The 241,270-nt window shown below is 33.8% G+C and overlaps 10 protein-coding genes across 15 annotated transcripts; 2 read left to right on the top strand and 8 right to left on the bottom strand.

The window, feature by feature from the left end:
• Window positions 1-23,786: 23,786 nt before the first annotated feature.
• Window positions 23,787-24,881, bottom strand: LOC101895285 (protein obstructor-E). Its single transcript, XM_005191940.4, has 2 exons — window positions 24,725-24,881; window positions 23,787-24,660 (listed from the first exon to the last, which is right to left on the bottom strand). Exons 1-2 carry the CDS (start codon window positions 24,738-24,740, stop codon window positions 23,822-23,824), a joined length of 855 nt encoding a protein of 284 aa, XP_005191997.2. The 5' UTR covers window positions 24,741-24,881; the 3' UTR covers window positions 23,787-23,821.
• Window positions 24,882-29,432: 4,551 nt separating this feature from the next.
• On the bottom strand, window positions 29,433-30,767 carry LOC101894463 (uncharacterized). Its single transcript, XM_005191134.4, has 2 exons — window positions 29,823-30,767; window positions 29,433-29,756 (listed from the first exon to the last, which is right to left on the bottom strand). The coding sequence occupies exons 1-2, from the start codon at window positions 30,570-30,572 to the stop codon at window positions 29,523-29,525; spliced, it is 984 nt and encodes a 327-aa protein (XP_005191191.2). The 5' UTR covers window positions 30,573-30,767; the 3' UTR covers window positions 29,433-29,522.
• An 11,429-nt stretch (window positions 30,768-42,196) lies between these two features.
• Window positions 42,197-46,148, top strand: LOC131806344 (mucin-2-like). The gene is made up of 2 exons (XM_059130354.1): window positions 42,197-42,353; window positions 42,432-46,148. The coding sequence occupies exons 1-2, from the start codon at window positions 42,287-42,289 to the stop codon at window positions 46,088-46,090; spliced, it is 3,726 nt and encodes a 1,241-aa protein (XP_058986337.1). The 5' UTR covers window positions 42,197-42,286; the 3' UTR covers window positions 46,091-46,148.
• Window positions 46,149-46,161: 13 nt separating this feature from the next.
• LOC131800329 (tryptophan--tRNA ligase, mitochondrial-like) lies at window positions 46,162-50,285 on the bottom strand. 2 transcript variants are annotated; one of them, XM_059130355.1, is made up of 5 exons: window positions 50,260-50,285; window positions 49,022-49,182; window positions 48,802-48,963; window positions 48,484-48,746; window positions 46,162-47,036 (listed from the first exon to the last, which is right to left on the bottom strand). In XM_059130355.1, exons 2-5 carry the CDS (start codon window positions 49,154-49,156, stop codon window positions 46,232-46,234), a joined length of 1,365 nt encoding a protein of 454 aa, XP_058986338.1. In that variant the 5' UTR covers window positions 49,157-49,182; window positions 50,260-50,285; the 3' UTR covers window positions 46,162-46,231. The 2 variants fall into 2 exon arrangements, with proteins under 2 accessions (XP_058986338.1, XP_058986339.1); XM_059130356.1 differs by lacking the exon at window positions 50,260-50,285 and adding an exon at window positions 50,175-50,193.
• Window positions 50,286-53,274: 2,989 nt separating this feature from the next.
• LOC131806342 (CTP synthase-like) lies at window positions 53,275-111,477 on the bottom strand. 3 transcript variants are annotated; one of them, XM_059130337.1, is made up of 4 exons: window positions 111,295-111,477; window positions 55,528-55,698; window positions 54,947-55,448; window positions 53,275-54,880 (listed from the first exon to the last, which is right to left on the bottom strand). In XM_059130337.1, the coding sequence occupies exons 1-4, from the start codon at window positions 111,458-111,460 to the stop codon at window positions 53,824-53,826; spliced, it is 1,896 nt and encodes a 631-aa protein (XP_058986320.1). In that variant the 5' UTR covers window positions 111,461-111,477; the 3' UTR covers window positions 53,275-53,823. The 3 variants fall into 3 exon arrangements, with proteins under 3 accessions (XP_058986320.1, XP_058986322.1, XP_058986321.1); XM_059130339.1 differs by lacking the exon at window positions 111,295-111,477 and adding an exon at window positions 60,485-60,929; XM_059130338.1 differs by lacking the exons at window positions 53,275-54,880; window positions 54,947-55,448; window positions 55,528-55,698; window positions 111,295-111,477 and adding exons at window positions 58,484-60,198; window positions 60,262-60,411; window positions 60,485-60,667; window positions 90,518-90,639.
• A 1,517-nt stretch (window positions 111,478-112,994) lies between these two features.
• LOC101896967 (glycine--tRNA ligase) lies at window positions 112,995-115,635 on the bottom strand. Its single transcript, XM_059130353.1, has one exon. The coding sequence runs from the start codon at window positions 115,560-115,562 to the stop codon at window positions 113,217-113,219; it is 2,346 nt and encodes a 781-aa protein (XP_058986336.1). The 5' UTR covers window positions 115,563-115,635; the 3' UTR covers window positions 112,995-113,216.
• A 425-nt stretch (window positions 115,636-116,060) lies between these two features.
• On the top strand, window positions 116,061-118,201 carry LOC101896795 (serine/threonine-protein kinase RIO1). The gene is made up of 2 exons (XM_005191876.4): window positions 116,061-116,218; window positions 116,279-118,201. Exons 1-2 carry the CDS (start codon window positions 116,162-116,164, stop codon window positions 118,037-118,039), a joined length of 1,818 nt encoding a protein of 605 aa, XP_005191933.2. The 5' UTR covers window positions 116,061-116,161; the 3' UTR covers window positions 118,040-118,201.
• Window positions 118,202-118,767: 566 nt separating this feature from the next.
• On the bottom strand, window positions 118,768-154,464 carry LOC101896613 (ATP-binding cassette sub-family G member 1-like). Of its 2 annotated transcripts, XM_059130350.1 has the most exons (8): window positions 153,823-154,464; window positions 133,679-134,222; window positions 122,377-122,506; window positions 121,771-122,315; window positions 121,250-121,708; window positions 121,067-121,183; window positions 119,178-119,434; window positions 118,768-119,116 (listed from the first exon to the last, which is right to left on the bottom strand). In XM_059130350.1, the coding sequence occupies exons 2-8, from the start codon at window positions 133,758-133,760 to the stop codon at window positions 118,775-118,777; spliced, it is 1,932 nt and encodes a 643-aa protein (XP_058986333.1). In that variant the 5' UTR covers window positions 133,761-134,222; window positions 153,823-154,464; the 3' UTR covers window positions 118,768-118,774. The 2 variants fall into 2 exon arrangements, with proteins under 2 accessions (XP_058986333.1, XP_058986334.1); XM_059130351.1 differs by lacking the exons at window positions 133,679-134,222; window positions 153,823-154,464 and adding an exon at window positions 123,162-123,252.
• Window positions 154,465-157,292: 2,828 nt separating this feature from the next.
• Window positions 157,293-166,111, bottom strand: LOC131806350 (acyl-protein thioesterase 1-like). Of its 2 annotated transcripts, none has more exons than XM_059130367.1 (7): window positions 165,955-166,111; window positions 165,443-165,705; window positions 165,298-165,329; window positions 162,226-162,613; window positions 162,006-162,161; window positions 161,915-161,932; window positions 157,293-157,537 (listed from the first exon to the last, which is right to left on the bottom strand). In XM_059130367.1, the coding sequence occupies exons 2-7, from the start codon at window positions 165,491-165,493 to the stop codon at window positions 157,463-157,465; spliced, it is 720 nt and encodes a 239-aa protein (XP_058986350.1). In that variant the 5' UTR covers window positions 165,494-165,705; window positions 165,955-166,111; the 3' UTR covers window positions 157,293-157,462. The 2 variants fall into 2 exon arrangements, with proteins under 2 accessions (XP_058986350.1, XP_058986351.1); XM_059130368.1 differs by lacking the exon at window positions 157,293-157,537 and adding an exon at window positions 157,882-157,992.
• Window positions 166,112-180,639: 14,528 nt separating this feature from the next.
• LOC101890566 (F-box/LRR-repeat protein 16) lies at window positions 180,640-191,001 on the bottom strand. Its single transcript, XM_005192152.4, has 3 exons — window positions 190,944-191,001; window positions 181,098-181,293; window positions 180,640-181,033 (listed from the first exon to the last, which is right to left on the bottom strand). The coding sequence occupies exons 1-3, from the start codon at window positions 190,999-191,001 to the stop codon at window positions 180,736-180,738; spliced, it is 552 nt and encodes a 183-aa protein (XP_005192209.2). The 3' UTR covers window positions 180,640-180,735.
• Window positions 191,002-241,270: the final 50,269 nt, after the last annotated feature.

Below are 241,270 nucleotides of genomic sequence, written 5' to 3'. Positions count from 1 at the left end.
TCCGCTTTGGGCATTTGCAGTCGATCTAGGGATGTCCTTCCATGTCTGGCTGGCTGATGCGCCCGATACCTCTCGTAGGGAAGTATCCAATTTGGTCCAAACTTCGTAGATGGTAATAAGTTTATCCAACTTATATCGAGGTAGGAGATGGACAATATTGGTCTACACCTTCTGGTACCTCCACCACATAAAAAATTACAAATTTCCAAAGAAAATATCTTACTTCATGAAAAGAGAAATAATCATCCGATTTTATTTAAACATCACAAACCCTAATATTTGCTTCAGTCCTAGGTCAGAAGTGAAAATGGGCAATATCAGCCCACCACATCAAGTACTTCCCCCACAAAGGGGTAACATTTTGAATAATCATAGGTATTATACAAATGTGAACTAAGAGGGCGATTGCCTGCAAATTTCACACATCTCAATATTTCTACTAACTCAAGATCTGGTATGAAGATGAAATACTTCGGACCATTCCTTCCGGTACCTACCCCACATCGTATCAAATTTTTTTAAAAATTAAACTTTTCATAAAATGGGTAAATTGCATCCGATTCTCATTATATTTTTCACATCGCAATATTTTAACTAACCTAAGTGAAAGTGTGAAAGTGGGATATATAGGTCTACTCCTTCCGGTACCTCCCCCACAACGGAAAAAAATTTTGGAATAAATAAATCTCTCATAAAACGCGAAATAAGCATCCGATTGTTGTCAACTTTCACACATTCAAATATTTACACTAACTTAAGATATGCTGTGAAGATGGTAGATATCGGGTCCCTCCTTCTGGGACCTCTCCCACAAGGAGTCTAAAATTTTGAATAAATAAATCTCTCATAAAACGCGAAATAAGCATCCGATTGTTGTCAACTTTCACACATCTCAATATTTCCACTAACCCAAAATCTGCCGTGATGATGGTAGATATCGGGTCCCTCCTTCTGGGACCTCCCCAACAACGGATAAAATGTTTTGAATAAATAAATCTGCCATAAAACGCGAAATAAGCATCCGATTCATTCTAAACTACACACATCTCAATATTTTTACTAACCCAAGATCTGTTGTGAAGATTGAAAATATCAGGTCACTCCTTCTGGGACCTCCCCTAAAAAGGTTCTAAAATTTTTAATAACCAAATCGCTCATAAAACCCCAATCAAGCATCTGATTGTCTTCAACGTTCGAACATCTCAATATTTTTACTGACGCCAATTCTGGTGTGAACATAGAAGATATCGGGTCAGTACTTCTGGGACCTCCCCCACAACGGTAAAAAATTTTGGAATAAATAAATCTCTCATAAAACGCGAAATACGCATCCAATTGTTTCCAACTTTCACACATGTCAATATTTCCACTAACCCAAGATCTGTTGTAAAGCTGAAAAATATAGGATCACTCCTTTTGGGTCCTCCTCCACAAGGGGGCTAAAATTTTGAATAGTTCTGAGGATACAATTTTTTTTCGTTAAAAATAAAACTATTTTTTTAGTGCTTTTAAAACGAAAACAACCTCTTAAGTTGTTGTTTTTTTAATTAGGCAAGCTTAGCAAGACGCGGGAGTTCCGGCAGTGAGGGCCTACTTAAATATTCCCTGTGCCTGTTCAAGAGGCCTCAAGTGTTTAAATGTGTGTTTGCCCTAACAATGATCACCGGCTGCGACATATGGTCTTGCCACTTTTTTCCTAATAAATTTTTTTCCTCCTCTTCTGTCTTGCCCTGAAAAAAAAAACTAAAGAAGAAGAAAAAATAAGCGGAAGAAATTTGCCCCGAAGATGAAATATGAAACCGAAATGCAGCTGCAGAAAAATTGCATAATTTCGTTTCTCTTTCGATGTCTGCTTTCCCCCCTCCCCTCAACCCCATTTCTATGAAATGTGAAGAGTTTGCAATTGAAATTCGAGGTAATTTGGTAATGAATTAAATGCTGAAATGCCAGAATCATGAATGTTGTGAGCTAACAGATGGCCAAAATGGGAAGGAGAATGGAGGGAACTTCTAGTTATTCGGAAGAAAAATAGAAATAAATGCAGTATTAATTAAGACATATTAGATCCTTTAACATTACAACAAAGATAATCAGGTAAGGATGGCCTGCATGCTAAGAGAACAGGAAATTATTTTACAGAGAGTGGGAGGAGAGTAATTCGAATGAAATTCTCCTTAGTTAAGATATTTTATATCCCTCAACGTAGAAGAAGGATAATCAGCTATTGTTTGTAAAATTCGTTAAGATTATCCCTAATCTTTCAACACGGCGCAGGATGTAATCACCAGACAAGGGAAATGCGGAATTTTATCTCATATCAGGATTATTTTCAATTTTGGAGGAAGTATCTCATTCATGTTTTTTCTTGAAGGATGAAGGAGCCACTTCCTGCCTGCACTAAATCTTCATTCACAAATTAATAATAAATTCCTCCTTTGGCACATAATTTATGCCCAGATTAAAATTTCAAAAGAAGGCTTACACAAACACACGCACCACACATGTCGTCGCCAGATCCTTAGGCGTCCTTGTAACCTCAAGTACCCACAGCACTCGCGTGCTGTCATTTCCTCCTTGGTACTCTGGAAAACATTTAGTGGTGTTAATTACATGCCGGCAACACATGTCTCCTCGCAACGTCCTCAATTCTCTATTCTAATTTTCGAAATTTATTTTGTTGTAGTTGTAGTTTTTTTTTTCTTTTTTTTTGTAATCTCCTTGACAATGATCGCCGTAGAGTGGGGAAATGATTATTTTTCAATTGGAAACCATCCCCAAAGGGCCCCTTTTCTTTGTTTATTTTTAAAGAGATGTTGACAAATTTTCAATTATTTTTTTAAGGGGCGTATTTCATTATCTCCAATTGAGGATTGGAAATTTCATGCATAATGACAGATTAGTAGAGGGGGAAGACATCAGGGCTCAGAGATTTGAGCATATTGAGGGGCGTTTTGTGTGAAATTTTCCAAGCGCAGATAAATAAAATATGGGAGGTTTTTGATAGAAAGAGAGAGAAGAGGCTGTGTAGGTCTCCCGAAAAAAGAGAACCTTAAAGGGGCCTCCGAAAATTGTTCTTAACCTGTTATAGGTTCTTGGAGGACAAACTACTTTCTTCACTTCAAATGAAATATTTGATAATTTTTCGAAAAGTTCGCATTTTATGAGAGTTGTCATTATTTAAAATTTTGACCCTTTGTAGGGGAGGTACTAGGAGGAGTGGATCGATATATCTTCCATCTTCATACCAGCTCTTGTGTTGGTAGAAATATTGTGATGTTCAAAATTTGAAAGGGATCGGATGCTTATTTCGCGTTTTATAAGCCTCATGGTTATTCCAAATTTTGACCCTATGTGGGGGAGGTACCAGAAGGAGTGGACCGATATATCCCATCTTCATACCAGCTCTAGTGTTGGTAGAAATATTGAGATGTTCGAAATTTGAAAGTAATCGGATGTTAATTTCACGTGTTATGAGCTCTATGGATATTCCAAATTTTGACCCGTTGTGGGGAAGGTACCAGAAGGAGTACTCCGATATTGTCCATCTTCACAACAGATCTTATGTAGATAGAAATATTTGGATGTGCCGAGTTTGAAAGTAATCGGATGCTTATTTCGCGTTTTATAAGCTTCATGGTTATTCCAAATTTTGACCCTTTGTGGGGGAGGTACCAGCAGGAATGGTCCGATCTCTACCATCTTTATAACAGATATTTTGTTGGTAGAAATATTGAGATATTCGAAATTTAAAAGTAATCAGATGCTTATTTCGGATTTTGCAATCGTTTTGATTATTCAAAACTTGGACCCCTTTGTGGGGGAGGTACCAGAAGGAATTGTCCGATCTCTACCATCTTCACACCAGATCTTTTGTTGGTGGAAATATTGAGATGTACCAAATCTGAATGGAAGCGAATGTTAATTTCGCGTTTTGTGACTTTCATGTTTATTCCGAATTTTGACCCTTTGTGGGGGAGGTACCAGAAGGAATGATCCGATATTGTCCATCTTCACAGCAGATCGTGCTTAAATATAAGTATTGAGATGTATGAAATTTGAAAGGGATCGGATGCTTATTTCGCGTTTTATGAACTTCATGGTTATTCCAAACTTTGACAATTTGTAGGGGAGGTACCAGCAGGTATGGTCCGATCGCTACCATCTTTATAACAGATCCTGTATTTGTTGAAATATTGAGATATTCGAAATTTTAAAGTAATCGGATTCTTATTTTGATTTTTATGAACTTCGTGGTTATTCCAAATTTTGACCCTTTGTGGGGGAGGTACCAAAAGAAATGGTCCGATCTCTACCACCTTTATAACAGATATTGTGTTAGTAGAAATATTGAGATATTCGAAATTTGAAAGTAATCGGTTGCTTATTTTCAGTTTTGTGAACTTTGTGGTTATTCTAAATTTTGGCCCGTTGTGGGGGAGGTACTAGAAGGAGTGGACCGATATATCCCATCTTCACACCAAATCTTGTGTTAGTGGAAATATTGAGATATTCGAAATTTGAAAGTAATCGGATGCTTATTTTGAGTTTTATGAACTTCGTGGTTATTCCAAATTTTGACCCTTTGTGGGGGAGGTACCAGCAGGAATGGTCCGATCTCTACCATATTTATAACAGATATTGTGTTGGTAGAAATATTGAGATGTTCGCAATTTGAAAGTAATCGGATGCTTATTTCACGTTTTATGACCTTAACGGTTATTCCAAACTTTGACCCGTTGTGGGGGAGGTACTAAAAGGAGTGGACCGATATATTCCATCTTCACGGCAGAATTTGTGTTAGTAGAAATATTGAGATATTCGAAATTTGAAAATAATTGGATGCTTATTTTGAGTTTTATGAACTTCGTGGTTATTCCAAATTGTGGCCCGTTGTGGGGGAGGTACTAGAAGGAGTAGACCGATATATTTCATCTTCACGGCAGATTTTGTGTTAGTAGAAATATTAAGATATTCGAAATTTGAAAGTAATCGGATGCTTATTTCGGATTTTATTATCGTTTCGGTTATTCAAAACGTTGACCCTTTGTGGGGGAGGTACCAGCAGGAATGGTCCGATCTCTACCACCTTTATGACAGATATTGTGTAGGTACAAATATTGAGATATTCGAAATTTGAAAGTAATCGGATGCTTATTTTGAGTTTTGTGAACTTCGTGGTTATTTCAAATTTTGACCGGTTGTGGGGGAGGTACTAGAAGGAGTGGACCGATATATTCCATCTTCACAGCCGATTTCCTGTTAGTAGAAATATTGAGATATTCGAAATTTGAAAGTAATCGGATGCTTATTTTGAGTTTTATGAACTTCGTGGCTATTCCAAATTTTGACCCTTTGTGGGGGAGGTACCAGAAGGAGTGGACCGATATATTCCATCTTCACAGCCGATTTCGTGTTAGTAGAAATATTGAGATATTCGAAATTTGAAAGTAATCGGATGCTTATTTCACATTTTATGACCTTAACGGTTATTCCAAATTTTGACCCGTTGTGGGGGAGGTACCAGAAGGAGTACTCCGATATTGTCCATCTTCACAACAGATCTTGTGTGGATAGAAATATTTGGATGATCTGAGTTTGAGAGTAATCGGATGCTTATTTTCTCGTTTTATGACCTTAACGGTTATTCCAAATTTTGACCCTTTGTGGGAGAGGTACCAGCAGGAATGATCCGATCTCTACCACCTTTATAACAGATATTGTGTTGGTAGAAATATTGAGATATTCGAAATTTAAAAGTAATCGGATGCTTATTTCGCGTTTTATAAGTTTCATGGTTATTCGAAATTTTGACCCTTTGTGGGGGAGGTACCAAAAGGAATTGACCGATACATCCCATCTTCACAGCATATCTTGTGTTGGTAGAAATATTGAGATATTCGAAAATTTGAAAGTAATCGGATGCTTATTTTAGATTTTATATTCGTTTTGGTTATTCATAACTTTGACCCTTTGTGGGGGAGGTACCAGAAGATATGGTCCGATCTCTACAATCTTTATAACATATCTTGAGCTGATAGAAATATTGAGTTGTGTTAAGTCTGAATGGAATTGGATGTTAATTTCGCGTTTTATGGGGTTTATGGATATTCAAAATTTTCAACCTTTTGTGGGGGAGGTACCAGAAGAAGTGGACCGATATATGCCATCTTCATACCAGAACTTGAGTTGATAGAAATATTAGGGTGTGTGAAATTTGAAGACAATCGGACTCTTACATTACATTTTATAAGAGTTATAATCATTCAAGATTTTTACCTTTGGAGGTGGAGGTACTTCATGGAGTAAACTGTCCATTTGTCCATTTTAGCACCTGACCTAGCACTGATGGAAATATTAGGATTTGCAAAGTTTGCACCAAATCGAAAGATCCTTTCTCTATCTTGCAGTAAAATATATTTTTTTTAAATTTCAACCTTTTGTGGGGGAGGTACCACAAGGAGTGGACCTTTATTGACCATCTCCGAGTTCAATATAAGTTTGATACTAATATTACGATTTTCCAAGTTTGGACCAAATCGGATACTCCCTTCGAGAGTTATCGTTGGCACCAGCCAGCCAAATAGACAGACGGACGGATATCTCTATATTGACTCCAAATGTCCTGAAACGGACTTGGTCCAAAGAGACCTAGGATCTAAAATCGATATGTCGATGAGGCACTCTAGACATATGGCTGAGGGTATAAAAATGTTGAGACCTGCGAAAATTTTTCAAAAATAAAAATTTTCTAATAATTTCCCAATTTCCCATTTCCATGCCAAACCTGACCTGACCTGGTCTCATAAAGAAAACATTAAACCAAAATCTTTTGAAATATTTCTAAAATATTGTCTTGTCACGGTTGTCAAACACCCCCCACCCCATCATCTTTTGAAGTAGATCAACATGTAATGGGCGGGAAAACATACGGACACGTTTAAAGCCTTTCATCCATTAAACATAAACCGAACCAAAATATATTTTTAAATACAACCTGAGGATGCCAAACAACAACAGCAAGAAATCTGAAAACCAAAAACACAACAAAAAGAGTTCACACATGTTTTGAAAGACCAAATACGAAACGAAAAGAAATGGGCCATAACCAGATTTGACACATTTCCATTTTGTTGCAGCATCCCGCCGACGTTCGCCTTCCTGAAGTGTTGCCTTTTTCTTGACTTTATTTTCTTTTCATAATATTTTAAAAGCTAAATGGAAACAAAACGGGAAATAGAAAAATACAAACAAGTAGGTAAAAAGATATAAAGAAAACACTTAGGGGAGAGGAGGAGGGGATATTGAAAATTAAATGCGGATTTTGTATGCAGCTATTCGGGCAAGTTTTGGGGGATTAACATTTAAAATAATATAAAAAATTCATTGGGAGATTTTTGGATGGAGCTTTCGAATATAAAACAGTAAATTAAAAAATTATTAATTTAAAACAAAAATATTTAAAATTAAAAAAAAAAATCCAAAGACATTTTTGTTTGAAAATTTTGAGAGATTTTTAGGGTTAAACATTTTCTAAGGGCCATAACTTCTGAAATACTCGGTGTATCTTCATATAACGACAAGATTTCAAAAGTTTGAACTCTTACTACACCAGTAATGAACATATTTAGTAATATTCCGCCCTTCAAAACACGTAAAAATGTCTAAATTCCAAGTTCGTTAAGACGTTGTACTTAACTATCGACATTTTTATTTCCATGGGTATACGCTTAATCCTGATCCACTTTTTCCCCAGAGAATTTGTATATTCTGAAATATAGACCTCTTAGCTTTACATAAATGTAACATTTGTTAATATAGCTCACATAATACCCGAGATGTAGTTAAATTAGGGCATACGCAAAATTGAAAAATTTTGTCAATTTTTCAGGGGCTACAACTTCTTAAATACTCGGTGTATCTTCATGATTTCGAAAGTTTGAACACTTACTCCACCAGTAATGAAGAGATTTCGTGATATTTCGCCCTTCGATACACGAAAATATTGCTAAGTTCAAAATTCTTTAAGAAGTTGTACGTAACTATCGAAATTTTTGTTCCCTTAGGTATATTCTTGGTCCTTATCTAAATTTTCTCTAGAAAATTTATTTATTCTGAAATATAGACTTCTTAATTTTATATAAATGTGACATTTGTAACATATAGCTCACATAATACCCGAGATATGGTTAAATTAGGGCATACGCAAAATTGAAAAATTTTGACAATTTTCCAGGGGCCATAACTTCTGTAGTACTGGAAGTATCTTCATAAAACAACTAGTTTTCGAGAGTTTGAACACTTACTCCACCAGTAATGAACAGATTTCGTGATGTTTCGCCCTTCGATACACGAAAATATTGTTGAATACAAAGTTCGTTAAGATGTTGTACGCAACTATAGAAATTTTTATTCTCATGGATAAATCCTTAGTTCTGGTCCAATTTTTCCCCACAGAATTAATTTATTCTGAAAGGCAGACCTCTTAGCTTTACACAAATGTAACATTTGTTAATATAACTCACATAATACCAGAGATATGGCAAAATGTTGGCATGCGCAAAATTGTGCCAAATTGTCGACCTTTTTTGAGTAAATATCTTCTATGAACTATAACTTCTATATTAATAGATATCTCTTCAAATAATCAGCTAAAGAAGATCCTAGAATAAGATCCTATGAATAAAGAACAATAAATTTAAACAAATATTTGAAATCTTAAAAAAGAAAATTCAAAGATATTTCGTTTGTTTTAAAATTTTGAGGGATTATTTGGGTTAACCCTTTTCCAGGGGCCATAACTTCGGTAGTGCTCGATGTATCTTCATAAAACAACTAGATTTCGAAAGTTTCAACTCTTACTACACCAGTAATGAGCAGATTTTGTGATATTCCCCTCTTCAACACACCTAAATATTGATAAATTCAAAGTTCTTTAAGAGGATGTATGGAATTATGGAAATTTTTATTCCCTTAGGTATATACTTGGTTCTGATCCAATTTTTCCCGAGAAAATTTATTTATTCTGAAAGAAAGACCTCTTAGATTTACATAAATGTAACATTTGTTTATATAGCTCACTTAACTCCCGAGATATGGCTTAATTAGGACATGCGCAAAATTGTGCCAACTTTTAGACATTTTTAAGCAGATAACTTTCAGGAGCCATAACTTCTAGATTAATAGATTAAACTTCACGAAAAAAGGTAAACGTGATCCTAGAAACATATACTTTGAGATAATTACAGATATTTTCACAAATCATTGCAAAATTTTACAAAAAAAAGGGAAAATGTTCGAATGACAGTTTTTAACAAAATTATAAGTATATCTCAATAGTCGTATTTATAGAGCCCTATTTTATGATCCTGTTTTAGCATTACCATTATATTATAAGATATTAAAAACTAACTACATCCCCCTCTCATTTCTGTAAGTTGCATCCATATTGCTCATCAAATTCCAGAGATATGTCCGAATGAAGACATGTGCGCAAATCAGACCAATTTTTTGGTCTATTTGGGTAACACCCTTTCAGAGCCTATATATTTTTGAAGAAGTCGTTTTATATTCATAAACTAACTTGATTCTAAAAACGGAGGTGCTTCTTATTTCCGGCAACATCTACTTTTCCGCTTGCATATTCCCCAAAAGAAACGAAAAAAAAAGTTTGCTTTCATTCGTGGTATTTCTCAAGACCACATGTTTAAAATTACACTCCGACTTGTGAGGTCATAACCTTTAACTCAGACTATATATTTTGATGAAAAATACAGTTTTCGAAAGATTAAGCATTGCATTTACTTGACTATAAATTGCGTTGAAATAGCTCATCAAATTATAGAGATATGAACAAATAAAGACATGCGCGCAAAAGCGCTAAATTTTTGGTGTTTTTGGGTAACCGCCTTCCAGAGCCCATAACTTAGGAAACAGTTGCTATATCTTTATAAAATGAATTGAGTTTGAAAGCGCGGTTGTTTTTCGTGTCCAGCAGTGACAATATTTCAACTTGAATTCTTCTCAAACATGACAAACAATGTTGCCTGGTGTTGAGGATTCTTACACCATCGCGGAGTAATCTGCTATTGCCTTGTGAAGTCCAATCTCTTAACTCTGACTACATATTGTAATAAGAAACACCGTTTTCGAAAGCTTGAATAGTGCATTTACTTTGCTAGAAATATCGTAAACATAGCTCTTCATATTTCTGAGATCTGTCATACTAAAGAGAAGTGCGCAAATGGGTAAAATTTTTTGCGTTTTTGGGTAACACTCTTCCAGAGCCCATAACTTTTGAAGTAGTCACTGTATCTTCATGAAATAACTAAATTTTGAATGGGAGGGTTGTTCTGCTTTCAAAAATTAATATAATTTCTTCCTGGAATTCTACAAACTTGGTAAAAATATTGTTCGAAGTCGAGTTATCTTGCTAGGACAAGGCATAAAATTACGTTCCCACTCATTGCGTCATAACTTCTGACTTAGACTAAGTATCGCTAAGAAAATTCCGGCATTTGAAAGGGGAAAGAGTCTTCTTTTAGCTTGTAAAATAGAGCAATAAATAAGATGCAAAAAATACCTCATTTAGATCAAGCTTCTGGGAGTCTATCATTGAATCGTCGAGCTTGAAATTGAAGAAGGAATCATTAAAGGCTTTTCTTTTGTAGATTATATGTAATTTATTATATTCTGTATAGTAATGGATTGTAAGGTTCGTATCTACCATAAATTTTGTTAATCTTGTCAAGTTTCACATATGTTTCATAGCAGAACTTTATTCTTTCCAAAAACCTATAAAGTTCTTCATTGCCATGAGCCTAATGAAGTCCTCCGGCCTCTTATTTGATTATCATACATTTTTTGTATTCTTCTGATGTTCTCTATCGCACCAACGAATTATTTATTCCGATTCTGAAGAATGTGACCTATTTATTGAAAAGTTATATGGCATTCCCGTAAAGACTTCGTGGGGAGCAAAAAAACGGAAGAAATGCGAAAGTCAAAGTGAAGAAAACACATTTACCGGCCAACGATTGTCATTTGGCAAACAAAATCGTCAGCTAATATACAACGACTTGATGATGTCTGGCTTAAAGCCAGCCAAGAGTTGACAACCCGCTCAACCGGTACATAATTTGCAAGTCAATCGATTATTAACAACAGCGATAATAGACGTTGAGACAACATTAACACCAGGTAACCAACTTATCATTCTCTTTACCTCAAGGCACATTCACTTGAAATAATTCACTTGCGTTTTACACTCAGAAAAAAATTGGTCTGTTAACTGTTTTGGATTAGGAAAATTCTTTCGGAAAAATTTTTGGAAAATTCTTGGGGGTCACTTCCACCATTTCATGCCATGGTACCATTTTTATGTTTGTAAGGTATTTTTTCTTTATTATGGAAGAGGCGTTTTAAAACTCCCAAGGGCAATAAATTTCCCAGGCATTTAAAATCTTTTTACTTTGCGCTCCACACTTTTCCATGAGTGACATGAAGCCACATAATGTGGGGTGAATGGCTAGACTTTTAAAAAAAACTCCCCACACAAGCAAAAAAACTATTTTTATGGCTAGGAAATAAAGGCAAAGATGTTGTGACTTTTCAAGAGACCTAAAAATAGCGAGACTTCTGCAGTGCTGTCCCAACGCCCCTACACATAGCTGCATCGCATTTCCTCCCCATCCTTCATGATTCCCGACAAAGCAAATGGAAAATCAGTCAAAAGCAAAACTTGTCAGCGATAATTTCTTGCTGCAATTTACAATTTTGTCATAGTTTTCGATTTTCCATGGGCTTCTCAAGCAGCTGGTATAGCCATTGAGATACTGATGAGAGATTAAAAAAATGTTGATCGTAGTTTTTTCTTTGTTTTGTTTTTTTTTTTTTTTTTTTTTTTTTTGGAATTTCCCTTTAATGAAAATGTAAAAGAGAATTTTGTGGGACTTCGAGGAAGTACTAATTAAACCAAGAAGATGTCTGCAAATTGATGACAAAGACAAGTGACAGTCCGGCTAATTTTATGGATTTTGTCAAGGTCTTGCTTTCTGGGAATAAAATTGATTTTTTGGAGGATTAAAAAAAAAGTATCTTAACATATAACATTTTTTAACAAAATTTTACGTGCCATTGGATTAGAAAAAAATTATGGGTATCTAGGGAAAATGAAAAAATTGCCAAAAAACAGAGGGTTTTTGGAAACTTCTCCGAATTTATTTAGGCTCCAGTGGCTCTCCTAGAAAGTTGGCCTTACGATGCCTATGAAAAGACAGGCCCATCCGCATTTACGGTTTTTTTTGGAAACTTTCTTTATTTTTTTAGGCCCCAGTGGTCCTAGAAAGTTGGCCCTAGGATGCCTATGAAAATACAGGCCCATCTGAATATACGAAAAATTGTCTATATAATTTTGGTAGGATCTTGAGGAAGCCTAGGGCCAATAAAAAAGTTGCTATAAAAATAGGCGCACATTGGCGTTTTTTAAAAATTAAAAAAAAATGTTAAGGCCCCAATGGATCTCTGAAAAAATCCCTAGAAAGTTGGTCCTAGGGTGCTTATTAAAATACAGGCCGTTCCGCATGTTTTGTTTTGGTAGGATCTCTAGGGTCAACGGACAATTTTCTATAAAAATTTATAAGACACGTTTTGGATCTCTGAGAAAATTCCCTAAATGTTGTCCCTAGGATGCCCATGAAAATACAGGCCCATCTGCATTTACGAAAAATATTCTATATAAATTTGCTGGGATCTTGAGGGTCCACGAACAATTTTCTATAAAAAAAGAATCTTGAGGAAGCCTATGGCCAATGAAAAAATTGCTATAAAAATAGGCGCCATTGGCGTTTTTAAGAATTTAAAAAATAATGTTTAGGCCCCAGTGGATCTCTGAAAATATCCCTAGAAAGTTGGCCCAAGGATGCTTATTAAAATACAGGCCCATCCGCATGTTTTGTTTTGGTAGGATCTCGAGGATCAACGAAAAATGTTCTATAAAACCTCATAAGACCCGTTTTGGATCTGTGAAAAAATTCCCTAGGATGCCTATGAAAATACAGACCCATCCGCATCTATGAAAAATATTCTATATAATTTTGCAGGGATCTAGAGGGTCCACAAACAACTTTCTATAAAACTTTGTAGGACCTCTAGAACCTAGAAAAAATTTCTGTACAGCTTGAGATAAAAAAAAACTTCAACAAAGGCAAAAGCCATAATTTTTACATTTTTTTCATTTTATTAAATGAAAGGAAAAAATGTCGGAAATACCTTCAAATTTTTGAATAAGTTTAGATTTGTTCGAATTGGTCACCTTTGGCACGAATTATGGCCTTCAAACGGCCAGTGAAACCATCACACGCTGCCCGAATGTTGCTCTGCGGCATTTTGGACCACTCCCGGCGAAGCGCTTGCTTGAGGTGATCGACTTTCAAAAATACTCCAGACACAATACTTTAACGGATTGGTATCCGGAGATTTTGGTGGCCATTGTTCGCTGGAAATGAAACGAGGAACCTCATTTTATAACCATTCTTGGGTGGCGCGTGCTGAGTGCGATGCAATGCTGGGTCCTGTTGGGATGTCCAAGGTCTGCGGCCAAAATGTTTGCGTGCCCAAAGCTTTAATACACCCTCCAGAATATTTTCGCCATAATATTCGGCATTTATTCTGATACCAAGGTCGAATAATACGAGCGGATACCGACCATCAGCTGTTATGGCGGCCCTCACCATCATCATGGCCGGCGCTTGAGTTTTGGTGGCCAACTGAAGGTGCACATTTTCAGCTGACCTCATTTTGTTTGTTTACCAGCTGCTGGACAACGAATGTTTTCTCATCGGAGACCACTAAACCAAATTCGGTACTTCAGCAACTCTTTAGCTCTTTTGAGTCGAATTTTTTTCTGTTGCGGTATAAGTTCTTGCACTTTTTGGAATTTCAATGGCTTTAACCCGAGCTCATTTTTCAATGCCAAATGGAATATTGCGATATGTTCTGCTCATGAGCCATTTTTCGGCCACTGCGACGCGGGTTTCGATCAAGTCCCTTCTTTACTTTTCGAACCATTTCTGCTGATGTTGCTGTTTTCTTCCGTCCACTTCCTTGACGTCGTCGGGCTACGCTACTAGTATCACGATAACGAGCGATGGTACGAGACACAAAAGATTTATTCACATTTAAATGCTGGAGTGCTCTAACGATAGCCACTTGTGGCTCTCCAGCCAAATATAAAAAAATCACACTATCACGCTGGAATTCCGAATAACGAATAACATTTTATCTGGGAAATTCTCAGCAAAATGCTTTTGTACGCTTGTAAACAATATAATGGACTATCACTGGAATAATTTTAACAGCTGTTGGACGAGTGGCTTAGAAATGACAGCAGTCTGAAGTTGGTCGCCGTTTTTTCATCTCACCCTGTATGTGCAATAAATAATTAATTTAAAAAAAAAATTTATTGAAAATTAGCAGCTCTCAAATATTTTTCGTGATCTGTCAACCTTGAATCTCCCCCAAAATAATAAAAAAACAAGTTAAAAAGCAGTAAGTTCGGCCGGGCCGAACTTTTAATACCCTCCACCATTTGCAACGAATTTGGAAATTTTCAAAAAATAAAATCCTTAAAAAATTCTGTTAAAATTTTAAAAATACCGAATATAGCCGTTATTTTGGGGTCTATACGACGTGGACATGCATAGGCATTGTTGGTCATAAGCCATTACCATATTCAAATTCGAAACTTGAAATAAACGGTGAACAATGTAGCTAAAATCATCAAAATACCGAATATAGGGAGGTACCGTTATATGGGGGCTATACGAAGACCTGGACCCGCACAGACAATTTTCTGTCACAGACTTTAGTTCCCATAACGAACTTCAAATACCAATTTTAAAACAATTCCGGTGAATAATGTCGCTAAAATCATCAAAATACCGAATATAGGGAGGTACCGTTATATGGGGGCTATACGAAGACGTGGACCTGCACGGATAATTTTCCGCCTTAGGATGTAGTATCCATTTTGAACTTCAAATACCAAATTTGAAACAATTCCCGTGAATAATGTCGCTAAAATCATCAAAATACCGAATATCGGGAGGTACCGTTATATGGGGGCTATACGAAGACGTGGACCTGCACGGATAATTTTCCGTCTTAGGGTGTAGTATCCATTTTGAACTTCAAATACCAAATTTAAAACAATTCCCGTGAATAATGTCGCTAAAATCATCAAAATACCGAATATAGGGAGGTACCGTTATATGGGGGCTATATGAAAACGTGGACCTACATGGCCCATTTACGAACTTAACCTGCCTACTGGAAAAATAAACATGTGTGCAAAATTTTAGCCACCTATCTCAATTCATTCGAAAGATAGCGTGATTACAACAGACAGACAGACAGACGGACAGACAGACAGACAGACAGACAGACAGACGGACAGACAGACAGACAGACAGACAGACGGACATCGCTAAATCGACTTAGAATTTTACGCTGATCAAGAATATATATACTTTGTTGGGTCTGATATGAGTATTTCGAGGAGTTACAAACGGAATGACAAAGTTAATATACCCTCCATAATATGGTGGAGGGTATAATAATGACTTGTTATTTGTTCCCCATTGAATCATCTTCTCTGTAATTTACTTCAATTCAACACTTCAAATGCGAACTTCTGATTATGTCATTATCAGCAGCGGCAGTTTTTGTTTTTTTTTGGCAAGAATGAGTAGTTGTTGTTGATGTTTTGGCTAAAACTTTGTTTAGTTGTTGTTGTTGTTTTTGTTGTTGCCGACTTCAATGCGATTTGAAATACATGTCGAAAATTGGGTCTCTTACCTTGACTTAGATACGAAAACGAACAATTAAAGTTTGTTTTTGTCGACTTAGTTATTTGTGTGTGAGTGTGTGTGTGTGTGAATTGTTCTTGCTGGTATGCAAAGATGATATTTAAGTTTTGTGTTGTTGCTGCCGATTTTTTTCCTCCCTTTAATTGCCAAGCAAACACAAGTTTTGTGGGACCCAAGAAAATTTCAAAAAAAAAATGTCAAAATAAAAAGAAAAAAACTAGCTGGCGGGCCTATGGCATATCCTTGAAAGGACACATTTTCAAGTGGGTCACCAAGTGATGTCGCAAAGGATGTCTGCAAAAAAAATCCCAAGACAGAGGAAGAAACAGAAACACATGGTAAAGCGGTTCACATGAAAAGTAAACATCATCATAACGGCCACTTTCTTGGCGGGACAAAAAGACACACACACACATGTCCTGTTTGAGTGGGCATTTTCGTCTGAAGGATTAGCCAACAAAATTGTCTCCTAAGTGTTGCTAAGGCTCATACACATATGTATGTTTGCATATCCTTGCTGTCTGTCAGGCATCCTTTCACAAACAGGAAGTGTGTCCTTTGCGTATCAAATTACCCGTTTCCTTGCAGGTTTGTTGGCCTTCCATCTACCTACCTGTTTGTGTTTGCCGTTTAGAAATTTCGTATTATTTTCTATTGTCTTGACCGACTGAGGTTCATTAGGATTTGTTTTTTATTCTGCCGTATTTATTTTGAAATTTAACACGTTTCTTATTATTCGAATGGAATTATTGGCATTTATTGTCATTTAAATTAGCGAAACGAAATACGTGCTGTATTGGCAGATTGGACTGGAAACCTCGAATGACATATGTATTTTTAAGCTGACTAGTACCACTTAATATGATTAATGACTGGGAATTCTGGAGCTAAAAATATATATGGTTATGGTTTCTAGAGAATAATATTTGCAAATTAAAAAAAATCCTAGAATTTTTTTTTCTTTGACAAAAAATATTTTTAAAAAATTAACTTAAAAATATTATTTTAAAAAAATCAACAAAAAAGGATTTTTTTAAATATCCCCTTCTTTAAGGATGCTTGAAAATAATATTTTAAAATATTCAAAAAATTATTATTTTTTTTTTTAAATAACTCCTATTTTTGGGCTTGAAAATAATATTTTAAAAATTCAATTTTATACCCTACACCACAAGGTGGTGGTCAGGGTATTATGTCTTTGTGCATTTGTTTGTAACAGGCAAAAGGAAACGAGATAGACCCATAGGTCCTTTTGATGATCTGCATAGAATCACATTCTGAGTCGATTTATACATGTCCGCCTGTCCGTCCGTCCGTCTGTCCATGTATTTTTGTGAACAAAATGCAGGTCGCATTTATTGCCCGATTGAGATGAAATTTTGCAAACAACATTTGTTTGGCCCAAGGACGGACCCTATTGAAATTGGAGATAATCGGTAAAAATTTAGATATAGCTCCCATATACATCTTCGTCCGATTAGCCTTATAATGTGCACCAAACGTCTAATATCAGCCCGAATAGTATGGAATTTTGCACATACAACCAAATTGGGTCTGGAAATAAGTATGCTAAATTTGATCGAAATCGGTTCAGATATAGCTATAGCTCCCATTTATATTGATCATCCGATTTGTTATTTTTGTGCCCCGCAGCCGTAATATGCACTCCGTAACAACGATATTCAGGGAAATATAGCAAATACAGCTCAGAAATATCTTTGCGAAATTTTATCGAGATCGGTTCAAATTTGGACATAGCTCCCATATATAACTTCGTCCGATTTACCTTTACGTTGTGCACCAAACGTCTAATATTTGTCCAAATGGGATGGAATTTGGCACATACAACCGAATTGAGTCTAGAAACTAGTATGTCAAATTTGGTGAAGATCGGTTCAGATAGAGCTATAGCTCCCATATATATTGTTCATCCGATTTGTTATTTTAGTCCTTCGCAGCCGTAATATGCACTCTGTAACAATAATATTTGGGGAAATATATCAAATACAGCTCAGAAATACCTTTTGTTAAATTTTATCGAGATCGGTTTAGATTTGGATATAGCTCCCCTACATATAACTTCGTCCGATTTGCCTTTTATTGTGCCCCAAACGTGTAATATCAGCCCGAATAGTATGAAATTTTGCACATACAACCAAATTAGGCCTGAAAATAAGTATGCCAAATTTGATCGAAATCGGTTCAGATATAGCTATAGCTCCCATATATATTGTTCATCCGATTTGTTATTTTAGTCCTCCGCAGCCGTAATATGCACACTGTAACAACAATATTTGGGGAAATATATCAAATACAGCTCAGAAATACCTTTGCTAAATTTTTATCGAGATCGGTTCAGATTTGAATATAGCTCCCATATATAACTTCGTCCGATTTGGCTTTTATTGGGCGCCAAACGTGTAATATTAACCCAAATGGGATGGAATTTGGCACTTATGACCGAAATGAGAGTAGAAACAAGTACGTCAAATTTGATCGAAATCGCTTCAGATATAGCTATAGCTCCCATATATATTGTTCATCCGATTTGTTATTTTTGTCCTCCGCAGCCGTAATATGCACTCTGTAACAACAATATTTGGGGAAATATATTAAATGTAGCTCAGAAACACCTTTGCAAAATTATATCGAGATCGGTTCAGATTTGGATATAGCTCCCATTTATAACTTCGTCCGATTTACCTTTTATTGCGCACCACTTACGACCGAATTGAGTTTAGAAGCTCGTATGTCAAATTTGGTGAAAATCGGTTCTAATATAGCTATAGCTCTATTATATACTGTTCATCCGATTTGTTATTTTAGTCCTCCACAGCCGTAATATGCACTCCGTAACAACGGTATTCAGGGAAATATATCAAATACAGCTCAGAAATATCTTTGCCAAATTTTATCGCGATCGGTTCAGATTTAGATATAGCTCCCATATATATCATTATCCGATTTTAAATTAATTGTGCAATGGGCAATACAAGTCCGAATTTAAAAGATACAAATGCTTCGGCATATTTAGTCCTTTGAACTTTAAATTAAAATTATAATCGTTGCTTGAATGACTGAATTCTCCCATAAAAACTTTTAATTGTTATGTGGAGGTCTATTAAATTAGCAAAGTGGTGTAGCGTATCATAAAGTCGGCCCCGCCCGACTTTAAGACTTTCTTTACTGGTTTTTAGTTTATTTTTACTTTATTTATTTTTGTTTAAAGTCCCAACAGCCTTGAGTGCTTGAAAAATATATTTAAAAAATCCAAGCTGCTTTGGACGATCGAAGAAATATTTTTTTAGGGAATTTACTGAACGTTGGGCTCTTGACAAAACAATTAAAAAATCCTCGTCGATTTTCGGAAAAAATATTTCGATGTGGGATTGGTGAAAAAATATTTTTAAAAATATTATTTTTGTAATTGATCTTTAAATATTTTTTGTTTAATTATTATTATTGCAGGATGAGATAAAAAAAAAAACTGCAACAAAGTCAAACGCTATAATTTTTACATTTTTTCTTAAATTTTATTGAATGAAAGCAAAAAAGGTCGGAAATATTATCAAATTTTAGAATAAGTTTAGATTTGTTCGAATTGGTCAACTTTGGCACGAATTATGGCCTTCGAACGGCCAATAAAACCGTCACACGCTGCCCGAATGTGGCTCTGCGGTATTTTGGCCCATTCCCGGCGAAGCGCTTGCTTGAGGTGATCGACACTTTGGTATTTTTTAGTGCCAACCTTACTTTCCAAAGTACTCCAGACACAATAGCCCAATGGATTACTATCCGGAGATTTTGGTGGCCATTGTGCGCTGGAAATTAAGCGAGGGGGAACCTCATTTTGTAACCATTCTTTGGTGGCGCGTTCTGAGTGCGATGCAATGCTTGGTCCTGTTGGAATGTCCAAGGTCTGCGGCCAAAATGTTTGCGTGTCCAAGGCTTTAATACACCCTCCAAAATATTTTCGCCATAATATTCGGCATTTATTCTGATGCCACGGTCGATTAATACGAGCAGAGAACGACCATCGACATTGAGATGAGCAAAGTTTGAATGGAAGCGGATGTTAATTTCTCGTTTTATGAGCTTTAGGGATATTCAAAATGTTGATCCCTTTGTGGGGGGAGGTACCAGAAGGAGTGGACCGATATATTTCATCTTCACACTCGACCTTGGGTTAATAAAAATATTGTGAAGATAATCGAACTTTTACGTAACATTTTATAAGAGCTATGATTATTCAATGTTGCGAATGTTACTCTGCGGTATTTTGGCCCATTCCCGGCGAAGCGCTTGCTTGAGGTGATTGACACTTTGGTATTTTTTAGTGCCAACCTTGATTTCCAAAATACTCCAGACACAATACCATCGGCTGTTATGACCGATCCATCAGCATCACCATGGTCGGCGTTTTAGTTCTGGTGGCCAACTGAAGGTTCACATTTTCAGCTGACCTGACCTCATTGGCAAGTAAACACCATCATTTTGTTCTGTTTACAAACTGCTGGACAACGAATGTTATCTCATCGAAGATCACCAAACCAAATTCGGCAGTTCACCACTTTTTGGCGAAGCAAAGCAACTCTTTAGCTCTTTTGAGTCTATTTTCTTTCAGTTGCGGTGTAAGTTTTTGCACTTTTTGCAATTTCAATGGCTTTACCCCGAGCTGATTTTTCAATATTTGCCGAATTTGCCGAATATTGCGATATGTTCAGCTCACGAGTTCTCCTAAATTAATTCAACAGAAAAATCACATAATATCCCGACATGGCGGCAGGAAAACTGCATGGCAAATACTGAATTGAGACGGAAAGCTTTCGATCAAATACTTTCTGAATATATATGCCTTGTGCTACCAAACGATTCCACATAATCGAATTTTTCCGATTTTCTAATCAAAGCAGAAGTGGCGGTAGGGAAGCTGAAAGCATGGAAATGCTGAAGCTATGACTATGAGCATTTGTAAAATACTTTTATAGATCTCCTGTTGACCTACAATATGTATAGGGGTTCGGAAAATTAGATTTACAATTTTTGCATAGGAATCTGAGGTCCTGAAATATTTTTTCTCGGTACCTTGGGGTTTATAAAATTTGATAGTGATTTCCAAAAATAAAACAGGAGTTTTTTGTTTAAATTATCGAAAATAGTTCCTAGGCCACAGGATAGAAAAAAACGCATAGACCCCTAGGTTGCCTAAAAAATTTGAAAGAAAACTTTTCATGCGCCCCAAATTTCATGCAATTTTTGGGGACATTTTTCGTAAGTTTCATGGAGCCTATAATATTTTAGGGAAAATAATTCATGGACCCCTAGTTACAGAAACATTTCCATAGGTCCTAGAGGGTCCTAGGCGCCATATAATTTGATAGACAAGTTTTCAATAGCTCAGTAGGGTCTATAATATTTTACAGGCAAATTTTTCACATACCCAAGAGCTTACTGACGCTTTATAGGCAAATTTTCATAGACCCCTAGGTACCTATCAATTTTTAAAGAAAAAAATTGTATAAACTCAATGTGGCCTACAATGCTTCATAGAAACTTTATGGTAGACCCCCTAAGAAACTTTATAAATAAAAAAATAATGATTATAAAAATTTTCCAATACTCCCAAGGGCCTAACAATTTTTACAGATTTTTTATTGGCTCTAGATTGCAAGGAAAATTTTTTAAAAACCAAACATTATTTATACGAAATTTTTCATGGAACCTCTGGAGCCTACCAAAATTTTATAAAAAAAAAATTGTTCGTGGCCATCATGGGCACTATATTATATAAAAAATCTTCATAAGTTCCTTGGGGTCTGCAATATTTTGTGGCAAATATTTCCTAGGCTCTATGGATCTTATAAAGTCTAAAAATTATATAAAAAAAATAAACCCACGTTTTTTGGCCCCCGAAGGACCATTTATTGTACCACATATTTTTATTCTTTGATTATATGTCAACATATCCTCGGAAAAAAAATCCAAAAAACCTATACCACCAAAATCACCCGTATGAGTTTGCAACTCTAACCTGACAACATAAAACCTACAATCAAATCACCGCAACCAATTTTTCTTTATTGCCTTTGCCTTTGGTTGACAACATATTTTCTTCTTGTGTTTCTTTTTCGCGCATTTTCTGCTAACATTCGCAATTTGCTCATTTGAAATGTACGAACGATATCGCCGAGTGGTACCCAATTGCTTGACTGCTTGGCTGACTGACTGTATGGCTGCATGGTTGGTAAATCATGGCGACGGCTTATCACCAGATTTCCAGCAAAAAGCACAGACACCAGCACATTACAGCAGTTGGTAGAAAAATGTCGCGGGGGACGGTTTGGAGAGCTGCAAGCCATGGCTGAGCTACATAAACAAAATTGTAACAAAATCTTTGCCAGGCAAAGCCAGGCTTTCAATAGGGGTACTTGGGTACTTTATACCCTCAGCCATTCATTCCATTCCGATTCCATTTAGACTTCAAACATCTCAATATTTCTATTTAGGGATTCAAGATTCCTTCAGAACCTACTCCACAGAGGGTCGTCATAGATATATTCAAGGTGAGATGAAAAAATTACTAACAACTTCAGACTGCTGTCATTTCTAAGCCACTCATCCGCCAGCTGTTAAAATTATTCTAGTGGCTCGTGAGCTGAATATATCGCAGACTTCGGCATTCGGCAAATATTGAAAAATGAGCTCGGGGGGAAAAGCCATTGAAATTCCAAAAAGTGCAAGAACTTACACCGCAACAGAAAGAAAATAGACTCAAAAGAGCTAAAGAGTTGCTTCGCTTGACCGAAGAAAGTGATGAACTGCCGAATTTGGTTTGGTGGTCTCCGAGATGAGAAAACATTCGTTGTCCAGCAGTTTGTAAACAAACAAAATGAGGTCAGCTGAAAATGTGCACCTTCGCTTGGCCACCAGAACTCAAGCGCCGACCATGGTGATGATGTGGGCCGCCATAACAGCCGATGATCGCTCTGCGCTTGTATTAATCGACCGTGGTATCAGAATAAATGCCGAATATTATCGCGAAAATATTCTGGAGGGTGTATTTAAGCCTTGGGCACGCAAACATTTCAGCCGCAGACCTTGGACAATCCAACAAGACTCAGCACCGTCGCACTCAGAATGGTTCGAAAGCCAAGAATGGTTACAAAATGAGGTTCCTCGCTTCATTTTCAGCACACAATGGACACCAAAATCTCCGGATACCAATTCGTTGGACTTTTGTGTCCGGAGTATTTTGGAAAGCAAGGTTGACACTAAAAAATACCAAAGTGTCGATCACCTCAAGTAAGCGCTTCACCGGGAATGGACCAAAATACCGCAAAGCAACATTCGAGCAACGCGTGATGGTTTCATTGGCCATTTTGAAGGCCATAATTCGTGCCAAAGGTGACCAATTCGAACAAATCTAAAGTTATTCTGAAATTTAGAAAGAAGAACTCTCCATTTGACATAACTCCAATAATGGAATAATCCAATGGGAAGGCCCCATGTCGGTCCACCTTTTTTAATACAGCCCCCATATAAAGGTACCTCCCTATATTCGGTATTTTGTTTATGTAAGCGACATTATAGATCGGAATTATTTCAAACTTGGTACTTAAAGCTCGAAATGACAGAAAATTGACTATGCTGGACCAGGCCTTCTTATAGCCCCCCATACAACGGTACCTCCCGATATTCGATATTTTAATGATTTTAGCGACATTTTTCACCGGAATTATTTCAAATTTCGTATTCGAAATTCGGAGTCTATGACAAAAAAAAATTACTTATACAGGTTCTTCGGTCTTCGGTTTTTATTTAGCCGGTTTTTTTCGACGATTTTTTTTTTTTTTATTTTTCAAGTTCCTTCCAAATGGTATGGAGGGTATTAAAAGTCGAATTCGGGTGCTTTTTAACTTATTTTTTTATTTCTTCATTAAAATTTTATTCTCTTCGCTTCAAAATGAATTCATGCGGAATTTCAAATTTAAATCCTTGATACACAAGGCCATCGGCCGGACCTTGCAGCGACCACTCTCCACATCGAAATAATGAAAGAAGGGACAACGCTGCACAATGGCATGACCCTTGACACAATAGATAAAGAAATCGCAACGCTCCATGTGTGGGAAGATATGATGCCCGTACACCGGACACATGGTTTCCTGTTCCTGCGGTTGTTCCCCTCCCCCTGGCACGGGAGATATTTGCATTGCATTTGCATTGCTTAACTCGGGCGGTATGCATTGGACATTTGTGGGCATGTCACATTTACCGATTTTGGCATTCCAATAGAGATTGGCACTGCACTCCTGGACCAAGGCCTGACCGTGATAGCACATGAAATATTGATAGCAATTTTGGGGATTTGCAATGAATACCAGGGCATTGGATTGGGCCTGTTGGCCGTACAAATCGAAGCAGTAACGATTCGCATTGGCCAGAATGTCTTCAGCGCTTACCGGGGCCGATGGGGCAGCTGGGGCAGCAGAGTTTGGACCATTGGCCGGGGATGGGGGGCGATTACCTGTCTGGCAGTGTGGTACCTTTTCGACCACATCACACAGCTTCGTTTGGGGATTAAAGAACATATTGTAGGGACATGAGGCCTCCACCGTTTCACCATCATCGCCACAGAAAAAGAAGAGGCTACAGTCGGTTGGATTTTCCACCAAATCTCCCACCGCATGATTGGCACAAGGATTGGAATTTTGTCGTGAAACTTTGTGCCTCAAACTTTGGACCGGATTGATGGAAATTTCCAGCAAAACAACCACTAGATTCATGAGCCTTAAATCTGCAACAAAATATAACCTTTAAACACTTTTTTCCTTTGAAACTTCCAAATCCATTCCCCTTACCTTGGCTTAACCTCATTTTTTTGCTCTGACGTTTCGTCCGCTAACTTCTTAACTTTACCACGTCTAAACTTGATCTAAATTCTTTGCATATTTAAAGTCATTCAAATGTATCAACTCAGATAAGTTTCGAATCGAATCAATTTCCGTTGCCTCAAAAAAAAAACAAAAAGCAAAAGATTATTTCCATGGAAGTGCGGTTCCCATTATCTGGGTTATCTCTTCTTCCGCCAGTAATTTGAATTCTGTGTTTTGCTCTGGGATTTTTTGTTTTGTTTTTTTTTTTTTCTACAAATATTTGAAACGAATAAACAAATATCAATTACCAGAGATTTTTAGCATGTCAAAATGAGTCAGGGTTATGTTGGGATTTTTTTCTGGAATTAATTGATTTTTTGGATTGAGAATCACTAACAAGTCGAAGGACCAAATGACATGTTATTGAAAAGAGAAATACTCCGAAATTACCATAACAACAATTCAAGAGACATTTTGATTTAAGGACCAAAAAAAAAAAAACAGTTAAGTTCGGCCGGCCACCATTCGGAAAGAATTTAAAAATTAAAAAAAAAATCCGTCGAAAAATGCCACACAAATGAAAACCTTTGTATGAGAGCTATAGGAAGCCTTGGTGCGGTATAACTAATTTTTTTGGTCAAAGGCTGTAGTAACGATTCCCAGCTTTAAATACGAAATTTGATACAATTCCGGTGAATTATAGCGCTAATATAATCAAAATGCCGAATATCGGGAGGTGTCGTTATATGGGGGCTATACGAAGGCGTGAGCCTGCAGGGACAATTTTCCGTTATGGGTTGTAGTACCCATTACCAACTTCAAATACCAAATTTGAAACAATTCCGGTGAATTATGGCGCTAATATCATCAAAATACCGAATATCGGAAGGTACTGTTGTATGGGGGCTGTACGAAGGCGTGAGCCTGCAGGGACAATTTTCCGTCATGGGTTGTAGTACCATTACCAACTTCAAATACCAAATTTGAAGCAATCCCGGTGAATTATGTCGCCAATATCATCAAAATACCGAATATCGGAAGGTACTGTTGTATGGGGGCTATACGAAGGCGTGGACATGTACGGACAATTTTCTGTCATAGGCTGTAGTTTCTATTACAAACTTCAAATACCAAATTCGAAACAATTCCGTTGAATTATGTCGCTAATATCATCAAAATACCGAATATCGGAAGGTACTGTTGTATGGGGGCTATACGAAGGCGTGGACCTGCACGGACAATTTTCTGTCATAGCCTGTAATATCCATTACGAATTTCAAATACGAAATTTGAAACAATTCCGGTGAATTATGTCGCTAATATCATCAAAATACCGAATAGAAGGAGATACCGTGGTATGGAGGCTATACGAAGACGTGGACCTGTAGGGAAAATTTTCTGTCATAGGATGTAGTAACGATTCCGAACTTCAAATACAAAATTTGAAGCAATCCCGGTGAATTATGTCGCCAATATCATCAAAATACCGAATATAGGGAGGTATCGTTATATGAGGGCTATACAAAGACGTGGACCTGCATAGACAATTTTCGGTCATAGGTTGTAGTAGCCATTGCGATCTTCAAATACGAAATTTGAAACAATTCCGGTGAATTATGGCGCTAATAGCATCAAAATACCGAATATCTGAAGGTACCGTTGTATGGGGGCTATACAAAGACGTGGACCTACACAGACAATTTTCTGTCATATGTAGTAGTATCCATAGCGAATCTCAAATACGAAATTTAAAACAATTCCGGTGAATTGTGTCGCTAATATAAGCAAAATACCGAATATCGGAAGTTGCCGTTGTATGGGAGCTATACGAAGGCGTGGACCGGCATAGACAATTTTCGGTCATAGGTTGAAGTGCCCATTACGAACTTTAGATACGAAATTTGAAACAATTCCATTGAAAAATGTGGCTAAAATTATTAAAATACCGAATATGGGGAGATGCTGTTATATGGGGCTTTAAGAAGTGGTGAACCTGCAGGGACAATTTTCTGTCATAGGATGTAGTAACGATTCCGAACTTCAAATACAAAATTTGAAGCAATCCCGGTGAATTATGTCGCCAATATCATCAAAATACCGAATATAGGGAGGTATCGTTATATGAGGGCTATACAAAGACGTGGACCTGCATAGACAATTTTCGGTCATAGGTTGTAGTAGCCATTGCGATCTTCAAATACGAAATTTGAAACAATTCCGGTGAATTATGGCGCTAATAGCATCAAAATACCGAATATCTGAAGGTACCGTTGTATGGGGGCTATACAAAGACGTGGACCTACACAGACAATTTTCTGTCATATGTAGTAGTATCCATAGCGAATCTCAAATACGAAATTTAAAACAATTCCGGTGAATTGTGTCGCTAATATCAGCAAAATACCGAATATCGGAAGTTGCCGTTGTATGGGAGCTATACGAAGGCGTGGACCGGCATAGACAATTTTCGGTCATAGGTTGAAGTGCCCATTACGAACTTTAGATACGAAATTTGAAACAATTCCATTGAAAAATGTGGCTAAAATTATTAAAATACCGAATATGGGGAGATGCTGTTATATGGGGGCTTTAAGAAGTGGTGAACCTGCAGGGACAATTTTCTGTCATAGGATGTAGTAACGATTCCGAACTTCAAATACAAAATTTGAAGCAATCCCGGTGAATTATGTCGCCAATATCATCAAAATACCGAATATAGGGAGGTATCGTTATATGAGGGCTATACAAAGACGTGGACCTGCATAGACAATTTTCGGTCATAGGTTGTAGTAGCCATTGCGATCTTCAAATACGAAATTTGAAACAATTCCGGTGAATTATGGCGCTAATATCATCAAAATACCGAATATCGGGAGTTGCCGTTATATGGAGGATATACGAAGTGGTAAACCTGCAGGGACAATTTTTGGTCATAGGTTGTAGTTTCCATTACGAACTTCAAATACGAAATTTGAAACAATTCCAGTGAATTATGTCGCTAATATCCTCAAAATACCGAATATCGGGAGGTACCATTATATGAGGGCTACACGAAGACGTGGACCTACATGAACAATTCTCTTTCAGGGGGTAAAGTACTCACATAGAACTTTTTGTGAAGAATTCCAGACAATTCCATTGAAAAAATTTGGCTAAAATCATCGAACTACCGAATATAGGGGTACGGTTATATGGGGGCTATATATGGGGTACCAGAAGGAATTGACCGATATATTCCATCTTCACAGCATATCTTATGTTAGCAGAAGTAATGGGATGTGTGGAATATGAAGAGAGCCGGATGCTTACTTTGGATTTTAGAATTGTTTTGGTTATTCAAAACTTTGACCCTATATGGGGGAGTTATCAGAAGAAATGGTCCGACCTCTACAATCTTTGTAATAGATCTTGTGTTGATGGAAATATTGAGATGTATCAAGTCTGAATGGAATCGGATGTTAATTTCGCTATTTATGGGCCTCATGGATATTCAAAATTTTGACCCTTTGTGGGGGAGGTACCAGAAGGAGTGGATCGATATATCCTCTTTTTACACCAAATCTTTGGTTGATAAAAATATTGTGATGTGTGAAATATGAAGAGAACCGGATGCTTATTTCGGATTTGTCACCGTTTTGGTTATTCAAAACTTTGACCCTTTGGGGGTGGGGTATCAGAAGAAATGGTCCGATCTCCACCATCTTTATAACAGATCTTATGTTGAGAAAAATATTTAGATGTATCAAGTCTGAATGGAATCGGATGTTAATTTCGCGATTTATGGGCCTCATGGATATTCAAAATTTTGACCCTTTGTGGGGGTGGTACCAGAAGGAGTGGATCGATATATCCCCTTTTTGCACTAAACCTTTGGTTGATAAAAATATTGCTATGTGTGAAATATGAAGAGAACCGGATGCTGATGTCGGATTTTATCACCGTTTTGGTTATTCAAAACTTAAACCCTTTGTGGGGGAGGTATCAGAAAGGATGGTCTGGTCCCTACCATATTTATAACAGATCTTGTGTTGATGGTAATATTGAGCTGTACCAAGTTTGAATAGAATCGGATGTCAATTTCAAGTTTTGTGAGTTTCATGGATTTTCAAAAATTTGACCCTTTGTGGGGGAGGTACCAGAAGGAGTGGATCGATATATCCCCTTTTTACACCAAACCTTTGGTTGATAAAAATATAGTGATGTGTGAAATATGAAGAGAACCAGATGCTGATGTCGGATTCTATCACCGTTTTGGTTATTCAAAACTTAAACCCTTTGTGGGGGAGGTATCAGAAGAAATGGTCCGATCTCTACTATTTTTATAACAGATTTTGTGTTGATGGTAATATTGAAGTTAGAATGGAATCGGATGTCAATTTCAAGTTTTGTGAGTTTCACGGATTTTCAAAATTTTGACCCTTTGTGGAAGAGCTACCAGAAGGAATGGTCCGATCCATACTATTTTTATAACAGATTTTATGTTGATAGAAATTTTGAGATGTGCCAAGTCTGAATGGAATCGAATGCTAATTTCGCGTTTTATGAGCTTCACGGATATTCAAAATGTTGACCCTTTGAAGGTGAGGTACCAGACCCTGGGTTAATAAAAATATAGTGAGCATTTTATTCCAAGCATTCGTGCTTCTTATTTCCATTATTTAATATTTCAAATTTATTTAAATTTAATTTCACAACGTTTTGTTTTTGGTCCTTCGTTAATGGTCCTTGGATTCGAAAAATTTCTATTTTTTTTTTATTTTTCAATATTTTAAAAATTTCCCCTTTAATTCAAAAACAAATTCCAATTATTGCTCTGTCGATTGACATTCGAATAGCAATTGGCCCGGCCACGCAGCACACAAACATTGCGATTATAATCCCAATCCATGTTGGGGGGACACTGCATCACCAGGAGATAGCCCAGACGGCACATGTAATAATAATTACAATTGGTGGGATGGGGGAAAACATCGACGGTATGGGCCTGGCATTTTTCCCGGGGAGAGAAGAAATGTAGCTACAACGAAAAAAAATAATAAAAATTAATTTATCTTCTCTGTCAGGAAAATTTCACTCAGCCCACCTGACACTGGACATTTTCCGGATAATCACATTTATGCGTCTTGATATCGAAATGCAGCGAATGGGAACAGTGCATGGCAATGGGTTCACCATGATAGCACATAAAATAATCGGAACAGGATTTGGGATTTTGTAGGAAAACCAGGTTGGAGGGATCATCTACGGCAGGGCATTTGGCATCGGGCAGGGCAATGGGTGTTGAAATGCTGGAGCCAGTTGGAGCTGGTTTTGCGGTAGAAGGAGCAAATGTACCAGTTATGCCTGTAGAGGGCTTGAAGGTTGTGGGTACAAAGGTTGGCCCAGGAGGGGAAGACGTCGGTGAGAATGTTGGAGCTGGTGAAGGGCCTGCTGAGGTTGCGGTTGGGGCTTGGGTTGCCACATTTGAGGGCTGTTCTACGGGAGCAATCGGTTCCACTTGAGGTCCCTCTGGATTCGACTCCTCCTCACTTCCTTCCGCGCCAGCATCACCCCCCTCCTCACCGGACTGTGTAAGCTCCAAATTTGCACAAACCTCTGGATTAACATCACATGTCTGTTCGTCTTCGGAAAAATATGGAGCATCCTCATCACAATTACCCTCAAAGGAGTCATGGCCATAGCAGAAAATGTAATTGGAACAGCCCTTTGGGCTGGCAATATAACGATTGTCTTTACCCTCACATTCGGCATAGTCATCGGCTAAGGCTATGCCACAAAACCATGGCGACAGGGCCATCACAAAGGCTATCCACAAGGTTGATGATTTTGGCATTTTGGTTTCTCTCCGTAGATTTCTTGTTCTAAGTCTTGGGAGTCGGATTTGGTTGTTCTTTGGTGAAAAGATTTCGTCTAACTGAAGGGCTTTGCGGCAGTAGCTGCCAATTTTATTGAAAGTGAATTTCCCTCTTTCCGGCCTTATCGATATATCTCGATAATTGCATGGTAAATTGCCTGTTAATTGATTTGCGTACATATTTTGCTCTGGTGTTCTTTGAATAATGAAATCTGTTCTTTTTTTTCTTCGAAGTACCAATCCGAAAGATAAACTTTTTCTTATCTTAGACAGGCAGGCAATGACCTTTCCCACGAAATTGTGTGGGGGGAAATGAGTCACGTAATCTTTTTTTGGGGAAAACTTTTTATTTGTCCTTTCGGAGAACTTGAAGAAATTTGGAGGTCTTCTAAGGGTAATTTTAATAATAAAGACCTTATATCTATAAAAATCCTCAAAGGAGAGAATATTGTAAACGAAGAGCCACAAAATTAACCAGATCGAAGGACCAAAAAATGGTGATATTATATCTATAAAAATCCTCAAAGGAGAGAATATTGTAAACGAAGGACCAAACAAATATCCAGACCGAAGGACCAAAAAATGATATTTTTAAAAAAAAATTTTTTCTTCATCGAAGGACCAAAATATGCCTAAATCGAAAGCCCAAAAAAAACTTTTTTAAATTTATATAAAAAATATTCAATAATCTGACATTTTCCCAATAGCGAAGGACCAAAAATATTTAAAAAAACCAAAAAAAAATTTTGAAAACAATTTTCTTGATCGAAGGACCAAAAATAGTTCAAGAAATCAACCACAAAAAATTATGAACGAAAATTGGAAATTCGAAATATTTAATAAAAAAAATTGGAAAGAAACTCCTATTTTTCTCCTAATTTCTAAAACCACTAGCCATCAGAGACCTCAATATCAAATTTTAGGATTCGAGCTCTATTCCTGCAACCAATATACCAAATGTGGTACCATTAAGTAGTTTTCGTACAATTACTACATATTTCCGAAACCACCTTCACCTTCTCAATTTCGGATATTTAGAAAAAGACCTCAGTATCAAATTTCAGGACTTCCGCTATATTCTTTTATGCAATAACCAAATTCGTGCCATTTAGAACAATTATGGTAAACATTTCCAAAAGCACCTCCATATCTCAATGCCAGATACCAATGGAGGCCTCAATATCAAATTTGAGGATTCCAACACTATTTCTTCACTTAATACCAAATATAGTAACATTCCGTACTTTTGTGTTCAATTTTAGTATGTCATTCCGAAAAATACCTCCATATCACAATTCCAGATACCAACAGATACCTCAATATCAAATTTCAGGATTTCATCCCTATTCCTTCACCCAATACCAAATTTAGTACCATTTAGTAATTTTCGTACAACTATTGAACACACTTCTGAATCCACCTCCACACATCTCCTTTCCAGATATTAACAGAGACCTCAGTATCAAATCTCTCAATTCCAGATACCAACAGATACCTCAATATCCAATCTCCAATTTCGGGTTTTCAGCTCTATACCTTCACCCAATACCAAATTTAGTACCTTTTGTACAATTATGGTACAAATTTCCAAAACCACCGTCAAATCTCCATTCCTGATATTAACAGGGGCCACAGCAGTCCTTCAAACGTGAATTTTTTAAAGAATATATTTCAAGGACCAGCACTCCTTCAAACGTGGATTTTTTTAAAGAATATATTTCAAGGACCAGCTGTCCTTGAAACTTGGATTTTTAAAGAATATTTTTCAAGGACCAGCAGTCCTTCAAACGTGGATTTTTTAAAGAATATTTTTCAAGAACCAGCTGTCCTTGAAACTTGGATTTTTTAAAGAATATTTTTCAAGGACCAGCAGTCCTTGAAACGTGGATTTTTTAAAGAATATTTTTTCAAGGACCAGCAGTCCTTCAAGCGTGGATTTTTTAAAGAATATATTTCAAGGACCAGCAGTCCTTCAAACGTTGAATTTTTAAAGAATATTTTTCAAGGACCAACAGTTCTTCAAACGTGGAATTTTTAAAGAATATTTTTCAAGGACCAGCAGTCCTTCAAACGTCGAATTTTTAAAGAATATTTTTCAAGGACCAGTAGTCCTTCAAACGTGGAATTTTTAAAGAATATATTTCAAGGACCAGCTGTCCTTGAAACTTGGATTTTTAAAGAATATTTTTCAAGGACCAGCAGTCCTTCAAACGTGGATTTTTTAAAGAATATTTTTCAAGAACCAGCTGTCCTTGAAACTTGGATTTTTTAAAGAATATTTTTCAAGGACCAGCAGTCCTTGAAACGTGGATTTTTTAAAGAATATTTTTTCAAGGACCAGCAGTCCTTCAAGCGTGGATTTTTTAAAGAATATATTTCAAGGACCAGCAGTCCTTCAAACGTTGAATTTTTAAAGAATATTTTTCAAGGACCAGCAGTCCTTCAAACGTTGAATTTTTAAAGAATATTTTTCAAGGACCAGCAGTCCTTCAAACGTGGAATTTTAAAGAATATTTTTCAAGGACCAGCAGTCCTTCAAACGTGGAATTTTTAAAGAATATTTTTCAAGGACCAGCAGTCCTTCAAACGTGGAATTTTTAAAGAATATTTTTCAAGGACCAGCTGTCCTTGAAACTTGGATTTTTTACCAACACCAACAGTCCTTCAAACGTGGATTTTTTTAAGAATATATTTCAAGGACCAGCAGTCCTTGAAACGTGGATTTTTTAAAGAATATTTTTCAAGGACCAGCAGTCCTTCAAACGTGGAATTTTTAAAGAATATTTTCAAGGACCAACAGTCCTTCAAACGTGGAATTTTTAAAGAATATATTTCAAGGACCAGCAGTCCTTGAAACTTGGATTTTTTAAAGAATATTTTTCAAGGACCAACAGTCCTTGAAACTTGGATTTTTTAAAGAATATTTTACAAGGACCAGCAGTCCTAAAAACGTGGATTTTTTAAAGAATATTTTTCATAGTCTTTCAAACGTGGAATTTTTAAAGAATATTTTTCAAGGACCATCAGTCCTTCAAACGTGGATTTTTTAAAGAATATTTTTCAAGGACCAACAGTCCTTCAAACGTGGATTTTTTAAAGAATATATTTCAAGGACCAGCTGTCCTTGAAACTTGGATTTTTTAAAGAATATTTTTCAAGGACCAGCAGTCCTTCAAACGTGGAATTTTTAAAGAATATTTTTCAAGGACCAGCAGTCCTTCAAACGTGGTTTTTTTAAAGAATATTTTTCAAGGACCAGCAGTCCTTCAAACGTGGAATTTTTAAAGAATATTTTTCAAGGACCAGCAGTCCTTCAAACGTGGAATTTTTAAAGAATATTTTTCAAGGACCAGCAGTCCTTCAAACTTGGAATTTTTAAAGAATATTTTCAAGGACCAGCAGTCCTTCAAACGTGGAATTTTTAAAGAATATTTTTCAAGGACCAGCAGTCCTTCAAACGTGGAATTTTAAAGAAAAATTTTCAAGGACCAGCAGTCCTTCAAACGTGGATTTTTTAAAGAATATATTTCAAGGACCAGCAGTCCTTCAAACGTGGAATTTTTAAAGAATATTTTTCAAGGTACAGCAGTCCTTCAAACGTGGAATTTTTAAAGAATATTTTTCAAGGACCAGCAGTCCTTCAAACGTGGAATTTTTAAAGAATATTTTTCAAGGACCAGCAGTCCTTCAAACGTGGAATTTTTAAAGAATATTTTTCAAGGACCAAATTTAGTACCATTTAGTACAGTTCGCATACTTAGTACAAATTTCTAAAATCACCTCATGTATCAAACCTACTTTCCAACCTTGATTCTCATACCTCCATTTCCACCTTTTAATTCTATCGGTTCACAATATACCAAAATGGTACCATTCTAGAAGTTTAGTACCATTTTAGTACTTTTCGTAATTTTAAAATTAGAATTTCCGAAAACATACATTTATCCTGCACTCCATCAGTCAGTCTCATAAATCAAATTTCAGAATTGTAGCTCATTCCATTTGTCCAATACAAATTATTCAATTTTTAGTACATTTTAGCACTTTCCGCACTTTCTTTTAGTATCAATTAAAATTTCGAATTTTCAAAAACCCTTTAGTACATCTATCCTGCAATCTATGTGACTCCAGTGACTCTCATTCCAATTTTCAGAATTCTAGCTCATACCATTTGTCTAATACAAAGTATTCAATTTTTAGTGCATTTTAGTACTTTTCGTACCCGTTTTAGTATCAATTTCCAAAAAACCCAACACCAAGACTGCCCTTCTGCAAAATTCCAAGATTCAAGCTTCAGCCGTGTAGTCTGGGCCTTGATTCTCAGTCGGTCAGTTACTTATTTCTATACATTATTTTTGTTTGATTATTTGCATAGTTGTTTATAATTATTATTATTATTTTTTACATTTTTCTTTTCACTTTGGAACTGTTGTTTTTACATTTCACGGCCCATTTTTATTTATTTTTCATTTAAAATTTTCATAATTTTATTGTTTTCCACATTTTATTTCCTATTTTCATCATTTTATTTAAAAAATTATATGATAAACTCACCTTTTTAAATGTCGATTGCCTTGTAGATTTCACCAAACAATTGGCAACCCTGTGCTGTGGGTGATGATGGATGCACTTTTGACAGGTTTCTGTGTGTGTGTTTTTTTTTTTCGTGTTACTTCTTTCCTTTATGACAAAAAACACCGCAATCACTTCCTATCTCTTCTCTCATTCACACTGCAACCAGGTGAGTGAGCAACACAATGGAAAAGGAATGGGATTTTACACTTCTAACAAAAACAACTACACGAAATAACTGGAGATAATAAATTGTTGAGCGGGAGAGAAAGATGCACACACACACGAAAAGGCACAGAGTAGGATGTTGTGAGTAACACCGTTTTGTTTTATCTTTTTATTCTCAGTGATGGGGGAATTTCTTTTGATTACTTCTGCTGCTGCTGCTTCTTCTTCTTCTTGTTATTCTAGTTTGTTATTTATTTGTTAGAATTTGAAATGCTGTGTTTTCGTTGTTGTTGGTGTTTTTGTTCTTGTGGCGGGTTATTGTCTTATTAAAACAGGTGCAATTGCATTTTGTTTTGTTATTTACACACAGATGTTGCGTTAATGGCTTTGTTTAGAATTGTTTTTGGAGCTCTAGAAAATTTTAAGACACAAATCAAACAAAATCTAAGGAACAACAACAACAAACTTTATTTGATCAAAAGACAGAGACACATTTCTGAGTGAAGGTAGGGAAGAAAATTTAATAGAAAACGAACAAAATTAATTATGATTTTGTTTGCTGCCAATGGGGGCTACACACATTCACACACACAAGCACCTCTACAATTATGCTGTGTTCTTCTTCTTTGTTTTTGTTGATGAATAAAAAGAGAACATGAAATATTATTTATAATTAAGAAATGTTTTTCTTTTTCTGATTTGTTTAACTTGCAGCACACACACAAAGACGACACAACGAATTAAATATCAAAAGAAAACTAGCAACAACAACTAAAATTGAACACCTCTACTTTAGACGAAAAGGTACACAACTAATATTGTTGTTGTTGTTGTTGTTTTTGGCCGGTTTTGCTTGATGAATTTCTGTTGAATGTTTTATTTTTTCCTTTTTGCTTCGTTTGCTTTTTTTTTTTTTTTGTACAACTAAATGCCTTTGTTTCGTTTTCTGTTAATTTAGTGTAAATTGCCGCCTTGTTTGAATTGGGTTGTTGTTGTTGCTTTTGTTTGGTTGCTGGAGCGAACAGGTAGCCCTTGTCGATTTTCGGCAAAATTTATAGAATAAAACTATTTTATGTTATTTATATTTTTCTATTATTGCAAAATTTAACAGATTTTCGTAAATTTGTTTTTTATTTTCAGAAAAAAAAAAATATTTTTAAATATTTTTAATTTTTAAATTTTTAACTATTTTTGGTTTCCAAATTTTTTGTTTACTTTTGCCACACTTCTTTATGACATTTTTCCTGCCATCATTATTTCTTCCCAATTTCTCAAAATAAAACAACAAACTTTCACTGGAAATTTACAATTGTTGTTGTTAATTTATTTTATAATTATGCACAATTTACCTTGCTTGTTTTATTTCACTCGAAAAAATTTGTTGTTATTATTTTGGCTGAATATTTTTATTCGGCTTTTTCAGTAACTTGGTAACGTTGTTGTTGTTGTTGCTGTTGTTTTTTTTTTTTTTTTTTTTGTTATATTATTTTTTTCATTTGCTTTTATTCATTTATTTGCTGAACACTGGTTTTGGCTATTTTTTGTGTGTGCGTGTGTTGTTATTCATGTTTCAAGCCTTCGTTTTGAAGCTTACTTTTTTTTTAACTTCGCTCTTAACCATCGACAAATAATAAAATAATAAAAGAAAAACATAAAACAAAGCAATAAGCCACTACCAATTTAGATTATTTTGAACAAAACAAGAAAAAACGTTCCATGTATCACTTCCGTTGACAACAATACGTTTTGAAATCACGCCGACAACTAACTAACTCTAGCCAACAAAGGCCAGCCAAAATGCCGACACTCTTTATTCTCTGTGCAATAACTTCATAATTGCATTCAGTGGTTGTTTACTCTCTCTCTCTTTCGCACACTCGAACACTCTGGGTGACTCTCTTACCCACAACCACCATACGTAAGGAAAGCATTGCCAATGCAAGACCGTAATATTTTTTCCCGAAGAGTTTCGTTTGTGCAAAAGAGAGAGATAGATAGAGAACATATCACAAAGAGACAATTCAAAAGTGTTTGGCTATGCATTGCACATCTCAGCACAACGGGGTTTTTACTCACAATGCAAGACTATTCTATGAGAAAATCAATGGCAAAATGACAGGTAGTTGTTGTGTGACCTTATGAGAGGCAAAGTGGACTAAATCACTAATGAAAAAAGAATTTAAGAAAAACTTATTTTTTAGGAAGCGGAAGTTGAAGAAAATGACAGGCAGGCTATAGCTGTCACATTCTATTATTTTTATGCAATGAAAGCTCCCATGCCAGGGATGGAACATGATAATTGCAACAAATTTCAAAGGGATTTTTTAATTTTGTTAAGACAGTTTTTTTATTATTTAAGACAATTTGGATATTGTCTTCTCAATGAAAAAAATGAGAGGTGATTGTTGTTTTTTGGCGACTGAGAGGCAAAGTGAACTAAATCAAAAATGAAAAATTATTAAAGAAAAACAACTTCTTGGGGAGGCGGAGGATAAACAAAATTGGTAACGGACTTTTGCCGTTGGTGTTTTAATTAGAACAAATTTTCGCTAAGGCTACATTTTGATGTAATGACGACAATATAAGACATATTGAGGAGAAAATCGATAGCAAAATGTAGTTGTAAGCGGAAAATCACACACCAGAGATGGAAAGTTTTAATTGGAACAACTTCCAAAGGATACTTTTTAATACTGTGACGACACAATATAAGAAAAGTTGAGGGAGAAAATCAATGACAAAACGTTGTTGTTGTTGTAACTGGGAAACTACACATCAGGGTTGGGATGTAATAATTAAAACAAATTTCTAAGGTTACTTCTAAATATTATGACAACAATATGAGACAAATGGAGGAGAAAATCGATGACAAAATGTTATTGTTGTTGTTGCCGATTTACCGTGTGAAGATCAAAGTAGACTAAATCAAAAATAAAAAACTATTTGAGAAAATCAATTTTTTTGTAGAGAAAATCAATGGCATTTTTTTTTTTTTTTTTTGTTGCGAATTTCCCGTGTGATTATCAAAATGGACTAAATCAACAATGAAAAAATTGTTGAAAAGAACTTTTTTTTTTTTGGTAACACTGTACCTTCTCACTGTTTGCAGCATTCCTACCAGGGATGGAAAGTAGTAATTGTGATTTTCTAATATCACAAAGAACTGGAGAAATATTTTTAGGTTGACGGGGTTTTCTCGATGCTAGGCAATTTGATGAGAAGCCCAATGGCAAAATGACAAGGTAGTGTTTTTTCTGGGTTAACGTCAAAGTGGACTAAGTCAAAAAATTAAAAGAAGAAAATTAAAAAAAAAAAAATTAAACAAAACTATAGTCGCTTTTTTTGCACTTTATTAGCCAGAGATGGGAAATAGTAATTGCTAAGTGATAATTGATAATTAATATTAGAAATGTAAGTGTCTATAATTTCCCACTCGGGGAAGTTAAATGTTGATTTTGCCCGATGGTAGAAAAAGTGTACTAAGTCCCAAAATTAAAATAAGAAAAAAATGTAGAGCCTCGATTTTCGCACTTTATTAGCTCTCACGCCAGAGATGGGAAATAGTAATTGCGAATAATATTTTTTAATATTAGGAAGTTAAGTGAAATGTTATGTAAAAACAATAGCAGATATTTGTTGTTTTGCCCGATGAAAGACAAAGTGAACTAAATCAAAAATAAAAATTTGAAAAAAAAAGTACTTAAAAGAACAGTATTTTATGACGAATATACGAATATAGTAGCTAGGCTCTATATTCTGCAATTTGTTATCTCTCATGCCAGAGATGGGAAATATTGATTACAATTTGCTAAGTTATTATTTTTTTAATATTAGGAATGCGTGTAGCAATTTTTTCCGCATTAGGAAATTAAGTGACATATAGTTGTTGTTTTGCCCAATGAAAGACAAAGTGGACTAAGTCAAAAATTTCAAATAAAAAAAAAATTGAACAAAAAAATTTTTTTTTTTGTTTTTTTTTTCGCAATTTTTGGATTTCCCACCAGAGATGGAATGGGAACTAAGTCAAAAAAAAAAAACTAAAATAAGAAAAAAAAAATAAATATATTTTTAAACAAAAAAAAACACGTTAGACAAGAAAAAACCCTTTTTTTATTATTTTTTTGTTTATTTTTGCAGTTTTTGGATTATCCACCAGAGATGGAAAATGGACTAAGTCAAAAACTAAAATAAAAAAAATAAGAAAAAAATATTTATTTACAAAACAAAAAAATATTAGACAAAGAAACCTATTTTTGCAATTTTTAATTTTCCACCGAAGGTGGAAAGTAGACTAAGTGAAAAAAATAAAATAAGAAAAAAATTAAAGAAAAAAATATTTTTTTTAACAAAAAGAAGAAAACATGTTAGACCAAAAAAAAAAAACATATTTTCGCAGTTTTTAGATTTTTTAATGGAAAATGGACTAAGTCAAAAACTAATATAAAAAATTAAAAAATATTAGACAAAGAAATCTTTTTTTTGCAATTTTTGAATTTCCCACCAGAGATGGGGACTAAGTGAAACAATTAAAATAAGAAAAAAATTAAAGAAAAAAAATATTTCTTTTTTAACAAAAACAATAAAACATATTAGGCAACAAAAAAACATGTTTTATGTTTTTTTGCAGTTTTTGGATTTTCACCAGAGATGGAAAATGGACTAAGTCAGAAACTAAAATAAAAAAATAAGAAAAAAGTATTTTTTTCACAAAAAAAAAAAAAAATATTAGACAAAGAAACCTATTTTTGCAATTTTAAATTTCCCACCGAAGGTAGAAAGTGGACTAAGTGAAAAAAATTAAAGAAAAAAATATTTTTTTTAACAAAAAGAAGAAAACATGTTAGACCAAAAAAAACATATTTTCGAAGTTTTTGGATTTTTGACCAGAGATGGAAAATGGACTACGTCAAAAACTAATATAAAAAATTAAAAAAAAATATTAGACAAAGAAATCTATTTTTTGCAATTTTTGGATTTCCCACCGGAGATGGGGACTAAGTGAAAAAATTAAAATAAGAATAAAATATATATATATTTTTTAACAAAAACAAGAAAACATGTTAGGCAACAAAAAAAATATATTTTGTGTTTTTTTTTTTTTTTTTTTGCAGTTTTTGGATGTACCACCAGAGTTGGAAAATGGACTAAGTCAAAAACTAAAATAAGAAAATTTTAAAAAATATTTTTTTTAAACAAAAAAATATTTTTTTTAAAGACAAAGAAGCGGAGGTTAAACAAAATCGATGACGGAATATCGCCGTCGGTGTTTTAATTAGAACAAATTATTGCTAAGGCTACATTTTGATGTTATGACTACAATATAAGACATGTTGAGGAGAAAATCGATAGCAAAATGTGGAAAATCACAAGCCAGGGATGGGATGTTTTAATCATAACAAATTACTAAGGCTACTTTTTAATATTATAACGACACAATATAAGACAAATTGAGAGAGAAAATCAGTGAGAAAACGTTGTTGTTGTAACTGGAAAATCACACATCAGGGATGGGATATAATAATTAAAACAAATTTCTAAAAAAAAATGTTTTTTTAACAAAAACAAACAAAAAAACATGTTTTGTGTTTTTTTTTTTTTTTTGCAGTTTTTGGATTTTCCACCAGAGATGGAAAATGGGCTAAGTCAAAAACTAAAATAAAAAAAAATTAAAAAAATAAATATATTTTTTTAACAAAAAAAATATTAGACAAAGAAACCTATTTTTTGCAATTTTTTGGATTTCCCACCAGAGATGGAAAGTGGACTAAGTGAAAAAATTAAAATAAAAAAAATAAAGAAAAAAAATATTTAAAAAAAAAAAAACAAAAAAAAACATATTTTGTGTTTTTTCGTAGTTTTTTTTATTTTCCACCAGATATGGAAAATGGACTAAGTCAAAAACTGAAATAAAAAAATATTCTTTTAAACAAAAAAATATGGGACAAAGAAACCTATTTTTTGCAATTTTTGGATTTCCCTCCAGAGATGGTAAGTGGACTAAGTCAAAAAAAAAAAAAATAAAAATAACAAAAAAATTAAGGAAAAAAATATATTTTAAACGGAAAAATATATTGGACAAAAAAAACATTTTTTGTGTTTTTTTACAATTTTAAAATTCCCACCAGAGTTAGAAAGTGGACTAAGTCAAAAAACTTAGATAAAATATTTTTTAACAAAATAAAACATATCTTTTTTTCGAAATTTTTCCAGCAGAGATGGAAAGTGAAATAATTAAAAAAAAATCTAAAGTAAGAAAAAAATTATGTAAAAATATTTTTTTAACCAAGAAAAACATATTTTGTATTTTTCCGCAATTTTAAATTTCCCTCTGGCGATGGAAAGTGAACTAAGTCAAAAAAGACTAAAATAGAAATAAAAATTATAGAAACATTTTTTTTTTGCAATTTTATATTTCCCACCAGCGATGGGGAGCAATCATTGCAGCATATTCCTAATGTGTTTTAGTCCAGCTTCAATTCCATATTTTTCATGCAATTCAGAAAGCTGACTATATAAACACATTTTCCTGATTATTCCGGCAGCTGAGACTATGATTTCGCCAGAGTTATAAAAATATAAAAACTTTTGAGAAAATATATATAATTTCAGCAAGTGGTGTTGTTCACCTAAAATCTATTGCCATCCACCCTAGACAGCATTTCATTACATTTCGATATTCCTGCATAAAAAAAAAAATATTTCCACTATCTGCGAACGAATTTTCCGGTACACGATACTCCCGATATGGGGTCACGGGAAGTTGACACAATTGATAGCAGAGTTATTTTACAATGTTACCATTTGTTACAACCACAGACGACAACAACACCACAAAGTGTTTGTAAATTCGAAATCAATAATAATTACAGAACTATAACATCGGTAAGATAACGTTTAATTTATTTCCCCTGTCATGTCAAGGTGCCACCGGAGTAGCAGTATAAATAGGCGCGATGGCATGGCAAACAGTAGCAATAATTTGTTTTGATCAAAAGTTGATGTCTACAAATATGGGAGGCAGTAAGTTTTCAAAATCAAAAAACAAAAAAAAAATTGAATATTTGAAACTCAAATTTTGTCCTCATTTTTTCGTTGCAGTAAATCTTTTGTTGCCCTTATTGGTCATCGGGCCGATGATCGCAATAGCTACAGCAAATCCCTTTAGCCATGTCAACGATTGTCGCAACCAAGCCGATGGCGCTTATCTCATTGATCCCCGTAGCTGTTCGCACTATTACATCTGTTACCAGGGTCAACGTTACCGTCAACGCTGTCCCAGTGGCCTATTCTATGATGATCACACCCGAATGTGTAACATTGCCGGTCTGGTCAAGTGTGCCCAATTGAAACGTATTGCGCTTCGATTGAATGAATATTCCAGCATGGAAAGGGATGTGTCGTCGGAAGGCGGAGCTGCCAGAGAAAATTGCAAAACAACAACTCCGGCTCCTTGTCATCCTGAAGTTGTGACAACAACGACTCCGTGTCACGCTCAACCACCACGTAGCACTACAACAACTCCATGCCATTCGGAGCCACCATCCTCGACAACAACAACTCCCCAAAATCCACCGTCCTCCACCACAACAACTCCATGCCAAACTGAACCACCATCCTCCACGACCACAACTCCCCAAAATCCACCGTCCTCCACCACAACAACTCCATGCCAAACTGAACCACCATCCTCCACGACCACAACTCCCCAAAATCCACCGTCCTCCACCACAACAACTCCATGCCAAACTGAACCACCATCCTCCACGACCACAACTCTCCAAAATCCACCGTCCTCCACCACAACAACTCCATCGACCACAACTCCCCAAAATCCACCGTCCTCCACCACAACAACTCCATCGACCACAACTCCCCAAAATCCACCATCCTCCACGACCACAACTCCCCAAAATCCACCATCCTCCACGACCACAACTCCCCAAAATCCACCGTCCTCCACCACAACAACTCCATGCCAAACTAAACCACCATCCTCCACGACCACAACTCCCCAAAATCCACCGTCCTCCACCACAACAACTCCATGCCAAACTGAACCACCATCCTCCACGACCACAACTCCCAAAAATCCACCGTCCTCCACCACAACAACTCCATGCCAAACTAAACCACCATCCTCCACGACCACAACTCCCCCAAATTCCGAGCCACCATCCTCCACTACAACAACTCCCCAAAATCCACCGTCCTCCACGACCACAACTCCATGCCATCCTGAGCCACCATCCACCACGACCACAACTCCCCAAAATCCACCGTCCTCCACCACAACAACTCCATGCCAAACTGAACCACCGTCCTCCACGACCACAACTCCCAAAAATCCACCGTCCTCCACCACAACAACTCCATGCCAAACTAAACCACCATCCTCCACGACCACAACTCCCCAAAATCCACCGTCCTCCACCACAACAACTCCATGCCAAACTAAACCACCATCCTCCACGACCACAACTCCCCAAAATCCACCGTCCTCCACGACCACAACTCCCCAAAATCCACCGTCCTCCACCACAACAACTCCATGCCAAACTGAACCACCATCCTCCACGACCACAACTCCCCAAAATCCACCGTCCTCCACCACAACAACTCCATGCCAAACTAAACCACCATCCTCCACGACCACAACTCCCCAAAATCCACCGTCCTCCACGACCACAACTCCCCAAAATCCACCGTCCTCCACCACAACAACTCCATGCCAAACTGAACCACCATCCTCCACCACCACAACTCCCCAAAATCCACCATCCTCCACGACCACAACTCCCCAAAATCCACCGTCCTCCACCACAACAACTCCATGCCAAACTAAACCACCATCCTCCACGACCACAACTCCCCAAAATCCACCGTCCTCCACCACAACAACTCCATGCCAAACTGAACCACCATCCTCCACGACCACAACTCCCCAAAATCCACCGTCCTCCACCACAACAACTCCATGCCAAACTAAACCACCATCCTCCACGACCACAACTCCCCCAAATTCCGAGCCACCATCCTCCACTACAACAACTCCACAAAATCCACCGTCCTCCACGACCACAACTCCATGCCATCCTGAGCCACCATCCACCACGACCACAACTCCCCAAAATCCACCGTCCTCCACCACAACAACTCCATGCCAAACTGAACCACCATCCTCCACGACCACAACTCCCCAAAATCCACCGTCCTCCACCACAACTACTCCATGCCAAACTGAACCACCATCCTCCACGACCACAACTCCCCAAAATCCACCGTCCTCCACGACCACAACTCCCCAAAATCCACCGTCCTCCACGACCACAACTCCCAAAAATCCACCGTCCTCCACCACAACAACTCCATGCCAAACTAAACCACCATCCTCCACGACCACAACTCCCCAAAATCCACCGTCCTCCACCACAACAACTCCATGCCAAACTGAACCACCATCCTCCACGACCACAACTCCCCAAAATCCACCGTCCTCCACGACCACAACTCCCCAAAATCCACCGTCCTCCACCACAACAACTCCATGCCAAACTGAACCACCATCCTCCACGACCACAACTCCCCAAAATCCACCGTCCTCCACGACCACAACTCCCCAAAATCCACCGTCCTCCACCACAACAACTCCATGCCAAACTAAACCACCATCCTCCACGACCACAACTCCCCAAAATCCACCATCCTCCACGACCACAACTCCCCAAAATCCACCGTCCTCCACCACAACAACTCCATGCCAAACTAAACCACCATCCTCCACGACCACAACTCCCCAAAATCCACCGTCCTCCACCACAACAACTCCATGCCAAACTGAACCACCATCCTCCACGACCACAACTCCCCAAAATCCACCGTCCTCCACGACCACAACTCCCCAAAATCCACCGTCCTCCACCACAACAACTCCATGCCAAACTAAACCACCATCCTCCACGACCACAACTCCCCAAAATCCACCGTCCTCCACGACCACAACTCCCCAAAATCCACCGTCCTCCACCACAACAACTCCATGCCAAACTAAACCACCATCCTCTACGACCACAACTCCCCAAAATCCACCGTCCTCCACCACAACAACTCCATGCCAAACTGAACCACCATCCTCCACGACCACAACTCCCCAAAATCCACCATCCTCCACGACCACAACTCCCCAAAATCCACCGTCCTCCACCACAACAACTCCATGCCAAACTGAACCACCATCCTCCACGACCACAACTCCCCAAAATCCACCGTCCTCCACCACAACAACTCCCCGAAATTCCGAGCCACCATCCTCCACGACCACAACTCCATGCCATCCTGAGCCACCATCCTCGACTACAACAACTCCCCAAAATTCTGAACCACCATCTTCCACCACCACAACTCCATGCCATCCTGAGCCCCCAGTGACTACAACAACAACTCCATGTCATCCTAGAACTACAACTCCCTGTCACCAGACCACAACACCCTGTCCTCAGAGTAAACAAAATCGAAAAAAGGTTTCTTCCACTTTAAGGGCCAGATCTGGTAAAATAACCTCCCGACGAAACCAGCATCCAATCTGCGTGGGACAGGCCCATGGATCTTTGGTACGTGATCCCAATGACTGTGGCAAATTCCACGCCTGCCTCGACGGAAGAAGTGTAGAATTTAACTGTCCCGCTAATCTCTACTTCGATGAGACCAAGATGGTTTGCAACTTCCGAAATATGGTCAAATGTGACATCGGCAACAAATAGATTGGTCTGCAGCAAAAAATTTCAAAATAAAATATCTAAAGCATCGTAAATTGTGAATTGTTTTATTTAATTTATTTAAAGACTAGGCATATTTGCGGGGTGGGAGTCCAGACTTCCATTGACTAATTAATTTACTTAAATCTATTGTGCCTTCTTTGCCACGGAAGGAGAGGGGGGTGATGCCAGCGATTCGTCCAACTTGAAAGTGGGGGCCAAATTTTGTGGAGCTGATTTTTTCTCCACTCGCAGCTTTTGTTTGGGCACGATTGGTGTTTCCGTTTCCTTGTCGCTGGCCTTTGGCTTTTTCTTGTCCTTCGGCAAGGCATTTAATAACTCTGCAGACATATCAATGTACTGTGGCACATTGCGATAAATGCCCAAACCCATTTTCTCTTTAACCTCCACAATATTCTGTTGGGCAACTTGCCGTGCCCTTTCCGCTCCCGATTCAAGCAAATGAATCAAATCATTTTTCTGCGCTAAATGCTCATCAATGGCCAAGCGAATGGGTTTCAGATGCTCCACAACAGCCTCAGCAACACGTAACTTATAGCGGCCTGTATCAATGGCTCTGGCTTCTTCCACGACCTTCTCTATGGGCGTTCCACTGACCATCGAATGAATTACAACTAAATTTGAAACACCAGGCCGTGCCTCAGGTTCATAGGTAACATCAGAGGTGAAATCGGTAACAGCTTTTTTGATTTTTTCCACAATGACTTCGGGTGCATCGCGTATATTTATTGTGGCCTTGGTATCCAGATCAGATTTGGACATTTTCTTGGCCGGATTGCGTAGAGAACGTATGCGCGCCGCATCATGATTGTCAATCATGGCATGGCATATGGGGAAGGTTTGGCCGAATTTGGTGTTGAAAATGCGCGACAAATGTTGTGTCAACTGGATGTGTTGCAATTGGTCCTCACCGACAGGGACATGAGTGGCTCTGGAACGAAAAAAGAAAAAAAAATAGATGAAGGAAAAAAACTATTTAATTTCTTCAAAATAAACGAGGGCTTCGTATTTCTCATTTTTTTCTAGGACTTGCGGAGGTAACCGATTTTTTTCTGTTGAGAAAATGAACAAGTGCGGAGATCTTGAAGGTTTTTATTGAAAAAAAAAAAAACAAAACTGAGATGTACTAGATCTCGATTTTTTTCTTCAGGAATAACTAAGACCCTCAGAGGTCTTGTATTTTTCCTATAGTAAAAAACTTAGTCCTACAGGGGCCTTAAATTGTTTCTTTTGGGAAAAAAAAACTGAAATATTCAGAGGATTACATTTTTTCTAAGACTTACAAAGATCTCGAATATTTTCTGTTGAGAAAACAGTGACCTGCGGAGATCTAGAATTTTTTTCTTCGGAAAAAACGAAGACCTACAGAGGACTCGACTCATTTCTACCGGAAAAAAATACAACCTACATTTTTCGAACTTTTTTTCTATTAGAAAAAATTGAGACCTACAAAGGTTATCAAAATACAGAATATTGGGAGGTACCGTTATATGTGGGCTATACGAAGGCATTGACCTGCATGGACAATTTTCTGTCATAGGCTGTAATATCCCTTACGAACCTCAAATACCAAATTTGAAACAATTCCGGTGAATAGTGTCGCTAAAATCATCAAAATACCGAATATTGGGAGGTATCGTTATATGGGGGCTATACGAAGACGTGGACCTGCACAGATAATTTTCTGTCCTAGGCTGTAGTATCCATTACGAACTTCAAATACCAAATTTAAAACAATTCCGGTAAATAATGTGGCTAAAATCTTCAAAAGACTGAATATCGGGAGGTGCCGTTAAATGGGGGCTATACGAAGGCGTGGACCTGTACAAACAAATTTCTGTCATAGGCTGTAGTTTCCATTACGAACTTCAAATGGCAAATTTGAAACATTTCCGGTGAATAATGTCGCTAAAATAACCAAATACCGAATGTCGGGAGCTGCCGTTATATGGGAGCTATACGAAGGCGTGGACCTGCAAGGACAATTTTCTGTCATAGGCTGTAGTTTCCATTACGAACTTCAAATGCCAAATTTGAAACATTTCCGGTGAATAGTGTCGCTAAAATCATCAAAATAACGAATATCGGTAGGTACCTTTAAATGAGGGCTATACGAAGACTTGGACCTACATGGCCCATTTTCAATACCAAATGTCCTGCAGACATAATATACATTTGAGTAAAATGTTATCATCATACTTTCTTTCGATTGGAAGCTAGAGTGATTTCCATAGACGGACAGACGGACAGACATCGCTAAATCGACATAGATTTTTATGCTGATCATGGTGGAGGGTATAAAAAATAATATTTGCGGAGCTCTAGAATTTTTTGAAAGTTCCCCATTGAAAGCAAAACGAGATTTGTTCGATTCTTACTTGTATAACATAATATCGGCAGCCTGCAATACTGGATATACGTAAAGACCCAATGGTACATCTTTGACCGTGCGTGATTTCTCTTTGTATTGTGGCAAATGACCCAGACGTGGCATGGTACATAGGCAGCTTAAAATCCAACCCAGCTCCGTGTGCTCCTGTACCGATGACTGTACAAATATTGTAGATTTCTGGGGATCCAAGCCACAGGCCAGCATTGTGGCAGCCATTTCGAAAATGTTTTCACGCAAAACGGCAGGATTCTGAAAACAAATGGATTTTTTTAAACGGTCATCGGATATTTTATTATTTACAAACCTGTGGTATTGTTATGGAATGCATATCAACTATGCAATAGGTAACATCATCACCACTGTTCTGCAGCTGTGTCCATTTCTGCACGGCACCCAAATAATTACCTAAATGCAGCTGACCGGTGGGTTGTATGCCGGAAAAGATCTTTCTGGGGTATTTTAGATTCTGAAAATAGGGAAATATTTGAATTATATTATTTCTACATATAAAATCACATTCATACCTCCTTTTCCTCTTCCATGGTGGGTGTTGAATCCATAGATTTCATCGTCGTCTGGGTCGAAAGACTTCTCAAATTTAGTCTCAAGCTCTTTGCCCTTAGCCATGTTAAACTTCGCATAATTTTGTTGCAATTCATTTGTCTTTATTTGAATTTATGTCTTCCTTCAAAGAAATAATTTAAAAAGTTATTTTTATAAATAACTCTGTCAAAGGGAGAAATTTTCTGGATCCAATTTCAGGGTGTATCTGAACAAAAAGAATGTATATAATTAATTTGTATTTTAAAATATATAATCAATATATAATATTTAAGTACGTTTTTTTAATACATATTCTTATATGTTCTGCTCCAGAACTGCAAGAATATAAAAATTTTAACTACGCTAACCGACTTTTCCTTTATTTTATCGATGAAAATTGCAAAACTAGTAGATTCTTGCAGGTACTGTAACAGAACATATGTCCAAAAGGCATTCGGGTTTGGGGAAGTTCCCCGATTTGTTGTATTTTTTGTTCTATTCAACTGTAGTTTAGTAAAAACTATCAGTTTTTTTTGATATAAAACTTTTCCATATGTAGTATTTGGTATTTGGGGGATGGACCCGGGCATTTGACCCAAAATATTATTTGAAAGCTTGCTTCACCAATCCACAACATATGGTCATATGAGGGGGTTATTTAAAATGGTTCGGGAGTTATATAAAAAAATTATTGATCAAGAACTTTTAGAAAACTAGAGCTAAGCCGAAAAATGTGTTTCCACCCACATATAATCAGCTTAGGCCCCGGGAGGTCCATTTATCTCATGGAAAGCTTTTGTAGGATATTTTATTTTGTGTAATGTTCTTATTTTTATGTAGAGTCTTTAGGGCCTATCGACTACAGAAGACCCTAAACACTCCTCATACTTTTAGAAGGCTTTTATCTAGTACTTAAGTTCGAATAGCCCGAAGCATAGAATAGCAGTTGCGCTTTTTCATTAAATTTTTATTGAGGTTTTTAATCAAATATTTTTAATTCTTTTAATTGTTTTATTGTTACACAGACATAACACACCAAAGGCGCCACAAATTAGAGGTTAAGTTCATGTTCAAGTTCTTTTTTCATGTTTTATCGTGTTATTGATATTTTTGAGCATGCACAATCACACATACACGTTTCTTCTACACATTTTCATAATTTTTATTATAAATTTTATATGATTTATGCCTAAAATATTAATTTTAATTAACAATTTACCAAACGAACGTTTCCAAGAATTTCTTAGTGTTCTATAGATCGAAAATGAACTCTAGGACGAAAGGCGACACAAACAGAAAACGGAATAAAGATGTGGAACCAAAACAGAAAGGCCAACAAAATCTGAACGACAATGTGATATGGCAACTCTGGAGCGAAAGGCGACAAAGAAAAATTAAATAAAGATGTGGAATCACAACAAAAAAGCCTAACAATGTTAGTGTTCCTTAGATCGAAATGTGTTCCTTGCTGTTGGTGTTGCCATTATGTTACCAAGTGAGAGTATGACTGTAGTGACATAATTGCCCGCATAGATGCCGCCAAATAAAGTAATAAATTGTGAATAAATGATAAATAAATACTTGAGGAGTATTAAGTAATGGCGATACATAAATAAACTATTAAAAAAATATTTTATTAAAAGAATAATATTAGTTTTTAATGGGGTAAGGTTAAGGTTTACCTAAAAGTGGTTATAAAATATAAAAATAATTATATAAAATATATTCATATGCCATATTTTAAAAGCAAATAATAAAAGCATGATTTTAGTGATACAAAAACCCCGAAATGTCAATATTTAAGGAGTTATGAGCGTTTTAAAATACCCTATTTTTCCTCCTTCAATATCCGAATGAAAATACATGCTAAAAATCCCGATATGTAAATATTTAAGGAGTTATGAGCGTTTTAAAATGCCCTATTTTTCCTCCGAAATGTCAAAATTTAAGGAGTTATGAGCATTTTAAAATACCTATTTTTCCTCTTTAAATATTTCAATGAAATAATATGCCAAAAACCTCGAAATATTAATATTTAAGGAGTTATGAGCGTTTTAAAATACCCTATTTTTCCTCTTAAAATATCTCAATGAAATAATATGCTAAAAACCCCGAAATGTCAATATTTAAGGAGTTATGAGCGTTTTAAAATACCCTATTTTTCCTCTTTAAATATCTCAATGAGATAATATGCTAAAAACCCCGAAATGTCAATATTTAAGGAGTTATGAGCGTTTTAAAATACCCTATTTTTCCTCTTAAATATCTCATTAAAATAATATGCTATAAAACCCCGAAATGTCAATATTTAAGGAGTTATGAGCGTTTTAAAATACCCTATTTTTCCTCTTTAAATATCTCATTAAATTAATATGCTAAAAACCCCGAAATGTCAATATTTAAGGAGTTATGAGCGTTTTAAAATACCCTATTTTTCCTCCTTCAATATCTCAATGAAATAATATGCTAAAAACCCCGAAATGTCAATATTTAAGGAGTTATGAGCTTTTTAAAATACCCTATTTTTCCTCTTTAAATATCTCAATGAAATAATATGCTAAAAACCCCGAAATGTCAATATTTAAGGAGTTATGAGCTTTTTAAAATACCCTATTTTTCCTCTTTAAATATCTCAATGAAATAATATGCTAAAAACCCCGAAATGTCAATATTTAAGGAGTTATGAGCGTTTTAAAATACCCTATTTTTCCTCCTTCAATATCTCAATGAAATAATATGCTAAAAACCCCGAAATGTCAATATTTAAGGAGTTATGAGCGTTTTAAAATACCTTATTTTTCCTCTTTAAATATCTCAATGAAATAATATGCTAAAAACCCCGAAATGTCAATATTTAAGGAGTTATGAGCGTTTTAAAATACCCCATTTTTCCTCTTTAAATATCTCATTAAATTAATATGCTAAAAACCCCGAAATGTCAATATTTAAGGAGTTATGAGCGTTTTAAAATACTCTATTTTTCCTCTTTAATAATTGCAATGAAATAATATGCTAAAAACCCCGAAATGTCAATATTTAAGGAGTTATGAGCGTTTTAAAATACCCTATTTTTCCTCTTTAAATATCTCATTAAAATAATATGCTAAAAACCCCGAAATGTCAATATTTAAGGAGTTATGAGCGTTTTAAAATACCCTATTTTTCCTCTTTCGATATCTCAATGAAATAATATGCTAAAAACCCCGAAATGTCAATATTTAAGGAGTTATGAGCGTTTTAAAGTACCCTATTTTTCCTCTCTAAATATCTCAATGAAATAATATGCTAAAAACCCCGAAATGTCAATATTTAAGGAGTTATGAGCGTTTTAAAATAACCTATTTTTCCTCTTTTGATATCTCAATGAAATAATATGCTAAAAACCCCGAAATGTCAATATTTAAGGAGTTATGAGCGTTTTAAAATACCCTATTTTTCCTCTTTAAATATCTCATTAAAATAATATGCTAAAAACCCCGAAATGTCAATATTTAAGGAGTTATGAGCGTTTTAAAATACCCTATTTTTCCTCTTTCGATATCTCAATGAAATAATATGCTAAAAACCCCGAAATGTCAATATTTAAGGAGTTATGAGCGTTTTAAAGTACCCTATTTTTCCTCTCTAAATATCTCAATGAAATAATATGCTAAAAACCCCGAAATGTCAATATTTAAGGAGTTATGAGCGTTTTAAAATATCCTATTTTTCCTCTTTAAATATCTCAATGAAATAATATGATAAAAACCCCGAAATGTCAATATTTAAGGAGTTATGAGCGTTTTAAAATACCCTATTTTTCCTCTTTCGATATCTCAATGAAATAATATGCTAAAAACCCCGAAATGTCAATATTTAAGGAGTTATGAGCGTTTTAAATACCCTATTTTTCCTCCTTCGATATCTCAATGAAATAATATGCTAAAAACCCCGAAATGTCAATATTTAAGGAGTTATGAGCGTTTTAAAATACCCTATTTTTCCTCTTTAAATATCTCAATGAAATAATATGCTAAAAACCCCGAAATGTCAATATTTAAGGAGATATGAGCGTTTAGTTTAAAATGGTCTGGTTCAAAATAAAACAGAAAAAATATTTTTGTTTAATTTTTACATTTTATTTTCATATTGTTTTTCTTTTTAATATTTTTTAATTTAAAGAAGTAAAATTTCCGAATATTTATTAATTGGTTTCATAATAAAAATTATGAATTGTTTTTGTTAAGGTTATGTATATATTTTCAAAATTCTTTGTATAAGCATAAATTACTTTAAACTTGTCTTGTTTTTTTTTTTTTTGTATTTGAGAGAGAGGGGGGAGAGGAAGTTTGAAAAATATTGGAAATATTTGTAGTATAGTTTTAACTAGTGCTTGTTTTGCCAAAATCACAATTATTCACGCCGCCACCACCATCGCCCACACAGCGCGCATGGGTGGGTGGATGGATGCGGTAAATATTTTCATACAAAATAAACAACGCGGAAAATTCCTTCAGTTTTAAACCATACATTGTGTGTGTGGGTTATCTATTTAACTTACAAACTAAGCAAGAGCCTTTGACTTTTTAGTTGTTTTTTTAAATATTTTTTTTTTGTATTCAAAACGAGTATCCTTAATACCCTATCCAGTCTTATGTGGAAGGTATTAAAGTTCAGTACCACTGGACTGTCATCTTTTTTTTATTATTTGATATCTTCTTAACCCTAAAAACTAACATTTATCCAGCAGCAATTTGTGTGTCTATGTGTTGGTGTTACAACAGTTCTTCCTCCCCACACCAGTTTAAACACCACCACCATTGAGTGGTTTGCTACCCGATTCTGTGTCCGAAGCCTCCACAGATGATGTGCCATTTAAAAATAATTCTCCTCCCGCCCGACATAGGCCGTTGGGTGTCAAAAATGTACTGCCACCATTTAATTTAAGATTGTTGATTTTTGCCGTTATCTGCAAATCATCCTCATCCGAAGAGGCATCTGATTGTTGGCGTGGCGATAGCCGACAGCCACGGGCAATATAGTTTGGCAGACGTCCCACTGAGGCCAATATCAAACCCAAAAATGGTGGTGAGGGTTTCAGGGGGCGTGACAAATATTCCGGATGATATTGGGTGCCCACATAATAGGGATGATTCCTTAGCTCAATAACTTCCATACGTTGCTTGGTATCATCACATCCCACAAAGCGCAAGCCCTGCTCTTCCAGTTGGGGTACATATTTGGGATTCACCTCATAACGATGCCGGTGACGTTCATCAACAGTTTTGGGATTACCGTACAACTGTTTAATAATGCTGGGCTCTTCGGAGAAGATGGTGGTGCGTTTACCCAAACGCATGGTGCCGCCCATTTGACCGGTATGATGCTCAGGCATGTCAATGACCAAGGGATTTGCCGTTTTGGGATTAATTTCTGTGGTGTTGGCATCTTCCAGGCCCAAAACATTGCGGGCGAATTCTATAACAGCCGCCTGCAGACCCAGGCAAATACCCAAAAAGGGTTTGCGATTTTCACGACACCATTTGCAGGCCTTGATTTTGCCCTCTATGCCGCGGGAACCGAAGCCACCAGGTACCAAGACACCATCACTTTCACACAACAGCTGCCATTCTTTGTGGTATTTGGAGGGGGCATCCTGCAGGGTTTCGTTTTCTAAGAGACTGGAATCGATAAAGTTCAGATTGAGATTATAGCCCACAGCCAGGGCGGCATGTTGCAGGGCCTTGATCACCGAGGCATAGGAATCCTTGAATTTGGTGTATTTACCCACCAAGGCAATGTTGACGGTTTTGCGTAGGGTTTCCGAGCGACGGGCCAAGTCCTTCCATTTCTGCAGACACCTAAAAAGACCAAAATTCCAATTAAAAACACAACCTCCAAAAAAAATAAGCAAAGATGCCACTCACTTCTCCCTTTTGCTGGGTTGGATATTCAACTGCAAACGTTCGTTGAGGAATTCAATGACGCCATTTTGTTCCATCAACAACGGGACATGATATATTGAGCTCAAATCATGTATACAGATGACCTGATCCGGTGCCACATGACAGAAATTCGAAATTTTCTCCTTCACCTCCGAACCAATGGGTTTCTCGGAACGACAGACAATCAGATCAGGACTCAGGCCAAAACCTCTTAGCTCACGCACCGAACTCTGGGTGGGTTTGGTTTTGGGTTCACCCGTCGACGAGGGTGAGGGTACCAACGAGACATGGGCACAGCAGAAATTTTCACGTTTCACACGAAATTGAAATTGACGAAAGGCCTCAACGAAAGGCATACCCTCAATGTCACCGATGGTGCCACCCAGTTCAATGATACAAACCTGGGGTTTGGACTCACCGCGTACGGGTGTCTCGGCCACACGTTCCACCCATTCCTGTATGGCATCCGTGATGTGGGGGACAACTGTTGGATGCAAACAAAAAAAAAAAAAAAAAATTTGAGTAAATTTGTCAAAAAGAAATGTTAGATATTTCCCCCTTACCCTGCACGGTCTTGCCCAGATATTCTCCCTTGCGTTCCTTTTCAATAACCAGTTGATAAATTTTACCCGTGGTAATGTTATTGTCACGATGCAATGTGACATCCAAAAAACGTTCATAGTTGCCCAAATCCAAATCGACTTCACCGCCATCGTCCAAGACATAAACTTCACCTGGAAAATAAAAGTGGGTGGGAGAAAGAGAGAGAATTGTGGGGAGAAAAAGAGAAATATTAGTATACGATTTAATTGAGAGAATTGAAATGAATTGACAAATGTCTGTGGTGACATACTTTCAGTTCCTTGTCAAATGAACCTCATTTTTTTCATTTGCTTAAAATGTTCAATTTTCGTTGATTCTTCGTGGTAGCAGAAACTGTGAGAATATATTTTTTTTAATAAAAAAAATTATAATTCCATTTCTAGCCATTTCTTCTTTGCAGACATAACCTCAAAAATGAACAATTTTTGGATAGCAACAAATTGTTTAATTTTGGTAGGTTTTGAAGGTATTTGCAAGCTATAGAAATATAAAGCATTAAAATAATTCCATCTTTTGCCATATATCCCCCTTGTAAACATAACCTCAAAAATGAAAAACACTTCTCCAAAGCAACAAAATGTTTACTTTTTGGAATTGATTGACTGATTAAAAGCTTAAACTATGTGCGAAGCATTTACATAATCTAAGCCATCTAAATACATAATTTCATATTTTGATGATGACTCCCATATAAACATAACGCCAAAATAAACGATTTTTTTGCAAAAAAAAAATACGAAATTATTCTTTTTTGGGTCCTCCACCAAAAATGGTGGTAGGGGTTTGATGATGGGTGGATTATATTGGGTACCCACATAATAAGGATGATTCCATAGCTCAATAACTACCATACGTTGCTTGGTATCATCACAGCCGACAAAGCGCAAGCTCTGCTCTTTGATTATTCTAAAATTATTCTTTTTTGGGCCCTCCATGAAAACTTGAAATAATAGGTTAAACATTTACAAGATATAAATCATCTTAATTCATACTCCCATATTTTGACATGAGTCCCTTGTAGACAAATACAGTTCAAGTAAAGGATTGTAATTATAACCTCAAATTGTAAACATAACTTCAAATTAGATTTGTTTACTCAAAAAGCAATCTAAACCCTTACATTTTCGAATTCTATGAGGTAAGAAAAAAACATTTTTTATAATACACTACAAAATGCAACTCATATTACCCAAGAAAGAACATTTTTTGAAAGATTTCAAAAAAAAGTCCTTCGAAAAATACCGCCCAAATGAAAACCTTTACATGGGGCCTATACGATGGTGCTGGATAAGTATTTTTTGTTATAGGCTGTAGTATCAATTACGAACTTCAAATACGAAATAATTCGGGTAAATAATGTCGCTTATATCATCAAAATACGGAATAAAGGGGGGTACCATTGTATGGGGGCTATACCAAATGATGGACCTGCACAGACAATTTTCCTTCGTAGGTTGTAGTATCCATTACGAACTTCAAATACCAAATTTGAAATAGTTCCGGTAAATAATGTCGCTAAAATCAACAAAATACCGAATATCGGTAGGTACCGCTATATGGGGGATATACGAAGGCGTGGACCTGCATAGACAATTTCTGTCATAGGTTGTAGTATCCATTACGAACTTCAAATACCAATTTTGAAACCATTCCGGTAAATAATGTCGCTAAATCATCAAAATACCGAATATAGGGAGGTACCGTTATATGGGGGCTATACGAAGAAGTGGACCTGCACAGACAATTTTCTGTCATAGGATGTAGTAATCATTACGAACTTCAAACACCAAATTTGAAATAGTTCCGGTAAATAATGTCGGTAACATCATCAAAATAACAAAAACAAAAATAATGTCGCTAAAATCAGCAAATTACCGAATATCGGGAGATTCCGTTATATGGGGGCTATACCAAAACGTGGCCTATACATACAATATTTCCCCACCTGAGCTAGAATCCATTATGACCTACACATAACAATTTTCAGACAAATCCATGAAAAAATCATCAAAATACCGAATATCGGGAGGTACTGTTATATGAAGACTATACCAAAACCTGGACCGATATATCTCATTTTCAATACCAACCGTCCTAGACACAATACAAACCGTTCTGCTAAATGTTGACACTCTACGTCAAATAACGCGGGTTGTATTGAGATTTCAACAGACAGACGGATATCGTTAAATCGACTTAGAATCTTATGCTGAATATTAAGTATATGTATACTTTATGGTGTCTACTACGAATATGTAGGGATGTTACACAGTTTCCATGGTGGAGGGTATAAAAAAATGTAAAAATTATGGCGTTTGACTTTGTTGCAGCTTTTTTTATCTCATCCTGTACTTTGTTGAGTCAACAAATTATTATTTCAATGACTTACAAACGGAATGACGAACTTAATATACCCTCCATTCTATGTATGGTGGAGGGCATAAAAAAGAATGAAAAGGGAGAGAAGACTCCCTGTTGTTGGCATTTCAAATGAATATCCATAATTTATGGTTTTGGGGTTTTTTCCAACATAAATTCATATAAATATAATTGTGGTTTGTTTCAAGATTTATTTTTAGTTAAATTCTTCTTTGTAATTTATTTTTTTAAATAGAATTCTTATATATACGGAAATACATTTATAAACTAAATTTGAGATACATATATGTAAAGATTTCTGTGTGTTTTTTGTTAAATATTATAAATGCTTTGTTTGGTAGGTTTCGCAAGGGTTTATTAATTTTTCTCAAAGAGAAATATTAAAACCCGAAAAGGTCTACTCAACATAATTGCGTATATTAATATCTAAACTATGGCCATTTAACAAAAAAAAATATATATATTTACAAAATAAGAAAATAAATGCTGATATTCTGAGAAGTACAATGTAATTAATAATAATTATAAACTAAAAACAAAAAAAATAAAGTAGAAAATTCAGTAAATGATTTAAAGCATAATTTGTTTTGTTTTCCAGGAATTGTTGGAAAGTTTTCACAATATTTTTTTTTCTTCCAAATTTCCTGCCAAAAGGAGGAACTGTTTTTTTTTAAATATGTATACAATGAAAGGTATCTTAATTATTAAAGGATTCAAGTGTGTGTGAGAGGAAATACAATTTAAGGCTAGATATGTTTTGGCACATACACAGAGATTTGAGAGATAAGGTCCTTCACATTCATTGCATTAGAAAATCTAAAAAGTAATGACTTTGGTTTAATTGTTTTTTTTTTCATCTTCCACAAAACCTCTCTCTCTCTACCCCCCTTATTTCGATTCCTCCAAATCCTCTTTGTAGAGTTCTTTGAAAATCAATTTTTGTATTTTTGTTCGAATCCTTAGCTTCTGGGCTGCCGTCAGCTGTTTCATATATGGATGCAGCGACAACAAATAGTGATAATCATCATCCTCGGGCACCAAGGGTGTGGGCGTGGCCGCATTTGATGTATCCATTGATGAGGAACCATTGAAATTACTATCCTCTGAGAGGCGTGGTCGTTTGAGTTTCAAAGCCGATATCAAACCATTGGTATAGGAATATTTGGTAAAATTCAAATTTTCATGGCTGCCATGTAGACAACTGGCCACATTGAGGGGGAAATCGTCGGAACGATCTTTACTCATGGCCGATGAGATGTTGTTGCCGTTGTTATTGCTACTGGGCGGCGGATGATGGGCCTTGTTGTACAGCGGTGGCGGTGAAACTGAACGAATTTTCTGTTGTCCACCACTGGGGGGAACACCACCACTGCCATTTGGCAAACAGGTATTGGGTAACACCAATGCACTGGGCAGATTTGTGGTAAGGGATAATGGCAATACCGAGGGCAGGGAATTGTTGCCAGATATCCCACCACCACCACCACCATTCATAGAGGCCAAGGTGGCAGCCACAGCAAAGGCTGTGTTATGGGCCATTGGTGGGGTGGCTTGAAATAAATTTAAAGCTGTCAAGGGGGCTGCTGCTGTGGCCGATGCTGTAGATGAGGGTGGTGAATTGGAGGTTGTACTTGAAACAGAGGATACCGAACAGGAGGAGAGTGAGGATGATGAGGCTGCTGCCGGGGCAACTGGAGCCGGGGCCAGTGAGCTGGAGGAGGTAACTGGTACCGTTTGTAAGTATAAGGGTGATGAGGATGCTACTGGCACGGGTGTTGCTGTTGCACTTGCAGCTGCTGTCAAGCCCAAGGCCAAGGGGCTAACGGCCGTTGTTGAAGATATTGTTGTGGCCTGTTGCTGCTGCTGAGGCTGTAGTGTTGCTACCGGTGATGCTGTTGACGCCTGCGTCAAATTTGCTGCAGCACTGTCCAATGATTTCTTGGACAAATCTTGCACCTCTTTATCAAAATTTTTCCTATTATCCTCAAGTTTAATTATGGCTCCCGGTACACCATTCACCACTGAGGTCAGAGGTTGGGAATGGGCCGCTGGGGGTGTGGTTTCGGTAACCTCATCATCGTCCTCGTCAACATCATCTTCATCGAACTCTTCATCGCTGTCCTGCAGGCGTCGTATTAGACCATTTGTGAGATCTGGCTCAACCACGGTCTTCTCACAATCCTGACTCTGCTGGGCAAAAAAGAAGGCTTGATCCTGTTCATTTTTGGGGACCCGGTGGCGCATGTGTTCGGCTGCAGATAAACGGTATTAGGGTAATTAGAATAACTAAGTGCGGCATGTGAGGGGTTACTTACTCAAAAACAACAAGGCATAGTAATGGATCCATTTGGACTCAAAGGTGGCTGGTTCTACCAAAAAATCACCATTATCGGCCCGGGGTATGCGTTTGTATTCCACACGGAAATTGTCACGCAGACCCTTCCATTTGGCCTTTAGCACCACCTCTGGAAAGGAAATCACCCCAAAAAATTTCAAAAATTGCCCTCTTTTGGTTTTTGCAATTTCTATGCTACTTACTTGGCAATTTATGTTCCGAGGATAGCTCATCCCACATTTGCTCAAGAAAAGCCTTGTTACAATGGAAATTCCGATTCCATATTGCCGGACGCTGTTCCACGTCCCTTATGAACTGTTCAACGTTTAAGACTATTGTGGATTTTTTGGGAGCCATTTAAGGCAAGTCAATCAAGCAATGGAAATCTTTAAAAATGTTGAAAATTTTTTAGCAAATCAATTAGCTGCTTTGTTTTCTTCGCTTTACGTTCAAATAATTTACAAATCATTTGACAGTAGAACCAAAGTGTACCACTCGTTGTTAACTTCACTTGAAACTCCTACAACTTGTTCAACCGTTATGTTAAGCGCAGCGAGCTGAAGTCCAGAAAAATAAAATCAAAGCAATGCACATTTAACTCCCCGCGTTCTTTACTTTTTTGTTTTTGTTTTGTTGGGGGAGCAGCAGCATTGATTTGAATGCTCATCTCTCCTTTACCTCTGCTCTCTGTCACTCTCTCACTCTGAAAGAACTTGGCTCCCCCTTGCCATTTGACAACACATGTGATGGCGTTTGCCGTTGTGTTTATGAACGAGCAAAACGACGATTGCTGGCATTTGGCAAAGTATTGGTAGTTTGCTTGCCCCACACCCCATTCTCCCCTCAAAATCACACCATTAAGGGAGCTACGAAAAAGCAGAGATAGAAGACGCTTTGCCAACAGTGTATGTATGAAAAAAAAAAATAAAAACAAAAAACCAACAGCAACAATGTTTGTTGCTGCTGGAACATTTGAATTACTCGGTATGTGTGTCCGAGTGTGTTCCTTGGCGACGAAGGAAGAACTGCAATTTAGAATAGAACAACTTGACCAGCCAGACAAATGACACGGCAGCAGCGACGGCGACAATGACAGACAGCTTCATCGAAAGTGTATGAAAACGAATGAGGTGTTATAGGCAACAACATAGCATTGCATACAACAGAACTAACAATGGAGTTGGTTATTGTTTTCCTTTTAGAGAGCTAAGCTGTTGCTTGGAAATGTGCAAGAAGAAGAAAAGCAAGAGGATAATGGTTTAACAAAAAATCTTTGCATTTACTCGAAGCAAAATGAAAGAATAACATGATGATTGGTCTAATAAGAACTATTGGTTGTCCGCAATCGAAATCGAATAGTCAGTTTGACGTACTACCATCAAGGGGAGCCACCAAGAGAAGGCAAATACCAAGGGAGATTTTAAATCATAAGAAATTTAGCTGGGGAATGGCTTAAAATAATTTTAAAGAGTGCAAGAATGCTAATAAAAGTAGAATTATTATTATTACTTTTAGCCATCATTTGTTTATTATGCCACACATTTCTCTCTGAGGAATTGCTGTCAACCTCAGAGAGAAATGTGTGGCATAAAAAATGAAATATAAAAGAAAATTCTATTACACATGGCATTGATATTTTTAGAGATTTTTTTTACTCTTAACATTGCAATTGTGCATAATATAAAGAAAATACTTATTATTTAAGAAATTGGCCAATATTTATCAATTTTGGCGGGATAGCCTCTACAATTCATTGCAAGAGAGCATCACTCTCTCTCTCATGGGTATGACAAATGCATGTAAGGAGGGCATTTGTACTTGAAATGCAAAAAGATGGTAATAGAACATTTCTATGACACATTAATAGTTGTTGTGTGGGAACGCGTGTAGTTTATGAAAGCGTAAAGCATATTTTGTTTCATCGTTATTTAAAAAAATTGTCTACATGTTTGGTCACTATTTGTTTTGAAAGTCTCTCTCTATGTCTCTCTCAGCAAAGGAAAATCACCTGTTTGTTTTGGCAGAGATGGAATGTTTCAAATAGTTTCTTTGGAATATGATTTTTAAAGAACAAAATTTAAAACCCACATGTAACCAAATTTGTCAAATCAGAGATGCCAAACGATTGATAATTAAAAGTATATTATTAAATAGACTTTATTATGTTCCTATGACATAGAAATGACATCCCAATTGGCCTAATATGTGTGTGAGAGGGAGAGAGCGGCGTAGATGGGAAGTTTTAAATAATATATTTTAATATGATCTCCTATAAACAAAAATCACATATTGTTACATTTTTGGATTTAAAATTCTTACAGATTTCTATAACAAAAAACTATAAAAATTCTTCATTTAAATGAAACAATTGAAAAATTGCACATCGCGCCATGGACAATTAATTCAAGGTAAATTATAATATAATAAAAAATAATAATTTAAATTCATCGGATACAGGCTCCCAATGGATTTATTATTATTTTTGATAATAACATGTCATATCAATGTTATTTAAATGTGTACATTTCTGACACCATTTTTAACATTTTCTTGCTAAGCTCAAAGTACAAATTTAAAGAATATAAATCTAAAAAATGTTTATTAGAACATTTTTTATTTAAAATCATTATTTTATTATTTTTTTTTTTTTTTTTTTGTAGTTAAACGTATCTTTTTGTGTTGGAAATCTATGAGACTTACATATTTTTTTTTGCGATTTAAAACTTATTTTTGTAGCACGCAGTACTCATACACAACTTGAATTATTTCGATATGATTCAATTTTCATTTACAAATTTTTCCAATAATTTTTTTTTTTTTTTTTGGGTGGCTTGGTATTGTTGCAACACTATATAAACCACATTTAGAATTCTAACCCATGTGGTTCGATATACAACAAAGTTTTAACATTTGCTAATTTTTCGTAATTTTCTTCTATTTTGTAAACAACAATTATTTATCTATGGCACAGTATTTATTTACTACGACTAATATTAGTGCCGACAATCTTTAAGTTGCAAGAATGTCATATAAAAATCTATTAAAACTAATTATCTACAATTTTTGAATAAAATTGCTGAGGTATTACCTAATTTTTTACTTTTCAAGAATTAAAAAATCGCAAAGTTTACACCACTGAAACCTATCAATTCGTAGTGATTGATATGCACGGCTGGAAAGTGTTATTTACTTCTCATCTACTGTTGATTGTGTGAGAGAGTGTCAGTTATACTAATCTCTTCTCTCTCAGGAAAAAATGTTTAGAATGATGGATTGCAATTATGGGAAGAATTAATTTGCAAATAAATCAATAATTTTATACACAATAATTACGTAAATTAAGAATAAACGAAGATCAATAAAATATCAACTGCCTGTGGTGCTAATAAATGGGATCAGGCTTATGATTAAAAGTAAATTAAATATGGTGAGATTGACCGATGAATAAAAAATTAGCTGCCATGGGATTAAGGTATTTTTTAATTTTCCCAATTTACATATTGGGAGTTTTGACTTAAAGTATGTAACATATTGCAATTCTTTTTGTTTCCATTAAAAAAAATACTGTTTTTCAGAAAAGAAAACAAACATCTCTGGGCCTTGCATTTTTGCAAAAATTTCTAAACACTTCGCATTTTAAGACCATAAAATTCCATACAGCTAAGTACGAACGACAACGAAATAGCAACAGAAAAAGGAAGAGTAGATAATGGTTTGTTCTTCAAGCAGCTTACTTTATTGACATTGTTTCTAGTTTGCATGCTTGAATGAATGAGGCATGAACTGGATGGAGCGAGAGAGATGCTTGAATGGATGGATGAGAAATGTCTCGCCGTTTAGCTGCGAAAGTAAACTAACTCACGGCTTAACGTAGAAACAAAAAAAACGCTGCCAAAAGAAAACAAAAAAAGCCAGTGACGGCCCACAGAAGGCAACGTAACGTAATCATCATCCATTTTTAAGCCTCATCATCAATTTCCAATCATTATTATCCAAATGATCATTATGCCTATTCTTACAAGGACATTCAGCGACCTGCTGGGGTATTTTTTTTTTTTTTGTGTTGCCTCTTCCATGCATCACAGGATTTTGTGAAATCTTTGCTAATAAAAAAATGTTAGCTACCATTATGAGAACGAAACACAGCAGTCGTATCAAGAGTCATCTTATTACATTTGCCATCAACCAACCAGCCGAGCAGCCAGCCGGCACGTTTTGTCATAACCACCAAACCATAACGGCCGACATAAAAAGTAAGGCCCAGGGCATGGCAAGAGCACACATGCAGACACTCACACACACATAAACATACATGGGTCGCATATTCTTAAATGCTAAAATAGTGACTCACTCAGGTCCAAGGATTGAAAAGAAACGACGCGGACTAAATTTTTTTTAAAGATACGTACAAAACGTGTATTTTTTTAAAAATATTTTTTTTTTTTGAATATTCAGACAACGTGGATTTTTAAAAATATATTTTTTTTCCAAAATTTAGACAAAGTGGATTTTTAAAAAATATTTTTTTTTCAATATTCAGACAACGTGGATTTTTAAACAATATTTTTTTCGAGTATTCAGACAACTTGGATTTAAAACAATTTTTTTTTTAAATATTCAGACAGCATCGATTTAAAAAAATATATTTTTTCGAAAATTCAGACAAAGCGGATTTAAAAAAAAATATTTGGATTTAAAAACAAAATATTTGTTTGAATATCTGGACAACGTGGATGTAAAAACAAAATATTTTTTAAATATTCAGGCAGCGTGGATTTAAAAAAAAAATATATATATATTTTTAAATATTCGAACAACGTGGATGTAAAAACAAAATATTTTTTAAATATTCAGGCAGCGTGGATTTAAAAAAAAAAATATATATATATATATTTTTAATTATTCAGACAACGTTGATTATTAAAAGAATATTTTTTTTTAGAATATTCAGACAACATGGATTTAAAAAAATATATATTTTTTCGAATATTCAGACAAAGTGGATTTTTAAAAAATATTTTTTGATGTAGTCGACTTTGATTTTTTTAAAAAAATATTTTTTTAAAATTTCCAGAAATTTATTAAAAAAATATTTTTCCCAATATTCGTTGTCTGAATATTGATTTTTGGAAAATTGGATTTTTAAAAAAATATTTTTTTTTTCGAATATTCAAACAAGTGGATTTTTAAAAAAAAATATTTTTTTCGAATATTCAAAGTGGATTTAAAAAAAAAATTCCAATATTCAGACAACGTGGATTTAAAATTTTTTTTTCGGATTTTCAGACATCGTGGATTTGTTTAAAAAATTCAGACATCGTGGATTTGTTTAAAATAATTCAGACAGCGAGGATTTTTAAAAAAATATTTCTGTCGAATATTCAGACAAAGTGGTTTTTTTAAAAAAAGTATTTTTTCGAATTTCCAGACACCGTGGATTTTTAAAAAAATATTATTTTCAAATTTGCAGCCATCGTGGATTTTTTAAAAAATATTTTTGTCGAATATTCAGACAACATGGATTTAAAAGATATATATATTTTTATTGCGAATATTCAGATAACGTGGATTTTTTACAAAATATTTTTTTCGAATATTCAGACAAAAATTCAAAAAATCCCCACAACGACGATTTTTTGAAAATCATTTTTTTTTCCAAATTCTAAAATGGATCTAAAAATATTTTTTTCCTCAGAGAAGCAATCATGCGCGGAATTGAATATCAGAGCAGGATCTGGAACTTGGAACCTCAAAGCGAAGCACACACACACACGTGAGTATCTGTGCTATCCTCCAAAAAATTCAATCCGCTATAAATTTAAATTGCTTATAGCTTTGGCTCCAATGTATATTAGCTACTCGAAATGTACGTATTTTGGAAATTTGTACCAAGTTCTTTCCTCCACTATGGACAAACATACATACACTCATATGTTTAAATGTAGGTAAGTACATTTCATGCAGATTTTTGCGTTATTTTGGATTTCAAGTTTCATTTTGTATTCCCACTAGCTGTGCGACAGGAAATGCTTGGCTAAGTGTTTCTTAATCTTTGCCATATATGTATATAAGCACAGAGAAGTGAGAAGTATGAGCAGAAGAACCCAGGCAGGCAGACAGGCAAAGCAAAATTCTGGACTGGACAGACAAACGACACTCAACACTGCCGGTGGTTGGCTGTCTGTATTGCTTTTGCTTTTCTGAAACGCAAAAACAGAACCAAATCGCCGTACTGCCAGCCAGCCAGCCAGCCAAGAAAGTAACCAGCCTGAAGATAGCTCGTTTTGCACACAGCTATCTCTGGCAAGAAGGAACGCCGAGAAACAACAGCCAACAAGAACAACTACTTTAGACGAGTGCTGAAAATATGAAACGCCCAAAAGAAAATGAGAACAACCATCGTCTGCAAGTCAACCCAAAAAATGAAGCGACCAAAAGGAAGCAAAGGCGAAGAATTGGGAAATACTATCTCACCCCAAAAAAACGCTAATTGAAGTTTTGCTAATTAAGCAAAAAAAATTTCAGGGGATAGAAGTAACCCAAAACTCTGGAAGCATCGAAAATTCGAATGGCAGTGAAATTAAATGACAGTTGAAATTTAAGAACATGGAAGTTATGATGACTTTTGGAACCCCCCATAAGGTATAAATTTTCAAGACAACAGTAGTGTACTTATTTTGTACAGTACATGGCCATAGAGACCACTTACCGTACAGCAGCTGGGCTAGAGAGGAGTTGGTCGGCCACTATGTGCCTTTGGTCGAAGATTTGTTCCTTCAAGTCGATCCAGTACATACAATCCCGTTACAAACACAGTCATCCCAATCAGCATTAAGTGGATAGGCACCTCCGCCCAGGTACGTAAGAAAAGGCCTTTATGATCTGGAGAGATAGAAGTACAGAGGTATAAGAGAGAGCCTCTAGATCAACTGAATGGTATTCGCCAAGACGCGATATCAGAAGTCATAGAAGAATATAAAGTGAATACCGTACTCGAAGACCATCCCTTTATCGCAGCTGAAGAGCGAGAGCTGTTCCGACAAGCCCGAGTATTTGGTATATGTGTGCAAAATAGACAATTTATCAAGGAACATGTGGCGCCCAACGTGTTTCTCATGAAGAAAAAATTGAAATCTCATAATTACTGCTCTTAAAATTGCTTCTTTTCCAACTTATATTTGTTTTATAGGAATTGTTTCTAAAAAATCTGTGGCGTCCATCGTGGGGCTCAGGTGACAAAATTAAAACAAAAAACAAATTCTGCCCAGTACTGTTGTTTTTCTTAAAATTACTTTCCTTTTTACACATTTTGAGGGCCTTTTTCATGTGGCGCCCAATATGGGGCTAAGCAAAAAAACTTCAAAAGATATAAAACATTCAGTGTTTTACTGGTATTCGACGTGACTTCCCTTCTATCTCTTATCAGTTATGTGAAAATAACAGAAAAAACATTTTCAGGGAATTTTTGGCGCCCAACATGGGACCTGCCCGGCAATCAAGTGGAAAAGAGGATATAAATTCTGACCAGTACTGAGTTTTTAATTAAAATGGTTTCAGTTTTTATTATCCTAATTTCGTTTTAAGTACTTTTGATGAATATTTTGTCTTATGATACTTGTGGCGCCCAATGTGCGACCCAACAATAAAAAAAAAACGAAAAAAAATTATAAATTTTACCAGCACTGTTATGTTTCTTGAAATGGCTTCCATTTTGAACTCTTTATGTGTGATTAAACTGAAAATTTCCCAAGTGGCGCCCAACTTGGGTATCAGAAGAAACCCAAAAAATTTGTAGACACAGGCTTTCACTGTTTTTTTATATTGTTTTTTCTAGTTTATCTCATATTCGGTAGACGTAAATGGCAGGGACATATTTTAAACTTAATTTGAACTTTAAGGCGCCTAACGTGGGTTCGGCAATCTATTACAAAAAAATTGTTAAATTCTGAGGAGTATTGATATTTTACCTAAAATTGTACCATTTCCCCATTTTCGTTTCAAGTACTTTAAAGGGGATATTTTATTTTTAAGGCATTTGTGGCGCCCAACGTGTGGTCGACCGGAAAAAAAATAAAATTTTGCCAGTACTGTTATGTTTCTTGAAATAGCTTCCATTTTTTACTATTTTTGTGTGAAAATAAATATTTTTTTCCAAGTGGCGCCCAATATGGAAGTCAGAAGAAAACCCAAAATTTTATAGGTTCAGGCTTTCACTGGTTTGTTTTATTGGTTCCTCTGGTTTATCTCATATTCGTTCGACGTAAATGACAGACATATTTTTAATTGAATTTTAAATTTAAGACGCCCAACTTGGGTTCACCAATCTATAGCAAAAAAAAGTTGTTAAATTCTGCTGAGTATTGATATTTTACTTAAAATGGTTCCACTTCCAGATTTTCGTTTCAAGTACTTAAGAGGGGTATTTTATATTTTAAGGCATTTGTGGCGCCCAACGTGGGAGTCAAAACAAAAAATAATTAAAAATATATATTTCCGCCTGTTACTGTAGTTTTTCCTTAAATGGTGTTCCCTTTGAATAGTTTTTAGTAGATAAAAATGAATTTTCTTCAAGTGGAGCCCAACATGGGACTAAAAATGTAAAATTTTATAAATTCAGATTTTCACTGTTTTTTTTTTTTATTGAATTTCCTTTTAAGTCTTATTCGTTATATGAATATACTAGCGGTCATTTTTTCAAAGAATTTATGGCGCCCAACGTGGGTCCGGCTTTGCAACACAAAAGTAATAAAAATTGGTCGATTCCAGTACTACTTTTTAAATGGTTTAACTTCCAATAATTACATCTTCGTTTTACGTAACTAAAAGGGATATTTTATATATTAAAAAGGGATATTTTATATATGTGGCGCCCAACGTGAGTCTCAACAAAAATAAAAAAATTAACTGCTGTCCGTTATTTTTGTTATTTTTCTAAAAATTTCTATATTTTCTAAGAATTTTGTGTAGATAAAGTGCAATTTTCTTGAAGTGGCGCCCAGCATGGGGCTCAGCAAAAACACAATTTCATCAAATTCAAATGTTCACATTTTTTAGTTTTTTATTGTTTTTATATTGACCTCTCCTTTTAATATGTTGTTTGTTATATGAAAATAGTGCATTTCAAGGAATTTATGGCGCCCAACTTGGGACCGGCAATTAAAAAGTTAAATTGACTATCAAAAAAGGTTGATAAGTTCTGGCGTTTTTCCTCATGTAGTAACTCATCTTCTTATTCCATATTCTTTTTAAGTACTTGGATGGATATTTTTCTCTAAGCAGCCTGTGGCGCCCAATGTGGGGCTGGGGCAAATAACTCGAAATAGTCAACATAAAAAATAAAAAACCTGAAAATTCTTCACAGTGCTGTTATTTTTTCTTTTAAATCACTTTGACTTTTAATAGTTTTGCGTAGAAAAAAATGGTCCTTTTTTTGAAGTGGCGCCCAACAGGAGACTAAAAAAAATTTAAATTCAGATTTAACTTTTTTTTATTGATTATTCCTTCAACTTTTACTGACTATATGCATATAATAACCATTTTTTCTAAAAATTGCTTTAGTTTTTAAAGCTTTGTGTAGATAAAATGCCACTTTCTTGAAATGGCGCCCAACATGAGGGTCAGCAAAAAGTTCAACATGTTATCATTTTTAGTCTTTTATTATTTTTATATTGGCCACTCCTTTTAATATCTTATTTGTTATATGAAAATAACTTAGAAAATGCATTTCAGGGAATTTATGGCTCCCAACTAGGGACCGGTTTGGTAATCAAAGTTAGTTAATAAGTTCTTATATTCTGGTATTTTTCCTCAAATAGTATCTCATTTTCTTATACCATATTCGTTTTATGTACTTAAAATGGGTATTTTTCCTTAAGTAGTTTGTGGCGCCCAACATGGGACTGGGGCAAATAATTCAAAATAGTGAACATAAAAAATAAAAAAAAAAACTGAAAATTCTTAACAGTGCTGTTATTTTTTCTTTTAAATCTCTTTGATTTTTAAAATTTTGCGTAGAAAAAAATTGGCCTTTTTTGAAATGGCGCCCAACAGGACACTAAAAATAAACTTTAAACTCGGATTTAACTTTTTTTATTGATTATTCCTTTAACTTTTACTGGCTACTTGTATATAATAACCATTTTTTCTAAAAATTGCTATATTTTTTTAAAGTTTTGTGTAGATAAAATGCAACTTTCTTGAAGTGGCGTCCAACATGAGGGTCAGCAAAAACTTCAAAATGTCATCGTTTTTAGTCTTTTATTGTTTTTATATTGGCCTCTCTTTTTATTATCTTTTTTGTTATATGAAAATAGCTTAGAAAATCCATTTCAGGGAATTTCAAGCGCCCAACTTGGGACCGGTTTGGTAATCAAAGTTAGTTAATAGGTTCTAATAAATTCTGGTATTTTTCCTCAAATAGTATCTCAATTTCTTATTCCATATTCGTTTTATGTACTTAAAATGGAAAATTTTCCTTAAGTAGACTGTGGCGCCCAACATGGGGCTGCGACAAATAACTCAAAATAGTGAACATAAAAAATAAAAAAAAACTGATAATTCTTCACAGTGCTGTTATTTTTTCTTTTAAATCACTTTGACTTTTAATGATTTTGTGTCGAAAAAATGGGCCTTTTTTTGAAGTGGCGCCCAACAGGAGACTAAAAAAACTTTAAATTCGGATTTAACTGTTTTTTTATTGATTATTCCTTCATCTTCTATTAGCTATGTGTATATAATAACCATTTTTTCTAAAAATTGCTATAGTTTTTATTTTGTGTAGATAAAATGGACCTTTCTTGAAGTGGCGTCCAACATGAGGGTCAGCAAAAACTTCAAAATGTCATCGTTTTTAGTCTTTTATTGTTTTTATATTGGCCTCTCCTTTTATTATCTTTTTTGTTATATGAAAATAGCTTAGAAAATCCATTTCAGGGAATTTCAAGCGCCCAACTTGGGACCGGTTTGGTAATCAAAGTTAGTTAATAGGTTCTAATAAATTCTGGTATTTTTCCTCAAATAGTATCTCAATTTCTTATTCCATATTCGTTTTATGTACTTAAAATGGAAAATTTTCCTTAAGTAGACTGTGGCGCCCAACATGGGGCTGCGACAAATAACTCAAAATAGTGAACATAAAAAATAAAAAAAAACTGATAATTCTTCACAGTGCTGTTATTTTTTCTTTTAAATCACTTTGACTTTTAATGATTTTGTGTCGAAAAAATGGGCCTTTTTTTGAAGTGGCGCCCAACAGGAGACTAAAAAACTTTAAATTCGGATTTAACTGTTTTTTTATTGATTATTCCTTCATCTTCTATTAGCTATGTGTATATAATAACCATTTTTTCTAAAAATTGCTATAGTTTTTATTTTGTGTAGATAAAATGGACCTTTCTTGAAGTGGCGCCCAACATGGGGCTCAGCAAAAACTTCAAAATTTCATCGTTTATAGTGTTTTATTGTTTTTATATCGGCTTCTCCTTTTAATGTCTTTATTGTTTTATGAAAATAACTTAGAAAAGTATTTTAGAGAATCTGTGGCGCCTAACCTGGGGCAGGCTTGACAATCAACAAATTTTGATATGTTCTGGTGTTTTCCTCAAGCAGTATCTCATTTTTTATTTCATCTTCGTTTGAAGTACATAAAATGGATAAATTTTCCCTTAAGTAGCCTGTGTGGCGCCCAACATAGAGCTGGTGCAAATAACTCAAAATAGTGAACATAAAAAATAAAAAAAAATAAAATTCTTCACAGTACTGTCATTTTTATCATTTAAATCACTTTGATTTTTGATGATTTTGTGTAGAAAGAATGGACCTTTTTTGAAGTGGCACCCAACAGGAGATTAAAAAAAGTTGTTGAATTTAGAACAGTTTTTTATTGATATTCCCTTCACATTAACATAATATCCATTTTTTTCTAAAAATTGCTAAAGTTTTTATTTTGTGTAGATAAAATGCAACTTTCTTGAAGTGGCGCCCAACATGGGGCTCAGCGAAAACTTCGAAATTTTATCGTTTTGAGTATTTTATTATGTTTATATTGGCTTCTACTTTTAATATCTTATTTGTTTTATGAAAATAACTTCGAAAATTCATTTCAGGGAATTTATGGCGCCCAACCTGGGACCAGCTTGGCAATCAAAAAAACTTGATAAGTTCTGTTGCTTTTCCTCAAGTAGTACTTCTGTTTTCATTTCATATTCGTTTTAAGTACTTAAAAGGGATATTTTTCCTTAAGTAGCTTGTGGCGCCCAACATGGGGCTGGGGCAAATAACTCAATATAAATATAAAATCGGACTATTACGAGTCATTCCTTAAAATAAATTCCTTTTAATGCCAAATCCATTCCATTTTTGTGTGGTAAGAGCAAATGCGGGTCATCAGGATACTTAGTTTTTTTCAGCACAGGACCCCCTCAATGGAATAAAGAACAATTTGTCTTCATCATTCAAATATTGTTGGCTTGATTGCAATGAAATACAACAAAAATACATGTGTATGAATAGCGATAGACGTAAGGAAGAGGGTGGTGGAGGCTCGGCCATTGATGCTGGGGACAAACAGCAGGCAGGCAGGCACAATTAATGGGCCTCTGAGGTCCGTACAAACGCACACAGAGCCACCACCCCAATACACTCACACAAACAAAGGTAGAAGGCAAAAGAACTGATTTGCTGGCATTAAGGATTTCAATTTGATAAATGTTGTTGGAGACTGCTCCGGCAAAACGATTGAGGAGGACGATGATGATGATGATTGGGAATGAACTGAGGGTCTATGTGCTTCGTTCTGGCAACAAAAGAAAGAACGCCATTAACAAACGACAGACATAAAGCAATAACAACAACAAAGTATTAATATTAGCAAACATTCATTTTAGTTAGTCAGCCAAACATCGAGGCATTCCGCCAGCCAGCCAGCTAGCGAGTCGTCTCATCCACATCCAAGCAAAAGAAACCCATCGCACAAAGCAGAAATCGCATTGCGAAAAGCAAACGAATGGAAATTAAAACAAGCTCGACAATGAATAACAACAACAACAACAACGACACACACACACCCTGCCCTGAGTTGTAGTAGCTGCCAGGAGGCAAAGCTGGCACACACAAGTGACTGCCGTAAAACAACGTCTGTTGTGTCCGATGTTCCTTTCCCCTTCCAGCCATCCGTCCGTCTTGTTTCTGCTGCTGTCCGGGTTTATTTGGTCGTTAACGCCTATAGATGGGCCTCTGTGTCCATAGAGCAAGCCATTGCAGGTTGGGTGTAAAATTTGCGCTCACACACACACCAACGGGACCATCATTGCAAGCACGTCGTCACCATTGTCCCTGACAATGTCTGCTCATCAGCTTTTATGCCGCCAAAATATATATAGAAACCCAACCGCCAGCATTTGGACCACCATCAACTCTGCACAGTAAAATGAGGAGCTCATCAGTCGTAAATACCCGGTCAAAGATAGTCATAGAAAGGGGAGGTGGTGGTGGATAGAATCTAGTCCCTGCTAGGCCAGCGTAAGCTAAGGTAGTCTGGCATGCTTTACAGCAAAAACAACAACAACAGCACCCCTCATAGCAATAATGAAGCAATAACAAAAACCTCATCATCAGTGTCAGGAGCAGAAAAAGCCATAACTACAACAACAAAAACAAACATCTTTATGTTCTTCCATTTGCGAAAACTCACTGCGGCTGAGGCTGGAACGAACATCATAATCATCAGCCAGCAGAACGTAGCCATAAAAACCGAAACTATACTATGTTGAGTTTAGCTAGTTGACTAACTGCTGGCTGGCTGGCAGGATGACTGGTTGTCTGTTCGTCTGTCTGTCGTCTATCGTGTCATGCAAGAAATCATAATCGCCGCCATCGACGACATTGTCAGACGAAATTTGCAAAGCCAAAATCGTTCAGACAGACAGTCATTCACTCAAAACTCAGTCAAGAGTCGTTAGCGTCTGGAAGAGCAAATAAAAAAAAAAAGAGGGAAAGGAGAAGGAAACGCAGCCAAAAACAATGTAAGTGGCTACATTTACAACCCAGCAAAGCAAATTTTCTACAACCCACGAAGACGTGGACCTGCACAGACAATTTTCTGTCTTATGCTGTAGCATCCATTACCAAATCAAATACCAAATTTGAGACAATTCCGTTGAATAATGTCGCTAAAATCATCAAAATATCGAATATCGGGAGGTAGCGTTATATGGGGGCTATACGAAGACGTGGACCTGCACAGACAATTTTCTGTCTTAGGCTGTAGCATCTATTACGAACTTTAAATACCAAATTTCAGACAATTTCGGTGAATAATGTCGCTTAAATCATTAAAATACCGAGTGTCGGGAGGTACCTTTAAATGGAGGCTATACGAAGACGTGGACCTGCATAGATAAATTTTCGTCTTAGGCTATAGTATCCATTGCGAACATAAAATACTAAATTTGAAACAATTCCGGTGAATAATGTCGCTTAAATTATAAAAATACCGAATATCAGGGAGTAGGTATATGGGGGCTATACGACGACGTGGAGCTCGAAAGACAATTTTCTGTCATAGGCTGTAGTATCCATTACGAACATCAAATACCAAATTTGAGACAATTCCGGTGAATAATGTAGCTAAAATCATCAAAATACCGAATATCGGGAGGTACCGTTTTATGGGGGCTATACGAAGACGTGGACCTGTACAGACAATTTTTCGTCTTAGGCTGTAGCATCCATTTCGAACTTCAAATACCAAATTTGAGACATCCGGTGAATAATGTCGCTGAAATCATAAAAATACCGAATATCGGGAGGTAGCGTTATATGGGGGCTATACGAAGACATGGACCTGCAGAGACAATTTTTCGTCTTATACTGTAGTATTTATTTCGACCTTCAAGTACCAAATTTGAGACAATTCCGATGAATAATGTCGCTTAAATCATCAAAATACTGAATATCGGGAGGTAGCGTTATATGAGGGCTATACGAAGACGTGGACCTGCACAGACAATTTTTCGCCTTAGGCTGTAGTATCCATTTCGAACTTCAAATACAAAATTTGAAACAATTCCGGTGATAAATGTCGCTAAAATCAACAAAATACCGAGTATCGGGAGGTAGCGTTATATGGGGGCTATACGAAGACGTGGACCTGCACAGACAAATTTTCGTCTTAGGCTGTAGTATTTATTTCGAGCTTCAAGTACCCAATTTGAGACAATTCCGGTGAATAATGTCGCTTAAATCATAAAAATACCAAGTATCGGGAGGTACCTTTATATGAGGCCTATACGAAGATGTGGACCTGCACAGACAATTTTCTGTCTTAGGCTGTAGCATCCATTATGAACATCAAATACTAAATTTGAGACAATTCCGGTGAATAATGTAGCTAAAATTATCAAAATACCGAATATCGGGAGGTACCACTATATAGGGGTTATACCAAGACATGGATCTGCATAGACAATTTTCTGTCTTAGGCTGTAGCATCCATTACGAACTTCAAATACCAGATTTGAGACAATTCCTGTGAATAATGTCGCTGAAATCATCAAAATACCGAATATCGGGAGGTAGCGTTATATGGGGTCTATACGAAGACGTGGACCTGCACAGACAATTTTTCGTCTTAGGCTGTAGCGTCCATTACGAACTTCATGTACCAAATTTGAGACAATTTCGGTCAATAATGTCACTAAAATCATCAAAATACCGAGTATCGGGAGGTATCGTTATATGGGGGCTATACGAAGACGTGGACTTGCACAGACAATTTTCTGTCTTAGGCTGTAGTATCGATTTCGAACTTCAAGTACCAAATTTGAAACAATTCCGGTAAAAATGTTTCTTAAATTTTCAAAATACCGAGTATCGGGAGATACCGTTTTATGGGGGCTATACGAAGACGTGGACCTGCATAGATACATTTTCGTCTTAGGCTATAGTATCCATGACGAACTTGAAATACTAAATTTGAGACAATTCCGGTGATTAATGTCGCTAAAATCATCAAAATACCGAGTATCGGGAGGTACCTTTATATGGGGGCTATACGAAGACGTGGACCTGCACAGATAATTTTCTGTCTTAGGCTGTAGCATCCATAACGAACTTCAAATACCAAATTTGATACAATTCCGGTGAATAAAGTCGCTTAAATCATCAAAATACCGAATCTAGGGGGGGTACCGTTATATGGAGGCTATACGAAGACGTGGACCTGCACAGACAATTTTCTGTCTTAGGCTGTAGTATCCATTTCGAACTTCAAGTACCAAATTTGAGACAATTCCGATGAATAATGTAGCTAAAATCATCAAAGTACCGAATATCGGGAGGTAGAGTTATATGGGGGCTATATGAAAACGTGGATCTACATGGCCCATTTTCAATACCAAAAGTCCTGCACGCATAATATACATTTAGGTAAAATTTTATCCATCTACTTCAATTCGTTCGGAAGCTAGAGTGATTTTCCACAGACGGATAGACGGCCGGACATGGTTAAATCGACATAGAATTTTATGCTGAGGGGTCTAAAAAGTATATTTCGAGGTGTTACAAACGGGATGTCAAACTTAATACACCCTCCACACTATGGTGGAGGGTATAAAAATGGACCTTGGGATTATGTACTGTACACAACATATGCCTTATGCGTAAGGAAAATCATTGTCAAAAATCATGGGTGTCTACTGTACAAAAGAAGACCCCAGAGGATATCTGTCGCACAAGATATGACCCTTTGAGCCATCTACTGTGCAAAATATAACCCAAGCCGATATCGACTGTATAGATGGCCATGTCATTTTTTCTTCCCTTTCCTTTCCTTTCCTTCTGCTCCCTGACGAACGAAACCCACATCCAACAACAATAACTTTTCATTTGGATACTCCGACGTCTGGACAAACACCCAGTCGATGGACTTGGCGGCAAGAGCCCTTTTGCTGTCATAAACATCACTTTGCATTACCATTCGCGAGAGCACTCGCGAATGCAAAGGCTGAATGTGCCAAAAGAAGAAAATTTTGAAAACGCAAAAGAAACCAAAACACCCAAGAACCAACGTATCGGAAATACAAAAACAAAACAAAACAGCACATAAAGCAAGCTGCAGACAAAGCCGCCACATAGCAAAAGCTAAAAGCAAAATGTTTTTGCCGAGCGAGCATTGCTAAATACAGTGCGGAATAATAAGGGGGTCGAAGCAGAGGAACTACGCCGCCAAATCGCCGTTATCGTCGTCGCTGATTGGGTTGGAAATATCAAATTTGCTGATGTAGTCGGACGGAAGGCAAGCAGCCCAGCCATTGGCCCACCAACAACATATGCGACGCAATAAAACCAAAGAAACAAAGTGTTGGAGAGGAGGCAGCAAAGGTGGGCGGGAGATGACTGCAAACATAAACCGATATGGTGAAAATTAGCATGTGGTGGAGTGGTCTATACTTCTATCACCTAAGGTTTCAAAGCGGATGGATACTGCATTGAAGAAGGTGTGAGCCTAGATATGTACTGTACAAAAAGACTGGATATCTATCTAGCAGCCGATAGATTTTCGAGTAGACGGATTTTTTTAAAAAATATCTTGGGTTGTACATGGGTCTTAGGGGCATCTACTGCACAAGTATAACTCTTTAGAACATCTACAGTAGATTTAGGGACCTTATGTGTATCTACAGCATAGTAGATGACCTTTTTTGGCATCTATTGTGCTGTAGAGAGGTTCTCTAGGTATCGATCAGGTATTTGATACGCTTATGGACAGCTTAAGCCATCTATTATCCCGTAGATGGTTTTTTAACATCTACTGATTTGTAGAGGGGACTTAGGGGATGGGCTACTTTGACATCTATTGTATTGTAGAGAGATTCTCTAAGCATCTGCTAGGTATTTGATGACGCTTCTGGTCTCGAACACCGATTTTTTGGACATCTACTGTATTGTAGATGGGATTTATGGGCATCAACTGAGCGGATTCCGGCCCGAAATGATAGTTACGGATAGTATTTGATGACGCTCATGGTCTCGTAGACGGATTTTTTGGGCATCTATTGCTTTGTAGATGGGACTTATGGGCATCTATTGTGCGGATTTTTGCTCGAATGACAGTTATTGATGAACTAGTTGGACACCTATTGTTTTATAGAGGTTCGCTAGGCATCTACCAGGTATTTGATGACACTTATTGTCTCGTAGACGGATTTTTTGGACATCTACTGCTTTGTAGATGGAACTTTTTGACATCTATTGTGCGGATTTTGGCCCGAATGGCAGTTACTGATGGACTATCTTTACTTCTATTGTGTTGTAGAGAGGTTCTCTAGGCATAGATTAGGTATTTCATGACAGCTATTGTTTAATACATGGAATTTTTGAGACATATATTGTTTTGTAGATGGATTTTTTGGACATCTACTACTTTGTAGATGGGACTTATGGGCATATACGGCGCGGATTTTGGCCCGAAATGACAGTGACTTATGGACAACTTGTTGTAGAGGGGTCATCTAGGCATCTACTAGGTATGTGATGACGCTTATGGTCTCGTAGACGGATTTTTTGGACATCTATTACTTTGTAGATGGAACTATAAAGTATCTACTGAGCGGATTTCGGCCCGAAATGACAGTTACTGATGGACAACTTGTTGTAGAAGGGGTCCTCTAGGCATCTATTAGGTATTTGATTACGCTTATGGTCTCGTGGACGGATTTTTTGGACATCTATTGCCTTGTAGATGGGACTTATGTTCATCTACTGCGCGGATTTTGGCCCGAAATGACAGTTACTGATGGACAACTTGTTGTAGAGGGGTCCTCTAGGCATCTACTAGGTATTTGATGACGCTCATGGTCTCGTAGACGAATATTTTTGACATCTACTGCTTTGAAGATGGAACTATTGAGCATCTACTTTGCGGATTTTGGCCCGAAATGACAGTTACTGATAGAGTACTTGTTGTAGAGGGGTCCTCTAGGCATCTACTAGGTATTTGATGACGCTCATGGTCTCGTAGACGGATTTTCTTGCACATCTACTGCTTTGTAGATGGAACTATTGAGCATCTACTTTGCGGATTTTGGCCCGAAATGACAGTTACTGATAGAGTACTTGTTGTAGAGGGGTCCTCTAGGCATCTACTAGGTATTTGATGACGCTCATGGTCTTGTAGATGGATTTTTTGGACATCTATTACTTTGTAGATGGAACTATTGAACATCTACTGTGTGGATTTTACTCGAAATGACAGTTACTGATGGATTACTGGGACATATATTGTATTGTAGAGAGATTCTCCAAGCTTATGTTAGGTATTTGATGACGCTTATGGTCTCGTAGACGGATTTTTTGGACATCTACTGACTTGTAGATGGGACTTATGGGCATCAACGGTGCGATTTGGGCCCGAAATGACAGTTACTGGACTCCTATTGTCTTATAGAGGTTCGCTAGGCATCGATTAGGTATTTGATGACGCTTATGGTCTTGTAGAGGGATTTTTTGGACATCTACTGCCTTGTAGATGGGACTCTTGGGCATCTATTATGCGGATTTTGGCTCGAAATTACATCTACTGTGAGGTAAATGCCATTTTTGAGCATCCACTACACAGTAGATGAACACTTTAGACATCTACTGTGTTGTAGATGGAGCCCTTTGGCATCTACTGGACATTGGATGACGCTTATAATACATGGATTTTTCAAACATCTATTTTCTGGTGGATTTTTCGGACATCTACTTTGAAGTAAAGGCCATTTTTTGGCATCTACAGCATAGAAAATGGATTTTTTACATCTATTCTGTTGTAGAAGGGTTCCATAGGCATCTACCAGGTTTTATATGAGGTTTCAAGACAACTCTTTTTTATATATGGGATCTTCAGCCATCCATTGTGTCGTAGATGAATTTTTGAATCATCTACTGCTTTGTAGATGGATTTTTTTGGATATCTACTGCTTTGTAGATGGGACTTATGGAGATCTACTGTGCGGATTTTGGCTCAAAATGACATATCTTGCGTTAACGTAACGTTTTTTGGACATCTACTACCTAGTAGATTAAGTCTTTAGATATCTATTGTGTTGTAGATGGGCCGCTTTGGCATCTACTGGGTATTCGATGAAGCTTATCGACAACTACGGTTTATTTGATGGATTATCAGTCATCAATTGCATCGCAGATGGATTTTGTAGACACATATAGTGCCGTAGATGAATATTATGTACAGCTACTGTGTAGTAGATGGTCGCCCATATTTTTGCAGAAAACTACATTTATGAACATCTACTGGATAGTAAATGAATGTTAATTCATCTATTCATTCGTAGATGACTCTTAAGATCATCTACAGTGAATTTAAGAACACCTATAGAAAAGTACTGCAGAGTAGAAACTTATTTTGGTCATCTACTGGGTAGCAGATAAATTTTCTTGGACATCTACTGAATTTTTTGGTCGTCTACAGTGTAGTAGATGGAGTTTTTGCGACATCTACTATATTGAATCTGTTCCTATTCGAGATCTTATGGTCATCTACTATAGAGATGCCATATTTTGTGGACATCTACAGTGTAGCAGATACCCCTGTGGACATCTACGAATCTATAGTCTACCACTATATATATCACCGACGTATCCGATGACTCTAAAAGGCATCTACTGCATTGTAGATGACCCTGGTGAGCATCTACTCTGCAGTAGATTACCACTATTTGCATCTGGGTAGATTATTTTTCGTTTTTTTCTCCACCAAAACGTCCCTTGGCCCACCTTCTTCCCCCTTGGCCCACCACCTCCCCCTTAACACGTTTTCTGCCAATCTCAATTAGCGAGTCCAAATTCTTTGTCGTTTTTTTTTTTGCATTTTTATTTTATTTAGGTCACATTGACTTTCTCGCCCTCTCTCGCCCTCCCTCCCCCTTATACTGGTCTCTTCATCTCCTTGTCTTAATAATTCAATTTTTGTTGAAAACGAAAATTTAATTTGAATTACATCACTGCGGCATTTGGTTCTTACACGCTTGTTGGGTGGCTTGCGCTGACGCTGCTGTAGAATTTCATGTTGTGCCCTCCAAGGGGGAATTTGTGACAATATCATGGGGACCGAAAGATCTGGGCTGTCTGACTGCCTGCCTGCCAATTGAAAGACTGGCCGGCATTTTGGTCGAGCAAAAACAAGAAAAAAAGGAAGCAAAACAAATGACGCTTTGAATGGGCCAAGGCGTTGGCAACACCAAGTGAGCGACCGGCTGGTGGTCGACCTGCTTGGCTGCCGTGTTGACTGTTTTCCGAGCAGATATTCATTCCATGAAATGAAAGTAATTTTCCTTTTTTTCCCTACCCTTCCGGTCATGTTGTGCATTGGAGCTGGATGTAAGGTTGATTGGGGCTGGAGGGTTGGAGGTGGGGCTGGTGTTTTTCATAGATTATTGTTGTATCAAAGCCAAAAGAACCAACACCCAAGTTGCTGACGGTGTTGTGGATGATGATGATGTTGTTGATGATTGTGTTATAACGGATCTCCTCCTGGTTCCATGGATGGCTGGCTGGTCTTTCGTCACCAGTACTTATGGAGTAGTTACCCCACTTCGAAAATCCCCAGCCTTTCATTTTGGGGAGCTCTTGACAAACTTGCCAGCCAGCCAAGCCAAGCGAAGCCAAGCCTTTGGAATCAACACCATCATCAATGCCATGAAATAGCTCTGGTTACCCTGGCTGGCTTGCCCCAGCTTTTCATTGTTCTGCACTGATGTTGGTGGTGCTCTGTTCTGGCCATTTTTTGCTTTGCTGTTCAACTTGGCGCTGATGAGGTTTTGCCATTTCTACAAAACTACTGAATCGGTTGGTTGAGTGGTATACCACTCAACTTGTGAAATTCCTGACGCAATTTGCAACACACAACTAGAACCGGCCGGCCTGCCTGGCTGACTGGCCTGTGCTTGTGCTTGTGGCTGCCTGCCTGCCTGTACAACAAAGAGTGTGTGCCTAGATCGACCGACCAACCAACCGACAGGCCGGCCAAGCATTGAAATTCATTCGCACCGCAGCACACACACACATGCACCGAACTGAAGAATGAAAGCAGCAGAAAAAAGAAGCCCTCACTCGCCAGCTATAACTGGCATTTGCCAATGCTGATGACGATGAGGATGAGGATGATTGCCATGTCCAGGGTGTGTGCTGTGTGTATGTAGCCGGAATCATTCGGCTCGTCATGTGTGTACTTTCCACACAAGTACATACATATATAAACGTCGGTATATATGTATGGCCCCCATCATCTTCATGTGGGTATATAAAGCTATAACCCCATAGAACAAAGTAACTAAACCATCAAGCCAGCCAGGCAGGCATGATGTCGGTTTGCCAGCCAGCCAGCCAGCAAGCTAGCTAGCACCACTTGCATGGCCACCATTAAATGGTGCCCTGACTGCTGACTGACAAACTCAGTGATGAAGCAGCAATGGCCAAAGACTGCTTCCTCTTTGCCATTAACCATCCCCCCCACCTGTGTGTTCCTTTGACAAACTATTCAGTCATCAGTCTGGCTCATTCATGCAGCAGAGCAATGCTTTCAAAATGTACGCAGCGCCAGCAACAGTCACACATTGTTGTTGTTGCGGATTTTTGTTTCTTTAGTGCTTGGGCCAAAAACGAAACTCCAGTGAGCAATTGTGGACAGTGTTCTAAGGGTATATTTTATGCAGTAGATTTCCATATTCACCATATACTCTCCAGTAGGTGGCAATATGTGGCATCTACTGTGGAGTAGATGTTCATTACAACACCCTAAATGTCCATAGGGATCAAATATTTTGGCGTAGATCTCCATAAGGTACATATACAAGACCATAGATGCATATATGCTTCATCTACTGCACCGTAGATGTTCATAGGAGTTATTCACAATGCCGTAGAAGGTTTTACAAATCTGTAGATGTGAAAAAATTGCCATCTACACTATAGTAAATGAAGTAGAAAATGCGTCTACAATACAGTGGAGTCATGTAGACACCCGTAGACCTTCAGAAGAGTCATTCACAATGCCGTAGAAGCCCACAAGATCCTTTTACAAATCCGTAGATGTGAAAAAATGTTATCTACACCATAGTAGATGTAATAGAAGATACGATGTGAAGTCATCTAGACATCCGTAGATGTGATAAATTCTCCATCTTCTACACCGTAGACCATCAGAAGAACCATCCTCAGGCCAGTAGATGTAAAAATGTTCCATCTTCTACACTCAAGACCTTCAAAAGAATCATCTACAAGCCAGTAGATGTGAAAAAGTGTCATCTACATGATAGTAGATGACCATGGAGTCATCTACACACTCGTACATGTGAAAAATTATCCTTCTTCTACACTGTAGACCATCAGAAGAGCCATCTACAAGCCAGTAGATGTAAAAATGTTCCATCTTCTACACTCAAGACCTTCAAAAGAATCATCTACAAGCCAGTAGATGTGAAAAAGTGTCATCTACACACTCGTAGATGTGAAAATTATCCATCTTCTACACTGTAGATGTTCATAAGAGTCATTCACAATACCGTAGAAGCCCACAAGATCCTTCTACAAATCCGTAGATATGAAAAAATATAATCTACACCATAGTAGATGTAGTAGAAGATAAGTCTACAATACCAAGGAGTCATAGACACACTCGTAGATGTAAAAATTATCCATCTTCTATACTGTAGACCTTCAGAAGAGCCATCTACAGGCCAGTAGATGTGAAAGATATGTTATCTACATCATAATAGATGGCTGTGGATTTATCTACACACCCGTAGATGTGACAATTATCCATCTTCTGCACTGTAGATGTTCATAAGAGTCATTCACAATGCCTTAGAAGCCCAAAGGATCCTTCTACAATGCCTTAGATATGAAAAAATTTCATCTGCGCCATAGTAGATGTAGTAGAAAATACGTCTACAATACCATGGAGTCATGTAGACACCCGTAGATGTAAAAATTATCCATCTTCTACACTCTCTACCTTCGGAAGAGCCATATACAAGCCCGTAGATGTGAAAAAATGTCATCCACATCATAGTAGATGGCCGTGGAGTCATCCACACACTCGTAGATGTTACAATTATCAATCTCCTACACTGTAGATGTTCATAAGAGTCATTCACAATGCCGTAGAAACCGACAAGATCCTTCTACAAATCCGTAGATGTGAAAAAATGTTATCTACACCATAGTAGATGTAGTAGAAATTACGTCTACAATACCGAGGAGTCATAGACTCGCTCGTAGATGTGAAAAATGATCCTTCTTCTTCACTGTAGACCTTCAGAAGAGCAATCTACAAGCCTGTAGATGTGAAAAAATGTCATCCACATCATATTAGATGGCCGTGGAGTCATCTACATACTCGTAGATGTGAAAATGCTCCATCTTCTACACCGTAGATGTTCATAAGAGTCATTCACAATGCCGTAGAAACCCACAAGATCCTTCTGCAAATCCGTAGATGTGAAAAAATGTCATCTACGCCATAGTAGATGTAGTAGAAAATACGTCTACAATACCGTGAAGCCACCTACACACTCGTAGATGTAAAAATTATCCATCTTCTACACTCTAGACCTTCAAAAGAGTCATCTACAAGCCAGTAGATGTGAAAAAATGTCATCTACACCATAATAGATGTAGTAGAAAATACGTCTACAAAACCGAGAAGTCATAGACACACTCGTAGATGTAAACATTATCCATCTTCTACACTGTAGAAGAGCCATCTACAAGCAGTAGATGTGAAAAAATGTCATCTACATTATAGTAGATGGCCGTGGGGTCATCTACACACCCGTAGATGTGGAAAATATTCCATCTTCTACACTATATACCATCAGAAGAGCCATCTATAAGCCCGTAGATGCGAAAAAAGGTAATCTACTATTATTTTTTTTCATCTACAATACCACAGACGTCCAAAAGATACATCTACAATACCACAGATGCCCACAAGAGACATCTACATAATAGTAGATGATGGTGGCGTCATCTACACACCCGTAGATGTAAAAAGAATCCATCTTCTACACTTTAGACCATCATAAGAGCCATCTATAAACAAAAAAGCTAAGCTACTACAAAATAGATGCCCACAAGAGACATCTACAAATCCGTAGATGTACAAAATGTCACCATAGATCTGAAAAAAAACTTCTACTACATAGTAGACGCCAAAAGGTATCAGTTTGTATAGAGTAAATGTTCAAAATAGGCATCTCCAATTTTTGTAGATGTCCAGAAGAATCATCTACTCTACTGTAGATGTTCAGAGAAGCAATCTCTGTTACAGTAGATGCCCATAATGATCATATTCTGTATAGTACATGTCCACAAGAGCTATCTTTGGTACAGTAGCTTGTCAAATCCCATCTACGTCCTCTGAATGACATACAAAACAAGGTGACTCACTGCTAAGCTCTAAAAATTGCGTATGTAGTGGGCGGGGGAACTTGGAGGACAGCAGCAGCAGCAAAATCACCATCTGATCGCTCCCACCAAATGTCCAGGCGATGGGTTTTGTGGTGCCAAAAATGAATTGTCGGGTAAAAACAAAAAAACAAGAACAACTGCCAGAATCTAGGTAGGCAACGATGAGAGACCGATAGACAGACTAACAGTCAGTCATACCGACAATGAATGCAGAATGCTTTGCTTTACCTATTCGCACATTCAGCAAAATTGACAACAACAACATGACTATAGAACGGACACAAACCCACACAGAATGTGGTGAGAGGGGGCTTTTTTGAAACAGCCACAGAGCCAGCCAAACAGCCAGCAGCAGCAGAAAATAAAGCAACAACTGTCACTCACACACTCGTACACACATACATACACACACACATAAATAAGTTCCCTACAGAGTACACATGTACTAAGAGTATTTTATTGGAAAACCACCCAGTCACCGGTGTACCACCCCCCACCACTGGCATCGACAGTATCGGGAAAAGCTAGCGTGTGATGCCTGCTAGCTAGGCTGATGATTGGTTTTTCTTGTGTGTGTGTGTGCGAGTGCGAGCCTCTTGGCTTGGTGTGGGGGTGGTGGTGAGGTAAAGCTTAATGCTTGTTATTTTGCTGCTGCTACTGCCGTTCGTTTCTGGTGGGAGAGCAATGAAGGATCATTAAATGCTACAACAAATGTGGCATTAACAGGGAACAGAGGCGATTCAGATATAAAGGAACGAATGGAAGAGGGGTCGAGCTGGCGGTGGACATTTGGGACAGGCGTCTGGACGGGCAGGCAGGCAGGCAATCAGTAAGCCAGGCCGTTAGGCATAACGAGAAACAAGAAAACTTCATCAACAGAGGGGTGAGAATTGGCCAAAGAAGAACATGGTCAATTGTAGAGAGGGAGTTGTAGAGAGAGAGAGAGAGAGTAAGTAAGAGAGGGTGGGGGGTAGGTGTTGAGTTAAAGCGTATAATAATATATAATCAATAATAAATAAAATAATGACCAAAAAAGCAACAGTAAACATTTTTTATTTGCACCTGAATGGTGTTAATTTGGCCAGAGTACGCCGCAGTGGGTTTCATGCCGAAATATCATGGGCATTGGATTAATTGATAGAGACACTTCGCTTCTCTCAACAACAAAAACCGAGTTTTAATTAAAAGAGAAAAAAACAGAGCATTGGGAAGACCATTTGCTGAATACTCATAAGTAAAGTCAACAATATGTTGCATACTTTTAGGATGAAAAAAAATATCAAAATTCCTTGCATTTAAAAACGAATGAATAAACACAATTAAAAAATATTACCAAATTGTAACGTAAAAAAACCCGATATTAAATAAAAAAAGTATTTTTCAAATTCTTCAGTCACAAATTTTTAAATTCTGGGTCAAATATATAACCTAAAAAATCTACTTCTTGATTAAAATTAAGAAATTATTATTAGTTTTCTTAAAAAAAGTAAAATTCTTATAAAATAAAAATCACATAACAACCATAAATAAAATCAACTGTCTTGTCTACCCAAAAAAAAAAATATAGCTTAAAAATCCTCGGACACAAATAAAAACTAAAAACATATTTTTATAAGTCCGCTGCCATAAATAAAACCTAAAAATATAATTTTAGATCCAGTCCCATCATAAATACGACATTTAAAAAATATATTTAAAAACTCACTGTTATAGGCCTAAAAATTTATTTTATATAGATTTAAGAAACCTACCATAAAAATATCTTTGAAAATGGACGGGTTTTATCTAAACCCCCAAAAATATATTTAAGAAAATGACCATGACCTACTTATTCTCCCACAAAAATAAATAAAAATCAGCGTCGTTGTGCCGCAACAAAAAAAATATAAAGTTTTTAAATGAGGTTTCTGTTCGGCCCATAAATGATCGAAAACTTTCATGAGGATTACAAAGGTCTAAAAAATCCTCCATTCATCTCTGGAGGGTAAAAAGACAGATTTATTTTCCTTGATTTTCTCCAGTTTTTATAAATTTCTTCTTTTACGAATGCTCCCATTTCGCCCTCTCTCTCTCTCTCTTAAAATGCCTTCAGAGACATATTTTTCGGTGTTGCGTGCTCTTCTTTTGTTACCTCCTTTACGTTCCATTGTTTATATGCATTTAAATATCTAAACTTTAAAATATTTTTCAATTTTTATTGGGGAATTTCTGTTGTATCAATTGATATTTTTATTTTTAAAAATTCCCATCCTAGTGAACTGGTTACATATTTTCAAGGATCTTTTCTTAAAAGATATTTTAATCAAACAAATACAATTTTTAAAAATTGTCAAGCCAAGATGTTGAATATTTTTTAAATATTTTGTAATCTATATCGAATTTGAAAATACGTTGTCTACTTTTAGGCTTAAAATTGTACCTAATAATGTTTTTTGTTATGTAAATTTTAAAAAACAATGATACTCTGTCAAACTTTGTGAAAGTAATTTCAAAATGATGTTACATAAATTCGAATATAAAATGTTGGCAATTTTGTAACAATATTTTGAAAAATAAGAGATAAATGATTTAGAGCAAATCATACATTAGACAACGAATCTGTTATGTGACCTAACTTTCGCGAAGATGTGGCATACATCTGATGGTGTATAATTTTAGGAAAAATAAAAAAAATATATAAAAATGATGCCAAACATTTAAAGACAGTCATAAAATTCTACAGGCAAGAATTCCTGCATATTTTTTGAAGGTAAATTTCAAATGAATGTTGCATACTTTTGGGATTTATTTACAAACAAAATATGCTCCACGTTATTAGATGACATTTATAAAAAAAAACCTTTATACCATTAAAAAAATCGAAAAATATTAAAACAAACGGACCTCACGCATACACCACTTCCTTAAAGTATGAGTGATTTCAAGAATTGCATATCACTCATACGCAGAGTTTTAATACAAACGACCGGAGTCTAAGGACATTTTTTATATTTGCCTTACATCTTCCCTTGCATAGTTTTAGGAAAAATTAAAAAAATGAAAAAAATTATGCCAAACATTTAAAGGATATCATGTACGAATGTAGCACATTTTTTGAAAGTATATTTCTTGGGGTATATTTACAAACAACATGTGCTGCACCCTTTTAGATAATTTTAAAACAATATATAATCCAAGAAATCACCCGGGTACCTTTCTGGAAGTATATTTCATTTGAGGTATATTTTAAAAGTTTTTTCCCAATCATTTTCGTATATTAAAGACCAAACTCACACTTTTTTGGAAATAAATTTCAAAAAAAATATTGAATACATTGGGGGGAAGTAATTTTTTTTTTTTTCAACAAAAAACTTGCATACTTTTGGTGGTTTTTTTTTTAAATATTTTCAAAACTCCAGAAATCTCAAAAAATTGACAGCCAAAGATATTGAATATCATCGGTAAGTCTATCGATGAAAGGTACTTCCCTTTGATGACACTGGATTTGAGTCAATTTATTTATTTATTTTTTTTTTTTGTGTGTGTATTTGTATGATAATGCAAATTTGAATGAAAACGAAAAATATCATTCCCAATAGGTTTTTAAATTTTTGAATTATTTAAAAAAAATTGAAAAAATCTTGCATATTTTTGGGGAATTTTTAAAATATTTTCAAACAAAAAAATAAATAAAATGAAGAGTACTCACTCCCCCCCTTTGATGCCACTGTATTCGTGTAGATTTATAATTTTTTTTCATTTTTTTCTTGTATTTATTTGTATGATGATGCAAATTTGAATGCAAACGAAATATATCATTCCAAATGTTTTTAAATTTTTTAATTATTGAAAAAAATTAAAAAAAACTTGCATACTTTTGGGGGCTTTTTTTTTAAAGATTTTCAAAAAATAAATAAAGCACTCAGAAATTTCAAATATGTTGCATATCATCGGTGAGTATATCGATGAAAGGTACTTCCCTTTGATGCCACTGCGTTTGAGCCAATTTATGAGATTTTCATTTTTTTTTTGTATTTATTTGAATGCGGACGAAAAATAAATTTCTCCAAATGTTTTCAAATTTTTGAATTATTAAAAAAAAAATTGAAAAAATCTTGCATACTTTTAGAGGCTTTTTAAATTATTATCAAAAAATTGAAATACCCAGATATTTTTAAAAATTTACAGCGAATATCATCGGTAATCTTATCGATGAAAGGTACCCCCTTTGATGCCACTGTATTTGAGTCGATTTATAGTTTTTTAATTTTTTTTATTTGAATGTGGACGAAAAATATCTTCCTCCAGATGTTCTTACATTTTTGAATTATTGAAAAAAAAAATTGAAAAACTCTTGCATACTTTAGGGGCTTTTAAATTATTTTCAAAAAATTGAAATACTCCAGAAATTCTCAAAAAATTTACAGCGAATATCATCGGTAAGCCTATCGATGAAGGTAACCTCTTTGATGCCACAGTATTTTAGTCATTTTTTGTCATTGCTCGAAAAACCTAATTCCACATAAGTATTTGAATGCGGACGCAAAATATCTTCCTCCGAATGTTTTTAAATTTTGAATTATTAAAAAAATTGAGAAAGACTCATTTGAAGTTTTTTCTCAATCATTTTCGTATCGTTATAGAAAAACATTTTAATTTAAATTCTCCCTTTTTTGTCGTTTTGGCCGAGGCGTTGCAGCGCTGAGCGGTAACTTTGGTTCTACTGGATTCATAAATGATTTGAAGACATTATATTTTTTATTCAAAAATTTGTCTATTCATATTACCTGGTATTTAGATTTTGTTACTCTTTATTTATCAATTTTTTTAGGGGTTTCGGCTGCCACAATGAGGATCTGTGTGGTAACTTGGTGGCTCTGTGAAATTTGCAAATATTTTGAATTTCTGTTTTTTACTCAATAATTTTCTAGCCAATATTTGGGTATAATTTCTGTAGTTACTCCTTCTTCTGACTCAATACCCAGCTGAGTAATAGCTTCGGGTTCTATTCGTCTTGTAACTGTTTTGAAAATTGATTCATAAACTTGGTTTTCAAAATTCAAATTATGTATTTTCTTTTAGATTTTATTCTTGTTTTTAAACGGCTTTTTGTTTGCAGTAATGCAGGACTGAGTAGTAACTTCGTTCTCGATTTGTAAATGTTTTGAACATTTATGCATCGTTTTCATTCATTATTTTTGAAAATTCAAATCGCCCGGTATTGAGGTTTTGTTTCTGTTTATCTTTACGCCTTTCTGGTTGCGGATTCAATTAAGAATTCGAACTTGGACAGTAATTGTTTTGTAAATTTTTTGATATTCGGACAATTTTTTCAAGCTCAATTTTTAACCGGTATTTCCGTTTTTTCGTCTTTTTCACAATTTTTTTTTTTAAATTTCCACTACAATTTTTTTTTAAAAAAATATTTTTGAAAACTCTTCTTTGTACGGCTTTTTTGCCAAAGAAACAAAAAATGTCGTTGTTATTGTTATTTTTTTCTTATTGTTAATCAGATTTTTAGTCTAATCACACACGTGTTTTTTTTATTGCAAAACACCGAAGAGTGTTGAGGGGGAGGGTGGTACGGAAGGGGACCACACCGATCTTCACCCCTTTGTCACCACTGGAATCCGCTAAAAGGCGCTAAAAACCCGAACACACACACACAAACGTCACCAGCTGATTATGATTATGAGGTGGTGTCAATGATGACACTGTGACAGACAAGACGACAACGATGACGACGAGCACAAAATTCAAGAATTATTTCACTTCCAACGCTGATTGCAGTCAGCTTACAACTGAACTGAACTGAAATTGAAAATTCAGCAAAGCATTGCGAAGCGCATAGCACAACGCCACAACGGCAACGACACAGGAGGAAAAAGCCCCCCAAACAACACCAACTAACCAGAGCCAACCAGCCAGCCAACAGCAACAACAAATCCAAAGGCAGGCAAGAGCAACACAGAAGCCAGCCGCAGCAGCAATACACAAAAATATAACAACAAAACCAACAACGAAAAAACGCCAGCCGTATAAAACGCTTTTTACGTTTCTCATTTGGTTGTTGTTCTGGCTGGCATGCCAGGCCAGGCTATGCGAGCATTTTCTGTATGAATGCCAGCCAACCAGCCACTGCCATCCATGGGAGAGCTCAGAGATGATGGTGACGACTACAACGTTGATGATGATGATGGCTGGCTGGCTGGCTGGTTGGCTATGACGATGAAGTGCTTGCCTGCTTGGTGGTGGGCATGGATGGGCCCCAGCCAGCAAGCCAGCCAGCCAGGATGGTTGTTGCTTGAATGGATGGATGAATTGCTGCTACATCGATGGATGTGTGAATGTTTGTAAGTGTGTGTGCCTGGTCTGTCATTTGGTTCTTTCTGCAGCAATGTGTGTAGAATTTTTACTGCCACAGAGCGTTTTGTGGTGCCATGGCCGCCTGTGTGATGTGCTGTGCTCTGCAGCCTGGCCAGGCCAGGCTGGCTATAATAACAGCAGCAGCAGCCAGCAACAGCCCAAAAACGAATTCAAAAGCCATAGCCAGCCAGCCAGCCAGCCCAGCCAGTCATCAGAGTGAGGATTGTCATTGTTGTTGTTCTTGCTTTTGTGCCTTGCCGGTGTGTGTCGGGTTCGTTCTTCTATTCTTTATGGCAAAATCAAACCAGCAGAGTCCAAATGCGAAAATATTTCACCATGTGTGTGTGTGTGTATGGGTTTGTGCGTGTGTATGTATGTCTGTCGGTTTGTATATTTTGTTCCCAACCATTCACATTTTATTTCGTTCAAGCGTTTGGCTCGTATATTCCAACTCATACACATCCATACATACATACGTCAGTATGTCTAAATGTTGTTATTGCCAGCCAGCCAGCCAGCCAGCCAGGCTGATTGCCTACTGCCTGTCAATGTGATTGCTACTGCTGTTATTTTTGTTGTTGTTGTTGAATCTCCTGGCTGGCTGACTGGCTGGCTTTTTGCTTAATACAGGCCTGCCTGCCTGCCTGCCTGTGCTTGTTTGTCGTTGCCTTAGCCTGCCATTGCTGCTGCTGCTGGTGACTGTTGGTTTGAATGATTGTCGTCGAGTTTGCCTGGCTGCCCAGCTACCATCAGTGTTCCGGTGCCTAAATTATTGTTGTTTCGTGGTAGTATGTGTGTGCGTGTGTGTGTGTATGAATGTATTTCTATCATTACAGCTTGTTGGCAGGCGAGCAGACAGACAGACAGTTAGAATCACACACATGTTAACAGTGAAAGGTGAAAAGTATAAGAAAACAGAACGCCTAAAAGTAGGCAGCATTTTTTGAAAATTCAAGTAACATGTATCTACATTATCTAACAGAAGTAGAACGTAATTAAGATGACGTGGATAATGTATCTATGTTCTTCCAATGACATATGGAATGTATCTACGTGATCTAAAGGACATGGAATATGTATATACAATATCTAGATGACAAAAGCAATGTATCTAGGTTATGTCAATGGCTTAAAATATGTATCTACATTCTCCAGATGATGTTAGAAACGTATCTAGATTAATGAGATTGCGTGGAAAAAGTATCTACGTTCTCAAGATATCGAGGGAAATGTATCTACGTATTTTGATTGGTTTGAAAAGTGTATCTACGTCATTTCATTGGTTTGGAAAATGTATCTACGTTATTCAGATGGCGTGAATAATGTATCTACGCTCTCCAGATAACATGGAGAATGTATCTACGTTCCCCAGATACAATTAAAAATGTATCTACGCAATCCAGATACCATGGAAAATGTATCTACGCAATCCAGTTACCATGGAAAATGTATCTACGCAATGCAGATACTATAGAAAATGTATCTACGCAATCCAGATACTATGGAAAATGTATCTACGCAATCCAAATACCATGGAAAATGTATCTAAGCAATCCAGATACCATTAAAAATGTATCTACGCAATCCAGATACTATGATGCAGATGCAATGGAAAATGTATCTACGCAATCCAGATACCATGGAAAATTGACCTACGTAATCCAGATACCATGGAAAATGTATCTACGCAATGCAGATACTATAGAAAATGTATCTACGCAATCCAGATACCATGGAAAATGTATCTACGCATTCCAGATACCAAGAAAAATGTATCTACGCAATCCAGATACCAAGAAAAATGTATCTACGCAATCCAGATACCATGGAAAATGTATCTACGCAATCCAGATACTATGGAAAATGTATCTACGCAATCCAGTTACCATGGAAAATGTATCTACGCAATCCAGATACCAAGAAAAATGTATCTACGCAATCCAGATACCATGGAAAAGGCATCTACGCAATCCAGATACCAAGAAAAATGTATCTACGCAATCCAGATACTATGGAAAATGTATCTACGCAATCCAGATACTATGGAAAATGTATCTACGCAATCCAGATACCATGGAAAATGTATCTACGCAATCCAGATACTATGGAAAATGTATCTACGCAATCCAGATACCATTAAAAATGTATCTACGCAATCCAGATACCAAGAAAAATGTATCTACGCAATCCAGATACTATGGAAAATGTATCTAGGCAATCCAGATACAATGAAAATTGATCTACACAATCCAGATACAATGGAAAATGCATCTACGCAATCCACATACCATGGAAAATGTATCTACGCAATCCAGATACCAAGAAAAATGTATCTACATAATCCAGATACCAAGAAAAATATATCTACGCAATCCAGATACCATGGGAAATGTATCTACGCAATCCAGATACTATGGAAAATGTATCTACGCAATCCAGATACCATGGAAAATTGATCTACGTAATCCAGATACCATGAAAAATGTATTCACGCAATCCAGGTACTATGGAAAATGTATCTTCGCAATCCAGATGCCATGGAAAATGTATCTACACAATCCAGATACCATGGAAAATGTATCTACGCAATCCAGATTACATTGAAAATGTATTACCTTTATGTGGGCATTTTGGATAATGTATATACAATCCTCAGATAATGTGAAAAACGTATCTATGTAAACAACATTACGTGGAAAATGTATTCACATTCTCAATATACCGAGGATATGTATCTACGTTATGTCAGCAGCTGGGAAAATGTATCTACGTTGTTCAGATGGTATTGAGAATGTATTTATCTTCTCCAGATAACGTGGAAAATGTATCAATGCTATGTAGATTGCGTAGAGAATGTATCTATATGCTCTAAATGACATGGAATATGTATGTATATGAAGTTACAAGCGTATCTACGTTAATCAGATTGCGTGGAAAATGTATCTACGTTCTCAAGATATCAAAAGAAATGTATCTACGTCATTTTTTTGGTTTGAAAAATGTATCTATGTTATTAAGTTGGCGTGAATAATGTATCTACGTTCTTCAAATGAAGTGTTGCATATATCTATGTTCTCAAGATGAAGTGGGAAATGTATCTATGCTCACCAAATGACATGGAAAACGAATCTATGTTAAGCAGATGACATGGACATAGTATCTACATTATCTTAGATATTGAATCTACATTCTGTAGATGACGAGTAGAACGTATTCACATTAACCAGAATGCGTGGAAATTGTATCTATGCTATTTCAACGGCTTGAAAAATGTATCTACATTTTTCAGATAACGTGGGAAAAACATTCACCTCATTCAAATGCCATGGATAATGTATCTACGTATCAAATTGATTTTGATAATGTATCTATGTTCTTCAGATGAAGTGAAAAAGGTACCTACGTTAACAAGATGACGTGATAATGCATCAACGTTATCTAAATGAAGTATAAAACGTATCTACATTCTTCAAATGACGTGGAAAATGTATCTACGCTATCCAGATTGGTTGGATAATGTATCTACGTTCTCTAGATTACTTGGATATTATATCTACGTTCTCCAGATGACGAGTATAACGTATACACATTAACTAGAACGCGTGGAAAATGTATCTAAGTTTTGTCAACGGCGTGAAAATGTATCTAGGTTGTCTAAATGTGGTCGAAAATGCATCTACATCATCCAAATGGTACCAAAAATGTGTCAAAGATCACCAAATGTCGTGGATAATGTATCAAAGTTCTTTAAAGGACTTCAAGGATGTTTCTACGTTGTCTGAATGTGATCGATAATGTATCAACATTATCCAACTGATATGATACATGTATCTTAGATCCCATTAAGTCGTGGATAATGTATCTACGTTCCTCAGGTGACATGTATAATGTATCTAGGTTCCGTAAATGACGAGGATAATGTATCTACCTTATCCAAATGATATGAAAAATGTATTTTAGATCCCCAAATATAAGGGATAATGTTTCTACGTTCTTCAAATGAAATCGAGAATGTATCTACGTTGTCAGAATGTCGTCGATAGTATATCTACATTATCCAAATGATATGAAATATGTATCTAAGATCTACGTTATTTAAATAATGTCGAGAATGTATCTAGGTTATTTTAATGAAGAAGGTAATGTATCTACATTATCCAAATTAAATAAAAAATGTATCTACATTATCCAAATGTATTTTAGATCCTCAAATATAGTGGATAATGCATCTACTTTATTTAAATGAAGTCGAGATTGTATCTACGTTGTCTGAATGTCGTCGATAGTGTATCTGCATTATCCAAATAATATGAAAAATGTATCTAAGATCCTTAAATGTCGTGGATAATGTATCTACGTTCTTCAAATGACGTCGAGAATGTATCTAGGTTATCTAAAAACGTCGAGAATGCATCTTCATTATCCAAATTAAGATGAAGACCCATTTACGTCCCACTGATGTTATCTATGTTTTCCAAATAAAGTGGCATATGCATCTTCGTTCTTCTGATGGCGTATCTACGCCCTTCATATTGTGTGTCTATGTTACCCAGTATGCGGGTTAATGTATTTGCACCCCCTTAAAGCCTTGAATAATGTATCTACGTTATCTAGAGGATGTGGATAATGTATCTCCCTTATCCAGTTGACATGTATCTACGATTATAAGTCGGGCATAATTTATCTTCGTCATTCCTATGATGTATCTACGTTATCTAAATGAAATAGATAATGTATCTAAATTATCCACATCACATGGATAAAGTATCTATGTTATCCACATAACATCCAAACTCAATTGCCCGGCAGGATACTGTAAAAAGCCCTCATGCTCCACAATATTTCGTTTGGAGTTTTAACACGCGCCGCCACATGGCCTTTTTGTGTGAGTGAGTGAGTGTGTGTGTGTATGTATGCGTGTTAACGAATGAACGTACAAACGAGCAAAATGCTTTTTCGAAACATCCCAAAACCTTAGCCGGTCTCCCCACCATATAGACTGGTGAAACCACAGAAACACTCGCACACACCGATACACACTTGTAAGTTTGTGTGTGTGTGTGTGTGTGCAGACCGAGTGTTCTGACTGACATGAACACGATGTCGACAAAGCGACACACAAATCGAGCAATAGAGTTCGCACAAAATGACACCACACACAAAACGTTCTCCATTCTTTGGATAAACGAACAGACAGACCGCCAAGAGTCCGACAGAGAGGCGGGCAAGCAAACATTCACGTGTGTGACTGACGACGAGTCAGCTTGTATAGGTTTTGGATGGTTGCTTGGTTGGTTGGCAGGCCGGCAAGCAGACAGGCTCGTTGCCTGGCCTAGCTGCTGTGCTGCTTTGGTTTGGTTAGAGGGAATAGTAGCTGGACTGAATGGATGGATGGATGACTGCCTTTTGGTATGAATTGAATGTACGTGTGCGGCTCTAATAGTCAACTAACGTCCTCTTTGGTGTCCTCATGGAAACAAAGGTGGGCTGACTGACTGAATGGCTGATTGCTTGCCTAGCAATATATCTGTGTGCCATCCATCTACCTTAGAGGATAGAAGAGAAGAGGCGGCATGGATAAACAACACGCTCATGGCCAGTGATTTCCATTATGAATGGATCAAAGTAGATGACTGTAGTGAGGTTGTGGGGAAAGCGAGGGTACAGAGAACTTACATTTTGCCAATGTCCCGGTGACGAGCAAGCCTTATTCGACAGCTCCATGGCCTGGCAAATGAACAGCAGAGAACCTGGGAGTGGTTGGAGCTTGTAGAACCCCAATCAGGCGAAAAGTTGGGTGTCTTTGTGCCCAAAGAAGCTCCAGGACGACTATGGGCAATCACTTGGAAAATCTTCCAAGTACTTGACAATGCGGCACAAATACTGAAAACTGAATTTCAATACAGAAATTGTAAATGACAGCAAGCAACTGAAACAAAAACAAAAGCAACAACAACAACAACAACAATGTGAAAATTAACACCACCAGTTGCAACAACAGTAACAACAACACCAAGAACACCACATGTGCCATTAACTACAACACAATATCTTCATTATCATCAACCTCCTTCTTCTACTCCTCCTCCTCCTCCCATTTCCCGTTTTCTTCGTTTTTCGTATCTCAAAAACAAAAATCGTTTTCCGACAACAACAACAACAGCAGCAACAAAGTAGTGGCATCGAGTCAGCCAGTCATTCAGCCAGCCAGCCATCCAGCAGAAATTATCAACAATGGAACTGATGATGTTGCTGATACTGATGCCGAGGATGATGGACGCCGTACAACAACCATAACCATGGAAGGTAATGACGGCAATGATGAAGTTGTTGTTGCAGCAGATGCTGGCGACAACGATGGCTGGCTGGATGGATGCCTGGATAGATGGATGGATGGAAATAAAAACTGACGGAGAGAATGACTGGCTGACTGACGGACTGACTTGGTAAAATGAATGAATGTCTCAACTAGCACACACACACACTCAGATCTTAAGAGAAACGTTTATAGCCTAGCCACGTTTAACAAAGATGGCTAGGTAGCTGAAGTCCTGATCTAGGGTGCGGGAGGTGGTAAGGATAATGAAAGTGTAACAATCATTGCCGCCAACATTTGAGTGGAGCAGTTAAGCAGCAGTGGGAAAAAAGCCCTCCATATACACATATCTCACCAGGAGACAGGACACACACACAGGCAAGAATAGTGGAAGGACTTGTATGGCATAAGCCATACACAAACAGAAATACACACACTCGCTTCGGGGGGTTGTCAGAGAAGCTTTGGATTTATATTGTGGAGAGGGTCGGATAAGACTGAAGGGGAGGAAATTATCTCAACACAATAATTGGATAATGTATCTACAATATCCAAATGACATATCTACATTATACAGATTACGAGGATGATGTATCTACGCTTTTTAGATGACGTCGATATTGTATCCAGATGGCATGGATAATGTATCTACGCTTTCTAGATGATGTGGATAAGGTATCTTGGTTATATAGATGACGTGGATAACGTATTTACACTATCCAGATGACGAGGATAATGTATCTACATTATCCAGATGTCATGGATAATGTTCTACGCTTTCTAGATGACGAGGATAATGTATCTAAATTATCCAGATGACGAGGGTAATGCATCTACATTATCTAGATGACGAGGATAATGTATCTACGTTATATAGATGACGTGGATAATGTATCTACGTTATCGAGATGACGAGGATAATATATCTGCATTATCCAAATAAAGGGGAAAATGTATCTACGTTATCCAGATGGTATGGATAATGTATCTACGTTTTCTAGATGACGTGGATAATGTATCTTTGTTATATATGTGACGTGGATAACGTATATACCCTATTCAGATGACGAGGATAATGTATCTACATTATCTAAATGAAGGGGATAGCGTATCTAGGTTATTCAGATGAGAGGATAATGTATCTACGTTATCCAGATGACGAGGATAATGAATCTACATTATCCAGATGACGAGGATAATGTATCTACGTTATATAGATGACGTGGATAATGTATCTACATTATCCAAATGAAGAGGATAATGTATCTGTATAATGTTATCCAGATGGCATGGATAATGTATCTACATTATCCAGATGGCATGGATAATGTATCTACATTATTAAGATGATGAGGAGAATGTATCTACATTATCTAAATGAAGGGAATAATATATCTACATTATCTAAATGAAGGGAATAATGTATCTACGTTATCCAGATGGCATGGATAATGTATCTACGTTATCCAGATGGCATGAATAATGTATCTACGCTTTCTAGACGATGTGGATAATGTATCTACGTTATCCAAATGAAGGGGAAAATGTATCTACCTCATGCAGATGGAATGGATAATGTATCTACATTATCCAGATGGCGAGGATAATATATCTACATTATCCAAATGAAGGGGAAAATGTATCTACGTTATCCAGATGGCATGGATAATGTATCTACGCTTTGAGGATGACGTGGATAATGTATCTAAATTATCCAGATGACGAGAATAATGTATCTACATTATCCAAATAAGGGGATAATGTATCTACATTATCCAGATGGTATGGATAATGTATCTACGCTTTGAGGATGACGTGGATAATGTATCTACGTTATCTAGATGACGTGAATAACTTCAATACAAATAATAAATAGCGAAGATAATGTATCTACATTATCCAGATGACGAGGATAATGTATCTACGTTATCCAGATGGCATGTATAATGTATCTACACTTTCTAGATGACGTGGATAATGTATCTACGTTATCTAGATGATGTGGATAACTTAATTACAGTTATTAGATGACGTGGATAACGAATCGACATTATCCAGAAGTCTAGGATACAATGTATCTACATTATCCAAATAAGGGGGATAATGTATCTACGTTATCCAGATGGTATGGATAATGTATCTACGCTTTGAGGATGACGTGTATAAAGTATCTACGTTATCTAGATGACGTGAATAACTTCATTACATTTTTTAAATGGCGAGGATAATGTATCTACGTTATCCAGATGGCATGTATAATGTGTCTACACTTTCTAGATGACGTGGATAATGTATCTACGTTATCTAGATGATGTGGATAACTTATTTACAGTTATTAAATGACGTGGATAACGTATCGACATTATCCAGAAGTCGAGGATAATATATCTACCTTATCCAAATGAAGGGGATAATGTATCTACGTCATCCAGATGACATGGATAATGTATCTACGCTTTCTAGATGACGAGGATAATTTATCTACCTTATCCAAATGAAGAGGATAACGCATCTACGTTATCCAAATTACATGGATAATGTATTTACGCTTTTTAGATGACGTGGATAATGTATCTACGTTATCTAGATGAAGTGGATAATACACCAACGCTATCCAGATGACGTGAGTAGTGTATTTACATAATACGAAAGACATGGGTAATGTATCTACCTCATTTACATGACGAGAATAATGTATCTAAGTTATCCACGTGGCATGGATAATGAATCTTCCTTATTTAGATGACGTGGATAATGTATCTGCGTTATCCACGTTGCCTTGATAATGTATCTACGTTATCCAAATGACGTGGGTAATGTTTTTACGTTATCCTGATGTGGATAATGCATCTACATAAGACACGGATAGTTTATCTACGTTATCCATATAACGTAGATAATATTTCTTCGTTATCCATATGAAGTGGGTAGTATTTCTAGGATATGTAGATGTTGTGTATTATATTATAAGCTATCCCAAGACGTAGATAATCTATCTATGCTATGCAGAAGACGTGTCATCCAGATGATAAATTGTTCATAATTCAGCTAAGAACAAGATATATGATCTAAGGAACTTGGATAATGATCATTCATCTTATCTACGTGCAAAATGTTCACTTGTTTTTCACTTCATCTTTCCTTATCACCCTCGTCTTTATGCCCATAGCATTAGCATTTGGCGTTTTCAGTTTCTCAAGAGTGCTCAAATACTCTCGACAGGAAATGCTTTGCACAAAAAAAGTAAAAGCCAGTTGATGGTATTGAAATATTCGTTTTTTTTTTTTTGCTGCAAAAAGGCAGACCGATGTCTACAGTTATATTGTCGTCATATAGACGACGCGGCAAGCAGGCACATGCACACCCAGACAACGACACACATATCCACCAAGGAGTAGAAGAACACCATTTAACAGCAGACGATGACTGAACGAACGACCGAACGAATGAACAAGCGAATATGCCAACAACAATAATAATAACATTCATCAGCAACAGCTCATACAAAGCCCAAAAAGAATCGAGTATTCACAACTAGCTAATGACTCTCGAAAGGGGAGCAAAGTTTGCATGGCAAACGTACGAAGCAAGCAGAGTCAGCATATTTATCGGCCAAGCGAAAGATGTGGAGGAGGAGGAGGAGGGGCAGCAGCAGAAAGAAGGTATGGAACCATCAAAAACAGCAACCATAACAAACTAACGTCATAGTCATCATCATCGTCGTTGTCGTTGAACCACATAGTCAGCCAGCCAGCCAACGCATTGGCATCGGCATTATCATCCTCGTCGGTGGCAGCAAAACTCCAACCATTGTGCCAACACAAGTTAAGCTATCATCAGGGGAGCCAAGCAACAACAACAAAAGCCAGCAATTGCTGTCGTCAGGCATAGAGGCAACGCAAAAGCCAGCCAGCCATCCACCAGGCAGCAAATGGCCAGACTTGCAAGCGAGCGAGCGAGTCATGACAAAGTCCAGGGTGGTATTTAAAAGCCTAAATTGTCCAGGCAGGCAGCAGGCAGCCAGGCTGAGTGGAAGCGTGGTACATGTTTGTATCCAACAAATATACACACGAGATTCATTAAGTCGTACATAGAATGGCATATACTGTTCGGTTGGCATGGCATAAGAGCCACTGCAGCCGAAACGAAAAACGAACCATACATCCACGTAAACATACACACACACACACATACCGATATTTTTCAAAGCAATCAACGATACCAACGAAGTCCATACAACAATTGATGGTGACGATGATGATGAAGATGAAGGGTCTAGGAAAGAGTGGCCAGATTGATGGGAAACATATATCTCGATGTGGGTATCTACAACACTTCGGACATGTAATCTATAGGATACTTCCAATTGAGGATGGGGATAATGTATCTACGCTATTTAGAGGAAGTGGATACTATATCTACATTATCGAGATGACGAGGATAATATGTCTACATTATCCAGATGACGAGGATAGTGTATCTACAATGAAGGGGATAATGTATCTACTTTATCTAGATGGCATGGATAATGTATCTACATTATCCAAATGAAGGGGATAATGCATCTACATTATCCAAATGAAAGGGATAATGTATCTACGTTATCCAGATGACATGGATAATGTATCTACACATTCTAGATGACGAGGATAATTTATCTACATTATCCAAATGAAGAGGATAACGCATCTACGTTATCCAAATTGCATGGATAATGTATCTACGTTATCTAGATGACGTGGAAAATGTATCTACATTATCGAGATGACGAGGATAATATATCTACATTATCCAAATGACGAGGATAATGTATCTACAATGAAGGGCTTAGAGGGCATATTCCGATGGCTTAGATGATGTATCTACGTCAGTTAGAATGTGTAGATAATGTATCTACGTCAGTTAGAATATGTAGATAATGTATCCACGTCATCTATGATATGTAGATAATGTATCTACGTTATAAGAAGAATACAAATAATGTATCTAAGATATGCGATACATTACCAGCGGGCTTTGGTAATGTATCTAAGTTATCTAGAATGTATCTACGTACTATAGACAATGTAAATAATGTATCTAATATATCTAGAAGACTTGGAAATGTATCTACGGAATCTAGAATGTATGAGCGTTATCTAGAACACACAGAAAATGTATCTACGTTATCTAGAATGCATGTACCTTATCTAGAATATGCAGAAAATGTATCTACGTACTATTGACAATGCAAAAAATGTATCTAAAATATTTCTAGAAGACCTGGATAAGGTATCTGCGTTATCTAAAATGTATTACAATATTATCTAGAATATACATTAAATGTATCTACGCAATGCAAATAATGTATCTAATATATCTAGAAGGCGTGGATAATGTATCTACGTCATCTATAATGTATCTACGTTATCTAGAATGTATGAAAATTATCTAGAATATGCAGAAAATGTATCTACGTACTATAGATAATGCAAATTATGTATCTAATGTATCTAGAAGACGTGGATAATGTATCTACGTTATCTAGAATGTATCTACGTTATCTAGAATGTATGAACATCATCTTGAATATGCAGAAACTGTATCTACGTACTAAATACAAAGCAAATAATGTATCGAATATATCTAGAAGACCTGGATAATGTATCTATGTTATCTAGAATGCATTTACATTATCTGGAATGTGCAGAAAAATTATCTACGTACTATAGACATTGCAAATAATGTATCTCATATATCTAGAAGACATGGATAACGTCTCTACGTTATCTAGAATGTGTGAAAATTATCTAGAATATGCAGAAAATGTATCTACGTACTATAGACAATGTAAATAATGTATCTAATATATCAAGAAGACATGGAAAATGTATCTACGTTATTTACAATGTACGAACGTTATCTAGAATATGCAGAAAATGTATCTACGTACTATAGACAATGAAAATAATGTATCTACGTTATCTAGAATGTATCTACGTTATCTAAAAAATGTATCTACGTACTATAAACAATGCAGATAATGTATCTAATATATCTAGAAGGCCTGGATAATGTATCTACGTTATCTAGAATGTATCTACGTTATCTAGAATGTGCAGAAAATTTATCTACGTAACATAGACATTGCAAATAATGTATCTCATACATCTAAAAGACCCGGACAATGTATCTATATTATCTAGAATGCATTTACGTTATCTAGAATGTGCAGAAAATGTATCTACGTTCTATAGACAATGAAAATAATGTATTTACGTTATCTAGAATGTATGAACGTTATCTAGAATACACAGAAAATGTATCTACGTACCGTATACAATGAAAATAATGTATCTAATATTTTTGGAAGACCTAGATAATGTATCTACCTTATCTAGAATGTGTGTACGTTATCTAGAATATGCATAAAATGTATCAACGTACTATATACAATGCAAAAAAAATTATCTTATACATCTAGAAGACCTGGATAATGTATCTATGTTATCTAGAATGTACGAACGTTATCTAGAAAATGTATCTACGCACTATAGACAATGCAAATAATGTATCTTAATTATCTGCTAGACCTGGATAAGGTTTCTACGTTATCCTAGGGACGTGCATAATGTATCAACGTTATCCTATGAACGTGGAAAATTGTTCTACATTATCTAGAATATGTAGATAATGTAACTACATTATATAGAGAACGCAAATAAGTTTTTTTCTGAAAGACGTGGATAATATATCTAAGTCTCCACAGACTTCTAACACATATTGAATATCACCTACGGCCATCTACTGACAGAGTAGTAGCTGGCCATAGGATCCATCAACTATAGATCAGCATTCGCATACAATCTGGCAATTATCTCTTGGCAGCATGACAGCTGTAGCATCATTGACAATCACTCTTTCCTGCGGATGGCATGGAAATTCATCCAAAATAAGTGAGTCAGTCTGATAGACAGACAAATAGTCGGTTAGTAAGAAAGCCAAACAGCAGTCATTTGAATCATGCGTTCGAACGAACAGCAACGCACATTACCACATACATGAGTTATATACAATCACACCTATGTACAAGTAGTCGGAGTACACCACGCTCCATGGTATATCTCCTCCTCCTGCTCCTCTGGGTCTGGAGAAGAAGGCAAATTAATGCCTCCATTTTTTGCACACAAACCATAAAAACCAAATAGTTTAGAAGCAATTTTATGTCAATAAGCATGAATTGGAGAAGCTAACGAAAAACGACCACAACAACGAAGGAAAGCAGCAACAGTCCTGGGGACACACAACCACACACACATACATGTCAGCTAGAAAATATGGAACAAGCAGATTGCTCGTTTTGCCAGAAAATCGTTGCGATGTTGGGCCAGAACTGACAGTCATTTGGATTGATGACAAAAGACAGACCATCAGACAGACACCCAGATAGACATTCATTCAAAAGCAAAAGCATTGGCGAATAAGAGAGTCACCAGAGCTGTTGTTGAATGGAAGGCAATGGAAAAATAACATAAAAAGACAACAGCACGCAATGAACGGTATATACGAGGCAGGATTGTAAAGTTTTTACTATCCGAATGGGAGAAGATTTTGTGGAAAGACATTTGGAAATTGGGAGTCCTTCCCCCATACAGAAATTATGATGCCAATATGGCAACAGCTCACGATGGATGATAAACATAAATTTATGTCGCAATAGCTGCCATACCAAGCTGAAATAAAAGACGAAGAAACAAACTGAAATCCTGAAAAATCCGTGGCATATAAAAACTGAAAGAGAAGAAGGTGCAAAAAGGCGCAGGAAATCTGTCTAGATGGCTGGCTGGCTGGCAGTCAGAATGTTAAGACATACCAGCAAGCAACAAATACCGAATGAATGGCTGTGGCAGCTTGGAGAGACATGCAGACGAACGGAAATGCCAGAAACGCAGACTGAAATCCATTTTTGAAATCAAGAATATGGTGGAATGAACACCACCATGCTCTCTCTTCACCTCTTGGTGGACCTCATGCTTGCCTTTGGTGTGCATCGTAATTGTAGGCCAGGCATCATGACAAGCTTGGAGGTTGCTCGTTGTAAAATTTCAACAGAAATTATACACGTACAACAGCAGCAAATCCAGCCGACAGCAAGCAATTCAGTCAGCCAACAGCTACATAGCGAGTCAGCCAGAAATTGCCCAAAAACATAGCACACAAAATATGGCGAGCAAAAGTTGTTTGTGTATCAAGCAGAACGTTTCATGACTCTTCAATCCAAAAGAACCGATAATAAAGCTAAATGGCAAAATGGAGAGGGGCATTGAGAGGGGATAAGTTGAATTAAATATTTACGGTTTTATTGTTAGCAAAAAAAGCTCCGCCAATGATAACGAAGTATCTAAACAGAAATTATGATGATAATTATCATCATCAGCTATTAGCCAAAAACTTTGGAGATTACCCATCCCGCCGGAACACGCTAACAAACGGAAAGTAAATTGAATTCATGGCAAGATTCTTCGTGTGGTTGCTTGGCAGGCATTAGACAGCCAGCCTTAGGTATTTAGGTGTTGGCCATCCAGGATTTTTTTATATTCGTTTGTTAATTGGATTCAAGAATACTGGGCCAATATCCTTTGTGGACCGTGGAAAATAAAAAAGCAATAATCAAACAATCGGAACTGAATAAACAAAGAATGTTCCATGGTGCGTTCCAATCGAAACTAAATTAACAAAGAATGCTCCTTGCCGGCTTTCATACGCTGGTGGACCCATGCAGCATGCCGTATTTCTACTGTACAGTAAATAATCCTTGTGGTCACCTACGGTGCGGTCATCTACTGTGCAGTAGACGATATTTATGGCAGTAGCGGTAGACTGCCCATGTGGTTATCCACTGAATATTAGACGGCCTAAAGTACTGTACATAGTTCTGCCGCCTGAGGCACAGTATTTGTTCTCTATGATCATCTGCGGTGCAGTAGTTGGATTCTGTTGGCCCCTGTGATCAACGATTTTACAGTATAAGGCAGGTACAGTACACCTTCCCTTTGGTCATATACTTTGCGGAAAATGACCCCTGTGGCCCTCTACTGTACAGTATCATCGTTCTCTATTGCGCAGTAAAAGTTATCCGTAGAATAAATGGGACCTATAATAATCTATCTATGATAATCAGTAGGGTATATGGCATCTGTGATGACCCACTTCTAGCCAGATAAGGCTAGATGCAATCTACTGTTCATCCCGTAAACATAAATCAAACCATTGAGTTTTTCTTCCTTCACTTCCCCATTTTTCTATTTCTCTAAAAATCAATCCATCACCCGAATCCACTGAGCACTCGATCGGAAAGGAAAAAAAAGTAAAAAAGCACGTAAGTTGGCCGGCCGAACTTTTAATACCCTCCACCATTTGGAAGGAACTTGTAAAATTTCAACAAATTCCGAAAAATACCGTTTATATGATGACCTCTATTTATGGGGGGGCTATAGGAAGACATGGACCTGCATTAGTAATTTTTTGTCATAGGCTGTAGTACCCATTGAGATCTTCGAATACGAAATTTGAAACAATTCCGGCTAGTAAAGTCGCTAAAATCATCAAAATATTGAATAAACGGAGGTACAGTTATACGGGGGCTGTACGAAGACGTGAACATGCTTAGGACATTTTTAGAAATAGGTTGTGGTATCGATTACAGACTTCAAATACGAAATTTGAAACAATTCCGGTAAATAATGTCTCTAAAATCATGAAAATACGGAATATCGGGAGGTACCATTATATGGGGGCTATTTGAAAACGTCGATCGACATGGCCCATTTACGAACTTAACCTGCCTACTGACAAAATACACATGTGTGGAACATTTTAGCCTTCTATCTCTATTCGTTCGAAAGATAGCGTGATTATGACAGACAGACAGACATCTGTAAATCGTCTTTGAATTTTGCGCTGACCCGGAATATATATCCTTTTAGGGTTCATCATCAATATTTCGAGGAGTTACAAACGGAATGACAAAGCTAATATACTCTCCATAGAATGGTGGAGGGTATAAAAACAAACAAATTGCAACTGAAAGAGTTCTGCAAAATAATAAAACTTCGAATCCAAGCAAAGAATTGCATTTTTATTCCTGCGTCTTGGCATCTCTTTTCCTTTGGCATAAAAGAATGACTCACTTATAGCTCAAAGCAACAGCAACAATGGATATAAAACAGAAATGTTGAATGCTGGTCATGAGGGTTTGAAATCCGTCATCCACTGGCCTATAGTGGCTGCGATTGGAGTTCAAATTGTCAATATCCGTTGTGCGTTGTGTGTGGCGAATGGCACGCAAAAGCACATAGATTTGCAACTATAGCAATTAGGGTATAAAAAAGAGTCAAAAGCAAAAATCTTTTCAATGATTTGGAAATGTTGCAAAGCAGAAGGAAAGACATAATCTATCCAAATCAGTTCTATGAGAAATCTTTGTAATGCCTCCCAAGAAGCGTGTAACGAAATTCAAGAGACTTATACTGGGCCTCAATACAGGCCCTACATCGTAGGGAAAATCTTAGTCAATTTAACGATTTCTCGAACTGCACAAATTTCATTAATTCGCTGTAAGCAGATGCTTAATTCTGGCTTCCCTATATCTTCATTTTCCATTCGGCAAATATTGAAACATGAGCAAAGCCACTGAAATTCCAAAAAGTGCAAGAACTTACACCGCAACTGGAACAAAATAGACTCAAAAGAGCTAAAGAGTTGCTTCGCTTGGACAAAAGTGGTGAAAAGCCGTATTTGGTTGGTGGTCTCCGATGAGAAAACATTCGTTGTCCAGCAGTTTGTAAACAAACAAAATAATCGTGTTTACTTGCCAAAGTGGTCAGCAGAAAATGTGCACCTTCAGTTGACCACCAGAACTCAAGCGCCGCCCATGGTAATGGATCGGCCATAACAGCCGCTCGTATTAATCGACCGTGGCACCAGAATAATTACCAAATATTATCGCGAAAATGTTCTGGAGAGTGTATTAAAGCCTTGGGCACGCAAACATTTTGGCCGCAGACCTTGGACATTCCAGCAGGGCTCAGCACGTGCCACCAAGAATGTTTACAAAATGAGGTTCCTCTCTTCATTTCCAGCGCACAATATCCACTAAAATCTCCGGATACCAACCCGTTGGACTATTGTGTCTGGAGTATTTTAGAAAGCAAGCTTGGTGTCGATCACCTCAAGCAAGCGCTTCGCCGGGAATGGGTCAAAATACCGCAGAGCAACATTCGGGCAGCGTGTGACGGTTTCATTTTCCTCGCTTCATTTCCAGCGCACAATGTCCACCAAAATTTCCAGATACCAATCCGTTGGACTATTGCGTCTGGAGTATTTTGGAAAGCAAGGTTGGCACTAAAAAATTCCAAAATGTCAATCACCTCAAGCAAGCACTTCACCGGAAATGGGCCAAAATATCGCAGAGCAACATTCGTGTACGGCGTTTGACGGTTTCATTGGCCGTTTGAAGGCCATAATTTGTGCTAAAGATGACCAATTCGAACAAATCTAAATTTATTCTAAAATTTGATGCTATTTCCGACATTTTTCCTTTCATTCAAAAAAAATTAAAAAAAAAAAAATCTAAAAATTGTGGCGCTTGACTTTGTCGCAGTTTTTTAATCTCACCCTGTAATTCGCCGTAAGCAGATGTTTAATTCATTTGATGGCTTCCCCATATATTTGTATTCGTTATGGTTTTTTTTTTCTTTCCTGGGTCGAACTTGCGATTCCATCCAAAGGGATTCTTAAGCCAAAGACAAAACCAAAGCTTCAAGAAAAGGCAATAAAAAAAGAGGATTAAAATCCTCATTAAATTCATAATAAACATTGGATATGTTTTTTTTTTTTTTCTATTTCCAATATCCCACGTGCAGTTAAAAATTCTTTTGAAATTACACCTCTCAAATGCCTAGTACCACAACCAAACAGTTCATTTGAATGAATGAGAATAATAGCTACGAAAAAAGATTGAAAAGATATTAAATTTAAAAATAAATAAAATTGCGCCTTTCATTTGCAATGTAAACAAATAGTTTGTTGTTATTACTTTTTGCACTATGAATTCTCATTCAATTCGAAAAGAAAAGAAAGCGATAAGAAATAGTGGGGGAAAAGGAATAATTAATGTCATTCATGGTGTAAAAAATGTTGCTACGACGATAGACAATGTCTAGTTTTTTTGCAACTATCAGGCAGACAGTTACGTACTTATTTTGCAAAATAATTTATTGGTTACTAGAACAGAGCTTAGACACCAACATCGTATGGTGTGATAACGCATGTGGGTTTTTTTTTGGATGATTAATATAAAATACTTAAAACAGGCAGTTTTTTAATCATACATTTTGTTCTCCAAATTATAAACTTTGAACTTTTCAGTTCTGCTGTCATATCAGGCCATAGAATAAAAACAAGTTTATGGCGACGACATTTCTTTTTGGCTTCTCACCAAAAACCACAAAGCAGTATAGCTAAAATGCCACACATACGGTCGTCGTCGTATGCATATAGCCGCCATGTACATTCATACCAGAAGATGTCAGCAATTACGCTCAAAAGAAGGAAATACGAATAGGATAAATAAAATCAGAAGAAACACAAATATAAACAAATGCTTAAGAAAAAATTAAAGAAAGAGGAGGCATACACAAATCTGACCTTCGTAATGGCAAAAACAAGAAAAATAAATAAATACGTCAGACATTTGTTTTTGTTGCATACAACAACAATAGAATTATTTAAAACTATTTTAAAAAAAAAAACCTGTTGCCAAGAACATTTGTCAATTTTTGTCTCTATTTTCCATACCCACGAAAGGCAGGCTAATAAATAATAGTTGTTCAATTCACTTACCATGTTCATAGGGTGAAAAGGTGCCGGCATCAATATTTATATATGGATCGATTTTAATGGATGTCACATCCAAACCACACGATTTAAGGAGGGTGCCGAATGATGAGGCGATGACCCCTTTGCCGACACCACTGATAACACCACCAGTTACCAAAATGTATTTCATTTTTTTTTCAAAGATGTCTAAAATAAAATAATATTTTCAAATTAATTAAAAATATTTGCAAAAATAATTTCCCATAACAGCCAACTAACCTTTGTCAGATGAATTGAAGAATTTCAATTAAGCAAAATCAGCAGCAGCAGAAAAATTTATCTTGTTCTTGTTATTGTATAAACAATAGATGGCAACAACAACAACAATATTTTAAATAACAAAACACAAAACGTGAGGGGTGAACTTGTTGTTGTTATTGTCGTCGTTGTAGGGGAAATGTTAACGAATACCACGGGGGGAAATGAAAACACGCGGTCGGAGCAGGATCCGGTGTATATAGGATATATAAAAACTGGTTGTAGGTTTTCCTTTATAAAATCGATATTTTTTGGGACACAGCAGTTATACAGAACTTTATTAGCTTAGATAGATGGATCTCATTTAACAAAATCTCGCATTTCACACCACTTTTTTAAGACTGCATGTGATTTTTTAGCAGAAACCAATCAACATGTTCAATTATGTTCTTGAGGTTTCTTCTTTTTACTGTAGAAATTAAGGAAAACGAAAATCACTTGTTATGCGATTTCCTATAGAGCACGTTTCTTTGATTCTCAATCTTTTTTTTAAGATTTATTAACTTTTTGCGCGCTTCTATTGTTTTTTATTTGCACATCTGTAATGTGGCCGCGTGTTATTTTACAAATTGCCAATTAGGGTTATGTTGATCGACTTTGGCCTTAACGATTAATCGATTATAGGAAGAGTACAAAAGTCGACTTAGTGATCCCTCATAAGGCATCATCTTTCTGTGAATCGTGTGAATTGTTGGATAATCTGCTATTTGATTTCGAATTGTTAACGGATTTTCTGATAAAGTAATGGCAAATGTGAAGCATTATTTTTTATAAAAGCAATGTTGTTTACCATAGTTTAATTTTATTTACATGAAAATTCTGCTCCAATAACTTCTATCAATTTTGGTAGTTGGCGGGAAAAAGTTACAGACAAGACATGAAATAAATTCGGTGATTAATGCAATTTGTAATCCAGGAGTCTTTTTAGGAGTCTGTCTTGAAAATCGACAACCCTATGTAGTCTTTGCAGAAATTTGTCAAAAACTGTTCCTTAAAATCCACTAGTTTTTACGAGCCATACTGAACATATTTTGAAAAACTTGCGAGCCTGTGAAGGAGACTTGATACAAATGTTTTTTTTTTTTTTTATGAATCCAAAAGCCTTTGTAGGAATTTGAGCACAACTCTTTGTAGTATTCTTACTAAAAAACAAAATATTCTGAAAAAGTTACGAGCTTCTGTAAATGGCTTGCTTAAAATATTGTTTAAAGTCCCAGAGATTTAAAGGGGTCTAGCTCGTTATATTCCTAGAAATCCACGAGCAATCATAGATTACCTTCTTAGAATACTATTAATATACCACAAGGCTTTGTAGATACCCTGTATGAAACAATGTTTCACGAGTGTTGCCTGATTTGATTATTTCTCCCATTCACATCATAGCTTATATAATAAAATTGCCCAACTTTTTCTGTTTCTATTGCTTTAAGCACTTTATTTAAAAAATTATTTCGTTTTATTGATACACTTGTTGTCTTATAAATGCCTTGAAACATTCCACTTGAGAGTAAGCAAAAAATATGTAACTAAAAGTTGAGTAAACTGATACAAAAAAATGCAATTAACCAAATAGTAACTATAGAAATAAATAGCCATTAATAATATAAAATAGTCCAATCGAAGTTCTCTTATTTTGTGGTAGCTTCCTGTTGTTCAAACAAAGGATATTTCTCCAAAACTTGAGACCATTGCATCTTGCCAGTCGACAAATCCTTGACAACATCAATAACTTCATTGATGTCGACACGCACCTGTTTCATGGAATTACGATCTCTCAAGGTGACAGTATGGGGCTCCTTCAACGTGTCAAAATCAACGGTGATACCAAATGGTATGGCAATTTCGTCAGTACGAGCATAGCGACGACCAATTGAACCACTGGAATCATCAACCTTATGAGAAAGTTCAGCTTTTGTCAAAGCCGAAGATAATTGCCGGGTGTAGGGTTGGAATTCAGCATTATTGGATAAAGGTAAAATGGAACATTTAAGTGGTGCCACCACCGAAGGCAGGGTGAAGTAGCAACGCTGCTCATCACCATCACGACACATAAAGTTTTGCTCGAGCAAAGCATACATAATCCGGCCAATACCAAATGAAGGCTCCACAACACTGGGAATGATTTCTTCAACATGGACAGTTTTTGTTGAGTGCTTAACTGAAATGGTATCGGGAGTCAACTTGAATTCAGCACCTTCACCAGTTTTCAAGGTATATTCCTTAGCTTCATTCAATTGTTGTTCCACACTCTTGACATCGTCCAATGACAGCTTGGCCAGGGCATCAGTTATGGCCTTGGCATCCTTTTTAAAGGTCTTACCCAAGGTTTGCTTGTTGGGTACAATTTCCGATACCTCAACGGTCTTGGGAGCTGGCAAACGTTTTTCCGCCACCAAACGTACACCAGTGGCAGCCATGTGCTGACTCAAATCATAGGCCGAACGATCGGCACAGCCAACACACTCAACCCAACCATAACTGGTCAAACACTCAGCATCCCAACAATCGCAGGCATAATGGGCCATTTCATTGCTCATGTGTTGACGGAAACGCAAACATTCGGGTTTGATGCCAATTGTTAGCAGGAATTGATGGATACGTGCCATGTAGTAACCCAAAGTTTCATTGGCCACCAAACCGCTCTTAACAGCATCTCCAATGCGAATCTTTTGTGCCGATTTGCCATCCATTTGGTTGCAGGCCGAATAGAGTGTCATTTCTGTTTCAGCTATCAACTCAAATTTGGGATGATCCTTTTGCGTGGGATCACAGAAATGTTCAATTTCAGCCATTGTGAACTCACGTACACGTATCAAACCAGAACGTGGTGAAATTTCATTACGGAAAGAGTTGCCAATTTGGGCCACAGCAAAGGGTAGTTTGCCTTGATTGAATTCCAGCAGACGTTTGAAGTTAACAAAAATACCCTGAGCCGTTTCGGGACGCAGAAAACCTTTCACCAAACCAGTGGGACCGATTTGGGTGGCAAACATAAGATTGAATTCAATGGGTTCCGTTAAATCATTGCCGGTCAATGGAGATTTGATTTGGTACTTGGTCAAAACATCAGCCATTTCTTGTTTATTCATGCCATCCAGTTTAATGCAAATATCTTCGCACTCAGCCTTAAGCTCAGCGGTGGCATTTTTCTCACGTGACAACTTTTCCAAGGCATTTTTGATTAAATGATCCAAACGGAAACATTCGCCAGTCTTGACATCCTTTACCATCAAATCGGCAAAACGATCTACATGTCCCGAAGCTTTGAGAACAGGTTCAGGTGTCAAAATCGAACAATCCACCTCCAACATTTGTTCCTCCAAACTGAAAAATTGACGCCACAAACTGAGTATATTTGATTTCAAAGCACAACCCATGGGACCAAAATCATATTGACCGGTAATACCACCATAAATGGCAAAACTTTGATCATAGAAGAAACGACGTTTGAGCAAATCTTCCATCTTAGATCTATCGAATGTCACCACAGTGGGGGTCAATTCCAATTCTTTGTCTTCCAAGATCTTTTTTCGCAATTTCAATTCGGCCACAGCTTTCTTCACATCAATCTCGGCGGCACCATTGGCCTTTAGTTCTCTAACCAAATTTCCCTGCTCCTGGACGGCAGCCCGTAGAGGAGCCAATTGTTCTTCAATTTCAGGATTACTCATGATGTCCTTTAGATTTAGGCGAACGTTGCGCTTAGTTTTCTTTGAACCCCAAACTGGTGGTTTATTGGCTGCGGCTGCTGCTGGTTGGGTACTTTTAAAACGTCTACTAGCTGATGACAAATCAAAGCTGTAGTAGGTTGCAACTGCTGCTGCCGAAGAAGATGTAGAGGGTGATGTAGAAGAAAACAGTGATGTGCTGGCAAATTCTCTTCGTTGCTTTGCAAAACCACCGGCAATTCTACAGATATTCGTCGCCAAGTGAATACGTGTTTTCAGAAACGTATTCAAAATCTGTAAAGACATTGAGATTTAATTATTTTTCACAATTTTCACTGGGTTTACATCACAAAATTCCACAAAAATCTTGGACTGAAACACGAACCTTCAATGATGCATGTGCTGCGGCAAGAGATGACAAATACTCGATGGTTCTTTCGATAGCTCTTTTTGGTAATATAATCGATTAATTGGGTAATATCGATAACATCCGTCATTTGTGTCTCGGAGTCACATATAAGGGAATTTTCTAACTTTAACTTAGCGTGGCAAAATAAACCAAAAATATTGCTAAAACATCTTAAGAGAGGCAATAATTTATCACATTTTTTATTATTAATTTAAAATCAATTGTTTTTACCGTGTTTTTGGGGCAATGTCGTCTGACGCCAAACGCTTTACGCCTTCGCTTTAATGATTTCGATAAACCAGCTGTTTACAAATGTCATTTCATTGTTGTGAAAATGTAAACATAAACACGTGCATAGAGAGAAGAACACCAGAAATTTGTTGAATTGTTTCACAGTAAAGAAAAAGTCTATCCAATTAACAATTTAAGTATTTGTTTATCAAATATTCCTTGCCAAATTGGTAATTTATGTGAGAGTAGTGGATTTTTGAACAAAATGACCGATTTACATCAATTTAGTGATGCCGAAGAAGATGAAGAGATACCATATAAGGTAAGACGTCAATACATTGTTCCAAAGGAAAAATCATTTAATAACTTATGTTTTGTTTAGGAAAACCTGGTTACCGGTTTCAAGAAGCTAACGGTTAAGGATGAAATCTTTAAAGATTTAAAAGATGTAGTGGACAAGACAACGGACGACTTAAAGGAGAAAATTTTAGTCCAAGAAGAGGAGGCTGACGATGATGCTGAGGAGGATGAGAATGATGACCCCAACAATGCTTATGACTACTATGACGACGAGGATGATGATATAGATTATCAGGATAACTATGATTATGAGGAAAATTATGCCGGCTTTCAAAAACACAATACACACAATCACCTCTCTGCCTCGTCAGGAACGGGTGGAGGAGGTGGTGGTGGTGGCGGTGCCTCACAACGTGTTAGCAGTTATCAACCCAACGAAAAGTTATTCACACGCTATTCAGCCCGTATAAATGTGGAAAAATATGATCCCACAACAAACATGTCTGCCCAGGCGGCAAATCGTTTGGTATCCTTCGATTCCAAACAGGACAATAAAATTAAAATACGTGATAAACATGATCGGGCGACGGCAGAACAAGTCATGGATCCACGAACACGTATGATATTGTTTAAACTCTTAAATCGTGGCCTGATTCAAGAAATCAATGGCTGTATTTCCACGGGCAAGGAGGCCAATGTCTATCATGCAGTTTCAAGGGACACCGATGATGAGTTTGCCATTAAAATCTATAAAACATCCATATTGGTATTCAAAGATCGCGATAAGTATGTGAGTGGCGAGTTTCGTTTTCGCCATGGCTATTGTCGCCACAATCCTAGAAAAATGGTACGCACCTGGGCCGAAAAGGAAATGAGAAATTATTTGAGAATGTTCAATGCTGGGGTGCCAGTACCGGAGCCAATACTTCTGAGGTCTCATGTTTTGGTGATGCGTTTTTGTGGTAAAAATGGCTGGCCCTCGCCCAAATTAAAAGATGTTGAACTGACCACATCAAAGGCCCGAGAACTGTATCGAGACTGTGTGGTTCTCATGTGGAAAATTTATAACAAATGTCGTCTGGTCCATGCCGATCTTTCGGAATTTAACATTCTCGTTCAAGATGGCCAGTTGATTATAATTGATGTCTCACAGTCCGTGGAGCACGATCATCCGCATGCCTTTGATTTCTTGCGTAAGGACTGTACAAATGTATCGGAATTCTTCCGTAAAAAGGCTGTGGCCACCATGACCGTCAAAGAGTTGTTTGATTTTATTACCGATCAAACAATTACCGAGGAAAATATGGAAACCTGTTTGGAAAAGATATCGGAAAAAATCAAAGATCGCGATTTTGAGGCAATCACAGCCCAGGAAAAAATCGATGAGGCTGTGTGGCAACAAACCTTCATACCCAAACGTCTGGATGAGGTACGTTATTTTGAGCGCGATGTAGACAAGGTGAAAAAGGGAGAGAAGCAAAATTTGATTTATGGCAAAATCACGGGCCTCAATGAAAAGCTGGAGGTACAAAAGAAGCCGGCGATTTTGTCGGAAAAAGAGCGGGAAGAGAATGAGAAAAATTCGAATAAAACAAAGGCAGATGGTGGAAATGATGAGGAAGAGGAGGACGAGGAGGGTGATGAGGATGGCGAAGAAGGAGATTCCAGTGATGATGAAGATCAAACGAAATTCAAAAATTCCGCCAGACCCCGTGATGAGTCGCCGGAAAGTAAAAAGGCCCGCAAAAAGGCTGTTAAAGAGGCCCAGGCCGAGAAACGCAAAGTGAAAGTTAAAAAACATGTCAAGAAACGTAAAGAGAAAATGGCCAGTGCCAAGAAGTAAGAGTTGTAATAGCTTTTTTCTTTAAACAAATTTTGTAATATATTTAGAGGAAAATAAATATAGTTTTTTTTTTAACCACTTTCATGTAAGAAAATCCGTTTCGAAATGTAAATAATTTGTAAATGGAAATAAATTTTACTAAACTATACTGGATAGAAAGAACGGAGGTATTCTTAAAAATAGGACTTCTAGAATCTCGTGCAATAGTTAAAATTTTCCTGATTTTGCATTCATTTTACAGGTCACAATTTAAAACCAAACGGACAGGGAAGAAGTCGAGCATTTTGTATGACACGACGGAGTGGGTAAATAAGGGTATCATCCGGGCAGGTCTCTATGACATTATTTCAAAAACGAAATTTTCCAAAATGGATTTAGACACGAGGGGGCTTCCAACCTATTGTAGTGTTGTAGGGTATCACATGGACGGCTATAGCCTTTGCTTTCTTGTTTCTTTTGCATTTTATTATTATTAAAAAAGAACAATATGGAATTATGTTCACCACTTCACATAAAATATATCTTCATTAAACATTCTTTGGATGAATGAAATATTCAATATTTTTTTTTAAAAAAGAGAGCTATACAAATCTATTTTAAGCATATATTATTTTCTCACTGGATTATATGCTATATAAAATATATATAAAAAATGTTCACTTAATGATTATCACAGTTAAAATTACCCGCCCATACACCCATATTTAAATATACGTTATTTAAAGGAAAAAACTCTCATGTCTTACAACGTCTCCACAAAGATATAAACAATGATACTCTAAAGGCAATAAACAATACAAATAAGTACAAAATTTGATGGAGAACACTGACATTATCCAGATTTAAAAATTTCAACAACACCCGTGGATTACTGAAGTGACAATAGATTTCACCACAATCTAAAATGTCACGACCATAACCGAATATGGTTATGACCAGGGCCACAACACCGTCACGCATAAAACTGATTTTCATGAACCAATCCATGGCTGGCGAAATTTGTCCGGCAAAATCGAAGCCATATATGGCCAAGCCCATAAAGGCAGCAATGCTCATGGGACCGAAGACGGAACCGTTCTGGAAATAGAAATAAAACAAATTAATTTCACCCGAAAAAGAGTTATGATAGTTTACATACCGTTATACTTAGGGCCGCTCCAATTGTCAGACCCAATCCCTCGGCCACCAGCGATACCATAATGCCGACTCCCACAAATATTGCAAAACGCCACCATTGACATGGAAACCCTGTCATCCAATAGCTAAGTGTTAGAAATATTACATTGTAGAATACCTGCAGCGGCATACGACTCATACACAGGGCCATGAAATATGTTGAGAGGGAGTACCAGTGATTGAAAGTTTGTTTCTTGACGATTTTCACCTCCAAAGGATCTGCAAAAAAAGGACTTTTGTAAATTCTCTTTATGGACATTTCAAAATGTTTACAAATGCTATCGAATTTTGAATGGCGTTTCCGAGAAGAGTTCTACAAGTTCTTCGAAATTTTAAAAAATATTTCGAGGAAGACTTGTGCCAAGAATCTAAAATTTTTAGGAAGTTTTTAGACAGACGCCTGTTTTTTAGAAATTTTTTAAATAAATCTTCTACGGAAACTTTTGGATTTTTAAGTAGAATCGGATGGCTTCTAGCAAGGCCTGTGTGCAGACAGGCTCCAGAATTTTAACCATATTAAAAAGATTTCTAAAAAGTCTAATGGAAGATATTAAGGCACTCCAATTTTTTTTCTTCAAATATTTAGAAAGACTCCAGAGTTCTAAAGTTGTTTAAAAGAAGACTACAAATAAAGGCTCTCTTGGTAATTTTCAAAAAAAAATCCGTTAAAAATTCTGTTAAAATCTTACAAATACCGAATGTAGCTTTTATATTAGGGTCTATACGATGACGTGGACCTGCATAGGCAACTTTTGTCATAAGCCATTACAATATTCAAATGCGAAATGAAATCGGTGAATTATGTCGCTAAAATTATCAAAATACGGAATATAGGGAGGTACCGTTATATAGGGGCTTTAGGAAGACGTGGATCTGCACAGACAATTTTCTGTCATAGGCTGTAGTATCCATTACGAACTTAAAATACCAAATTTCAAAGAATTCCGATGAATAATGTGGCTAAAATCGTCAAAATACCGAATATCGGAAGGTACCATTATATGGGGTCTATATCAAAACGTGGAGCTGCACGGACAATTTTCTGTCATAGGCTGTAGTATCCATTAGGAACTTCAAATACCAAATGTGAAACATTTCCGGTCAATAATGTCGCTTAAATCACCAAAATACCGAAAATATGGAGGTGCCATTATATGGGGTTATATGAAGACGTGGACCTGCATAAACAATTTTCTGTCTTAGGCTGAAGTATCCATTACGAACTTCAAATGCCAAATTTGAAACATTTCCGGTGAATATTGTCGCAAAAAAGCATCAAAATACCGAATATCTGGAATTGCCATTGTATGGAGACTATAGGAAGACGTGGACCTGCACAGACAATATTCTGTCCAAGGCTGTAGTATCTATTACCAACTTCAAATACCAAATTTGAAACATTTCCGGTGAATAATGTCACTTAAATCACCACAATACCCAAAATAGGAAGTTAGCATTGCATGGGGGCTATAGGAAGACGTGGACCTACAGGGCCCATTTTCAATACCAAAAGTCCTGCAGACATAATATACATTTGAGTAAAATTTTATGAATCTACTTCATTTCGTTCGGAAGCTAGAGTGATTTCCACAGACGGACGGACATCGCTAAATCGACATAGAATCTTATGCTGATCGAGAATATCTATACTTTGTGGCGTCTTAAATGTATATTTCGAGGAATGACAAACTTAATATACCCTCCATACTATGGTCGGGGGTATCAAAATATTTTTTGACAGGCACTGGATTTTTGAGTACATTCTAGAGCGAACTCCTGAAAAATTACGACCCTCATGGTCTTTTAAGAATATCCCTAATATATCCCTATATAATTGTTTGGAATACTTACAGCTAATAACCGGTATAATTGTCTGAGTATAGGTTATCATAACAATCACACTGATGCAATATTTCAGATGGGAGAAAAATTCCGAACCTTCATTGCCACGTTTGAAATACAGGACACCTATTGGAATCAAAATAAAAAATTAAAATAAAAATACACCTTCCTCCAATTTTCCTCCATACTCACCAAACAACAATCCCACCATGACATGGTGAAAGATTTGTATAAAAATTGGTATACGGGCTCGCAGAATCCTCAGAAACAAAATATGCAAAAGCACTGAGAATTGTTGAAAACTTGATATGTGATCCACTTCACGATCCGTAGTAGACAGTTGTCGGAGTAGAGTTTTAGCTTGACTCAGCAATACTACTTTACCACCATCCAGCAGTGGATTGCTACCGTTACTCTTGGCGTTTGTTGTGAAGATTGAAGATAACGATTTCGTTGGTGGAGATTCGGGAAAGAGAGAAAACAAAGCCTGTCGAAACGGCATAAAACTGTGACTATCACAATTGCCATTTTTCATGGCAAACGATGAGTATTCTTGATCGCACTGGGCCGTGTAACGCAGCTTGCCATTGTCCACAAGGGCGCTAAGGGTCGACACCACTTGAGGGTCTTCAAAGTCACACAACTCAATGACTAGAGAAGAGTACGGATATTAATTATTTTGATAATATTTTCAGAATTAAGAGAAAACCTACTATAATCCGCTGGACTATAATGCTTGGGACACTCCTTGTCGGCATGACTGAGATATGAAACCAAGGCCCTGGGTGAACCCTGATAGACACATTTGCCCTTGGCCAAAACATAAACATTATCGAAATAATTGAAAATGGTGGCCGAGGGCTGGTGTATTGTACAAACCACGGTATGACCACGTTGGGCCAGAGATCTTAGCAAACGTATACACTGAGCCGCCGTTACTTCATCCAAACCACTCGTTGGTTCATCGAGAAAAAATATTTTCGGATTTGCCACCAATTCCAGGGCCACCGATAAACGTTTCCTCTCACCACCACTTAAATCATTGGCATTCACATTACGGCGATGATTCAAATTTAGACTATCCAATATTTCCGCTATCAATTCTGTTTTGTTCTGTTGATGGCTACGCTTTAATTTGAGATCACAGGCAAGATTCATTAACTCCTCGACAGAGAGTAAGGTTTGATGATGATCCTCTTGGGTAATGTAACAGGAATGTTTGCGATCAATACTTATTAGGCCGTCCACACCAGAAGTTCTAGGGAAAAGAATAGACTTGGTAATAATGAGGTCTGTAACATTTAAAAGAAAATACTTACACATATCCCGAAATGGCATTGAGTAAACTACTCTTGCCGGCACCCGACGGACCCATAATGGCCGATAGCTGGCCATTGCGAAAACTTCCGCTAACACCTTTTAAGATTTGGCGCTTTCCAATAACTTTAACTGCAAAAAAGTTGGAAATAAAGAATTTGAATTAGTTTTTGATAAATATTTCGAAAAATAATTAAAAATGAAAAGACATAAAAAGTAAACATAAAATGAAAAATATTGAAATTTTTTAAAAATAAATTCCTAACTTTCCAAAAATGTATTTTAAAAAAAACCTAATTTCTTTCAAAAATTTTTTAAAAATTAAAAAAAATTGTCAAATTTTTTGAAATAAAATTTTAACTTAAATTTTTGTTATATTTATAAAAATTCAGAATTCAAAAAAAGTGTGGAAAAAAACGATTTCGGTAAGAATTAATATAAAGCCTATATCATGTTAGCCAAGAAGACTATTTTTGACAACAATTTGTAGTTTTTGTATTGTGATTGATTCTCTATAAATATTCAATCACAATTATTGTCTTTGGCAATATAAAACTAAAAACAACGCAATTTAAAGTAAATGCCTAAAATCCATTAAACATTTTTAAAAACCCGACAGCTGACGGAAATTTCACATTTTTTATATCCAAAAAAAAAAAAAAAAAACATATTTTTTTAATTTTTAAAAAGTCCTTTAAACTGATCAAAACTATCTTTTCATAGTTCTCCTATTTCCAAATGCCCAAATAATTTAACAAATATTCTTAAAAAAATCGTATTTTCTCACCATTTGTCCGAAAAATTTCACCCAGTGTTTCATAACCTTCAATAAAGGTTAGTTCATCGATAATTATAATTTGCATTCTACTTCATTTTCTTAGACGCTGATAAAAATAAACATTAATCACTCTTTTAGACCCATACATTGTTCTTGTTGTTAACCACTTCAAATTTTTATTGTACTTTAAAATAATCTCCAAGGTCAGTGCCATTGATAATGACCGATATTATTCTTCGACAACATAAACCAATCAAGAAATTACAAATAAAATGCACCGGAAAGATAATTGTCGGGCATTTGCAATGTCGTTTTGGCGGGAAACTGTAAGTTTGACTCTGTCTCCCTCTCTCTCAGTTCAATAAACAAAGCTTAAAAGTTCTCTTTCTCATATGGCCGGTGTGACGTGCATTCTCATTTACTCTTGACAAAGAAACGGCATAATGAATGTAAACAAACCAAGATTTGCATTATCAGCAGTAACAACAACAAAAACAACTATGATGTGTGAAAAAGCAACGCACAATCACCTCTTTATTATTTTGTAATACAACTTTGCTAAAGAGCAACAACAAAAGCATAACAGCCAATAATTGCATCGATTATGAATCCGTGCGGGCAGCCAGATGTGCATGGTGCAAATACAAGATCATTTACATACATTGCGTGCAAATGTATGTATGTATATTATAAACACATTTGCATGCATACAGAAATAAAAACGTGCAGAAATAGAATATTTCTTTCACCATGACACAGAGATATAGTAAACAAAAGAATATTCTTTGTATGGCAGATGAAGGGGAGAGTGAAAATAATGACCGGTTTTTTACCACAGTTTACAGGTTATTAATAATTTTCTTGCAAATATAAAGATATCTAAAGAAAAGTATTGAACGCTGTTGGCAATAATGTTTAAATCGCCATTAATTTAATAAGTTTTTAGTACCTATTTATTAGAAAGCATTTGTGTAAGACAGAGAGAGAGAGCGTGAGAATCCTTGACATCTTTCAAAGAGTTGTTAACTGATTGTTATACACGTTTTACACAACGCAAACAATCGCGGACGTTCACGAATTGTTAAAAAATATGCCATATTATTAAAACAAATAATATAATGAAACAATGACATAAAAGATATCACAACATAATGTCCATAATGGTGATAGGTACACTTTTTATAGGGATTTTTGAAGTATTCGTGTAAAGGAGACAAACATTTTTCAGATTATTATTGTCACAATTATTTTATGCAGGGTTCATACGGTGGAAAAAACGATCCATCTTTTATCGAATTGTTAGGGAAAAGTTATAAATATTAAAAAAAAATATTTTTGGGACAATGAACTGTCAGCTGCTGGGACAATTAACTGTCACATACACAATTTATAAGGGCTTTTTAGTATGAAATAGTAAATATTTTTATGTGAAATTGACAAGAGAATGGTAGACATCTTTAATGTCTAATATTTATAAAATATTATTATTTTTTTAAAATGTTTTATTTTTGATTTGTAAACAAGTGTAGAATTTTATTACTACAGACAGAAAAACCAACGGCATGTTAATTTCATAATGACAAGCCCACCCACCCCCAAGAATGATTGTTGTATCACTCTTGTTTGGCAAAAACAAAACAGTCAATAAAAGTTGTACCTGTACATTTTATGGTGCGTTTTCGGCTGCAGAAGTCATTGAACTTGCGGATGGCGCTCATTCATCATTATACCTATGCAATGCAGACATTGTTGAGTAAAAATTTATTAAGCAGAAAAAATGCAATGTTTATTTACGGAAATTCATAACTAAATAAATGAAATTGTGAATATATTCAACACAGATTGTCAGGTTAAAATGAATATGACGTAATTTAAACAAGTAAAAAAATGTAAATACCAAATTTGAAACAATTTCGGTGAATAATGTCGCTAAAATATCGGGAGGTACCATTATATGGGGGCTATACCAAAACGTGGACCTGCACATATAATTTTGTGTCACAGGCTGTAGTATCCGTTACGAACTTCAAACTCTAAATTTAAAAGAATTCCGGTGAATAATGTCGCTAAAATAATCAAAATAACGAATATCGGGAGGTGCCGTTATATGGGGGCTATACGAAGGCATGGACCTGTCATAGGCTGTAGTAGCCATTACGAAATTCAAATACCAAATTTGAAACAATTCCGTAGAATAATGTCGGTAAAATCACCAAAATTATGAATAGCGGGAGGTACCGTCATATGGGGGCTATACGAAGACGTGGACCTACACAGACAATTTTCTGTCATAGGCTGAAGTATCCATTACAAACTTCAAATACTAAATTTGAAACAATTCCAGTGAATAATGTCGCTAAAATCTTCAAAATAGCGAATATAGGGAAGTACCGTTATATGGGGGCTATACGAAGATGTGAACCTGCACAGACAATTTTCTGTCTTAGGCTGAAGTATCCATTACGAACTTCAAATACCAAATTTGAAATATTTCCGGTAAATAATGTCGCTTAAATCACCAAAATACTGAAAATAGGGAGGTACCATTATATCTAAAATGTATATTTCGAGGTGTTACAAAGCGGATGACAAACTTAATATACCCTCCATGCCATGGCAGAAGAATACAGGTAGACGCATCAACGCTTGGGAAAATTGATATGTCAAAAAAAAAATTAAATGTTTTTTCAAATATAAGTAGATTTTTATATACTTTCATATACTACGTCATTCGGAGGCTATTATAAGTCGCGTTTTTCAACAATTTTTACAAATTTAAATAATTTTTCATTCAACATTTTCAATTCCAAAATTTGTTTGACAGTTCATCGTCCAAGCAGCTGTGTCGACGCGTCTACCTATATTCTTCTACCATGCTCCATGCTATGGCGGAGGTTATAAAAAGCTCTTCAGCTGACTTCTTCGTTAAAAAAGAAAGGAGTTTTAGGTTGCTTTAGTTCAATTTTGATCCATAATTTATACTAGTTTACCCTACTCCCCATTGTTCTTGATTGTTCTTTTAGGAAGAAGCTTGCTGATGAGTTAGACCAATAAAGAGTCTTCTATGAATCCTCACCTTTAGAGAAAGCCGCCGAAGCATCGAACGTGTCAGGGTGAGAATACATAAAACGTTTTTTGACTGGCTTAAGTCATCGGCTGGCTTCTTCGTAGAGAAAGAAAGGAGTTTTAGGTTGACTTAGATCGATTTTGGCCCTACGCTCATTTGTTGTTTTCCGAAGAAGCCAGCCGTTGTCTAAGACAGTCTAAAAAGCGTTTTATGTATTCTCACCTTCATTTTGTTTTGTTATTGCATGTTTTATTCTTCCTGACGACAATATTTCTGACACGATCACATCTTTTCAGGAAATGCTTTTATTTCACGCAAAAAAAAATATATTTTTTTTATTTTGAAAAAATATAATTTTTTATTTCAAAGTTCACATTTGACACTTTGGACCAACAATGCATTGTCATCATGAAACACGGGAAGAACTATTTAATCAACTATTCATCGTTGCGATGAACATAATTATTTTTTTTAATTTCTGTTAAAAGGAAAAAGCTATTAAAACTTTTCCCCGACTTATCAACGTTAATAAGGCAAATAATTTACTTTTTCCTCAATCATATTAATTTCATGAGTCCATTGTTTTATTTCATCAAGATGCGGTAATTAATTATTGCAAACAAAATGTTAAAACAAACACATGTGTTAAAATCAGCAGGCCAGCAAGCAAGCAAACACCATACAAAGAAAAAACCTGACCCTGCCTTAATGAAATATTATTCATCGGCATTCGTTTGATTTATATATCTTTCTATATGAATGCATTTCAACTACAAATATTATATGAATATGTTAATTTTGAATGCTAATGAAATATACATTAGGAAATGCGAAATTAAGGAAGACAATTATTTAGAAAACAAACAAAAAAGACTATAAAATATGCAGACATTATAATTGCCATACTTGACTGATTGGCAACCCTACGAAAATTATTATTGAGAGATAATTAGAATGACATTTCCTATCTCCCCCCCCCCCAAAAAAAAAAAACAAAAAAAATTAACGGTACACTACACTAAATTGCTATACACAAAGCATGTTATCGATAAAAGTAACCGACGGTTTACACAAGACCAATTCTATGTGAATGATATATAACAGTTTAACTCATGGCAAAATTAAGGAAGTAATCTCCGTTGCTAAATCGCCTGTTGCCTTTTTATACCCTCCACCATAGTATGGAGCATGGTAGAAGAATATGGGTAGACGCATCGACACAGCTGCTGGGACAATGAACTGTCAACGAATTTTGGAATTGAAAATGTTGAATGAAAAATTATTTAAATTTGCAAAAACTGTTGAAAAACGCGTATTATAGTAACCTCCGAGTAGCGTCGTATAAGAAAACATATAAAAATCTACTTATATTTGAAAAGACATTTAAAATTTTTTGACATAATAATGTTCCCAAGCGTTGGTGCATCTACCTGTATTCTTCTACCATGGTATGGAGGGTATATTAAGTTTGTCATCGCGTTTGTAACACCTCGAAATATGCATTTTAGACTCCACAACTTATATATTTTCTTGATCAGAATAAAATTCTATGTCGATTTAGCGATGTTCGTCCATCTGTGGAATTCACTCTAGCTTCAGAACGAAATGAATTATGTCTTCAGGACTTTTGGTATTGAAAATGAGTCATATAGGTATCACCCCCATATAATGGTACCTCCATATTTTCAGTATTTTGGTGATTTGGTATTTGAAGTTCGTAATGGATACTACAGACTATGACAGAAAGTTATCCGTCCAGGTCCACGTCTTCCTATAACCCCCATATAACGATACCTTCCTATTTTCGGTATTTTCGTGATTTAAGCGACATTATTCACCGGAATTGTTTTAAATTTGTTATTTGAAGTTCGTAATCGATACTACAGCCTATGACAGTCTGTGCAGGTCCACGTTTTCGTATAGGTACCTCCCAAAATTCAGTGTTTTGACGATTTTAGCTACATTATTCACCGAATTTTTTTTTTCAAGATTCGCATTTGAATATTGTAATGGCTTATAACAAAAGTTGCCTGTGCAGGTCCACGTCGTCGTATAGATCCTAATATAGCGCCAACATTTGGTATTTTTAAGCTTTTTAAAGAATCTTTAACGGATTTTATTTTTTTGAAAATTGTCAAATTCGTTCCAAATTATGGAGGGTATTCAAAGTTCGGCCCGGCCGAACAAACAGTTTTTTTACTTGTTAATTCGAAAGTCGGTTTGGCAGTTCATTGTCCCAGCAGCTGCGTTGATGCGACTACCTTTATGTTCTAAAATAGTACTAACAATTCAAATACAAATTTCATCCATTTTTCGTATTTTTTTATTATATATTTATTTTATTTATTAATTTATTATTTTTTTCAAATAAAGTTTTCATCAATTTTTCGTAATTTTTTATTTATTTATTAATTTTTTTTATTTATTTTTTTTTTTTTTGAGAAACATTTTCATATCTCTTTAAAAATCATTTTTGTAAATGTAAATGGTACTAACAATTCAAATAAAAATTTCATCCATTTTTCGTATTTTTTATTTATTTATAATATATTTATTTTATTTATTAATTTATTATTTTTTTTTTTCAAATAAATTTTTCATAAATTTTTCGTATTTTTTTTTATTTATTTATTTTTATTTTTATATTTTTATTTTATTTATTTATTTTTATTTTATTTATTTTTTGAGAAACATTCTTATAGCTCTTTAAAAATCCATTTTTTAATTACATTATTTCGATCATTAGCCATAAATATAACCTAAATTTTCCTGTGTAAACCATGCTTAAGCAATAACATTGAATTAAAACAACGGGACATTTACTTTTTGTAGGAAAGAGAAATAGATAACTTAACTGACATCATTCTATTTATGTTCACACATACATACATACATATCGGCCTCTCAAAAGGTTTAGAGAGCGAGAGCATAAGTAAAACAAATGCAAGGGAATAAGGAGAGGAAGAAATAGGAAACACATTTATCATTATTTATTCACCTACTTCTCGCATAGCCGTTAAACACCGTTTACACAATCAAATATTCTCATATCAGTTAAACACCCTTTACACAATCAAATATTCTCATATCCGTTAAACACCGTTTACACAACCGAAAATTTTCTCAAATTGCAATGCTAAAATAGTAACGAATTTTTACAGCCAATAATGTCAAATGGCCATTAATACATTCCAAATGTAAATGTTTGCAATATTTATCTTCATGTGAATTAGAAGTTTTCTAGAAGCTTCCATGGCGGTGTGCCCATGCCAAACGGCCGACCGACCGACCACCTGCTAACTGGATGATGATGTTGTTGTTGTTACTTTTAGTTTGTTTTGATCATGCCTTTAAGTGGTTAGTGGATGGATTTGAGCGCACACACACACTTTTTTATCATGACGCTGGTTATTGCCTAAATTTTTTGCCATTATATTTTCGAATGTTGTGGAAGAAACAAGTTTCATTTTTTTCTAATTGAAAAAAGCAACCAAGAAACGCAATGCTACAACAACAACAACAAAGTTCAAGTAGAATGTTGAAATTTGTTTTGGTCTTTTTTGATGTTTTTTTTTTTTTCTTTAAAATTGTTAATATTATGTTGGTCGATTGGTCAATAGTTGGTTGGGTAGTTAGTTAGCTGAATTATTTTGACATTTGGAAGTGGATATGTTTTTGGTTTATTTTTGTGCCAACATTGGCAAATAGATAATTGTTGTGTTACTAGAAAAATTAAAATAATAAAATAACAATTACACTTTACATTGTTGTAAATGGGTATTCCTCCAATAACAACAGCATTATGACTTGGATGAGCCATTTAATATTTTTTTTTTGTTTTTTTTTTTTCATTTTATAATTACCTATAATTTTTCCCATATCTGTTTTTTTATTACTAAAAATTCCAAGTTTTTAATTTTAAACAATGCCTTGTTTGAAAATCTTAATTATTAAAGGGAATCTTACAGAAATTACAGCCGGTTTAATTGGTTGCTTGCACATCCCATAATCTCTGGCAAATAAAGTTTGCAATCGAAACCCTTGTCATTTGGGCAACAAACAATTGTTGAGCAGTCATGCTCTGCTCTGCTTTGCTTTGGCGGAAGATTAATTAACCTTTTTTCAGCCAGCCAGTTAGACACTCAGTCTGTAACATTGAGCTGTCGGTATTATTGTGGGTTATGTTTAAACGGATGAATGAATGAATGAATGAACTGAGTTTAACCCTGCAACTGACACTTCAATTAATTGTGAAAATCACAAGCCGTAACAACATCACTACACTTCACGACATGATCACCACCAGCAATACTCTGTGAGGGGTGGGGGGAGGGGTTTGTATTGTCATGAATTCATTCATGTAATCATGCTCTGTCCGCCAGTCATTCATTCGTTTAATGGCAGCTATTAGTTGCTGCTGCTTTAAATCTCTTCCCTGCAAATTGACTTCAATTGAATTGCAGGAAAACAAGCTGTGATTAAACCAAAGAAGAAAAAAAAACAATAAACCGTTTTTTTTTTGTTTTGGAATTTTGAGTGGTGTTATTTTTAACACCCGTATATAAAATATGAGAAACGTGGCCAGATTTTTTTTTTTAAATTTTCTGTTCATTCACATCTCACGCGTAAGCTCCTGTCACAAATTTGTTCCCTATAAACAAGGTAAAGGTAAGTAGATGCAAATGCCAATACTCCCATTTTACCTTTACCAAATGATGTCAATTTTTTGGTTGATTTTGAAAATAACAATTGCGTTTTTCAACATTTTTTTCAAATTTAAATATTTTTCATTCAACATTTTAAATTCCAAAATTAGTTCGACAGTTCATTGTCCCAGCAGCTAAGTCGATATATTACTGTATGCTGGCTGGGTATTTTATTAACTCGTGTGAACTTCCCTAATAATTGTCCCCTTGTCAACGAGATTGAAGTAAGGTAACGGAAATGCAATAAGAATACAGAGAGAGAGAAATACATCCTTCTTCTCCTTAAGCGTTGACAGTTGTTTGTTTTTTTGTGAGAAAAACGTATAATGGACTCTCATCAATTTCCGCTTTGAATAGGGATCACTAGATCGATTAGCAAAGTAGTTTATATACACGTTTGTCAGTTTCGCGGCACAACTTCCGAATGACGTCGCATAATAAAACATATAAAAATCAGCGTATTTGTGAATAAACTTTTTACAAATGGTGGCATATCAATGTTCGCAACCATTGGTGCATCTACGTGTATTTTTCTACCATGGTTTTATATGAGGGGAAGATTTAAAAAAAACATGTTCTGTTCGTCGAACCTCTATTTATGTTGTATTCCGCTATTTTATTAACTCGTGTGAACTCTCCTAATAATTTCCCCTTGTAAACGAGATCGAAGTAAGACAACGAAAATGTAATTAGGATATCATTTACTGTAGGGGAGGCGAAAATACATCATTCAACTCGCGTTTTTTCGTTGGAGTTAAGCTTTGACTGTTGTTTTTTTTTTTTTTTTTGTGAGAAAGACGTATAATAGGCTCTCATCAATTTCCGCTTTGGATAGGGATCACTAGATCGATTAGCAAAGTAGTTTAGATACATGTTTTTCAGTTGCGCAGCACAATCTCCGAGTAATGTCGCATAAAAAAACTTATAAAAATTAGATTTTTTTGGAAAACCGTTTAAAACAATTTGGGCATATCCATGTTCCCAAGCATTGGTGCATCCACCTGTATTCTTCTCCATTTTATTACATGAGGGGAAGATTAAAAAAAAAAACATGTTCTGTTCGCCGCTTTGAATTGGGATCACTAGATCGATTCCCAAAGTAATGTATACACATGTTTGCCAATTGTCCGGCACATATAATAGTATAAGAGGATAGAGAGAGAGACAAAGAGAGAAGGGAAAAGAAAAAAGAAAGTCTCGTTTTTCACTTGGTTGAGCTTTGACTGTTTTTTTGTTGTGAGAAAACTATGTTATAATGAACTCTCATCAATTTACGCTTTAAATAGGGATAACTAGATCGTAGCGTAGCCCTACATCAGAAGAAAACCGCATCATCAGCAGAAATGGTTCGAAAAGTAAAGAAGCGACTTGATCGAAACCCGCCTCGCAGTGGTCGAAAAATGACTCGTGAGCTGAACATATCGCAATATTCTATTCGGCATATATTAAAAAATGAGCTTGTGGTAAAGCCATTGAAATTCCAAAAAGTGCAAGAATTTCCACCGCACCAGAAAGAAAATAGACTCAAAAGAGCTAATGAGTTGCTTCGCTTGGCCGAAAGTGGGGAACTGCCGAATTTGGTTTGGTGGTCTCCGGTGAGAAAACATTCGTTGTCCAGAAATTTGTAAACAAACAAAATGATCGTGTTTACTTGCCAAGGAGGTCTGCTGTAAATATGCATTTTCCATGGTGTGGACCGCCATAACCAATAAATTCCGAATATTATCGCGAAATTATCCTGGAGGGGTGTATTAAAGCCTTGGACACGCAAACATTTTGGCCGCAGACCTTCCATTCCAACAGGACCTAGCAGCGCATCGCACTCAGCACGTGCCACCCAAGAATGGTTACAAAATGACGTTCCTCCATAAGGTCATAATTCGTACCAAAGGTGACCAAATCGAACAAATCTGAACTTATTCTAAAATTTGATGCTATTTCCGACATTTTTTGCTTTCATTCAATAGAATTTAAAAAAATGTAAAAATTATGGAGCAACAAAGTCTTGTTCCAGTTTTTTTTTATTTCACCCTGTATAGTTTCTTTTTCATAGGGATCTCTAGTGTCATAAACAAAGTAGGATATACACTATTGAGTTAATTATGAAATCGAATTACATGTGAAATTGTGAACGAATCGTAAAAACTTTTAATAGGGATCACCAGGCCGATTTACTGAGCTTATTAATATTTTTTTTTTCAATTTTAGTAAATTCCTGCCGACTGAGGAAATATTCAGCTACTTTTCTAAAGAAGAACGCGAAGTCCGGCATCTTTTTTTCCATAGGGATCCCTAGTGGCATAACTAAAGTGGGGTATACACTATCGAAACTATTGTGAAATGGAATTACTTGGAATTACTTCCAATTTTTTTTAATAGGGATCACTAGGCCGATATACAAAGAAGTTTACTGAGCTTTGAGCAGACTTGCAAATCAGCTGTAGGCATAAACATTTTAATATATAGAGACTGTCTACTGACTAAAGATATATTCAGCGGGTTTTCTAAAGAAAAAAACACAAAATCCGGGGTTTTCTCATAGAAAATTATATTAAGCTACTTGAAACTGACAAATTTCGAAATAGTGTTTTTTTTTAAATTTTTTTAAAAAATGTAAGTCTACAATTCTGCTGCAAAGTTAAGTGTTTTTTATAAAAATTATTTTTTAAGGAAACTATTTTCCGTTCCATCCTATTAAATAAGGTGCGTCATAAAATGTTCTTGGGAACAAGAAAAAAAAAAACAAAACTTACCAAAGTTTTTCTTTTGTGTTACGGTATAGTAGACGTCCTGAAACGCAACATCTTTTGTTTGACTCAACGATGTCAATTCCATGGCGATGATGAGGAGGATGGTTGGTTGGTGTGGTGTTGGATGATGACAAAGGGTATTAAATACCTGGCAAAAGCGACGATTGGCAAGAAAAGAAGTCTTTTTTGTTATGAAGATCTAAATATAGAAATGCCACGGGATATTGTTCCTTGTTCTTGTTTCACTTCCAGAATTCATATGGGCTTTACGAAAAATAAACCAAGTGTTGAGAGATTTATTCCTCCTTTTGTTGTTGTATTTATTTCGATAATATCTCGAATTACTTTACGCTTCAAATGCAACGACGTGTCTGTGGCATTAAAATGCTTCATTAAAATCTGGACAACAATTTTGAGCAGCTAGGCGTGCAATATTGACATAGGCGTTAACAATAATAATTTTATTCAGCGCTAATTGTAGTTTTTTTTTTTTTTTTTTTTTTTTTGTAATAAACGCCAACACCATTAAGCGACCACAACAACAACTCTGAAAGGAATAAAAAAAATATATATGTTGATTTTATATTATTATTATTTTTATTGGTATGGTAATAAACATTTAAATAAGGCAATTTTATCTCAACAAGTATGAATAATTCTAAACAGATGACGTGCCTAGGAGAAAGTCCAGTAAGCCAATTTGCTTTGGTGATTTTATTTCGATCATAACTACTTGAATTTATGACAAAAATTAAAAAAACTAATAAAAAATTTTGATTATTTTTTTATTTTATTTATTAATTTGATTTATTATTTCTATTTTATAGTCAGGGCAAACATATCGAATACAATTTCCTTTTTCGAAATGAAATGAAGCTGAAAATGAAATATTGTTTAAAGGAATTGTAACTAGAAGTAATTAATCGTGAGACCAAGGTGGACCTTGTAATAGAAAAAATCAACATTTCAAATTTAAATAAATGATCTAATACGATTTTTTCAGTGTAGTCAATAGACACATGCGACAAATGACACTAGCCACTTAATTTTGCCATGATTATTATTGTTTATATTAATAATATGGCTATTATTATGATAATTATTACTTTTATTAATATTATTTATTTAATTATTAATTATTGTCTTATTTAAATTAATTGTTTGAAGGATATACGCTTAGAAAGGAGGAAATATTAAGAGAAATTGAAGGTTTCCTTTATCGACCTATGAATCCCTAGTAAAAACAGAAATTAAAGAGTGTTAACTAAACTCTATTTCAGTATGACATCCCATGATTATTATTGTTTATATTAATTAATAATATGGTTATTATAATGATTATTATTACTTTTATTAATGTTACCTATTTATTTATTAATTATTGTCTTATTTAAATTAGTTGCTTAAAGGATATATGCATAGAAAGGAGGAAATATTAAAAGAAATAGAAGATTTCCCTTATCGACCTATGAATCCCTAGTGAAAACAGAAATTAATGAGTGTTAACTAAACTCTCTATCAATATGACATTAAAAACAACGAAATTAACCCAGGTAAAGGCACTATCAGACGATATGTTTTTTTTTTTAACAAATGTAATGTCAAATACTTTGAAGCTAAAAATACAATATTGTTTAAAGGAATTCTAAATGGAAGTAATAAATTGTGAACCTTGTAATAGAGGAAATGAACATTTAAAATTTATCTAAATGGTGATCTGATACGATTTTTTAGTGAATTGTTGTCAATAGGCACATGCGACAAATGACACTAACCACTTAATTTTGCAATGATTATTATTATTTATATTAATAATATGATTATTATCATGATAATTATTACATTTATTAATATTATTTAGTTAATTATTAATTATTGTCTTATTTAAATTAGTTCTTTGAAGGATAAATGCTTTGAAAGGAGGAAATATTAGAGAAATAAAAAGTTTCCCTTATCGACCTATGAATCCCTAGTAAAAAGAGAAATTAATGAGTGTTAACTAAACTCTCTACCAGTATGACATTAAAAACTGAGAACACACAAAGCGCTTTTTTGACTAACTTAAGTCATCGGCTGGCTTCTTCGCAGAGAAACAAATGAGTTTTAGGTTGACTTAGTTCGATTTTGGCACTACCGTAGTACCATCACCACCATAGTATGGAGCATGGTAGAAGAATATAGGTAGATGCGTCGACACAGCTGATGGGACAATGAACTGTAAAACCAATTTTGGAATTGAAAATGTTGAATGAAAAGTTATTTAAATTTGTAAAAATTGTTGAAAAACGCGAATTATAATAGCCTCCGAATGACGTAGTATAAGAAAACATATAAAATTCTACTTATATTTGAAAAAACATTTAAATTTTTTTGACATATCAATGCTCCGAAGCGTTGATGCATCTACCTGTATTCTTCTGCCATGGTATGGAGGGTATATTAAGTTTGCCATTCCGTTTGTAATACCTTGAAATATACATTTTAGATCACACAAAGTATATATATTCTTGATCAGCATAAAATTCTATGTCAATTTAGCAATGTCCGTCCGTCTGTGCAAATCACTCTAGCATCCGAACGAATTGAAGTAGATTGATAAAATTTTACTCAAATGTATATTATGTCTGCAGGACTTTTGGTATTGAAAATGGGCCATATAGGTCCACGTTTTGGTAAAGCTCCCATATAACGGTACCTCCCGATATTCGGTGTTTCGTTGATTTTTGCGACATTATTCACCGGAATTGTTTTAATTTTGGTATTTGAAGTTCGTAATGGATACTACAGCCTAAGACAGAAAATTGTCTGTGCAGGTCCACGTCTTCGTATAGCACCCATATAACAGTATCTCCCGATATTCGGTATTTTGTTGATTTTTGCGACAATATTCATCGGAATTGTTTCAAATTTGGTATTTGATATTGGTAGTGAATACTACAGCCTATGACAGAAAATTATCTGTGCAGGTCCACGTTATTGGGAAATATATAGTTTTTCCTCTTCTTATTATCGGAAAGATTTCCCCGTATATATCTGCCTTTTAAGCGGAACGCACAACGATATTCAATTTTATAGAATATTTATTAAGAAACAAATTGTTGTTAACAAATTGAAATTCAGAACAAGACCATTATACAATTAAAATGTTTGACATTTTGAAACTAGAAAATCACAAAGCTTTTCAAAGAAGAATATGTTTGTTGAAATAAATTAAAACAAAGTATTTTCAAACAAAGTGTTTTTCCAACACTCCACCACAACATGCATATTCTTCACGTTTTGATTTACTTCAAATTGATTAGACTGACAAATTTTTGATGTTTCGACTTTGCTAGGTTTTTTGTAAATATGTCGGCAACCATATCATTCGTTGGACAATAAACCAATTTTATTGTATTTGATTTTATTAAATCTCTTATGTGATGGTATTTGATGTCCACATGTTTTGTCCGTTTATGATGAACCGGATTATATGCCAATTGCAAAGCACCTTGATTGTCGACATTGATAGGAACGCAGTTTTCTTGCAGAAATCCCAGTTCGTGAAGTAATCGACTTAAATATACAGCTTCCTTCGATGCGTTAGAAGTTGACACATACTCTGCTTCGGTACTGCTCAAAGCGACAATATCTTGTTTCTTGGATTCCCAAGAAATCATACAATTTCCAATAAAAAATACTGATCCAGAATATGACTTTCTATCTGTAGTACATCCTCCCCAATCAGCATCTGCGTAACCAATGAGTTTTCCATTTCCACAACTAAAGTGAAGTTTCATATCTTTAGTACCTTTTAAATATCTTAGAATGTGTTTTGCTGCTGTCCAATGTTCTAAGTGTGGATCCGCATTTCTTTGCGAAAGCTTGGTAACTGAATGGAGTATATCAGGGCGAGTTGTCAGAGCCAAGTAAAGCAGGGAACCGATCAAAGATTGGTATTCGGTGGGATCTATTTTCCTGCATTCACCTTCACAATTACTCTGAAAACCAGGAGTCAGTGGCACTGAAACTGGTCTACAATTCTCCATACCGTACTCCTTTAACATTTCGTTTATAAAATTAGTTTGAGATATTTTAATTTCACCGGTTTTTCCATCTCGATGAAACTCCATTCCCAGGAAGTGCTCTAACAGTCCTTTATCAGTCACTTCGAAATTGGTTGCAATTTCTTCCTTAAGTTTCAAATTTCGTTTTCATTTTCACATCCAACTATTAAATCATCCACATAGACAGCTATTAACATCAAATAACCGTTTCGATTTGATTTATACATACAAGGTTCGTTGTCACATCTGAGAAATCCTATCTTGCACAGAAAGTTATTTAGCGTTAAGTTCCATTCCCGACCCGCTTGTTTAAGGCCATAAAGGGATTTGTTTAAGCGCAGAACTTTATTTTTGTTTTTTTCATCGATAAATCCTTCTGGCTGACGCATATAGATTTCTTCGTGCAATTCTCCGTTTAAATACGCCGTGACTACATCTAGTTGATGTAAATGCATTTTGTGTTCTACCGCTAATGCAAGTAACATTCGAATAGTGGAATATCTTACCACTGGCGAAAATGTTTCATTGTAGTCTATGCCGAATTTCTGACTACAACCTTTAGCGACTAGCCGTGCCTTATGTCGCTCCACCTGTCCTTTACTATTTTTCTTGATTGCAAAAACCCATTTGCAATTGATTGCCTTACATCCATGCGGAAGATCTTGCATTGTCCACGTATTATTTTGATGGTGTGATAACATTTCATTTTCCATGGCTTGTTTCCATTTAGCAGATAATTTACTGGATATTGCTTCTTTATACGTTTAGGAATACTATCCTCCACCACATTATTCAGTAAGTTATGTTCTTTTCGGGGTCGACCAGGTTTACCAGTTCTAATAATCTTTGGTCTACCTCTTCCTCTTTGAACAGTTGCAGGTTCAGGATTTTCTTGTTCATCTGAAGAAGTAAATCCCAAAAAATCTTCTGTATCTTGAAAATTGTCATCCGAACTTGAATGTTCATCATTGAGTTCTACATTTCTTTTCTTTCTTTCTGTTTCTTCCACTTCGGTAGATTCCAGAGATTCAAAATTTTCAGGTGGCACATAAAAATACAATTCTGGTGTTTGCTCTTGTGATTTTTCTAATGCCTTATCTTCATCAAAAATGACGTCCCGTCTTTCCATAACTTTTTCAGATTTAGGATCGTAGAGCCTATAGGCTTTAGACACTAATGAGTATCCAACCATGACCATTTTCTCGCCTTTTTCTTGAAATTTTCCTCTTGCGTTTTTGTTCAGCGCAACAGCTTTAGAACCAAAAACTCTCAAATGATTAACACTTGGTTTCCGCCCAAACCATACCTCCATTGGAGTAGTATTTTCCAAACTTTTTGACGGACTTCTATTTCTTAGATATGTTGCAGTAGCAACCGCTTCGGCCCACAATCTTTGATCAAGCCCTGATTCAAGAAGAAGACAACGTCCCATTTCAACTAATGTACGATTTGCTCTCTCCGCTACACCATTTTGTTGTGGGGTGTAGGGAACAGTTAATTGTCGTTTAATTCCATTAGTTTCAAGGTACTTGTTAAATTCGTTGGAAAGATATTCTCCACCATTATCGCTTCTTAATGCTTTAATTTTGCAACCAGTTTGCAACTCCACCATGGTTTTGAATGTCTTAAACTTTTCGAAAACTTCTGACTTTTTCTTCATAAAATATGTGAATATTCTGCGGGATTTATCATCAATAAATGTCACGAAGTACTTTGATCCACCTACAGAATCAACTTTCATCGGACCACATACGTCGGAATGAATTACTTCAAGCAGTTCCTTTGATTTTCTCTCCGATTGTTTGGGAAAAGATGCAGCGTGGATTTTCCCAATCATGCACACATCACATTTCTCGCCACTGTGTGAATTGAATGTCATGCCATTGACCAAATTCTTAGAAGATAACTCTTTCAGGCTTTGATAATTTAAGTGGCCAAATCTTCTATGCCATAGACTATCGGAAGTATTAATAGAAAAAATTTGGTTACTTACAGGTTGAGCATCGAAGATGAACAAATCATTTTTCCTGGCAGCTCTAAAAAGTGTACGGCCTTCATCCGTAATCACAGCACCATTTTTGAAAAAATTCACCGAACATCCATTTTCAACCATCTTGTTTACGGAAATAAAGTTTCCATTCAATTCAGGACAATAGATTACATTCTTCAGTTTAATCTTGCATCCGTTTACTCGCAATTCGACGAATCCTTTTCCTTTGGCTTGGATGACTTTCTTGTCTGCTAACATAATGGTCTCTTCTGAATCTTCAAGACTTGTAAAATAATTCTTCATGGAGCACATATGGCTTGTCGCTCCACTGTCGACACACCATTGCATTAAATCATTCTCTGTTTGCGTTCCGGCTGCAACAGCAATTACTGTGAATGATTTATGTTCACCATCTTTGAACTTGCACTTGTTAGCGTAGTGACCTTTTTTACCACAAACAAAACATGCACCCTTTTCATTTCTTCGATCACCTTTCTTACCGCCATTTCTTTTTGCCTTGACACCAACAGCTCCGAATGCTTGCTGATTTGTAGATACGCTTCCATTTGTACTTTGTTCTCGCCGATCCCATTCTTCCAGCAATTTCTGTTTTAGAACCATAAGCGTAGGAAGACTGTCCCTTGTTTCCATGGCAATTACAAAATTGTCAAAATCCTTTTCCAAACTCGACAATAGGATTATTACCAAAAGTTCCTCCTGGATTTGTATACCAGCTTCTGCCAATTGATCTGAAGTACTAGAGAATTTGTTCAAATATTCAGACATATTTGAGCTGTCCTTCATGCTGAGATTTAATAGCTTCTTATACCATGACACTTTTTGCATAGGACCACTAGGTTTATACACATCCTTTAGCTTTTCCCAGGCATCACTTGACGTACTGCAATTCTTGATATAGTTCAGCTGCGAAGGCTTCACACAAAGAGTCAAAGAAGCAAGAGCCTTTTCATCAACATCATCCCATGCTTGTTGTTGTTCTGCAGTCAAATTCGCGATTTTCTTCGCATCACCATTTACATGTTTCCAGCATCCTGTGTGAATTAGCACACTGCGCATTTGCACGGACCATGTCTCATAGTTATGTTCATCTAGCTTCTCAATCTGGAACATTGGAGACGTCGCCATGACAATTCTTTTCTATGTTCTTGCGTTAACCACAAAATCCAATTCCGCTTAAAATAGACCACAACGCCCTGGGCCCATAATCTATTGGGAAATATATAGTTTTTCCTCTTCTTATTATCGGAAAGATTTCCCCGTATATATCTGCCTTTTAAGCGGAACGCACAACGATATTCAATTTTATAGAATATTTATTAAGAAACAAATTGTTGTTAACAAATTGAAATTCAGAACAAGACCATTATACAATTAAAATGTTTGACATTTTGAAACTAGAAAATCACAAAGCTTTTCAAAGAAGAATATGTTTGTTGAAATAAATTAAAACAAAGTATTTTCAAACAAAGTGTTTTTCCAACACACGTCTTTGTATAGCACCCATATAAATGTCCTTCCGAATTTCTGTACTTTGTTGATTTTAGCGACATTATTCATAGGAATTCTTTCAAATTCGGTATAATGACAGAAAATTGTCTGGACAGGTCCACGTCTTCGTATAGCCCCTAAATAACGGTACCTCTCGATATTCGGTATTTTGATGATTTTAACTTCATTTGAATATTGGAATGGCTTTTGGCAAGAGTTATAGGTCTATGTCGTCGTATATACCCTAATGTAACAGCTACATTCGTTATTCTTAAGATTTTAACAGAATTTTTAACGGATTTTATTGTTTTTGAGAATTGCCAAATTCGTCCCAAATCGTGGAGGGTATTCAAAGTTCGGCCCGGCCGAACTTAGAGCTTTTTTACTTGTTTCTTTTTTCGAAGAAGCCAGCCGAAGACTTAAGCCAGTCAAAACAACGTTTTATTTATTCTCACCTTAAGGAGTGAACCCTGCCAAAGGCTCTATCAGACGATATGTGTTTTTTAACATGCGTATTGTCAAATTTTCCATATGTAGAATTTTGCACATATCGTGTGATACATGGCCGACATTTCAGTTGTGAAATACATGAGTAAAGTAAATACGTACTTTTTCGATCACAGCCTGCCCTATTTTTATCCCGAAAAATGATATAATCAAAAGTCTTGTTTTTTTTGTTATGCGATAGCATGGTAGAAGAATATACGTAGTTGCATCGACACAGCTGCTGACACAATGAACTGTCAAACTAGTTTTTGAATAACAATTTTTGAATGAAAAATTATTCAAATTTGTAAAACTTGTTTAAAAAATGCTTATTATAACAACCTTAGATTGGCGCCGCATGGGAAAACATATAGAAATCTACTTATTTTTTAAAAAAATATTTTAAAATATTTGACATATCAATAATCCCAAGTGTTGATGCGCCTACCTGTATCATTTTATCATGGTGTGTACCCAACTTAAAACATCGAACTAGAAATCCCTTGTTTGTAACTCTAATTTCTGAATGTCCGTTTTGTAAAGAATGAGAGACATTTTTCCCAGAGATGGGATATTCAAATTATCATTAATTGGCCGACCTTAATGAACACTATTTTATAACGATTTTTTTGTAATTTTCCCCAAAAAGATCCTTAGCGAAGATTTTTCTCATAGGAAAGGTGCTGAGGATATTTTATATTCCTTGAATATTTCTAGAAACAAAATTGAGTTTTATCCATAGTTTGGCAATAAATCACCCAATCTCTCTCACTACCTTAACGTTGGCCTCTAACTGTCCGTAACCAAATTAACCACTTTATGTGGTCAGACAATAATTGAGGAAAAGAAAACAAACAAAAACAGTAAAAAACGCATTAGCTAACCAAAGAATTTTGCCAAAAGAAAGAAACGCTCAAAACAAAACAGAAAAAAATCGATAGTATTTTAGAATTTCGGTTTTTGTTGTTGTTTTGCCCAGGTGAGGTCTTCCCCCATAATTTACCGGTTTTTTGTGTTGTTGGTGTTCACATTAATTCTACTCGGTCATTAAAATGTTATGATCAATCAAGCCGTCAGCTAACATAATCAAATAAACAATAATTAATAATGAATAATAATAAAAATAGAAATAGAAATTCCTATCGAATTATTGAAATGGAAAGTTGAATTGAAATTGACAACGAAATTAATTCATTCATTCTGTTATAAACTTATTGGTTCTATTTTTACGAACATTGAAAATTTTTGGAATTTTGGTATTTTTTTTAGGATTTTTGTAAATTTTTTTCAAACGTGAGGAATCGTCAAAGGACGTATGCATCATCGATTCTGCTGTAAACTTATTTTTTTTCTATCTTTGCAAATATTCAACATTTTTGGGATTTCATTTAATAATAATTGAATTTATCGGATTTAGTAGACCCAGTGGATTTAAGTTGTCAATTCCAATGCATATACGTCAAATAAATTATCATACCCTACAAAATGCTCTGATGTAAACATATTATTAGTTGAATTATAAAATACTAAAGTACGAGCCTTATTATTGATGTTCGTAACGTTTTAGGTAATATTGTTTGCACTTAAGTCTTTAATACCTAATTAACCTTGTACTGTGAAGCGTTTTCTATGGGCAATTAGAAAAGATTAAATATACTTATTAAATTTTCTGAAGCATTACGGCCAGAAGCCATCACATTTGTAATAATAATTACTGTGTTTGGAAACATGCTTGAGTTTTCAATAGCTATATAATATGTTTAAGTTAAATAATAAATGTTGTCAGGGTGTAAAATCGCAAATGTTTGACATTAACCAGGTTTACACAGGGTTTTACTTTTGTCACAATTTTTCCATGGGCATATCTTTGGCAATCACTAACGTATTAAGAAGTTTAAGTATAATTTTGAAGCATTGATATCAGATATTGAAGCCTGCAAAAAATCATAAATGCAGACTAGCAAGTTTTCAAGATATCGCCAAATTAATAGATATACCCAAATCATCGAAAAATGTTCCCCTTTTTCGTTATCATTTTCCGAAGGCCATAACTTTTAAAATAATTAATGGATCTAGGTAAAATTACACAATTTTTAAAGAAGAATATCATATCTGAGATATCTAAAGTTATACTAAAATACCTGAACAAACACCCAAGACAGGGACATTTGATTAGTTATATCCAATTTTATAAAACTTTTCATATTTTTGGTCATTTGTTTTTCAAGGACCATAAATTTTGAAAAAATTAAGATATAACCAAAAAATACCACAATTCCTTAAAAGGAATATCATATCTGACATTTCTCTAAGTTATATTGACATATCTCAAAAAATACCTGATATATACGCAATAAATTACATGTGCCTAATTTGCCATAAAATAATATGTTTTATTGTTAACATTTTCCGAAGGCCAGAACTTGGCAATTATTTTACGGATTTTAAAAAAACAACATAATTAAGAAAGTAGATTATCGTAGGCGATATTTCTTAAAATTATGGTAACATACATATTCAAATACCCGAGATATGACCAAAACATGCAAATGTTTGACATTAACCAGGTTTACACATGATTTTACTTTTGTCACATTTTTTCCTTGGCCATATCTTTGACAAAAACTAACGTATTAAGAATATTAAATATAATTTTTAAAGATTGTTATCACATATTGAAACCTGCAAAAAATCATAAATGCAGCCTTGCAAGTTTTCAAGATATCGCCAAATTAATAGATATACCCAAATCTGCGAAAAAGGTTCCCCTTTTTCGTTATCATTTTCCGAAGGCCATAACTTCTACAATAATTAATGTATATAGGTAAAATTACACAAAATTTAAAGAAGAATATTATATCTGAGATATCTTAAAGTTATACTAAAATATCTGGCCAAACACCAAAGATATGAACATTTTATTAGTTATATCCAATTTTATAAAACTTTTCATATTTTTGGTCATTTGTTTTTCAAGGACGATAAATTTTGAAAAAATTAAGATATAACCAAAAAATAACACAATTCCTTAAAAAGAATATCATATCTTACTTTTCTCTAAGTTATATTGACATATCTCAAAAAATACCTGAGATATACGCAATAAATTACATGTGCCTAATTTGTCATAAAAAAATATTTTTTCTTTTCACCATTTTCCGAAGGCCAGAATTTGGCAATTATTTTACGTATTTTAATAAAACAACATAATTAAGAATGTAAATTATCGTAGCCGTTATTTTCTAAAATTTTGGTAACATACATAATCAAATACCCGAGATAGGGCCAAAACATTTCAGGTGCCCGAGTTTTCAAATAATCACAAAATCTTCAATGTTATATTCTGAATGTAACAAATTTGTATACTAACTAAGGGGATCTTATAAAAATTAGTTGGACTTTAAGGAGGGGCATCTTATCTGAAATGTCCATGAGATATAGTAACAAATTTGAACAAATATCAAAGTTATAGCCAAAAAAATATGTGGGCATATAAACATATTTTATTATTATTTTGTTTATATTTCTTTCAGAGATTTTCAGGTCCAATAACCCTCAAACTTTTCAAATATCTTAAAACATTACTCAGTTTTAAAAGAAGGACTCCTTCTTTCAGCTACTTTTACAAATCTGAACAAATAACTGAGATATAGCAAAAAATATCCATGTGATTTAATTTGCAAAAACGTTAAATATTTCATGTGGTCATATTCCAAAGACCATAACTTTGGAAATATAGAACGTATTACCACAAAACAAGCAGATTTTGAAAGCAGAGGGTCTTATTCAATACAACTGTGAGGTACATTAACATATCTAACCAAATTATGGAGATAGCTACAAAAATATGCAAGTTTCCAGTTTTTCAAACATGTTTGGTTTTTTAAGGTATAATTTTCCAGAGACCATAACTTTCCATTAAATTCACATATCCCTATAAAAACAATTTATTTGGAAAGAAGGACATCCTATCTACCAAATCAATAAGTTTGAATTACATATCTAACCTAATGCTCGAGATATCAACAAAAATATTAATGTACTTAATTTATTTCAATTTCAATTTTTTTCCATCATTTTTTTTCGGGAAGCCGTTACTTTTGAAATAGTTGATATATTTTGATAAAACTTCTTTATTATTAATGGAAACTGTTATTTCCAACATTTCTATAAATTACACTCATCTATCTAACCAAATACCAGAGATATCAGTAAAATTTTACATGTACCCAGTTTTTGTGAAATTGTTTTTATTTTTGGTCATCACCTTCTGGAGACCATAACTTTTGCATAAATTGATATATCTAAACAAAATTACATGATTTTGGAAGAATAATATCACATATGTTACTACGCTATGTTATATTGACATATCTAAGCATATACCAGAGATATCAGTAAAAGTTTACATGTACCCAGTTTTTCTGAGATTCTTTTTATTTTTGGGCATCTGATTTTGGAGACGATATTTCTTGAAAACATTGACATATCCAAAAACATGTGAATTGATTCTGAAAGAGAAACATCATTTAAGATATCTTAGTAAGTTGTATTGACATATCTCAGCAAATATCCAAGATATCTCCAAAAAATTCCATGTGCTCAATTTTTTAAAATTGTAAATAATTTTCAGCATAATTTTTCAAAGACCATAACTTTTGAAATTGTTTGTGCTTTGGAATAAAATCAACTGATTTTGAAAGGAAAACATTATATGATACATTTCTATAAGTTATGTAGTTGTATCTCGCTAAATACCAAAGTTATTGCCAAAAATATGGTAGTGTTTTAATTTTTTAAATAATTTTCTCTTTCTTGTCCTTGGAGTCTGTGACCTCTAACTTTGGAAATAGTTAATGTATCTCACTAAGTTATAACAATATTTAAGGGAGATCATCATATCTCACATTTCTATGGGTTACATTCATATATCTCATCAAATACCCAAGATACCTTCAAAAAAATTCCATGTGCTCTATTTTTTAAAATTGTAAATAATTTTCAGCATAATTTTTCAAAGACCATAACTTTTGAAAATATTGATGCTTTCGAATAAAATCAACTGATTTTGAAAAGAGAACATTATATGATACATTTCTAAAAAATATGTAGTTGTATCTCACTAAATACCCAAGTTATAGCCAAAAGTTTACTAGTGTTTACATTTTTTAATTTTTTTACTGCTTCTTGTTTTTGGAGTATGTGACCTCTAACTTTGAAAATAGTTAATGTATCTCACTGAAATAAAACAATTTTTAAAGAGGATTATCATATCTTACTTTTCTATAGGCTACATCAATATATCTGAGCAAATACCCAAGATATCTCCAACATAATCCAAGTGCTCAGTTTTTCAAATTTAAAAATTATTTTCTGCATAAATTTCCAAAGACCATAACTTTTGAAATTATTTATGTATTCGCATAAAAAAAATTGATTTTGAAAGGAGAACATTGTATGACACATTTCAATAAGTTATGTAGTTGTATCTCACTAAATACCCAAGTTATAGCAAAAAGTTTGGTAGTGTTTTAATTTTTTATATAATTTTCTGCTTCTTGTCCTTGGAGTTTCTGACCTCTAACTTTGGAAATAGTTAATGTATCTCACTAAATTATGACAATTTTTTGAAGAGGACTATCATATCTTACTTTTCTATAGGCTACATCAATATATCTGATCAAATACCCAAGATATCTCCAAAATATTCCATGTGCTCAGTTTTTTAATTTAAAAATTATTTTCTGCATACATTTCCAAAGGCCATAACTTTTGAAATTTTTGATGCTTTCGAATAAAACCAACTGCTTTTGAAAGGAGAGTATTAAATGAAACATTCCTGTAAGTTACGTAGTTGTATCTTGCTAAATTCCCGAGATATAACCAAAAGTTGTGGTGTGCTTGAATTTTTAATTTATTTAATATTCTTTATTCTTGTGTTCTTTGGCCTGTAACTTCCGAAAAAGTTAATGTATCGCTCTAAAATAAAAAGATTAGGAAAGGAGAATGTCATTCCTGCAATTTCTGTAGATTTCATATGTATAACTGATCAAATACCCAAGATATCCCCAAAACATTAAGCGTGCTCAAACTTGTCAACTCTTTAAATATTTCTTCCCATGACTCCTTAGACCCCATAACTTGAAAAATAATACCGGTATCTCGAAAAAATGACTTGATATTGTAAAAGAGATGTCATATTTTCAAATTTCTTGCCAATAATCGAAATATTGGCAAATGAAGGGTACCGTATATTTGGCATTGAAAAAATGTGATTTCTGTGCTCATCAATATTATCGCATTCAAATGAAGTCAGATTTCCCAGAGGTGATGGTTTTGTTTAATGGTTTCATGTCCGCATGGAATTAATCATTTTAAAACTGTAACGACGACGACATTGTTTCAAAGTCCCACTCTGGATCACGTAGAGAATTTGAGACATTGTTTTCATTGTTTTGCGGAATACATGACGAATGGGATTAGAAATCCATTGTTTTTTTTTCGAAATTCTTTGTTTTCAAAATTCCACAATTTTATATTTTTTTAATATTGATGCATTCATTAAAAACAATATGTGTTTGGTGATAAGCAAATACATATTGCAAAGAAAAAAAAAACAATTGCAAATTCGCAATTAGAAAAAAATGGCAAATTATTTTGATGTTGATAGAAATATCAACATCTATGCTTCCTCAAGTGCTCACCCTCACGAAAACGCAATATATGGCGATAAGATTTCAGCCTTGAATTGGGAGACAAGAATTTTTTTTTTTTTTTTTTTGATGTCGAATGTTTTTTTTTTTAATTTTAACCCGCAGGTGCGCAAATGCAATGCTCGCTAGAAGATTTAGATTTTTTCTGTATTTACAGCCGATCTCAAGAAAATATTTTTCATTTTTTTGGGGTCCAAATTCTAGCATTTGAAACTTGTTAATACTTTTGCCATATCAATGTCCACAAGTGCCAATGCATCTACCTGTATTCTTCTGCCATGCACTGGATGTAATGTATGTAAATATGCTATAAGGCGTTCACGGCATTAGGGTAGTTCACATTCAATATTTTTCTGTGCGACATATTTCTTTATTTTCAATTATTACAGGAAAAATTCAGTAAATTATGAGCGTAGAACTAAAAATAGAACACGCATCGGCGGGTTAAAAGATTAGTTCGAAAAATTAAGGAAATAGAAAGAAATGTTGCCTCCTCTTCCAGATTTTTTTTTTAATTTTCGGATTAAGATTCCTTGAAATCGTCACAACATTTTAGGCATAAAGTGTGTTCGGCAATAGCACAGATAACAATACGAGGATTTTATTTTTAACCCCCCCAAAGTGAATCATAAAAACGGTCTCTTTGGTCATTTTTTTCAAATGTGATTAAAAACTGCCATTAAACGGGATCGCAGCAGCTGCACCTAGAGTTGAAGAATGCCATAGAGGCTTCTTAAATCCAGTGGTTCTTATTTGACGTATGCGCAATGGAATTGACAGTTAAGATCCAAATAGATTTGTTATACAGTGTTTAACAGGTGATCAACATAAGGGGAGTTCACATCCAATAATTCATCCAACTTTTTTTTTGAAAATTACGGGAAAAATCCAAGAGATTCTTAAAGTAGAGGTAACCAGTAAGGAAAGTCTAAGAGCCAACTTTATGATACCCTACACTCCTTTGGAAATATAGTTGAGCTTCACTTAACAAATAAAAGTTTTTATGGGCAATTTGTGAGAATTAAACCACACCAACTATGATTGTAATTATAATTTAAAGTCCAAAGGAACTAATATATGAGAGGAATATCCTCCTCGGAACCAAGACATTTGTGCCTTTTCAATTTGGGCTTATATATATTTGGTGCACAATTAACTCGAAATCGGATAAAGGCATGAACCGATTTCGATAAAATTTAGCAAAGGTATTTCTGAGCTGTATTTGATATATTTCCCCAAATATCGTTGTCAAATTGTGCATATTACGGCTGTGGAGGACAAAAATAACAAATCGGATGAACAATGTATATGGGAGGTATTGCTATATCTGAAGCGATTTCGATCAAATTTGGCATCCTTATTCCCCGGCTTAATAGGATCGTATGTGTCAAATTCCATCACCTTTGGGCAAATATTACTCAATAAAAGGCAAATCGGACGAAGGTATATATGTGGGAGCTATATCCAAATCTGAACCGATTTCGATAAAATTTAGCAAAGGTATTGCTGAGCTGTATTTGATATATTTCCCGAAATATCGTTGTCAGAGAGGGCATATTACGGCTGCGGAGGACGGAAATAACAAATCGAAAAAAAAAATATACATGGGAGCTATAGCTATTTCTGAAGAGATTTCGATCAAATTTGGCATCCTTCTTTCCCGGCTTAATAGGGTCGTGTATCAAATTCCATCCGATTTGGGTTAACATTGCACTTTTTGTGCACAATAAAAGCCAAATCGGACGAAGATCTATATGTCGGAACTATATCCAAATCTGAACCCATCCCGATAAAATTTGGCAATAGTATTTCTGAGCTGTATTTAATATATTTCCCGAAATATCGTTGTCAGAGAGTGCACATTATGGCTGCGGAGGACAAAAATAACAAATCGCCTGAATAATATATATGGGAGCTATAGCTATATCTGCAGCGATTTCGATCAAATTTGGCATACTTGTTTCTAGGCTCTATTGGGTCGTAAGTGCCAAATTCCATCCCATTTGTGTTAATATTACACGTTTGGCGCCCAATAAAAGGCAAATCGGACGAAGATATATATGTGGGAGCTATATCCAAATCTGAACCGATCTTGATAAAATTTAGCAAAGGTATTGCTGAGCTGTATTTGATATATTTCCCGAAATATCGTTGTCAGAGAGTGCATATTATGGCTGCGGAGGATGAAAATGACAAATCGGATAAAAAAATATACATGGGAGCTATAGCTATGTCTGAAGCGATTTCCATCAAATTTGGCATACTTGTTTCTAGGCTCAAATGGGTCGTAAGTGCCAAATTCCATCCCATTTGGGTTAATATTACACGTTTGGTGCCCAATAAAAGGTAAATCGGACGAAGATATATATGTCGGAACTATATCCAAATCTGAAGCGATCTCCATAAAATTTGGCAAAGGTATTTCTGAGCTGTAATTCATATATTTCTCCAAATATCGTTGTTAGAGAGTGCATATTATGGCTGCGGAGGACAAAAATAACAAATCGTCTGAATAATATATATGGGAGCTATAGCTATATCTGAAGAGATTTCGATCAAATTTGGCATATTTGTTTCTTGGCTTAATTTGATCCTATGTGCCAAATTCCATCACCTTTGGGCTAAAATTACGGGCTTGGTACACAATAAAAGCCAAATCGGACGAAGATATGTATGTGGGGGCTATATCCAAATCTGAACCGATCTTGATAAAATTTGACAAAGGTACTGCTGAGCTGTATTTGATGTATTTCTCCAAATATCGTTGCTAGAGAGTGCATATTATGGCTGCGGAGGATGAAAATAACAAATCGGATAAAAAATATACAAGGGAGCTACAGGTATTTCTGAACCGATTTTCACTAAATTTGACATACTTGTTTCTAGGCTCAATTTGGTCGTAAGTACCAAATTTCATCCCATTTGGGTTAAAATTACACATTTGGTGCAAAATAAAAACCAAATCGGACGAAGTTATATATGGGAGCCATATCTAAACTTCGACCGATTATCTTCAATTTCAATATGGTTCGTCCTTGGGTCAAAAAAATGACTTCTGCAAAATTTCATCTAGATCGGGCAATAAATAAGACCAAAAAGCGCGGACAGACGGACGGACATGAATAAATCGACACAAAATATGATTCTATGCAGATCATCAAAAAGGACCTATGCGTCTATCTCGTCTTTTTTTGCCTGTTACAAATAAATTCACAAAGACATAATACCCTGATCATCTTCTGGTGTAGGCTATAGAAATAGTAACCTAAATAGTAGAGAGCGAAAAGTACGCCCTCCCTTCACATGTTTTGATTTATTCGGATTAGGATTCCTTGGAATCCTTTCATATTTAGTTACAAATGAACCTCTAAGAATCTACTACTTTTAAAATTGTTCCGATTCCCTAAAAAGAGAAAATCGGTTATCTTAGTAAAAATGCAGTTCTGGAATAGGGCAACATGGCTTCTTCGTAGAGGAACAAACGAGTTTTAGGTTGACGTAGATCGATTTTGGCCCTAGGCTCCTTTTTTCGTTTCCAAAGAAGCCAGCCGATGACTTAAGCCAGCCAAATAAGCGCTTTATGTATTTCCACCTAAAGTTCGGCCGGGCTGAGCTCTTAATATCCTCCGCCATTTGCAAGGAATTCGACGATTTTCAACAAAAAACAAAATAAATAAATAAAATCCGTTAAAAATTATTAAAAAAAAAATATTTAAAAAAAACCAAATATAGCCGTTATATTAGGGTCTATACGACGACGTGGACCTGCATACGCAACTTTTGTCATAGGGCAATATTTAAATGCGAAACTTAAAAAAATGCCTTGAATAATGTCGCTAAAATTATCAAAATGCCGAATATAGGGATGTAAAAAAACGTGGACCTGCCCGGACAATTTTCTGTCATAGGCTGTCATCTCCATTACGAACTTCAAATACCAAGTTTGACACAATTCCGGTGAATAATGTCGCTTAAATCACCAAAATACCGAATATAGGGAGGTAACATTGTATGGGGGCTATACGAAGACGTGTACCTGCCCGGACAATTTTCTATCATAGGCTGTAGTATCCATTACAAACTTCAAATTCCAAATTTGAAACAATTCCGGTGAATAATATCGCCAAAATCATCAAAATACCGATTATCGGGAGTTACCATTATATGGGGGCTATAGGAAGACGTGGACCTGCCCGGAAAATTTTCTGTCATAGGCTGTAGTATCCATTCTGAACTTCAAATAGCAAATTTGAAACAATTCCGGTGAATAATACCGAATATAGGGTGGTGCCGATATATGACAAAATGTGGACCAGCGCAGACAATTTTCTGTCATAGGCTGTAGTATCCATTACGAACTTCAAATAACAAATTTAAAACAATTCCGGTGAATAATGCCGCTAAAATCATCAAAATACCGATTTTAGGTAGTTACCATTATATGGGGGCTATACGAAGACATGGACCTGCCCGTACAATTTTCTGTCATAGGCTGTAGTATTCATCACGAACTTCAAATACCAAATTTTAAACAATTCCAGTCAATAATGTCGCTAAAATCATCAAAATACCGAATATAGGGAGGTACCCTTATATGGGGGCTATACGAAGACGTGGACCTTCATGACCCATTTTCAATACCAAAAGTCCTGAAGACATATTATACATTTGAGTAAAATTTTACCAACCTACTTTATTTCGTTCGGAAGCTAGAGTGATTTCCATAGATGGACAGACAGACGGACATCGAATTTTATGCCGATCAAGAATATATATACATTGTGGGGTCTAAAATATATATTTCGATGTGTTAGAAACGAAATGACAAACTTAGTATAACCTCCATACTATGGTGGAGGGTATAAAAATGCGAGGATTATTTTGGTCACAAATTTTAGGCCTTTAAGCAAATTACCAAAGGGGTCTTTTTCCCCTTATTTTTCCAAAGTTTTTTTTTATTAATCGAAAAAAAAAATATTTTAAGTTGGCGCCTTCGAAAACATCTTAAATTTGCATATTTATAGCTCAGCTAATTCATAATTAGTTTGAAAACGCGCCCGAAACCTACCCCAATGTTGTTGACTTGATTTTGTCAAATCATGCCGAAAATGTCACTTTTCAAAAGACCTCAACTTTTCAGCCCTCACTTGTTTACACCCAAACAATTTTATTTTTTTTCTATGAAAACCAAAATTTTGATTGACACATAAACACGATGAACACTCACTCCTCACTCACTATGCAGGAGATTTTCCCGCCTCTGCCAATCACTTACATAGTACCACTAACATATAAAGCTGACTAGGTTAGGACCCGTTTCTAAGCTTTAACCTATTAAGTACCTGTTTGGAGACAAACAGGAATATTTAGATATGTCCATAAAGGCCAAGCAATAAAACTTACATTTTTTTCTTGGAGAAACCCCGGGACAACAACACCAGCAACACAAAACTCCAATTGTAAACAATTGTTGTTTTTTTTTTTTTTTGTTTGGGAAAGGCCCAATGAAATGCAATCTACTTTTTTTTCTTTTTTTCTACTCTTTCTTTCCTTATAAGGTAGACGACGACTTACAACACTTCATTGAAATAACGTCAACAGCTTAAGGAGAGTTACTACTTGCTTTCATGTTGTGATATTTTCCTTTTGTTGTCTTTTCTTTTTTTTCTTTCTTGGGTTTTTTCTTTTCTGGTATCGAGCGCAAATTAATTAGCAAAACAAAGGTAAGTTTTTGATGTTTCTTTGGATTATTGAATTTTTGTTTAGTTTTGTTTTGTTCTGTTTTGATATGTTTTCTTCTTTCTTTGAGTCTTTAGTTTTTTTTTGATTTTTCTTTTTCAAACAATCACTTTCCGTTATTCTTATTCTTAGGACCACAACGACACGCATGAAAATCTCTTCTACAGTTTGTTTACGTTCTCACCACGAGTGTGTTGTTGCTTTTTTTTCGTTTATACCGTTACTGTGCGACAATTCGCAAATTCACGTGCGTTCGGTTCAACTGCCAACTGCCAAATCAGATGAAGAGGGAAAAGCAACAAACCAAACAATCTATGCAAAAAAAACCAAACACACAAGCCGACAACAAATGTTAGGGTTGCCAATGCTTGGGAAATGAGGAAAACATTTTTAATTATTAACCCTATTTGCCACAGACTGAATATAACGATTTCCTATGGAACTCTCTATTTGTATGTGTGTATGTGTGCTTAAAAGCACTTCAAAAATATGTTTTTATACCGTACACCATTCTCTATGGAGGGCATATTAGATTTGCCAGTCCGTTTGTAACTTTTCGAAATATTCATAATAGACCCATCAAAGTATTTATATTCTGGATCAGCGTAAAATTCTAAGACGATCTAGTCATGAACGTCTGACGGCCGTCTGCTGTCTGTTTTAATCACGCTATCTTTCGAACGAATTGAGATAGAAGACTAATATTTTGCATACATGCATAGTTTACCAGTAGGCAGGTAAAGTTCGTAAATTGGCCATATCGGTCCACGTTTTCGTATAGCCCCCATATAACGATAACTCCCGATATTCGGTATTTTCATGATTTTAGCGAAATTATTTAACGGAATTATTTAAAATTTCATATTTCTAAATGGGTACTACAGCCTATAACAAAAATTGTGTCCTCCCGATATTCGGTATTTTGATGATTTTAGCGACATTATTTACCGGAATTGCTTCAAATTTAGTATTTGAAGTTCGTAATGGATACTACAACCTATGACAGAAAATTGCCCGGGCATATCCTCGTCTTCATATAGCCCCCATATAAAAATATCTCCCGATATTCGGTATTTTCATGATTTTAGCGACATTATTCACCGGAATTGTTTCAAATTTGGTATTTGAAGTTCGAAAACGGATACTACAGCTTGAGACAGAAAATTATCTGTGCAGGTCCACGTTTTGATACATCCCTATATTCGGCATTTTGTTGATTTTAGCGACATTATTCAACGCATGTTTTTTTCAAGTTTCGCATTTGAATATTGTAATGACCTATGACAAAAGTTGCCTATGCAGGTCTACGTCGTCGTATAGACCCTTATATAACAGCTACATTCGGTATTTTTAAGATTTTAAAAGAATTTTAATGGATTTTTTTTTTTTTTTTTTGAAAATTGCCAAATTCGTTCCAAATGGTGGAGGGTATTAAGAGGTCGGCCCGGCCGAACTTAAGGTGGAAATACATAAAGCGCTTATTTGGCTGGCTTAAGTCATCGGCTGGCTTCTTCGGAAATTAACAAAGGAGCCTAGGGCCAAAATCGAACTACGTCAACCTAAAACTCCTTTGTTCCTCTACGAAGAAGTCATGTTGCCCTATTCCAGAACTGTGAGAATGTAAACATTTTTCTTAAGATAACCGATTTTCTCTTTATGAGATTGGAAAAAATTATAAAACTAGTAGATTCTTGCAGGTTCATATATAGCTAAAATGAAAGGATTCCAAGAAATCTTAATTCGAAAATTTCAAAACATGTCAAAGAAGGGGGAACTTTTCGCCCTCTATTTAGGTTACTATATTCATACCCACTACACCAGAAGCGGGCCAGGGTCTTTGGGCATTTGTTTGTGACAGGCAAAAGGAAACGAGATAGGCCCATAGTTCTTTTTTATGGTCTGCATAGAATCACATTCTGAGTCGATTTGTGCATGCCCGTCCGTCCGGCTGTCCATGTATTTTTGTAAACAAAGTACAGGTCCCATTTATTGTCCGATCCAGATGAAATTTTGAACAAGTCTTTTACTTGACCCAAGGAAAAACCCTATTGAAATTGGAAATAATCGGTCAAAATTTAGAAATAGCTCCCATATATGTCTTCGCCCGATTTGCTTTATATTGTACACCAAAGCCGTAATATCAGCCCAAATGGGATGAAATTTGGCTCTTACGACCAAATCGAGCCTAGAAACAAGTATGTAAAATTTGGTGAAAATCGGTTCAGATATAGCTATAGCTACCATATATATTGTTCATCCGATTTGTTATTTTTGTCCTCCGCAGCCGTAATATGCCCTCTGTAACAATGAAATTTGGGGAAATATATCAAATACAGCTCAGAAATACCTTTGCCAAATTTTATCGGGATCGTTTTAGGTTTCAACATGACTCCCATATATATCTTTATCCGATTTCAAGTTAATTGTGCACTAAATGGGCAATATAAGCCCGAACTGAAAAGTCAAATTCAGCAGAAATAGATTCAGAGGAGGATATTCTTTACTGGTCCATTCGAGTTTTTATTACAAATTCCTTTTAAATATAATGCTCGTTTGCTAATTGAAAAATAACGAACTGTATGTGAAGTACCCTGTTATTGATATGGCATTGCCATCTAGTGGTGAGTAGTATGAAAAAGCCAAACGCCAACGAATCATAGAAGGAAAGCTGCCATATGGCAACATAACGTCTTATCGTTACTAAACGGCAACTCTGTGATGACCGTTTTGCCAAATTGTTGTTGTTATTATTGATCTTTTTTGATGATACATGGCTCAATCAAGCCTTGCTCTGCAAAACAAACCGTAATTTTTGCAAAATGTCAAGCACACTCATTTAGTTGTGAATGGAGAAGAGAGTAAATGGTGAAAGTGAGAGAAAATTACTACCTTACCTGTTTATTTCATTATGAATTCTATGAAATTACTTTGAAATGTTTCTTTTGGTTTCAGCAGATAATATATCTGTATATTTAACTGTTATTTTTTTGTTATAAAATATAATAAAAACTACAAAATGAAAATATTTTCAATTAGAAAAGAAAACCAAAAATAACAATGGTAAATTAAAAAATTATTCCATTTCCAATGAAAATTAACAATATAAATAACAAAATTTTTCTATAAAATGTTACAAAGAGAGAGTGAGATAGAGTTAAAATGGAAAGAGTACATGAGATAGTTAGAAAGAGAGCGCCGCTCGAACAGCAATGAGGCATGTATTAGTTCCGGTTTCAGTTTCAGTTTCATTTAATGAGATGAGTTTTTGTTTGTTTTTAACTAATGTTTTTGAACTACATTCTAGTTATAAAATATGACAACATTGTTCCACATTTGAGGCCGTGGAACTACGTGGCTTGATATTACTATAGTCATTGGTCTGTAAGAAAGATAGAAATATAGAAAATAAACGGATGGATAGAAAATAATACACAATATTGAGAGTAAAAAAATAAAGCATAAAAAATGGATGTAATGGACCCTGGGGAAAACTAAAATTGATGTATTATGTGATCATTAGTGTTTAAGGCGACCTTTAAGTGAGAATTTCAAGCAGTGGGGACGAAAAAATGAGAATTCAGCAAAAATGAGAGTTTAAATGAGAGTTTATCAAAATACCAAGTATTTAAATAGTTCTGTTTTGCACAAAATTATTCTAAAGCCTTTTTTTATTTATTTTTTTTTTTTTTAATTGTAACCTTCTACCTTTATTTTTTTTTTTTTTTTTGTGAAAATATTTATAAAATTAAAATTGAGAATTTTAAATTTTTTACATAAAATAATAAGTGGCCAAAAAGTGAAGATCTTTACTCAAAGGAGAGAGGCGCTTGAAACCTAAAACATAAAAATATAATTTAAAATTATAAAAAAAAAATTAAATTAAAGAAATCATGAAAACAGCTTTATGAGTGGCTTTATAATAAAAAAATATTTTAGTTAAAAATAAATTAATAAAAAACACTTGAGAATTATTAATGATGGATTTTTTAATTATTTATGAGGATCATTGCAGATTTTTTTTATATTTTTAAAGGAAACAGTCATAGGCGTGCCTCTTTGCATAATATTTTTGAAGTCTGCTCAAGACAAAAACGTGTTTTTTGGATAACATAAAAATATATGGACCTGCCACAATTAGTAGAACCCATTTTGTACTGTGACTACCGAATTGTATGCCATTACGTTAGAAACTGAGGCTAAAATCGACAAAATTCCGACTATCAGGTGGTACAATTATAAGGGGGCTATAGAAAAACGTGGAGCTAAATAGACAATGTTCTGCCACATTAGATAGAACCAATTACTAACGTCAATTTGCGAATTTTATGCTATTCCGCTAGAAACTGAGGCTTAAATCGTAAAAATTCCAAATATGGGGAGGTACAATTATATGGGGCTGTAGAAAGACATGGAGCTAAATTGACAATGTTCTGCCACATTAGATAGAACCCATTACTAACGTCAATTACCGAATTTTAAGCTATTCCGCCAGAAACTGTGGCTAAAATGGACAAAATGCTTAGTATCGGAAGATAAAATTATAGGAGAACTATAGGAAAACGTGCACCTATATAGACAACTTTCCGCCACAGTAGATAGAACTCATTACGAACTCCAAATACCGACTTTTAAGCTATTCCGCTAGAAACTGATTCTGAAATTATCAAAATATCAAATATCGGAAGGTACAATTATATGGGGCTATATAGAAAAACGTGGAGCTAAATAGACAATGTTCTGCCACATTAGATAGAAACCATTACTAACTTCAACTACCGAATTTCAAACTATTCCGCCAGAAACTAAATCTAAAATCATCAAAATACCGAATATCGGGAGGTACAATTATATGGGGGATATAGAAAGACGTGGAACTAAATAGACAATGTTCTGCCACATTAGGTAGAACCCATTTCTAACTTCAATTACTGAATTTCAAGCTATTCCGCCAGAAACTGTGGCTAAAATCGACAAAATACTTAGTATCGGAAGATAAAATTATAGGAGAACTATAGGAAAACGTGCACCTATATAGACAACTTTCCGCCACAGTAGATAGAACTAATTACGAACTCCAAATACCGACTTTTAAGCTATTCCGCTAGAAACTGATTCTGAAATTATCAAAATATCGAATATCGGGACTTAAGAACGGGCATGGGCAAATCGACTCAGATACTAAATAGGGACAGGCTAAGGAGAGAATCAATGCCTGCAGACAAAAGACGACTCTGCGCAAATTATTAGTTCTCTATGACATGCCGTTTGAACATGGCTAAATCGATTCAGATATTAAAATGGGACAGGCTAAGGAGGGAATCAAAAATCTCTTTTATCGTAATTTCATGTATAACAAAAAAAAAAAACAATTAAAGCTTTTTTTCAGAAAGAGATTCTGACTGGCACAGAAGTGGCGATTAAGTACATTCAAGGCACCGTTTGAGGAATACCATATCTTTCAGAGAATTTATCCCTACCACCTTCTTTTCTGTCCTTCCACCCTGTCCTTATTTTTCAGGGTGATCGGTCTCCAAGTGAAGTGCCAGAAAAAGTCAAATACGCATCTAAAACCTAACATAACCTCTCCACAAAGGAAATGTCTTAGATGACGTTTGTTTGGTGGAGAATTCCTTCCAGGTTTCTTTCCTTTTTTTGGATTTCGATGAGGCTTGAGGGTTTTTATAAAGACCTTTAAGAGGTCCAAAACCTAATATTACCTCTATACGTTTGTTTGGTGGAGAATTCCTTCCAGGTTTTTCCTTTTTTTTTTTGGATTTTGATGAGGTTTGAGGGTTTTTGCAAAGACCTTTAAGAGGTATAAAACCTAATATAACCTCTATACATAGGGAATGTATATTAAATTAATTGTTTTATTAAATTAACACTTATTTTGAGATTCTATTCTCTAGGTGCAAAAGTGATACCCTACAAATGGTAAAAAAAACATAGGTACTTGGAAAAAATATAAAAAAATCAGATATAATTTCAATCCCTAGAAAACATATTTTTAAAAAATCCACATTTATTGCCACACCTTGAAATACTATTTCTAAGAAATCAATCAATTTAATTGGGCCTTGAATAAATTTATATAAAAAAAAGTATTTTGAATAGTATGTTAAAAATCTACCTTTTTTTATTTGAAAAAAATTTAAAAAGATGTTTCAAGGGCCTTTTTTAAGACATTGAACAAATAAACGTGGATATTTAAAAATATCAGAGCAATAAAACGTGGATTTTTGAAAAATATTTTTTAAGAGACCTTTGAACATCGGACCAATAAAACGTGGATTTTTGAAAAATATTTTTTCAAAGATCAATAAGACATGGATTTTTAAAAAATGTTTCTTTTTTTACAAAGACCTTCGACCATCGGAACAATTAAACGTGGATGTTTTTAATATATTTTGTCAAAGAATTCCTTCCAGGTTTTTCCTTTTTTTTTGGATTTCGATGAGGCTTCTTAAAAGTTTTTATAAAGACCGTTAAGACTTTTTCTATCTATAGACTTTTATGAAGAGAAGGAGGTCTCATGGTGGTCCCTTAATGTCCTCTCTTTATAAAATGCCTGTATGTCTTCTTTATTTGAAGGCTTTGACCGAAGATGATTTAATAAAATTCGTTGATCTTATTTTCAAAAACAAAAAAATCCATTAAAAACCAATTGGTATCCTACCTAGCAAAGCGATACAACACACCTATTAAATACCGAAACTTCTTCTTAACATGTCATCCAATTGGCTCCCTAGTAGACAAATATTCTGTGAACTTTTCATTTTTTTTTAGCCAATTTTTAAATAAAAACTTTTTTTCAAAATTTGTAGTACTACTTGGTTTTTGTTTCATTTATGTTATTTTTATTGAACTATTTTGTTGTTGTTGTTGCGGTAATATTTGTATTTTTTTTTCTGAATATAATTTTTTCGAATAGTTAGCCATTGTTTTTTTTTCATTTTCTTATTTATATATTTGTTGAGTTTTTTTTGTTTTCTTTTTCAATAAATAATGTTTTACAATTTGCATTCAATAAAGAGTGAGAGCTTGAGTATTGTGTAATTTGGGTACAATACTGTGTTGCTTTTTATTTTTGTTTTTTAGATACAAACTAATTTGTGTAAAGTTTGCTTTCAGGGGAACAGAGCTCAGAAAAGGTGGAAAAAAAATAAGAAGAAAAGAAAAAAAAGAGAGGAGGGTAGGCACAAATAAAGGTATTTAATAAAGAAATCAAGAAGAATGTATATTTCAAGGAAAGTTGTACAGGAACTTTGGATGAAAAAAAGCAGGACGGATATTAGCAGCTGCGTAGTCAGGAAAATTGAGCCACATGGCCTGGCATTTGTTAAACATTTTTTGTATTTTCTACAAAAAAAATAATGTTTTCCAAATGTTTTCTTTTTCTGGCTATGTCGCTGCTATTCTCCTTGTTGGGGAGTATTGCCTTTATAACTATGATAATACTATAAATTATAATTGTTTTATAGTTGTGGAATTTCCGTTTTTTTTTTTTTTAATTTAAAGGTATTTTTTAATTTCTTCTATTTTTTATATTTGCTTGCTTTATTTATTGCCAATGTTGTTGTGGTTGTTTTAGTTTCTAGAATTCACTTCAAGGTGAGGAGAAAATAAATGTAATTTGTTCTTCTTTTGCATATTCTCTGGCCTTTAGTTTTGGTTTTCAAAAGATTGAACTTTTGAGATAGTGGCAGAAAACAAAACCCAAAAACTACAAAAAAACTAAATTATTTCATTAATTTACCCATTTAGCAAGAATGTCCTGAAACGAGAAAAAAACCAAACCAAATAAATTTAGGCACATATTCTCTTTGTTCACTACCTCAAAGATTTACCTTCATATCGTCCATTTCCTCTTCGGAAGATGAGTGTGACAAGCCATTATAGGTTTTGAATGTGACATTTTTCATAAAGTTTTTCAAATAGCTAGCACTCAATTGGCCAAATTTATAGGGAACAACAGGATCAAAATCACCATGGCATTGGAATATCTACAAATACCAGAGAAGTCTTTATGAGTGTGTACACAAATCAAATCAAGTTAATTTTTCTTACAGGTATTTCATCGGAATTTGTTTTCAAACCAGGAAATTGTTTATGCAATGGCAGCCAACACGACAGGGCCACAACACCGGCCAGCGGCTTGTTATAGGTCAAGGCTGAATACAGGGCCAAAGCTCCACCTTGTGAGAAACCACCCAAGACAATACGTTCAGCGGGTACACCCTTTTCAATTTCGGTATTTATCATGCTATGTATATTCTGTGAAGCCTGCTTAATGCCCTCCTCATCTTCGGGCCCGGAAATATCCAAAGTTTTCAAATCAAACCATGATGGCATACGAAAACCGGCATTCAGTGAGACGGGCTGTGTTGGTGCCGTGGGGCAAACAACTTTCATGCAGGCCGGACGTATGGCAGCCAAAGCACTGCTCCAACCATGTCTGGAAAATAAATTTTAAAAAATATATATAAATTATATATACAATTTATATATAAAACAGAAGAATAGTATGGTGGGATTGTGTCAAGTACTCTTTGGCTTTGTCTGATCAGAGAAACTGTTGGGAAGATTTAATTTAGGGTATTTATATCTACAACCTTATGTTCTTCTATTTCGTTCTATACTTATTTTTCAGCTGCTCATCTTAGACCTAGTGAAATGGCTGTCAACTGCCAATATAAAGTCTAGCATTACCTCTATCCTTAGGAAATATCTTACATGTCCATTGTGCACTGGAGAATTTCTCCAGGCATTTTTATGAAGTGGAAACTTTGAAGGTTTTTTTTTAAGACTTTTTAGAGTTCTTCTAGTGAAGAGGCTGTCAACATAAAAAGGCAAATACTCATATAAAATCCAGCATAACCTATATCCATAGGAAATATCTTACATGTCCCTTGTGTACTAGAGAACTCCTCCAGGCTTTTATATGAAGTGGTGGCTTATGAAAGTTTATTTTTTTAAAGATTTTTTAGAGTTCTTCTGCCAATAGACTTTTTGGAATAGAGGAAGTGCTCATTGTGGTCTTCTATTTCGCACAAAAAGGTCCTCTATTTAAAGGTGATCTGAGGTGGTGAGATTTAGAGATGATCTGAAGTGGAGGCTTTTCAAAGACTTTTTAAATTTGTTGTGTTAATAGACTTTTGGAATAGAAATAGTGCTCAATGTGGTCTTCTATATCGCACAAAAAGGTCCTCTATTTCCAGGTGATCTCTTGATCTCTTTTCTATGTTTAGGAAATTTCTAGAATTTCTCTATTTGCACAGGGAGCATCTCATAGGGTTTTTTTTATTGACAAATGTAGATCTATATTAACTTTTTAAAATTTAAATTAGATCTTCTTCGTTCATGGAACAACTTTCACCGGGGTTCCATCAACACAAAACCTCTATTCGACCTTTTGTATATGACTCACTTCTTAGTGGAGGAGGTCTCTTAGAATTCTTTACTTAATCACTCTACAGGGTGAGATAAAAAAACTGCAACCAACTTGAGACTGCTGTCATATGTCTAAGCCACTCGTGCGACAGCTGTTAAAATTATTCCAGTGACTGCTCATTATATTGCTTACAAGCGTACAAAAGCAATTTGGATAGAATTTCCCGGAAAAAAAAATCGTCTGTGTCTCGTACCATCGCTTGTTACCGTGATACTGGTAGCATAGCCCGAAGGCAGTTGACGGAAGAAAACAGCAACATCTGCAGAAATGGTTCGAAAAGTAAAGAAGCGACCTGATCGAAACCCGAGTCGCAGTGGCCGAAAAATGGCTCGTAAGCTGAACATATCGCAATATTCTATTCGGTAAATATTGAAAAATGTGCCCGGGGTAAAGCCATTGAAACTCCAAAAAGTGCAAGAACTAACACCGCAACAGAAAAAAAAATAGACTCAAAAGTGTTAAAGATTTGTTTCGCTTGGCCGAATGTGGTGAACTGCCGAATTTGATTTGGTGGTCTTTGATGAGAAAACATTCATTGTCCAGCAGGTTGTAAACAAACAAAATGATCATGTTTACTTGCCCAAGAGGTCGGCTGAAAATGTGCACCTTCGGTTAGCCAACTGGAACTCAAGCATCATCGGCCATGATGATGGTGTGGACCGCCATAAAAGCGGATGGTCGCTCTCCGCTCGTATTAATCGACCGTGGCATCAAAATATATGCCGAATATTATCGCGAAAATCTTCTGCAGGGTGTATTAAAGCCTTGGGCACGCAAACATTTTCGCCGTAGACCTTGAACATTCCGACCCAGTATCGCATCGCACTCAGCACGTGCCACCCAAGAATGATTACAAAATGAGATTCCTCGCTTCATTTCCAGCGCACAATGGCCACCAAAAAATCTTCGGATACCAATCTCCTTTGGACTATTGTGTCTGGAGTATTTTGGAAAGCAAGGTTGGCACTAAAAAATACCAAAGTGTCTATTACCTCAAGCAAGAGCGCTTCGCCGGGAATGGGCCAAAATATCGCAGAGCAACATTTAGGCAGCGTGTGACGGTTTCATTGGACGTTTGAGGGCCATAATTTGTGCCAAAGGTGACCAATTCGAAAAAATCTAAACTTATTCTAAAATTTGATTCTATTTCCGACATTTTTTGCTTTCATTTAATAAAATTTAAAGAAAAGATAGAAATTATGATGTTTGACTTTGTTGCTGTTTTTTATCTCACCCTATACTTTAAAATTGAAGAACTTTTTTTTTCAAGTCACCAAATTTAGATCTCACTTTTAGCCATGCATGCTTCTACCGAGCGTAAATACTTGTTGTGTTAAATATCAACTCCTAAGGATATCAGTGTCATGTCGAACCTACAAGGACTGCATCTCAACAAAAGCCCATAGTCTCCTGTTGCAACAAATTTAGACCTCACTTTTAGCCATGCGTGCTTCTACCGACCGTAAATAGTTGGTGTGTTAAATAAGAACTCCTAGGGATATCAATGTCATGTCACACCTACAAAGAAGCTAGGGTCATCATCATTGATATGCAACTCAACAAAAGCCCATAGAGTGATACGGACACGTCCATAATGACTTGCAAATAACAAATTGATTAGATTAGTTTATATAAATGTCAAAGTACACCAAAAACAACAGGAAAACTATTATTAACACTCTACATACCCAGTATCGCCAAGACCATGCATAAATATCAACTGTAATTAGAATGTGAATGCGATGAGACATGAAAGTGGGGGAGGAGGGAGAATAGAAAAAAATGACACGTTAACCTTGTTAGGGAAAATTCAATATTGTTGGCTAAACTCACCGTAGCAGTATGTTTGGCTGTAGCCTCTATAATAACGGGTGCAATAGACATTTTTCTTTCGTTTTGAATAGGGAAAATATAAAGGGTTGTGGGTTGGTTGGCTAGTATTGCTTGTAGTTGATTGTTGTGTGTGTGTGATCTTGTGTTATCTTCTATAAATCCAGGTACACTTTTTTCCTTCTTTTTATTGCTCACAACAAGGTTTGAGGCAGGCTCTCATAAGTGGGGGGAGAGATTTTGCAAATCACAACACGGGAAAAAGACTAGAATAAAAATAGAATCATGAGTTTCAGTTTGATTTTAATTATTCATAATTTTAGCTAATGCGGCATCCAGCCAAGAATTTTGCAAAAGTTGGCTTATGAAAGAATTGCTTGTTTTCGCATGTGCAGTCAGGCAGCTTGATGTTTCATTATGTATGTACTTAATCACTAACACCAACTCATGCCGGTAAAGGATATTTTAACTTCTTCTTAATAGTTTTCTTTCTTAATATTTTCATTCTTTTTTACCTAATTTATTTTATTCAATGAGTAGACGATTAATTATTCTTGTCAATAAGGTTATTATAAGAGTCTAGTGCCTTGCAATTCTGTTTGTGCCGCCGTTTGAAGCCAATACAAAGTTAAGCCACAGCACATATGACGCCGTTGTGAAAGTAAGAAACAGTGCGTAATGCAAAATAATGGATAAAGACAGAATAATAACAAAAACAGTATACACTGATTATGGAATGTATTTAGAATGAAGGAAAGCGATAAATAACACGAGAAGACCAGAGCAAAGAACAAAAAGCGCTAAGCGATGCTATTTTATTTTAGTTTGTTTTTATAAGAATAAAGATGAATAAAATTGGGATATGTAGTTCCTTTTTTTCGCCCGGTTAAGGGATCTCAAAATCGACATTGGAGTTTAATGTGTTCAGGAAATTGTCCACTCCCGGAGTGTTAGATACATACTGGGTTCTTGGAAGTGAGCTATCTTCATTTTTATCAAAATTTCTAATATTTTTCAAATAGAACTAAATATGACCATTGAGTAGCCCAGTAGCAAGAGATAGGTAAACTTAGACTGACTTTTGTCTAGTCAAATAAGGGTTTTGTAAATCGTCATAGTATTCCTACCCTCCCCGCCGTTTCCACAACAATTGCCCTTTGTCTAAATATTCAACGCCGCGTTGTGGCTTCCTTTGTTCTCCAAAATTAGCTTCTTGCTACGCCTAGAAAATTCGAAGAATTCAATTCTGATTGTTGGGGTTTCACAATATTTTCCCAAAGAAGACATTTATACGACAATTTCGAATATAGATCTTGGTGGCGAGATTGTCTGATTTTTGCATAGTTCCCTTTGGCTGTTGCAAGGAAATGCAACGATATGTAAAAACTACTCTGAGCCTCAATGTTGAAAACAGTAGCTTAAGACACCCATTTATTATTGGATTATCTTGAAAAAATACCTCCATCTGCCACCCAATAAGGAAAGAATTTAGTGAAATTTTTATGGGAGAAAATCGCATTTTCTTATTCAACATTTAAAGAAAATTCCATTAAATTAAAGATAAAGTAGTTTGGTATTTATTTCAGAAACACAAAAAACAAATTATTATAAACGCAAACAGAACATATTTCATTTTATGATACAAAAAAAAAAAACACTTTCTGCATTATTCTATTCCAACTGCTGCAAAACGTCAGCACATACTTTCACAAACCCCTGCACGTTCAATGCTTCTTGTAGCGTAAATTGGGGGATACCACGAACCTTCTGGGCCATTTCTTGGATTTTTTTCCTCCATTGCAGTGTAGAGGATTCGCGTAGTTCTGTAATGTCGTACAATTCCAAGATCATCTTGGAGCGTTTTGAAGGCATCGCTGCAGTTTCTGCATCATTTTCGGACTTTACTTTCGAGTCCTTACCAGTTTTCTTGGATTCCTCCTTCTTTTCACATTCAACGTCAGCCTTTGGCATTTTGTCAATGTTGATTTTCTTTTCGATTTCCATGTACCTAAGTTGATTCAGGGAAATATTTACGGCCACCATTGATTCAGATAAACGAATAACGGCAGAAACTACATATATTTTAGATTTTCGATTGAGTAGGGTTTTAAAAAATTCCTCGAATTCCTTATCCGTTTTCTCCATTTGAGTTTTGATGGTTTTCTTGTCGGTTTTAAGTTCAGACATTTTTTTTTCCGTTTAGCTTCCGCAACAACCACAATTGATTTTGAACTTGGACTGAATCTGGTGAAATGATTCAATTTTATGCTTGCTTCAAAATGGGGAAGTACCAAGTGCAAGTGGTATATCTTTACAGGGTGATACAGAGTAATTGCTATTTATGAATCACCTTGTATCTCACACGGCTGACAACATGAGAGTGACAAAGTGTATTCATGGTAGAAAAATAAAGGTAGACGTATCGACACAGATGCTGGGACAATGAACTGTTAGATTTAAGGATTGAAAATGTTAATTAAAAAAATATTTAAATTTGTAAAAATTGTTGAAAACTGCGAAGCAATAGAGCAAAACTTTCCTGACAACTTCGACCATGTCATTTTTCAAATAAAATTTATTTTCGTATCTAAAATATTTACGTATGACGAGTGGCAGATTTTACAAAAAAACAAAAAATAATCTCTAATTGTTGGCATTCCTTGGCACGTTTCTAATCTTAGGAAAACCATGTTTAGTTAATGGTTGTCGGGTTTAAACCTATGAAGATAGCGATTTTAAGCCCTTTATCTTAAGGTAACGTTCTCGTTTCTACAATTATTTGAGAGTCCTTAGATAATTTTTTTTAAATCCTTGCTTATTTGAGTGTCCTTAGAAATTATTTTGAAAAAATCATTATTTATTTGAGAGTCCTTAGAAATTATTTTGAAAAAATCCAAAATAATTGAGAGTCCTTAGAAAATATTTTTTCAGGATTCATTAAGGAGTCCTCGGAAAATATTTTTAAAAAGTCTACATTTATTTTGGAGTCCTTGGAAAATATTTTCAAAAAGAATCCTAATTTTTTTGAGAGTCTTTAGAAAATATTTTCAAAAAGTCGGCATTTATTTTGGAGTCCTTGGAAAATATTTTCAAAAAGAATCCTAATTTTTTTTGAGAGTCTTCAGAAAATATTTTTAAAAAATCCACGTTTATTTGAGAGTCTTTAGAAAATATTTTTAAAAATCCACGTTTATTTGAGAGTCTTTAGAAAATATTTTTAAAAAGTCTACATTTATTGAAGAGTCCTTAGAAAATATTTTTAAAAATCCACGTTTATTTGAGAGTCTTTAGAAAATATTTTTAAAAATCCACGTTTATTTGAGAGTCTTTAGAAAATATTTTTAAAAATCCACGTTTATTTGAGAGTCTTTAGAAAATATTTTTAAAAATCCACGTTTATTTGAGAGTTTTTAGAAAATATTTTTAAAAATCCACGTTTATTTGAGAGTCTTTAGAAAATATTTTTAAAAATCCACGTTTATTTGAGAGTCTTTAGAAAATATTTTTAAAAATCCACGTTTATTTGAGAGTGTTTAGAAAATATTTTTTTTAAAAATCCACGTTTATTTGAGAGTCTTTAGAAAATATTTGTAAAAATCTACGTTTATTTGAGAGTCTTTAGAAAATATTTTTAAAAATCCACGTTTATTTGAGAGTCTTTAGAAAATATTTTTAAAAATCCACGTTTATTTGAGAGTCTTTAGAAAATATTTTTAAAAATCCACGTTTATTTGAGAGTCTTTAGAAAATATTTTTCAGAATCCACGTTTATTTGAGAGTCTTTAGAAAATAATTTTAAAAATTCACGTTTATTTGAGAGTCTTTAGAAAATATTTTCAAAAAGAATCCTAATTTTTTTGAGAGTCTTTAGAAAATATTTTTAAAAATCCACGTTTATTTGAGAGTCCTTAGAAACTATTTTTAAAAAATCTACGTTTGAGAGTCAGGCCTTGTGTCAAAATCTTGACAATATCGGTGCCTGTACTTAAACGAAAATTTCCGCCGACAATTTCCTGGAATGAAATGTCTATCCGACTGAAAATGAAGGAGGAAATTCGTTGTCTTTTGCTCCATCCCAGAACCTGCAAGAATCTACTAGTTTTGCGATTGTTTTCGATATCATAAAGGAAAAAGTGGTTATCGTAGTAAAAACTTTCTAAGGATGCAAGTACATAGGCATATTTTGTGACATTTCATAACGGGACTACAGAGCCGCACTAAAATCCTACCGGCGTTTTCCATTATAATTTGGCTTTAATATGCCTAGCCATGACTTCAAGCTTCTTATGTACTTGCAGCTTAATTCTCCTGCCATTTAATGAATTAAATAAATAAATTTTTCTTTATAATTTATGTATTCTTTTTTATGAAATTCAAGGTATTCAAAGTGAAAAAAAAGAATTAAAAAAATACTTCATTTTTAACGGAACACTATTGGCATCTTTCCAAATTAAAATTCAAATAATGGTGTATCTGGAGACACTGTTGCAGGCTCAAACGATCAATGACCTGTGCTGCCCTCTCCGTCAAACGGATGACTTTCTCTCTCCACTGCTGTGACATTGCCTGGTGTAAATGGGATATGTCGTACAACTCCAAACTGTCTTCTCCGATTGATGATTTTGTTCTGCGAACGGCATTTTATCAATTTTGCCCTTCAATTCGACTTCCATGTATTCGAGTTTATTGAGCAGAATAGTTGTAGCCAGCATCGGTTCGGAAAGATTTATGCCAGCAAGATGCACATAAACATCGGCTTTTTTCTGGCAAATAATTTTTATAAAAACATCAAATGCCTTGTCCGTTTTCTCCATTTCAGTTTCAATGGACTTCTTGTAGGCTTGTATATCGGACATTTTGGAATAGCAGTTAAATAAAGTACTGCCTCTTCGGGGGAGAAATTACGAAATGACTCCGGCAAAATGAAGTTTCTTGGTAAATGGGTAAGTCCCGTTATTCCGGTGAATTTTCACAGGATGATACAGAGATTTAATGACATTTATGAAATACCCTGTTTATCGCATGGCTGACAACTTTGTAATGCAAAAGTATCATGGTAGAAGAATACAGGTAGATGCATCAGCCCCAAGCGCACATTGATATGTCGATAATTTTAAAATGTTATTTTCTTTTTTTTTCTCAAAAATATTGAGATTTTTACATATTTTCCTATACGACGCCAATTGGAGGTTGTTATGATATGCATTTTCAACAATTTTTATAAATTTTGTATTAATTTTCATTGAAAAAAATTCAATTTCAAGATTGGTTTGACAGTATATTGTCCCAGCATCTGTGTCGCTGTGACTGAATGGATTCTTCTACCAAAGAAAAGAGAACAAATTCATTCCGTTTCTCATTCTAGTTGTATGAAAACGTTATCTATCGTCCCTGGCTTTGAAGTGTGTACAGTGTGAAAAATAGGGAAACATAGATCGACTTTTGACTCGACAAGTAAACAAGTTGCCAAAATGGATTTTGTGATAATAGGAGAATAAAAAAGAGATTATTGGATCTATTGCAGAGTACATAGTTCACTTCCAAGATTATTTTTGTGGGAGAATGAGAGGGAAGTAAAAGGGAATATAAATCAAAAGAGTACGATTCTATTTCAGTCTCGTTTTTTGAAAACGGTATTCGTCGTCTATGGCTTTGAAGTATATACAGTATGAAAAATAGGGAAATATAGATCGACTTTTGACTCCCCAATTAAAAGGTGTGCAAATTGAGTTTGGGATTTTAGGAGTACATATCTTACTTCCACGTCTATGTTAAGGGAGTAAAAATAAGGAGAAAATCAGGGAAGGTTAGGGACATATAAATCAAAAAGGAAAAGAGGCTAGAAATGTCAATTTTCCAGCTACTCCTCATGCGCTTTTTATACAAAAATATTAATTCAAATGTCTTAAAAGGCAACCAGTAAAAAAAGTCTAAATTCCGGGCGGGCCAACTTTATGATACTCTACACCACTTAGCATATTCAGTAGAGCTTTACATAACAAATAAGGGTTTTTATGGGGAATTTGTGAGAATTAAATCATATCGTGATTTTATCATGATTATAGTTATAATTTAAAGTCCCAAGGAATGAGAGGAATATCCTTCCCTGAATCGATTTCTACTAAAATCGCCGAGTCAGTTTTGCCTTGGATGAACAATATACATTGGAGCTATTCTTGTTTCTAGACTCAATTTGGTAGTAAGTGGCAAAATCCATCCCATTTGGGCTAATATTACACCTTTGTTGCACAATAAAGGGAAAATGTAGGTCCACGTTTTGGTATAGCCCCATATAATGGTACCTCCCAATTTTCGGTATTTTGGTGATTTTAGCGACCTTATTCACCGGAATTGCTTCAAATTTGGTATTTGAAATTCGTAATGGATACTAAACCCTATGAAAGAAAATTGCCTTCGTATATCTCACATATAACGGTATTTGGAATTCCGATTATTCCGATATTTGGAATTTTGATGATTTTAGCGACATTATTCACCGGAATTGCTTCAAATTTGGTATTTGAAGTTCGTAATGGATACCACAGCCTATGACAGAAAATTGTCTGTGCAGGTCCACGACTTCGTATAGCCCCCATGTAATAGTACCTCCCTATATTCGGTATTTTGATGATTTTAGCGACATTATTCACCGAATTTTTTATTCAAGTTTCGCATTTGAACATTCTAATGGCTTATGATAAAAGTTCCCTATACAGTTCCATGTTGTCGTATAGATGTCTACTTTCGGTATTTTTAAGATTTTTACAGAATTTTATTTATTTTTTGATAATTGCCAAATTGATTCCAACCGGTGAAGGGTATTCAAAGTTCGGCTTGAAATATGTTTAATTTTTAGAATATCCCTTTTTGGTTTTCTTTAACATCCGAAACAGAAAACGTTCTGTTCTGTTTCTGTTCCTTCGCTTTTTGACATTAATTCTTTTTTTCATTTTAACAACATAGGGAAACATAGGTCGATTTTTGACTCTTCACCTGAAAGATTACCAAATTCACTTTGGGGTTATAGGGAATAAAAAAGATTATTTAATCTATTCCCCCATACAGAAGTAGCTTCCAAGGCTATTTTTATGGGAGAGGGAGGTAAAGGAAATATAAATCAAAAGGAAAAATGACTAGAAATTAACATTTTCTGGGCAATTCCTCTTGCGCCTCTGTTCTTTTTTTTTCTTTTTACAAAAATATTAATAAAAAAGTCTGAAAAGGCAACAATGAAAAAATAAGTTCAAGGTCCCTATTCGTTATTGAAAAAAAAATCTCCAAAAAACCACGTTCATCCTATTCATCCGATTTATTATCAGAACAAATATTGTTTTTTCCGATTTGAAATAAAAAACCTTTGGTTTCTTGCTTTCTTCTTCTGTTTATTTATATATTTTTTGACAATTTTGTTTTTTTTTAGGGGAACATAGATCGACTTTTGACTTTTCAATTGAAAGATTGGCAAATTGTCTTTGGGGTTATAGGTGAATTAAAAAAAGATTGTTTGATTTATTCCCCCATAAAAATGTAGCTTCCAAGCCTATTTTTTGGGAGAGGGAGGTAAAGGGAATATAAATCAAAAGGAAAAATCGCTAGAAATTTGAAATAAAATCTTTGTTGTCTTGCTTTCTTCTTCTGTTTATATATTTTTGACAATTTTGTTTTTTTTAGGGGAACATAGATCGATTTTTGACTCTTCAACTGAACGATTGCCAAATTGACTTTGAGGTTGTAAGGGACTTAAAAAAAGATTATTTGATCTATTCCCCCATACAAATGAAGCTTCCAAGACTCTTTTTATGGCAGAGGGAGGTAAAGGCTGGACAATTCCTCATCCAATTCTTCATTTTCGCTTTGAAATAAAACACCCTTGGTTTCTTGCTTTCTTCTTCTTCTTTGTTTTATTTATATATATATATTTTTTAAATTTTGTTGTTGTTGTTTAGCTTGAAATATGTTTAATTTTTAAAATATCCCTTTTTGGTTTGCTCTAACCACCGAAACAGAAAATCTTCTGTTTCTGTTCTTTCGCTTCAAACATATATCAATTATTTTTTTTAATTTTTTTTTTGTATTTTTCACATTAACAATTTTCAGATTTTTTTTTTGGTTTTTAATATTTGTTAAATCTTAAATTATGCATATTTAAGCCTTGTATGTTTGGTTTGGTTTTGTTTTTTATTTTTTTTTTTAATATATTTCTGTTAAATTTTTGTTAGTTAATATTTAATGTTAAGTTTCTGTTCCTTTTCTTCGGTCTTTGTGTTAAAAAGTCTTTTTTGTTTTTGTTTTTTTTGTTGTCAAATAACATTTGAATGTCTTTCTGTCATTCCTTCAATCATCCATTGATTTGCGTTTGTTTTGGTTTTTTTTTAATATTTTTTTTTGTTTTTGTGTATCGAGAATTGTGGAGGCGGGGAGGGGGAGATATTGTTTACAATATTCATTTGTTATGGTTTATTTATTTATTTATATCCTTTGTCATAATAAATTGTTGGTCTTGGTTTTTAGAAATTTTTGCAGAGTATTTTTAAGAGAATAATTTTTACTTTTTTTTTTTATTTATTTTTTTGAAAAATATTTTTTTTTAATTCTGCATTTACTAGTTTTTGTTAGTAAAGAAATAGTGTTTTTTTTTTTCAAAATATTGAAAAGGGCGGGTTTTTTTGTATGAGTGAGTGAGTGGGTGATGTGCCGTATTTTTTTTGTTTTTTTTAGTGGCAAGGCATGAAATGTCCAGGAACTAAAGGTAAGAATACATAAAAGCCTTTTTTAACTGGCTTAAGTCATCGGCTGGCTTCTTGGGAAAAGAGGAAATGAGCTTAGGCTAAAATCGAACTAAGTCAACCTAAAACTCCTTTGTTTCGCTACGAAGAAGTCAGCCAAAAAGCCTTTTATGTACTCTCACCTTGACACACTGTCTGCTGGGTCCAGGATATTTCACACCAAGTCTTATTCTCCCATCTGTTTTTTTTTTGTGAAAATAGCAGCATATCCTTAAAATATGTCCTTGTGATTTGTTATGTCATTATTAAAGCTTATATTTGTTTTTGGTTGGTTGGTTGAAACTGATGTTGGCGCAGATATTTTTCCATAAGTTTTTTTTATTTATTTATTTGTTATGTTGTTGTGATAGAAAATTTGTTGTTGTTGTTTTTGTTTTAACTATTTTCTTTTGTTGTTGTGGCTTTTTTGTTTAATTAAGCACTGAAAAAACATTAATCTTAGTTGGCAATTTAAAGATCATTGAACAAGAGCCACGTAACAAATTAACAACTTTTAAAGCATACTTTTAGGCGTTTTGTAAAGAATTTACATTTCTTTGGGTTTTTTTTCTCCTATTTTATTTTTCTTGATTATCCTAAGATAAACTTGTAAATTTGGTAACAAAAATTATTTCAAGTTCAAAAGACTCACTACTAATGACCCGGTTTTGGGGGCGTTATTCACATTTTGGTGCTCATTTTGATTTTATATTGGGTGTTTGGTTTTCCTTTTTCTAATAATTCGATCTCTATATTTTTTTTAAAATTTCTAATCTACCGTGAGTGATGATGGGGTGTCTTGTTCAATATTCCTTAAATCGTATTTTTTGTGGAATAAGAATTATTTGTTTGGTTATCGGTTTTGAGGAAATAGATTTTGTACAGTGTCGTTTTTTTCTGGGGAGGAGGGCAGAGGAAGTGGGTGGTGTGTTTTATTATTATTTTTTGTAAACATTTATGAACATTTAATAATAAAGATAATGTGTTTTTTATGTAAAATGGAAATACAAAGTTTAGAAAATAAATTAAAAAAAAAAAATTCTTTTAAAAATTTAAAAAAAAAAAATTTTTTGAACTGGTTACTCTTTATTTTCGGTGACGAATACTCGTGATTTTCATGTGAAACATTTTTAAAATTATATTCGAAATGTCCCGCAATTATTTTTTTTTCTTAGGAAACGGTTACTTGGATTTTTGAAACCGGTTACTCGGATTTTTGGAACCGGTTACTCGGTTTTTTACGAACGGTCTTTGGGGTTTTTGGGTAACGATTACTCGTGGGTTTCATATGAAAGTTTTCAAAAATTCTATAGAAAAATTTTCTGCAATTATTTTTATGTTTTGAAAACGGTTACTCAAAGTTTTGAACCGGTTACTCAGGATTTTTAGGCTATGTTTTGGCCATATATGTCTTGGTAAGGCCCATTAAAAAAGAAAACAAAGAAATAACAACAGTTTATTGAAATTCAATATTTTAGGAAACCGGTTACTCGGTTTCTTACGAACGGTTATTGGATTTTTAGGTAACGATTACTCGTGGTTTTCCTATGAAAAGTTACAAAAATTCATAAAAAAAGTCTGTTATTATAAATTTGTTTGGAAACCGATTACTCAAAGTTTTGGAACCGGTTACTTAGGTGACTTTTAGGCTATTGTTGGCGAAAACAGGCTTTTTATATCTTTATTAAAAAGAAGATAAGTAAATAACAACATTTTATTGAAATTCAATATCCTAGGAAACCGGTTACTCGGTTTCTTACGAACGGTTATTGAGATTTTGGGTAACAATTACTCTTTGTTTTCGCATAAAAAGTTTCAAGAATTCTATAACAAGTTTTTTTGAAATTATTTTTATTTTTTGAAAACGGTTACTTGAAGTTTTGGAACCGGTTACTTAGGTGACTTTTAGGCTATTGTTGGCGAAAACAAGCTTTTTATATCTTTATTAAAGAGAAGATAAGTAAATAACAACATTTTATTGAAATTCAATACCTTAGGAAACCGGTTACTCGGTTTCATATAACCGTTTATTTAGTTATTGGGTAACGATTACTCGTTGCTTTCGTATAAAAAGTTTCAAAAATTCAATAAAAACTCTCTGCTATTATACATTTTTTTTGGAAAACGGTTACTCGAATTTATAGAACCGATTACTCAGGTAAATTTGGTTTTTGGATTTTTAGGTAACGATTACTCGTGATTTTCCTATGAAAAGTTTCAAAAATTCTAAAAAAAAGTTTTCTGTAATTATTAATATTTTTGGAAAACGGTTACTCCTAGTTTTGGAACCGGTTAATCAGCGGGTTTTATACTACCGATGGCGATAAAAGGCTTCTTATGCCTTCATTATAAGAGGGATACACAATATAACAAAATGTCATTGAAATTAAATATTTTAGCAAACAGGTTCCTCGGTTCCTTACGAACAGTTCTTGGGTTTTTAGGTAACGATTACCCGTTGTTTTCGCACGAAATCTTTCAAGAATTCTTTAAAAAAATATTCTGCATTTATTTTTATTTTTCGGAAACGGTTATTCCAAGTTTTGGAACCGGTTACTTAGGCGGTTTTTAGACTATTGATGGCGATAATAGGGATCTTATGGCTTTATTAAAAAGAAGACAAAGAATTAAAAACATTTTATTGAAATTCAATATTTTATGAAACCGGTTACACGGTTTCCTACAACGATTATTGGGCTTGTGGGTAACGAAACCTTCTTGTTTTCGCACGAAAACTTTCAAGAATTCTTTAAAAAGATCTTCTGCAATTATTTTTATTTTTCGGAAACGGTTACTCCAAGTTTACTCGGTACCGGTTACTCGGTACCAAATCATTTTTTTCGGTCCATAAGATCTTCCATAACCAGTAGTTTTAGTATTCCTACAGCCTAGAAAGTTTCAATCAATTTCAAATGTAAAAATTCGACTTTTCCAGACCGGTTACCTGGTACTATGAAACGGTTACTCGGTTTGATGATTCAATATTTGCTTGTAAAATTACAATTATTGAAGCTTGGAGAAGTCTAAGTGCTTATAATTAGATTTATGCGAAATTTTAAAGTGGTTATTCGGCTTTTTGAACAGGTTACTCGTTTTTCTGAACCGGTTACTTGGGTTCTTTTGAACTGGTAACACACAATTTTGCATTCATTTCAGTTATTATTACAGTGTCATGTGTATTTTTATATTTTTTATTTGTAATTTAGGATTTGGGATACGGTTACTTGGTTCAATCAATTAATATTTGCTTGTAAAATTACAGTTATTAGTGTTAAGAAAACTCCAAAAGCTTATAATGAAATTTACGTTGAGCTTTAAAGAGATTTTTTGAGGTTTTGAGCTGGTTACTCGGTTTTCTGGAATCGGTTACCCGGGTACTTGGAACCGCTAACACGCAATTTTGCATTAATTTTGCTACTTGTTATTGTACAGTTTTATGTATAATTTGATATTTTCTATTATAATGGTTATTATAATGGTTTTTGAGATGTGGGTAACGGTTACTCGGTTCAGTGAATTAATATTAGCTTGTAAAATTACAATTATAAGGGCTTAGAAAACTCCAACAGCTTATAATGAGATTTAAGCTAAGCATTGAAGCGTTTATTTGGGTTATTGAACCGGTTACTCGGTTTTCTGGAACCGGTTACCCGGGTACTTTGAACCGGTAACACCCAATTCTGCATTAATTTTGCTACATGTTATTGTGTTTAATTTGATGTTTTTGAAATGCCGATTTGGGATTTTGGTAACGGTTACTCGGTTCGATGAATCAATATTTGTTTGAAAAAATGCAAGTAATGGAACTTAGAAGACTCCAATTGCCAACAACGAGATTTACACAAAATTTTGAAGCGGTTTTTTTGGTTTTTTTGAACCGGTTACTCGATTATTTGAACCGGTTACTCAATTCGATGAATCAATATTTGTTTAAAAAATCGAAATTCATAAAGCTTAGAAGACTCCAACTGCTAACAACGAGATTAACACAAAATTTTGAAGCGGTTTTTCGGTTTTTTGAACCGGTTACTCAATTTTTTGAACCGGTTATTCGGTTTTCTGCAACAAAAAAATTTTTAAATTTCAAATTGAATTTAAATGAAAATATTTTCCAAAACTTTGTGTTCCCATTTTACAGCTTAATAAAATAAATAATAAATTATTATAATTATTAAGTTTTTGTTTTTTGAAACCAAATAAACTTAAAATCTAAAATCACAGAAAGAAACATATACACATATATTACGTAGAAGTAGAATTACTTGAATTAGAATACAAAAATAAACTATATAACATCAAGAAAAAAATTCGATCTGATCTAAATTAATATTCTCTTGTTTTTATACCCTCCACCAAAAAAGGTATGGAGGGTATATTAACTTTGTCATTCCGTTTGTAACTCATCGAAATAATCATTTTAGACCCAACAAAGTATATATATTCTTGATCAGCGTAAAATTCTAAGACGATTTAGCCCTGTCCGTCCGTCTGTCCGTCTGTCCGTCTGTCCGTCTGTCCGTCTGTCCGTCTGTCCGTCTGTTGTAATCACGCTACAGTCTAAACGAATTAAGATAGGAAGCTAAAATTTTGCACAGATCTCTCTTTTGTCTGCAGGCAGGTCAAGTTCGAAGATGGGCTATATCGGTCCACGATATCGTATAGCCCCCATATAACGGTACCCCCCGATATTCGGTATTTTGATGATTTTACCCACATTTTTCAACGGAATTGTCTGAAAATCCACACAAGGAGTTCCTTGTGGGTACTTTTTACCTCGGCAGAGAATTGTCCATATAGGTCCACGATATCGTATAGCCCCCATGTAACGGTACCCCCCGATATTCGGTATTTTGATGATTTTACCCACATTTTTCAACGGAATTGTCTGAAAATCCACACAAGGAGTTCCTTGTGGGTACTTTATACCTCGGCAGAGAATTATCTATATAGGTCCACAATATCGTATAGCCCCCATATAACGGTACCCCCCGATATTCGGTATTTTGAAGATTTTACCCACATTTTTCATCTGAATTGTCTGAAATCCCACACAAGGAGTTCCTTGTGGGTACTTTATACCTCGGCAGAGAATTATCTATATAGGTCCACGATATCGTATAGCCCCCATGTAACGGTACCCCACGATATTCGGTATTTTGATGCTTTTACCCACATTTTTGAACGGAATTGTCTGAAAATCCACACAAGGAGTTCCATGTGGGTACCTTATACCTCGGCAGAGAATTGTCCATATAGGTCCATGATATCGTATAGCCCCCATGTAACGGTACCCCCGATATTCGGTATTTTGATGATTATACCCACATTTTTGAACGGAATTGTCTGAAAATCCACACAAGGAGTTCCTTGTGGGTACTTTATACCTCGGCAGAGAATTATCTATATAGGTCCACGATATCGTATAGCCCCCATGTAACGGTACCCCACGATATTCGGTATTTTGATGCTTTTACCCACATTTTTGAACGGAATTGTCTGAAAATCCAAACAAGGAGTTCCTTGTGGGTACTTTATACCTCGGCAGAGAATTATCTATATAGGTCCAAAATATCGTATAGCCCCATATAACGGTACCCCCCGATATTCGGTATTTTGATGATTTTACCCACATTTTTGAACGGAATTGTCTGAAAATCCACACAAGGAGTTCCTTGTGGGTACTTTATACCTCGGCAGAGAATTATCTATATAGGTCCACGATATCGTATAGCCCCCATGTAACGGTACCCCACGATATTCGGTATTTTGATGCTTTTACCCACATTTTTGAACGGAATTGTCTGAAAATCCACACAAGGAGTTCCTTGTGGGTACTTTATACCTCGGCAGAGAATTATCTATATAGGTCCAAAATATCGTATAGCCCCCATATAACGGTACCCCCGATATTCGGTATTTTGATGTTTTTAGCCATATTTTTCAACGGAATGGTCACAAGGGGTTCTTTGTACACAAGGGGTTCTTTGTGAGCACTTTACCCACCGACAGAGAATTCTCTATATAGGTTAACGATAACGTATAGCTCCCATATAACGGTACCCCGCGATATTCGGTATTTTGATGATTTTAGCCACATTTTCACATCGTATTGTCTGAAAATCTACACACGGAGTTCCTTGTGAGTACTTTACACGCAGACATATATTTGTCTTTATAGGTCCACAATATCGTATATCCCCCCATATATCGGTACCTTCCTATATTAAATATTTTAAAAAAATTTATTGGATTTTATTTTTTTGAAAATTTTCTAATTCGTTCCAAATGGTGGAGGGTATTCAAAGTTCGGCCCGGCCGAACTTACTGCTTTTTTACTTGTTTTTTCTGTCTTTCAGGAACTAAATATTTTTTTTTTGGGTTTTAGTTTTTTTTGCATTATATAAAAATTAGTAATACAATAAAGTTATATAAATTAGAAAAAAAAATTGTTTTATATATATATATATAATAAGACTACACCGAAAATAAGTTACAAAAAAAATTATTTCTTTGGGTGTTTCCTTTCGACAATTATTCAATTATCAAACAACGAGGCATGTGATCTTTGAGATATTCAAAGAGTTCCTGGGATGCACCCGGACAATTGGTCAGCTCCAATTCTTGCAAATGCCTCAACTGTATGAGACTGGACAGACCCGATGAGGTAAGCAATGGACAGCCGGCCAGCGAGAGGACCTGCAGGTTACGCATTGAGCACAAATGTTGTAGGCCAAAGTCACGAACTTGTGAGCACCAGCGTAAGAATAAAGCGGTTAGCGAGAGCATGGTGGAGATGTAGCCAACACCAATGTCGGTTATGTGGACACATCTGAAAATGAGAAAAAAATGTTATAAAGTCTTCTAGGGGTTGATAGGGGTTCAGGAATGTTTACCTATCCAACGTTAATTCTTCCAATTGATTTAGATCACAGGCAATATACTCCAGCGAGGCATCCGTTATACGTGGACACCATGACAAATCCAATGCTCGTAATTTTTGTAGATTTTCGGCAATCAGCTCCACACCATCGTCGGTCAATTTACTACAACCGGATAAGCTTAAAACTGTCAAATGCGGCAGCGAATGGACTGCAAAGATAAGAAAATCAAAGATATTTTGAGAAAAAAAGTTCTACTTATATTGCGATTTTTACATGATATCTAATAGAGTTATGGAGATTGGTTGTCAAGAGACCCTTTTTGAAATTTTCTGAAGAATATTTTCCTCTCTAAGACCAAATCTCTAAAGTTACGTTTTCATGCAGTACAGAAACGATTTGTAAATATTTAATAAAAATTTGCAAACAAAAATTTTAAAAGTCTTTTTTATATATCCAAAATTGGCCTTGATTTTTAGTCGCACTTATTATATATAACGATTTTTTGTGTTCGAAGACTCATAATGGAATTTGATAAGGAATATTTTTTCCATTAAGATCAATGCTCTAAAATAATGTTTTGATACGATATCTGGCCATTGAAAAAAAAATGTCCAAAAGTTTCACACAAAAAATTATAAGTAGTTTTGAATATAGGCAAATTAGGTCCGAAATTTGATCGGAATATTCTACATATTCCGATTTCTTATGTTCGGAGACTCATAATGAAATCGAATAAGGAATATAATTTTCATTAGAACCAACGCTCTAAAATAATGTTTTGGTACAATTTCCGACCATTGAAAAAAATGCCCAAAAGTTGCAAGGAAAAAAATTACAAATAATTTTGTATTTAACCAAATTTAACCCGATATTTAATTAGAATGCGTTATATATTCCACTTTTTTGTGTTCGAAGACTCATAATGGAATTTGATAAGGAATATTTTTTCCATTAGGACCAATCCTCTAAAGTTATGCTCTGATACAATATCCGACCACATTAAAAAATGTCCAAAATTTTCAAATAAAAAATTTACAAGTTATTTTGTATATACTTAAATTGAAACCGATATTTAATTAGAATATACTATATATTACGATTTCTTGTGTTTGGGGACTCTGAATGGAATTTGAAAAGGATTATTTTTTCCATTAGGACCAATGCTCTAAAATAATGTTTTGATACAATTTTCGACCATTGAAAAAAGTGCTCAAAAGTTGCAAGCAAAAAAACTACAAATAATTTTGTATTTAACCAAATCTAACCCGATATTTAATTGGAATGCGTTATATATTCCAATTTCTTGTGTTCGGAGACTCATACTAAAATTTGATAAGGAATATAATTTTAATTAGGACCAACGCTCTAAAATAATGTTTTGGTACAATTTTCGACCATTGAAAAAAATGCCCAAAAGTTGTAAGGAAAAAATTACAAATAATTATGTATTTAACCAAATTTAACCCGATATTTAATTGGAATGCGTTACATATTCCAATTTCTTGTGTTCGGAGACACATAATGGAATTTGATAAGGAATATTTTTTCCATTAGGACTAATCCTCTAAAAGTATGCTCTGATACAATATCCGACCACATTAAAAATGTCCAAAATTTTCAAATAAAAAATTTACAACTTATTTTGTATATAACCAAATTGAAACCGATATTTAATTAGAATATACTATATATTACGATTTCTTGTGTTTGGGAACTTTTAGTGGAATTTGACAAGGATTATTTTTTCCATTAGGATCAACGCTATAAAACAATGTTTTGGTACAATTTTCGACCATTTTTAAAAATGCCTAAAAATCCCAAATAAAAAATTTACATGTAGTTTTGAATATAACCAAATTAGATCTGAAATTTATAGAGTATTTTTCTCATTGAGTTCATCCCTCTAAAGTGATGGTTTCATAGAATTTTCGACCAATTAAAACAAAAATACCCAAAAAATCCATATGATATGATTTTCTTTATATATTAATATTCATAGGCCTATTTAGCCTATACATAGTATATATACACGTTTATTGTGTTCAGAGACCCATAATGAAATTTGATGTAGAATATTTTTTCCATTGGGATCATTGCTTTAAAACGGCATCTTCATAGAATTATCGACCGAAATCACAAAATACCCAAAAGCTTTTATTTGCCCAAAAAACAGCATCAATTTTATTTATCGATATATATCGATAAATGTTTTATTTTCAGATTTCGATTGTTCAGAGACCCATAGTGAAATTTGCTGGCGCATATTTTTTCCCTTGAGACCATCTTTCTAAGATGCAGTTTTCAGGGAGATTCGGAACCATTTTGAAAATTACCCAAAAATTAAAAACAATTTTTTTCCACCCACTAAAGAGCCTGTGTCTTATTGCGATTTTCATTTGGTTTTAATTGAAAACTGTTACAATTTTATGGGTTTGTATTCCGACCACAATACTTCAATATTGTCGATTGTGGTCAATATTTATGGTTTCCTTTTGTTGATTGTATTGTTGCATTCGAAGCAATTGGATTTCACAATTGAATTGTGTGTGTGTGTTTGTGAAGTAATTGTTGTAGTTTTTGTAAATCAGGAGGCGGCAGGGGTGGCATATATATCAGTCTGTAACTTCCTCCCTTCAACCTCCCTCCAACCTTTATATATAATTCCATATAGCCTTGTTTAAATCTATGCCCTACAAACAGCTATTGATTTACGCCACACCACTACAATGATGAAATGATGCTTGCAATGTCTGTGTGTTTGTGGTTGTGATTCATGCACTTCCCTGCTGTGAAGCCAATCGATTTCAACAATTTTTCAATTCTCTGTCATAATATCATCATATTTCATATAACAGTTGTAGCCTCCTCACACCCAGAAACAATTTATAGTTCAATAGAGCATTTTGTGGTTTTTGGTGGGTGCCATGGATGTATTCGTGTGTGTGTGTGTGTGTTGGGGGGTTTGTGTATATGTGAGCTGTAGTTTATTGAGGTAATCCAGAAATTGTTTATTAAATGTTATTTTATTTTTATTATTATTGCCTCAATCCAAGGATTTGTTCTTCATAAAAACACAATTTTTCCCACTGAACGCTGGGCTAAGATGGCTAGAAGGCCACATGAAGTAAAGCAAAAAAAAAAACAACAACAAAAACACAGAATCCATAACAGTTAAGTGGTTTGATTTATAGATAAAAAATAAAATATTTTTCCTCAAATCAATAGAATTATCAATCAATCCTGCTTTTCTAATACAAATTTGAGGGATTACTGATTTTTTTTGGAAAATATTTGAATTTTGAAACAAAACTCAAACAAAATCGGCGTTTAGAATTTTGGTCCTCATGGAAAAAATATTCGTCTTGTAATTCTACTATAAGTCGCCAAACACAAGATATCGATATCTATAACACATATCGGTCGAAAATCGATGCCCATATTGCCATATAGAAAATAAAATAGCCATTGAAGTTAGATTAAATTTTTGGGTGTTTTTTGTAATTGGTCTAAAATTCCCCAAAGACGTTATTTTAGGTAAATGGTCTCAATGGAAAAAATATTCTACATCGAATTTTAGTATAGGTCCCTGAACAAAGAAATATGTCTTTATAGCCTAATTCAACGAAATATCGGTAGAAATGTGATAACAAATAGGAAACATGAATAGGAATTTTGAGCACATTTTTTTGGTTAATTTTTGGGAATTGGTCTGAATTTGGCCCAAAACTGCATTTTAGGAAGGTGCTCTCAATCGAAAAAATATTCTGCATCGAATTTTATTAGGGGTTTCCGAACAAAAAAACTTTGTAATTCTAATATAAAATAATCAAATATTGATAGTAATATGGGTATAAAGAGTAAGGAATGTATTGGAATTTTGAAAGGGATTTTTGGATATTTTTGGAAATTGTCCCAAAATTGTCCCAAAACTGCATTTTAGGAAGGTTCTCTCAATGGAAGAAATATTCTACATCAAATTTCACTATTGGTCTCTGAACAAAAGATATCAGTACGTTTAACACATACCAGTCAAATACCTCTACAAATTCGGAGTACCTAATAATACTTTTACCCTTAACATACTTACGAATTTGTGTATTTTTCAAAATCGATACGGAAATCTATGAAAACGTCATGTCATGGTTTTGACCTTAAAGAAACTTATGATCTGCATCGAATTTCAGTATAAGTCCCTGAACACACCTAATCCATAGATATGAAATATATCCGACAGATGTCGCTAACAATTCGAAGATTTTTATTGATTTAGTTTTGTTGACCTTTGTTGGGCCTATTTAGAAATTGATCGGAAATTCTATGAAAACATAATTTTAGTGAGTTAGACTCAATGGAAAAAATGTTCTCTATCAAATTTTACTATGGGTCTCGGAACAAAAAAACTTTGTAATTCTTATATAAAATAATCAAATATTGGCAGTAATATGAGTATAAATAAATAAAATTAGTGAAATTTCGAAAGGGATTTTTGGGCATTTTTGGGAATTGGTCCGAAATTGCCCCAAAACTGCATTTTAGGAAAATGCTGTCAATGAAAAAAATATTCTGCATCGAATTTCACTATAGGTCTCGGAATAAAAGGTAGCAGTACGTGTAGCACGTACCAGTCAAATACCTCTACAAATTCGGAGTACCTAATTCCTTAACATTGCTGTACAAATTTGGGTATTTTTTAAAATTCCTACCTATCTATGAAAACATCATTTTATGGCTTCGACCTCAAAGAAAGTTATATTCCAAATCAAATTTCAGTTTAAGTCCCTGAACACACCTAATCCATAGATATGAAATATATCCACCAGACGCAGCTGGCAATATGAAGATTTTTATTGATTTAGTTTTGTTGACCTATGGGCGCTTTTTATAAATTGATCGGAAACCATATGACAACGTAATTTTAGTGAGTCAGTTTCAATGGAAAAAATATTGTACATAGAATTTTACTATGGGTCTCTGAACAAAAAAACTTTGAAATTCTAAAATAAAATAACCAAATATTGGTCGTAATATGGGTATAAACAGAAAAAATGTTAATGGAATTTCGAAAGGGATTTTTGGATATTTTTAAGAATTGGTTAGAAATTACCCCAAAAGTGCATTTTAGGAAGGTGCTCTCAGTGGAAGAAATATTCTACGTCGAATTTCACTATAGGTCTCTGAACAAAAGATATCAGTACGTGTAACACTTACCAGTCAAATACCTCTACAAATTCGAAGTACCTAATAATACTTTCTCCCTTAACATTGCTGTACAAATTTGGGTATTTTTTAAAATCGCTACAGTAATCCATGAAATCGTCATGTCATGGTTTTGACCTCAAAGAAAGTTATGATCCGCATATAATTTCAGTATAAGTCCCTGAACAAACCTAATCCATACATATGAAATATATCCACCAGATGTCGCTGGCAATTTGAAGATTTTTATTGATTTAGTTATGTTGAACTTTGTTGGGTGTTTTTAGAAATTGATCGGAAACTCTATGAAAACGTCAATTTAGTGAGTCAGCCTCAATGAAAAAAATATTCTCTATCAAATTTTACTATGGGTCTCGGAACAAAAAAACTTTGTAATTTTTATATAAAATAATCAAATATTGGTAGTAATATGGGTATAAAGAGAAAAAATTTTAATGGAATTTTGATAGGGATTTTTGGATATTTTTTGAAATTGGTCTGAAATTACCCCAAAAGTGCATTTTAGGAAGGTGCTGTCAATGAAAAAAATATTCTACATCGAATTTCACTATAAGTCTTTGAACAAAATATATCAGTACGTGTAACACATACCAGTCAAATACCTCTACGAATTCGGAGTACCTAATAATACTATTTCCCTTAACATTGCTGTACAAAATTGGGTATTTTTTAAAATCGCTACAGTAATCCCTGAACTCGTCATGTCATGGTTTTGATCTCAAAGAAAGTTATGTTCCGAATCAAATTTTAGTATAAGTCCCCGAACACACCTAATCCATAGATATGAATTATATCCACTAGATGTCGCTGTCAATTTTTTTTTTTATTGATTTAGTTTTATTGACCTTTGTTGGGTTTTTTTAGAAATTGGTCAGAAAGTCTATGAAAACGTCATTTTAGTGAGTCAGTTTCAATGGAAAAAATATTGTACATCGAATTTTACTATGGGTCTTGGAACAAAACTTTGTAATTCTTATAAAAAAATAATAAAATATTGACAGTAATATGGGTATAAATAAAAAAAATATGAAATTTTGAAAGGGATTTTTGGATATTTTTGGAAATGGGTCTGAAATTGTCCCAAAACTGCATTTTTGGTGTATAGTATCAATGAAAAAAATATTCTGCATCGAATTTCACTATGGGTCTCTGAACAAAAGATTTCAGCACGTTTAACACATATCCGTCGGATGCTTCTAAAAATTTGGAGTACCTAATAATACTTTTTCCCTTAACATTGCTGTACAAAAGTGGGTACTTTTTAAAATCGCCACAGAAATCTATGAAAACGTCATGCCATGGTTTTGACCTCAAAGAAAGTTATGTTACAAATCAAATTTCAGTATAAGTCCCTGAACACACCTAATCCATAGATATGAAATATATCCACCAGATGTCGCTGTCAATGCGAAGATTTTTATTGATTTAGTTTTGTTGACCTATGCTGGGGCTTTTTAGAAATTGATCGGAAACCTTATGAAAACGTAATTTTAGTAAGTCAGACTCAATGGAAAAAATATTCTACATCGAATTTAATTATGGGTCTTCGAACAAAAAAACATTGTAAATCTTATATAAAATAATCAATTGTTGGTAGTAATATGGGTATAAAGAGAAAAAATGTATTGGAATTTTGAAATGGATTTTTGGATATGTTTGGAAATTGATCCAAAATTGCGCCAAAACTGCATTTTTGGTATATATTCTTGATGAAAAAAATATTCTGTATCGAATTTCACTATAGGTCTCTGAACAAAAGAAATCAGTACGTGTAACACATACCAGTCAAATACCTCTACAAATTTGGAGTACATAATATTACTTTTTCCCTTAACATAGATGTACGATTTTGGGTATTTTTTAAAATCGCTACGGAAATCTATGAAAACGACATGTCACGGTTTTGACCTCAAAGAAAGTTATGATCTGCATCGAATTTCAGTATAAGTCCCTGAACATACCTAATCCGTATATTTGATGTATATCCGACAGATGTCGCTAGCAATTCGAAAATTTTTATTGATTTAGTTTTGTTGACCTTTGTTGGGTCTATTTAGAAATTGATCGGAAAGTCTATGAAAACGTCATTGTAGTAGGTGGGACCCAATGGAAAAAATATTCTGCATCAAATTTCAGTATGGGTCTCCGAACAAGAAAACTTTGTAATTCTAATATAAAATTATCAAATATTGGCAGTAATATGGGTATAAACAGAATAAAATGTTATGGAATTTTTTTTGGGTGTTTTTGGAAATCGGTCTATAATTGCCCCAAAACTGCAATTTTGGTATGAAGTTTCAATGGAAAAAACATTCTGCATCGAATTTCACTATGGGTATCTGAACAAAAGATATCAGTACGTTTAACACATATCCGTCGAATGCCTCTAAAAATTCGGAGTACCTAATAAAACTATTTCCCTTAACATTGCTGTACAAATTTGGGAATTTTTTAAAATCGCTACCTATCTATGAAAACATCATTTTATGGTTTTGACCTCAAAGAAAGTTATGATCTGCAACAAATTTCAGTATAAGTCCCTGAACATACCTTATCCGTAGATATGAAATATCTCCACCAAATGTCGCTGGAAATTCGAAGTTTTTTATTGATTTCGTTTTGTTTAAGTTTTTGGGTCTTCTTGGAAGTTGCTTGCCAAATCTATAAAGATGCCATTTTATGGCTTTGACTTCAAAGGAAATAATATTGTAGATCAAATTTCAGTACGAGTCTCTAAGAAAACCTAATCCGTAGATATATCCGATAGATGTCGTTATTATAAAATTGAAATTTGTAATTGATACTGCTCTTTTCAAGTTTTTGGGTTTTCTTAGAAATTGCTCGCAACTCTATGAAGACGTCCTTTTTTGGCCTTGACCTCAAAGAAAATAATGTTCTATATCAAATTTCAGTATTAGTATTTGAAGAGAATAAATTCGTAAATAAAATATATATCCGACAGATTTCGCTGATAATATGGTATACAATTAAAATTTTTAATAGAATTTGGGATTTTCTTAGGAATTGGTCTAAAATTCTATGATAACGTCAATTCAGAGACTTGGTATCAAGGAGAAAAATATTTTATATCGAATTTTACTAGATGTCTTGGAACAAAAGATATCTGTAGGTACAATATTTATAAGGGATATATAGTTTGCAATATGAGCACATGAACCTTACATTTTTGTAAGTACTTTGTTTGAAATTTTTAGTAACTTTTGAGAATAGACCCAAAATTGTGTCAAGACGTCATTTTATGGCTTTGGCCTCAAAGGAAATAATGTTCTATATCAAATTTTACTATGAGCCTCTGAAGAGAATAAATTCGTAGATATAATTTATCTCCGACAGACGTTGCTGGCAAATGCGGTATAAAACTACAATTTTTAATTGGGTTTGTTATGTTGATCTTTTTGAGGTTTTCTCAGGAATTGGTCTAAAATTCAATGAAATCGTAATTTTTAAGACTTGATATCAATGAGAAAATTATTCTACAATGAATTTTACTAGAAGTCTCGGAATAAAAGATATCTGTAGGTATAATATTTATAAGGGATATATCGTTTGAAATATGGGCAAAGGAACCACAAATTTTTTGTAACTACTTTGTTTGGAATTTTTAGTAACTTTTGAAAATAGATCCCAAATTGTGTCAAGACGTCATTTTATGGCTTTGGTCTCAAAGGAAATAATGTTCTACATCAAATTTCACTATGAGTCTCTGAAGAGAATAAATTGGTAGATATAACATATCTCCGACAGATGTCGCTGGCAATAGGGTGTACAATTAAAATGTTTAATTGAATTTGTTGGGTTGATCTTTTCGGGGTTTTCTTAGGAATTGCTCCAAAATTCAATGAAAACGTAATTTTTGAGCCTTGGTATCAATTAGAAAAATATTCTACATCGAATTTTACTTGAAGTCTGGGAACAAAAGATATCTGTAGGTATAATATTTATAAGGGATATATCGTCTGCAATATGGGCAAATGAATCTTACATTTTTGTACATACTTTGTTTGGCATTTTAAAGAACTTTTCAGAATAGATCTCAAATTAGGTCAAGACGCCATTTTAGAGGATTGGTTCCAAAGGGGAAAATATTCCTCATCGAATTCCACTATGAGCTTCCGAACAATACAAATCGCTTCTTACAACCGATAACAATAAAATGTTGGGATGAAATTTGCTATATTAAAATTATTTCTTATCAAATATTCACTTGTAATACCAAAGTACTTTTGGGAATTGATCCAAAGTCGTATGAAAACCTTACCTAAGGGAGTTGGTCCCAAAGAAAAAAATATTCAACACCAAATTTCAACATGAGTCTTCAAGTAAAAGTTATCGGTATTTATAATAGATATCCCTTAAAAATGAGGCTCAATTGCGATATATCAAAAATAAAATTGCCTCTCTCCAAGTTTTATCGATTCTTCCTCTCACTCTCTTTGCCCAAAATATATTATTTTGAACTTTTTATGAGCCAAAAATAAATCGGTGATTCCTTTCTATTACATTTCCAAAGTCTTTTTTACACAAAGGTCAAAGTTCAACATCATCGTCATTGCCATCATCATCACTGTCTAAGTACTGAAAATTACTTGCAGTCCATATACATATATATATTCGTCTTACTGCTTAAAGGATTAAACTTGACTGGTAGAATGGGGCGACAGGAGGTTGGAGGATCCATGGCATTGTCTTTCAAAATCTTAGAATAAAATTTCAAATTCTTGTTGTTGCTGCTGTTCAATCGTTCGTAGGTGATTTTTAAGCGGATTATTGAGGTTTTATTTGTTTCTTTGTTTTCGGGTTCTAGTTGGCAGAGAAATCGAAAGGCAGCAGTAACAACAACAACAAGAAGGATGAGTTTTGTTTTTGTGAAAATTCTTAAAGATAACATCGTTTAGGTTTTAAATGTGGTCAATATCGGCTTTAAGGAGATTAAATACAAGTAAGTAAGCTTGGCTGGACGACAGAGGATAAAATGGAATTCTTGTAATATGAGATTTCTTGGAAAGGATTAAAAGAAAGGAATAATAGATAAAAATAAGATAAAATAAGAGGGTGGAGGAGTTTGCTGGAAGAACCTTGGAAAAAAGGTCCTTGAAAAAAGGTTTTCTAAAAATATCAATGATTAAGGTCCTCGGGAAAATGTTTTATTAAAAAAAACTTGTCCAAGGTATATGAAAAAATATTTTCTAACAAAAATCCCTGACTAAAGTTCTTGGAAAAATATTTTCTAAAACATCTATGCACAATCCCCCAAAAAAAATTATTTAAATTCCAAGCCTGAGGTCCTTACAAAACATTTTGTAAAAAAATTCAGATATAATTATTCGATTAAAAATCCACACCCATGGTCTATGACAAAAAAGGGGTTCTTAACAGCCATGCTAAAGGTCCTTTAAATATATTTTTAAAAATTCACGAAAGGGTCTTCGACAAACAAACCATAAGAAAAACAAAAACCTCAGAAAAAGAAAAAAGTCCTTAAAAAAGTTTTAAAGGTCCTTAGAAACAAAAAATAAATAAAAAAATCCTTGTCCAGGGTCCTTAAAAATTCTAAGAAAAAAATTCTTGGCTATGGTCCTCAGAAAAAATGTAAAAAAATCCTTGCCTAAGTCGTTTAGAAAAAAATCCAAAAAAAAATTGAATTATGTCCTTAGAAAAAAAGTTAAGAAAAAGTCATTGCCTAAGGTCTTTAAACAAAATTGAAGAAAAAAGTCCCTGTATAAGGCCCTTAAAAAGTTTTATGAAAAAAAAAGTCATGCCCATAGTTCTTAAAAAATTAGGAACAAAAAATTCTTGCCTAAGGTCCTTTGAAAAAACATAAAAAAATATTTGCCCATGGTCCAAAAATTTTAGGTAAAAAATCCTTCGCTATGGTTCTTAGAAAAAAAGATAAAAAATCCTTGCCTAAGCTCCTTAGAAATCAATATTAAGAGAAAAATCCTTGCATCCATGCTAAAAGTCATTAAACTAAATTCTTAAAAACGTATGTCTATGGTCTTTGACAAAAGGTCCTTAGAAAAAAGCTTTAGAACAGATCCTTGTCTAAGGTCTTAGAAAACAAATTAGGAAAAAAGTTATTGCCGAATGTCCTTAGGAAAAAAAGTGTTAAGAAAAAATCTTTGTCTTGCCTAATGTCCTTGGAAAAATATTTGTTAAATAAGGGCCTTGGGAATATTATTTTAAAGCGAAAACCACGACGAAGTTCCTTGGAAAAATTATTTTAAACGGAAAATCACGCCTGAAGTCCTTGGCAATATTTGTAAAATAAAACCACGCGTAAAGTCCTTGGAAAAAATACTTTAAAGCGAAAAGCACGTGCAAGGTCCTTGGAAAAATATTTGTTTAATGAGACCAGGCCTAAGGCCCTTGAAAAAAATATTTTTTTTAATTAGATCTCGTCTAAGGACCTTAGGAAAAATCCTTGTCCTTGAAAAAATATTTGTTAAATAAAACCACGCCTACGGTCCTTGGAAAAAATATTTGTTAAATAAAACCAGGCCTAAGGTCTTTGGAAAAAATATTTTTTTATTCAGACACCTAAGGTCCTTGGAATATATATTTTTTTATTATTCATTGGAAAAATATTGCTTGGAAAAAATATTTTAAAACAAAAATCACGCCTAAGGTCCTTGAAAAAAATTTTTGTTGAATAAAACCACGCCTAAGGTCCTTGGAAAAAATATTTGTTAAATAAAACCAAGCCTAAGGTCCATGGAAAAAATAGTTTTTTAATAAGACCGCGTCTAAGGTCCTTGGAAAAAATATTTGTTAAATAAAATACATCTAAGGTCATTGCAAAAAATATTTGTTAAATAAAATACATCTAAGGTGATTGCAATTTTTTTAAATAAATCCAGGCCCAAGGTATTTGTTAAATAAAACTTCGCATAAGGTCCTTGGAAAAAATATTTTTTAAGTTAAACCACGCCCAAGGTCCTTGGGAAATATATTTGTTAAAAAAAACTACGCCGAAGGTTCTTGGAAAAAAATTTTGTTAAATAAAACCACGCCTAAGGTCCTTGGAAAACATTTTTGTTAAATTAAACCACGCCTTAGATCCTCGCAAAATTTTTTTCTTATATAAAACCACGCCTTAGATCCTCGCAAAATTTTTTTCTTATATAAAACCACGCCTTAGATCCTCGCAAAATTTTTTTCTTAAATAAAACCACGGCTTAAAACCTTGGAAAAAAAATTGTTAAATAAAATCACGCCTAAGATCCTTGGAAAAATATTTGTTAAATAAAACCTCGCCTAAGATCCTTGGAAAAATATTTGTTAAATAAAACCTCGCCTACGGTCCTTGGAATTTTTTTAAATAAAATACGTCTAAGGTCTTTGGAAAAAATATTTGTTAAATAAAACCTCGCCTACGGTCCTTGGAATTTTTTTAAATAAAATACGTCTAAGGTCTTTGGAAAAAATATTTGTTAAATAAAACCACGCCTAAGATCCTTGGAAAAAAATATTTTTTAAATAAAACCACGCCTAAGATCCTTGGAAAAAATATTTATTAAATAAAACCACGCCTAAGATCCTTGGAAAAAATATTTGTTAAGTAAAACCACGGCTAGGTTCATTGGAAAAAATATTTATTAAATAAAACCACGTCTAAGGTCCTTGGAAAAATATTTTTTAAATAAAACCACGCCTAAGGTCCTTGGAAAAAATATTTTTTAAATAAAACCACGCCTAAGGTCATTGGAAAAAATATTTGTTAAATAAACCCACGGCTAAGTTCATTGGAAAAATTATTTGTTAAATAAAACCACGCCTAAGATCCTTGCAAAAAATATTTGTTAAATAAAACCACGCCTTAGATCCTTTCAAAAAATATTTGCTAAATAAAACTGCGCCTAAGGTCCTTCGAAAAAATATTTGTTAAATAAAACCACGCCTAAGGTCCTTTGAAAAATTATTCTAAAGCGAAAATCACATCTAAGATCATTTGAAAAATTATTGTAAAGTGAATATCACGTCTAAGGTCCTTGGAAAAAATATTTGTTAAATAAAACCACGCCTAAGGTCCTTGGAAAAAATATTTGTTAAATAAAAACATGCCTAAGGTCCTTGGGAAAATTATTTTAAGGCGAAAATCACGCCAAAGGTCCTCGGAAAAAATATTTGTTAAATAAAACCACGCCTAGGGTCCTTGGAAAAAATATTTTTAAAAAAAAACCACGCCTAAGGTCCTCGGAAAAAATATTTGTTAAATAAAACCACGCCTAGGGTCCTTGGAAAAAATATTTTTTAAAAAAAACCACGCCTAAGGTCCTTTGAAAAAATATTTGTTAAATAAAACCACACCTAAGGTCCTTGGAATATTTGTTAAATAAAACCACGCCTAAGGTCCTTGCAAAAAATATTTGTTAAATAAAACCACGCCTAAAGTCCTTGGAAAATATATTTGTTAAATAAAACCACACCTAAGGTCCTTGAAAAAATATTTGTAGAATAAAACCACGCCTAAGGTCCTTGGAAAAAATATTTGTTAAATAAAACCACGCCTAAGGTCCTTGGAAAAAATATATGTTAAATAAAACCACGCCTTAGATCCTTGCAAAAAATATTTGTTAATAAGGCCACATCTTAAGGTCATTGGTAAAAATATTTGTTAAATAAAACCACGCCTTAGATCCTTGCAAAAAATATTTGTTAAATAAAACCACGCCTAAGATCCTTGAAAAAAATATTTGTTAAATAAAACCACGCCTAAGGTCCTTGAAAAAAATATTTGTTAAATAAAACCACGCCTAAGGTCCTTGAAAAAAATATTTGTTAAATAAAATCACGCCTAAAGTCCTTGAAAAAATTATTTGTTAAATAAAACCACGTCTAAGGTCCTTGAAAAAAATATTTGTTGAATATTTGTTAAATAAAACCACCCCTAAGGTCCTTGCAAAAAATATTTGTTAAATTAAACTACGCCTAAGGTCCTTGGAAAAAATATTTGTTGAATATTTGTTAAATAAAACCACGCCTTAGATCCTTGGAAAAAATATTGTTTAAATAAAACCACGCCTAAGGTCCTTGGAAAAAATATTTGTTAAATAAAACCACGCCTAAGGTCCTTGGAAAAAATATTTTTTAAATAAAACCACGCCTAAGGTCCATGAAATAATATTTGTTAAATAAAACCACGCCTAAGGTCCTTGGAAAAATTTATTTTAAAATTAAAATCACTTCTGGGGTCCTTGGAAAAAAAATTTTGTTAAATAAAACCACGCCTAAGGTCCTTGGAAAAATTTATTTTAAAATTAAAATCACTCCTAGGGTCCTTGGAAAAAAATATTTGTTAGATAAAATCACGCCTAGGGTCCTTGGAAAAATTATTTTAAAATTAAAATCACTCCTAGGGTCCTTGCAAAAAATATTTGTAAAATAAAACCACGCCTAAGGTCCTTGGAAAAAATATTTGTTAAATAAAACCACGCTTAAGGTCCTTGGAAAAATTATTTTAAGGCGAAATCACGCCTAAGGTCCTTGGAAAAAATATTTTTTAATAAGGCCACACCTTAAGGTCCTTGGAAAAAATATTTGTTAAATAAAAACATGCCTAAGGTCCTTGGGAAAATTATTTTAAGGCGAATATCACGCCAAAGGTCATTGGAAGAATTATTTTAAAGCGAAAATCTCGCCTATGGTCCTTGGAAAAAATATTTGTTAAATAAAACCAGGCCTAAGGTCCTTGGAAAAAATATTTGTTGAAATAAAAACCTTGAAGGAATCATTCCTCTAAAAACTTCTTGGCATTTAAATAAAGATTTCGAAATAATTGTAAAAAAAATCCTTGTTAAAGGTCCTTTGAAAAAATATAATTTTTATAAATCCCCTTTGGTCCTTTGAAATAAAAGTCCTTCCACCCTCTCATGAAAATCCTTTTAACTGTTAACTTCATTTTGCCTCTACTAAGTGTTGCATTATTAGATTGTTTCCTCTCCTCTCCTCCCTTCCCATTCTCATCCTTTCTTTCTAAATAATGTCCTTAATTTGCTTGTCATTTGCTCTGGTTATCCTTTTTTTCTGCTTCTTCTTTTTGCCAGCCAACTGCAATTCAATTAAAAACTTTGTAGCTTTTTGTTGTCTTCCTGCAAGTGGCTCTTTTCTCTCTCTCTGGGTCTGAAGATGGATGTGTGTGTGTGAGGTGGGGGGGGGGGGGGGGGGGGGTTGTCTATTTCTTAACATATTGTAATTTAAATCTTTATTTTGTGGTTTTTCGATTACAGTTTCAAATAGTTTTTTTTTGTCGCAATACATTGTTGTTGTTGTTGCTGCTGACATTACAACAATGCCTGGTGAGGCAGGAAAATGAAAAAAAAAAAAAAAAAAAAACGCCAAGAAGAAGCCCAACAAACGTTTGACAATGCGTATTTATTTTAGTTGCTATATATTTTCCGAGCTATTATTTGCTGCTTAACATAACAGAGAAGAATCAGACTTGGCAGAGGGGAAAGGAGGTGGAAAGAGAGGAGGGTATGGATACCTAATACAAAGCTGCAGTTTGGGGTTTCTAAGTTTGTGTTAACCTACCCTGCCTCCTGATCTGTGACAAGTTTTTTTTTCTAGCCCCCTAGGGTTTCTTGCTCAGATCAGCTGACTAGAGAATAGAATGTGAAAGAAAGAGGGGGGGGGGGTAATAGAAGTCACCAGCAATAACAAAAACAACAGCCATAAGTATCTCCGAAGCACAAAAAAGAGACAATACGGTTTTCTTTCGCAAACTAGGGCACTGCAGTTAACCGCACAAATAACCAAGACAGATAGCCAGGCCAGGCCAGGCCTGGTTCAAGCGTACACACACACCCATACATAGAAAGCCTTGGTTCCATTGAAAACTACCATCCGCAATAACCGGGCATGTCATGGATGGGTCATTCATATTTTGTTAAAACAAAGTTTTTCCATTTTGAACCCCCCCAGGCCTCTCTTTCTCGCTCTTCCCCTCGACCTTCCATGCACACAAGAAGAGGAAAGAGCAAACCTCAAATGCTTCTTTGGCTACCAAACCTCACCTCAACCTCAAAAATTGGAACTGCACAAAAAATGCCACAAACCTAATTCCAATCCTAGCCTCCCCCCTCCTCTCCCAGAAACCTCCTTTAACTTGCGAGGGGCTTCTGCAGCATTTCTGATCAGAAATGCTCTTAACTTTAAATACTTTGTCTTCAGGCTACCTCTGGCATAAAAGTTTTTTTCTATGTCTTCACGGATTTGCAATATGTTAGTTGTTGGTTACGTCCCACTCCCAACACCCTTCGACCCTCTTCTTCAACAAATTTTAATCCATTTTTTCTAATAACTTTTTATGTTAGGTTTTTGTTTTATTTTTGAAAAAACCCCTGCACTAGACCGCATAGGAAGCCTATTTAACGACAGAGGAAGTTGCTCATGCAGGGCGGAATGGCACACATACACACACATAGAAATGCATGTACAAAGGGTCTGTGTGTGTAAATGGAAATGTCTGATGTGGGAACTAGCCAGTGCCCGCAACTTCTTCAGCGAAGGGTCCACCCTAAAACTTTAGATTCGTTCCGACAATTCGTGATAGGTCTTTTTAGTACTTCTATTACCGAATTTAGTACAATTGTAGTACGCATTTGCAAAACCAGCTTCATATTTCAACCTCAGATACCAACAGAGACCTCAAATTAAAATTTGAGATTTCCCGACCTATTCCTTCACCCAATAGCAGATATAGATACCATTTTGTACTTTTAGTACCAATATAGTACACATTTGCAGAAACACCTCCATATCTCAATCCCCGATCCCAACAGTGACCTCAATATCAAATTTCGGGATTTCAGCTATTTTCCTTCACCCAATTCCAAATTTAGTACCATTTGGTACTTTCCGGTCAGTTATAGTATATTATAGTACTCATGTCCAAAACCACCTACATATCCTAATTCCTGATACCAATAGCGACCTCAAAATCAAATTTCGGGATTCGAAGCCTATTCTTTCACCCAAAACCCAAATTGGTACCATTTAGTACTTTTCGTATAAATATAGGACTTATTTCCAAACCATCGCCAAACCTCAAACACAAAAATCAACGGGGACCATAATATCAAATTTCAGAATTTCAGCTTTGTAATTTACCCAGCCTTATCCTATCACACAATACCAAATTTGGTACCATTTAGTACAAATGTAGTATGCATTTCCACATCACTGCCAAATCTGAAACACAGTTACCATCAGCAATGTAAATACCAAATTTTAGAATTTTATCGCTATCTCTTCACCCAATACAAAATTTAGTACCATTTAGTACTTTTCGTACCAATATAAATCCATCTTCATATCTCGATTTCAGATACCAACAGAGACTTCCATATCAAATTTCGGGATTCCAGCTCTATCCCTTCACTCAATACTAAATTTAGTACAATTTAGTACTTTTCGTACAATTATAGTACACACTTTCAAACCAACACCAAATCTCAGCCATAGATACTATCAGTGATCTAAATTTCAATTTTTAGAATTTTTTCGCTGTTCTTTCACCTAATACTAATTTTTGTACCATTTAGTACCGTTCGTACAAAATAGGACGCATTTCCAAAACCATCTTCATATTTTAATCAGAGACGCCATTAGTGGATTCTATGTCAAATTTCAGAATTTTATCTCTATCCCATCACCCAATACCAAATTTAGTACCACTTAGTACATTTCGTACAAATGTAGGACACATTTCTAAAACCACTTCTATATCTCAATTCCAGATACCAATAGCAACCTCAATATTAAATTTCTGAATTTTATCTCTATCCCTTCACCCAATAACAAATTTAGTACCATTTAGTACTTTTCGTAAACCTACAGTACAACCATTCAAAAACATCTCCATACCTCAATCCCAGATACCAAAAAAAAGACACCAAAATCAAATTTCAGAATTCAAGCCCTGCCCTTTCACCCAAAACCCAATTTAGTACCATTTAGTACTCTTGGCACAATTGTAGGACAAATTTCCAAAACCTACTCCATATCTTAATTACAGCACCATAAGTGAAGTCTATATCAAATTTCTGGATTCTAGCTCTACCCTTCCACCCAATACCAAATTTAGTACCACTTAGTACTTTTCGTACAAATGTAGGACGCATTTCCAAAACCTACTCCATATTTTTATCACATCACCATTAGTGAAGTCTATACAAAATTTCTGGATTCCAGCTCTACCCTTTCACCCAATATCAAATTTAGTACCATTTAGTACTTTTCGTTCAAATATTGTACACATTTCCAAATCTAACTCCATATCTGAATTCCTGATTTCAAAATAGACCTTCCTTTAAAATTTCAGGATTTCAGGCACATCCTTTCACCCAAAACCCAATTCGGTACTATTTAGTACTTTTCGTACGTTCCAGTACACATTTCCAAAACCTCCTCCTCCTTATGTCCAGACTACACATGAACATCAGCGACCCTAATACCAAATTTCACATTTCAACCACTATTTTCAACCATCTGTTCGCCCAATACCCAGTTGTGCGAAATATAGTACCATTTAGTAATTTTCGCACAATTATAGTAGACACCCAAAACCACCTCCATATGTCCAAACTACACTTGAAAAGCGACCCTAATACCAAGTTTCAGGTTTCAAGCACTTTCTATTTACACAATACCACATTGTACTAAATATAGTACTATTTAGTACTTTTCGTACGTTCATAATTAACATTTTCGAAACCTCTTCCATATGTCCAGGCTACACATTAAAATCGAGCCTAATGCCAAATTTCAGATTTCAAGCACTAACTGCTCACCCAACACCAATTCGTACCAAACATAGTACTATTTAGTACTTTTCGTGCATTTGTAGTACACATTTTCCAAATCAACTCTTTATCACAAATCTACCACCAACAGAGACCCCCATAAAAATTTTAGCAATTCCAGCAACATCCGTTCACCCTAAATCAAAATGTTCCAAATTTAGTACCATTTAGTACAAATCGCACATTTCGTACACATTTCCAAAAACCACTTTCATACATCAAACTTAATTTCCAATCTTGAATCTCATACGAAATTTTTTTGCCTTATCCGTTTGGGTACCATTTGATAGTACCATTTCAGAAGTTTGGTAACATTTTAGAAATTTTCGTAACCTTAAAGTTCGAATTTCCAAAAATCATTTGGTATGCCTATCCTGCACTCCATCAGTGACGGTCCTATCAAATTTCGAATTCTAAATCATTCTGTTTGTCCAATACCATGGTACCATTTGGTAGTACCATTTTAGAAGTTTGGTAACATTTTAGAACTTTTTGTTACCTTAAAGTTTGAATTTCCAAAAACCCTTTGGTACACCTATCCTGCACTCCATTAGTGACTGTCTTTCCAAATTTTAGAATTCTAACTCATTCCGCAGTACCATTTTAGAAGTTTGGTACCAATTTAGAACTTTTCGTATCCTTAAAGATCGAATTTCCAAAAACCCTTTGGTACATCTATCCTGCACTCAATCAGTCACTCTCATACCAAATTTCAGAATTCTAACTCATTTCGTTTGTCCAATACAAAATATTAAATTTTTAGTACATTTAGTACTTTTCGTACCCTTTTAGTACGAATTTCCAAAAACCATGCCTTATCACATGCTTACGTATCAAGACTGATCCTCGTATAAAATTTCAAGATTAACGTAAATTTAGTACATTTTAGTAATTTTCGTACCATTTTTGTACGAATTTTCAAATAATAAATAATAAGAGACACTTGAAAATAATTTTCCTAAAAAGTAATAATTCATCGTTTTCATGATTTTTTGTAAATTATTTCAAATTAGATTTTAGTCTTCATTATTGTCCTTGGCCCCCTAACTTGAACTCATTATTCGTTGGAAATCTTGACCCGTTTTTTTTTTAAATTGTCATGAAAGGTCTTTCTTTCATCATCTTCTCGAAATTCTAGCTCAAGTTTAATATTCCTCAAAATATTCCACCTTTTTTTCGAATTTTCTCTAAACACAAAAACCTCCTTTGTTTAGGTTCAATCCAATGCTCAACAATTTAATGCCGAATAATCCAAGAGATTATTTGTTGTAATTACAACAGCAAATGCCATTATGCGAAGCCTGGTATTTTCCTATTTCCAGGTCAAAAATGTAAAAACAAAAAAATCGAAAATAAATTGAAAAATCAGCAAATCAATGGAAACCAATTGTTGAACTAATTTCCAATGTCTTGCACAGCAACACAGACTCAAGGTGTGGTGAACGGAGAGAAGATAGAGAAAGAGAGAGAGCGACGAGCAACAGAGGGAGTGGGTGACACGCATGTGTAATGAAAGAAGTACTTGTGTTGTGTCTTATGTAGGTCTTCTTACGGTATTTTGTTACAGATTTTCTAAGTAATTAAATCCTAAATAAAATAAAACCACAAAAATATTATTGCCATTGTTGTTGTTGCTTTAGTTTTCCATTTGCCTTGGTATTGGGAAAATAGGCGTTAAAAGACTTGACATGCGACGACAACTAAATAAACCCCCCTTCTCCACCTTTTAATTCTGCTATGGTGTGTGTGTGTGTAAAACAAATCTGATTTGATCTCTATTAGATGAGTATCTTAAAGGAGATTATTATTGAGAACAAGAGTCCATGCGGCGGAGAGCGAGAGACAAAGAGAGAGCATGGACATAAAAGCCATCAAAGCATTTCATTGATTGGCTTTTACTTAGTTTCCAAATCAAATTAATCGATGACATGCCATTTGTCATACTCTCAATTTCTCATGCTCTCACATACTCATAAAAACACACACACGCACACACGGATAGAGATATGGAGTGACCTGCCTGTAATTCAATGAATGATTCAGAGCAATAAATGTTAGTTGTTGTTGTTGTTTTTTGCTTACATTGCATTAATTCACAAGGAGGTGTTGCCACGTATTGGGGTGGAATGAATAAAGTAAAAGTTTTTTTTTATTAAAAAAAAATTAAAAAATACAAAATTAGTAAAAAATAATAATAATAATAATAATAATAATAATAATAATAATAATAATAATAATTAAAAAATATAGTAATAATAATAATAATAATAATAATAATAATAATATAATAATAATAATAATAATAATAACAATAATAATAATAATATAATAATAATAATAATAATAATAATATAATATAATAATAATAATAATAATAATAATAATAATAATAATAATAATAATAATAATAATAATATAATAATAATAATAATAATAATAATATAATAATAATAATAATAATAATAATAACAATAATAATAATAATAATAATAATAATAATAATAATAATATAATAATAATAATAATAATAATAATAATAATAATAATAATAATATAATAATAATAATAATAATAATAATAATAATAATAATAATAATACTAATAATAATAATAATAATAATAATAATAATAATAATAATAATAATAATAATAATAATAATAATAATAATAATAATAATAATAATAATAATAATAATAATAATAATAATAATAATAATACTAATAATAATAATAATAATAATATAATAATAATAATAAGAATAATAATAATAATAATAATAATAATAATAATAATAATAATAATAATAATAATATAATAATAATAATAATTATAATAATAATATAAAAATGAGTAATAATATTATTATATTATTAATTAAATTAAATTTATAATAATAATAAAATAATAATAATTTCGATTATACTTTTTTTTATTTTTTTAAAATTAATTAATTAATTTTTTTAATTATTTATTAATTTTTTTCTTAATTATTTTTATTAATTGTTTTTTTAAATAATTATTTTTTTAATTAATTTGTTTTAATTAATTAATTATTATTTTATTTTTTTTTTTTTAAACACCTAATTATTTTTTTAAAATAATTATTTTTTTAATTAATTTGTTTTAATTAATTAATTATTATTTTATTTTTTTTTCAAACACCTAATTATTTTTTTAAAATAATTTTTTTTTAATTAATTTGTTTTAATTAATTAATTATTATTTTATTTTTTTTTTCAAACACCCTATTGTCTATCTGTGTTTGAGTCTTATTAGTGTTTGTGTGTCAAGTGCCGGCATCAAAGTGTGTGAGTGTAGGGCAATTTTTTTTTAATGAGAATAACTTAGATGCCGGCGCTAGACTTTAATGTGATTACCAACGACACAAAGACTAGAACGACAGGGGAAGGATCACTACAAAAAAATAAATAAATAAATAAATAAATAAATAAATAAATTAAATTGTTAACATTTTTCCAAGGGTGTTAAAAAACCAAGGCATTTTAAAATCAAAAAAATAAAAAAAATTTAATATTTTAAACTTGGCTATCCTTCCCCCAATTCGCCCTTTTTATTTATAACTATTAATTTTATTTATGAATTAAATATTAAGTAGCGAAAAGAAAGATGGCGAACAAGAAGAAGAAACGGAGGATGCAAAACAAAACAGTAACTGCATTGATTAAGTTTCAATAGTTTTTGTTGTGTGCTGGGTGCAATCCGCCAACCGCGGGAACGGTTGAGGCAACAAAGCCTCAAACCAAAAACATATGAGACTTCTCTTTCTTCTTCTTCCTCCTTCCAATTCGATGCAACTAAACTCAAGACTAATATAACAAAATGCGCATATTTAGTAAGCGTTTTAATAGAGTTTCTAAATCATTTTCTTATCAGCCATCGTCTAAGCTAGACTTGGATTTTGTTTTCATCTCGAAATTTTGAGAAAAAAAATTAAAATTTTAAAAATTTAAAAGTAATAAAAAAATGCAGAACCCTGGATTTGCCGTTGATCCTGCCCGCCATGGAATACTGCAATTTTATTTTGTGACCGACAATAACGGGTAGAAAAAAATTTGGTTCGAACTTCTTCTGATTTGTTTGTAATTGAAGAAGAGTTCTTTCCCCTTTTTTGCTTTGTGAATTTACCTCGTTTTTTGCGATCACAAATTATGAAATTGTATTGAGAATCAACAGCTGCAACAACATCAACACGAAAAAGGATTTTTTCAAAAAAAAAAAAAAAAGGATTACTAAATGATTTAAATATTTGAGAAAGTGAATTGAGTGAACATTTAAGAAAAAAAAAACACAAATGGATTCTTGTTAGGGTGTGTGTGTGTGTGCTCTACTCCTTCTCTCGCTCTCTGAGTATAAAACAACGAACGGATTTTGAAAGAGATTTATACACAGAGAAGGGGGTATTTTTATAAGAATTATTTGTAAATAATTCAAACATTGATTTTAAAATTTTAGTTTCACAACAGCAGTGCCCATAAAATTCTAAAGTGAATGAAATTTGTCCCATACAAAAGTGCTTAATATTAGCCAGGGCTGAAAAGTTCCAGGCCTACAGATTTTTACCTCTCTTAAATGAAAAATAATAAAAAAAAATTAAAATAAATTTTAAATATAATATTAATATGATCCATATAACGAAAATAACGCAAAAATCAATTAATATTTTTTTGTTGAAATTTTTTATAAAATGAAAATTTATAAAAAATTAATTTTATAAAAAAATATATTTTTTTTGCAATTTCGAATGCACTACATCTTTGTTAATCAAAATCTTAGATAAACAAAATTTTTCTCGTTGAGATGGGCCGCATAATGGCGAGGACTGAAAAGTCCCGGGCCTACAGATTTTTAACTCTCCCAAAATGGGAAATAATAATAATAAAAAAAAATAAAATAAATTTTAAATATGATATTATTATCTTCTACATAACGAAAATAACGTAAAAATCAATTACTTTTTTTTGAAAACTTTTATAAAATAAAAATTTATAAAACATTTTATAAAACAAATTTTTTAAAAAATATTTTTTCCCAATTTCGAATTCACTATATCCTTTTTAATCAAAACCTTAAATAAATAAATTTTTTCTCGTTGAGATGGGCCGCATAATGGCGAGGACTGAAAAGTCCCGGGCCTAATCAGAAAAAAAATTTATAAAAAAAAAAAATTATAAAAAATATATTTTTTTTTAATTTCGAATACACTATATCATTGTTAATCAAAATCTGAAATAAATAAATTTTTTCTCGTTGAGATGAGCTGCATAATGGCCAGTACTGAAAAATCCGGAGCCTACAGATTTTTAACTTTTCCAAATGTGAAATAATAAAAAAATAAATAAATACATTTTTAATATAATACTAATATTTTCCATATAACGTAAAAATCATATTTTTTTGAAAATTTTTATAAAACAAAAATTAAAATTTTTATAAAATAAAAATTAATTTTTTTTTTTAAAAAAATATTTTTTTTTTCAATTTCGAATTCACTATATCATTGTTAATTAAAATCTGAAATAAATAAAATTTTTCTCGTTGAGATGGGCCGCATAATGGCGAGGACTGAAAAATCCCGCACCTACAGATTTTTAACTCTCCCAAATGGGAAATAATAAAAAAATTAAATACATTTTTAATATAATATTAATATCTCTCAATAACGAATAACTTAAAAAACAATAATTTTTTTTTGAAAATTTTTATAAAATTAAAATCAAATATTTTTTTTTTTGAAAATTTTTATAAAATAGAAATGTAAAAAATTTTTTATAAAAAAATATTTTTTTTGCAATTTCGAATTCACTATATCCTTGTTAATCAAAACCTTAAATAATTAAATTTTTTCTCGTTGAGATGGTCGGCATAATGGCGAGGACTGAAAAGTCCCGGGCCTGATCAGAAAAAAAAAATTATGAAAAAAAATTTATAAAAAAATATTTTTTTTTTTCAATTTCGAATTTACTATATCATGGCTAATCAAAATCTTAGAGAAATAATTTTTTTCTCGTTGAGATGGACAGCATAATGGCCAGGACTGAAAAGTCCCGGGCCTACAGATTTTTAACTCTCCCAAATGGGAAATAAAAAAAAAAAATAAATACATTTTTAATATAATACTAATATTTTCCATGTAACGAAAACAACGTAAAGATAATTTTTTTTTCGAAAATTTTTATAAAATAAAAATTATTTTTTTTTTAAGTAAAAAATATTTCTTTCCATATTTCGAATTCACTATATCCTTTTTAATCAAAACCTTAAATAACTAAAATTTTTCTCGTTGAGATGGGCCGCATAATGGCGAGGACTGAAAAGTCCCGGGCTTACTCAGAAAAAAGATTTAATATATATATATATATATATATAAATTATAACAACTATTTTTTTTCAATTCCGAATTCACTTAATCATTGTTAATCAAAATCTGAAATAAAAAAAATTTCTCGTTGAGATGGACCGCATAATGGCTAGGACTGAAAAGTCCCGGGCCTACAGATTTTTAACTCTCCCAAATGTGAAATAATAAAAAAATCAATTTATTTTTAATATAACTATGATATTTTCTATAAACGAAAATAACGTAAAAATCAATTATATTTTTTTTTAAATTTTATAAAATAAAAATTAATTTTTTTTATAAAAAAAATATATTTTTTTTACAATTTCGAATTCACGACATCGTTGTTAATCAAAATCTGAAATAAATAAAATTTTTCTCGTTGAGATGGACCGCATAATGGCCAGGACTGAAAAGTCCCGGGCCTACAGATTTTTAACTCTGCCAAATGTGAAATAATAAAAAAAAATTAAATACATTTTTAATATAATACTAATATTTTCCATATAACGAAAATAACGTAAAGATCATTTTTTTGAACATTTTTATAAAATAAAAATTAAAATTTTTATAAAATAAAATTTAATTTTTTTTTTAAATATTTTCTTTTTCAATTTCGAATTCACTATATCATTGTTAATCAAAATCTTAAATTAATAAAATTTTTCTCGTTGAGATGGGCCGCCTAATGGCGAGGACTGAAAAGTCCCGGGCCTAATCAAAAAAATTTTATAAAAAAAATTTATAAAAAATTATAAAAAAAATATTTTTTTTTTCATTTTCGAATTCATTATGTCCTTTTAATCAAAATCCGAAATAAATAAAATTTTTCTCGTTGAGATGGACCGCATAATGGCCAGGACTGAAAAATCCCGGACCTACAGATTTTTAACTCTCCCAAATGGGAAATAATAAAAAAAAATTAATATATTTTTAATATAATACTAATATTTTCCATATAACGAAAATAACGTAAAAATCAATTATTTTTTTGAAAATTTTTATAAAAAAAAATATAAAAAAATGTATTTTATAAAAAACATTTTTTTTTTCAATTTCGAATACACTATATGATTGTTAATCAAAATCTTAAATTAATAAAATTTTTCTCGTTGAGATGGGCCGCATAATGGCGAGGACTTAAAAGTCCCGAGCCTAAACAGAAAAAAAATTATAAAAAATATATATTTTTTTTCTATTTCGAATACACTATATCATTGTTAATCAAAATCTTAAGTAAATAAAATGTTTCTCCTTGAGATGGGCCGCAAAACGGCCAGGACTGAAAAGTCCCGGGCCTACAGATTTTTAACTCACCCAAATGGGAAATAATGAAAAAAATTAAATACATTTTTAATATAATACTAATATTTTCCATAAACGAAAATAACGTAAAAATCAATTATTTTTTTTTTGAAAATTTTTATAAAATAAAAATTTATAAAAAAAATTAATAAAACGAGTTTTATTTTTTTTTTCAATTTCGAATTCGCTATATCATTGTTAATCAAAATCTTTAATTAATAAAATTTTTCTCGTTGAGATGGGCCGCATAATGGTGAGGACTGAAAAGTCCCGGGCCTGATCAGAAAAAAAATTATAAAAAAAAAATTTATAAAAAAATATTTTTTTTTTAATTTCGAATAACCTATATCACTGTTAATCAAAATATTGAATAAATAATTTTTTCTCATTGAGATGGACCGCATAATGGCCAGGACTGAAAAGTCCCGGACCTACAGATTTTTAACTCTCCCAAATGTGAAATAATAAAAAAATTAATTAAATTTTTAATCTAATACTAATATTTTCCATATAACGAAAATAACGTAAAAATCATTTTTTTTGAAAATTTTTATAAAATAAAAATTAAAATTTCTATAAAAAAAATAAAAAAAAAAAATATAAAAAATATTTTTTTTCAATTTCGAATCCACTATGTCATTGTTAATCAAAATCTAATATTAATAAAATTTTTCTTGTTGAGATGGGCCGCATAATGCCGAGGACTGAAAAGTCCCGGGCCTAATCAGAAAAAAATTTATAAAAAATATTTTTTTTAATTTCGAATTCACTATATCATTGTTAATCAAAATCTGAAATAAATAAAATTTTTCTCGTTGAGATGGACCGCATAATGGCTAGGACTGAAAAGTCCCGGGCCTACAGATTTTTAACTCTCCCAAATGTGAAATAATAAAAAAAAAATTTGAATCTAATACTAATATTTTCCATACAACGAAAATAACTTAAAAATCAATTATTTTTTGAAAATTTTTATAAAATAAAATTTTATAAAAAAATTAATAAAACGAGTTTTAATTTTTTTTCAATTTCGAATTCACTATATCATTGTTAATCAAAATCTTAGATTAATAAAATTTTTCTCGTTGAGATGGACCGCATAATGGCCAGGACTAAAAAAATATTTATTTTTTCAATTACGAATTCACTATATCTTTGTTAATCAAAATCTTATGGCGAGGACTGAAAAGTCCCGAGCCTAAACAGAAAAAAAATTATAAAAAATATAAAAAAAATATTTTTTTCAATTTTGAACTCACTATATCACTGTTAATCAAAATCTGAAATAAATAAAATTTTCCTCGATGAGATGGACCGCATAATGGCCAGGACTGAAAAGTCCCGGGCCTAATCAGAAAAAAAGTTATAATTTTTTTTTTTTCAATTTCGAATGCACTACATCATTGTTAATCAAAATCTTAAATTAATAAAATTTTTCTCGTTGAGATGGACCACATAATGGCCAGGACTGAAAAGTCCCGGGCCTGCAGATTTTTAACTCTGCCAAATGGGAAATAATAAAAAATTAAATAAATTTTTAATATAATACTAATATTTTCCATGTAACGAAATTAATGTAAAAATCAATTTTTTTTAAATTTTTATAAAATAAAAACGTAAAAAAAATTTTATAAAAAAAAAATATTTTTTTCAATTTCGAATTCACTATATCATTGTTAATCAAAACCTTGAATAAATAAAATTTTTCTTGTTGAGATGGGCCGCATAATGGTGAGGACTGAAAAGTCCCGGGCTTACTCAGAAAAAAAAAACAAGTAAAAAAGCTGTAAGTTCCGCCGGACCGATCTTGGAATACCCTCCACCTCCATCATTTGGAACTAATTGGGCAATTATCAAAAAAAAAAAAAATAAAATAAAATAAAAAAATAAAATCCGTTAAAAATTCTGTTAAAATCTTAAAAATACAGAATGAAGCCGTTATTTTAGGGTGTATACGACGACGTGGACCTGCATAGGCAAATTTTGTCATAAGCCATCACAATATTCAAATGCGAAACTTGAATAAAAAAATTCGGTGAATAATGTCGCAAAAATCATAAAAAATACCGAAAAAAGGGAGGTACCATTATATGGGGGCCATACGAAGACGTAGATCTGCACAGACAACTTTCTGTCATAGGCTGTAGTACCCATTACGAACTTCAAATAAGAAATTTGAAATACGAACAAGCTTACCCTGCCTACTGGTAAACTATGCACGTATGCAATATTTTAGCCTTCTATCTCAATTCGTTCGAAAGATAGCATAATTACAACAGACAGACGGACATCGCTAGATCGTCTTAGAATTTTTAGCTGATCCAGAAAATATATACCTTGAAGGGTCTGTTATGAATATTTCGAGGAGTTGCAAACGGAATGGCAAAGCTAATATACCCTTAATAGAATGGTGGAGGGAATAGAAAATAAAAAAACATTCATTTGAAAACATTTAAAAAAAAAATATATTTTAAAAAGCCACGTCTTGAAAAAATATTTTTAAAAAATCTACGTTTTTTGAAGGTTTTGCAAAAAAATATTTATAATAATATAATTTAATATTATAATATTCATAATATTTATAAAAAATTCACTTCTTCTTTAAGACCTTAAAAATATATTTCTAAAAAATCGATGTTTTGTTTAATCTACGTCCTTAAAAAAATATTTTTAAAAAAATACGGCTATTGTTTAAGGTCTTGAAAAAATATTTTTTAAACATCGACGTCTTGTTTAAGGCTCTGCAAAAATATTTTGTAACAAATCTATGTATTTTTGAAGGCTTGAAAAAAAAATATTTTAAAAATCCACGCGTTGTTTAAGGTTTTGAAAAATATCTTTGAGACCTAAAAAAAATATTTTTAAAAAAATCCACGTCTTGAAAATATTAAATAAAAATTATAATATATAAAAAATCGACGTCTTGTATAAACGACGTTATTGAAAAAATATTTTTAAAAAATCCGTCTCTTGTTTAAGGGCTTGAAGAAATATTTAAAAAAAATCAAATTCTTTTTTAAAACCTAGAAAAAATATTTTTAAAAAATCCATGTTTTTGTTTTTTTTTTTTTATAGATGGGGTTGGAATTTAAATGAGAAATATATTTAAAACAAAAAAAAAATATATATATATATTTTTTTTAACTCAACATTTTTTTGGAATTTTGAATTTTCACAATCATTACTAATGAAATTTCCAATTCAATGGAATTGATTTCGTTTACGTAGCCAAACGTTTGGCCAAGGTTGAAAAGTTTCGGGCTTGAGAAAGAAATCTAAAGAACCCTGAATTTTTGAAAAAAAGTGTGATGTCCCAAATAACAAAACGTTAATTTTTGAAAAAAAAAAAAAATCGATAAACCCAAAAACCGTGGATATTTTAGAAAAAATACTTCTCAGGACCCAAAAAATGTTCAAGGTGCAAAAAACCTAATATATATATATATTTTAAATGTTTCAAAGGCCTTAGCACAGCGTGGATTTTTTTAATATTTGATATTTTTGTAATATTTTTTAAAGGGCCTAAATAAAACGTGTAATGTTTTAAAATAATTTTTTTTTTAAAAAAATCCAGCACTTAAATAGTGTTTTTAAAAAAACCTCGACTTCTTTAAGGCCTTGAAAAAATATTTTTACAAAATCCAAGAGTGTTTAAGGCTTTGAAAAAATATTTTTCAAAAGTCTACGACTTTTTCAAGGCCTTGAAAATATATTTTTAAAAAATCCAGACCTTGCAAAAATTTATTTAAAAAATCACCTCTGGTTAAAGGCCTTGAAAAAATATTTAAAAAAAAAATCCAGGTCTTGCAAAAATTTATTTAAAAAAATCAACTCTGGTTAAAGGCCTTGAAAAATATTTTTAAAAAAATCCACATCTTGTTTAAACTCTTGAAAATTTTCTTAATATTTAATATTTTTTGTAATATTTTTTCAAGGGCCTAAATAAAACGTGTAATGTTTTAAAATATTTTTTTTAAACTAATTTCATTTCATTTCAAAAAATTTCAGGAACTCAAAAAATTCCAATAAAATTTATTTATTATCAAATATCCGCTTAAAAACTCCCTTCCCCACTCCCACACATAACTGGGGAGAATGCAATAAAAATGTCCGTTTTATTATTTGCTTGCAGCTGTTAAAAGCTAAAAAGTTGCTTTGTTGTTGGTGCTACAACTTTATATGCAAAGCTTGTGGGGCTATTCTCATGTGGTGGACCGACCACCCACACACACACATATACACATTAAAATATATACGAGTATGTTTCCGTTTCCGTGTGTTTATTGCCATTGCAGCTGGGCTAAACAAATTTGTACAACTTCCCTCTTTCTCTCCCCCCCCCCCCTTTTCGCTCTCTCTCTCTCTCTGACAATATTTGAGTTGTCTATATTAAAACAAAGATAACCAAATATAAAAATCCTCACACTCACCCATGCATACACAAATAGCCTGCATAAGGCCCTGTTATAGCTTGCAAATTGTTTGCATTTTTATTTGCCATAGAATATTTGGGCCAAGCCATCTGCTGGTTGGGTTTCCCCAATTTGCAGTTCCAGCTAGCTACTGCCGGCTTGCTGGCCGCATATGCAAATATTTATTGGAATGAATTCGAAATAATCCCTAAACGAAGTTTTATCTTTTGAAATAAATGTACATGGATTTTATTGTGTGTTATACGCAAAGAGAGGGAAGGAGAAAGGGGGAGGTCTTAATGATTTACAGGTATTGCAATTGAATTTTGAAACAAATTATTGGGAATATAGGTTAATGGTCAAACACAAATGTATATGTACTGCAGGGGTTTTGAATAAATAATGTAGAAAGATATGAAAGAAATCGAAGATTTAAAAAAAATCAAATAACCATAACATCTGAAAAAAATATTTTTTAAAAATATATTATAAATTGAGAAAATATTTTTAAAAAATCAATGTCTTATCAATGGCATTTGAAATTTTTTTTTTAGAAATACAGGTCTGGTTTAAGGCCTTAATAAAATAATTTTTAAAAACACACGTCTGACTAAGGAACCTGGAAAGATTATTTAAAAAATCCACGTTTTGTTTAAGGTCTTACAAAATATTTTGAAAAAATGCATGTTTTTTCCTTAAGGCTTTCAAAAAATATTTTTAAAAAACCACGGTCTTAAATATATTTCTAAAAAAATCCATGTCTTGTTTAATTCTTTGAAGAATATTTTTAAAAAAATCCACGTCTTGTTTAAAAAATAAAAACAAATATTTTAAAAAAACCGCGTCTTGCTTAAAGCTTTGAAAAAATATTTTTAAAAAATCTACGACTTTTCTAAGGCTCTGAAAACATATTTAAAAAAGTCCATGCCCAGAAAAAATATTTTTAAATAATCCACGCCCAGAAAAAATATTTTTAAAAAATCCACGCCCAGAAAAAATATTTAAAAAAATGCACGCGCTAAAACAATATTTAGAAATCAACGCCCTGAAAAAATATTTAAAAAAATCCACGTTTTTAAGGTCTTTAAAAACATTTAAAAAAGTCCACGCCCAGAAAAAATATTGAAAAAAATCCACGCCTTGAAAAAATATGTAAAAAATTCCACGCCCTGAAAAAATATTAAAAAAGGTTACGCCCTGAAAAAATATTTAAGAAAATCCACGCCCTGAAAAAATATTTAAGAAAATCCACGCCCTGAAAAAATATTTAAAAAATCCACGTCCTGAAAAAATGTTTAAAAAATCCACGCCCCCAAAAAATATTTAAAAAAATCCACGCCCTGAAAAAATATTTTTAAAAAATTCACGTTTTTTGTTTGTTTTAGGCTTCAAAAAATAATTTAAAAAAATCCACCACTTGTTTAAGATCTTGAAAAAATATTTTAAAAAAATTCACGCCTTAAAAAAAAAATACATGAATTGATTTTTTTAAAACGACGCCTTGAAGATTTTTTATTAATATTATTGAAAAAATATTTTTAAAAAAATCCACGCCTTGAAAAAATATTTTTAAAAAATCCATTTCTTAAACATGTATTTCAAAAAAATCCACGCCTTGAAAAAATATTTTTAAAAAAATCCACGCCTTGAAAAAATATTTTTAAAAAATCCACTCCTTAAACATGTATTTCAAAAAATCCACGCCTTGAAAAAATATTTTTAAAAAATCCACTCCTTAAACATGTATTTCAAAAAATCCACGCCTTGAAAAAATATTTTTAAACAATCTACTTATTAAACATGTATTTCAAAAAATCCACGCCTTAAACAAATATTTAAAAAAAATCCACGCCTTGAACAAATATTTAAAAAAATCCTCGCCTTAAAAAAACGTTTAAAAAATCCACGCCTTGAACAAATATTAAAAAAAATCCTCGCCCTGAAAAAACGTTTTAAAAAATCCATGCCTTGAGCATTTTTTTAAATCCACGTCTTGTTAAAGCCCTTGAAAAAATATTTTTAAAATATCCTCGCCTTAAAAAACGTTTAAAAAATTGCCTTGAGGATTTTTTTTTAAATCCACGCCTTGAGCATTTTTTTTAAAAATCCACGTATTGTTAAAGGCCTTGAAAAATATTAAAAAAATCCACGCCTTGAGAATTTTTTTTAAAAAAATCCACGTCTGACTTGGAGCCCTGAAAAATATTTTTAAAGAATCCACGTCTGACTTAGGGCCCTGAAAAATATTTTTAAAAAATCCACCTCTTGTTTAAGGTCTGGAAAACTATTTTTAAAAAATCCGCGTCCGGTTTAAGGCCTTGAAAAAATATTTTCAAAAAATTATTTGTGGAAATATAATAATTAAATATAGAAATATGGAGAAAAAAACCAGAAAAATCATTGCATACTTCAAGGCGCTTGAAAAAATTTGCAAGGGAAGAATAATTGAAATGTTAAGATTTTTTTAAAGACCATATACAGGTTGAGATAAAAAAAAAAACTTTGAAAAATATTTTTAAAAGATCCAGGTCTTGTTTAAGGCCTTAAAGAAATATTTCTAAAAATCCACGTCTGACTTAGGGTCTTGAAAAATGTTTTTAAAAAATTCATGTCTTTTTTGGACACTTGAAAAATATTTTTAAAATGTCCACGTCTAGCTTAAGGCCTTCAGAAAATATATATTTTTTTTAATTTCAGAGCTTTTTTAATTTTCACGTCTTGTTTAAGGCCTTGATAAAATATTTTAAAAATCCCAGGCCTTGGAAAATATTAAAAAAACCCACACAAAAATATTTAAAAAGATCCACGCCCTGAAAAAATATTTAAAAAGATCCACGCCCTGAAAAAATAATTAAAAAAACAACGCCCTGAAAAAATATTTAAAAAAATACACGCCCTGAAAAAATATTTAAAAAAAATCCACGCCCTGAAAAAATCTGAAAAATATTTTTAAAAAATCGAGGACTGGTTTAGGGCCTTGATAATATATTAAGAAAAAACCTTGTCGTGTTTTAGGCCTTCAAAAAATAATTTTAAAAAACCAACCTATTGTTTAAGATCTTGAAAAAATATTTTTAAAAAATTCACGCCTTGAAAAAACATTTTATTAAAAAATGCGCGCATTGTATTTTTTTTTAAACGACGACTTAAAGAATTTTTTATTAAAAATCCACGTCTGGTTAAAGGTCTTGAAAAAATATTTTTAAAAAATCCAGGTCTAGTTTAAAGCCTTGAGAAATATTTTTGAAAAAAATATTTTTAAAAAATCTACTTCTTAAAGATGTATTTCAAAAAATCCACGCCTTGAACAAATAAAAAAATCCTCGCCTTAAAAACGTTTAAAAAAATCACGCCTTGAGCATTCTTTTTTTAAAAATCCACGTCTTGTTAAAGGCCTTGAAAAAAATATTCTTTAAAAATCCATGTCTTGGTTAAGGCCTTGACAAAATATTTTTAAAAAATCCACGTCTGACTTGGAGCCCTGAACAATATGTTAAAAAAATCCACGTCTGACTTAAGGCCCTGAAAAATATGTTAAAAAAATCCACGTCTGACTTAGGGCCCTGAAAAATATTTTTAAAAAATTCACGTCTGACTTAGGGCCCTGAAAACTATTTTTAAAAAATCCACGTCTGACTTAGGGCCCTGAAAACTATTTTTAAAAAATCCACGTCTGATTTGGAGCCCTAAAAAATTATTTTTAAAAAAATCCACGTTTGACTAAGGAACTTGAAAAATATTTTTAAAAAATCCACGTCTGGTTTAAGACCTTGAAAAATATTTTTAAGGATGATCCTGGTCTAGTTTAAGGCCTAAAAAATATTTTTAAATTTCCACCTCTTGTTTAAGGTCTAGAAAAATATTTGTAAAAAATCCACCTCTTGTTTAAGGTCTGGAAAACTATTTTTAAAAACTCCACGTCTGGTTTAAGGCCTTAAAAAAATATTTTCACAAAAATTATTTGTGGAAATATAATAATTAAATATAGAAATATGGAAAAAAACAGAAAAATCATTGCATACTTCAAGGCACTTGAAAGAATTTGCAAGGGAAGAATAATTGAAATGTTAAGATTTTTTTAAAGACCATATACAGGTTGAGATAAAAATAACCTTGAAAATTATTTTTAAAAGTCCAGGTCTTGTTTAAGGCCTTAAAAAAATATTTTTAAAAATCCACGTCTGACTTAGGGTCTTGAAAAATGTTTCAAAAAAAAATCACGTCTTATTTGTACACTTGAAAATATTTTTAAAATGTCCATGTCTCGCTTAAGGCCTTCAAAAAAATATTTTTTAAAAATTCACGCCGGACTCAAGGCATTTATTTTTTTTTAATTTTCACGTCCTGTTTAAGTCCTTGATAAAATATTTTAAAAAAGCCCAGGCCTTGGAAAATGTTTAAAAAAAACCCACACATTGTTTAAGCTATTGAAAAAATATTTATAAAACATTCATTTGAAAACATTTAAAAAAATACACGTCTTGAACGAAAAAAATTTAAAAAACCCAGGTCTTGTTTAAGGCCTTGAAAAAATATTTTTAAAAATCCAGGTCTTGTTTAAGGTTTTGAAAAAAAATATTTTTAAAAACCCAGGTCTTGTTTAAGGCCATGAAATAATATTTTTAAAAATTCAGGTCTTGTTTAACGTTTTGAAAAAATATTTTTAAAAATCCAGGTCTTGTCTAAGTCATTGGAAAATATTTTTTTAAAAATCCACGTCTTGTTGAAAGCCTTGATAAAATATTTTAAAAAGCCCAGGCCTTGGAAAATATTTAAAAAAACCCACACATTGTTTGAGCTATTGAAAAATTATTTTATTTTTAAATTATTAAAGAAATAGTTTTGAAGAACCCAGGTATTGTTTAAGGCCTTGAAAAAATATTTTTAAAAATCCTGGTCTTGTTTAAGGCCTTAAAAAAGTATTTTTAAAAAATCCACGTCATTTTTAAGTGTTTGAAAAAATATTTTTAAAAATCCAGCTCTTGTTTAAGGCCTTGAAATAATATTTTTAAAAATCCACGTCTTGTCTAAGCCGTTGAAAAATATTTTTAAAAAATCCCCGTCTTGTCTAAGTCATTGTAAAATATTTTTAAAAAGTCCGTGTCCTTTAAAAAAATTTCTTAAAAACTATGAATAATTTAGGTTCTTGAAAAAATATTTTTGGAAAAAATTCACGCTTAGATGAGGTCCTGTAAAAAAATGTTTTTAAAAAATTATCCTCAAAATTATTCATACCCGAGGTTTCCATTCGTTTTTCCAATTTTTTTTCACTTAAATATAACTACATATGTTCCTAAGAAATTGTGTATTAAATTTTCCCTCCCCCTCCCTCCCCCTTCCATCTTATCTCTCTTCACATTTTTTTATTTCATGAATGACCATGATTACATTTAATATTTTATAAGAAACCTTTCTCTCTCTCCCTCTCTCTCTGTGTGTGATGCACCTTGTGTGTGAGCTTTGAAAGCAAAAGAGTTGCTAGGCGAACAAAGAACCCGATGCCATGGCCCAAGACACAACTTTTTAGCTTCAAGATAATGGCACAGGTTGAGGATAATAATAAAAAATAAAGATAGTGGGTGGCCCAGGAAAGCAACAATATTTCAATGCAAGTTTCTCTCTGTGTGTTTTCTTTTGTGGCGTTTCTTTTTTTTCTTTGGGTATCCTTTCAGATGAATATGTGATGACTCACAATAAATGTTGCAGTTTTATGAGGCAAGAGAATGAAGAGAATGGAAAAGAAAAAAATGATAGAAAAATTTAAGTTTGGATTTTCATTTTTTGTGATGTGAAACTGTTTCTTTAATGGTCGCCTAAGAGTATGCACCATTATGCATGTCATATATGGCGTATGCTTTATATTATTTACTTGAAATGTTATTTTTAATACTAATACGCTCCAAAGTCCTCTTAAAAAATATTTTGTATTTTCTCTTCAATGAAAATAAAAACTGATTTTGAAACGAACAATAGTAACCCCTCCTCGCCTTCTCCACAATATGTGGCCATCATTATTTTTTATTATTCCTTGCAAAACAGCCCCAGTATATTATTACAATCTGTTTCATTATTTTTGCCAAATAAGCAAAACAAAAAAAAAAAAACACAACTACCATAGAAAATTCCAATGAATTTTATACAAAAAAAAAAGAAAAAAGGTTTTCACATTCAATATTTCTATTCGCTCCATGGCAATTAGGCAAAAAAAAAAAAGAAAGAAAAATAATATCATGAATCATTGCCGACGACTGCCAGTGAATACAAAACAAAAAATTATAATAATGGTAATATGACCGTTATTTTTTGCCACTCCTCCTCCGCCTTCATAGCTCCCCACCCAACGACTCCAGGGCCAATGGTAACAGTTGCCCATAGTTACATTCATAATTGTAGGGTAAATTCCTATATGCTTGAAATTTTTCTTTGCCACACACACACTCACACACACAACAAAGCATCAAAAAGCCAAAGCTCTTTGGATGATCGTAATTCAAGCGAATCACAAATAATAACAAAGTGAATAATGTACACACGTTTTGGGAATATATTGTTAATTCAATTGGCACAATTCCTATGAAATAATTAAAAAAATGAAAATAAAAGAAAATTCATTGCATACTTCAAGGCACTTGAAGGAATTTGCAAGGGAAGAAGAATTGAAATATTACGATTTTTTTTAAAGGAAAATATATTTTTTCTAGGGTCTAATTGGGGCACAATTGTTTAAAAAAAGTAGAATTTTTAGAAATATTTTTATGGGAGCTTCATAAAATGCGTTATTATCTATATCAGGGTGAGATAAAAAAAAAACTGCAACCAACTTCAGATTTCTAAGCCACTCGTCCGACAGCTGTTAAAATTATTCCAGTGACAGCTCATGATGTTGTTTACAAGCGTTCGAAAGCATTTTGGTGAGAAATTTTCCAGAAAAAAAAATTATTCGCGATCGAATTCAAGCGTGTGATAGCGTGATTTCTTTATATTCGGCTGGAAAACCACAAGTGGCTATCGTTAGAGCACTCTAGCATTTAAATGGAAATAAATCTTTTGTGTCTCGTACCATACCCCGTTACCGTGAAACTGCTAGCATAGCCCGACGTCAAGGCAGTGAACGGAAGAAAACAGCAACATCAGCAGAAGTTATGGTTCGAAAAGTAAAGAAGCGACTTCATCGAAACCCGCATCGCAGTGACCAAATGGGCCTGAGCTGAACATATCGCAATATTTGGCAAATATTATTTTTAAAAAATCCACGTCTGTTTTAAGGCTTTGAAAAAATATTTTTAAAAAAATCTATGTCTTATTTGGGCACTTAAAAAAATATTTTTAAAAAAATCCACGTCTTGTTTAACGCCTTTATAAAATATTTAAAAAAAGCCTTGAAAAAAATATTTTTAAGAAAATCATGTTTTTAAGACATTGACAAATATTTTTAAGAAATCCAAGTCTAATTTAGGTCCTTGAATAAATATTTTTAAAAAATCCATGTCTAATTTAGGTCCTTGAATAAATATTTTTAAAAAATCTAAGTCTATTTTAGTCCTTGAATAAATATTTATAAAAAATCCCCGTCTGGCTTAGGGCCCTGAAAAATATTTTTAACAAATCCAAGTCTAATTTAGGTCCTTGAATAAATATTTTTAAAAAATCTCCGTCTGACTTAGGGCCCTGAAAAATATTTTTAAAAAAATCCAAGTCTAATTTATGTCCTTGAATAAATATTTTTAAAAAATCCCCGTTTGACTGAGAACCCTGAAAATATTTTTAAAAAATCCACGTCTGACTTAGAACCCTGAATTTTTTTTTTTAAATTCACGCCTGGTTTAAGGCATTGAAAAACTATTATTAAAAATTCAACGTCTTGTTTATGGTCTTCAAAAAATATTTTTAAAAAATCCACGTCTTGTAAAATATTTAAAAAAATATAGGCACTGTTTAAGCTATTGAAAAAATATTTAAAAAAAATCCACGTCTTGAAAAAATATTTTTAAAAAAGCCACATCTTATTGAGGCAATTAATAAAAATATATATATAAAAATATTTTTAAAAAATATTTTTTCAAGGTCTCCAACCAAACGGGGATTTTTAAAAAATATTTTACAAAATTTCCAACCGAAAGTGGATTTTTAAAAAATACTTTTTTAAATGTCCCCAACCAAACCTGGATATTTTTAAAAAATACTTTTTTAAATGTCCCCAACCAAACCTAGATATTTTTAAAAAATATTACTTCACGGTCTCCAACCGAACGTGGATTTTAAAAAAAATATTTTTTCAAGGTCTCCAACCGAACGTGGATTTTTTAAAAAAATATTTTTTCAAGGATTCCAACCAAACGTGGATTTTTAAAAAAATATTTTCGAGGTCTCCAACCAAAAGTGGATTTTTAAATTTTTTTTTTAAAGTCTCCAAACAAACGTGGATTTTTAAACAAAAAAAATTTTAAGGTCTCCAACCAAACGTGGATTTTTAAAAAATATATATTTTACAAGGTCTCCAACCAAACGTGGATTTTTAAATTTTTTTTTTTCAAATTATCCAACCAAAAGTGGATTTTTAAAAGATATTTTTTCAAGGTCTCCAACCAAACGTGGATTTTTAAAAAAATATTTTTTCAAGGTCTCCAACCGAACTTGGATTTTAGAAAAAATATTTTTTCAGTGTCTCCAATATTTTTAAAAAATATTTAATGTCTCCAACCAAACGTGGATTTTTAAAAAAATATTTTTTTAAGGTCTCCAACCAAATGTCTTCTACTAAACTTGGATATTTAAAAATATTTTTTCAAGGTTTCCAACCAAATGTCTTCTACTTAACTTGGATTTTTAAAAAATATTTTTTCAAGGTCTCCAGCAAACGTGGATTTTTAAAAAATATTTTACAAAATCTCCAACCAAAAGTGGATTTTGAAAAAATATTTTTTTAAGGTCTCCAACCAAATATTTTTTCAAGGTCATTAATCAAACATGGATTTTTAAAAAATATCTTTTCAAGGTCATTAACCAAACGTGGCTTTTTAAAAATATTTTTTCAAGGTCTCCAACCAAACGTGGATTTTTAAACAATATTTTTCAAGATCTCCAACCAAACGTGGAGTTTTAAAAAAAAAATTTTCAAGGTCTCCAACCAAACGTGGATTTTTAAAAAATATTTATTCATGGTCATTAACCAAACGTGGCTTTTTAAAAAATATTTTTTCAAGGTCTCTAACCAAACGTGGATTTTTAAAAAATATTTTTTCAAGGTCTCTAACCAAACGTGGATTTTCAAAAAATATTTTTCAAAGTCTCCAACCAAACGTGGATTTTTAAAAAATATTTTTCAAGGTCTCCAACCAAACTTGGATTTTAGAAAAAATATTTTTTCAAAATCTCCAACAAAAGGTGGATTTTTAAAAAAAATATTTTTTCAAAGTTTCCATCCAAACGTGGATTTTTAAAAAAATATTTTTTCAAGTTCTCCAACCAAACGCGGATTTATAAAAAAATATTTTTTCAAGTTCTCTAACCAAACGTGGATTTTTAAAAAAAATATTTTTTCAAGGTTTCCAACCAAACGTGGATTTTTAAAAAAATATTTTTTCAAGTTCTCTAACCAAACGTCGATTTTTAAAAAATATTTGTTCAAGGTCTCCATACAAACGGGGATTTTTAAAAAATATTTTTTCAAGGTCTCCAACCAAACGGGGATTTTTAAAAAATATTTTTTCAAGGTCTCCAACCAAACGGGGATTTTTAAAAAATATTTTTTCAAGGTCTCCAACCAAACGGGGATTTTTAAAAAATATTTTTTCAAGGTCTCCAACGGAACGAGGATTTACAAAAAAATATTTTTTCAAGGTCTCCAACCAAACGTGGATTTTTAAAAAATATTTTTTCAAGGTCTCCAACGGAACGAGGATTTAAAAAAAATATTTTACGAGGTCGCCAACCAAACGTGGATTTTTAAAAAATATATTTTCAAGGTCTCCAACTTAATTTGGGTTTTAAAAAATATTCCTTCAAGGTCTCCACCCAAACGTGGATTTTTAAAAAATATTTTTTCAAGGTCCCCAACCAAACGTGGATTTTTAAAAAAATATTTTTTCAATGGCTCCAGCAGACGTGGATTATTTAAAAAATATTTTTTCAAGGTCTCCAGCAAACGTGGATTTTTAAAAAATATTTTACAAAATCTCCAACCAAAAGTGGATTTTGAAAAAATATTTTTTTAAGGTCTCCAACCAAACGTGGATATTTAAAAAATATTTTTTCAAGGTCATTAATCAAACATGGATTTTTAAAAAATATCTTTTCAAGGTCATTAACCAAACGTGGCTTTTTAAAAATATTTTTTCAAGGTCTCCAACCAAACGTGGATTTTTAAAAAATATTTTTGCAAGGTCTCCAACCAACCGTGGATGTTTAAAAAATATTTTTTCAAGGTCTCCAGCAATCGTGGATTTTTTAAAAAACATTTTTTCAAGGTCTCCAACCAAACGTGGATATTTTTTCAAGTTCTCTAACCAAACGTCGATTTTTAAAAAATATTTGTTCAAGGTCTCCATACAAACGGGGATTTTTAAAAAATATTTTTTCAAGGTCTCCAACCAAACGGGGATTTTTAAAAAATATTTTTTCAAGGTCTCCAACCAAACGGGGATTTTTAAAAAATATTTTTTCAAGGTCTCCAACCAAACGGGGATTTTTAAAAAATATTTTTTCAAGGTCTCCAACGGAACGAGGATTTACAAAAAAATATTTTTTCAAGGTCTCCAACCAAACGTGGATTTTTAAAAAATATTTTTTCAAGGTCTCCAACGGAACGAGGATTTACAAAAAAATATTTTACGAGGTCGCCAACCAAACGTGGATTTTTAAAAAATATATTTTCAAGGTCTCCAACTTAATTTGGGTTTTAAAAAATATTCCTTCAAGGTCTCCACCCAAACGTGGATTTTTAAAAAATATTTTTTCAAGGTCCCCAACCAAACGTGGATTTTTAAAAAAATATTTTTTCAATGGCTCCAGCAGACGTGGATTATTTAAAAAATATTTTTTTCAAGGTCTCCAGCAAACGTGGATTTTTAAAAAATATTTTACAAAATCTCCAACCAAAAGTGGATTTTGAAAAAATATTTTTTTAAGGTCTCCAACCAAACGTGGATATTTAAAAAATATTTTTTCAAGGTCATTAATCAAACATGGATTTTTAAAAAATATCTTTTCAAGGTCATTAACCAAACGTGGCTTTTTAAAAATATTTTTTCAAGGTCTCCAACCAAACGTGGATTTTTAAAAAATATTTTTGCAAGGTCTCCAAGCAACCGTGGATGTTTAAAAAATATTTTTTCAAGGTCTCCAGCAATCGTGGATTTTTTAAAAAACATTTTTTCAAGGTCTCCAACCAAACGTGGATTTTTAAAAAATATTTTTTCAAGGTCTCCAACCAAACGTAGATTTTTAAAAAATATTTTTTCAAGTTCTCCAACCAAACGTGGATTTTTAAAAAATATTTTTTCAAGGTCTCCAACCAAACGTGGATTTTAAAGAAATATTTTTTCAAGGTCTCCAAACGAATTTGGTTTTTTAAAAATATTTTTTTAAGGGCTCCAACCAAACGTGGCTTTTTAAAAAATATTTTTTCAAGGTCATTAACCAATCGTGGCTTTTTAAAAAATATTTTTTCAAGGTCTCCAACCAAACGTGGATTTTTAAAAAATATTTTTTCAAGGTCTCCAACCAAACGTGGATTTTTAAAAAATATTTTTTCAATGTCTCCAACCAAACGTGGATTTTTAAAAAATATTTTTTCGGAGTCTCCAATCAAACGTGGATTTTTAAAAAATATTTAATGTCTCCAACCAAACGTGGATTATTAAAAAAACATTTAATGTCTTCTACCAAACTTGCATTTTTAAAAAATATTTTTTCAAGGTTTCCAACCAATCGTGGATTTTTAAAAAATATATTTTCAAGGTTTCCAGCAAACGTGGATTTTTAAAAAATATTTTTTCAAGGTTTCCAGCAAACGTGGATTTTTAAAAAATATTTTTTCAATGTCTCCAACCAAACGTGGATTTTTAAAAAAATATTTTTTCAAGGTCTCCAACCGAACGTGGATTTTTAAAATCCCCAAATGTCTTCTACTAAACTCGGATTGTTAAAAAATATTTTTCAAAGGTCTCCAACCAAATGTCTTCTACTAAACTTGGATTTTTAAAAAATACTTTTCAAGGTCTCCAACCAAACGTGGATTTTTAAAAAATATATTTTTTCAAAATCTCCAACCGAAAGTGGATTTTTAAACATTTTTTTAAGGTCTCCAACCAAACATAGATTTTTAAAAAAAAAATTTTCAAGGTCTCCAACCAAACGTAGATTTTTAAAAAATATTTTTTCAAGGACTCCAACCAAACGTGGATTTTTAAAAAATATTTTTTCAGGGTCTCCAACCGAACGTGGATTTTTAAAAAATATTAAATGTCTCCAACCAAACGTGGATTATTAAAAAAATATTTTACAAAGTCTCCAACTAAACGTGGATTTTTAAAAAATATATTTTTTCAAAATCTCCCACCAAACGGGGATTTTTAAAAACTATTTTTTCAAGGTCTCCAACCAAACGTGGATTTTTAAAAAATATATTTTTTCAAATTCTTCAACCAAACGTGGATTTTTAAAAAAATAATTTTTTAAGGTCCCCAACCATACGTGGGTTTTAAAAAATATTTTCAGGGTCTCCAACCAAACGTGGATTTTAAAAAAAATATTTTACAAAGTCTGCAACCAAACGTGGATTTTTTTAAAAATATTTTTTCAAGGTTTCCAACCAAACGTGGATTTTTAAAAAAATATTTTTTCAAGGTCTCCAACCGAACGTGGATTTTTAAAATCCCCAAATGTCTTCTACTAAACTCGGATTGTTAAAAAATATTTTTCAAAGGTCTCCAACCAAATGTCTTCTACTAAACTTGGATTTTTAAAAAATACTTTTCAAGGTCTCCAACCAAACGTGGATTTTTAAAAAATATATTTTTTCAAAATCTCCAACCGAAAGTGGATTTTTAAACATTTTTTTTTAAGGTCTCCAACCAAACATAGATTTTTAAAAAAAAAATTTTCAAGGTCTCCAACCAAACGTAGATTTTTAAAAAATATTTTTTCAAGGACTCCAACCAATCGTGGATTTTTAAAAAATATTTTTTCAGGGTCTCCAACCGAACGTGGATTTTTAAAAAATATTAAATGTCTCCAACCAAACGTGGATTATTAAAAAAATATTTTACAAAGTCTCCAACTAAACGTGGATTTTTTAAAAATATTTTTTCACGGTCTCCCACCAAACGGGGATTTTTAAAAACTATTTTTTCAAGGTCTCCAACCAAACGTGGATTTTTAAAAAATATATTTTTTCAAATTCTTCAACCAAACGTGGATTTTTAAAAAAATAATTTTTTAAGGTCCCCAACCATACGTGGGTTTTAAAAAATATTTTCAGGGTCTCCAACCAAACGTGGATTTTAAAAAAAATATTTTACAAAGTCTGCAACCAAACGTGGATTTTTTTAAAAATATTTTTTCAAGGTTTCCAACCAAACGTGGATTTTTAAAAAAATATTTTTTCAAGGTCTCCAACCGAACGTGGATTTTTAAAATCCCCAAATGTCTTCTACTAAACTTGGATTTTTAAAAAATACTTTTCAAGGTCTCCAACCAAACGTGGATTTTTAAAAAATATATTTTTTCAAAATCTCCAACCGAAAGTGGATTTTTAAACATTTTTTTTTAAGGTCTCCAACCAAACATAGATTTTTAAAAAAAAAATTTTCAAGGTCTCCAACCAAACGTAGATTTTTAAAAAATATTTTTTCAAGGACTCCAACCAATCGTGGATTTTTAAACATTTTTTTTTAAGGTCTCCAACCAAACATAGATTTTAAAAAAAAAAATTTTCAAGGTCTCCAACCAAACGTAGATTTTTAAAAAATATTTTTTCAAGGACTCCAACCAATCGTGGATTTTTAAAAAATATTTTTTCAGGGTCTCCAACCGAACGTGGATTTTTAAAAAATATTAAATGTCTCCAACCAAACGTGGATTATTAAAAAAATATTTTACAAAGTCTCCAACTAAACGTGGATTTTTTAAAAATATTTTTTCAAGTTCTCCCACCAAACGGGGATTTTTAAAAACTATTTTTTCAAGGTCTCCAACCAAACGTGGATTTTTAAAAAATATATTTTTTCAAATTCTTCAACCAAACGTGGATTTTAAAAAAATATTTTTTTAAGGTCTCCAACATTTTTAAAAAATATTTTTTCAAGGTCTCCAACCAAACGTGGATTTTTAAAAAATATTTTTTCAAGGTCTCCAACCAAACTTGGATTTTTAAAAAAATATTTTTTCAAGGACTCCAACCAAACGTGCATTTTAAAAAAAATATTTTTGCAAGGTCTCCAACCAAAAGTAGATTTTTAAAAAATATTTTTTTAAGGTCTCCAACCAAACTTGGATTTTGAAAAAATACTTTTTCAAGGTCTCCAAAAATATGTGCCCTTAATAGGTCAAAATCCGGTTAGTAAATAAAATATAATATATAAAATTCCTAATTTTTTTAATAAATTTTTCCTTTATCAAGATTTATTTCTCTCTCTCTCTCTCTCTTCTTATACCCATTTTGATAAATTGAATTTAATTAAATTGTCAACACCAAAACCCATCGGACCATGCTAGAGGTCCCCATCCCATCCAATCTCACCTCATTATCATCTCGCCAATTACATTTCGCATTTCATTTAATCTCATCAAATTAATTTACAATAATTATTTCAAAATTTCTTCTAGCACGGCTGTGACATTAATTAGCCAAGTCAACAAGAAAAGGAACCCCAGCGCATGAATGAATGAATAAAATTGACAAAAGAAGAAGAGCAAAAAAAAAAAGAAACAACAGCAAAAGAAAATAAAACACAAATTGAAAAATAACAACAAAACAAAAACATGACAATGTTAATTAACATTTAAATGTCATTATTATTGGCATAACGTGAGGGAGGGAAAGGGGAAGGGGAAAGGGAGATGAGAGAATTTTCTTTGATTTGTGGGGTTTTTGTTAGGTGTGCAAAGGGGATGGTACCTATCTACCACCAAAATAAAAGAAAGCATGAAAAACAATGGGGTTGCGGCATGCCATGACCAACCTCCCACCCCTTCCCCTTGACAAAATTAATGAATTATTTATTTTAAGCTACTTAAAGATTATTTCAAAAATTTTCAATATTCCCATGAGGAGATTTATTCTATGGCGTATGATTTATGGGAATTATTGCCACTATCTGTAATGTAGGGCGTATGGGTATTATTATTTCATGTCCATTAACCAAAAAATATTAATCATACGCCATTAAAAATAGCAAATTTGTAATGTATGTCCTGCAACAAATCCATGCCGTTTTAATGGCTTTCCCAGCCAAACTACCTACAAATTACCATATAGGCCACATGCTGCTCCACAAAAACGAAAAAGAATAAAATGCCATATCAGTTTGGCCACATCTGGCCAGTGTTTCGAAATGTCCTTGAAAAAGTGCAATATCACTGGGTAATAAATTATCTGACATTTGTCACAATAATCCGTTTGACCTTTCTTTTTCGAAAAATACAACAACAAATATACAACAAGGTATATATAATTAAATACGGTTTTTTTGTTTAATGATGTCTGGAATGGCTAATGAAGCTCCGTTTGAACAGGTCATCGAAGTAAATTACAAATAATTATAGATATTTTGAAAGCGCATACCAGTCATTATTCTAAGGTAAAATTTGGAAGTCATTATTCTTAGGTAAAATTCTCAGGTTAAAATTTTGGAAAAAGGGTATGACGAATATTCTCTTAAAATATTTAATTTTTGATATTTAATTTGTCAAAGGAGAAAAAATTCTAGATCAAATTTCAAAGTGGGCCACCAAATAAAAAAAATATATAAACCCAGCAAATCGAAAGTCCAAACTGGGTAAAATAAAAAATATATATTTTTTTTTCATTTTTTAAATATCTTTTTGGGAATCTGACAAAATAACCCTTTGGACTTCACTTAAGAGTATAAGTGTCAAAGAGAAAAATATTCTGCATCAAATTTCACCATAGGTCACCGAACAAAAGAAATCTGTAGATATGACACAGATCAATAACATTTGAGGTCCAATTTGAGATTAGGAAACATCTGAACTAGATGTGGCTTTTTTGTTATATTTTAAAAAATGGTCAAAATAACTCATTATTTTCGACTTTAGAGCTTTGGTGTCAAGGACAAAAATGTTCTCCATAAAAATTTACTATGGGTCACTGATCAACAAAAATCTGTAAATATGATGAATATCGCGCAAATCTAGGGTCCATCTTGGGAATTCTAAGAAAAAAATATTTTTTTTTATAATTTTTTTCATTTTATTTTCGAATTTTGTCCCAAATGACCCATTGTGTGCCAACTTAGAGGGTTGGTGTTAAAGAAAAAAATATTCTGCATCAAATTTCACTATGGGTCAACGAACAAGAGAAATCCGTAGATATGACACAGATCAATAAAATTTGAGGTCCAATATGAGATTTGAAAAAAAGAAATAACATATTTATATTATTTTGTTATATTTTCAAATTTGGCAAAATTTACACATTCTGGCTAACTTTAGAGGATTAGTGTCAAGGAAAAATATATTCTACACAAAATTTTACTATGGGTCACCAAGCAACAGAAATTCGTAAATGTGATAAATAACCAGAAAATCGGAGGAATATTTTAAGGTTAGAAAAGAGATAAAAAAATGTATTTTTTGTTATATTTTCAAAATTTGCGAAAATAACCCAGTATACCTCACTTTGGAGGATTGGTGTCAAGGACAAAAATGTTCTACATAAAAATTCACTATGGGTCACTGATCAACAAAAATATATAAATATAATAGGTATCACGCAAATCTAGGGTCCATCTTGGGAATTCTAAGAGAAACATATTTTATATATTTTTTTCATTTTATTTTGGAATTTGGTCCCAAATGACCCATTGTGGGCCAACCTAGAGGATCGGTGTCAAAGAGAAAAATATTCTGCATCAAATTTCACCATAGGTCACCGAACAAAAGAAATCTGTAGATATGACACAGATCAATAAACTTTGAGGTCCAATTTGAGATTAGGAAAGAGAAACAGCACATTTATATTTTTTTTATATTTTCAAATTTGACAAAATTTACACATTCTGGCTCACTTTAGAGGATTAGTGTCAAGAAAAAAAAATATTCTTTACAAAATTTCACTATGGGTCACTGAGCAACAGAAATTTGTAGATATCATATATAACAAGAAAATCGGAGGACTATTTTAAGGTTAGAAACAAGATAAAATATATTTTAATTTTTTGTTATATTTTCAAAATGTGCCAAAATAACCCAGTATACCTCACTTTGGAGAATTGATGTAAAGGACAAAAATGTTCTCCATAAAAATTCAATATGGGTCACTGATCAACAAAAATCTGCAAATATGATGTATATCACGCAAATCTAGGGTCCATCTTGGGAATCCTAAGAAAAAAAATATTTTATATATTTTTTTCATTTTGTTTTGGAATTTGGTCCCAAATGACCCATTGTGCGCCAACTTAGAGATTTGATGTTAAAGAAAAAAATATTCTCCACTAAATTTTACTATGGGCCGCAGAACAAAAGAAACCGGAAAATAACATATAAATCCAGGGAAATTGAGGTCCAATTTGGGAATACTGCGAAATCAATATTTTTCTTAAATATGTCTTTTTTTCGAATTTGGGCCAAGCCACCCATTGTTGGCCAACTTAGGGGTTTGGTGTCAAAGAAAAAAATATTCTCCATCGAATTGCACTATAGGTCATAAAACAAACCAAGTCGAAAAATTCTATGAATATCTGGGAAAATTAAGGTCCAAATTGGGAATACTTCGAAAAAAAATAATATTTTTTATATTGTTTTCCAATTTGGGTCAAAATGACCCATTGCGCTTAAGTTTAGAGGTTAAATCTCAATGGAGGAAATGATCTACATCAAATTTCATTATGAGTCACTATGCAAAAGAAAGTTGTATTTATCACATATATCCAGGAGATCGTAAGTCCAAGTTGGAAAAAAACGATTTTTTATTTTTTTGATACTTTTTGGAAATTTGCTAAAATAACCCATTGTGCGCCAACTTAGAGATTTGGTGTCAAAGAAAAAAATGTTCTCCACTGAATTGCACTATGGGTCATAGAACAAAACTCGTCGATGAATATCTGCGAAAATTGAGGTCCAATTTGAGAATAATTCGAAAAAATAATTTTTAATTTTTTTCATATTGTTTTCCAATTCGGGCCAAAATGACCCATTGCGCTTAAGTTTAGAGGTTAAGTGTCAATGGAGGAAATAATCTACATCAAATTTCATTGTGGGTCACCGAACAAAGGAAAACTGTGGGTATCACGGATGTCCAGGAAATCTTAATTCAAGATGGACATACTAAAATAAAACTAATTTTTCATTTTTTTCCAAATTTGTCCCCAAACGACCCATTGTGCACCAACTTAGAAACTTGGTGTCAAAGAAAAAAATGTTCTCCACTGAATTTCACTATGGGTCATAGAACAAACCAAGTCGGAAAATTCTATGTATATCTGAAAAATTGAGGTCCAATTTGGCAATACTTCGAAAAAAATAATTTTTAATTTGTTTCATATTGTTTTCGATTTTAGGCCGAAATGACCCATTGTGCTTAAGTTTAGAGGTTAAGTGTCAATGGAAGAAATGTTCTACATCAAATTTCAGCATGTGTCACCGAGCAAAGGAAAACTGTGGGTATCACAGATGTCCAGGAAATCTAAATTCAAGATGGACATTTTTTTATATTTATTTTGGTTTAAATTTGTCCCTAAATGACCCATTGTGCGCCAACTTAGAGACTTGGTGTCAAAGAAAAAAATGTTTTCCATCGAATTTCACTATGGGTCGTAGAACAAAACAAGTCGGAAAATGCTATGTATATCTGGGAAAATTGAGGTCCAAATTCGCTTCGAAAAAAATATTTTTTTTTAATTTTTCGTTATGTCTTCGATTTTGGCCCAAAATGACCCATTGTGCTTAAGTTTAGAGATTAAATGTTAATGGAAGAAATAATCTACATCAAATTTCATTATGGGTCACCAAGCAAAGGAATGCTGTGTGTATCATAGATGACCGGGAAATCTTACGTCCAAGTTGGGTATAATGGTATTTAATACTCAATATTTACTATTGGTATTTAATATATTTATTTAATAATTTTTTATATTATAATATTTATTTATTTTTTGTATGGTTATTGATTTTTCTCCTTTCAATCCCTCGTATCCTTTAGATCTTTAAAAAAAAAATATTTATATAATTCCTTGGCAAATGATATTTTGGCTTTAGAGTCCCTCTGCTCTCTCTCCCCTCGGTTATTTCTGTTTTTTTTTTTATTTCTCCTCGACAAACAAACAAATATTTGCTATTGATTTGTTATTGTAAACAAATAAAGAAATAATAAAAAGAAAAACAAATTTGTTTACCGTTTGACTCAACACAGTTGCCATCCTTTCGAGGACCCTTCAGGCTGAATTGGACCCAGAAAAATTCCAATGAATATTTATGATGTTTAAAAAATTGTTATGGCATCACAGTGTGGTTGTTGTTGTTCTTCGGGAAGGAAAACAAAAAGAAAATCTTTCGATTTTTTTACGCTGCCAAATAATGTGACACAATAAAAAAAAAACAAACATTAAATGATAGCGCGAAAACAAATCCCAAAAGAGGAGGGGTTGAATTTTTCTGAGGTTCATTCCATTGTTTTGTTTGAGTCCAATAGAGGTTTGTATGTCATCTGTGGTGACATTAAACGTCCATCTCGCTCAGCTCTCTGTGTGCTCCGAGATGGATGCTGGCCCAGTCGGGCATTTGTCGTTTTTGGGCATTTGGCCAAATTGGTAAAAAAAAAAAACTCATAGCGACAACAATGACTATTCAAGAGTATTTCCTTTATTTGTTTTGGGGTTTCATGAGTTTGTTTCTCTCTTTCGTTTAACATTCAAGCCAAATTGCCAACTAACATAGTGGGGAAAACACTAACACACCCACAGACACATACATATGAGTATTGAGTCATGGCCAGGCGAGCCACAACATGGAAATGTTGAAATGAAAATTAAAATCAAAATAAATGACAGTTGAGATAAATCACAGAAGAAAGAAGACAAAGAGGAAGACTAAGACAACGACAAAGATGAAATTTTTTTTCGGGGGAAAAGTAACAAGGGCAAATGTAAATGGCCCGACAAGTAGCTAAAAGGTAATCATGGATGAGTGAATAAAAATAAAATGACAAAAATGGAAACTAATGGAAAAAGTCTCAAAAAATCCTTAAATCTGCACTTTAGAGAGTTGAGGTCAAAGGAAAAAATATTCCAAACAAAATTTCACTATGGGTCTCTGAAGTGAAAAAATCGGTAGATATCATATATATCATGAAAATCTCAGATCAGAAAATGGGTACTTGAAGGAAAATCCCATACCGTTTTTCGTGGGTTATTTTCATTTTTGGCCAAAATGAGCCATTGTGCTTAAGTATAGAGGTTTAATGACAATGGAGGAAATATTCTGCATCGAATTTCATTAAGGGTCACTGAACAAGAGCAAGCTGTAGATATCGTACAAGTCCAAGAAATCCGAGGTCAATGTTGGATATACAAAGAAAAAAGATTTCTTATGATTTTCATATTTTTTTGGAAATTGGTCAAAATATCCCATTGTGAGCCACTTTAGGGGATTAGTGTTAGAGAAAAAATTATTTCCTACAAAATTTCACTATAGGTCGCTGACCAACAAAAATCTTTAGATTTAATATATATCACGGAAATTCGAGGTCCAAGTTAGGAATACTGAGAAAAATATATTTGTTCCATTTTTCATTAGATTTTTGAATTTGGGCCAAAATAACCCATTATGCGTCACTTAAGAGGGTTGGTGTCAAAGAAAAAAGTATTTGCCATCAAATTTTATTAGAGGTTACCGAACAAAAGGTAACTGTAAATATGATATATATCAAGGAAATCGAAGCACCAATTTCAGGTTGAAAAAAATATTCTTTAATTTTTTTATTTTTGAAATTGGCCAAAATAACCAATTGTGCTTGACTTTAGAGGGTTGGTGTTAAAGAAAAACATATTCTCTATAAAATTTCACTATAGGTCGCTGACCAACAAAAAATCTTTAGATGTGCCATATATCACGGAAATCCGAGGTTCAACTTGTGAATATTGAGAAAAATATATTTTTTTTCATTTTTCATAAGATTTTTGAATTTGGGCCAAAATAACCCATTGTGCGCCACATTAGTGGGTTGGGGTCAAAGAAAATAATATCTTCCACAGAATTTCATTATGGGTCGTGGAATTAAAGTAAGCGGAAAATATCATGTTTATCCTGAAAAACTGAGGTCCAAATTGTCAATGCTAAGAAAAGCATATTTTTTCAATATGTTTTCGAATATGTGCGAAAATGACCCATTGTGCTTAAGTTTAGAGTTATAATGTCAATGGAGGAAATATTCTACGTCGAATTTGATTGAGGGTCGCTGAACAAAAGAAAGCTGCATATATTATACAGGTCCAGGAAATCGGAGATACAAAGAAAAAAGATTTCTTATGATTTTCTTATTTTTTTGGAAATTGGCCAAAATAACCCACTGTGTGTCACTTTAGAGGATTATTGTTAGAGAGAAAAATATTCTCTATAAAATTTCACTATAGCTTGCTAACCACCGAAAATTTGTAGATGTGATATATATCACGGAAACCGAGGGTTCAAATAGGGAATACTAAGAAAAATATTTTTTTTCCCATTTTTTATTAGATTTTTGAATTTGGGCCTAAATATCACATTGTGGCTAACTTTTGAGCATTGGTGTTAAAGAGAAAAGTATTTCCCGTCAAATTTCACCAGAGGTTACCGAACAAATGATAACTGTAATATCAAGGAAATCGAAGCACCAATTTGAGGTTAAAGAAAATATTCTTTAATTTTTTTTAATTTTTTAAATTGGCCAAAATAACCAATTGTGCTTGACTTTAGAGGGTTGGTGTTAAAGAAAAAAATATTCTCCATAAAATTTCCCCATAGGTCGCTCACCAACAAAAATCTTTAGATGTAATATTTGTTACGGAAATCTAGGTTTCAAATTGGAAATACTGAGAAAAATATATTTATTTACATTTTTCATTAGATTTTTGAATTTGGGTCAAAATAACCCATGGTGCGCCACATTAGAGGGTTGAAGTCAAAGAAAATAATATTCTCCGCAGATTTTCACTATGGGTCATAGAATAAAAGTAAGCGGAAAATATTATTTTTATCCTGAGAAATTGAGGTCCAAGTTGTCAATGCTAAGAAAAGCTTATTTTTTTCAATATGTTTTGGAATATGGGCCAAAATGACCCATTGTGCTTAAGTTTAGAGGTCTAATGTTAATTGAGGAAATACTCTGCATCGAATTTCATTATGGGTCACTGAACAAAAGAAAGCTGTATATATCATACAGGTCCAAGAAATCCGAGGTCAAAGTTGGGTACACAAAGAAAAACGATTTTTAATTTTTTACAACTTTTTTGGAAATTGGCCAAAATAACCCACTGTGTATCGCTATAGAGGATTGTTGTTAAAGAAAAAAATATTCTTTATAAAATTTCACTATAGCTCGCTAACCACCAAAAATTTGTACATGTGATATATATCACGGAAATCTAGGGTTCAAATTGGAAAAAGGGAGAAAAATATTTTTTTTTCATTTTTTTATTAGATTATTGAATTTGGGCCAAAATAACCCATTATGCGTCACTTAAGAGGGTTGGTGTCAAAGAAAAAAGTATTTGCCATCAAATTTTATTAGAGGTTACCGAACAAAAGGTAACTGTAAATATGATATATATCAAGGAAATCGAAGCACCAATTTCAGGTTGAAAAAAATATTCTTTAATTTTTTTTATTTTTGAAATTGGCCAAAATAACCAATTGTGCTTGACTTTAGAGGGTTGGTGTTAAAGAAAAACATATTCTCTATAAAATTTCACTATAGGTCGCTGACCAACAAAAAATCTTTAGATGTGCCATATATCACGGAAATCCGAGGTTCAACTTGTGAATATTGAGAAAAATATATTTTTTTTCATTTTTCATAAGATTTTTGAATTTGGGCCAAAATAACCCATTGTGGCTCACTTTAGAGGGTTGGTGTCAAAGAAAATAATATTCTCCACAGAATTTCATTATGGGTCGTAGAATAAAAGTAAGGGGAAAACATCATGTTTATCCTGAGAAACTGAGGTCCATGTTGTCAATGCTAAGAAAAGCATATTATTTCATTATGTTTTCAAATATGGGCCAAAATGACCCATTGTGCTTAAGTATAGAGGTTTAATGACAATGGAGGAAATATTCTGCATTGAATTTCATTGAGGGTCACGGAACAAAAGAAAGCTGTAAATATCATACAGGTCCAGGAAATCGGAGGTCAATGTTGGATATACAAAGAAAAAAGATTTCTTATGATTTTCTTATTTTTTTGGAAATTGGCCAAAATAACCCATTGTGAGCCTCTTTAGAGGATTGGTGTTAAAGAAAAAAATATTTTCTACAAAATTTCATTATAGGTCGCTGACCAACAAAAATCTTTAGATTTAATATATATCACGGAAATTCGAGGTTCAAGTTGGGAATATTGAGAAAAAAATATATTTTTTTAAATTTTTCATTAGATTTTTGAATTTGGGCCAAAATAACACATTCGGCGCCACATTAGATGATTGATGTCAAAGAAAATAATATTCTCCACAAAATTTCACTATGAGTCATAGAATGAAAGAAATCGGAAAATATCATGTTTATCCTGACAAACTGAGGTCCATGTTGTCAATGCTAAGAAAAGCATATTTTTTCATTATGTTTTCGAATATGGGCCAAAATGACTCATTGTGCTAAAGTTTAGAGGTTTAATGTCAATGGAGGAAATATTCTGCATCGAATTTCATTAAGGGTCACTGAGCAAAAGAAAGCTGTAAATATCGTACAGGTCCAGGAAATCGGAGGTCAATGTTGGGTATACAAAGAAAACTGATTTCTTATGGTTTTATTATTTTTTGAATATTGGCCGAAATGGCCCACTGTGTGCCACAATAGAGGATTGTTGTTAGAGAGAAAAATATTCTCTATAAAATTTCACTATAGGTTGCTAACCACTGAAAATCTGTAGGTGAGATATATATCACGGAAATCTTATGTTCAAATAGGGAATACCAAGAAAAATATATTTTTTTCCATTTTTTTTTACTAGATTCTTGAAGTTGGGCCAAAGTAACCCATTGTGCGCCACATTAAAGGGTTGATGTCAAAGAAAATAATATTCTCCACAAAATTTCACTATGAGTCATAGAATGAAAGAAATCGGAAAATATCATATTTATCCTGACAAACTTAGGTCCAAGTTGTCAATGCTAAGAAAAGCATATTATTTCATTATGTTTGCGAATATGGGTCAAAATGATCCATTGTGCTTAAGTTTAGAGGTTTAATGTCAATGGAGGAAATATTCTACATCGAATTTTATTGAGGGTCACTGAACAAAAGAAAGCTGTATATATCATACAGATCCAGGAAATCGGAGGTCGACCTAGGATAAAATAAGAAAAATATATATTTTTTATTTTTTTAAATACATTTTGGAAATTGGCCAAAATAGCCCACTGTGTTTTATTCTAGAGCATTGATGTCAAAGAAAAACTTATTCTCCACAAGATTTTACTATGGGTCTCTGAGCAGCTAAAATCTATAAATATGATACATGCCTAGAAAACAAGAGGTCCAAAGTGGGTATTTGAAGTAAAAAGTATTTTTTTTGTCTACATCTCTTCAATTTTGCAAGAGGCTCGATTTAAAATTTGCAGTTGATAACCAAAAAACATTTTAATATTTTTTCAAAATTTAACCAAAAAATATCCCACAGTGCTTTGGAATAATATGAACAATTAAAAAAAAAAACTAAATTCCACCTTTCCTTCTTTGTGAAATCTTGTTCCATTCAAATGGAAATTTGTAATCTATTTTATATCTTTTATTGCTGTTGTTGTTACATTATAACAAAAAAATGGAATTGTATTTTTTTTATTGTGAAGACAGGTAATCTGACAAAAGCAGAGAAAAATGCCTACATTGCCAGGACACGTATCACTTTTTTATGATTATTAAAAAAACGTAGGCAAAAAGGTCAGGGTTTTTTTATTGTTTTGCTTTTAATGGAAATTGCTACCGAAATTATTTTTGATGATTTGAAAATGTTGTTGACATTTAAATCACAAAATGAAAATGGCGAAAAAATAAATTAGAGATAAGTATATAATAGTATATGTTGGAATTTTCCTAGATACATTTTCTTTTTAAATAATTGGCTATAGTTTGGTCTTTCAAATATTTTCAAATTAAAACCACAGTTCTAGAATGTCCCATGTGGCTCTTAATACTTCTGTAAAAAAAATCAATTTATAACTGTGAAAATTCCCTCTAAAAATAATGAAATACTTTTGGGGTACCGGGTGCGTATGAGTGTTATTAATTTAAAGTACTTTTACTAAATTCTTCATAGCTTTGGTAAATTTGAAGACATTGTAAATATTTTTGCGGCTAAAGAAAGCTAAGAAAATTTTCTTTTTTTAAATGTTTACTCGCAAAAGAAATAAAAAAATAATCTTATTTAAAAATAGAATGATTTTCAGACTTTGCAGAAATTTTAAGTATTCATATGTTTTAAAAAACCCACTACCATAGAATGTCTTTAAAAACACATTTAATAATCCAGGAATGCAAAACGTTATTTTTTAAGTACTCAATCTTAGAAGTAGCTTCAAAAAGTTTACTTTGGAAATTCTTTAATAGAGATAACCCTCAAAGAAATATTTTTTAATGTCCATAGCCATTATTACAATTTCCCTTTTTTATTTTTTTAAGACATAACTTTTTGTTGTTCTTTTAAACAAATCCACAGCTCTAGAATATCCTCAGTCGCTCTTAAAATTTTCGTGAAAAATTCCAACTAAAACTGTGAAAATTCCCCCTAAAAGTAATAAAATACCTTGGGGGATATGGGTGCGTATGAGTGTTATTAATTAAAAGTATCTTTACTAAATTCTTCATAGCTTTGGCAAATTTGAAGATATTGTAAATATTTTTGCGGCTATGGAAAGCTAACCAAATTCTCTAATTTAAAATACTTATTCGCAAAAGAAATGAAAAGTAATCTTTTTTAAAAAAAGATGCTTTTCAGACTTTGCAGAAATTTTAAGTATTCATGTTTTAAAAAAACCCACTACCGTAGAATGTCTTTAAAATACTTTTTATTATCCAGTACATAAAAAGGCTATTTTTCTGAGTCCTCTATCTTGGAAGTAGCTTCAAAAGGTTTAATTTTAAAATTCTTTAATAAAGATAACGCTCAAAGCTATAATTTTTAATATCCATAGCCATTATTACAAATTCCTTTTTTTATTTTTTAAGACATAACTTTTTGTTGTTCTTTTAAATAAATCCAAAGTTCTAGAATGTCCTCAGTCGCTCTTAAAATTGTCGTTAAAAATGCAAACTAAAACTGTGAATATTCCCCCTAAAAATAATAAAATACTATGGGAACTTGGTGCGTATGAGTGTTATTAATTAAAAGTATTCTTACTTAATTCTTCATAACTTTGGCAACTTTGGCGATATTGTAAATTTTTTTGCGGCTATGGAAAGATAAGAAAATTCTTTAATTTCAAATGTTTGCTCGAAAAAGAAATGAAAAGCAAATATATTGAAAAACTGGTGTTAGTTTGAGACTTTATTATTTATTTATTTATTTATTTTTTTTTGAAATTCGAGATTGTAGATTTTCTTTAAAAACTCTTTTAACAATGAGACAATATTATTTTATGTCCGCACTTAGAAGTTGCTCCCATGAGTAAGATTTCGAAATTCTTGGCCATTGATAACTTCTCCTAAAATACTTTTTAAAATCCATGCCTATTAATAAAACCTCCAACATTTTTTAGTTTAAATACACCACAATATATTGTTCTTTCATATATTATCTAACCAAATTCGCATTTATACAATGTCTTCTGTAACTCTTTTTAAGATATGTGAAAAAATTCCCAAAGAACTGTGGAAATTCCCCCTAAAAATAATAAAATACTCTGAAGCCCCGGTGGCGTATGAATATTATTAATTAAAAGTATTTTTACTAATTTCTTCATAACTTTGGCAGATTTAAAAATAATTTAGATATTTTTGCGGAAATAGAAAGCTGAGAAAATTCTCTAAATATATGTGAAAAAAAGTCTCAAAGAGCTCTGGAAATTCCCCCAAAAAATAATTAAATACTTTTGGGGCACCGGGTGCGTATGAGTTTTATTAATTTAAAGTATTTTTAACAATTTCTTCATAACTTTTGCAGATTTAAAGATAATTTGCGGGAAACGAAAGCTAAGAAAATTCTGTAAATTCTAAAAATTGTACACAGAAGAAGTGTTAGCTACAACTTGATGAAAAATATGAAAACTTAAAGACTTTGTGAAAAGTTTCTCAAAAAAAATGTTTATTTGTCTAAGAATTTTTTCTTAAAATTTTTTTGTTAAACCACACATTGACATTTCTTACAGATAGTATTTAACTCATATCGATTCATTTTTTCTCTGTAGCTATGGAAATTTTCTTCATTTTAATAAATTACTTTTGCTTTCTTGAAAGAAATCTTGGCATCAGAAATAAACTTCTTTCTTCCTAACTATTTCTTTCATATTTTACAAAACAAACCATCCATCAATTCTTGCACAGAATAACTTTCTATTCTCCATGCATATGTCCTTTTTGTTAATATCTCAGTTTCTTTTTTCTTTTCTCTGAAAAAAATATAAAAATAATATTTCAAGCATACTTCAAGCGTAACGAGAAAATGATTTAGTACAGATGAGTTCTTGCACAATTTTCAAAGTCATTTGACTATTTTTCTTCTCCATTTTTCTCCACTTCTTTGCAACACACTGACATGTTTTCCATTTCAATTTGAGGGAAAAAATGAAAAATAAAACATTGCAAAAATCCAACTAATCCTACTCATGTCGCATCTACACTACCTGACTGACTTTGATGGATTTGGAAGACAGTTTCGTTTTTGCATGAATCAAATCTCCATTGTCTAAGAAGTAAAGTTTTCAGGGATAATTTTTATTTTCTGATGCGTAGTTTATCTGTGACAGGTAGACCATTAGCTTTTATTATTTTGAAGAAAAAAAAAAAAAAAGAAAACAGGTCTTTAATAACACGTGAAAGTAATTGCAAAAATATTAACTCACAACGTCAGGTATGAGAACCTACAAAGTCCTTCCAAATCTATTTTCATAACACACGGTCATATAAGATAATTAAGTGTAAGCGCCCTCGACTCTATATGGACCCTCCACAATTTTACAACAGTGGATAATGCTTCCTGCAAAATATTTAAAAATCAACTGTCTTAGAAGGACCATGAAAAATGTTTCTCAAAATCATCAGATATAGAAGGCTATTTAAAAACATATATTTTTGGGTGCCCGCGATTATAGATTTTACCTCAAAATATATTTTAAATTCGACTATCGATCTATTTTAGTAAGATACATACGTTTTTATAAAAAAAACCCACCATTACATGGCTTTATTCGAGTTAAATACAAATTGAACCATGGTGCGTATGATTATTATTAATAGAAGGTACACTTAGTATTTTGTCCATATCTTTGGTAGTTTTAAAGATAATTAAAATATTTTTTTATGATTTAGAAAGCTAAGAATATACTCTATAACTTCCTCGAATAACGCGATAGTGGTTACTTGGTCTAAAACTATAATATTGCTACTTTAAAACGTTACTAGAAAAATTGTGTCAAATGAAATTAAGAGAACCTCTAAAATAATTTTCAAAAATTCATGATCATGGACAAGCCTTTAAA

Source organism: Musca domestica, unplaced genomic scaffold (assembly GCF_030504385.1).
Source record: "Musca domestica strain aabys unplaced genomic scaffold, Musca_domestica.polishedcontigs.V.1.1 73, whole genome shotgun sequence".
Classification (NCBI taxonomy): Eukaryota; Metazoa; Arthropoda; class Insecta; order Diptera; family Muscidae; genus Musca; species Musca domestica.
Note: the sequence above shows the minus strand (reverse complement) of the source record. Positions and strands in the feature narration are given on the sequence as shown.

Coding starts and splice junctions, on each gene's coding strand:
- LOC101890566 (XM_005192152.4), bottom strand. CDS start 191,001: ATGGATCCTCCAACCTCCTGTCGCCCCATTCTACCAGTCAAGTTTAAT. Junction 181,294..190,943: donor CAAGTTTAATCCTTTAAGCA/GTAAGACGAATA, acceptor TTATCTTTGCAG/TCCATTCGCTGCCGCATTTG. Junction 181,034..181,097: donor GAAGAATTAACGTTGGATAG/GTAAACATTCCT, acceptor TCTCATTTTCAG/ATGTGTCCACATAACCGACA.
- LOC101896795 (XM_005191876.4), top strand. CDS start 116,162: ATGACCGATTTACATCAATTTAGTGATGCCGAAGAAGATGAAGAGATA. Junction 116,219..116,278: donor ATGAAGAGATACCATATAAG/GTAAGACGTCAA, acceptor TGTTTTGTTTAG/GAAAACCTGGTTACCGGTTT.
- LOC101894463 (XM_005191134.4), bottom strand. CDS start 30,572: ATGCCAAAATCATCAACCTTGTGGATAGCCTTTGTGATGGCCCTGTCG. Junction 29,757..29,822: donor CGGAAAATGTCCAGTGTCAG/GTGGGCTGAGTG, acceptor TTTTCGTTGTAG/CTACATTTCTTCTCTCCCCG.
- LOC131806342 (XM_059130337.1), bottom strand. CDS start 111,460: ATGAAATACATTTTGGTAACTGGTGGTGTTATCAGTGGTGTCGGCAAA. Junction 55,449..55,527: donor TCTGGGCAAGACCGTGCAGG/GTAAGGGGGAAA, acceptor TGCATCCAACAG/TTGTCCCCCACATCACGGAT. Junction 54,881..54,946: donor CAACCCAGCAAAAGGGAGAA/GTGAGTGGCATC, acceptor TGGTCTTTTTAG/GTGTCTGCAGAAATGGAAGG.
- LOC131806344 (XM_059130354.1), top strand. CDS start 42,287: ATGGCATGGCAAACAGTAGCAATAATTTGTTTTGATCAAAAGTTGATG. Junction 42,354..42,431: donor GTCTACAAATATGGGAGGCA/GTAAGTTTTCAA, acceptor TTTTCGTTGCAG/TAAATCTTTTGTTGCCCTTA.
- LOC131800329 (XM_059130355.1), bottom strand. CDS start 49,156: ATGAATTGCAACAAAATTATGCGAAGTTTAACATGGCTAAGGGCAAAG. Junction 48,964..49,021: donor CCATGGAAGAGGAAAAGGAG/GTATGAATGTGA, acceptor CCCTATTTTCAG/AATCTAAAATACCCCAGAAA. Junction 47,037..48,483: donor GCCGATATTATGTTATACAA/GTAAGAATCGAA, acceptor TTTTCGTTCCAG/AGCCACTCATGTCCCTGTCG.
- LOC101896967 (XM_059130353.1), bottom strand. CDS start 115,562: ATGTCTTTACAGATTTTGAATACGTTTCTGAAAACACGTATTCACTTG.
- LOC101896613 (XM_059130350.1), bottom strand. CDS start 133,760: ATGGAATTGACATCGTTGAGTCAAACAAAAGATGTTGCGTTTCAGGAC. Junction 122,507..133,678: donor AACACAAAAGAAAAACTTTG/GTAAGTTTTGTT, acceptor ACTTTTTTGCAG/TTAAAGTTATTGGAAAGCGC. Junction 121,184..121,249: donor CATGGTGGGATTGTTGTTTG/GTGAGTATGGAG, acceptor TGATTCCAATAG/GTGTCCTGTATTTCAAACGT.
- LOC131806350 (XM_059130367.1), bottom strand. CDS start 165,493: ATGTCTATTGCACCCGTTATTATAGAGGCTACAGCCAAACATACTGCT. Junction 162,614..165,297: donor CATGGTCTTGGCGATACTGG/GTATGTAGAGTG, acceptor TTTATTTTCCAG/ACATGGTTGGAGCAGTGCTT. Junction 162,162..162,225: donor CAAATTCCGATGAAATACCT/GTAAGAAAAATT, acceptor TGGTATTTGTAG/ATATTCCAATGCCATGGTGA.